Below are 270598 nucleotides of genomic sequence, written 5' to 3'. Positions count from 1 at the left end.
GCGGGCGACTGCGCGACGGGCGCGGCGGAGAAGGGCGCGAGGAGGGCGAAGTCCGGGTCGTCGAGGGCCGCGTCCGGGTTGGGCGGGCTCGGGCTGGACGGGATGGTGGACGGCGCCAGCGCCGCGGTGCCGTCGTCGTCGGGCCCCGGGGACGGGAGCAGCGGCATCGTGTCCGGCGAAAGCGCCGGCGGGAGCGCGCTGCTGTGGCCGTGCCGTGGCAGCTGCTGGTACGACGGGGACGGGGACGGGGACGGGGACGCGGAGATGGCCGACGTCCGGAGCGCGCCCGCGCCCGCGGCGGCGGCGGAGCGTGCCGTGTAGAGGAGGGTGAGGGCGGCGAGGAGGAAGAGCATGTGGGTTCTTCTCGCCATTGTTAAATTAGGCTGTGTCCCTGCGCGCGTTTGAGCTTGAGCTTTGCTCGGGTGGCGATCAGAGCTACTAGAGGATTGCTCTGCTCGACGATTATGAGAATATGAGTGGGAGAGGGAGGGCATTGGATTGCTGGATGAGTTTTGTTTTGTAGTTTGGTCGCGCGGGGTGTGTGGGGAAGCGAAGGCAAAAGCAAAGCAGGTGGGCAGAGGGGAACATGTCATTCGTCGGCACGCCCACCAGCCACCGGGGCTTGCGCTGCACTGCGATAAACCTCGGGTAAAACTTGCTCTTGTAAACCCTGAGGTGAAAACCAACAACACACGTAGGATGACCACACGAGACGGCGGTAAGAGTTATCCGCAAAAAAAGGAAAAAAAACCGAAAAAGAGACGGCGGCAAGAGCAGGGGAGAGGATCTAACCCGGTAATCTATCCTTCAAATTTTGCTCGCCGGAATGTTGCAGGAAAGAAAAAAATCGTGGGGTGCTGGAGCAACTGGACGATCTATGGCCCATTGTTGTGTTTCTGTTTCGAAAAAATTGTTGAGGTTCTTTTTTGGTTAGACGAACAATTGTTGTGTTTCTGTCTAGCAGGCCCGATTTTGATGGGCTTAGCCTCGCTGGCTCGACTCGGATGGGGTTGGAGAAAGCGATCCTCGCTTCGCAATGGCATTCTGAATGGACCTGGATGGACCTCTGTCTCGCTCTCGCGGCCTCATCTGAGCCCACCCGCCCGCATCGCCCTGCCGCCTGCTACGAGAGAGCGTGGGCCAGAACTGGCTTTTTGCTAGTGTGCTACTGTGCTTGGCCCAGTTTAGCCCGTAGGGAGACCAGGGCTCGACTCAATTTCTACAGAGTCTCAACGGTCCACACACTCGCTTGGGTGTTTTTCTTTTGTCTCCTCTGCTTTTATCTCTTGGGTGAAGAAAATTGGCAAACCAGAGATCGCGCCTCCTTCGCCTTCCCGTCGACGCACCCGCCCTCTAGTGTTCCGGAAGCCTGCCCATCCATCCTGCTCCTGCCCGCCCAGACGAGGGTGGACGCCGAAGCGGCGCGGTGTGCGTGCCAGCGCGTCCGCGTCCGCGTCCTCGTGCACTCCGTTTGGACGGCTTCAAGGCGGAGCCCTCTGCTTTGGCACGCAGCCATGGTGGTCGGGCTTTTACCTCGGCGCTTCTTCTCCTCTTGATACGTAAATCTGGGTATCCTTTTCCGGAGCTTCCTGTTTTAGTTTCTGTGCCAGTCCTTCTTTTTCTAAGACGAATGATGTTTTTGCGCAGGTCAAGCCGGAAGATGCGCACGGCACCTGTTCGGCGAAATGCGTGGCACTCGTGGTCGAGCTGTGGACCAGGCGTGGCTCCGCAAATGCCAGGCTTGTCTCTAGCACATGGGATGTTTCCACTCCGTCTCTGTAAAATTTTGTTATTATGCTTATGTATGAGCAGTGGGGGCATTGGCCCCCACTCAATTTTGGCCCCCACTCAATTTTGATACACCAGTACAAATGCTAGATTTTCACTATTAATGCCCCCTCTAAATTAAGCTACAGCTTCTTAAAAAGTCTAAGAGCCCCTTCTTAACTTCTCTTTTGGCTCCGTCCATGGTTTTGACCAATTTTGTTATGGTAAAGATCCATTACCCTAACCCTAAACCCTTGTCGTGCTAGTACGTCATGACACATGAGATGAGAGGGTGGGTATTTAATAGCCAGCGTGACAGATGAGACATAGTTGTTGCATTTAGTAGCACCACTGCACCACGTTGTCGTAAAGATACTAGCTAGTACACCTTCTGGCCTTAATAAAATGGCCAGGTCATGGGGTCCTATGTCCGGTCTCATTGCTGTCTGTTCTTTGGAAATACGGAGTAAAAAACAAGACTGTACGGGAGAAAGACCTCTGACCTGAAGAAAGATAGAGTAAAAAGAAAGACCCGGCCCCTCATATACGCAGAGACTGAGAAGGCGAGAAGCAGAAGCCGCTGGGCTTACCTACCTCCCCCCCTGTTTCACAAACGCTGCTTTCTCGTGGCGGAGAGATCTAGAGCGAAGCCATGGCGGAGGTTGGGGGGGATGATTGTGAGTGCCGTGGGGGAACAACTCGCTACCAAGCTCGGCGAACTTGTCAAAGATGAGATCGCTCTGCTGTGGGGGTTCCGTGACGACGTGGAAGGCATTGAGGAGAAGATGAAAGATCTTGAGGCAGTGATGCATGACGCCGACGACAGGCTGCGGCGAGGAGAAAGAGATGGAGCAGCTGTTGGACGGTGGCTCATGAAATTCAAGGATGTGGTCTATGACGTCGAGGACGTCTTGGACGAGCTGGACGCCAACGAGCTCATCAACAAGACCCAATCAAAGGTACTCGCACAGTCACACACTCACACTTGCGACTCAAACTACGTTCTTGTAAAATGTCATTTCAGATGTTGTATCAATGTCTTAATTACATCTTCTCTTACAATTTTGAAATTCTCATAACTTAACTTCTATCATTTTCTTTGTTAACATTTCCATCTAGCTGGCCACTTCAAACTTTTTAGAAAGAAAGGCAAAAAAAGTTTTGAAAAATCTGGGGAAGGAGTGCAAAAGTAATATATTAAGATTCATATTGCAAATGTTCAATCTCAAAAGTTGACTGTGTCAAAATAACTTCAAACAAGGATTGAGGCAATTTTCTGAAGATCTGCGGTGTTTTCAGAAGATTTTGAACTCTGAAATAATTCTCATGATTCGTAAACTCTGAAGTCTAGTTCACCAACATGTGACTGTGAAACTTGAAATGAAAAGACAATGACAACTGATTGTTGTCTTTATTTTTTTACAGCTCAAGTTATTCTTTTCCCGGAACAATCAACTCCTCCAACGAATCACCATCGCCCACCATATGAAGAGTGTGAAAGGGAAAATAAGCAAAACTGAAATCGAGGCCGGTAGCCCGACGCTCAATCTTGTGCGTCGTGAAGCACGGGCAGAAGGGAACCGAAGCGAAGAAACTTTTGCAGCCATCGGTGATCACGGCACTAAAACTGGAATGGTGGGGAGGGATGCGGAGAAACAAAAAATAGTCAACCTGCTACTGAAAGGTGAAGCTAGTGAGAATATCTCTGTCATTCCAATTGTTGGGCTTGGTGGTCTAGGGAAGTCAACAATGGCAGAATCAGTTTTAGCAGATGGGAGGGTCAACATCTTCAATTTCCAAGCCTGGGTTCACGTCTCTGAGCAGTTTGATTTGCGCAAAATTGCGAGTTCCATCATCAAAAGCATAAATAGCTGTATCAATGTTGACAATTGCACTTTGCAGTTTCTACATGATAAATTAAAAACTGAACTTGCTACCACAAGATACTTAATTGTTCTGGATGATCTCTGGGAAGAAGATGGAAAAAAACTAGAAGAGTTGAAGCGGATGTTACAATATGGATGCAAGGGTAGCAAGATTATAGTTACTACGCGTAATCAAAACGTAGTGGCAAAAATGAGCACCGGTGTTCTTGCAAACCAGGGGATAGTCCGCCCCGTGCCAGAGTCTGAGCAAATCAAGCTGGGTATTTTATCACGTGATGACTGCTGGCAAGTAATGAAGCAAATAATATTCCGGCCTGACGATGATCAAAGTGGCTTGGAAGAAATTGGAAGGAAAATTGCAGCAAAGTGTGGAGGAATACCACTCATAGCAAATTCTCTCGGAAGAGTGTTGTCGGATCCAAGGACATTCAAGGCATGGGAAGATATAAGAGACACAGAGATTGATTTGGGCTCGCGAGACCAAAAGGACACACTAGAACGCCTCATGCTCAGCTATTACTACATGAAGGTCGAATTCAAAATGTGTTTTACATATTTAGCAGCCTTCCCAAAGGGCTTCGTTGTTGATGCCAATCGCCTAATCCAGCAATGGATCGCTCTTGGTTGTATTCATGCAAAGGATGACGGTGAAAGGTGTATCAAGTACCTTCTAGGGATGTCATTCCTACAAATTTCACGGTCGTCCTCGGTATGTAGAACTCAACTTGTACTTACATTCAGACATACGTGCCGGTTATTTCCATTATGCTGTTTGCATAAATTTTAAACATTTTCAGTTTAGCTTTTCATATGTTATAATTTTTTATTTCAGATATGTGATTAAATATTTTATAGACAAATTTAAATTTAAATTTTTTTAATTCTATTTTTCAGTTGGTAATATTTAAATAATTTTACTTGAGATTTACTCGAATTTGGAAAAAATCAAGAAGCATTTATTAGCTAGTATTATTCACATAATAAATAAACATTAAGATATACAGAGATGGTACTAATCAATTATTTGTGCATATTATATTCATTAGAGTAGACAGAACTATTTTCTTTTACTTACCCGGCTGTACCAAGGTGAAAATGATATTTGGAGCTTGGACTCCTTTCAACCCTTTCTTTTGGAAAAAATGAAACCATAGTTCTGAGTTTCAAAAACTTCTGAATTTTTCCCCAGTGTAAATATAGAGGAATTCAACATACGTATAAATTTTCGTCAAGAAATACTTTAATTCGTGATCTGTTCAAGATTCACAAATATGTAGATTTCAAATAGATCAACACTTTACTAGTCTAGATCTACAAATTTGTGATTTTTGCACAGAGCAAAAATCAATGTATCTTTTGACAAAAATGTATGGGCATCTAGAATACATCTACACTTACAACGAAAAAAATCAAAACCTTTAAATATGAATTTTGTTATTTTAATAAAAAGGCTCCCATTAGCCCGGGGGGCAAAAGTTCTTGTCCATGCCAAGGGACTTATCATTAAATGGTAATCATATTTTATATTTTTATAGCGCTGTTGAAATTGGCATATGTGCTAATGATACCACGGTTGCCATCTTAATAATAGTGATAAGTCCCCATGGAAAAAATTAGTATAAATGTAAGACAAACAATAAAAATGGTTAGCCGTATACGATTAATAAATTGGTACATATGCCAAATATGTTCATTGGATTCTGCATTTTATCTTGCAATCCTGTTTTAATAGTAGTTGTTTCTTCAGGTTAGTCCAAGTCCAGCTCATGCAACAGCTCCTCAGGAGCTCACCACACATGATTTGGTTCATGATCTTGCTTCAACAATTACTGCCAGTGAATTTGCTGTTCTGGATGCTAATGAACCTGAACCAAGTACTTGGAGAAAATCTCGTTATTGCCGACACGCACAACTGATCAACTACCAGAATCAATCAAAGGTTTTCAGAGATCTGCCAGCTAAAGTTAGATCCCTCCATTTTAGGGATTCAAGAAAACAACAGCTTCCCCGAATGGCATTTTCTCGATCCAAGCATTTGCGTGTCTTGGACTTAAATGGGCACTCAGTTAGAGGGCAATCTATTCCAAGCAACTTGGACCATGGTGGATGTTCAGTTGAAGGTCAATCCACTCCAAGCAACATAGTGCTGCCATCTTCCATTCATCAATCAAAGCTACTTAGGTACCTTGATGCTACTGCCTTGCCAATTGCATCCCTTCCAAAGTCTTTCCACACACTTCAATACATGCAAACTCTAATTCTGTCAAAATGCTCACTTGAAACCTTGCCTGACAAAATCTGTAGCCTGCAGAAACTTTGCTATTTGGACCTATCTGGTAATAGCAGCCTCAGTAAGCTACCTGTATCATTGGGGAAACTCTCTAAACTTTCTTTCCTCAACTTATTTGGATGTTATAAACTCCAAGAGTTGCCCGCGTCAATCTGTGAGCTGATACGTTTACAACACCTGGACATGTCAGAGTGCCGTGCCATTCAAAAGCTCCCTGATGATTTTTGTAGCCTCCCGAAACTCACATTCCTAAGCTTGTTCGGTTGTTCCAAGCTTACCAAACTGCCTGACAATGTTAGACTGGTGTCTTTAGAGTATCTGAACCTATCAAATTGCCACGAGCTACAAAACCTGCCACAAGATTTTGGCAACCTTCGAAAGCTTGGCTTTCTGAATCTCTCTGATTGCTACAAGGTTGCCACTCTCCCAGAATCATTTTACCAGCTTATTCATTTGAAAGATCTAGATCTTTCAGACTGCCATGAGCTTAGGAAACTCCCTGACTTTTTTGGTAACCTTTGTGAGCTTGAATCTTTGAACCTAACTAGTTGTTGCAAGCTGCAACTACTCCCCGAGTCATTCTGCAAGTTGTTTAAGCTGAGGCGTCTCAATTTGTCATACTGTATGAGGCTCACAAAGCTGCCCTCCTCGTTAGGTAACCTTAAACTTCAATCATTGGACATATCTTCCACAAATCTTCGTAACTTGCCAGATAGCATCAGTAGCATGACTAGTCTTACTCATCTTGAGGTCACGTCAGCACAACCTGAAGTGTTTGACAAGGCTGAAGACATTCGAAATCGTCTGAATTTGCCAGGAATAACAATACATACTGTACATGAGTTGGAACATAAAGGCTGTAGCAGTATAGTGGAGCTTTCTCAACTGACTTGTCATGAGCTGAAAGTTTTGGAACTTCAGAATGTCAGGCATGCAGAAGATGCAGAGAGAGCCAAGCTGCGTGATAAATCAGATCTGAGAATGCTAAATCTTGGATGGGGATTTCAAGGAGGAGAGGAGCATAGATCTGTGCTAGAGAGACTTGTACCTCCTCGGACTATTGAACAATTTGTACTGAAGGGGTATATGAGCAAGGGTTTCCCTATGTGGATGTCTCAGATCTCCTCCTACCTCCCTTTACTCACGTACCTCCTCCTTTCTGATTTAGGAACATGTGATACTCTTCCTCCGCTTGGGCGGCTGCCAAATTTAAGAGAACTAGTAATGAAGAACATTCCCAACATCAGGAAAATCGGGAAGGAATTCTATGGAGAGGGTGGAATCTGTACGAAATTAAGATCAATACAATTGGAGTCGATGGAGAATTTAGTGGAATGGTGGACAACACAGTCAGGTGAAGAAAACGAAGAGTTTTTAGTCCCAAATTTGCATGAATTGGCGGTAGCAGACTGCCCAAAGTTGAAGTTCCTCCCATATCCCCCAAGATGTATGTTGTGGTTCCTACAAAACAGCGATGAGGTATTGCCGCAACGAGGATTTGGGAATCTTCTGTCCTCCACTCTTCCTTTTGATATGGTGATAAAAAACTGCAACTTTTCGTCGGACAAGTGGGATAGACTTCACCACCTCCCCACCATTGAGATACTTTACGTTCTGTCCTGCAACGGATTGAGGCCCTTGCCAGAGGCCATTCGATGCTTCACCTCTCTGAGAAATCTATCTTTGGATTTTTTGAAGGACCTGGAGTTACTGCCGGAATGGTTAGGGCAACTCGTTTCCCTACAAAAATTTCACATCAGCGGTTGCCCCAACCTGACATCTTTGCCTGAAAGCATGAAGAACCTTACCGCTCTCAGAGTACTATGGTTGACGGAGTGCAAAGGTCTAGATATATTGCGGGATTGGATTGGGCAGCTCGTTTCCCCGGAAGAATTTAACATAATCGATTGCCCCAACCTGACATCTTTGCCTGGAAGCACACGGAACCTGACTGCCTTGAAGGAACTCTACATTTGGGGCTGTCCAACTCTGGTTGATAGGTGCCAAGGGGAGGATGCCGACATGATTTCTCACATCCAGAAAGTCAAATTACACAGATGAATTAGAGGTACACTACTTCCAAAGGCCCAGTAAATCTTTGTTTCTTTTTTTTGCAAGATAGTAAATATTTGTTTCTCTTAGGTATGGCTTTATTTGCACATGCTTTTGTAATATTTGTGATGAGCTTAGAATTCAAAGGACGCATCATTTCGTATGTTTCCGTACGTCACTTGTGTGCTCTGCAGCCTTACATTAGTTATCCTTTACCATCATGTACATTACTTATTCCATCATTACTTTCTAATGTGCTTCATTGCATTCTCGCTACACCTACACATATATACACATTTATGTGCTCTGTGGGCTTATATGATTTTGCTCTTTTCCCTGCACAAGGGCTGTGCTTAATGAATTGCATTGTCTCAGAAGGTTATTTGAAGAAAACAGTAGATGGAAATATTTACTTTGGGGGAACTGTTTGCTGATCCGTTGTACGGAATTATTGGTCTTATGCAGAGCCGAGGTTGACATCTGAAGACATGGGAAAGGGAGACCGAAGAAACACTACGGCTGCTGTGCCGAGTGCTAAAAGAAACTGCAAGTGTTTCGCCTACTTTTGCTGAGAGCTAAATGAAACATCTGCCGTCAGTAAAGCCTGATGAAGGCGTATTCCGGGCAATCTGGAGCTCCATATGTTAGTTAACCTGCAGTTCCCAGTGTTTTTTCCCCTTCCCTTTAGGGCTTTAGGCTATCCTTTAGGACTGATATGAGTGCTTGTTTTTAGGATCGAACTGGGAACTTGGGATGCAGAGGATCCGTTGTATTTATCTTTCCTGGGAACATTTCTGTTGTGTCAAAGGTTCTGTAGAGTTCAGAATTTTATTGTGTTCTTTTCTATCTTCTGGAAATTAACTGTGCAAGTTAAATAACTCTGTGTAAAAGTATGTACTAATAGAAGTGAGTATTGTATAAATCTGTAACTGATTAGCTCGTTACTAATTAAAGAAATGTTCAGTCGCCCTGCAGACAGAACAGGAACTGGTGATGTGATTTCAATCAGTTCTAATGAGAATTCTGTTTGCTTATGTGTGATCGCTAGAAGCCGCATTCCAGCACGAAGCGAGCATTACAGGCCGATCACACTTGTGCTCCTGCAAACATCAGCTGTGTCCTGCTGCCTTGGATGCAGCCTCAGTGGTTCAGAGAGATATCAGCAGTTCAGTTCACCACCAAGAGGCTTCTTGCTGATGGCGTCCGCTTCACTTAGCTGGATAAGTAAAGCCATAGAAGAATGTTTAATCCATGTAAAGCGCAACATATTGTCGAATTTGTATCTACTTCGGGGTAATCATATCAATACGTCCTGCCATCTCACTTTTCTTGCTGGCGTAGATGTTGCCGAATCTGATCGCTCGCCATTTTTGGAACGGACTCTATAATCACGAAATGAGCGTCGTCTTGTGAAATCTCTAGGCACACAAATGGGCTAGATGGATGCGAAAGGATGGGTTGGACTGGGCTACTAGTTTTTTCAGGCCCAGTTTAGCCCGGTCCATGAAACATTTTTCTCATCTCCCGTATCGGGCGAAAGGCGTCGGCGGTGAGACCGGGTCGAGCGGACGGGATGTACCCATGGAGATGGCGGCGGCCGGGGTGCGGGGCCTGGGGCCCTGGCACCCCGGGGACCGCCATCCAGCGTCTCTTGTCGAGCACGCCGCGGCCGCGTGGAGGCACATGCGGCGCTGGAGCAGACGGCGTGGGGGCAGCGGATGAAAGCAACGGCGGTCGCGGAGGTATTTCAACCTCTTTCACGTCTCGATTGGTAGCGCAAGCGTGATGAATTTTGGTCCGGCGAATGGGGACCGGTGATTTTGCCTTGCCGGCATTTCTCAAAGCGCAGATTCAATACTTGCACTCTTCAGACTGGAATAATGTTCTAGTTTTAAGATACTGCCAGAATGGCTGGGATGGCTCATTTCCCTTCAAGAATTTAACATCGTTGATTGCCCCAACCTGACATCTTTGCCCGAAAGCATACGGAGTATGACCACCTTGAAGGAACTGTACATTGGGGCTGTCCAGCTCTGGTTGAGAGGTGCCAAGGGGAGGATGCCCACATGGTTTCTCACATCCCGAAAGTCATATTACACAGAGGTACGGAACTCCCATAGGCCCAGTAAATCTTCAGTTCTCTTAGCTTAGTTATTTGTGATCGTCTGGCGTTGTTAATATGTCGTTTCTGTGCCCTTATATTCTTGCTGATGACTCAGGAGAGGAAAAACGGACGGTGTCGACTTCTGAAGATGGAGGAGAGGAAGAAGAACTGGGGTCAAATTCTGAAGATGCAGGAGGGGAGGAAGAGGTGGGCTCGACTTCTGAAGACCAAGAGAGCTACTCCCTCTGATCCTAAATTCTTGACTCAAATTTGCCCAAATATGGATGTATTTATTCTTAAAAAGTGTCTAGATACATGTAATATTTCGACAACAATTTAGGATCGGGAGCTTGCAGAGACCGCGGTCCTCGACCATGCCACCCAACAAGTCGTCGTCGTCGAGGAATCGCTGCTACCCAGTGTCGTAGGCGCCGGCCAGCTGTACAGAGGACTTGACGGTCGACGACGGCGAATCGACGGCTGCATGGTAAAAGGGTGTCTGGATACACGCCACACCGGTGCACACTGATGGAAAACATTTCTTTTTTGACGAACTATAGAGAACATTCCTGTTTTGTCAAATATTTGGCAGAGTTCAGAGTTTTACCGTAAACTTATATCTTCCTTCTGGTGATTATCTGTAAGTTTACATAATTATGTGTAGAAGTATGCATGCCCTAATGGGTGCTGCAGATCATTGGTAGTTTGGTACCACTCAGATGATCCGATCTGCTTACACTTGTTCAGTCTCCCTGCAGATAGACAGTACTACTACTGTTGCCACTGCTGCTGCACTACTCCGATCTGAACTAACTTCGGTCCGTGTTAACGTGTTTCGAAACAAAATTCTCACTAAGCGCACTTTTGCCACCGTCCTATGATCTGCTTACACTTTGGCCAATTCTCACTTGAGCATTTTTTGCAGCCTCAAAGCATCAAATTCCTGGAAGAAGAAAAAAGATTAGGTTTGCTCTGCATTATAAACTGCTTTGCTGGAGAGAGCAGAGCCGACCATGGGACGTCATTCGGAGAGACAGCCAGGTGCACTTCAAGACTGAGGATCAGAGTAAGTGCATCTCTACAGCCTTCTAGTTGCACATATGTGTGTGTGATTCCTTCCAATCAGTTGTAATTCGACTTGTCTCTTTGCTTGTATGTGATTCTGCAGTGGACCTTCTAGAAGCTGCTGCTCTTGACTGCTGAGTTCCAGCACGGCGCGAGTATTACCGGCCATGTTGGTGTGAAACTTCTGCTTCTTCGAAACATCACCTGTGTCTGCTGCATGAACTGTGTGTGTGTGTGGTTTCAATCAGTTGCAATGAGAGTGCTCTTTGCTTGTATGTGATTCCAGAGGCTGCATTCCAGCACAACTTGAGTTTTACAGGGCGTTTCTGTGATCATAGAATCAAACTCCCATTTGACAGCAGCTGCGTCCCGCTGCCTGCCTTTGGATGCAGCGTCAGTGGTTCAGAAGTATCTTAGCAGTTGACTGGCAAGAGGCTTCTTACTGTTGGCAGTCTCTTTTTCCTTGGCTCGCTATTGCAGGCTTGTGTGCCCCAAGTTATACACCAGAAATTTTACAAAGGACTGTTTGATCCGATTGTAAAGAGATGTAAGCAAGCACCGCTATTGTTGAATTTGTATGTACTCCGTACTTAATTTAGGGATTTAAACCAAATAATCCTTTCGTTTTGGATGGAATGTGAAATTTTTTTTTTAGCGAAAGATGGAATATGAAGTTAACTTCCACTTGATCGAGCAAAAGAGAGCAAAACAAAGCCAATTTTAGGGATGATTTTTTTTCTGAGCGAACTAGGGATGGATTAAATGCCAGAGAAGATGGCTGCTGGACTGGGCAGCGGTGCCCTAGTGCTGCCGGGGCCTGAGGCGGCCCAGTCCCAGTCTAGCTAAACATTTTCTCATTTCCCCTAAAAAAAAGAACTGGGGGGCAAAAGGCGTCGGCGGCGAGACTGAGCATGAATCTATAAACTCTATAAAATTAAAACCCACTAAGTGCAGTAAATTTAGCAAGCTGGACATGCAGCTTATCCACGTCATCATCTTATCTTTTCTCCACTACCTTTTTTTTTTCTCCTTTTCTCCCGGCGCACGTTTTTTAAACGAATCGGTCCCACACTGCTCACCAGCGCTATGGGCTGACTTCAGCAGCGGATGGGTGTTTTCTTCTTTCCACGCGGCCCATACCCACCCTAACTCGCTGGCCCAACCCACCCCCGACTGATCGTCTTCGTCGGTTCCTCCTTTGCTGCAGCGTTCCAGAACGCATGAACCTGCAGCCATTAACCGCCGCCGTTGTTTCTAATCCGTTTTTTCTTTTTTGCAAAATCAACACTGGGAAATTAATCCACGATGCTCCAAGAACCGATTCAAGCCACCAATCATTTGTCTTCCCTTTTCCATCCCCACTTGCAAGTGATGCGCCCTGAATGCGGATCGTCAGCGTCGAACTCTCGATCTCCCTCCACGGCCTATAAAACTAACTATTGATCGCGTCATCTTGATCCCCTTATCGTCCTCTCTCGAACCCCTCTCCTAATTATCCCCGGGGCAGCACAAGGTCGTCCTGCGCGCCACCGACGCCTCCTCCATCACTGTCGCCACCCCAAGAAGCCACGCAAGCCGCCAGGATGGGGCATCGGCGCCGCAGCAGGCGTAGCCGCGGATCTCTTGTGCGTGCGGGAGGCCTGGGAGCCGGATGAGGGACCGAAGATGAGGACTCGGCGGGGTTGCCTGCGGCCAGGTGTTGGTGCCCGTCCATCTTGGAGGGGAGAAGCCGGCAAGGTCCTGTGGAGCAATGGAGGTTAATTCTATTTGTTGGCTTCATGGCTTCCTTCTTGACCTTGCCTCTTCAGTTTCTTTTCTTGACCTCACCATGTTCGATCCATACGGTTCCTGCATACCATGGCATCAACACTATGGCATTTGTGGCTTTGTGCACGTCGGTCCGCTTCTCTCCTCTTTATGTCTTCCCCTCGACGGCTTACAACACATGCACCCTGCGGCCTGCGCTAGCTTCCTAGGATGCTATGCAGACGACCGTGCATCTTCCACAAGTTATGACATGATGTAATGCACACGACGGTGCATGTTCCACAAGTTATGAAATTTTCCAAGGACCTTTGGCCGGACATGCAGCGCAGGTAATGCTCGAACTTTGAACCACATTGCCAGGTGAGGTTCTGAGGGAAAGGGCCAAATAGTTGTTGGGGGTGGACTAATGTGGCATTAATCTGTTCATGTCGTCCCAGCAGCGAGGGGAGGCTGTGACCGGATCCCGCGGGCGATGCAAAGAACCGGGGGCCATTGGATTTGCACGAAGGACTGGAGGGCAAGGGGCACTGCGTGGAGGCCGCCTCTCTTTTTTTTCATCATGTTTTGGACGTTGTTTTCATTATGGGTTTACTCATCTCGGTTCTAGGTGATGAGGTGAAGCTAATCTGGTTTTTTCCTAACTTAATATCGTAGATTTGTAAATGAAAGTGCAATTAGTGGCTCAGCATTTTCTACAAAATGATGTTATCACTTGCGATGGCTCACTAGGATATACTGTATGTACATGTAATTAAATATCACATCCATGCCCATGTGATTCTGTCCAAAGCCATTGCCAACATGTAAATATAGTGCTGTGTTTTGAATATCACATCCATTCTCCAACCAGAAAATACATTAATTTTAAAATACAAATATCCAATTCAAATTTACATATTCAAAATTCAGTTCCGTGTTTTACACCATTGAGTTTTTTTTTTTACATTTTGCATCTTACCGTACCGGTATTCTACGTATTTCCAGCAACGCGCGGGTACCATCTAGTTAATGGAGATTGCGGCGGCGGCCGGAGTGAGCGACCTGGGGGGCGCGGGTCGAGCACGCCGGGGCTGCGTTGAGGCAGCACTGGAGCATACGGCGCCCGCAGAGGTATTCGAACCTCTTTCACGTCTCGATTGGTAGCCCGAACGCCAAACGCGATGATGGCCCGCCGAGTTGGGACCCTGATTTTGCCTTCTCGCCGGCGTTAGCGGCCGGCATTTCTCAAAGCGATTCGATCAATATATGAACCAGGATTTAGTTTTCTATAGTCTATTTCTACTCTTAGGTCATCATTTTAATCCTCGTGCGTGCTCTCCTAGCCAGGCTAAAAATCTCACATAGGGTGAGTTGTCCTTCGTGTTCTGTTCACTGTGAACTGTCCTGTTTCGCTGCGCTGGAGAGAGCAGAGTCGACCGTGCTGGCGTCCTTCAGCGTGATGCTCACCTTCAGCATTGCAGCCTCTAATTTCTCTTCAAGATTGAGGATTAGTACAGCCCCTAGTTGCTCGAATGTGTGTGTGATTCCGATCAGTTTGAGAGTTCTTTTTGCGTGTATGTGTGATTCTGCATGGACGTTCTCGGTGCTGCGTACGTCAGTGGTTCAGAGATATCAGCAGTTCACCACCAATAAGCTTCTTACCGATGGCCTCGCTTCCCATAGAGCTCGCTCGCTACTGCAGGCTTGTGTGCCATCCTGTACGTAACATTGTAGAAGAATTCAGAAAGAATGTTTTATCAGACTGTGAAGCTCAGACATTGTTAAATTGGTACTATGTACTTTGGGGAATCAAACCAACACGGTCTGCGATCTCCATATCTTCTTTCTGGCATAATCCAAATAATTCTTTCGTCTTGGAATCTCTGAAAGTAATATTAATTTCCACCTCAGCAAAAGAAAGCCAGTTTAGGTTGACAGAGTGAAGATACATTTTTTCCTCACTGAGTAGGAAACAAAACAGGACAACTGAACTTTTTTTTTTGAGAGGACACCTGGCCATTTTTGGAACAGTCTATGACCAAGAGATGAGCATCGTCTTCTGAAATCTGTGGACCAACATATGTACGTTGCATCTATGTAAAAATTCATACTGGAATTTGGTCTCATACAAAACAAAACTACAATGACCAAGAGATGGCAGCGGTTTGATAGGCAGGACGGAGATGTTATGTATGCATTTGACTTGGAGCTAAGCTACAATGCCATATGGTGTACATGCATGATGCATAACGAACTATCACTTCTGTGTTATTAGCCAGTCTTTGTTTTGAGTCTGTAAAAGGAATCATCCATATGAATCGATCTCACTACTGAAGACAGAGATCTTCAGTACTGCAGGCTGTAGTTGTTGCATCTGATTTCTATCATTCTGATTCTGGTGTGAACTTCTTGACGCAATCTTCACTTCTGGTGTATCTAAATCATGTACTGACAACTAGAAAAATGTTATCGCCGCACTTCCTCCTGATTGCCTCGCAACTAAGCCTCGGCTCAATGTATTTAGGCTACCTTCAGATTTCGTTAAATGTGAATCAACTTTCTGGGTCTAGTTATATTCTGTGACCGTTTCTTGATAGTACCAAGGAGTTAACAATACGTGAAATCAACACTTCTACACCTTTGCTTTTGTAGAGCATCTTAGTAGTGTTTAGATAGGATACCAAGGAGAATTAATAATATGTGAAGTCAAACACTCCTAAACCTTGGATTTTGCATCTTATTAATGTTTAGAAAAGAAATTTAGGAGTTAACAATGCGTGAAGTCAACACTCATAAACCTTGGCTTATGTATCTTGGTAATGTTTAGACAGCTAGGACACATGGAGATGTTGTGTGTAGACAATGTTGATTTCTGATGCTGTTGATGTGACTGCAGGTGGAATAGATACAACTTGGTGATTGGCTCATGAGCAGATTTACTCCAGGGGATTGTCAAAGGCCTGAAGGTACTACAAAGGCCAAGGTATGTGGACACATGCATGGGCTTGTTTGCTAATGTATTTCTCTATTGACTGAATTCCTTGTACTATTTTTATTTTCTGATTCAGATCATACTCAGTTTTAATGTAGGCAGACTGAATTGTTTGCTTTCTTCACAAAATTTGTTGCCATCACGCCCTACATGTAGCCTAGGGTGAACAAATTCGGAAGTAACAGTGATCTTTCCCCCTGACCCCGGCATTTCTGTGTTTCTGGCAATGTTTTGATCAATTTGGTTGTGGAGGTCAGCTCGTGTATTTAGTGTTTATTCAAACTAAGATGCGCAGATCCAACTCTGAGAAATGAGTTGTCTTGGTAGTGAATACTCATACTTGTTGTGTGTAACCTGTGGTTATTCAAACTAGTAACATGCAGACATAGTATAGTATATATGCAACTTCTCAACTAGGCAGCATCTCTCGTCAGAGCATCTCATTTGACTAGCACTTGTCTAAGTCACCTGGGGGTAAACAGGTGTTATACTTTAATTGAAGTCTTCTGCATTCTGCCAATCAGACAAAAAGAACTGCATTATTTTCCACATGGATCGAGACACTGTATCACATACATGGAAAGTTGAAGTTCGCCAAGAACTGGTATCTGGTATGAAGTTCCTGTTTCATCTCTACTTAACAAATTCATCCATACAATTGAGAACAACTTGTTCCAATGCAGTATAAAACAACGCAAATGAGGTAGCATCGATCTGCATGCCGATAGCTGGTTGCTAGCTGTAATGTATTAATGTTAGTTTTTTTTTCTCAAGTTAGAATCCAATGTCTACACGTTGCAGTTGAAGAATCAACTGGGTGGCAACTGGGAAAGCTGTCCACGTGAGCATATATTTGTTCAAGATCAGGCTCATAACAACTCTTTCATGAGTTATTTACCAGGATATATACATGAATCGCGTAGTCATACGTACTGATTGTTTTACTATCCTTTAGGACTGATATGAGTGCTACGATTCATGCTGTTTCAGGCAGCGTTTTGGTACTCCTGTACTGTTCTCGTAAGGGTATTGTCGCCCCTGTTCTCGACCCCACCGAGCAGCATTTTCGGACTGTTTTTTTGTGATGCGGCGGAGAAATTTTATCACCAGTCTTCCTCTTGATTGTCTTGTCAACTAAGCCTCTCGGCTCAATGCATTTATGCTACCTTTGGATTTTGTTGTGTGTAAATCAATCTGCTGGGTCTACTTGTATTCTGTGATCGTTTCTTGATGCCCAGGAGAATAAATAATATGTGAAGTCAAACACTCCTAAAACCTTGCCTTTTGTATCTTGGTAATATTTACTCCCGCTGATTCTAAATTCTTGACTCAAATTTGCCCAAATATGGATATATCTATTCTCAAAAAGTGTCTAGATACATGTAATATTTCGACAACAATTTATGATCGGAGGAAGTAGACAAGATACCAAGGAGTCAATGCTCCTGAACCTTGGGTTTATGAATCTTGGTAATGTTCAGACAGCTAGGACACATCACATGGAGATGGCGTGACTGCTGGTGGAATAGATACAGATTGGTGATATCTGGCTGAAGTGCCATCATCAAGGGCATTCCTCGAAGTTCCTGCATGAGTGAACACATATGTAATATTGCAGATTTGTTGTTATCGTGACTTGTGATGGAGATGCCAGACATGATCCCAGCACCCAGCTTTAGATGGAAACTGTATCCTTTTATGTGCAGACAATTACCCAAAAGCCTCATTTGGATGGTTTCGAACTTAAAAATAGGTGGGATCCCAACCTGATGCATGTAGGGAAGAACTGAGGTCATCACCCTGATGGTCATGCCTTCTTTCCTCATACTCGTCCGCGCGAGTGTCAACTAGAACTTCATCGACTGCGTCTTCTCCGTTCTGGCTATGAAAGAGGATTTCCATAGAGAGTTTCTTTCGGAACTGCAACACCTTATCCTGCAATTTTGAGGCATAAATCATTTGTTCTAGAATTTCGGAACTGCAACACCTTGAAGGAACTCTACATTTGGGGCTGTCCAACTCTGGTTGATAGGTGCCAAGGGGAGGATGCCGACATGGTTTCTCACATCCCGAAAGTCACATTATACAGAGGTACGGGACTTCCAAAGGCCCAGTAAATCTTCGCTTCTCTTGGTTATTTATGGCATCATTTCCACATGCTGTGGTCTGTGGCCTTATATCTTTATATGAGTCATGCTTTACCATATGTAGATTACTTATCAACTAATACGCTTTATTGAGGATCAATGCATTCTCGCGGTACGTGTTTATAACTAGTCGTGCGGTTAAGTGATGGCACTGATTTGGAAGCTTAACCGAAGGAAACCATAGATCAAAATGTTTGCTGATATGCTGCACAAAACTCCTGGTCTTGTTCAGAGCCGTGGTCAAAACCTGAAGGCGCGTGAGAAGAAGAAGAGCTGGGTGGGCTTGACTTCTGAAGATCCAGGAGAGGAAGAAGAGCTGTAATTGCAGCAGGCTTAGAAGGAGTAATTTTTTTTGAGGGAATAGAAGGAGTAATGTGTGATGCTTTTCTCCTTATTGGTTGTAGTCTGTAAGTTGTTTTCCTTTCCATTCCTTTTTGTGTGTTACCACTTTTCAAACATCTTGTGCTACCTCATATGTATTCTCCACTTGTGCTTCTGTTCGCACTTTTGGTCAAGTCTCATTTAACCCTTTCAGATAGTCCGATCATTCAGGAAGAAAAGATCAAGTCTGATCTTTTTGTGTGATGACTGAGAACGAGGTGGTACTTATTATTTTGGTCGACCGCCTGTATGCGAGTTCTACAGCCAGGTGCTCTTCAGGATGGGGATGAGGGTAAGTACGTGCATCACTACAGCCTTTCGTATGTGTGGTTTCAATCAGTTCTAATGAGAATTCTCTTTGCGTATATGTGATTCTAGAAGCTGAATTCCTGCACGAAGCAAGCATTACAGGCCGATCACACTTCTGCTCCTTGCAAACATCAGCTGTGTCCTCAAAAAAAAAAAAATCAGCTGTGTCCTGCTGCCAGCCATTGGATGCAGCGTCAGTGGTTCAGAGATATATCAGCAGTTCAGTTCACCACCAAGAGGCTTCTTGCTGATGGCGTTGCTTCCCTTAGCCGATAGTAAAGCCAAAGAAGAAATTTTACTATAGAAAGTTTAATCCGACTGTAAAGAGATGTAAAGTGCAATGCACTGTAGATGATATTGTCGAATTTCTATGTACTTTGGGCTAATCAGACCAATACATCCTGCGATCTCCATTTTCTTTCTGGAGTAGATATTGGCGAATTTGTTTGTGCTCACCATTTTTGGACTCTGATCAGAGACGGGCGTGCAAGTGAGGCAAGCTTTTGGCTGTGAGTCTGTGACAGACTGATGGCTGGGCTGGATTGGACGTGAAAGGATGGATTCGACTGGGCCGGGGTGCCCTACTGCTTCGTGGGCCAGAACCGGCCTACTAGCTTCACCCGGACCGTCCGAACATTTTTCTCATTTCCTGCATTGGGCGAAAGGTGTCGGCGGTGAGACTGAGCAGCCGGATGAATGGAGATTGCGGCGGCGGCCGGTGTGCAGGCCCCGGGGGCCGCAATCCAGCGGCGCGGGTCGAGCACGCCGCGGCCGCGTGGAGGCACAAGAGGCGGCGCTGGAGCGGACGGCGCCCGCAGAGGTATTCGAACCTCTTTCACGTCTCTATGGGTCGCCCAAATGCCAAACGTGATGAATTTGAGTCCGGTGGAGGTGATGGCCCGCCGAATTGGGACCCTGATTTTGCCTTCTCGCCCGCACCAGCGGCCGGCATGTCTCAAAGCAATTCGATCAATATATGAACTAGGATTTAGTTTTCTATGGTCTATTTCTACTGTTAGGTCACATTTTAATCCTTGTGCCGTTGTGCGTGCTCTCATAGCCAGGCTAAAATCTCACACAGGGTGAGTTGTCCTTCGTGTTCACTGTGAATTGTCCTGTATATTCAGTACAGCACTCATCAAAACAGATGTCCTAGTTTATAATATAATAGGGATCGAGAGTTTATCCCAGACAGGTTTCAATTCTTCACACATATCCCTAAATTACACATTTTCAGGATCCTTATACTTTTTTATTTCTTTACAGAGAGGGCAACACACGCCATGTTACAAGTCATTTGGTGCTCGACTTTATTCCTTCGCTAAAAGACTGAGTCTTGCAAGTCGGAACACACTCTACGAATATGTGCTGTTTGGATTTCGGGTTTATTCTAAGAGCTGAACCACACTACCCTTCAGGTATCAGTGCAAAAGCTTCAGTCTAATAAAAAATTATATATATTTGCAAACTGGAATACTGGTACGTCCCTAGTCTGCCTACAGACATTCTGGACAGAACACGGAGTTTGCCTTTAGGACTGCTCTCTGCCGCGCCGCACTTTCACAAACACAATAATATTCTTGTTGCAGAGGGCAACTAGGTCTTTCTGCCAGGCCATGGCCGAGGTTGGGGGCCTGATTGCCAGTGCTGTGGGGAAACAAATCTCTAGCAAGTTAGAGGAACTTGTCAAAGAGGAGATCGCTCTGCTCTGGGGGTTCCAAGACGAAGTGGAAGGCATGGAGGAGAAAATGAAAGATCTGGAGGCTGTAATGCATGATGCTGATGATAGGGTGCGGTGAGGAGAAAAAGATGGAGAAGCAGTTGGACGGTGGCTCACAAAATTTAAGTCTGTCGCCTACGATGTTGAGGACGTTCTGGACGAGTTAGATGCTAACGAACTCATCAAGAAAACCCAATCAAAGGTACTAACGCATACTTCTCTGTTCTTGAATACATCTTATTTTAGTTCCAGATTAAATTCTTAAATACACGTCATCCTACAATTTTGAAATAACATTTAATCATTTTGTTTGTATATTTCTCTTTAGCTACTTCAAATTTTGATTGTTAATATAAGCTAGAGTAATTAGGAATATTCAAATCCGTCGCCCCCCTGTTTTCTTCTTGGAAAAGTCTACTCTCTCCCCCTCCATCCACACACAAACTGTTCCCTTGGCTCATTTTTGTAAGCTCATTTAACCCCATAATTTATTGTTGTTCTTCCGCTTTCCCCCCTTAACCCAGGATTAAGGACATCTGACCCTTCACCAAGTACACCATGCATCCACGCGTCCATATCTTTTCTTCCCACCATGGACACCAGCACCTCTCATCAGCGTCTCTGTCAACTCATTGCCCACCGTCCCAGACAATAATTGGGTTTTGGCTGAAATGAAAACTTTCAGTAAAAAAATAATCAGCTTCCAACATTTTTTAACACTTCCAGCTCTAGTTTTCAACACTAAACTTCATACGCAGATGTTCAACCTCAAAGGTCGACTTTCAAAATAACTTCCACCTGGGATTCCCCTGATGTCACCTTGAATGAATTAAATTTTCTGAAGTTCTAGGGTGTTTTGCATGTTTTCTGACTGGAAATGTTCCTGAAATTTTCTGGCATTCCACAATAGTGTAAGGTTTGTGTTTTATCTTATACTATATTCTAGATGGCTCCCCGCATACTGCTGCGGGAATGATTAGATATATAAAGATAATTGCAGGGTGTAGGATCAACATGTTAAAATAAGAAAAGAAAAATGGGATATGATGCAAAAAGAGGAGAACCTATTGATAAGAACCCACACGTTGTCACAGGCAAAAAAAAAAGTCAACTTGGGAGTTTCAAATGCAAATGCACAAACTCAAACTATTTGACTATATTCAGATTTTTTATTTCACCTTAAATCAATAAATAGTTTAAGCATGGACTGCACAAATCTTTGCTGTCATAGATTATGCATTATAGATACAGATAGATAGTCTGTACATCCCCTCATCAACAACAGTCAGCGTGTATTGAAGACATCACAACAGTCATGGAGGACAGAAGGATGATGATTGCTGGTTAAAGACTGGACAGAGGAATAGTATTGGGAGATTATATATAGTTCAGCTCAAATGCCGTTATAGGATCTGGAAAACAACTACATTTCCTGCAATATACTGAGCACCAACACGTTGTAATGATGGCAGCTAAGTATGTCTGCATTCCTCACAAGTTTTTTTATAGCTGTATAATATAGACCACAAAGTAATATAAACTTTAAAATTATGGTGTACTAGTTAAATGAAAAACTTAAGAAACAATAAGCCAACATCAAACTTTAAATGTGTGAACATGAATTGCCTAAGTATATCATAAAACATAACCAAGAAGGTCTTGTAGTAGAGGCCCGTCCATAATTCTTTATATATGTCTGAATATTTTGCTCATTATTTGGAAAATTGCTGCATCAGTATTTGACATTGTGGGGATGCATGGTCTAGGATATTTTTCCTCTCCAGTCACCAAAAAAGCTAGTTGAGCAATTGGCCAGATGATATGTGGGGCTATGCATATGTGTCATGTATGTATTTTCATTTTATGTAACATCAAAACTTCATCAGGTTCAGATTTGGATCGATCTGAACTACTCATGGAGATATGTGTTCTGGAAAACAAAATACTATCATATATAGAAAACTGACAAATGATTATCTTCTCTACTCGACGTATATAAATCCACATATGCTGACATTTTAACTCCCACCAAGACCTAAGCAGTCTGGATGACCTGAAATTGAACTGATGTAGCCCTTGTTAAAGTGCTAAAAACAAATGGATGCCAACATCTACCATGTCGTATCTATTACTATTAGCATATACTTCCAGCAGATCTGACAATAGAAAAGGAACATTCTCGTTGGTTCTACAGTGAAGCCAGAAATTGGAAGAAGGCTCATCGTGAAAAAAAAAGGACTGTCACGTGTGTTATAGGCAATATCTATCAGCAAGCACCATGCACATCTCCTTCACCCTCACAAATGCAGCAAAACATTAGATTTCCATTTCGGTTAAAGAAAAACCTCATCAAGCATAACCATGCGAGAATGGAAGTGCCGCTGGTGGCAAGCGTGCGAGAGAACAGGGGGTGAATGAGATGGGGGCCAGTGGCGGTTTTAAGAGGTTTTTGATTCTCTATAGAAGATAGAGGGGGCAACATGATGCAAGGAGTAAAAACTATTTGTGAGGAACCATTGAATTAAGAGGGTGAAGCCGAGGCTTTGATGAGCATCATTGAATTAGCAGGGTGAACTGTGTCGTTTATCTTCTGCAGTGAACTGAAGCTTTTCTCATGCTCCTAATGATGACCTGGCTACTTGAGAAGAGAGGAAAAATAGATAGTGGATTCCGGCTATTTAGTAATAGAGGATACCCTTTGGGCCTCAAGTCAATACAGGAAATCAGCCTGCGTGTTGATAAAAAAAATTATTTCATTTTTCCTTTGATTCAGGCAGAGACACTGTTTTCTACTCTCTCCGATCCTAAATTGTTGTCGAAATATTACATGTATCTAGACACTTTTTAAGAATAGATACATTCATATTTGAGCAAATTTGAGTCAATAATTTAGGATCAGAGGGAGTAATAAATTTAATCCTACATTGGCTTGTTGCCGCTCTCTCTCACACAATGTTCAACTCCTACCCTATACTATGGACAGCATATGGCATGTCTTGCATATTTACAAGAAAAGTCTTAGCACACATTCCCATAAGCAGGTTGCTGGTGAAGATTCTAACCACAGGCAATGTCGTCGCACGGGGCTCCGACACCGGGGATGCGCGGGCATCCCCTTTTAGGTTCGGCAGTGGTGTCGCACCAGTGGCACCCGGGGTACCACCGTTGCGCGACGCGTGGGCCCCGTCTTCGAGTTCCCGGGAGGGTCTCATCCTGGGCAGCAGCCATGAGCAGCCCGGCGAGCTACCAGCCTGGAAGGGCTAGCGGGGCTTCGGGGAATACTCCCGCCTGGACACCTCCCGGGAAGCCACTTGCCGGGGGGAGGGGTTCCCGGACGCAGGCTCCCGCCACGAGGGTGGGGCCCAGCGGGCAGAGCAACGGCGCCACGCAGGCGCGTGCCGGGCGTCAGGTGCGCAGTCTCGCCAGTGCGAGGAGTGAGGCGCACGGCGCATTAAATGAGCCGACAGGAGGGGCGTTGCCCGTCTAAATTAGGTGAACAATGGCTGTCCAATCCTACTTTTAGGGTTTTAGACCCCTAGCGGCGGAGTTGGCACTCATGCACACTCACCAGCGCACCGAGGGGGAGTTGCCATGTCTCCCTGCTCGCCACTTGTGATCCATGCACCGTGGCACCTGTGGTATCCCCTTGGTTATAAAAGGAGGACCCCCGCCGATGGTCAAAGGGTTCGACGGACTCACAGTTCGCCACTAGCAGTATCCAAAAAGCAAAGGACACATAGCCAAAAAGAGAGCACCCGGGGACTCTCCCCTCGGCAACGTGTAAACACTTGATCTATTGTCAATACCAGTTCAGACAAGCAGGACGTAGGGCTTTACACCTCCGGGTGGCCCGAACCTGGGTAAAAACGTGTGCATGTGTTCTTAGCTTGCGTGCATCCTGGGTGGATCACTTTGCAGTTCGCGTACGCCATCAGCCATGCCAGCGATCGCCGGAGCGATCCCCGACGCCCTTGCCGGGGGTGTGATAGCACGCCCCCGGTGTCGGAGCCCCGTGCGACGACATCTGGCGCGCCAGGTAGGGGGCGCGAGAGGAGAGGTCGCCGGTGACCGCCGGCAGCAGTGTTTGCGTCGACGTCGGCCTCGTCCTCTTCGCCGACGGGACCGGCCACCATGCCTCCCAAGCAGGCTGGTGACCCTCGGATAGACACGCGTGAGGCCCCAGCAGCACACACGCGGTCACATGACGTGCGACCCGCGTTGGGGGCTTAGGAGAAACCGGAGCCCTCAAGAGTGCAGCAATCACAGCTGCCTCCCCCGCCCCCTCGGCCGTCGGCAGACAACCGGCCGAGGGGACCGGCGGCCCCAGCGCCGGGGCAAGCCGCGCGAGCAGACATGGTGCCGCCCGCGCTGGCCAGCGAGTTGAGTCGCGGGCTGAGGACACGCAGCGACAGCGACACCATGAGCATACCGCGTCGCGAGCGACGCCCGGGGCCTCACACCCCGCGCACCCGGAGGCGTCCGGGGCCAGAGCGGACAGCAGCCGCTCGGGAAATCGGTTGCCCCCCGCACGAACCCTGGCGGAAGCCATCATCGCCGCGCGGGTCATGGTGCGGTATAAACCGCAGCAAGGCACACCGGCGCACGAGACGTGGGGCGAGGAGTTGGACGCGCTCCTCGCTCTGGCCGCAAGGCGAGGGCGTCTCGGTAGGCTCCGGCCACGGGCAGAACCCGGAGTGCGGAGACGCGCCCCGCGCCTCGCCACAGGGGGAGAACCCTCCTCCGCAGGGAGGCCAGGGAAACGGGGACCCGGAGGGGTCCTCGGACTCGTCACCCACCGTCACACGGGGTGACGCGCGCGGCATCTTGAATGCCCGCCATCAAGAAGATCTACGCCAGCGCTTAGAGCGCTGGTGCCGGCACGAGGTAGAGCGCCAACGCCCGCAGGAGTAGGAAGACGCTCCCATGGGCCTCGAGGACGGCTGTACTGCGTTCACGCGCGAGCTGCGGCGGGTGACATGGCCCCGTAAGTTCCGAGTGCCAGCGCTCGGCACGTACGACGGGACCGTGAATCCCAAGGATTTCCTCCTGACCTACACGTTGGGGATGCATGCCATCGGCGCCGACAACTAGGTCAGCCAACTGGTTCCCAATGGTCCTGAAAGGATCAGCGAGAACCTGGCTACTCAACCTGCCCGCCGGGTCCATCGCCACTTGGGCGGACCTGCGCGAGCAGTTTGTGAGCGCGTTCCAGGGCGGCTAAAAGCGCTCGAGAACCATGGCGGAACTGCACACCATCGTGTAGAAGCCGAGGGAGACGTTACGGAGCTTCGTCAACCGCTTCTCCAACCTCTCCAACTCTATCTCGGAGGCGGAGGCAGCCGCCATCGTCAACACCTTCGCCATCAACGTCCGCAACCTCAAGATGCGCGAGAAGCTGAGCACGCATCGGATCCGGACGACGCAGGATCTATACGCCCTGGCGCACAAGTGCGCCATGGCCGAGGAAGGGCGCTTAGCGCCCGAGCTAGCAGCCAAGGCTGCCGCGAGCCCTGGCGAGGGTTCGCAGAAGAGGGGTTCCCGCAAGCGCAGCGGGAAGCAGGTTCTCGCTGCGGACTCGCTCAGGGGCTCCTGTCGCGAGGCCTGCAAAGAAGGCCTCGCCGGGTGGCGGGTCTGGTGGCAAGCAGGGTGACGCGCCCTGCTGCCCCATCCACAACAACTCCACCCACGACGCGCAGGACTGCCGCGTCCTGCAGGGGATCAAGCAGCGTCGTGAGCAGCGCCATGAGGAGTGCCGCGCTGCTGGCGCCTGCTTCAACTGCGGCAACATCGGGCATCTCTCCCGAGATTGCCCGAACGACCCCAGAGTGGGGCCGAGGCCTGCCGGCGGCGCTGCCGGCAGAGACGAACCCCGGGGGGGACGTGACAGGGCTCGCGTTGAGGAGCAGCGCGAGTCCGACTGCACTGCTGGCGATGAGTCGGGCTTCCAGGAGCCTCGCGGCGTCGCCTGCATCCATGGGGGAGCCTATGCTCTCCCATCCCATGCCGCGGTGAAGCGCCTCACCTGCGACGTGTGTGCGCTGTTGCCGGACGCGGAACCGCAACAGCCGCTGAGGTGGTCGCATGTGCCGATCACCCAGCGCGGCAGCTGGGTTCAGGGGTAATACCCTTCGTCGTTTCACTGATCATCAGCAATATGACGGTGACCAAGGTACTGGTGGACAACGGAGCGGGGCTTAACCTCCTGTCCGCCAGGCTGGTGGATAAACTCCAGTTGCCGGTGGATCAGCTGAAGCCCACCGACCCGTTCCGGGGGGTGAACCCCGGGATCGTGCGCCCACTGGGGCGCATCACGCTACCGGTCACCTTCGGGTCCCGGAAAGCGTTCAGACCGAACACATAGTGTTCGATGTGACACACACCCCGTTGCCCTACAACGGGATCCTTGGTCGGCCAACGCTGATCAAGTTCATGGCGGCTACGCATTGCGCCTATGGCGTGATGAAGATGCCATCCGTATTTGGAGTTCTCTCCATCAGGTGCGACCTCAAGGATGCGGCCTGGTGCGTTGGTTTCTCGAGCGGCTGCCCTCCGCTCTATCCCCGGACGCACCCGGGTGCGCGGGGTGCGACCCCATCGGCGTCGCTCACGACGTGGTGTGCTCGTGGCGCAGCTGACGCTGCGCGCTTTTGGCCCGCGATTCGATTCGCTGGCCGGCGCGGGCGGCACCATGTTCGCTCGCATGGCTGACCCCGGCACTGGGGGCCGCCGGCCCCCTCAACCGGTTATCTGCCGACGGCTGAGGAGGTGGGGGTGGCAGCTGCGGTTGCTGCGCTCGTGAGGGTTCAGGATCACCCTGCTCCTGTGACGCGTGTGGCACGTCGTGCGACCGCGTGTGCGCCGCTGGGGCCGCACGCGGGTCGACCCTCGAGTCACCAGCCCGCTTGGGGGGCATGGTGTCCGGCTCTGTCGTCGAGGAAGACGAGACCGATGTTGGTGTAGACACTGCCGCCGGCGGTCACCGGCGAGCTCTCCTCACGCGCCCCCTACCTGGCGCCCCAGATGTCGTCGCACGGGGCTCCGACACCGGGGGCGTGCTATCACACCGGGGATGCGTGGGCACCCCCTTTTAGGTTCGGCAGTGGGCTACGGGATCGCTCCGGCGATGGCCGGCGAGGCCGATGCAAATCGTAAGAACGCATGCACACGCTTTTTACCCAGGTTCGGGCCACCTTGCGGTGTAAAACCCTACGTCCTGCTTGTCTGAGCTCGTATTATCGTAAGATCGAGTGTTTACAAGTTGCTGGGGAAGGGTCCTCGGGTGCTCCCTTTCTGGCTAAGTGCTCCTCACTATTCTGGGCTATCGCTAGTGCAGAACTAGGAGTTGGTTGGAAAAAATGAACTGAAGACCGAACCCTTTGACCGTTGGCGGGGGTCCTCCTTTTATAGCCAAGGGGATACAACAGGTGCCACGGTGCATGGATTACAAGTGGCGAGCAAGGAGCGTGGGCAGCTCCTCCTCGGTGCGCTGGCATGCATGCATGAGCGCCAACCCCGCGACTAGGGGTCTAAGGCCTAAAAACTAGCCCTGAGCAGCCACTGTTTGCCCGACTAGACGGATAACGCCCCTCCTGTCGGCTCATTAAATGCGCCATGCGCCTCACTCCTTGCCCTGACGACCCTGCACACCGGGCGCCTGCCGCGCGCCCACGTGGCGCTGCTGCCCTGTTCGCTCGCCCCGCCCTCTCGGCGGAAACTTGTGCCCGGGAACGCCTTCTCCCGGCAAGCGCCTTCCCGGGAGGTGCCCAGGCAGGATTATTCCCCGAAGCCCCGCTAGCCCTGCCGGGCAGCCTGCACGTTGCCGCCCAGGGTGAGATCCTTCCTGGAAACCAGCGATGCGACCCACGCGTCGTGCAGCGGTGGCACCCCGGGTGCCACTGGTGCGACAGGCGAGGACACCAACCGGAGGGAAAACCCACCTCCCATTTAGTTTTTATTTTTAACTTCAAAGGAATGCATGAGACATATTGTTATATGAAATGTGAGTATAAACTTGATCTCAGAAAGTGAAAAATGACTGTGGCCTTAATTTCAGCTCAAGTTATTCTTTTCCCGGAACAATCAACTACTCCAACGGATGACGATATCCCATAATATGAAGAATGTGAGGGAGAAAATAGAGAAAACTGAAAAAGAGAGCCTCAACACGCTCAGTCTTGCGCGTCATGAAGCACAAGCAGAAAGGAGCAGAAATAGAGAAACTTTTGCAGCCATCAGTGTTGAAGGCATGAAAATTGGAATGGTGGGAAGGGATACCGAAAAGGACAAAATAATCAACCTGCTATTGAGAACTGAAGCTAGTGAGGACATCTCTATCATTCCTATCGTGGGGCTTGGTGGTGTAGGGAAGTCAACGTTGGCTGAATCTGTTTTGTCGGACAAAAGGATCAGTGTCTTTGATGTCCAAATCTGGGTTCATGTTTCTGAACAGTTTGATTTGCACACAGTTGGGAGTAGAATCATCAAAAGGTTAAATAGCACTATCAACCTTGACAACTGTGATTTGCAGTTCCTACATGATAATCTGAAAAAAGAACTTGGTACCACAAGGTACTTGATTATTCTGGATGATCTCTGGGAAGATGGAAACAACCTCGAAGAGTTGAAGCGGATGTTACAATATGGCTGCAAGGGTAGCAGAATTGTAGTAACTACCCGTAACCAAAGCATTGTGCAAACACTTAGCACTGGTCTTCTTGCAAATGAAAGGAAAATTTGCCCTGTGCCCGAGTCGGACCAAATTAATTTGGGAATTTTATCTCCTGATGACTGCTGGGAAGTAATGAAGCAAAGGGCATTTGGGCCTGGTGACGATGACCAGAGTGTTTTGGAAAAGATTGGAAGGCAAATTGCAGAGAAGTGTGGGGGCCTACCGCTCATTGCAAATGCTCTTGGGCAAGTAATGTTTGAGTTAAGGACTATCAAGGCATGGGAAGACATAAGAGATACAAAAGTTGATTTGGGTTTGAGAGAAATACATCTAAAAAAGACCTTAGAGCGCCTCATGCTAAGCTATTACTACATGAAGCTGGACTTCAAAATGTGCTTCACATATTTGGCGGCCTTCCCCAAGGGCTTCATTGTGGATAGCGACCGTCTAATCCAACAATGGATCGCTCTTGGATACATTCATGCAAGGGATGATGGTCAAAGGTGTATCAACTACCTTGTTGGGATGTCTTTTCTTCAGATCTCAAGGTCACTCTCGGTGAGGACTGAACACTCCCTCCCTGCCCCCCTCCCTCGTTCGTGTACACTCCATGGTCAAGAACGTTCATTCAGTAGATTATACCCTCATGGATAAAGATTTTTTCTTGTTTTTTTAGTTTGGTCGTAGTAATTAAAATTTTCATAGCTGGACTCTAAATCTCAAATTTAGTTTTGGTAACGCTACATTTTGGTGGAAAATTTTAGTATAGAGGTGTGACAAACAATAAAATATTAAAACCAAATTAATTGGCCGTATAACAATTAGAATAAATATCAAGGAACTTGTATCTCTGGAAGATATGTATCGAAAACCACTACTCTTGCACTTTTGTTCACTTAACCACAATTAATCACTTGGTTAATATGTTCATTGCATTCTACATTTATCTTGCAAACATATTTTGATAGTAAATATTTTATTTTTTCAGGTTAGTCCAAGTCCAGTGCATGCCAGTGCTCCACGGGAGCTCAGCATGCATGATTTGGTGCATGATCTTGCATCAACAATTACAGCCAATGAATTCCTTGTTCTTGATGCTAATGCCCCTGAACCAAGGACTTGGAACAAAGCTCGTTATTGCCGACATGCACAATTGAACAACTACCATAATCAATCTAAGGTTTTCAGAGATCTGCCAGCGAAGGTTAGATCCCTCCACTTTAGGGATTCAGTAAAACTGCAACTTCCCCGAATGGCATTCTCTCGGACCAAATACACACGTGTCTTGGACTTTGGGCATTCAGTTAGAGGGCACTCTACTCCAAGCAACTTGGACCATAATGGATTTTCGGTTGAAGGGCAATCTACTCCAAGGAACATGGTGCTGCCATCTTCCATTCATCAATCAAAGCTACTTAGGTACCTTGATGCCACGGATTTGCCAATCACATCACTTCCAAAGTCCTTCCACACGCTTCAATACATGCAAACTCTAATTCTGTCCAAATGCTCACTTGAAACATTGCCTGACAATATCTGCAGCCTCCACAAACTTTGCTATTTGGACTTATCTGGTAATAGCAGCCTTAATAAGCTACCTGCGTCACTGGGGAAGCTCTCCAAACTATCCTTCCTCAACTTATTGGGGTGTTCCGTGTTACTAGAGTTGCCTGAATCTTTCTGTGAGCTGACTTTTTTACGGCACCTAGATATGTCCGGGTGTCGTGCCATTCAAAAGCTCCCTGATAAATTTGGTTGCCTTCCAAAACTCATATCCCTAAGCCTGTCAGGTTGTTCCAAGTTAACCAAACTACCTGACAATGTTAGACTTGAGTCTTTGGAGTATCTAAACCTATCAAATTGCTGTAGGCTAAAAAACCTGCCGAAAGATTTTGGCAACCTCCAAAAGCTTGTGTTCTTGAACCTCTCTGATTGCTACAAGGTTTCAATGCTCCCAGAATCACTTTGCCAGCTTGTTCATTTGAAAGACTTAGATCTTTCAGATTGCCATGACCTTAGTGAATTGCCTGAATGTTTCGGTAACCTTTCTGAGCTTGATTCTTTGAATCTAACAAGTTGCTGCAAGCTACAACTACTGCCCGAGTCATTCTGCAAGTTGTTTAAGCTGAGGAGTCTAAATTTGTCATATTGTGTGATGCTCCAAAAGCTCCCCTCCTTGTTAGGTGACCTTAATCTTCAATCACTAGATATCTCTTCTTCTTCATCTCTTCGTGATTTGCCGGACAGCATAGGTAACATGACTAGTCTCACTCAGTTTGGGGTCACGGCAGCACGACCTAAAGTCTTTAACAAGGCACGAGACATTCAGAAGCATCTAGATTTGCCAGGAGTAACAGTAAATGAGATAGACCATAAAGGACATAGCAGTATAGTGGATCTTGCGCAATTGACTTGTCGTGAGTTATATGTTGTACAACTTCAGAATGTCAGGCATCCAGAAGATGCAGAGAGGGCCAAGCTGCGTGATAAATCAGATTTGAGAGGGCTTGCTCTTGGCTGGGGACTCCAAGGAGGAGAGGGAGATAGATCTGTCTTGGAGAGGCTCGTACCTCCTCTGACTCTTGAACATTTTACGCTGCACGGGTATATGAGCAAGGATTTCTCTAACTGGATGTCTCACATCTCCTCCTTCCTCCCTTCACTCACCTACCTCAGGCTTTATGATTTAGGAACATGCAATACTCTTCCTCCATTTGGGCGGCTGCCAAATTTGAGAGGCCTTAGTATGGAGAACATTCCCAACATCAGGAAAATCGGCAAGGAATTCTATGGAAAGGATGGAACTTGTATGAAATTAAGAATGATAGATTTGAAGTCGATGGGGAATTTGGTGGAATGGTGGACAACACGGTCAGGTGAAGAAAATGAAGAGTTTTTAATCCCAAATTTGCATAGGGTGGAATTAGTAGACTGCCCAAAGTTGAAGTTCCTACCATATCCCCCAAGATGTATGTTCTGGTTCATAGAAAACAGCCATGAGTTAATACCAGAAGGAGGATTTGGGAAGCTTTCATCCTCCACTCTTCCTTTTTCTCTCACAATAGTGAACTGCAATTTTTCACCAGACCAGTGGGATAGGCTTAAGCTCCTCCCCACCCTCGAGTTATTTCAGGTTGAGTCCTGCAGCGGCATGAGGGCCTTGCCGGAGGCCATTCGATGCTTCACCTCTCTGAGAAAACTAAATTTGTGGTCGTTGAAGGATCTGGAATTACTGCCGGAATGGTTGGGGCACCTCACTTCTCTAGAACACATGTACATCCGAGATAGTCCCATAACATTTTTGCCCGAAAGCATGAAAAGCCTTACCGCCCTCAGAGTACTATGGTTGAAGGAGTGCAAAGGCCTTGATGCATTGCCAGAATGGATGGGACAACTCATTTCCCTTCAAGAATTTTGTATCATCAGTTGCCCCAACCTGACATCTTTGCCTGAAAGCATACAAAACCTTACCACCTTGAAGAAACTCTAGATTTGGGGTTGTCCAAATCTGGTTGAATGGCAAGGGGAGTATGCCAACATGATTTATCACATGGCGACAGACACAGTAATTGATGGTATGGAACTCCCCAAAGCCTAGTAAATCTTTATTTCTCTTAGTTACTGATGGCTTCATTTGCACATGATTCTACAATATTTCAATTCTCTATGTCATTTTCATGCTTTGGCATTAAGTAGATTTACAATGTTATTTTAGATCAATGCGTTCTTGCTGTACGTTTTCGTTGCTAGTCGTTTTCAATTTGATCTTTTTTGTGTGTGTGCACACAAGGACTGTGATCAATTGATTGTATTGTTGCTGAGCCAAGTTTGCCGCAAAATTTGATCACGCTATTAGGCCTACATTGTGTGCCTTTAGGGACTGTTGATTCGAAAGGTTAACAGGGAAACAATTCTTGGTATCATGCAGTGCCTTGGTCGACAGATGAAGAACAAGGTGGACGTGATGGCTGCAATGCGGAGAGCTAAAGGAAAGAAACTTCCAGAGGCTAGAAGGAGAAGTCTGTAATGCTTTTGCTGTCGTGACTGGTTGTAGTTTCTTAGTGGATTTCCTGGCAAGTAAAGCCTGATGATGGTCGTGTATTCCAGGCTATCTAGAACTCGTTGTATGTTAAGGTTGAGTACCAATCATTTCTTATTTTATCAGTAATGCTCATGTGGCCTTTTTTCGTTACAAAGCTGGGGCTCTCCTAGCAGGTGATGCCTCACAGCCAAACCTATAGCCCATGAGGAAGGTTGATAGGGCCTGGACTCGGAGTTTTGCAGAAACCAGCATGTGTAGCGGCGGTGTTATACTGACAGTGGAGCCAGTTGCTGCCTTCTGATCCTCCAGCAGCGGAGATGGCAGTGTCGAGATCCATCCCTGCAGCTGTGAGCTCCAGTTCACCTGTAAGTCTTCTCCCTCAACGTGCCTCCATGTCGATTCACTGTTTTGGTCAACTAATTTTTCAGTGCCTCCTCCGCTGCTAATGTTGATTATAGTGACTGATTTTGGAACTTGCTCTGTTGATCGCTGTTCTCTTGCTTGTTTGTATTTTGGATTGACCGGAGCGTAGATCTGATCCAGTGGCAACGTTAGCAGTGGAGGAGGCATGAACAGGCCCACACCTTTCTTATATCCATAATCCAATCACATTTGTTAATTTCGGCATGTAAGGCCATGAGCAGTGTAGTGAACCTAAGAACTCGACACATATCAAGAGTCTAAGAACTCGAAAACTAGTGCAGCGTATAGATTTTCTTAGCATATTTTAGTGGGACCCATTAAACAGCAAAGTAAAATTGCTTGCTAGTACTTTCCTGGCTGGTGATACCTTGGTCATTAATGGACATGCACAAGAAATGAATTTGTTACTTGCTTGCTAGCACCTGGTTCATGAAGTTGAACCGAGTCTTCAGTTTTTTCACTAGCACCGACTGCTGCAATGGTTAGACTTGAGCCTAGTTACTCATAGCACTGGGTTTCTTCGCACGCTGCACATGCCCTAAGTCTCCAAATAGTATATTTATAAAATGTAGTAGGAATATAGAAGGATTAGTTTTTTTATAGCAGTAGAGGAGGCACGGACAAGCCCACATTTTTCTGAAAATCCAATTGTTTTGTTAATTTTTACATGTAAGTCTTCAGAAAGTATTTATTAAATGTAGGAGGATATTACTTGAACTACAGCTGAAAGCTGCACCAGGAAATTTACTTCATACCCCGGCAACAATATGTTCAGTACCTCAAGGGAGTGAAAGGATTAAGTACTTGGAGAGGGGACAAGGTTGAAGAATGGAGAGAGGAAAATTTATTTTCTGCTTGCAGCTGGACCTGCAAAGTGGTGATGAGGACCCTCTAAGGAGAATGTTTTGGAGCTAAAAGGAGATAGTCTTAGCATCCACGTTTGAAAAGGTTGACCTGTTCATGGACTCTGTAAAGTGTAAGTATCCATCAAACTTGACTGTTTAAGTTCTGTTCTGTTGAATAACACATTTTTTTAAGTTCATCTCAAATAGAGAATGGCACACATTTTTCTTAGTTTTGTAAAAAAGAGACTGACACAAGTTTTTATTATGATTGGGTAGCCTTTATTTCTAATTTTCTCTGCACCTGCACACAGGACAATTTATTTATTTAAAAGGCATGTTCTTTGCCTTTATAGTCAAGTTTTAAGGTTATTTAAAGCTTGCATGAGATAAAAATACCTTCTGGCTTGTTGAAACCAAGTAACAGATTGTCCAGAAAGATGCATTGTAATGTTGATCACCATGTTTGTGAGGTTCATGCAAGCACTAAAAGGATCATGATGATCTCGGAGAAATTCAGAGCAGTTATCTCTGATGTAGAGCTTGTAGTTATGTCATAAGTATCCATTTATGTAATGATAGGAGTGGGACCATAGGCCTTACAAGTATATCTTCATCATTTGTGTTCCTGTGCATTCAGATACCGCAGAGGAGGCTTTTACATAGCTACAGTTGTAACAAATTACCATGATTGGAAAGCATAATGTGAGGCTCCCAAGAGGTTGGAGCAGAGTCGAGCGCCATGGTCGTGGGTCGATCTCATCCCGCCTGGCGCGGTGTCACTACCTCGACCGAGTTCTACAGCCAGGTGCACTTCAAGATTGGGGATCAGAGTGAGTACATCACGGGAGCCTTTTAGTTGCTTGTATTTGTGTCATTCCAATACATTCTAATGAGAGATCTCTCTTTGCTTGCGTGTGTGATTCTGCAGTGGACGTTCTACAAGCTGCTGCGTTCCGACAGTGATGTACTGGTGCTGTGGTGCTTCCAGTATTACCGGCCTTGTTAGTGTGACACTTTGCGCTTCTTCCAAACATCAGGCGTTTGACGTGTCCTGGATTCCTCCTGGTGCCTTTGGATGCAGCATCAGTGGTTATGTCTTCTGTATCTCGTCGATCAGCAGTTCACAGCCAAGAAGGCTTCTTACTGTTTGCAGGCTTGTGTGCCCCAAGTTATAGAAGAAATTTTAGGACTGTTTAATCCGATTGTAAAAAGATGTAAGCAACCGTGTAGATATTGCTGAATCTGTATGTGCTTAATTTAGTGCGAACTCCATTTTCTTTCTGGTGGTGTAAACCGGCAACCCAAATAGTAATTGTTTCGTTTCGGATGGAATCTGAAAGTACATTTAACTTCGACTTGAGCAAAACAAAAACAAAGCCAATTTATTCGAGGGTGATCCAGTCCAGATGCTGGGGCTTTTTTTTTTCTTGAGAGGAACCAGATGCTGGGGCTGGGAGATCCGTTGCGTAGGCTGCTGTACTGGGCCTGAGGCGGCCTTCTACTTCTTCCCAGTTCAGCGCGGACCATCAACATTTTTCTCATTTCCCCTCCACAAAAAACAAAAATACTGGGCGGCGAAAGGTGTCGGCGGTGAGACTGAGATGCCGGATGTACCCACGGAGATTGCAGCGGCCGCCGGCCGGTGGGCGCGACCCGGGGCCGTCATTCAGCAGCGTGGGTCGAGCACGCGGCGGCGGCGTGGGGGCAAGCGGTGCTGGATGAAGCCGCCTCAGGTATTCAAAGCTCTTCCACGCTCTTCCTCCGGCTGGATTGGTTTTCCCGAAGAGCGATTGATGTTGGTTGGTGAGCCAAATTAGGAGTTAGATGTCCATCACAGCTCTCACCGCCAAAAAATTAAATTAAATTACATGGGCCATTTTTCTACGAATGTCGTATACGTCGACCTCTTCTTCTGTTGCTAGTTAGTTTGTTAGTCTAATCAAATTTAGATGACGACTTTTTCAGGAAGCTGTGAAAGGCAAGCCAGTACAGAAAATCGAAAAGAACTAGCCCAGAGTTTACGCAGTTTTCTGGTTGGCACAAGATCATGAGGCACTCTTCTTTGTTGCTTTTTTGGCACAAGAAACCGAAAAGAACTAATTCCTCAAATTACGTAATATACTGACATATGTTCATTCCACTAAAATGCTATACTTTGTTTCTCCCCAATCGGATATTCCACACCAGAGGTACAATGCAATTTGTATAAGGAATCAAATTAACGTCATCTGCAGCTGCGACCACCAAATGAAATGAAATTGTTCCTTAACAAGACTGATTATATCGGAAGAGAGGACTAAGAGCATGTCCGGCCGAGCCCCCAAACAGGACCCTGTTTGGGGGCTTGAGGCAAAAAAACTGGTCCAACAGGGCCCCTAAACAAGCCCCTAAATTTTGGGAGGCCTCCAAATCTGCCCGAGGGCCCCCATTCCCACGGGTGGGATAGGGACCCCCTATCCCCAAGATTCCCCCGATCTTCTCTCCCTCCTCTCGTTTGCCTCTCCCTCACTCTCCTTCGGATGCCGCCGCCTCTCCTTCTCCGGCCACCACCGCCTCACCCTCCCCGTCTCCGGCCACCGCCTCCCCCGCGCCGGTGCCGGCTGCCGCCGCCACCTCCCGCGAGAACGTCGTCCGCCACGACCTCCTCCTCTTCCTCCCCCTGCGACGGCCCCCGCCGGCACCTCCCGCGAGAGCGTCGGCCGCCACGACGGCACGACCTCCTCCTCTTCCTCCCCTCGGCCCCCGCCGCCACCTCCTGCTCCTCCTACAAGAGCACTGCCCGCCACCACCTCCTGCTCCTCTCCCCGCGGCGGCGCCCGCCACCACCTCCTGCTCCTCCCCCTGCGACAGCGCCCGCCACCAGCTCGTCCTCCTCCAGTGACGGCGGCCACCACCTACTCCTCCTCCAGCGATGGCGCAGGTCTCCTCCACTGTGTATTGAAATGGTTTTTTTTTGTTAAAATTGTATGTACAAATTGGTAATTTGGATGATGGGTGTTGAGGTTTAATGAATAGAGGTTCAATTTGACTATTTTGTGTTGAAATTGGATGAATTTAGGTTGAAATCGGATGAATTTGGTTTGAAATATGTGAATGAAATAGGGGTTGTGATTTAGGAGGTCTTGCTGGAGACATTTGCAATTTTTGGGTCCCTACTTATGAGGGCTGGCCCCTACTTGCAAATTTAGGGGCCCTGTTTGGGGGCTATTGCTGGACATGCTGTAACAATATTACCAGAACCGGACGACATTAGAGAGCGAAAAAAGCAGCAAGCATTCTTGGTCAGCAAACCAACGAATGGTACGGGGAGGGGAAGAGCGCTCGCCTGGAGGCTTGCCGGAGGCACGGCCACATGTCGGGTGCCGGCAGATGCGGCCATGGCTCGCCAATCAGTCGGTCGGCCATGCCGTAGGCGCAGCACGACGAGAAAAAGGAGGCTGGAGGGGGAGAGGAGGGAAGGAAGGCGCGCCGTGGCGGCGGATTCTGGTAGTTCGCTCGGGCAGAGCTGCACAGAAGACGAGCGACACGAGGCTCGGGTATTTATTTATTTTTTCGTGCGGGCTTGGAAAGAAGGGAGCGGTTGGATGCGCGGGGCGACCGCCACCGCCGTACAAGCCTTTTTTATAAGAGTAAAGAGATTGTATCTATTACTCCCTCCGTTCCTAAATACTTGTATTGCACTAAAACAACGACAAGTATTTAGAAACGGAGAGAGTATCTGCTAACACCAAAATGGGAGTACAACAGATAAATCCAATGCTGAACAGCCTAGCACCATCCTAGTATCACGCAAGCTTATACTAAAAACTTTTACAGGTCCACCTTTATAACATGTGAGATGGCATCTAGCTACCGGTAGTACTTCGTATATAATGGACTGGCCTAACATTGATGAATGTATGCAGACCATTTTGCATGCGTGCACTAAAGGACAAATGATGATTATATTGACAATCTTTATGAAATCAAATTTTTGAAATGATTTATCTCTTAAATGGTGTGCCTGATTTATGTTCGGTTTTCACGGTCGGTTTTGTTTCGACGAGCTCTTCACAAGTAGATCCAATGTGGGTATATCCCGATGACATTTTTCCTGTCTTAAAGTTACCAACCAATAATGCATAAAGTTACCACCGTGTCAGTAATAAATTGCCATGTGGTAACCTTATACAAAATAGGAAGGTAATTTGTGAATTAGAATAACCAACCAATAATTATGAAGTTATCACCCTGTTAATAAAAGGTTACCGTGTGTTAAGCTCATACAAAAGTGTGGTGGTAATTCATGAATTAAATTAACCATCCAATAATATATGAAGTTGTCACCATGTTTAGCAACAAAATGCCATGTAGCTACCTAATACAAAACTTGATAGTAACTTGTGTATTAAAGTAAGCACCTAATAATATATGAAGTTGCCATCATGTTTAGCAACAAAATGTCATGTAGCTACCTCATACAAACTTGATGGTAACTTGTGTATTAAAGTAACCATCCAATAATATATGAAATTGTCAAAAAAAATGAAGTTGCCGCCATATATTTAGCTACAAAATGCCATGTGGCTATCTCGTACAAAAATTGATGGTAACTTATGTATTAAAGTAATCACCTAATAATATATGAAGTTGCCACCATATTTAGTAACAAAATGCCATGTGGCTATCTCGTACAAAAATTGATGGTAACTTGTATGTTAAAGTAACCAACCATATTACATGAAGTTACCACGGTGTTACTAACAAGTCACCACGTGGTAACTTGTTCCAGAGTATGATGGTAACTTTTGTATTATCGCCCGGCAACGAAAGAGTCCGAAAAAAAGTTTGTCGAAACATAACTAAGTGTGATCTAGTTTTGAAGCCCTCGTCAATACAAAGTCAACGGTGAAAACATAATGTGAATCGAACAAAAGGTTTGAGATATAAAACATTTTCAGTTTTTAAAATCAACTTTATTGAGCTGATGTTATCCTGTGTGACATTTCTCGTGTGAAAGTTAGCGGCTCGGTCTTTTCTTCATGTGTGTTCCTAACAATTTTCCATGTTGCATGTCATGCATGCATGCACATCAAACTTTCTCAGCACATGGCTAGCTAGCGTAATGGAATCTGACAATCTGCAGAGGACGAACGGCGTTATGATTTAGGTATTATGAAATTAAGATAACTTACTGAATTGTTTATTCACACCACAACAATCGACAGCTGACATTAGCATCAAGGTCTGTTTGATAGTTTGATGAAAACTCGGACAGCCATCATCAAAAGGTAAAATTGCAGGATCAACCTTGACAATTGTACTTTTCCGTTTCTACATGATAGTCTGCGGCGATGGATGAAGCTACAGAGTCGGCCATGGTGATGTCCTTCTGAAAATCATCTATTAGTTAACATAATTCTATGTAAAGGTATGCACTGATGGATGATGTAGGGAGAGGTTCCTGACGAACTGGTTAACATGATTCTATGTAAAGGTATGCACTGATGGATGATGTAGGGATCGGAGAGGTTCCTGACGAACTGTGTAACTGATAGCTCGTTGCTATATACTTGTATAATTAACACGTTATTCTCCCTGCAGTTAGACCAAACTACTGTTGCTACCGCTTCTGCATTGCACCGACCTGAACTTAACTACTCCGTACAATGTATGCACATTCTCAAGCAACTTTTGTTTTAGAGTAAAGAGAGTTCTTTCCGTTAATCAATGAAACGGGGGGGTTACCCTCACTGTTCTAGGCTTCTAGCTGCCTACATGCGACGATACACGTACAATAGATGAGACGATCCAACCATCAATTTGATCTTGCGGCATGCTGGACACGAAATGAGATCCAACCATCAATGTGTAACTTAACTACTAGGCGAAGGCTTAAATTATTTATCATGAACTGTTGCCGTTGCTGATTTTCTTTTACGAACCAAAGGGCGGCTATAGGTGAGAAAGAGAGACCGTCAGACTGAGAGAGAGAGCGCGCGCGCCATGTGTGAATGCCCGGCTGGTGCAGGCCAAAAGAACTCGATGAAAAAAACAGACCACAAAGAGGCACACGAACAAGACAGAAGGAACTAGATGGAATTGCAACGGCAAGTTTCCTTAGCATCTCAGAAATATCAATAGCAAACGCAATCTCCTCTCCCTCTTACAAGCCAAGAGTCGGCCTAAAAGGACCACGCAGGAGCAGCCAGAAGTTGAAAGGATAAAGTCTGAACAGAGCACAAAATAACTCTTAAACTTCCAAAGCTAATTAATGCAAATTGGGTCATTAGACTTCCTAAGCTTTGTGTTCATGGTAGTCCCAGGACGAAATCCATGCTCACGTCTATCCATGGCCCGTTAGGTACAGGTAAGGGCATATACAAGCCTGCGTTAGTTGCAGTTCCTTTGGAAACTTGACATATATGACATCTCTCGACAAATCTCACCATATCTCTGCGAGCATGAGGCCAAAAATACTTCCCCAACAATAATTCCACGGACTTGTCCCGTCCACGATGGCCTTCACTATGAATTTCCCTTATAATCAAATCCCATACAGAGCAATCTGGTATGCAAAGTTGTGCTCCACGGAAAAGGAAGCCCTCATGTATAGTATAATCAACTGACTGCTTAGCTTTGGCGGCTTCATAGAACTTGCTGAAGTAAGGATCAGTAGTGTAGAGCTCAGGAATGCTGTCAAAGCCAACAACTTCAACCCTCATTGTGCTAAGACATTGTGCCTTGCGGCTCAACTCATCTGCCACTTTGTTTTGTGCCCCGGACTTGTGTTTTAGCACAAAATTGTATTCCTCTATGAAACTTGCCCAACGAGCATGTTTTTGATTTAGGCTTGCCTGACTTCTGATATATTTCAAGGCTTCATGATCACTGTATAGAACAAATTCTTGATGCAAAAGGTAGTGATGCCAATATTGCAATGCTCGAACCACTGCATATAATTCAGTTTCGTAAGTTGAATATCGCAGATGTGCACCTTTTAATTTTTCACTGAAAAACGCCACGGGTCTTGAGCCTTGACTCAGAACAGCACCAATTCCTGTCCCTGAGGCATCACAATCCACTTCAAATAACCATTCTTAAAGGCCATCTCTTGTCTTGAAAGCAGTCTTCCATTCATCGCCTGGACGGATCCTCAACTGATGGTAGCCATTCTTTAAATCAATTTTTGAAAAGACCACTGCTCCTGCTAGATTATCCAACATATCATCCAATCGAGGAATAGGAAATCGGTACTTAATGGTGATCTTGTTGATTGCTCTAGAATCAACACACATACGCCATGAGCCGTCCTTCTTTGGTGTTAACAAGACAGGGACAGCACATGGGCTGAGGCTGGGTCGAATAAAGCCCTTATCCAGCAACTCTTGCACCTGTTGGTTCAGTTCCTCATATTCATTCGGACTCATGCGATAAGCTGGACGATTTGGCAAGCTAGCTCCTGGTACTAAATCAATGCGATGTTGAACATCCCTCATGGGAGGCAATACAGAAGGGAGCTCTCGGGGAAAAACATCAGAAAAGTTCTGTAACAATTCTAGCACCTCCTTGGGCAAATCATGCTCCTCTTTCTGTTCTGCAAGCAGCAAGAAATATACACCTCCTTCCGTGGCATCAACCATAAATTGTTTACAAGAAACCAAGCTTGTAGTCCCAGATGGTTCACCACTACTCAAGTTAGGCAGCTCACCCATGTTCAGTGGGTTTAAAACAAATTTTTGCCCATTTTTCATGACAGTATATGTATGTTTACGACCATCGTGCACAGCATGGCGATCACACTGCCAAGGTCTTCCTAAAATGAGGTGGCTAACGTCCATGTCAACAACATCACACTCCACCTCATCGAAGAATTTGTTGCCAATAGAAAAGGACACCAAGCATCGAAACTTGACCCTCGACACCTTGTCAGATTTGAACCATCGCATGTTGTATGGACTGGAATGCTTCATCTTTTTCAATCCAAGTTTAGTTACTGCCTCCTCTGATATAGTGTTCTCCCAGCTGCCATTATCAATTATAACCTTGCAGACCTTGCCACCCATAGTACAACGCGTGTGGAACAAGCTCCGTCATCGGCGGTCTTCATCCTTCTTTGATGGTATGATCAAGGCACGCTCCCTTACCAACATGTCTCCTGTATCTCCATCTAGCTCAACCCCTTCATCGTCTTCATAATCATCATATATAGGATCACCTAGCTGTTCTGTATTCTCATCAATCTCAGCCATCAATCCTTTGCCTTCCCTGCTGATGCTCTTTGGACAGTCCTTCTGTAAATGATCAGGAGACCCACACTTGAAACAACATCCAGCCTTTGCTGACGACAACTTGGACCTCTCAGTGGCTCCTTTGAGCACAGGTGCAAACTTTGTCGCTCTTGAGTCGCTGCTGCCCGAGACATCCTTTGCTTATGTGGTTTCTTGTTGACGGGTTGTAGTGCTGCCTGTGCGAAAACGCCGTTGCTGCTGTTTTTCAATGGCAACCACACGCTGATGTGCTTCTGAAACTGTAAAATTTAAATGTAAAGCCAACACATCCTGAATGGTGTGACGTAAGCCTCCAATGTACCTTGCCACCAGCTGGCTCTTGGAATCACTCAAATTATTGCGTGACACTAATTGGTAGAACTCATCTGTATACTCCTCCACACTCTTAGTTCCTTGTCGTAAATTTTGGAGCTACCTAAACAGTGACTCTTCATAGTTAAACGGAAGAAATTCCCTCTGCATTTTCTCCTTCATTACAGACCAAGAATTAATTTTCGCTTTGCCATGCACTCTACGACTCTGCTCCAAATTTTTCCACTAGACAGAAGCACGTCCCTTCAATCGCATTGCAGCCGCAGGGACACGTTCCTCCTGTGGAACCTCAACATACTCAAAGATGTGCTCAACTTCATCAAGCCAATCCACAAAATCCTCCGCAGATAGTCCTCCAGAGAACTCCGGCAAATTGACCCTGAAACAACGCCGTCTGTTTTCCTCACGTTGAACAACAACATGATTATGTTCATGCCGTCTCCTGGCATGAAAAGGGTTGATTTCAGGACGGCTCAGGTAGCTAGATGCGGAGCCATCACTGTTGTCCAAGGCATCTTCTCTGACCTGGTCTTCTGGCAAATCCCTCCTCTGGATAGTGGCAGCAATTTGGCCCTTCTGAGTTTGCATGGTCGCCATTTGCTGCGCCCAAGTCTGTACTTGACGCCTCAACTCTTGGTTCTGATCCAGGTCCGCATCGACATCTTGCAGGGGTCGATAACGACGAGGAGCACCATCCAGGGACTCTTCTTCCATCTCAGCATCACCAAACCTAGCATCTCGCTGGGGCGCACGGCCTCGATTTCTCCGAGCCCTCGGCATGGCTCGTACCTCCGCTCTGATACCAACTGATGCAGGGCAAAAGAACTCGATGAGAAAAACAGATCACAAAGAGGCACACGAACAAGATAGGAGGAACTAAATGGAATTGCAACGGCAAGTTTCCTCCAGCATCTCAGAAATATCAATAGCAAACGCAATCTCCTCTCCCTCTTACAAGCCAAGAGTCGGCCTAAAAGGACCAAGCAAGGCCAGCCAAAAGTTGAAAGGATAAAGTCTGAACAGAGCACAAAATAACTCTTAAACTTGCAAAGCTAATTAATGCAAATTGGATCATTAGACTTCCTAAGCTCTGATCACTGTACACTAGCATTTAGCGTGCCTCGTTGCATGCATCACCGGCTGTGCGCTCACGAGTCACGAGTCACGACCGGTGGATGAGTGGATGGAATACTAGCACGTGAGACTGAGAGAGTAGCCTGTGGACCCCACAGGTGCCGTGCATCGCATGGAAGATTCTCCCATGAAAGAGACCCGTCTTCGCAAAGAGGGCCACCGAGGAGGCGCGGAGAGCTTTCCAAGGGCCTTTGGGCTCGTCGTCGTTGGGGAGTTGCCGGATACAGCTGTAGGCTTAAATTAAGGGCAGTCCGACTGTCCGAGTAGTGGTGTTTTAACTGTCCGTCGTTCCAGCTCCGACTGTGACGGCGATGGCGTCCAGCTGTGTTCCTCAAATCTCCACGATGCGGCGGCCTGTGCTTTAGGGAGACGAGATTGGGACCTCAATTTTTTGTTTCACAATATTCAATGTACTCTCTCGGACCCATATTATTTATTTTTGTAGTACTTAAATTTAGGACAAGTAATATGAGTCAGAGGGAGTATTTGATTTGGTATACATATATAAAAGTGCGGTTTTGCTATTTCTTACGCGACTGAGAAATAACTACTTCCTCCGATCCTAAATTCTTGTCCCAAATTTGTCCAAATATGGATCTATTCTTAAAAAGCGTCTAGATACATGTAATATTTCGTCAACAATTTAGGACCGGAGGCAGTATTTCATAGTCGATGATAACAACTATTTTATTCAACCATTGAGATTTGTGCAAGATTAATGTAGATATGATGGATAAGAAAATCTATATTGATGGCTACGAATGTTAACCGAGAAATAACTATTTCTTAGGTAACTGACAAACAGACATTCCCATAAAATAGGATATATACTTGGAGTACAAATAAGTAAAACAAAAAAAGGGTATCCCAACCAGTTCGGATAGGTCTCCCACGTGTCTTTTCTCATGCTCCCCGGTGGCGGCGGAGGCTGATCCGCTTTTTTCCTCCGATGGCTTACTTGGCCATGGAGGTGCGGCGGATCCCATCCGTTCGTCGACCGAAGAAGCTATTTTTCATTTTATGATTTTTCAGTGTCTTCTTCAAGATAGTGAGGCGGCGACGTCATCTTGCTGTCAGAATAAGATCGTTCCCGCCCTGTCCTCGCTCATATGGTGCGCCTAGCATCGGCGAAGGGCATGTGGAGTTGTGTGTACGGGGAATCTCTTGGTATCCGGTCAGCTTTTCGGATTTCCAACGGATTCCTTTGGTTTCCGTCGGAGTTTGTATTTGTTTGTTTGGTTTGAGTTTTGGCTCTTCCGATGTAGCATGATTTTCATCTTTGGCGATTGTTGTTATTCTGGTGTGTTGGTTCTTTGCATCTTATACCCCAGCCTCTGCTATCACGTATCACGTATGGCTAAACTAAAAACCTATGTATCTTTTGGTTGGGCGACATCTGCGTTTGAATAACCCGTGAAAACATGTGTATCCGTCCTGACAAAAGCTTATGTTGTTCTCTCTAGGAAAAAAAAGACATCGGAAGCATAGCGGCATGCAGTCTGCCAGTCTGGCTCGATGATTTCTATTAAAAAAAGTTGCAGTCTGACCTGACAGGCACTAATTTAGTTTAGTTCGGAGCGTTATGAACGGAGACTGACTGAGGAGGTTTGGTTCCTCGTGGTGAAAGTAGCCCACTCAGGTTCGAGTTAGAGACTTGACATGGGTGCTCACGTTTTCTAGATTTATTCAGGATTTAACCGCCGTTATTCTTTTAGTGGTAGGTGACATTCCCTTCAACAGTGAGATGCACGCCGCTCAGTCTCTCGGAGGTGCTCATAGGGATAAGGTGTGCGCGCGTGTTGTGAGCGTCTGCGTTTGTACAGTGTTTAAAAAAATTAGTTTGGAGCGTTCTGCAATTTGCAAATCAAATTGTTAAAAAGCTGCATCATTGCCCCATAGGCCATATGGAGATAAGTAAGTTTAGCTTACATTAATACCCAGTAGTGGAGTACTATTGAGACATGGACCGTCCATTATTGGACGACGGCTATTACATCATCCGATTGGCTTTTGTCTCGTCTTCCTCCAACTTTCCTCCCCGGTCGGTCTCCTCCGCGAATGATTGGATGGAAACCAGCTCGCCGCATGGCCAAAGCCGCTTCCAACCTGTAAAGTACTACGCCACTCATTGTGCGTTTCTTTTCCGAAAAGACGACTGATCTATTAATATTATCAACCTTGATAAAAAAAGTTTAAAAATAATAAAAATTACAAATAGGCATTTGGATTAACTAGCGATGGTAACAAGCACTCGAAGTCTGAAACAAGACGAATGCATGTCATCGTCCTCACCCTTACATCATCGGAGTCAGACAAACCTTGTCAAATAAGATCTTGTTGTAGTAGACGGCGGGAAAGTCGTCGCGCTATGGCTCGAGAGCAGCAACAATTGCCAAATATGAGAAACATGGACCGAAAAAGCAATACCTGAAACCACACCCACGAACACAAAAGCCAACCGGATCCCAAGGGATTCCCAAGAAATTCGTCAGACATATAGCTTCGCGTCATCCGCCGGCGCTAGGCGCACCATCGGAGCGTTGATAGAGAGGGGATGACCTTATTTTGCCTGCAAGATATCGCTACTGACTCGCCATCTCGAAAAAAACAATGGAAAGAAATCAAACAAGAAACAAGAAATCCTTCCGCCGGCAAGCAGCCGTGCCGCACCTCCAAGCCCAAGAAGGCCATCGGAGGTGGGACGATCAGCAGCACCGCCGACAGAGGGATGGAAACCCTAGCCGCCCTGGAGCCGCCTTGAGATCGCCTCTGGCTACTCCTTGTGTGTCTTACACCTCAAGTGAAAGACGTTCTTCTTTGCTCAGGAACTAGTATCATCTAATGAGATATTAGTAGTAGCCACTTTGTTGTTTTTAGAGGATTGCCAAAAATTCATCGAGAGTTGCTCATTTTGTTATGAATTCGGCCGAAATACTTCCTCCCTTTGAATTTAAAACGTCCCTTTTGAAGAAAAAATAGGGTATAACCAAGACATAGTGAAGAAAGAATAATTTAGGTTTAATGCTGAAAACACTATTACGAAGATAAAACACTGATATCAAAGTATAAAAGCAGTACCACGGCAAAAAAAAAAAACAGCTCAATGCATGCAAACGAAGTAATGCTCAAATGGAAACCAAATGAACTATGAAGTTAAAAGGGAGACATGTGAGAGGGGAATTTGATTTGTGGATAACGTTTTGAGACTAAGTTGGCATGTTGGCCAGATAAGCTGCTCCCGTATGGAGATCGTTTTAATCTCAATAATTCAGTCTCACTAGTATTACCCATGTTTATGTTGTCCTTTCTAGAAATCCATGAGGGTACTTAAGAAATTGGACGTCTACCGGTCTCATTTCTTTTGGCAATATGATGAGCATAAACACAAATACATATTGACAAAATAGAACATTATTTGTCGTCCAAAGGATCAAGGATGACCGTGTATTGAGCTCCTGAAGATAAAATAAGTGCTTACCTAACAAATGTTGTTTAAACTGAAAATGACGAGGCTATGTGGCAAGAGCTACTATATTGAGAGTTCAAGAAGAATTCTTTAGTCATCGAATGTTTCACGCCTCTTGCTCAACAATATCCATCGTTATATAGGAACACATAACAGAAAAATATTTATGTTGCCGCAATCTTTGTGACGGCCCATCTGAATATTCGCTTCAAACGGAATTTAACTGGAAACAAGTGGACGCGTTGGTTGCACTAGGTTCAGTGATGAATGATGGTTCAACTTAATATGGAGCCGGATAGTTTTGTTGAGCGACTTACTTACTTGTGTGTCTTCTCTGTAAAATATATGTAAATGGATTTTAGGTTCTTTAGCACATGAGGTAATAACACCGACGGTACAAGAACTTGTATCGCGCGAATAGTTTAGTACAACAACTTGCAAAATGGTGTCAGGTGGTACAAGAACTTGATTTGCGGGTGCATGTTTGGTCAAAGCCAATGGGAGGATGACACGTGGCTTACCATGCTGGATTCGGCACGCGCCGAATCACTTGTTCGTTTTACAGAAAGCCCCCCGTGCTTTGTTCGCTTTTGCAAAAAAAACTCCGAATCACATTACAGTTCAGAAGGTAACGATCGATCACAGCAAACCCTACGTAAATCCAACCCAGACGATGACGAACGAGGGAGAAAATTTCGGGCTGAGAAAAAGGGACGTGCCATACTGCAGTGATCCTTGGTCATACCGCCGGATTTGTGGCTCCGTCGCCATTGTCACCGCCACTGCCTATTCCGTAGTGATTCCCCCGACGGCCTCGAGGTCGGTGGTGGAAGATGGAACGGTTTGGTTCGTGCGCGGGGGGAGAGACGAAGGGATAGGGAGTGAAACGAGAAAAAATATATCTTATAGGGTGTTTTTTACAAAATACAAATTGCCTGAGAAATGGAGGGACCTCAAAAGCATAGCAAAGGGCTTATAAGCAAATGTACAAACCGGTCTGAACTTCGCGTGGCGCTGACGTGGCTAATTTCGGACTGATCCGACCAAAAGTATACCCACAAGTCAAGTTCTTGTACCACCTGGTCTCATTTTGCAAATTGTTGTACTAAATTGCTGGCGCGATTACCTCTTTGTATATTTATACATGCTAATTAGGTTCTTTAGCTGAAGTATAATGTGAACCGCGTCATGGTGTCCAAGAAATGGAAAAGATGCTGAACTTTGTCGGGTTTTTTGAGTCAGTACCTACATGGAAAAGATGCACATGCTAGGTTCAAAAGAGATCGCATGATAGAGTACATCATTGGCAGGGATGGAATAGTCCTGGTACTACTGTTTACGAGTACTCGTAGTAGTATTTGAATGTTGCCAACACGCGTTTTCAGTTTTTACAAGCTAATGCGTGCGTGGCTATCAACTGCAATATAATTTCTCAGCAAAAAAGATGGAGTGAAATGTGAAGGGACCACACCGACGACTCGAGTCTTTATGAAAATAAAGATATAAAGATATGCGCAGACTCCAGTTCACACTATCTTTGCTGCGCTTCCACAAACCCAGCTGCAGCTGTAGGCTTGTAGCTAGCTTCAGCGAAGCCGCCATCATGCCCGCCGAGGTCGGGGGAATGATCGCGAGTGCCGTCGGGAACCGAATAGCCGCCAAGCTCGGCGAGCTCGTCAGTGACGAGATCGCCCTGCTGTGGGGGTTCCAGGACGAAGTGGAAGGCATGAAGGAGAAAATGCAAGATCTGGAAGCCGTGATGCTCGACGCCGACGACAGGATGCGGCGCGGAGAGAGAGACGGGAGAGCTGTCGGGCGGTGGCTCGCCAAATTCAAGGCCGTGGCCTACGATGTGGAGGACGTGCTGGACGAGCTGGACGCCAACGAGCTCATCAACAAAACCCAATCAAAGGTACTACTAGTACTCATCGCACACATGTCCAAATAATACTATTCTTCTCTTTGCGACACGCGCAGCGACTCGGCATCACTTCTTTGTTCTCGTAAACATCACATTTCAGCTTTTTGGATCGAATTCGTGAACACATCTTTTTTTAGATGACCAGGGGCAAAAGCCCCCGGTCCCAACTTTCGTAAACACATCTCATCTTACAATTTTGAAATAACTTTGTATCATTTTGTTTTGTATATATTTCCCTTAAGCTACTTCAACTATTTTTAGAAAGAAAGGCAAAAGCATTCCATATTTCAATTGAGAAATGTATGGAGGGGATAGGGGAAGCAAAATATCACAATTCATATCTCAAAAGTTGACTTGCAAAATAACTTCCAACCTTGATTTCCCTTACCTCAACTTGAGGTAATTTTCTTAAAATCTGCGGTGTTTTCAGAAGATTTTGGACTCTTTAAATGTTCCGGATAATTACTAAGTCTATTTCACAAAAATGTGAGTACGGAACATGAAATTTTGAAAAAATGACAAATGAGTATTGCCTTCATTTTTTTACAGCTCAAGTTATTCTTTTCCCGGAACAATCAACTCATCCAACGTTCTACCATGGCCCACAACATGAAGAGAGTGAGGGGGAAAATAGGCAAAATAGAAAATGAGGGTCTCCAAACGCTCAATCTTGTGAGTCGTGAAGCACGGGCAGAAAGGAGCGGAAATGGGGAAACTTTTGCAGCCATCAGTACTCAAGGCATGAAAGCTGGAATGGTGGGGAGGGATACCGAGATGAAGAAAATAATCACGCTGCTCGTGAGAAGTGAAGCTAGTGAGGATATCTCGGTCATTCCAATTATTGGGCTTGGTGGTCTAGGGAAATCAACACTGGCAGAATCAGTCTTGGCAGATGAAAGGGTTAACATTTTCAACTTCAAAGCCTGGGTTCATGTGTCTAAGCAGTTTGATTTGCGCAAAATTGCGGGTTCCATCATGAAAAGCATAAATAACAGTATCAATCTTGAAAATTGTACTTTGCAGTTCCTACATGATAATTTAAAAACTGAACTTGCTACCACAAGATACTTAATTGTTCTAGATGATCTCTGGGAAGAAGATGGAAAAAAACTGGAAGAGTTGAAGCGGATGTTACAATATGGATGCAAGGGTAGCAAGATTATAGTCACGACACGTAACCAAAGCGTAGTGGCAAAACTGAGCACGGGTGTTCTTGCAAATCAGAGGATAATTCGCCCTGTACCTGATTCTGACCAAATCAAGTTGGGTGTTTTATCAACTGATGACTGCTGGGAAGTAATGAAACAAATGGTATTTGGGCCTGATGATGACCATAGTGGCTTGGAAGAAATTGGAAGGGAAATTGCATTGAAGTGTGGGGGAGTACCACTTGTGGCAAATTCTCTTGGGAGAGTGATGTCCGAGCTAAGAACAGTCAAGGCTTGGGAAGATATAAGAAACACAAAGATTTTTCTGGGTTCGAGAGACCAAAAGGACACATTAGAATGCCTAATGCTGAGCTACTACTATATGAAGCTGGAATTCAAAATGTGTTTCACATATTTAGCAGCCTTCCCCAAGGGTTTCATTATGGACAGTGATCGTCTAATCCTGCAATGGATCGCTCTTGGATACATTCATGCAAAGGATGATGGTGAAAGGTGTATCAACTACCTTCTAGGGATGTCATTTCTTCAGATTTCGTGGTCATCCTCGGTACGTCGCTCTAGCTCTCTCAGTAGATTATAACCTCCTTTTGTTCAAGTTTTTCATACGTTTTGATTTTTTTATTTAAGATATGTAATTAAATATTTGGTAGCTAAATTAAAATCTCAAATTTCGTGTTAGTAATACTACTTTTCAGTTAGTAAATTTTCAACATTTTTATTTGATCGAAGATTTATTTGAATTTGAAGAATTTGAGTAGCATTATTTAGCTAGTATTTTCCAGCTAGTAAATCTATATTAATATATACACAGATGGCACCTAGCAATATGTTTTAGCACAAGCAGTAGGGAAGGCCCCTTTCCTATCCTAGCAATTCATTGTTCATATTATAATGATTGGGGTGTGTATAACTATTTTGTCTTCTCTGTACTCAGCTGTATCATTTCTCATTCTATGTGAAAAGTGCTAATGACCTTGTATTGTCAAATGGTAGTTCTAGTAATGTGAAAATGTTTAGTATAGATGTAAGACAGACAATCTAAATCATTGGCTGTATAAGGACTAATCGCTTGGTCGCTATGCCTAATATGTTCATTGGATTCTGCATTTGTCTTGCAACACTGTTTTCATTGGTAGTTTATGATCTTCAGGTCAGTCGAAGTCCAGCGCATGACAAAACTCCTCGTGAACTCACCACACATGATTTGGTGCATGATCTGGCGTCAACAATTACTGCCAATGAGTTCCTTGTGCTGGATGCTAATGCTCTCGAACCAAGGACTTGGAACAAAGCTCGTTATGTCCGACATGCACAACTGATCAACTACAAGAATCAATCAAAGGTTTTCAGATATCTGCCAGCTAAAGTTAGATCCCTTCATTTTAGAGATTCAGGAAAACAACAACTTCCCCGAATGGCATTTTCTCGATCCAAGCACATACGTGTCTTGGACTTAAATGGGCATTCCGTTAGAGGGCAATCTACTCCAAGAACCTTTGATCTTGGTGGATGTTCAGTTGAAGGGCAATCTACTCCAAGGAATATAGTGTTGCCATCTTCTATTCATCAATGCAAGCTACTTAGGTACCTTGATGCTACTGCCTTGCCAATTGCATCACTTCCAAAGTCTTTCCACACACTTCAGTACATGCAAACTCTAATTTTGTCCAAATGCTCACTTGAAACCTTGCCTGACAATATCTGTAGCCTCCACAAAATTTGCTATTTGGACTTGTCTGGTAATAGCAGCCTTGATAAGCTACCTGCATCATTGGGGAAGCTCTCTGAACTCTCTTTCCTCAACTTATTGGGCTGTTATATACTACAAGAGTTGCCTGAATCAATCTGCGAGCTGACATGTTTACAGCACCTAGACATGTCAGAGTGTCGTGCCATTCAGAAGCTGCCTGATGAATTTGGTAGCCTTCCAAAACTCACATTTCTAAGCTTGTCAGGTTGTTCCAAGCTAACCAAACTACCTGACATTGTTAGACTTGAGTCTTTAGAGCATCTGAACCTATCGAATTGCCATGAGCTAGAAAGCTTGCCAAAAGACTTTGGCAACCTCCAAAAGCTGGGGTTCTTGAACCTCTCTGATTGCTATAGGGTTTCAGTGCTCCCAGAATCGTTTTGCCAGCTTATTCAATTGAAAGACCTAGATCTTTCAGACTGCCATCACCTTAGTGAACTCCCCGACTGTTTTGGTGACCTCTCTGAACTTGACTCTTTGAACCTGACAAGTTGTTGCAAGCTGCAACTACTGCCCGAGTCATTCTGCAAGTTGTTTAAGCTGAGGTATCTCAACTTGTCATACTGTATGAGGCTGGGAAAGCTCCCCTCATCAATAGGTGACCTTAAGCTTCGGATATTGGACATCTCTTGTGCTTCATCTCTCCATTTCTTGCCGGATAACATCAGTAACATGACTAGTCTCAATCAACTTGAGGTCACGTCAGCACTACCTCGAGTATTTCAGAAGGTTCAAGACATTAAAAGGGACCTGAATTTGTCAAGGTTAATTGTACATAATGTACATAAAATATATAAGGAAAGATGTAGCAGTATAGTGAATCTTACACAATTGACTTGTCGTGAGCTGCGTGTTGTAGAACTTCAGAATGTCAGGCATCCAGAAGATGCAGAGAGAGCCAAACTGCGTGATAAATCAGATCTAAGAGTGCTACTTCTACGCTGGAGATTGCAAAGGAAGGAGGATAACCGGCATAAAGCTGTGCTGGAGAACCTAGTACCTCCTCGGACTCTTGAACAATTTTTGCTGAATTGTTATATGAGCAAGGATTTCCCTAATTGGATGTCTCACATCTCCTCCTACCTCCCTTCACTCACCTACCTCAACCTTTCTGATTTGGGAACATGTGATACTCTGCCTCCATTTGGGCGGCTGCCAACTCTAAGAAATCTAGTTATGAAGAACATTCCCAACATCAGGAAGATTGGCAAGGATTTCTATGGAGAGGATGGAACTTGTACGAAATTAAGAAGGATACAATTGAAGTCGATGAGGAATTTGGTGGAATGGTGGACAACACGGTCAGGAGAAGATAATGGAGAGTTTTTAATCCCTAATCTGCATAGAGTAGAATTAATAGACTGCCCAAAGTTGAAGTTCCTACCATATCCCCCAAAAGTTATGTTGTGGTACTTGGAAAACAGTGGTGAGGTCTTGCCAGAAGGAGGATTTGGGAAGCTTTCCTCTTCCACTCTTCCTTTTTCTCTGAAAATTGTAAACTGCATTTTTTCGCCAGAAAAGTGGGACAGACTTCAGCACCTCCCCACCCTTGAGATATTTCAAGTTCAATCATGCCGGGGCTTGAGGGCCTTGCCAGAGGCCATTCAGTACTGCACCTCTCTCAGAAATCTATATTTATCGTCATTGAAGGACCTGGAGTTATTGCCGGAATGGTTGGGGCACCTCACTTCTCTAGAAGAATTTGTCATTCGAGATTGTCCCATAGTTACATTTTTTCCCGAAAGCATGAAGAACCTTACCGCTCTCAAAGTAATATCGCTGAGGGATTGCAAAGGCCTGGATATATTGCCGGAATGGCTGGGACAGCTTATTTCCCTTCAAGAATTTTACATCATCCGTTGCGCTAACCTGATATCTTTGCCTGAAAGCATGCTGAACCATTCCACCTTGAAGAAACTCTACATTTGGGGCTGTTCAAGTCTGGTCGAAAGGTGCCAAGGGGAGTATGCCTACAGGATTTCACACATCCCGACAGTTACACTCAATAATGGTACGGAATTCCCAGAAGTTCAGTAATTCTTCGTTTCTCTTGGTTACTTATGGCTTCATTTTCACATGCTTCTCCAATGTTTATGATTACCTTGGAATTTGTATAATGCATAGATATATCATTTCTCTTTGGTGTCTGTCATTTTCACATGCTGATAAGTAGTTTTTCACTGTTATTTGAATCAATTTATTTGGATGGGTAACAAGGAAATAATTCTTAGTCTTATGCAGAGCCATGGATGAATTCTGAACAAGCAGGAGAAGAATGAGGTGGAGTTGATGGCTCTAATAAGGAGAGCTGAAGAGACAAGTGGGATAGAAAACTGCAGCTTTTTTTTCTGAAAGCTTACGGAACCTTGCTGCCTTGAAGGAACTCTACATGTGGGGCTATCCAGGTCTGGTTGAGAGGTGCCAAGGGGAGGATGCCAACCTGATTTCTCACGTCCCGGAAGTCACATTATACAGATGAACTAGAAGAACTAGAGGTACGCAACTCCCATAGGCCCAGTAAATCTTTGTTTCTCTTAGGTACGCATGACTTCATTTGCAGATGCTTTTGCAACATTTGGTCTGTTTCGATACGTCATTTGCTTGCTCTTCGGCCTTAAATGAGTTATCCTTTACCATCAAGTAGATTACTTATTCCATCGATACTCTCTAATGTTATTCATTGCATTCTCGCTACACATAAGAGCACTCATAACAAGCACACATTTGTGTGCTCTGTGCCTCTGTGGCCTTACAGCTCAGTATGCTATTTTCCCTGCACAGGGGCTGTGATTAATGAATTGCATTGTCTCAGAAGGGTATCTGAAGAAAACAATAGATGGAAATATTTCCTGTGGGGGGAACTGTTGCTGATCCGTTGTATGGAATTATTGGTCTTACGCAGAGCCGAGGTCGACATCTGAAGACATGGGAGATGATGTACTTCTGGAGACATGGGAAAGGGAGTGGAGAGACCGAAAAAACTCTGGATGGCTGATGTGCAGAGAGCTAAAAGCAAGAAACTGGAGCTCTCTGTAAAGCCTGATGGAGGCGTATTCGAGGCAATATATGAATGCTTGGTTTTTTTCTTTTTTGGATCCAATTGCGAACTTGGGGTGTGGAGGATTAGGCTTTCCAAGGGTAGGAAATTCGTAGCCAAATTAGTTATACGCATTGGAACTGACAAGACGGTGAGAACTTATGGAGCTAAGAAGCAGGATCGTGTTAAAAATTCTACAGAGTTCAGAATTTTGTTGTATTCATTTTTATCTTCTGGAACTTACATAACTCTGTAAAAGGATGTACTGTACTACTGATAGATGATTCTAAACGAATTATTTTTTTTCGAAATAGAATGTTTCTATACGATGGTTTCTGAGTATTTTTGTAAATCTGTAACTGATTAGCTCGTTGCTAATTAGAAAATGTCGAGTCACCCTGCAGACAGAACAGAACTACTTTAAACATTTCTGATATTCGGGCAGCCTCCAGGCAACCATCAATATACCAGCTGTTAATAATAACAATAACGACGACGACGCGTGGTTCCTTGGATTCATATTACTTGTCTCAAATTTGTCTAAATACGGATGTATCTATGTGTAAAAAACGTCCAGATACATGTAATATTTCGACAAGTAATTTTGATCGAAGAAGTAGCTTTTTTTAAGCAAGACGATGTTAACAGTGTTCTTCTCAGAGAGAATCCACGGGTATGACAATAGTATTTCTGTAGCTTAGTTTTATTTGGCCATTCCGGATGACTATGATGACCACACGCAATCAGTCAGTTTTGACTTTTGACCGGTCACCATGCAGTGCATGCCTGGATTTATTAGCCTGCGGGCTGGTTGATTTGCATCTGAGATAAGGACGTACAAGTTTTTTTTTTCGAAAAGAAGGAATGCCCCCGGCAGGACGTACAAGTACAAGCCCACAGTTGAACAAAACAAATCTACGTAGAGCAGTGCTGGTGCACTGACTGCTAGTAGTACCATGTTCCTTAACTTCAAAGGTTGGATGCTAAACATGTACTTACAGCTTAATTAGTATGAAGATGCTAGCAGCCGAGGTTTAGAAATTAATCGATATTGACTTCACGTAGTGCGCCGTATTGTCAACTCTCCGATCCGAGGAAACGTACAATAGCAACTAGCACCAGTAGATCCTATACAAAATCGATGAAAATCCACATTTGACAAGCTCCAAAGGTTGTATAAATATACATTCAGCTAGTAACGCATTCTGTATATCCATGGCATCTATATATCCAATCATCTTCTGTTCCCAAATCCCAATCCCATTACACCGTTCCAAAATGCAGGAGGAAATGTCTGCCCAAGCCAAGCTTGCCCCTAACAATAATCCAACGAGCCACGCGTTCCATCGTGCCATCGTCCTCTCATCACTGCTCGTCGTGCTACTTCTGTCATCATCCACGGCGCCGGCGAGCGCCGAGGACCCGCCAACCGCGCCCACCAAGCCGCCGCTGATCTCCCGGCTCGCCAAGGACCCGGAGACATCTCTCTACACCATCTCCATCAAGGCCGACCGGTCGCCGCTCGTCGTCGACCTCGCCGGCTCCCTCGTCTGGTCCACCTGCCCGCCGCCATTGACGCCTCACGGTACCGTCCCGTGCCACAAGTGCACCGGCGCCGGGGACGAACCCTTCAACCCGGTAACCCGCGAGTGCTCCTCCTCCGGCCCGGGCAACATCCTGACGAGCTTCCCCATGTCAGCCAACGCCACGGACGGCGTCATGGAGCTGTACCCGCCAGAGGAGTCCTTCGCCGTCACCGGCAAGTGCGCGCCCCGCCGGCTTCTCAGATCCTTCCCCGCAGCCGCCACCGGCGTCGCGGGCTTCTCCCGCCGCCCGCTCTCGCTCCCCTCGCAGCTCGCCGCTCGCCGCTTGTTCGGCAACAAGTTCTCCCTCTGCCTCCCCTTCTTCGCCACCTTCGGCGACACGCCCGTGTTCCTCTCGACGCCGGACCCGCGCGGCTTCATCGACTACACGGCCCCGACCTCCATCCCTTACACCCCTCTCCTCACCAATGCCGCCGGCGGCGGCTACTACATCCCCATCAAGGCCATCTCCGTCTCCTGGCACGGCGAAGTCTCCCGGGCGGCCATCCCCGCCGGCGCGCTCGACCTCGACCTCGCCAACAACCATGGCGGCGTCGTGCTGAGCACGGCCACGCAGTACGGCCACATGCGGCGCGACGTGTTCGACGCCTTCGCGGCGGCCTTCGACGACGCCATCACCCGGGGCAAGATCCCGATGACCACCGTGGAGCGCGTGGCGCCGGCGAAAGGAGAACCGTTCGAGCTCTGCTACAGGGGTGGGTTCCCGATGCTGAAGCGGCCGGCGGTGCTCGACGTGCCAAGAATCGACCTCGAGCTCGGGGACGGCGCCACGGGGAACTGGACGCTGTTCAACGGGAACTACATGGTGCAGACGGAGAACGGGTTGTGCGTCGGGATACTCCCCATGGATGATGACGCCGCCGCCGGACGCCGCGGCGGAATGCACGTGGAGGGCGAGCCGGCGGTGGTCCTCGGCGGGAAGCAGCTGGAGAATAACTTGCTGGTGTTCGATCTGGAGAAGAACGTGCTTGGGTTCAGCATGCTGCTGGATTTCCGCTTGTCCGGTTGTATGAGCTCCAAGTTCTTCAGAAACTAGATGTTGCATCCAGTGCATAATAAGAACAGAGTGAATATTTTGATTTGCAGATCGTGATATTAGTCAAAAGGAATAGAAGAAGCTCTGCTTGGATCGAGATCTCAGAACTGATCCTGTCACTCCAAGTAAAGCATGTTGCACGCACACCATGACAACAAAGTCGTCGCTCGTTTGGTTGCTTCCAAGCTTTTTTTTTTAGTGAAAATACACTGTCTTTATTAATCAATCAACAAAGAAATACAAGCATCGTTCCATGGCTGAGTGAGCCAGGTGAAAGGGCCGTGCAACGAGGACAAAGAGCTCTTAACAAGACTATGAGCATCCAAGTTTGAAGATATACCCTCATGAACAACGGTGACATCTAAAAAGTCTCTATTTCGGACATCAACCTCACGTAAAATAGTACTATAGCTGCACCGATTACCTTTGAGGAGACCCTTTATGACGGCTTGGGCATCAGAAGCAACCTGAAACCGTTGGATATTTAAATCCTTGGCCAAGGCCAAGGCTTCGCAGCATGCAAGTGCTTCCAACGTTGGCGGATCGTTATCCCGGGGTAGACACGAGCTGACGACCCCTGGTAGCGGCCCAACTCGTCATGGCAAATCGTCGCCGCCGCCCCTTTGTTCTGGTTCTTGGCGACACCTCCATCAACGTTGATCTTGCACATACCCGCCGGCAAGGGGAGCCAGCGGGGTGCCGTAGGGGGCGATCCAGCCCTAGCCCGAGCTGGTGTACTAGACTGAGTGATCTGAAGCTCCGAAAGAAGCTTCTGAACAAAGCCATGAGTAGTCACAGGACTCTGAAAAATAGACTCGTGAATTGCCTTCCATCTCGCCGACCAGATCGCCCAAAGGGTCAATAGGATTTGCGTGAATTCCGCATGAGACGTCGTGTCGATAAGATGAAACAACCACTCCCGGGCGTCAGGGCAAGAGGAAACACACATATGCTCAACGAGCTGATCATCCGCCAAGGCCCAAATGCACTTCGCCATTGTACAGTCCAGTAAAGAATGCCTCCAGGAATCATTAGTCGCCCGGCAGATTGCACACACTGCCGTGTCCGCCATATGGCGATGCTTAAGAACATCACCCGTGGGAATCGAACTTTGTGCTAATCTCCAAGCAAATACACGCACTTTAGAAGGCACTTTGATCTTCCACAACTGGGTCCAAGATCTCTCAGATTTCAGAGAACTCGACGATGGCCGCTTCTCAAGCCAGTACTCATGGACTTTCTTCGTCGATACTAGCAAACGATAACAAGAACGGACACTAAATATCCCAGATTTCTCGAAATGCCATGCCCAAAAATCACCATAATTCATCGTGCTCAGCGGGATCGCGAGAATAGCCTGCGCATCCATCGGCAGAAATAGCCTCCGCACTAAATCGATGTCCCATTCATGCACAGTAGGATTAATCAACTCCGATACCTTCACCGGCGAGTCAGACCTTGCAGCCGTATAGGGAAGACGCCTCTCATCACGTGGTATCCAGCCATCATACCAAATTGAAGTCGTTTTACCATCTCCAATACGCCTGACAATGCCCAGCTTCAAAACATCCCGTCCCTCGATTACAGCCCGCCAGATCTGAGATGGCCGTTGTCCCAAGCTAGCTGACATCAGAGAGCCCTGAGGAAAGTAGACAGCTCGAAGAATTCTTGCGCTCAAAGTGGACGGTTGGGCCAGCACCCGCCAAGCTTGTCGCGCAAGCAAAGAGAGGTTAAACAACTCGATATCGCGAAAGCCAAGTCCCCCCCTATACTTTGGCATGGTCATGGTGTCCCATGAAACCCAATGAGGCTTGCGCTTGCCCTGCTTACTTCCCCACCAGAAACTCCGGATCATGGAATTAATCTTGAGACATAAACCTCTCGGGAGCTTAAATCAGGCCATCGAATAAATAGGAACAGCCTGTGCCACAGATTTAATCAGGACTTCCTTCCCCCCAGCAGAGAGCACTTGCTCCATCCATCCCTGTACTTTACCCCAAACACGGTCCTTCAAATATTTGAAAACCCATTTTTAGAGTTTCCTACATCTGTTGGCATACCAAGATATTTAGCATTTAGAGATTCATTAGGCACTTGGAGCAACTCCATCATCACATGCCTCGTATCTGCTGGGCAACCCTTACTAAAGTGCAAGGCTGGGCCGGCAAAATCGGAGGCCATGTGCGAAACGGTAAATGGGGCCTCCTATCTCACTAGAAAAATATAACTAATGTGTTATAATAACATATATAATATCTTACATAGCAATTGGATATGTTAAAAATCATGCCTATTTCAACTCCTAGTTGCATAATGTTTATTTACACTTTCTCTTTTATTAAGCTTTTGGACACCAGATTCATGCTTTCTAAAAGCTATGATTCAGACCTTGAATTCTTGAAACACTAGATACAGAAGATGCATAAAACAAAATTAAAGGCATATTGATCAACAAAGAATCAAACAGAAAGCAGATCTCAAATGGGTACCGGAAGTAGATCCTCCCAAATTGCTAATCAAGCCTGTTGCTAATTGTTTGCTGCTAGAGTGCTAGTGCTCCGCCAGACTGCAGATCGATTGGGTAAGAAAGAATCTGAAGCCGCCGTCTTGCGCGATGGATGAGGAGAAAAACAACGACCGGACCAATTGGCCGTCGACGATTGGGATGATGGGATCGGACGAGGCGTTGAGGACGGCCAGACTGCAGATCGATCAAATAAGAAAGAAGGCGCCGTCCCACGCGATGGAAGACGAGAAGATGCAGTGCGGCAGCGACGCTGGAGTCCGAGCGCTCGGGCTACCTGAATCCCTCATTAACGGGCTGGCTAATGCTTAATGGGTTGCAGCGTAGCACTGTATAGCAGTAGAAATTTTGGGGGCCCCATTTTGGGGCCCTGTTCAATGGAACAGGCCGCACTCCTGTCCGGCCGGCCCTGCTAAAGTGGATTGAGCTCTCCTGCCGGTTGATACGCTACCCCGATGCATTACAATAAATATCCAGAACCTCTGTGACAGTCTCTGCACCTGCAAATAAGAGATGATTGAACGGGGGAGTTGTGGGCGCCACAACGATGCCCGACAAATTTTCCGAATTCCCCCTGCTCCTTAACAGGCAAGACAAACCTTCAGCTGCTAACAAAAACAAATATGGTGAGATTGGGTCACCCTGACGGATCCCCCTTGTCGAGCGAAACACACTTGTTCGTTCCCCATTAAATAGCACCGAGAAAGATACAGAGGTCACCACCCTCATAATCGAAGATACCTAGAGATCAGAAAAACCAAGCTTGGCCATGATAGCCCGTAAATATTCCCATTCAACTCGGTCATAGGCCTTCATCATGTCGAGCTTCAGAGCACAATATTGAGATCCTCGGGCCCTTTTCTTCTTCATAAAATGTAGGCACTCGTACGCCGTTATAATATTATCTGTGATAAGGCAACCCGGAACAAAAGCCGATTGCTCCTCAGAAATAATTTCTGGTAAAATCTCCTTCAAACGATTCGCTGGAACCTTGGACACAAGTTTCAAAACCACATTACATAAGCTAATCGGACGAAATTGAGATAGAAATGATGCACCTAGGACCTTCGGAATTAAAACAATACGGGTGTGATTCATATCGTGCAGCTGTTCAACACCATTCAGAATATTCAATACCGCCTCCGTCACCTCTTCCCCACACAAATCCCAATGTCGCTGAAAAAAATGTGCCGGGAAGCCGTCAAAGCCCGACGCCTTCGTCGGGTACATTTGGAACAGCACCGTTTTGACCTCGTCCGCCTGATACAGGCGATCTAGGCGCTCGGCCATAGGAGTAGTAACCTTCCTGGGTACACAATTCAGCACACGCTCCATGCCAGCAACCCCTTCCGAAGTATAAAGATTATCATAAAAATTCTCCGTATGCTCCACCATCTCTTGAAAATCCTCGGTAAACACGCCGTCCGGGAGACATAAACGCTCAATACGATTTTTCTTCCTATGGCCACTTGCCTTTTGATGGAAAAAACGGGTATTACTATCTCCCTCCGCTAACCATTGAACTCGAGATCTTTGGCGCCACATAATCTCCTCCCGCTGGTTCCACTCCGTGAGCTTGTCAACAATTGCAATCTCCTCGCTAGAAGGTCCAGTACGACCTGGAAGGGCATGGAGTCTCTCCAGTTCGGCCAGAAGCTCCCTCGTCTTTTTACGGACACTGCCGAAGATCTCATCATTCCAAGAAAGCAAAAGATCGCCAAAAAATTTTAATTTACCATTTAATTTTCCACAGTGCGGCTCCGACCTGATTCCTTCCACTTACTGGAGACAAAGGAAGCGAAACTTTCATGTGTCTCTCTTGAGAAGAATCAGGCAATGTCTGACTTAGCGGCAGTGAGATGGAAAAGAGTGGCAAAAGGAACCTGGACCACCATTCTGTGGAAGCTAGCGCCCGATCCAGCTGAACCCTTGTAAAAGAACCTCCACGAACCCTCTTCTCAAAAGTCCATACATTGCCATTAAAACCAAGATCACACAGGCCACACAGATCCACAGCATCACGAAAGCCTCTAATTTGTTCAGAGCTACGTTCACCAACACCAAAGTGTTCATCTTGATGCAAAACTTCATTGAAATCACCAATGCATACCCATGGCAGACTGGACTCACTCCTAAGGAAACGAAGCAAGTCCCAAGTCTTGTGTCTCTCACGAACAGAAGCTTCCCCATAAATGCAAGTGAGACGCCATGGCTCGTCATCCCCTCTGTGAACAATAACATCAATATGATACTGCGAGTAGCGAATTAACTCCATTGAAAAATCATTGTTCCAATACAAAGCTAGACCTCCACTCCGACCATTACTACTAACAGCAAGACTACTACTAAAACCCAAAGTAAAAGCAAGATTATTAGCCCTCGCGCTTGTCACTTGTGTTTCTTGCAGACAGAGCACTGAAGGGGCAAAACGTCGCACCATAGTGCGTAGCTCGCGAACTGTCGCGTCGTTGCCAATCCCATGACAGTTCCAACTCAAAATACTCATTGCTCCCGGCGGTCCCCCTCCATGAAGGCCGCCGATCCATCAATACTAGATTGCGCTTTTGAGGGAGACGATCCCTGACGTATCTTCTTGTTTGCTTTAGGCTTCACACGGGGAGGCGGTGGAGGTGTGGAACATCCTCAACCCCCTTAGTAATGATCAAATGTTCCATTGACCACTCGATTTATAGTAATGATCAAATGTTTGGGCCGGTATGGATGTGCAGGTCCTACAGTTCGGATTGAGGCCCGCTAGACTGCTAGCTGGACATGCATATGCATCTATGACTATGACATGGGCCTGGATCGACCCACAGAACCGCATCCGTGTTAAGCCTTTGTTCTCGGTTCTCTGTGCCCGTATATTTGATTTCCCTTTTCATTATCACCACGGAAAATAGTGCAAGTGGAAGCGAAAATGCGGATTCGTTGCTTTCAACTGTAGTAACTTTCTCTGATGTTTGTCGATTTTCCAAAAAATGACATTCACAGCTCTTCTGCAGATGGTAGTGCAAATATTTTGTTCGAAAACAAAACAAAGACAAAAGATACAGGTTTATTAGTACAACGATCCGATCGATCCCCAGCCACACCAGCCAGAGCAAAAGCCTTAGCCGGTGCGAGTGAAATTGAAGTGACCGCACTGAGTAAACACAGGCAACCTAAAGAACCCAAGCCTCTTCTTCTCCAAATCAAACTGCAGCACGAAGTTCTCCATCTGGAACCCACCGACGAGCACCGCCGGCGCGCTCGCATCCCCTTCCTTCACCCCTTCCATCTCCACGAACGCCAGGCACGCCGTCCCGGGCTTGACGTCCACCATGGAGCTCGACCCGGTCATCGTCCAGCTCCCGCCGCCTTCCATGGCCAGCGCCACGCTCGGCACAAGGTACCCCGACAGCCCGTTGGGCAGCGTATTGGCCTCGTAGCAGAGCTTCAACTGCTTCACAGGGCTCCTCGCCTTCTTCGCCCAGGGGATCTGCTTCGCCAGTGCCTTCTCGAACGCGGCCAAGAAAGGCCGGTACACGTCCCGGCGGAGGAGCGTGTACGGCGTCCGAGTGCAGAGCACGGCGCCGCCGGTTGCCAGCGCCTTCTTTGGGAGTCGGACGGGAGTGTTTTCGAGCAGGATGGACTTGACGGACACGTAGTACGCCGGGCTGCCTTTCTTGGTGACCACGAGAGGCGTGTAAGTAAGCGACTGCGTGTACTCCGGCTGGTCACGGAGGAGGAACAACGGGCCGCCGGAGCCGAAGACGGCGACGCCCGGGCCGTAGACGCCGCCACGGGACAAGCAGAGGAGGAACTTCTTGGGGAGTCTCTGAGACCCCGCGACCTGGGCCGGGAGCGCGAGGCCGGTGCCGGCGAGGCCCGCGACGCCGGCGGAGCCCAACGGCAACTTCTCCAGGAGCTTCTTGTTATCCCCCAGCGAAACGCAGGCGGCGATGGCTTTGACGGAGACCTGGCTGACCGGGTTCCGGCCGTCGGTGGTGTTGGCGACGAACCTCGTGTGGCTCAGGTCACCGGGAGCGCAGGAGCCGGTGACCGGGTTGTACGGGTAGACCGTGCACTTGTTATGGCTGTTGGGTGGACAGCTGCTGCCGGAGGAGGAGGAGCGGCAGCCGGGGAAGGGGAAGCCGTTGGCGAGCTTGCAGGTGGGGCTGGTGCAGGCGAGCACCGCCGGGTGGTGGTCGGGCTGGCAGGTCGTCCAGACGAGCGGGCCGGCCGTGTCGAGGACGAGGGCGGCGCCGTCGTGGAAGGGGATCGTGTAGAGGGAGGTTTTCGGGTCCTTGGTCACCGGCACGAGCACCGGGAGAGCCTCGCTTCCTGGTGTCGCCAGCACGAGCAGCAGCGCCAGGACGAGCAGTCGTGCCATGGCCGGGGAAGTTAATTCGGAAGTGTGGACTGGGCTAATTTTTTACGTACATGCGATGCCCCGTTCTTATATATATACCGGTGGATTGGGGATTGTTGAAATGGAAGCATGGGTTTCACGGTCCGGGCAGGAATGGATGCATGTGCGATCTCTGCACACCGGAATTCATGGCGATCTCTCTCTCCATCGGCGGTGAGAAGTGTGTACTGGTGGTGCTTGTTAAATTGTTTTGGCCTGCCGTCGTGTCGGGTCTTGCTCTGTGTGGCGTGCGAAGGAAGGTGCATGCAGACTGCAGAGCATGCTCTCTCTTATCTGTCAATTTGTTGGGGAATGGGGAAGGTGTGGCTTTCGTTGACCTTCTGACAGGAATCACGCGGACGAGACGAGTCTTCCCAGGCACGTCGTCAACCAAGCATCCCGGGGATCGAGACCAGGGATGCATGGACTGCTGGAACTTGGAACAGAATTGTTTTAGCAAGATTCCGTTTATTGCGAATTGGACCATGCTTATATATTGACATCTCTGCTCATTCTCGACCATGCATGGAACTAGACTGTGATTTTTGTGACTTCATCGCGGTTACTTTTTTGTACTGCTTGACAACTTTCAGGAAAAAAAATCTGCTTGCGACGACTACTATCATCTAGAAAAACAAAATTGATATTTTTCTCTCCTACTGTACTTACTCCTACTGACCAGCAAGGAAAATAAACAAAAGAAATCCAGAGTAGTATAACGGAATTGAGATTTGAATGAAAACAATGTTAGCAGGATGTGCAGGCCACGCCAGGCCCAGATTGCCAGATATCCTCGTAGCAGTAGCAGGCTAGCAGCCCATTATCCTCGCCACCTGATACCGGGCCAAACGGCTGCCCCACACATCAGACTCCTTCTCCCGGAAAAACAAAAGGCCATGCCAAAGCCGAGACTAGCCGAGATGGTGGCAGGCTTGTAGCCAGGCAGGCCACATTCCAAACGGCTCCTCCCCACTGCTAAACACCGACCAATGGAGCTACCGGCCGGCAGGCGCAGGGCAATTTAACAAGTACACTTCCATCTCGGTTCTCACCGCCGATGGATCGAGACCCGGATCACCATTAATTCCGGCGTCCAGAGATCGCACCTCGGCACATGCCTTCGCAATGAACCGATCGATCAATTCCCATATATTCCCCAATGACCCGACGCACTATAAAAAGGTTCAAAAACAGATCGAATGCCACGCCCACGAATCAATCGAGAAATTTAATCAAGATGGCACGAGCACGGCTCCTCCTCGTCCTGGCCGTCTCGCTGCTGCTCGTGCTGGGTCTGGCACGGCCGGCGTCCTGCGAGCCTCATCTCCCGGTGGTCGTGCCGGTGACCAAGGACACTCAGACCTCCCTCTACACGATCCCCTTCCACGACGGCGCCACCCTCGTCCTCGACACGGCCGGCCCGCTCGTCTGGACCACCTGCCAGCCCGACCACATCCCGGCGGCGCTCGCCTGCACCAGCCCCACCTGCAAGCTCGCCAACGCCTTCCCCTTCCCCGGCTGCCGCGCCTCCTCCTCCGGCAGCAGCTGTCCAGCAAACAGCCATGACAAGTGCACGGTGTACCCGTGCAACCCGGTGACCGTCGCCTGCGCCCCCGGCGACCTGAGCCACACGCGGTTCGTCGCCAACACCACCGACGGCCGGAACCCCGTGCGCCAGGTCTCCGTCAAAGCGCTCGCCGCCTGCATTTCGCCGAGGGATGACAAGATGCTCCTGGAGAAGCTGCCCGTGGGCTCAGCCGGCATGGCGGGGCTCGCCGGCACCGGCCTCGCGCTCCCGGCCCAGGTGGCGGCCTCGCAGGGACTGCCCGCCGACAAGGCCAAGTTCCTCCTCTGCCTCCCCCGTGGCAGCGCCGGCGGCCCAGGCGTGGCCATCCTGGGCTCCGGCGGGCCGCTGTACCTCCTCGCGGGCCAGCCCGAGGACTACACGCGGTCGCTGCAGTACACCCCGCTCGTGGTCACCAGGAAGGACCACCCGTCCTACTACGTCTCCGTCAAGTCCATCGCCGTCGACAACGCCGCCGTCCCGGAGAAGGCGCTGGCCACGGGCCGCGTGGTGCTCTGCACCCGGACGCCATACACTTTGCTCCGCCGCGACGTGTACCGCCCTTTCGCTGCCGCCTTCGAGGCCGCCCTGGCGAAGCAGATTCCCCGGGCGAAGAAGACGAAGAAGCCGCCTGTGAAGCCGTTCACGCTCTGCTACGAGGCGGCCTCGCTGGCCAACACGCTGTCGGGGTACCTGGTGCCGACCGTGACGCTGGCCATGGAAGGAGGGGGGAAGTGGGCGTTGGCCGGGTCCAACTCCATGGTGGACGTGAAGCCCGGGACGGCGTGTCTCGCGTTCGTGGAGATGCCGGGGGTGAAGGCTGGGGATGGGAGCGCGCCGGCGGTGATCGTCGGAGGTTTCCAGATGGAGAACTTCGTGCTGCAGTTTGATCTCGAGAAGAAGCGGCTCGGGTTCTTTAGGTTGCCGGTTTCCACGCAGTGCAGCCGCTTTAATTTCACTCGGACCGGCTAGTAGACTACTGTACGTCTGCAGGAAAATTGGGAATTGATGGTTGTGATGAACTTTTACTCGAAGTATCTTGTCGTACTGAACTTGTACTCGAAAACAAAATTGGGAAATTTGGGAGTATCTTGTTTTGTTTTCGACCGAAGATATTGGAATGCTCGTGTCATGCATCTTTGGAAAGATGGACGTCTCTTGCAACATTTCAGCAACGTATACAAGTTGGAGAACAAACAAACGATCAGCATTTTCATACTGACAGAAGAAAAAAACTAATGTCGGATAGAAAAAGGAAGAAAAAAAAAGAGGCTTTTTTGGGAGCAACCAGAAAACAAAGGCCATGCCGCCGAGATAACAAGATGTCCGCGTAGCAGGCCAGTAGCCCACCATCCAAACAGCCCGGCCTCCTCCCCATGCAAGACTAAACACCGGCCCATGCAGCTGCTCGCCCATTTCTCTCGTAAACTTTTTTTTTAAAACGGAGCTCTCTAAGTACGCACGCTGAGTTTGACGAACATCAACGAGAGGAATCCCACTCGAAACAGCTGAGAGCTCGCTTTTCTAGCTTGGTTAGAGCGGGCATCATCATTCATGTATACGCTACGCGTGGACAGATCTCGATCCAAGCATAAATACATGTGGCTTCTTCAGTTTTTCCACTCTTACAGGCTTGTAGCCCTTTGACTGATCATCGTGCAACATGGAGGCGCGCCAGGCTGATCGAGCAAGATCCGGCCTCTACGCGCTACACGTACGTACGCCGCCTGGATCAGTTAATCAATTAACTGAAGCTGATGATCACCACCGACACCTAGCTAGTGTACCACGTTACTACACGAGTACCTCCTGCGACCTAGTTGAATTTTTTCGATTCCCCTCTCCCTAGCTGAATTTAATTACCCATGTGATGCGTGGAACGACCAACAATCAATGCGCACGCAACAAGTGATAGTTTTGATTCGTCAATTACAGAATTCACTCGGTTAATGGCGCCTCGATCGAAGGTCGTGCATGCAGACGAGCCAGCCGACCTGCAGCACACCTGCACGAGACTCGCTGCACGCTCCTCGATCTGCCAGTGATAATAGTAGTAAAATACAGCAAAGTCAGCTTCGATCCTCAGGTAAGCAAGCATCCATCGATCGATCTAATCACCACTGTATATAAACTGCTCGCTGCTAGACCCCACGCCTTGCTTGAACGCCGATCGACCCGGAACCGGCCACACCACCGGCCTAGCTAATTTACCAGCCGCCCGATCCATCAAACCAACGGCCGGATGGCCGAAATGGGGCAACCAAAACCCCTCCACCAGCACCACCACCTCGTCCTTCTCGCCACCGTCCTGGCAATAATGGCATGCACGGCGGCCGGCGAAGAAGGCAACGGGAAGCCACTGGTGACGGCGATCACCAAGGACGGCTCCACGCGCCTCTACTCCTTCCCGGTCATCAAGAACGGCAGCCCACTAGTCCTGGACCTGTCCGGCCCCATAATCTGGTCCACATGCCCGGACTCCTCCGCTCACGACACCATCGACTGCAACAGCCCCGCCTGCATGCGCGCGCACAGGTACCACCCGCCAAACTGCCCGCACACCGGCTACGGCCAGCCGGACGCCCCCCGCAACCCCTACCGCTGCAAGTGCACCGCGCACCCCCACAACCCCCTCGGCTCCAACTCCGGCGGATCCACACCGCAGTCCGGGCAGGACCTGACACGTGTCGCCCTCTCCGCCAACGCCACCGACGGCAACAACCCGCTGAGCCCGCCGGTGGCATTCACCGCCGTCGCCTCCTGCGCGCCGGAGTCGCTGCTGGAGGGCCTCCCGGAGGGTTCCGTCGGGGTTGCCGGGCTGGGCCGTTCCGCGCTGTCGCTCCCGGCCCAGGTCGGGAAAGCCCAGGGCGTGTGCAACAAGTTCGCGCTCTGCCTCCCTTCCGGATCCGCCTCGGGTAATCTCGGCGTCGCCATCTTCGGCGGCGGCCCGCTCTCGCTCCTCCCGATGGTCGGCACGGACCTGACGGCGAGCCTCGCGGGGGAGACGCCGCTGGTCAAGTATAAAGAGTGCCCCGGGTACTACGTCAAGGCCACGGCCGGCATCGCCGTGAACCAGGCCCAGGTAGTCCTCCCCCTCGACGACGGCAAAGACGGCTGCGGGCCGCTCGTCGTGGGCTTCTCCACCACGGCCCCTTACACGGAGCTCCGGTCCGATGTCTACCGGGCCTTCATCAAGGCCTTCGACGCCGCCACGTCAGGGATCCCAAGGCTGCCATCCCCAACGTCTGGGCCGAAATTCGAGCTGTGCTACGAGTCGGCGAAGCTTGGGTCGACGCGGCTGGGCTACGCGGTGCCGCAGGTGGACGTGATGCTTGACGGCGGGAAGAACTGGACGGTGTTCGGCGGCAACTCCATGGCGCAGGTGGACGACCGCACCGCGTGCCTTGCGTTCGTCGAGATGGCGGAAGGCAAAGCGACGTATGGCGGCGGAGGTGAGGCCGCGGCGCCGGCGGTGGTGATCGGAGGATTCCAGATGGAGAACAACCTGGTGGTGTTCGACGAGGAGGAGCAGCGGCTTGGGTTCAGTGGGCTGCTCTGGGGACGGCGGACCACCTGCAGTAACTTCAATTTTACCATGGCTGCTGTCTAGTTTCTGCAGGACTTGCTCCCGTTTATTTACTGCATCTTGTCATGAGTAGTTCTATGAAGAGTGTTCGTCTTATGATTTCCGGATTTTGATTTGCCGGCTTTGACTGAATTAGGAATTCATATATTGAGATTGTTATATGGAGTATAAGAGACTTTTTAACCTTGCCTATCGTATTCCTTTCCTTTTAAATCAAGTTTTTTTTCTTAGCAGATCAGTCATTGGTTTTTTTTTCTTTTTTTTGAGCGAAATTAGTTCTTTTTTCTCAACCGTGCAAGTGTTTTTTTTAGCGAAACCGTGCAAGTGCTGGTTAACAAAATTCCTGAGCGAGATTACAACATCGCGTGAACCATTTATAATAAAATTAGGACTTACGTGTCCAGTTTCATAGTTTTAGAACTAAAGTGACACCGCAGTCTGCGGCAATAACAGTAGAACCGCAGGTGTATTTACCTCTCAACAAAATTCGAACGGGCCAGGGAATTTGGGTGGGCCTGCTATTTTTCAGAGTCCTCACATCCAAGGCCTGCTATCAATCCATCAGTCATGCCATGCTACGTTAACGGGCCGAGCCGATCGAACTGGACTCGTGAATTATCGCCGCTGCCCGTCGTCTTCGCCGCGAGACGAGATAGGCCTTCTCCAGGTCATCCGCCTTTCTTCTTTCTCCCACTCCCCAAGCGAAACCGCCGAGTGGATGATGGATCGAGTTCGGCCCAGTAATGAAGCGGCGGAGATTCACGGCCGCTGAGCGTCGCCGGCGGCCGGAGAGGAGGAGGTAGTAGATGCCGCGCGCAGATCGGCGGCGGTGTTGGCGTCCCTTTTACCGCGCCCGCGATGCGTGGGGGACGTGCGCGCGGCGGCCGGGAAGAGGAGGCCCCGGAGGCTTCCTCCGTAACGTTCGGGGGTAAGTATGCGCAAACTTTACTGCCAGTTGAACAACTTCAGTACTCCGTATATCGGCCACTGTTCGGCCACTGCTCACGATTTCACGAACAAATAGGATGACTAGTTTATACACCTCGGCCGAAACTGGGTTAGCACGCAAGTAGAATCAGGCAGAAGTAACTAGGTTCTAGGATTAGGATTAGCAAAGGCGTGAAAGGTGTGAGCTCAAAATAATATTCTATTTCTTTGACACTCAAAGCGAAGTTTCATTACTCAAGAAGCATTACATCGTCAACCATCAGATGAACTATCTGATCCGGAGGATTATCTATCCAGACCGATTCCCCACTCTTAGCTAACAGACTAACATGACCAACTCATAGCTCAAAGAAGTCTTTACTTCAAAAGAAACTAATAACACTTTGATCTTCTGCTGCTTCAGACCCATTATTGCAGTTCATACACTGAAGGAAATACCAACTACAACGAAAACATAAAGTTTTAATTTCCACAGGATATAAATGATGGTGTAGCCAAATATCAGAAAAGGCAACGATTCAATGATCTCATCAAATTAATGTGGTATCCTTGTTCCCTGAAGGAAATCAAGCGGTGACACACGGGCCGCCCGGTTATCTGATCATCATGCCTTGGTCAGTGATACGGCTACCAAAGCTAATGTGCGTCTGGAAAGCTCGTCCTGCAAGCTTCCCTCCAGGCTCCAGCGCTGCTCCGCGGCCCTCACAAATTCATCCATGTTCACTTCTCCAAAATGCTGCACAACAATCGGCTCGAAAGCGGCTCTCATATGGTTTGCGTACCAGCTCGCAGTGATGAGAGCTCTGTCGATGCCACTTGTAAGGTCGTGGACAAGCATCTCCCTGATAAAAAATGAGCCCTCGTCTTGGATGACCTCCCTCAGCTCTTCGTCGGAAGGTCCATATATCGGCACGTAGAAAGAATCAATCTTTGTTTTGTCAACCACACCCTGTCAAATCATATCAAAAGATCAAGAGATCACATCCCTTGTGTATTTCCGTGTTTGTTGGCAACTCATAAAATGCTATGCCAGAGAAGTAAAGGAATGTACCTCTGAGTCCATGACATGTAAAATCTCATATAAGGCTTCACAGGGGCGAATGGACTTTGAGGCAATATCATTGGAATGCCTGCCTCCAAGGGAAACAACCATCTGGCCTCCTGGCACTAATTCTTTGGCTCTCAGCTCCAGGAAAAGTCTAAACTCTTTCTTGAACTGCTGTGCATAAGCGTCAAGCACCACAGGGAGCCTTTCACGCCTAGCATGCTCATCAACGTCATACGCCGGGATCCGGTTCCTCGTTAGATTCTCAGGAGCCTGTAAGAGTAAAATTTCTTCCTTTCAGAATGGACACGTAATGCGATGGATCGAACCATCGTCAAACTCACATATACCTTTGAGAGCCAATGCAGGCTGTTGGACGAGCACACAAGATGCAGGGAACCACTAGTGAAGAGCCTCCCATAAAATGACCCCGGTGCGATACCGGTCACGACAACAGGCGCGTTGCTTCGTTGGAGCGTAACCAGGCTCTTCACCACCGTGTTGAAGTCATTGCCAGGGAGGTCGTTGAGGAGGACGCACACTTCGGGTGTTGGTTGTTGAAACTCAAGGCAGTGGCTGTGGATGGCCTTGACGGCAATGGAGACCAGTGCTAGCGCGTTTGGGCCAGAGGAGCATCCCAAGTCTGCGATCAACATCTTTCCGGGCAACAAGGTGCTGCATAAGTCAACTATGGCATCTTCTATCAGGTGCTTCATCCTGTTCTGCTCGGTGCTCTGCAGTCAACTTGTACTTCAGAAAACCTCGTTTTATCATTTCCAATTTTTCATCTTCTTTTTCCATAGTGTACTATTTGTTTAAATGTCAGAGATATAATAAGCTACATGATGGACGAGTTCTCGAGGAGATCACAATCTTCAGATGCATAGTGACAGACGAACAAACAGTACTAGGAAGAACACTGCGGGTAAATTAATCATGAGAAAATACCTGAATACTGGAGTTGCGAGCATAGCTTGTTTCCCCTTGCCCATGATTCATGTGCAGCATTTGTTTGGAGGCCATGGCTTTGGTTGCAGCGGAGCTAAACTCCAGAGAACTTGAATATCGGATTTTACTAGGAGGGCAATGCTAACAATGCACTGGAAGTTCAGTTCTTCCTATGCTCGACTGGCTGGGGGTGGCTGCTCTGAGCTTTCTGGCTGCTTATTAGGGGTTATATGGTCAACTGCGTTTTATCGATCATAGGACCAGCCAATAGACCTGTTATTTTGGTGTTCAATTTGTGTTGGCACCTCCAGGTGAGCGTAAAAACAGAAGAATTAAACATATCTTGGTCAACTACTTTCAGTGCATTGTTAATCTGCTTTATTTAACACGAACACCAATAGCTGTGCTGTACTTCTTTTTCGTAAGTTACTATCACCACCAGCCCAGGCTCGTGATCGCACGATATCTTAGCCGCCGTTACATGCATAGAGATCCAAACCTGCGTTGACTTGGGAAAGCTGCAATTGGTTCTGCTTGTCAGTCTTGCACACAGAGTCGACAGTAGTACACACAAGCCTACTAACTAAGGCAACCACTATCGATGTGGTGCCTTCACAACACAAACCGATACTAAACTGGTGCAATAAGGTGCCACGGCTGCCGCATAACTCAGCGATGGTTGCTTTTCACGGGCTTCCTCCTGTCCTGCTCAACTTTCTGCAATCAACTTGTACTTCTTCAGAAAAGCATAGGGTATGTTTGGTTTGTTGCCCTACTAGCTCTACCAGCCCAACATTTTTTTTTTAAAAAAAGGTATGAACGGTATGTTATTGGTTTGTTACCAAGCGTAAAAGAACATGTCAACATGCCATACAGACAGCATTAGGAGTAGCAACAGTTGGCTAAGTAGTATAAGCATTTACTACTTATCGCCTAACTCCTAACTATGCTGCCTCAAGCGAGCATGTATGTGTGGATTTTCCGCTGCCAAGTTTCATGCACTTGCTTCTCGAAACCTTTACTTTTTGAATTCAACCTCTTTTTTTTTTTACCAGTTGAATTCAACCTTTCAACTGTGCAAGCTCTAGTATTTTTATTTCGAGCGACGTGCAAGCGCTACTCACGTACAAGGCCAGGGGATTTGGGTGGGCCTGCTATTTCTCACGTACGAGGCCTGTTATGCTACGTTTAACGGGCCGAGCCTATCGAATACGGGCCCAGTATACTATTGCCGTTGTTGGGCGAGGCCCGTCGTCTTCTCCGCGAGACGAGATCAGCCTTTTCCAGCTCTTCCGATCCCAAATCCCAATCCAAGAAGGCCGGCCGGAGACCTCCTCCTCCGCCTCTCTTCATTCTCCACCTCCAAGCGAATCCTCCTCAATCGAGATTTTTTATAATATACATCCTCAATCGAGATACCGCCGGGTGGATCGAGGTCGGCCAAGTCATGGCGCGGCAGAGATTCACGGCCGCTGAGCATCGCCGGCGGCCAGAGAGGAGGTAGGTGCGGATTGGCGGCGATGTTGGCGTCCTTTTGCGCGCCGGCGATGCGTGGGGGACGCGCACGCGGCGGGGCAGAAGAAGCGCCTGCGGCCACTGTTCGGGCCTTCGTGGTAAGTAATGGCGCGGCAGAGATTCACACGGGCGAATGTGCTTTGAGGCAATATCATTGGAACGCCTGCCTCCAAGGGAAACAACCATCGGGCCTCCTGGCACTAATTCTTTGGCTCTCAGCTCCAGGAAAAGTCTAAAAGCTTTCTTGAACTGCTGCGTGTAAGCGTCAAGCACCACAGGGAGCCTTTCACGCCTACCATGCTCATCAACGTCATACGCCCGGGATCCGGTTCCTCGTTAGATCCTCAGGAGCCTGTGAAAGTAAAATTTCTTGCTTTCATACGCCGGGATCCGGTTCCTCGTTTGATCCTCGGTATACCAAGAAGTATTAGATCGGGATACTAAGTTCATGTCCCACTTTTGGCGGTCATTATGGAGGCAAATGGGTACTATTTTGAATTTTAGTACGGCTTATCATCCCCAAACGGATGGACAAACTGAAGTGGTAAATAGAAGTTTGGGAAAAATGTTACGAGCTCTTGTCGGTGACAAACCAAAGCAATGGGATACAGTTCTAACACATGCAGAATTTGCCTTCAACCGTACCCCAAATTGTACTACTAGAATGTCCCCATTTGAAATAGTATATGGCCGAATTCCTAATGGAGTGCTCGAACTAGCACCTATACCTACTGTTGGAAGAAAAAGTTCCAAAGGAGATAGCATGGTAGATGAAATTGGTTCAATCCATAAGCTTGTGAAACAGAGGATACAAGAGAGCAATGCTAAATACAAAGCTATGGCCGATCGACATCGCCGTCTACTTGTATTTGAGGGAGGTGATTACGTGTGGGTTGTCCTGACTGAAGAACGCTTCCCTCCCAGTGAGTACAGCAAACTAAGCCAGAGGAAAATTGGCCCATGCAAGGTGATCAAGAGGATCAATGATAATGCCTATCAGATAAAATTGCCTAACCATTTAGGTATTTCTGATGTGTTCAACGTGAAGCACCTTGTGCCATATCATGGAGACCTGCCTGAAGAGAAGACTGAAGCTCGAGGACAAGTTCTTCCGTGCCCGGGGTGAATGATGCAGGCAAAGTGACCACAAGTGATTAGCTGAATAAGAAGGGTCAAAGTCAGAATCATAGAACTTTAGTTTTATTTCTTTTTATTTATGTTGGGTCACCCTTTGTGAATCATAGAGCTTTAGTTTTATTTCTTTTTATTTATGTTGGGTCACCCTTTGTGTAATGTATCCAGTTTCTAGAGAGGCCCTGCGTGGCTTACTTAGGAAGGACCCTTGGTCTCTAGAACACTGAAGAACCTGTATGAACAAACGACTGAAATCAAGCACTGCTAGTAGCAGCCTCATCTAATTCCCTGCTTCTCTTGCTCGTGTGCCTCTTAATTTCTGATCTGTTAGCTGAATCAATTGACCCCCCTACATCAGTTACACCGTTGAAGTAGAAGGTTATAACTTTGATGGTATAGGGGTTATGGACATCCACGTTAATATTTCGTAACAACATAATTAAACTTGCAGTGCATTGTTAATCTGCTTTAACACGAACAACAATAGCTGATTTGCTGTACTTTTTCCCGTTAAGTTACTACTGTCACCACCAGCCCAGGCTCGTGATCGCACGATGTCTGAGGCGCCATTACATGCATACGAAATGGCCCCGGCTTACGTCAGCTATTGTTTGGTCAGCGATACAGCCATCAAAATTCCCTCAGAAAATACGGCAATCAAAGGTACTCCCTGTCTGCAAAGCTCGTCCTGCAAGCTTCCCTCCAGACTCCAGCGCCGCTCCGCGGCCCTCACGAATTCATCCATATCCACTTCACCGAAATGCTGCACAACTATCGGCTCGAACACGGCTCTCATATGGTTTGCGAACCAGCTTGCGGTCATGAGAGCGCTGTCGATGCCGCTTGTAAGATCGTGGACACGCATCTCGTTGATCGAAAATGAGCCCTCGTCTTGGATGACCTCCCTCAGCTCTTCGTCGGAAGGTCCATATATCGGCACATAGAAAGAATCAATCTTTGTTTTGTCAATCGCACCCTGTCAAATCATATCAAAAGATCAGGAGATGAAATTCATGGCGTGTTGCTGTATTCATTTGCAACTTACAAAATGTTATCCTAGAAAAGTAAAGCAATGTACCTCCGAGGCCATGACATGTAAAATCTCATATAAGGCTTCCCAGGGGCGAATGGATTTTGAGGCGATCTCATTGGAACGTCTCCCTGCAAGGGAAACAACCATTCGGCCTCCAGGGACTAATTCTTTGGCTCTCAGTTCCAGGAAAAGTCTAAAGTCTTTCTTGAACTGTTGTGTATAAGCCTCAAGGACCATAGGGAGCCTTTCACGCCTAGCTTGATCATCAATGTCATACGCGGGGATCTGGTTCCTCATTAAGTCTTCAGGAGCCTGTAAAAATAATGTTTTGCTCACATAATCGACGAGTAGTGCAACTGGTTGATCTATCGAGCGGTGTCAAATTCACACCTTCGAGAGCCAATGCAGGCTGTTGGACGAGCAAACGAATTGAAGGGAGCCACTGGTGAAGAGCCTCCCATAAAACGACCCTGGTGCAATGCCGGTCACGACAACAGGCCCGTTGTTTCGCTGGAGCGTGACAAGGTTCTTCACCACCGTGTTGAAGTCGTTGTCAGGCAGGTCGTTGAGAAGGACACAGACTTCCGGTAGTGGCTGCTGGAGCTGAAGGCAGTGATTGTGCATGGCCTCGACAGCAATCGAGACCAGTGCTAGCGCGTTTGGGCCGGAGGAGCATCCCAGGTCCGCTATCACCAACTTTCCGGGCAACAAGGTACTGCTGCATAACTCAACGATGGCAGCTTCTATCAGGGGCTTCATCCTTTTTTGTTCAGCATTCTGCAGTCGATTTGTACTTTGTCAGAAAATATAGTCTAATCTATAACTAAAATGTATATTTCAACTTCCCCAGTTCTTCAAATGTCAGTTGTATAAGGTATTATGAATAAGTTCTTCATGAAACAATTTTGAGAAGCCAAGTGTCGAAGTACAGCTGTACAGGTATACAGGCCATAGAAACATCATTGGTGAATTAATCAAGAGAGAAGAGACCTGAAGACCGGAGTTGCAGGCATAGCTTGTTTCTCCTCGTCCTTGATTCATATGCACCATCTGTTTGGAAGTCACGGCTTTGCTTGAGGTGCGCTAACCTTCAGATCTTGAACCTGCAGGAACCGGATTAGGAAGGCAATGCTGAACGTAATAGAAGTTCAGCACTTCCTGTTTTCAATGCTCCCTTCTGGGATTCTTGCTGCTAGGATGGGAGCAATGGCAGCTTGCTTTATTATGGGTACCAGGGGAATCTTTTCCCTATGGCACTGGTACCACACGTTGCGCTATCTCTACAGGGCATAACAAGCCAACGGAGTTGTTCCTGTTAAGTGTATTACATATCGTCTTCATATCAGATTGGTCTTTAGGTATTGTTGTTGGTCTTATCATCTACGCCCACGTCTGGTGTAAGGGAAGTTATCGTTTATTTCCACATCCAGTGTAAAGCGGGTTGTATCATATTGTATCCCTTTTTCCTGTGTTTTTTGGGTTGAAAAAAAAGACTAGCCAATGTGAAGGCAGAAGGCTGAAATGTTGGTCAGAACAGTACCTGTCACTAGCAGAGGTAACATGTGCTTCTGGAGTAGCTTTTTTTCTTTTCTTTTGAGAGGAGCTTCTTGAATCTTGAGTAGCAGATCTTTTGTTTTGGCCTCGTTTAAATCGTTCGAGATTCCAATAGGAGAAGGCAAACTCGCAATGCTACTCATCAGGGGCAATAGCTACAGCTTTGGTTTATTGTGTTCAGCCTTGAGGGCGAAATGTTGGTAAAAAAACGTGCCAGGATTACCTGTCACTAGCAGAGGGAACATCTGTTTTTGAAGTAGCGGACTTGTTTTGACCACATTCTAAATTGTTCAATATGAGTTCCAATGGGAAAAAGCAAGCATGCAAGACATTTTAGAGAAGCAGAGACAACATTTTGTTATGGGGTGATAAAAAAATTACTCAGAGAATTACCGTGACTGTGCGCTTGAGTTGTTCTTTACATAGTTAGCTGAGTGAGTTCATGGGCCGCCAGCATTTTGCTAATGGGTACACATGACATGATAGTTCATTCAGAATTTACTATGGATCTATGGGAATATTCACAGCACATCCCAGGATGTAGTTTATATTGTAGTGTACATACGCTGATTGTCGCCTTTTAAAATGGAGAAAAGTAATTTTTTCGTCTCTCGACTTTTCGGAAAGTTCGCTTTTCGTCCCTCAAAAAAATTTCGTAATTTTTTCGTCCCTCAATTTTCAAAACCGGACACTTTTAGTCCCTCAGTCCATCCAAAGTGGTTTTTCTAGCCACGTGTCTGGTTTTTGCATAGTTTTTTCACTTATTTTTTTTTCAATCAAGATATGGATGATGCAGATGGAGGAGAAGTACAACTAGTGTCTGGACGAGATCCGGAACACGACAACTAGCCTCGGCGGTCATGGGATTAAGTTCAAACCGGACACGTGGTTAGATAAACCACTTCGGATAGCCTTAAGGACTAAAAGTGTCCGGTTTTGAAAGTTGGGGAATGAAAAAAATACGAATTGTTTTTGAGGGACAAGAAATGAACTTTGCAACAAGTTGAGAGACCAAAAAATTACTTTCCTAGATGCAGCCATAAAGATACAAGGGAACTAACTGTTCTTACAAAATATTGCCTTTTAAGAAGCAATCAACCATGTCGAAGCACAGCAGTTACCTGGTCATGCCTTCGTGAGCGATGCGACCAGCATAACTCGCGGGTTTGTGGCAAGTTCTTCCAGCAAGCTGCCTAGGAGGCTCGTGAACGCATCTACTCCGTACAGTCTTTGAGAAAATTGTCCCTAGAGACGCATCTAGAACTCTTATAATTAAGCTATGGATGATAGGCACGACTTAGTACTGACCAATTCAGTTTTGGCTGTCTTGTAAATCTTTTTAAAATGGTTTAATGAGTTTAATTTAAACATTCGAAGCTCGCTGGAAAAAAAATACCCCTACGTCCTAAAATAACGGATTTGTATAAGAATAAAAATATATATACAAATACACGTCCGTTAATTTGGGACCGAAAGTAGTACTACTTCTCTGGTTGAGCTTGAAATGTTGAACTAAATGCCACAGGCCCAATGCAGGAAGGCTCTTTCTCCAAACAAAGACCAACGATCTACACGTATTTGGACGGATTATACAGGTCATCTTGAGGTCTTGTGGAAACGTTGGTTCCATGGGTGCGGAGACACGTCCCTGTCGAGCCACCCAATTGCAACAAGCGTTTGACTTCTGAAGGGTTTTTTCTACTTCCGGCCGGGAGCTTCGAATCATTCACTCCAAGTAAGGAATACCTACTCCATTACCCCATCGCCATTCTAGCAAATATATACAATTAATGGCCGTCCTTCTGATTAACTTATGTGTGCTCAATAGGCTGGGTCTACCATATATGCATAGTACTTGTGCATTGCTCTTGCAAGCAAGCCCCACCCACCCCCCACCCCAGCAGGCCAGGATGCTCTTGGGAAAGGTGATCTCTACATAATTCGTCCATTTATACCATGTTCTTTTTTTTTGCATTTGCTACTTCTTCCGTTCCGAAATAAATGACGTGAATTTATACAGTGGTTTTATTCATTTCCATGTGACTTGGACATACGGTTCCAAACCTATATATGACATGGCACGTGTCGTCGTGTGAAAAGGAAAAATAAATTTAGGTCGGTGTTATATGAACTGATAGAGCTCTTCTTATGTATAAAAAAATGTGGAAAACCCTGGCTGAGTCTAATTGAAGGAAACATATCGAAGGAGCATTTTCAGAAGAAAAAAAGTTAAGCATTTACATGATTTTTTTTTCCGAAAAAGAGGGAATCCGCTGGCATCCTTTTCATGTAAAATGGAAAAATTTCCTGACCGAGAAATAAAAACAGTGGCATTTTTCTCAGGTTATCGTTCCAGTGGCATGTTTCCGAATGCGTTGAGCTGGCAGAGGCATATATTTAGCACCTCCTTGTTATTTTTTTCCGACAGATAGCGAGATTTGTCGATCTTGTACTTCCTCCGTCACATAATTTTTGTCAAAATATTACATGTATTTATACGTTTTTTAAATAAATATATTTATTTTTGGACAAATTTAGGACAAGAGACAAGTTTAAGACAAGAATTATGAGACGGAGGAGGAAGTACGAAAATTTGCGTCACAAGGAGATCGACATGTGTGATTTTCCGTCGTGTGTGGCATCGTAATACTCCAATCTTTTAACCGCATCTCCGGATTTCTATTTACCTTTCTCTTTTGCAATTCAACAATCAGGTACATGTTGTTCCCGTGGCGAATATGCTGCCGCTGCCGCTGCCGTGATGGGCCCCGTCGGCGTGCGTCGGGCCAATCATGTTTTCAGTGCTAAAGCTGCAAAAGGTACTGGCTTGGCTTGGAACAAGGAAAAGAAAGATTATACGGAGTACTCCTAGTAACTATCGGTACCGGATGAGACTAAAACCATCTACAGTATATTCCATCTCATTCTAGTTGTTCATGCAAAACTCATATGGCACGACACTATGATGTTTTGTTCATCATCGATGAATGGAACAGGGGCGAAAAGCCCTTGATCTAAAAAAAAAACTCATATGGCATGGGCTTTGTATGTGCTAACTTTTAGTGGAATTACTAGTCCTTATACGGTGTAATAAAACAGTACTTATTTATGTAACCTTTTGTGACTTCAGATGTGTTTACTGAATCAAAATGAAAAGAGTGCAAACTCTTATATTGTCTATATTAGTTTCCGTATTTTATGGAGCGGTGCCTCGTCCAACCGGTGAACCAGATTCAGGCCAAAATATTCGTCATCACATAAATTTACACTGATTGTTTTCGGTTTTGCTATTTCTCAAGCGACACGATAACAACCTTTTGATTCAATCATTGAGATTTGTGTAAGATTAATGTAAGTCCAACGAATAAGAAAATTTTCATTGGATGGCTATGATTGTCGACTGAGAAATAACTATTTCTTAGACGAGTGAGAAATAGACACTCTCGATTGTTTTCTAGAGAAACACTGTCAAATTTGGGCAAAGTTCAGGTTGAAAATGACCAGAACCTCATAGTTTTTAAATACTCACCCAAAGGAATCTAAGCCATTGGATATGCAATAGACGGAGGAGACGAAGGGCGAGGAAGTACTGGGCAGGCAAAGGAATCTAAACCCTCACCGGCCCGTGGCGGCGGCTGCGGAGGAGCTTCGCCGCGCCTTTGGAGATGCAGGCGGCGGCGCTGCTAGCCGTGGCAGCACCGTATGCCCGTTATGGTGGCGTGGGCATCGTGGTCCCTCCACACCGACTGAATCGATCCGACGGTGGCGGCGCGCTGGTGAGGCTCTCAGCGACGGCGGAGCGCATGGGCGGGCCCTAGGTCGCGAGGACTGTGGAGCTGGAGGTAAAGGACGGCTCCATGACACACCGCGGCAAGGGGCGGCTCGCGGCCACGGCCACCGGAGTGGAGGCTGCGGCACGCGACGGCGAAGCGGCGACCAAGAGCGTCGAGGCCGCGGTTAAGGAGCAGCGTCGAGGCCTATGCCTGACACCTAGGGCCATCCATTTTGCTTGACGTCGACTCAAACTTCGGGATCGGTGGTTCGTTTTAGTCGGTCAGTAGTTCTCGTTCCATGACGGATGCCTTGATTTGTTCCGGTGAATTGCTCATCTTGTTTTCGTAATTTGTGCTGCTCTTTGCTCAGAATCTTTTAAACATGGTGGTAGATGCTGATTGCAGATTGCTGCATCATCACTCTATTTTATCCAAATTCATTTAACATGCATTGATGCCTTATGGTTGATACATGCCATGTGAACTTGTGTCTTGGCTACTACAGAATTTCGAGGAGTTTAAATTTCAATGTACCTGCAGGACTGCGAACCAACCCCATCGAAGATGAGACTCGGATGGCCAAAAAGCCCGAGGAACCACTTTACCCTGATGACTGCCAAGTGATTCCCGAGGCAAACTTCTAAGTCTAACAACTTCTTTTTGTGGAAGTTTTTCTCATGGTTAACTTATCATGAATAATTGACTAATTTACAATTGGTCAGTGATGAACTGACGATGAGCTTGTATGGACATTTATATTAGGTTCCTGGGGCAGACCTGATGCCACGAATTTATCAAATCAGCTTGATGCTAAGATCGATGAGCGACGGGGAGATCAGCATAAATTTGCCTGCTTCGTCTTCACATTGGGCTCAGGTGAGCAGCCGAGGCAAATCGGGTCGGTGTACTCGTGGGTGGAGCCGGAGGAAATGCACGAATCTGTCCTTGTCTGTGGTAGCCTTCATTGGTATCGGGAGGAGCTGGGGAGCGAAAGTAACATGATATTGGTGTTTGACACCACAGGCGAGGTGTTCTGGCAGATGTGTGCTCCGGTTGTTTCTAGCAGTACAAGACTGTTTGAGATGGATGGCACACTCGGCATGTCCACGGTAAATGATGAAGCGAAAATTGTTGATATCTGGGTGATGAAGGACTATGAAAGCGAGGTATGGGCCCTCAAGTGCCGGGTTGAATTGCCTGTTGCGGAGATCAGGTTGCAGTTTGGGACCTATGGAAATTTTTGGACAGCGATGGTAGATTTTTGGAATCTGATTGTCGTGTCTGTGGATGGTGAGCTGCTTGTGCTCCTAGCATATGATGACTGGCTACTTCTGGTTGACATGGATGGCAAGTTGGTTGACAGTTCCCGTAAGGAATAATTCAGTGTTTGGCAGATGTGGTTCAAGCAGACTCTTATTCCTCATGCCTTCTTTCCGACTCTAGAGGTTCAGGTTGCGAACGCTTCTCCTTTCATCTGAAGGCTGTTGAGTGTTTTGAGTAAGGTGCTGCTTCTTAAGCTCTCTGTATCCTCATGGGTGGCAATATGTATTAACTGGATCTACTATGAGCCAGCTAGCTTCTTTGTTGATGTATAAATAAGTTATCGTTAGGAAGCTTTGACTGTTGAAATGGTTGCATGAAATTTTATTTCGTTGAGTATCCTTTGAGCTGAAGTGGCTATGATGAGTGTTGACGCTAAACTCATCAAGTCATTTTGCTTGGTGTTTGAAATTTGCCAATTAATACAACCCTCATGTCTGTTTTCTTGAACTGAAGAATTGACTTTGCCTTTTTTGTTTTTCTTTACCTAGTGATCTTCTTTGTAATCATAGTTAGCAATCTAGCTGCCTCATGTCTCTGTTTCTTCAACGGAAGAATTGACTTGGCTTTTTATTGAGGTCTTCTTCTCTTTTGGAGTTTTTTTTTACAGTAAAGGTTCTCTTTATTGCTTAGATAATATGGTTACATTGTTCACCAAAACAGGTACAATACTGGGAGGAGGAGAATCAAACCAGGATGTACCTGCTGAAGATTTAGCTAATCGCGAGGGCAGTGCAGAATTTCGATATTCGCAAACTGATCACCACTTTGCAGTGCTTCAAAAACAATTAAAGACTTGGCTTTTTTATCGAGGTCTTCTCTTTTTGAGTTCTTAGTGCTAAATGTTCAACACATATGCATAAGTTTCCTGGCTTTAAGTATTGCCGTAGCTGACGATGAAGTGAGGCAGTTGCGCCTGATTTCTAGAAGATCTTGGAGCTGTACGCGTTAAATTGAACGATTACATTATGGTCAACTTTTCAACGAAATGTTCTGTTGCGGATCCATTTTTCTTCATGGTTCCATTCATCTGTTTAGGTATTGAAATGAAATGTTCTGTTATAATTTGTTCCGACAGATGTGTGCACCGGCTGTTCCTACAATTGCTCACCTGTTTGAGATGGATGGCATGCCTGGCATGTCCAGCGTCAATGATGAAGTGACAATTGTTGATATCTGGGTGATGAAGGACTATGAAAGCAAGATGTGGCCTTCAGGTGCCGGGTTGAATTGCCGGTTGCGGGGATCAAGATGTGGTTTGGAATAAATGGATGTTGTTGGAATTGGAATGTGGTGGCCATTCCTCATGGCGATCTTCTCGTGCTGGTCGAAATTGGTGATCGGCTGATTCAGCTTGACATGGATAGCAAGTTGGTTGCCAGTTTCCGTCGTAACTACCTCAATCTTACTCAATTTCGGCTCAAACAAACCCTTGTTCAGCATGCCTCTTTCCGACGCTAGAGTTGCCTTTCATATGATGGCTGTCGAGTGAGGTGTTGCTTCTTTACGGCCTAGCTGCCCACATCTGCAATATGTATGTAGCTGATCGATCGCTCCACTAAGCTTTGATGATGTATAAAAAGTCATGCTGAAGAAACTTTGATTGTTAGAGTTGCCTTTCTTTGAATATCCTTTGGGCTGAAGTGCCTGTCGTGGGTGCTGACGATATTGTCAATTCATCATTTGATCTGTCTCATGTCTGTTTCCTTGAACCGAAGAATTGACTTTGCTTCTTTCTTTTTTTTATCTAATGATCCTTTTAGTATACTCTCTCCGAAAAACAACAACAACAATTTAGGACCAGAGGGAGTACAAGATGCCGCATGCCCGCATGTCTGTTTCTTGAACTAAAGAACTGGCTTGGCTTTTTACCGTGGCCTTCTTTATTTTGGGAGATCACCAAAGTGGTCTTCTTAATGCTACATATTTTGCAAATATACATATGTTCCTATGTTTTGTTCCTGCTGACGATGGAATGAGGCAGATTATCCTCTTTGTTGACTTGCAAGCTGCACCTGACGCCATGTCAAACTATATTGTTGTTTGACACCACAGCTGAGTCGTTCCGACAGATGTGTGTCCCTGCTGTTCTTGACTTCACTCAGCTGTTTGAGATGGATGGCATGCTAGGCATGTCCAGTGTCAATGATGAAAGTACAATTGTTGATATCTGGGTGATGAAGGACTACGAACGCGAGGTATGGACCTTCAGGTGCCGGGTCGAATTGCCGGTTGCGGAGATCAGGGTGCAGTTTGGAAAGTATGAATGTCCCTGGGACTGGCATGTGGAGGTCATGCCTCACGGTGAGCTGTTCCTGCTGGTCGAGAATGGCGACTGGCTACTTCAGGTTGACATGGATAGCAAGTTGGTTGATAGTTTCCAACTTAAACGCCTCGGTCTTGCTGAATTTCGGCACAAGCAGACTCTCGTTCAGCATGCCTTCTTTCCGACACTAGAGGGTTACGTGGTGAACGCTTTGCCTTTCATCTTATGGCTGTCCAGTGAGGTGCTGCTTCTTAACAGCCTAGTTGTACGTATCCTCATGAGCTGCAATATGTATGTACTCGATCACCCGCTATAGCTGGCTTCTTTGTTGATGCATGAAAAGTTATGTTGAAGAAGCTTTGAGTTTTACATGGTTGCTTGAAATTATATTTTTTTGAACATCTGTTGGGCTGAAGTGTCTATCATGAGTGTTGATGCTAAACGCTGAACTTACTAATTCATTTTGGTCGGTGTTTGAGATTCGCCAATTGACTTTTCTTTTCTTGATCTATTGATCTTTTTATACTACTCGGAAGTTAGCGAATTCGCTGCCTCATATCTGTTTATTGGACTAAAGAAATGGCTTGGATTTTTACCGTGGCCTTCTTTATTTTGAGAGATCACCTAGTGATCTTCTTAATGTTACATATTTTGCAAATATACGTATGTTCCAAGTTCCTATGTTTTTTTTCTAGCTGAGGATGAAACGGGGCAGATTATCCTCTTTGTTGACTTGCAAGCTGCACCTGATTTTTAGAAAAGCTTGTAGCACTACAGCTAAATTGAATGAGTGCACTAGTCAGGTTTTCTTCATGAAGCCATTGTATCTGGTTAATTATGGAGACAAGTAAGCAAAGAACGATCTCCTTCTTGGAACACTGGTCATTCTGTTTTACAAACCTGACGTGAAGGCCCTCTTCGTGCTTCGGCGTTTTTTCGTTGCCCTGTATGGAAGTCTCCATCATTTCACTTTGGGTTCCAAAAACAATCTGAAGGAATGCTTCATATATGTAACCATGATATGATCAGGCTCAGGTCCCGCATTGTGTTGTTCCTCTTTGTGATGCATCTCCATTTCCATCTGCAAGTGTCGCTAGACCATTTGGGTTACCTGTGGCTCAAGCAGAGGCCAATTATGTGTTGTAGAAGTTGCAATGGAGTCGCTATGATTCTGGATGTATTACGTGCCATTGGTTGCTGGATCACTCGGTACTGCATAAGCCGATAAGCATGCATTGATCAGGTGCTCTCAAGTTCTGGGTACTCACCGCCACTATTTATGTGTTTTTAGTTGTTTTGCTTCTTGTATCTGTTGGGTTGGAGGGAAAGCTGTGTGTTTGCTATGAACATTTTCTTTCTGTAAGCAGAGATTTTATTAATGGACGATTTTTTTTTTGAGAATAGAATAGGTTTTGCTATGAAATTGAGATTTTTTTTTTGAGAGGATGAACTTGAGATCTATGGTGTCTTTGGTTGCCTGTGGGGTCTCGGCCTCCATCGAATGGCGGCCCTGGCCGAGCACATGCAGGGAAGATGAGTACGGTTAGAGCTTTTTATCGGGCCTGGCCGCCTGGCCCTGGGCCAAAGCCCAAAGGACAAACCGCAGCAGCTCAAGTCTCTCCATTCCCCATCTCAAAAAAAAAAGTCTCCATTCCCAGTTTCCCTCGAAAGGCCTAGGTCCTCCCTCTCTTTCCGCCGCCAGCCTGCCACCACTCGCCGTCGCTGACATCGCCAAGACTCCTCTTGTCCGTCTGACGGGAGACAACAGCTAGGATGAGCTCCCAGCCGGCGACCCTGGAGAAGGCCACGGGAGCTGGAGCCTCGTCTCACCACCGCGGGCTCCCTCCCGAGATCCTGATATGGGAAATCCTCGTCCGCCTACCCCCGAAGCCCCTCCTCCGCTGCCGCGACTGGTGCCGCTTAGAGCTGCAAGTTTGTGACCCTCCTTAGTTCAATCAAATGAAATAGTTTTTCAAAAAGTTGTGTCATTTTAAAACTTTAGTTCATTTGGTTGAACTAAGGAGGGTCACAGGGTACCCTAAGGGTCACAAACTTACAGCTCTAGCGCCGCGCCACCTCCACCCATGACTTCCTCCTCGCCCACCACGACCGTCGGCGCTCTCTCCCCGTCGTCTACGGTTGCCGCACCCGTGACAACTACCTAGACATCACCCAAAGCACACAAAATGATGCACATTGATCAAGATAGCTTTTTCTTTTTGAAATGGAGGATGAAGCTCCGGCCTCTGCATCAAAATGATGCACACAGCCTTTTTTATTATATTATTCATCGAAACTGACAAAACAAATACATTGATCAACTCAAAGCCGCCTTTCAAACGACAATTGTCGGAACACCCACAAAGTCAAGATAGCTAGTACAGTGTCGGTTTACTCAATGATTATTCTAGTACTAGCTAAATGTCCGTACCTTGCTACGAGATTAAGAATCCGTGGCTGTGGCTCATATTTTTTAAAATTTCTGATATATCTCAAAATATTATTTTTGATTTTTTTTAATCTTAAAAGTCAACAAAACCGATCAAGAATAGTCAAAAGATCATGATACGTATAAAATGCGTGGCAATTAGATGACTCTGTAGCCATTAAGAGGTAGTATTATTGGAGTGAACTCGCAGCCACCAACTTAGATAAGTGTAAAGATACGGTATCGATCATCTACCTTTGGCATGGCACGGCTTGGAATTGAAAATGGGTGGGCGGTCGTCGGTTGGACTTGGAAGATGCGCGCGTACGATGCCTCAAGTTCAACCACCGAAGAAGAATTTCGAGTAGAGAGGAGTGCCTTACCTTGTAAGTAAAGGAAATCAAGCTCAGCTGCTGACGTACATCTGCATAAAATAGAAATATACGTACTGGATCCATGCACTGATCACTGCAGTTTGTAACAGCTATTTAAATGTAGACCAGCATACGGACTCGAAAGGCAATCGATCGTTCGATCAAATCGCTAGACTTTGGAAAAAAAAAAAGGAAGGCCTACCGGTTTTCAGAAATCATGCACCTTTACAACCATGATTCGCATTGAGAAAAAAAATATATCTTCAGTAGGAACTTCTTCTCTTCCATGCACGACTGACCACGTATACAAAAAAAAATTAAAAGGTGCATACAGAGAAGTTAGCATCTACAGATCTACTCGCTCCGTCCCATTTTAAGTGTCGAAATATTACATGTATCTAAACACTTTTTAGTTATAAATACATTCATATTTGTGCAAATTTGAATCAATTAATATAATTAATATGGGCGAAAGAAGTAGTAACAACAGAACAACATTGTAAAGTGCCTTTTCCGAAAGAGCTTGGCCGTATATAAACTGTAGCATGAAAACATATGTGCTCCACTAGCAACAAAGTGAAAAGCTTCTTTTCATTTGAGTACACTGTCGTAGAGTAACCACACCACTAATCAGTACTACGAGTAGTGTTTTGGATCAACTGCATGCTCCCTTTCAAGCAGCACAAATAGCCTGCCTCACCAAGTAATAATAATCAGCATCAAGAATTAACCAGCTGCCTTTCTCTATCTCTTGGACAATTCCAGCTTTTAATTTGCATTTTGATGGATCAGCAAGAGCTGCATGTGAAGTGACGTGGCAACGATGGAGTTGCACAGTCTGCATCCACGTGGCCAGTGTTCCCGGAGCAGACGTACCTTGGTCGGTGCTAGCTAGCGCCGGCCGATGTTGTTTAACTTTGAAGTTTGAACTTACCTCTGAATGAAGGAAAGAACTGAGCTCTTCCACGTTGCAGGATCCCATTGGACGATCCATCGACAACAACGGCAGCATAGCAGCAGTAGTACGTACGAGTACAGGCGGGCGCCGATTCGGGATCACCACAGTGGACTGACAAAACATGTGCAGGCGGGCGGTGGCAGAGATCGGCGCTGTAACTTTTTGAGCTGTCCACGTCTGTTTTGCCGACATGGCCGTGAAAGCTCCTGGCATCCTTGGCACGACAAACCACCGTCTGTTCGGGTCGTTGCCGCGCAAAACACCACTTTTACGATTTTTTTGCAGATTTCATCACATATTGATCTAATGAGTTGCAAATAGGTCTTAATAGCGTGTTAGACGAGCTAACCAAATTTTGACCTGTGGGCCTCATGTGTCAGTGCCAACGTGGACGAGCCCCTTACCACGGTGGACTGGGTCGGGTCTGAACCAACCTATTAAAATGAAATCATGCCCGATTCGGGGGAGGCAGACCTGACCCGACCGGATTTACCATATTTTGAAACCTAATCAAACGTGATTTTCTTTTAACCAGTTGACTCCAAACCCGACCCGGTCCACCGTGGCAAAGGGCTCGATACACGTTGGCACTGACATGCGGGACCCACAGGTCCGAAACGTGATTAACTCGTCTAACACGCTATTAGGACCTATCTGCAACTCATTAGACCAATATGTGGTGAAATTTGCAAAAATTTCGTAGAAGTGGTGTTTTGCGCAACAACGTTCCTAATAGGTGGTGAAATGTGCAATTTCCTCTTTTTATCGAGTACTAAAAAACACATTGTACTTCCTCCGTCCTCCAAAATAATTGACGTGAATTTGTATATATTATATAAAAATTCACGTCACTTCTTTCGGGATGGAAGGAAGGAGTATTTGAGTTTAAGTGTCGATTTGAACTTATCATTTCGGTACAATTTGTCATTTTGTGATATCAACCTCCAGACGACAGAGGCGGCTGCAAGACGGAGACGGAAGCATATGCCTTGAGTCGATGTCAACCTCGAGACGAGATGGGTGGCTACAAGATGGAGGTGGCGGCGTCGTTGTGAGAGCTGAAGGAGCACGCGTCGATGGAGTTCCCTAAGCGCATGCCTTGAGTCGAGGTCAGAGTACCAAATGCGACGAAGCTCCCTACACTTCTAGACCTTAAAAGTAAGAGTAGAAGGTCTTACAAGAACTTACAGTTTTCACATGAAAGATTAAAGAAACACAACCTTCTAAAGAAACCAAACAAAAGACGGAACACAACATTGCACGGCAGTATGGAGCAACACCTCGCCCCATTATTAGATGGCAAAGGTGATGTTAGAAAGAAAACGACCACCGAGAGAGAGAAAAGAAAAAAAAGGTAAAGCGTCCTTTTTTTTGTAAAAGGTAGGATCTCGAAGGATCCCGAATTTATTCATTACTGGTAGCACAAAGTACAAGCACACCCACATCAGATTTTAAAATACAAAGAAGTCCTTGGACTTTGCAGAAAGGACCCCCAAAGGAGAAGAAGAAACGCAATTGGGTCCTCAACCCCCAATCGGCGCTCTCCTCGCCGTCACCGGGGACGACACCACTTGGGACGACGAAGCCGTCGCAGCTGGTTGCTGCGACCACCAACCAGGGGAAGAACTGCCTCCAAATCGACACTCTGGCCAGGAGGAAAAGATTCGGTCGCCCTTCGACCAGAAGATGCAGAGGAACTGCGGGAGCCGACGGCCGATTGCAGGCGCCGAAGCTCCTCCACGGTATCCCCTGCTGATGAGCTCGACCACAAGAGGAAATCTTCAACCCGCTTCCATCCTCTCGTCGGAGAGCCACCACCACGATGACTCTGACCTCAAGAGGAGGAACAGAGGACTCCCTGCAAAGAAAGGACAACGAGTTTATTTGGGAGGTTGCCGTCGTCCATCTCCATAGCAGCTGATCTAGCTCCGGCCACCACAGGGACGTCCGCCACCAAACGCTGCCGGCCGCTACTCGCACGCGGCCCCAGACTACCTCCTAACGGCATAGCGCCACACCCCGGCATTAAGCCGAACATCTCAGAGGGAAACCTAACTCCGACAGAGCTCCCGACACCTACCCCATCTCCATCCCCACCGGCGAAGCCGGCAGTGAGGATCCGGGCTCTGGCCGAGCTCCAGGCGAGATCTAGGGTTTTTTCATGCAGGAACAGTAGAGAACGCGAGAAAGAAGAGGAGGGATCCCCGGATGTGTACTTTGATACTCCCTGATTTTCTAAGTAAACCGTCCTAGAATACAAGATTGAGTGGTTTAAAGAGATGACTACGTGTAGAAAAAGGAGAGGACACCGCTGGAGGCGCTGGACCTCTACTTAAGCTTACCTTTTTTTTCTACGTATACAAGTCTGTCCTTCCTGGTGAGCCGGTAGAATTCTTGGTGCTTAAATACAAAATTCTTTGCAGTACAGAATCTCCGCAGCATTCTGTTTGGTTTCCTTTGGGCCAATGTGAAAAAAGCGGGCAATCATGTGGTGACCCCACCCGTAAAAGGAGGGCCCCAGCCGGCTGAACTCACCCTGGGAAACCTCGCCCCCACCACGCTCCGCTCCGCTCCGCGTCCCCCAGCACCAGCAACCGCCCCCTTCGTCAAACCCGCCGCGAGACTCGACGAGGAGCGAAAGTGGGGGCGGTCGCCTTCAAATCCCGTCGTCTTCACTCCAACTCCCCCCTCCCACTCCTCCTCCACCACCACCACCGCTGCCTAACCGGGCCAGAGCTGTCCCGGTCTCGGAGCCGGCGGGGGAGATTTTTTCTGCCGGAGCCGGAGCCGGAGGAGGTTCCTGTTCCGCGGCGGCGGTTTTACGGGATTGCTGACCGTGTTTTAGCTATAGGCGCTGATCCGATCCGATCCGGCTGTGGTTCCGATGGGGCAGGGCGTCGTCGAGATCCAACCCCGCGAGCTCCAGTTCACCTGTAAGCACCGCCCACGATTGTTTTCCCCTTTCCTCTCATCCCCCACCCCTGCGCGCGATAGTAAATTCTGATTCGTGTTTGGATGAGGAGCGAATCGATTCGGCGGCGGTACGAGTTCGCGTGCGGCGTCCATGCCTGCTTATGGATTCGATGACTTGCTCGACTACGCCCTTCCTCCGTGGTTTTATATGTCGTTTGATTTTTTTATTTGGAGCTTCGTTCGGTTGATTGGTGGTTTGTTTTGATGGTTTTTGTTGCCTTATTGTGTTGTGGATTGATCGGAGAATAGGCCTGATGTGAAGTGCTTTTGTGTGGCGTTTGTTTAGGATCGGATTGTGATGTGGAGGATTAACGTTTGGTTTGAAACTGGTAGCCAGATATTGCTCGTTGTGATCGTCATACTAGTGTGAAGTTGCGAAGCAACGGGTGCAAACAACAGAATGTTAGCTGGTAGCTTTTCTAACTTGCATATTTTTCGGGGTTTAGGTACTTGCAGTTTAGCTTTTCTAAAATTAGAGGGCCTAGGGAAAGCAGTAGGGAACTAAGGATTGTAAAATTTTTTTGCCCCGGGCGAGTTGTTAGTGTTCTGTAAGATAAATTACCAGAGTTCAGATCTTCCCTGTAATTTTTATCTTAATATGTTTTTGAAGATTAGCCTTGTTTTTTCTGACGCTGGTAGGTTGCTGCCTTTCCGTTCGTTTGGTTAGAGACAGGTCGATTTTGTGATTCCAGTGGTTGTAAAGTCTCCCTCTCTCTCGGTAGTTGGCACATATTCACTCTACTCATTGTGACGACAGAAAAGGGGAGCTAAGGCTTGCAAAAATTATACTCCACTAGTAGGACGGCCGGGCAGGCAGCTGATGTGAGATACGGTCTAGGGGTGGTTTCAAATGAGGAGCCTGATGCAGTGATGCACATGCCAACAATAAGAGGGAGGGGGTTGCTAGTGAAATGGATAAATAATGTCTCCATTTCCACAATTGGTTTTCGTAGGAATCATGCAAATTACTCTGCTAAATAAGTGCATCGTCATTTGGTCTTTATGATTTCAAAACTCTCAGCATATATGATTCTAATGTGGCTAACTGATGTTTCATACAGTTTTAACTTTCCAATTTCAACGTATGTGCTTGATAATAATGTGTAAATTGCTAAGTGCAAAAAATATTCTGTGACATTTCAGTTTCAGTATAAGATATCAAGTTCTCATCTGTTAAGATATAAATCTGACTTGGTTTCTCTTCATTATTATTGCCAGTTGAGCTCAAGAAGCAAAGTTCATGTTCTGTCCATCTAGTCAACAAATCCAATGAATATGTTGCTTTCAAGGTTTGCCATTTTTCCTTCTGACGATGATGCATACTCTTTTCTGACTGTAACATGATTACTGGCTTATTGCTATTGAGCATCTTTAAAAGTAGAATTGCACCTCTGTTACTAAATGCATGTAAGCATGGCAATGAGGCATGTGAAGATTGACCTTGATAGTTTTACTTAATATCATATATACCATTCGTTTGCATGTCCAGAGACACTAGTTCCCCAATGGAAAGGTACATTTCAACTTTTGAGGTATGGGAATGTACTATGTAGGGAAACATGATATACATATATCTCAAATTGGTAAAGTAATACCAATACTTATTTATTAAGAAAGTGAAAAAGCCTGAGTGACACGCACTTGTTTAATAACAGGGGGATTGTTTCATAATGCTGTCCATCAGTCATTTCTGACCATGCTAAAACACTGTCTGTTATTTTTTTGCTTTTATGTTCAAGTAGATGATCACAGCTTGATCATCAACACAACTGCAGTATCTGATCGTCATATTAAATTTGCTAGGTTAAAACAACTTCTCCTAAAAGATACTGTGTCCGACCAAATATTGGAGTTATCCTTCCGAGGGCAACATGTGATTTCACAGGTGCGTACATTACTGAGTTGTACTCACTTTTGATAATGGAGTAGTACTTTTGTGAATGGAAGTTTATTGTACTGCAGCTCTGTTGACCTTATTGCTCTGAACCAACTTTTAATTCTAATATGACTGACAACTTGATTATTTTTTTATTGAAACCGCTTTCTAATGCTTATAATGTGAAGTGGCCTTGACCATTGTTGTTTTCATGCCCATGTAAATGGCTCCATTCTCAGTTAATTGAACTGTTCTTTGTTAGGCGTTTTAGATTTGAGTATTTTCTCATGTTTTGTTTGAGGACTGGAAGAAGTTGCTCTATCACCATCTCATTCCTCATAAGCACAACGCTAAAAAAGAGTGGGGAATGGGGTCGTCCCAGCAAACTACAGAATGGACTCATGATGGACCAACCCATCCATTCCCTAAAATGGACGTGCCATAAATGAGCAGCATGTATTTGCTTGTGGGAGATGCTTGCAATTATATATTCGTTTTGTCTTGCATTGTGACTTGATCCTGTTAGATTTTTTTTGTAAGCTGGCTTACTCTTTCCTTTGATTTATTTTCTTCATTGTCTCTTAAATGTAGTTACAATGCAAGCACAGCGTTCTGCTCCACCAGACATGCAATTAAAAGACAAGTTTTTGGTTCAGACCACAGTTGTTCCTCCTGGTACATCCGATGCGGACCTCAGTCCTGCTTTTGTAAGCAACTAAGCACATACTTTGAGAAACTCTACATGCATAATGTTCCTTTTATGTTACTATCCTCATTCTAAGTCTTACTGGCTCTTCTGTGCAGTTCTCCAAAGAAACCAACGCATATATTGAGGAAAGTAAATTAAGAGTTGTCCTTGTTGATGTATCCCATCCTCCTGTGGAGCAACTGGAAAATGGTGTCCCCAATACTGATGCAGTCGCTGAGGTTCCTGTGTTAAAAGATACACTAAATCTTGAGAATGATGTGCCAGCTAAAGAGAAAGTGGGTCCTCTTCCTCAGGAACAAATTTCAGCTGTTGTGACTGACATACCTTCCCCTGTCAGGGAGACTCTAATCCCTCAAGAAATTCCTGTGCTACTGCATGAAGAACCTGCTATTTTGGCAGAATCTCCTCCCCCTCTAAAAGATGAATCTTCCCCACCTCTAAAAGATGAATCTTCTTCACCTCTAAAAGATACTCCTGCGAGCACCATTGAGCAAACTACACCTCTGAAGGAAGACAGTATAATTGTAAAGAAGTCTTCTCTAGAAGAAACTCTTCCAATAGAAGCCATTACCTTAATTGACCGGGGACTTCTTGGTTCACAGAATCATCAATTATCTCATGTAAGTTTCCATTCTATGATTCTCATATATGTAATTCCCCCTTGTTTAACTTGGTAAGACAAAAGAACATCAGTTTCTTAAACATGCACTATTCCTGGAGTTCTGATTTCTAGCTGGACGTGTACAACTCCCAAGTGGAACTTAGTCTGAAATTGGCTAGATTTTGGTATCAACTGTCTATTTCTGGTTAAATGGTCTAAAGTCTAAACCATTTTGGTTCACAAATGCAACAAAAGAAGTAAAAGAACTACTCCCTCCGATCCTAAATTATTGTCGAAATATTACATGTACCTAGACGCATTTTAAGAATAGATACATCCATATTTGGACAAATTTGAGTCAAGAGTTTAGGATCAGAGGGAGTAGCTGGAAGCAGCTTGAATATTGGCCATAGATTTGTCTAAATTGGTATAACTTTGGGTAAGTTCTGGCTGTATTGTTCAGCCAAATCACGCCCTTGCAAGAAAACCATGCAATTTTTTTTAATGGTTCTGTTTCTCCCTTATACTCTAGAAATTGTTTTTGTAAGATAAATTTGATTATGTGTAACGTGCATAAACTATGATATACTTCTAAAGTTCTTGATTCTACATTGCGCAACATTCTGCTGTTAATTTCATTGATTTCTCCCTTGTATTATTAATATGGAACAGGTAACAGAAGATGTTCAGAATCTGAAGTCTAAGCTCAGTAACCTTGAATCAAAATTGGAGGGGGTAAGATCAGTTTATGTTGTTTTATTATCTTAGATTTCTTGTATTTCATAGAACACCCTCCAACATGAAACAAATATTATGCTTCTGTTTTGTAGGCTGAAAGGATGATAATAAAGCTGAGAGAAGAGAGCAGGACCACCACCCAGGAGAGGGATAAATTACAACAAGAGATGGTATGATCTTCTTCTTCTTCTTCTTCTTCTTCTTCTTCTTCTTCTTCTTCTTCTTCTTCTCAGAAACATCTACATCCTTTTTTCTTTTCTTCAAACAACCAACCACTGGCCAGGTTCCACTATTTTGGAATAACAGAAGTAAAGAATGCTCAACTGTATGTTTTAACCTTTAACTTGCAGTAAAAAAAAGTGCCGCCTTAAAACCCTCCAGGCCACAACCCATGCATGTTCCATGTCCCTCATTTCTTACCATGAAGAGACAACTATTTGGTCTTCCATACCAAGTCCTGCGCATGAAGAATCCAGGCAACCATTCCATGTTTATCTTGCATTAGAATTCCATAGATATCTTGTGTTCAGGATCTCTTTTGTGCTGAAAATGCCTGTTACTCGTGGCAACATATGTTTATGCATCAGTGTGATCTTCAGTCTGCAATGTTTGTCGACCCGTCTTAAAAATATAGTTTGAATGAAACTGACTTGAGTAGTAGCACACTCTGAACGCACTAAGTTGCTTGTAGAATTTGCTATTTTGTTGAAATATATGGACACTCGCACTATTTTTCCAGGTAGTGCATATGGAGATGTGTCATTTTGGGGTATACATTGGATACTAGTAGTACATCACACTTGGATCAATTTGCTCTTTTACTTGTACTAGCAAAATACCTGTGCCTTGCTATGTATCAGTAAATTAGACTACCCTAACATGTCTACCATTGTTATCGTGCTTCGTGTCACGTCTTTAATAATTCTGCTAAAATTGAGATAGTTCCACATGTAAGATAAGAAAATAGAAAACTGTTGACAGACTGCCCCACCGATTCGTCTTCATAGGAGTGAAGATCGGTTTTGCTTTTAATGTTTAGATGGCATTTTTCTTGTCGATCTGCATCTCTTGTTTCTAATACTATGCATAACATGGCCAGGTTTTCTTACAGAAGGGAACCCCGAAGAGTAAAGTAGGTTTCCCATTGCTGTTTGTGGTTTATGTGGCGCTTTTGGGTACGTCGCTCGGCTACCTCTTGCGCCTATGAGTTGGCATACATTCGGAATCCAGTCTGGGTGCTTCAGTATTGGGCAGAGTTGAAGGGCAGTTACACACAAAAATCTTGGAAGAGCATAATTGCTTAGCACTATCATCGTTATTAATTAGTTCAGACGGTTTTGAACATAATGAGGTTACTACCAATTGCCTGCCTGTATAGAGCAGCTTTTACATTGTATAGGACCGTCCAAAGTGTTTACTGCCCCTGTAGATTATAATTAACCTTGGGTCTCTTCCTCCTGGGAAGTTTTTATAGTGTGTTTTGGGTTCGGTCCTTAGAACATTCGATGGAGTTTTCTGTCTTGTTTAGTCTGGTTGGTGTAATTGATTTTAGTGAGCTGTGGGGCTGTAATTGATTTCACATTCTGGCTTGTGAGAGGCAACAAGGGAGTTCTCCACAGCTCACACTTAATCTATTACACCAACCAGAGTAATAATATTAGAGCTCCGATAATTGCATCCAGCACTGATAATAACAGTCAGTTAACTAATGCATACAATAATCTCAAATACTCCGTAGATAAGAAAGCCATGGTTTTTGAAGTGTTTGTACAGTGGCAAGGGACACTCCGAAGAGGCAAATATGTTGACCCAAGTGGGGTTAACTCTAACCCGGTACTTTATTTATCGTGGCGGCCGGCATGCTATCAGAAGGGGTGTGGCGGGCCGCCCGGGCCTGGCTGTCCGAAGAGCGGACCGCAGCAATCTTGGAGCAGGCAGCAGCAGCAGAGGATGTAGAAGCTGTAGAAGAAAGAAACCTTTTCAGGGTGTCAGGTGGTAACCTTTCACGAACAGAAAAGTTTCGGAGGTAAAAGAAAACTAAACAACCAATATGTGCCTCGCCACTTTGAATTGCACGTCGAATGAACTGATATTCTGTTTGAGCTGTTAACTAATGAAACTAAGGGAAACTGTTGGGTCTTCTTCCTTTTGAGCCTTTAACTGAATGAATCGATAATTTCACTTGTAAAATGCAAAGTTCAAAATTTTAAAAACGGATCCAACTTACCAGGACCCGAAGAAGCCACCGAACCCAGGTCCCCAGGAACCAGGGCCAGGGCCACCGAACCCAGGTCCCCAAGGACCAGGACCAGGGCCACCAGGAAACCCAGGCCCGCCAGGTGGAGCCGGACCCCACCCACCAGGGCCTCCCCAACCTGGCCCACCAGGCCCCGGTCCACCATGCCCTGGTCCTCCAGGCCCAGGTGGATCCATTCCGCCAACAGAAACTGCTTCCAAGTTCCAAAACTACAACAGCCTCGCAGGAACTGAACCAAGGACACAGTCAGCATTTCTGGAGGAGAAGAAAGAATTTATAGAGATGCATTGAGAACCGGTAGCTGCACAGGAACCTACCAATCCATGGATCACCTGTTCCTGCAGCTCTCACCCACCGGTCCATGCTCCATCTGCTATTCCGAATCCTCTGCTTACTCTTGCATTACAATGACAAGTTTTTGATTTCTTTTTCTTTTTTGTGATCCGATCAATGCCTGCTATCCTCTTAACAGAATGCAGCACATGTTTAGAACACTCGGCCTGCAGAAATATGTGAAGAATCTAAAATAGACAGCAACTACATTTTTTTGTTCAGAAATTTTCATACGAAAAGCACACCTGTTTTTTTTTTGACAAAACAGATACAGTGATCTACTCCCTCTGATCCTAAATTCTTGACTCAAATTTGCCCAAATATGGATGCATCTATTCTTAAAAAGCATCTAAATACACGTAATATTTCGACAATAATTTAGGATTTGAGTGAGTATTTATTACCGAACAGGATCGCAAAAGACGGTCCGGGAGTTTACAAGGAAAAACTGAAAAAGGCAAAATAAAAAAAAGAAAGAAGGAAAAAAGCCAGAATATACATGGTATCATTGTCTTCAGAGATCCTCTCTTCTCTTCTTCCTCTAAATGCTGATATATTTCTTTTCCTTCTTTCAAAATTCCCTTATACTCAAAGCACAACTAGGCTACCAATTTTAATGTAAAGCACATGCATGTGAGAACCTCTCCCATTTGGAATGTTGGATCGCTTGCGGTTTCCGTTTCCCCGCTTCCTAATTTTGCAACGCCATATATATGCATGGGGCGGCCGCACGCATGCAGTTGTTGTGTATAATAAGACGACGGAAACCTGTCCCTCGGGTTTCTCTCCCGGCCTCAAATCACAAAGGGTCCTCCGGCCGTGCAGCCTGCTCCTGCCTCGATCGCCGGCCGGCCATGGGTTGCGGCACCTCCAAGGAAGCCGTGCTCAGCAGCGACGGCAGCGGCAGGTGCAGCAGTCGCAAGCTCTTCCGCCGCAAGTCCAGCGTCGTCGCCACCAAGGTCGACGGCGACGACCAGGTCAGGAAGGCCCACAAGGCGGTGGCAAGGGCCCCGGCGCCGGAGAAGGCCGCCGCGGTCGCCGCGAAGGTCGTCGGGGGACCGAAGGCGGGGGAGGCCGAGAATGGCGGTGGGGAAGTAGCGGCAGCGGTTGGCCCCGACGCCAAGGAGAAGGAGGTCGCAGGCGGGAAGAAAGAGGAGGAGGAGGCTAAGAATGTGACCAGGGAGGACGAAGTCGTTGCCGCCGATGTTCAGAAGTACGATGTGGCATCAGTAACGGCCGAGAGCGTGTTCGTGGGCGAGGAGAAAGAAGGGGATCGGGATCAGATCGGCAATGGCGAGGCGTCGCCTTCGGTCGCGGCTGCCGTCGTTGGGGCGGAGGAGGAGAAGAAAGACGAGCCGGCCGTCGACGACGAAGAAGAAGAATTAGAAGCTTCGTTACCGTCAGCCAAAGCCGAGGCGTGGGCGGCGGCGTCGGAGGAGGAGGAGGAGGAGGAGGAGGAGGAGGAGAAGGACATCGAGGAGATCGCCGAGGAGGAGGAAGAGGACATCGACGGCGGTGTCGCCGCCGCCGCGGTTGCTCCCGTGCCCGTGGCCGCTGAAAGTGTCGCCTCCGGCGACGCCGAGGAGAATGACGACGCTGGCAGTGCCTCCGCCTTCGTTCCTGAATCGGTGACCGAGGAGGAGGCCGCCGGTGTCGCCATCCTCGTGCCGCCGGCTGATGCTTCCGTGCCCGCGCCGCCGCCGGCGTCGGCCAAGGAAGAGGAAGACATTGTCTCCTTGGCGTCCGATCCAGAGGTCGTCCAAAGCGTTTCCATGGAAACGGCGGCGGCTCCGTCGGCCCAAGCGGTTGACGACGTTGTCACCACTACCCTCCCGCCGGCTGCCATGGCCAACAAGGATGAGGAAATTACTGCCGCCTCCGTCGCTGCCCCGGTGGCCGAAACTGCTGCCGTGGCGACTGCTGCTCCGGTGGCCGAAACTGCCACCGTGGCGGCTGCTACTCCCGAGGCCAAGGAAGACGAAAGCATCACCGTCGCAGTTGCTGATCCGGTGGCAAAGGAAGGCGAAACCATCACCGCCGCGGCGGTCCCCGTCGTCGACACGGCGCCTGCCCCGACCTCGACGGCGGCGGCCAAGGACGACGAAACCGTCACCGGCGCGGCTACTCCCTCGACCAACGAGGACGAGGAAAGCCTCGCAATCCCGGTGCCTCCGGTGCCGGAGCCGGTGGAGGAGGCGGCGGGGGAGCAAGAGCAACCTACGCCTTCCGGGAACAACGTTGCGGAAGATCCGACGGCGGAGCGGACTTCCGTCGAGCAGGTGGCGAGCGAAGCCAAGGAGGAGGCCCCGGTCGCCGTGGAGCAGGAAGAGGCCGCGAGCGTCTCCCAGGAGCCAGAGGAGGAGGAAAATGATGAGAATGTCAAACAAGAAGCCGTAGCCGTTGTTGATTCGACGAAGGATGCCATGAACGCCACCACCGAGGCGATCAAAGGAGGGGAGGATCAGGGGACGACCGCCGTCGACGAGGAGGAAGAAGAAGAAGCACCAGGCGCCGGCGCCGCTCCGATCGAATCGCCACCGTCGACTTAAAACTTGAAAAAGACATTGACACTGGATCAAATGTGTGTTAATTTCTGAGTGTGCGTGAAATGTTGAGTTTGCTTTGCTCGGTTGATTTCCTTTGTATTGCGGCATTGGACTGTGCTGCATGTGCATGCGTAGGTAATCGATCTGGCAATCGTTCTCATCTTCTGCAATTCAACGTTTTTTTGTTTTTTGAGCTGCTCTGCAATTCAACGTTAGCACTTCATTGATCGTACTATTAGAACCACGTACAAATACGATTGGTCCTCCGATGCTGTCCTGAAAGTTGAAGGCCTCGACAGTTCAAAGACCGGGTGGTGAGATCCCCCAGTGGCGAGGGAGCTCTCGGCATCCAACACGTGGCATCTAAAACTGGTATAAATTGCAGAGCTCTCCATGCCTCTGATTCTGCAGCGATGGGCCTTCCGCCCTCGCAGCTACTTCACGGTACGGACCATCTCTCGCGGAGGCCTTTCGATGCTGCGAGATTAGGCCTTCTGTCTTCTGGTTGCGGCCTCTCCTTGTTCCGTCATTTCTTTTTCCCGGTCGTTTTTCCTCTGCTCTAGCCCTCTGTACTTTGTTTCCTCCTAGCACTTTTAATGCAAAGGCTGCCCCACCTGCCAGGTTCTTAGAAAAAACTGGCAAATTGCTACGAGTACTTTTTTTTTACAAGTACTGGTATAAATTGCAAGTTTGCAACACAAAGGCACAATTCTTGGATAAATGCATGATGTTAAACTAGGTCGGCATGTGATCAACTTTTCAGTGCAGGTCAGCTTCTATGTTGTTGAAACGAATATTACAACAACCACTATATAGCTAGTATAGGACGCGCCAAGAGTTGCAATTATATTTGTTGACATTAGGAAGGAAGGAGACCTATATAATGGCAGTTAAGGACTCGATCAAGGTCGTACAACGACAGCAAGTGGTTCTTAACGATGTACTCCCTCCTGTCCTAAATACTTGCCGCTATTTTAGTGCAAGTTTGCGGTAAAATAGCGACAAATATTTAGAAACGGAGGGAGTATATTTTTTCTTTTGAAATTGGCATATAGTATTCGCTAGTTATAGGATGGACGATGCATGCCCTGTTTTTAACGCAAAATTAAAGGACATTTATGCATACCTAGAATCATCATCATATACTCCGAAGGGTAGACAGGACAATACTCTGGTCTGGTCTGGTCATAAAAAAGAGAAGATCTGGTGTTTCACCATCATGCATGACATTTGTAGACAACACCAGCAGAGCCTAAACTAACCAAACTAGGAGTAGGAGTAGTAATTACCAAGCGATAATGACAGTCAGTCCCCAACTGAAGAAAACTGAATTGACCGGGCCTCAATATAAACTAATCACACCGACTCCATCCATTCCTATGCATACAGGCAGTACAGTAATAGCAAGTCCTATATACATGTGCTAGCAACCTCATCCTGATGATGTGCCCGTTTGGTAGTGGCCTCGTGCCTTCGTTCTTCGGTGGGTGCACGATTGATTGGCCTAGCATTGTCTCTTCCCCAACCAAGCGGTCCCAAGACCGACGAGAAAAGAAGAAAGAGGAGTTTCGGACGGCGACGGCCCAACCACCGGCTGGCTGGCTGCCCACATGATAATATGCCCAGACTGACGCCAAAAGGAAGTAGGAGGAGATATATCAGATATACACGGCGACCAGACCGACCCAAAGTCTGAGTCTTTAAGACACAGGAATCCCACTGCCTGACCCTGATCATCTAAGCAACCAGCTAGCGCCCCTTTCTTCTATTCTTCTTCTTCTTCCTCCTCCTCCTCCTACCAGAGCTTCGTCGATCGTGGTGTCATGGGGAAGCTGTGCTGCAGCCAGTCGGACGACGAGCCGGAGTTCAACCCGCTGCCGCTGCTCCTGGCCGCCGCCGTCATCCTGCTGCTCTTCCTCGTCTGCTCGCCGCCTCCCCGCCGCAGGCGCTGCGTCGTCTACCCTTGCTACTGACCCGGCCAGGGTCTCAGGATCATGTAGCTGCCTTCATCCGCCAGGGAAGGCCGGCCTTGGTTTTCTGAATTTTCTGACTGCTGCTGTTGCTGCTTTCTCCTTCTTCTTTATTTTCCTGTTTACAGAGGAATAATTCAGTCTCATCTCTGCTGGATCTCAATCTGATTTTATATATGCATGCATATACATACATGCTGTTGTTGTTTTATCGGTGTGCGTATATTGCTGGGTTGATCGGCCCTTGTTGGATTCGAAAGGCTTTTTTACCTGAATTAATCGCTGATGTAGCAGCAGCAGTAGGATGCGAATTTAGTAGTACCAGCAGGATCGAAGGATCGATGGAGCGATTAGTAGATCTATCTAGCCTGTAACAGACTTGTAAGTAATACGGGCAGAATTTAGCAGCACATCTACGGGCGTTTTAGCGGCCGTCCGGTATTATGAAGAAGGCCATCAGAATTTGTTTCATAGCCCAACTAAATAAGCACTTGCATGTATGTATGTGGTCTCACCACCTCCTTAAGCAGTTCAAAATAGTTCAACGCACATTTGACAATGGAGCCAACGCAACATGTAAATCGGAACAATTTGACAAGGTAAGGGTAAATAGCTATAATAACACCAAGGGTTGATAGTGCCACCATTATTACAAAAACTAGGGCAAAATGTCTCCATCTAAGCATGTATTTAGGGGCAACTGATTTCCTTGCTTCAAGAAACACATTTGCTTGCTACTTTGGTTGGCCATTCATCAATCAATCACAGTCAATAGGAAAAGAAAAGGCAGCAGCAGCAGCACTGGGGAACAGACGAACAAGCGGCGCATTTTGTCCACCATGATTATCTTCAGTGTACAGACGGGGTTCCTGACATATTTCTGGAAGAACGAATAACATGAAAGCTTTAGAATAAATCGAAGTAGACCACTGTGTCCTTGGCCATGACTAGCAAGAGCAGCTTGAAGTATATCAAAGCCCACTTTCTGGTGATATCGTGGTGGACATAGTCCAGAAATATCTCCTTGTGGAACATGTAGACTTGATGGTATACTGATGCGACGAGGAGAGAAGTGCTGATGCTGTTCTTTGACACTAGAAGCAGAGTCGGGATCATGTAGAATGTAACTTTTGTTAAAATCTCGGATCGCCTCACTTTCAAGCTTTCAACTGTCAGTGGACTGCTTCTCTGCTTGGCAATAGTTGCGTCCAATGGGCTGAATGCTGTAACCTTGGCTGAGGCCCCATCCTGTGTTTTCAGTGCATCAGATTGTACCATCCCAGCAATTGTCTTTGAGGCCTACGAGAATAAGAAACTTTGAATGTTGCAAGCATGCATTGACTCATAGGAAGTGAAAACACAAACTGATATGAGTCCTATTAAATTGGCACCACAAACAAACCTGCTGAACAGAAGATCCACTGGGGGCTCCAGTAGAAAACCAACGAGGTAATACTTGTGTCCCACCGGGCCGAAATGCCTGCTCATACCCTAGAATCTGCTTGCACATGGGAACATAAAATGGCACCACAAAAACAAATTACTACGAGAACAGTAGACTCACTCATTGAAAAAGACAGATATGTTAACACAAGTACTGAAGTACACACAAACAACAAGTTCGATAAAAATGTGAAGCGTGGATATCAAGTGATTCTGACCAGTGAAGCAAACCAAATGTATCAACCGTACATGTAAAATCCTACTCTCTCTGTGCCAAGTAAAAGTAGGACTGTGCTACCGTATTCCTTGTTTTCCATACAAGATAAGTTCCAGTTCATCCTTTATAATTTAGCTCTCCAAGGACAGAGAAGAAGAGCAACTAACATTCAACAATGCATATGAAACATGAAGTGTGTGCAAAGCAACATCAGTTCTACCCAACAACGTAGTCAAGTTGCCAACACACAGTTGCATAAGAAATTACAGAAGACAACAGATCCGGCAAGTAATTCCTAGATGATTCTGTCATTTTATATCTGCAGTAGAAAACATAATAAGCACCAAACGGATGGCACCAACCAAGAGTACTGAGCCCCACAAGGAAAGATCGTACTAGCATAATCAGCAATAATTGATTATCAGCAGGAATCACCCTTGTTGAAACCATGTTAACATTCTGGTATCAGCAAGATACTTCAAGCTTGACTGTCTACATCTGCAATTCCATGTCATATGATGCACTCTTGTGCCATGTAGAACACCAATCTCGGTGACTGTTTGTTAACCCAACCTGCCAATTGATTCGATTTTATCCTCAATCCAATGGGTTTGGACATGCGACAAGGCTTGCGCGAAGGTGAAAGTGGCAGCAGGTTCCATCTTACACCCCACACTGACCCGCAAATTAAAGAGCTTGACGAGGCAGGATCGCACAACAAGAATTACAACTAACTGGGGAACATTTCCATCATTTTCCCTCATCATCGTCGTCCGATCTCCACCAACACCACAGAAAGTCTTACATGAATAGAATTCCTAGATACAAATTCCTCCATTCTATTTCAGGCCTCTAAGCTAAGCATAAGTGAGAGAGAGAGAGAGAGCGAGAGAAGGGATGATGGAGATGGACCTTGGAGAGGCCGATCGGTGAGCCCACCGCCGGCTGCCGCGGCGACAGGACGGCGGCGGCGGACGGATCGCGGGAGAGCGTAGCGAGCGGCGGCGCCGGCAAGGCCGCGTTGGCGCGGGAGAGGCCAGCGAGCGCTAGGGCTTTGGATCGGGTCAGGAGTCGCGACGCCATTCTCTCTCTCTCGCTCTCCGGGAAACAGAGAGCAGAGGGGAAAGGAGGGGGAAGGTGTTACCAGAGGAGAGGAGTACACGTAAGCACAGATGGCCTGGCCCAGTAAACCCGGCCCGAGCTGTTCAAGGCCGAGTGCTTTCGCCGGCCCCCTTTATGGCCCATTACAGAATGGGCCTTTCTTGACAACAAAACTCCTCTTGTCGCATACCGTGTGCTTTCTTCCGTTTTGTGTTTGTTATTGATGCCAGAATATTGTTTACTACAAATAAATCCCCTAAAAGTTATTCTTCACTATCCAATGAAACCAATATTAAAAATAATTGGTATTTTCCAAGGAAATTTTGTTTTGTATCAGTGAGCTGTGAGCCTAGCTTATGTGCATAGATAAAAAGAAATTTGATTAATTATTTGTAGCGGAACAAGAGGAATATGCAACAATATTAGCGATTCTAAACAGAATTTTAAAACAGAGCATGTAGATAAACAAATTCGAGAGTGCATATTATCAGCTAGTCCTTCCTTTCTAAATGTAAGAAGCACTAGTTTTGTCGTAAGTCAAAACTTTGATCAAGTTTATAGGAAAATCAATCAACATCTACAACTCTAAGTTACTTCTTAAATCCCACGTGCTATCTATCTCCATCGTATACTTATTTGATATTCTAAATGTTGATACATTTTTTATATGTATGATTAACTTTATAAAAAGTATGACAAAAATATGACTTAGTACATCTAGGAACGGAGGTAGTACATACGCACTATGACTAGGTAGGTTTATCATGCTCCTAGAAGGACAGAATAAACGAATCATATCATGTTAATCTTTTTTCCCCTTTACATTCCTAGCTATATCAAAGTCAATTCTGCATGATCATCACATACCCAACGAGGGGAAAAGAAAGATAGGGACGGTTCCTGCTTTCTTAATTAATTAATTTCTCCTTTTTAGGCTTATTCTACCGACATCCACATTTGGTACCAATGTCCAATGCGATGGATTCTATAATTATTCTCCAAGTGCCTAGCAAGCTAGTCGGCGTTGGAAATCCATTGCCTACTTATTCGTGCCCATTTTATTCCGGACCCGACGTGGAAATTCTTGATGATGTTGTGGTGACACGTCGAGAATATACAAGTTAGGCCTTAAACAAAGCGGTTAGGCCTTAAACAAAGGGGTTATATAAAGATTAGTCCAATGGCACCAGAAAAAAAAATGTGATTCATGTGTGTCACTCCACGGGTATTCTTTCTTGTCACACTGAATTGGTAAAAGGAGGGTAATTATAGTGGATGGTCCATGCAAGCCTAGCTTATCAGGAATTAAGCTATAATGAATCGTCAGCTGAAGCACTGAATTGGATACCATGCATCCATTTTTTTTCCTATCATATGCTAGTAATAACTCAAGCTTTTCAAAAATATTAAAGTTCAATACTAGTTCTTGACGATCTATCTTAATTCGCAAACATCTCATATGAAATGGAAGTCTTCTTGAAAATATGATACCATTTGAGAAAAGCATATGGTGAACTTTTAACAAGGGTTCCCAAAGTAAAAAAAAAAAAACGTTGTAGAAAAAACTAGACCATCGCACAGCTCAACATATATACTACTTCGTGAGATAAAAGAAAGACGTGCAAAGTCGACTATAAATAGTGGCACAATTTAAAGATGTGCATTTTCACAACATCACCTTCATTTTTTACTTATTGGAAAGTAGTAGGACGATATACATGTCGATCTGGCACCTCCCAAAAGCAAAAAGGATGACAAATCTAAAGGTTGCAGATCGAATTGATCTGGAACCTCTTGACAGAGAAAACATATCCTTGCCCGGCCGAGATTACCCACATTTACGCCTACAATATATTGCACCGACCAAATTAAGTTCCTCCTCCTGGATTAAGTAAGAGAAGTCATCTATAAATAGGCACCGCCGTCGGGGTCATCACCACCATAAAAAAAACACAACTCCAAGAAGAAGCCAAACTCAAGTGAAGTGAGCTGAAAGCTGATCATCAAGATATAGCTAGCTTACGCAGGCAGCATTAGCTGAGACTTGAGAGAGCAGTTTGGGAGCAAGCAAGCAAGCAAAGCCATAGCAATGGCGGATCGGGTGGCGAAGTTGGCGTCGGAGCGGGCGGTGGTGATCTTCGGGGCGAGCGAGTGCTGCCTGTGCCACGCCGTGGAGACGCTGTTCCGGGAGCTCGGGGTGAGCTGGGCCGTGCACGAGGTGGACCGCGACGTGGAGCGGGCCCTCGCCGGGATGATGGTGGGCCGGAGCCGGAGCCGGAGCCCACCAGTGCCGGCCGTCTTCATCGGCGGCAGGCTCGTCGGGCCCACGGACCGGGTCATGTCTCTGCACCTCGCCGGCCAGCTCGTGCCGCTGCTCCGCCAAGCCGGCGCACTCTGGCTCTGATCAAACCCTGAATTTCTTCACAACTCTGCTACTTTGATTTTGGAAACTGAAACTGGAAAGGTCGTCCAATTCACTTATATGTACTAGTACATCAACAGCCGTACGTAGAGTACGTGCTCTTTCGGGTCTTGCTGTACTACCTACCTCTTCCTCCTGTTAACATGATGCAAGAGAGCCGGAGATGGAAGGAATGTTGTGTGGATTAAGAGGATGTTCTGAGAAAGGCTAGATCGCGCTAGCACTTCTTATCGAATTGGCCTGATGCATGTGTTACTTCATATATGGTGCATGCGGCATGCCATCGCTTTTGGCCGATTTTACCGTATCGTGACCACCTACAACAGAAAAGCAATCTCATCCTGATGACCGGTTCACGATGCAGCCTCACCTCCATTTGGAGGGATAGCCCAGCACTACCAATCACCAAGCTTTTGTGCGTATTTTCGAACGGATGAATAATGTTTCCACGGTATCATCACCAAACAACATTTGTTTACACTTACAGCAAGCATGTTTGCAGTCCAGCAGCGTGTTCTTTCCATCCCAGCTTGACTGAACATAGCAGCGAAATGATACTATACAAACATTGGTCTCGGTCAGGAAACATGTAACAAATTAAGGAACATTGCAGCGAAATAACGACTTGATATAACTACTTGCTCCATGCTCAAGTACATAATCGCAGCGCTAAGATACATACAGGGAGAAAGAAGAACACTGACTGAAGCTAATACAAATAAATGACTCCATAACGCGACTCAACACACAAAAAAAGAAAGAAAAGAAACAAAAGAGTAGCTGTACGAGGCACAGGGTAATATGGTAATAATCTATGCTATCCCCAAACCTGAAATCTCATCAGAACAAAACCTCAAAGGCTCCAGGTAGCCAGCTCAGTTTTCACAACACAGGTGCAGTGCAGATCATCATATCCTGTAAAACCGCAAAAGGAAACAGACGAGAGCACTCATCAGATACAACAGTCTTCGCTTTCCTTTTCAATCTCTTGTTTCCAGCTGCATCTTTGTAGGATCTCCATGAGTAACATGACACGATCGCATTCGCAAGGCAAGGAATGGACGCCGCTGGGAAGAAGGAATGTCGATGGCAACGACACGTAGATAAAGCAACCATGAGGCAGTTGCTGATGGCCAGAGGGGCACAAGAAAAAAAGCCTTTATTCACAGACAACGGAACCGAGCTGGAACAGAACACCATGTTCCTAGATCTGGGCCGTTTGGTGCTGACGAAGCAAACTCGTCCCTCCGCTAGGGCTACACCTGTTGACTTTACTCATTTGTACTACTATCAAAGCTGCCGTGGCCGTTTGATAGCTTCCGTTCTCTAGAATTCTGGCCCCACGATTTGGCATCTGCGATGGCACGCTGCCTGTCAGCAGTCCTTGGAGTCTCTCTTTTTCTCCCTGTTTGAGCTGGACTGCCTACTTGTGTCCCTGCCATGTCCATGTCATCCAATCCTGATCTCCGACCAGAATCTCCAGCAGAACTAGTCCTGCTAACCTCCGCTCCGTATTTCGATGCTCTGGCAGCCTCCCTCCTCAAGTCTGGTGAATGGTGATTCGGAGAGCGCGCACTGCGTGGATCTTCGTTCCGCCTGACAACATTTCTGGCCCTAGGGGTCGATGAATTGCTCCGATTATGTTGAACTGGGGTATTTGGATCGTATGTCTGAGAAGCTAGATATGAGAGAGCAGTGACAACATCTCCTATATGAGGGCGAGTTGTGGCTTGCTCTTGCAAACACATGGCAGCAACAGCCAAGGCCTGATATAGACCTCTCATGGGGAACCGACCTTGAAGCATTGGGTCGGCCATTTTCGGAAACTTCCTGCGATCTTTGAAGAGTGGACGAGCCTGCAGATCAGATGAGCTGTATTAACTATCCACAGTCAAAGTGTTATGTTTCTGATAAGAGCCAAAGACTACAGTGCCAACCGGTTCTAGTAGCAATTTCAGGACAGAGTAACAAAAAGAACGTATTCAATTGAATGCTTAAACATCCCAAATTTTCACATTTCATAGAAATGTTTGCAGTCAGCAATTGAACTACCAAGGTGGGTGAAGATGGTGTTTAAATTGGTCAGCAATTTTCATGGCCAGGAGGGAGGGCAAGACATTTGCTTACATTCAAGGCATCTTTCATAATCAAATTGTCCACAAGCTAATACTTCCAAGATAAAACTCAACAAATGTTGTACAATTGATTTATGAAGGAACAAGCGTGCAGGTTTAGTTTGATTAGCAGGATAGTATTTCAATAAGAATACTGAATGAAACAAGGAGCTATGCGCAAACTCCCACCAGAAATTATCAAGCGTAGTATGTCAAGTTGTTAACTGAAATGAGTAATAGTGTAAAAGCATACCCATGCCACCAGGTTTTGCTCCCCCTGGGGTTTGGTGTTGTCAATTGCCTTGCGCCCTGTGATCAGTTCAAGGAAAACAACACCAAAACTATAGACATCTGATTTCACCGTGAGCTGCCCAGTCATTGCATATTCTGGGGCACAGTAGCCATAAGTTCCCATAACACGAGTTGAAACATGAGTCTTGTCACCAACCGGACCGAGTTTTGCAAGGCCAAAATCAGACAGCTTCGGATGAAATCCTTCACCAAGAAGAATGTTTGATGACTTGAAATCCCTGTAAATAACAGGAGGGCTGGCCTTGTCATGAAGATGTTCTAGGCCCTTAGCTGCACCTGCAGCTATCTTCATCCGTGTGTTCCAGTCAAGAGGTTCCTTATCAGGCGGCACATCTATATATTAGAAAATGAATACATTAGCCTTTCCATCACAGATTGCATTGAGTTTTAAGGATGCATGCAACAGTCTACAGAATGTAATGATACAATACTTTGTACTCCCTCCGTCCTGAACTAAGTGACGTGGATTTGTATAGATTCTTATACAAATCCACGTCAGTTATTTCAGGACGGAGGGAGTATAAGTTGCTATAAGCACTAGCAGGAATTTCAAATATTAGATGGAAAAGAGAAGACAAACAAACCATGCAAATGGTCTTCTAGTGAGCCCAATGGCATAAACTCATAAACAAGAAGGCGCTGATCACCATCCGCACAGTAACCAATAAGATTGACAAGGTTAGTGTGATGCAAAAGACTGAGCATGAGGACCTCAACCAGAAATTCTCTATTTCCTTGGAGACCATTACGATCAAGTTGCTTCACAGCAACAGCCTGAGAAGTAGAACTATTTTGTCAGTATCGAGGACTACTATGATGTATATTTGAAAAAGATACAGCAACTCTACCAACATTTTACTAGATAAGTGGATATTTCAGCTGAATCAATCAATATCTGAAACTTAGCTGTATCTAGTAAAATATCAACTCTACCAACATTTTGTTTTTCTCGAAACACCAGTTTCAGAAAGACTAACCTGCCCATTGTCCAAACGACCTTTATATACACGGCCAAAACCTCCCTCGCCCAAAAGGCTATCTTGTCTGAAATTCTTAGTTGCAGTAGCAAGTTCACGAAAAGTGAAAATCTGTGCTGCAATATTTTGGCTGTTTGCATCCCTAGGGATGGTTAGATGATCCTTCTTAGAGTCTGACCCACCCTGCGGTCTCACTTTATCTGAGCAGAAAATGACCCAGAGTTAGCAGTCAGTTGTTTAGAAGCAATCAGTTAAGTGTGCTACTCTCAGAGCACTAACAGTGCCAGTAGAAACATAAACAAAAGGTTCAGTGGTACAACATGAGGGTTATCACAAGGATGAAACTAGTCAATATCCATCAATCAGTTTCATGAAAAGACAGGATCCTCCTCATCAATATTTTCCGACAGTAAAATAGTCCACTATCCTGCGTTTTATGCTGCCAAACCCTAGAATTTTATGCACACAATTTGTGTGTCACCAAGAAGAGCCATATGGTTAGCTGGTACAAATGCATTGGCATGATCATACCGCAGATGTGTAAAAGCAAAACTACAAAAGGATTACTGAAATGGCAGCCGCATTATGTGTATCTAACGTCTCCTATAGTTCAAGGACCAGTAACAACATACATACATCACTTCCTAGTCGCTCGCTATCCATCTACTGGGGTCACGCATAACCAGAGCCAGATTACTGCATGTTCTCTGAGTTCTAGTGTTAACCCATACAGACAAGGCAAACTATACAACCGCAACTAGTTCTCATAACCAGAAGCAAGTCTAGCACTAGCACGCATGACGCGTCCCATTCCACTTTTTTCCTCGCCAAATACAGCAGAGAGCACAGTCTGCCGGGGAGAGGCCGCAGCTCTGCGCATTTTCCTCTAATTTCACCCCCACCGAAACCATGATTCGCAGACAGCAAGCGCGAGACGCGGGGACAAAAAAACAACAAAGAAGCAAAGCAAAGAAAGGCAGGCAGGAGACAGGACCACTCCCGCCGCGGGCATCCCCCAAAGAGAGGAACACGGCAAAGCGAAAGCAAAAAAAGACAGTTCCAGAGATCCAGCAGCCGTTATCCCCTCCCGCTCGCACCTGATCCGCCCTTGTGCGGCGCCGCCCCGCGATCCGCCGCCGCGCCGTCCTTGCGCGCGTGCCCCGGCTTCTCGGCCTCCCCCGCCGCCGCCGCCGCCTGGGCCGATCCGAAGCACGAGAAGCAGCTCATCCGAGCTCCTCTCCTCTCCTCTCCCCCACAAGGCCACACCCTCCCGTCTTCCCCCCCACCCTAGAACCAAGAGAACGGAGCCGCCGCCGCTGCGGACAGATTCCCGCCGCCCCCGTTCAAAAAGAGCGGATTTTTAGGCGCGGCGGGAGAGGGTTTGCGGTGCGGCTTGCGGTGGGTCGAATTTGGGGGAGCGGGCGGGGGATGGAAGAAGCTACAGGAAGGAGGAGAACATGAGGCTGCCGGGCTGGGGAGCAGAGAGAGAGCAAAAGTCAGCTCTGTCTCTGGGGCGAGTGAGTGAAGAGAGGAAAGAGGGGATCTTTTGGGGGCGCATCCATCCATTCATTTTCTTTCGCCTCCTGCCGCTGCTGCGTGCTGCCAGTGCCACCTCCGCATTTAAATTCTGCATGCATCATCCGCTCGATTTCTTTCACACCTCACGTTTTGCCACGCAGCGAAAGGTTTCTTCTCTTTTTAGTTTCACACCATGTGACGGCGATGTGTGTGTATATGTACATTTCTTATTGTTTACAAACGCAGTGATTTTTTTTTCTGTCTAACTGATTTGTACTCCCTCCGTCTCGTATTAAGTATCACAACTTTGTGTGGATATACACATATCTAGACGCATTCTAATGTGTAGGTACATGCGTATCTAGACAGAGTTAAGAAAGTGTCAAAACTTTGTTTAAATACATGCGTATCTAGACGCATACTAGCGCGTACGCATTTAAGACAAAGTTGAATACCGGGCTGAGAGAGGCGATATGCATAAATGTATAGAACGATATCGCATAAATGTATAGAACGAGCTTGATAGTGTTAGCAATGTATACACATTATAAAACTTCTTAGTCCCTGCCTTTTTTTTAATGAACAAGCAGTGAGGCAAAACGAACCAGTCAAACAAACTTGGGCTAGCATGATTCCTCCACGTTGTGTACGTGGATACTCCGTAGTCGTGGTATTCAACCGGAGCCTAGCTTAACTTAATTTGGCCTATAAAATAAACAAGCAGGGAACATCAACGAGCTTAATTAACTACGGAGAATCGCATGCGCCGTGGAGGGAGCTTGTGCTCGATCGGCCACACCGCACGGTCGATATGGGTCCGTGCATGGAAGATCGGACTCGAACCGGTGGTTATTTCTTAAAATCCAGTGGTACGTGCACGATGATCATGCCGGCCGTGCGTGCTCTGCTCTCATGGTCGGGTTAATTCAGAGACCGAACGTGTGCCACGTGCTGCATGGATGCACGCACGTACTAGCTGGAGTACAAAGTGTGCAACGGAATTCGGGCGAGAAGCCAAAGTCCATGACGGACGCATCTGCATGCATGGGACGACGACATTGGACGCGCCTTGTCTGTCTGTCTGTCTGTCCTTGCATGGCTTGGTCAAACCCGACCAAATTAACCAGCAGTGCCACTCCAGTCTCCAGTAGCTAAGAGCCTAGTGCTAAGCAGCTGCTCCTGGATAATTATAAGTGGTGCGATCGATCGCCTGTACGTAACCCAGGTCGCTCTCTCCATCTGCTGGTCTGCCCCCACCGAATTTGGTCCGGGATTCACCGTGCAATGCGCGCCACGTACCCCGGGCCCGGGTCGCTCTCCCGGTCTGCCGCCCCACGCTCTCCACTGGCCGGCCGACGTCATCAGCCGTGTACACGCGGCGCCGCACGCCTCAACGGAGGGGACGGATTAGTTTAAGCCCAGCTTCTCCTCGGCTCGTGTTTAGTTTAGCCCTATCGCCTCCTGCTAAACCATACATCGGCGGCCCAACAACGTCCGTCCGTGTCTCCGGCCGGACCGGCTACACAAACTAAACTGGGCTCCCGGGGGAAAAAAAATAGCCCAACAGAAAAGATGTCTTTTCGTCCTACACCCTGCCTGTCCCTCCTCCCGTCAGGTCAGGTTCGCCTGACGGGCAGTCTTGAATAACGCTGCTCAATAAAGCTAGGTCGGTCTATCCGGGAAACTGTTTGTAATAACCACACAGTACTGGTTATGCGATCAATAAACCGCGCACGTTATTTATATAAAAAAACAGGTTAAGAGTAAACCAAGACAGGACGATGAGAGCACCTATTTTCGAACTGGAGGATGCTTCACATTACTACCAAACAACATTTACAGCAAGCATCATGCCAGTCCAGCGTGGTCTTTTCCAATCCATTCCCTGATGCAATGCAGAGAGGAAACGGCAACTACTACTGTGACATATACTTGCAACATCTTTACATGGGTTCACTGCACACTGTGTCTTTGCTCGTCGGACAGGCCGTGCTGCCGCCGCCTCGACATGACGATGACGTTCCCGCGGAGGTCCATCTCGTACCGCAGCGTGGCGTGGTTCCCGATGATCCTGCAGCTGCTTGGAGCCTCAGCGTGCATGCTGACACCAAGGTAGGTTATGTGGTCTAGCACGCTGTTGCCGCTCACAGACCTGGAGATACAAGGCTGACCATGTTAAGGAAGAGCGGATAATTTGCGGCGTGGCGGTGGCGCGACGCGTGTGCTTTAGGAGAGGTGGTGGTTGGGGGGGGGGGGGGGGGGAGTAGGGAACCTGCTGCATGTTGGGTCTTCGCCAGAGTCGTCGCAGATCTGCTCCACTGAGTATACCAGGCTCCCAAGCCCGACATTGTGGACCCATACCTGGAGAAAGGAGCATGTCAGTGTGGCATTAGAGAAAAGAGTTTTGTGCCAAGAGGAACTCTGGTGTGCCCCAGTGAATTTGAGCATGTCTGAGTGTCCACAAGGTTCTGACGAAAATCCTAGAATCGTGTTTCTGCGTCCATAGATTTTGTTAATGGAATTTTGGGCCGTTCTAACTTGCAAACTTTATGCATTAGACTGTTGGAGAATGGGTAATGGTGCATTTGTCGTTTACTACTGTACTGCTAGTTATCACTACATAATGAGTATCGCAAGCCACAAACTAGTATACAAGTCTATAAGTAATTTCTGTAAGGCATTCCATGCTTGTAATTGTGTCAGTAGACAGTAGTAGATGTCAACACAAGTAGCAACAACAAATTTACAGCAAACTGCAGCATACCTCTCTTGGGAAGTGGTGGTAGGTCTTCTGCGGGAAGAACGTGAAGTACGGTGGCAAGTGAGGGACAATATCATGTGCATGAGTAACTCGAATCGCGTGAGGCAAGTATCTCTTGAAATAAGAAGCAAAAGCAGCATTGCCGATACGAGGTTGCCCAAATGTCATTAGTCTCACGCCATCAAACCCATAATTCGCCTAAAATGAAACAGAAATTCCATTTTAGCTGTGGTGTTTAAACCAGTAGGAAAGAAATGTTTGGCAAATTACTAGTAATTGCTAAGACATATAGAAGGTCTTATAAATCACAATGCAAAAAACTTAGTAGATATAATTACGGAGAACAATTTTCTAAACAACAAGATGTAATAGAGAAGCTCAAGTTTAATGTGTTTCAGGTTCAGACAAGATTCAGTACTCACAACAAGATCAAGTGCACAGAACGAAGCCATAGCTCCACCCATTGAATGTCCTGTGATCATGATTGGAACATCTCCGTACAATCTCCTAGTCTTTCGAATACCATTGACAACTCCATCGCGCAGTGTTGTGTTATGATATGCAGAATAAAATCCTCGGTGTACCTATAACCAAGGGGAGGGGGCCTACTATGTCACACTGCGATTCAATTACAATGCTTTATAAATCCTATACTCACCATTGCTTCAGGCATGCCAGGGTAGTCGAGATCAAGTTGTTTCCATAACAAGTCCTCTATCCAGTTCTGGATGCTGAGAAATTGGAGGTGAAACAGTTCAGAGGTTATAAAAGATATGGCCATACTTTCCAGGTTGCATTTTAGAAGCCATATTGCACTCAGAGAAGAAGAAACACTAAACTAAAGCAAACAAAACTTGAACAATAAGCAAGAAAAATGAAACTGAAATACATGCTAGATCTACCTCTTATGAAAGACAGAATATTCTGAATCAAGACTTTAATAATAAGCAAGAATAGTGAAGCATGTACGTGCTAATTACCTATTCTCTTGAGTTCCTCTGAACACAACAACAACAGCATTGATATCACTAGCAAAACCAACATATGCCTGCTTGTTCATCACAACATGATCAATATAAGAGGTACTAGAGGTATGGAGATAAACAGACAATGAACACAAGGAAGAACCTGTAAGCAATTCTCCACATCCACAACGATCTGTATCATCTCAAATCCCTGGGACCATCAACAAATTTACTTCATCATCAATTCCAGTGCACAAAGTTGTAACATAAATCATGTTACGGTAAACAGAAAGCACGTCAGTACTCTGAATGTTTACCTCGACCAGATCACGGCATCTAGCACATGTCCAAGTAAACAATTGTGTCAAATCAGCAGTATAGATCTGCAAGACATAACCAAATTTAACTCCAAAATATCAGGAAGAAAAGGAACTTAACCAACATGCACATTATGAGTAGGAATTTGTACAAACACTAGAAATAATTTTGTTCTTCTCTCGAATATGATTTTGACAACATTTAGTCCATAGGATGATAGAAAGGATAATCTGGAGTTCAGGAACAACAAATATAAACAGAAGACAAATGAACTTACAGCAGAAGCATATTCCACAAGTGTCTTGGCAAGAGTTGAGTTATATATGGTTGTGGACGGGTGGTGTTTAATTGAAGGTTCTGTATCACAAAAATAAAGAATGAACATCAAGAGTAACACGGGACGTGCTAAATACGTGCTGAAAATACACAACCTAGTGAAGCAAAAGGATTATGTGACAATAAGAGAATAATCACAACAGTATAACTTTTGAGTTCAAGGTTCAAGAGGAAAAACATGATAGTTCTGAATCAAATGCACACGCATGAATTACTGTGTTCCTATTTTATTGCCTTTTGTTTTGTCATAAGGAATCTGAAATGATGCTCCTTGTTAAAGTAACACAGTTTTCTGATTCTGGGCAGGCTATTAGGGTCCCAACAAGACATTTGAAACCTGCATTGCAAGATCAAGGTAGTCCTGTACTACCAAGAAAGAGAGAAAAAAAAACATGAGCATATTTCAACCGAATTTCGTTATTAGGGTCTCAATACAGATGGAGAAAAGTATCCATGTAGATGAATGTGTTTTACAAAATATAAAAATTCCCTTTGCTAACATGATAATTTTTCTGCAGCTCGTCCCATCATATCTGAAGGAAGAAAAAGAGGGTCAAATTAATCCAACGCATGTATGGTTGCATATTTTTGGAAGCATCCCATTTTTAGAAGCAAACTAATACGGAGTACCAAACCAGTCAAGCACACCGAACAGCTCGAAATGCGAGCAGGATCAAGCGCAGGACTAGGAGGAGGGCTAGTAGTCATTCACCTCTCCCGGAGCAAACCACGAGCAAGCCGCACAGCAGAACAGCCGCCTTCAGCAACCCGCGGCGATCCACCTCCATATGCCCCTGAAGAAACCCCAGCCCGAAAATCACAACAAATTCCAGCGCAAATCCGGCTAATCTAAGACAGGGTTGGGTACAAGGACAGCAGAATCGCCTTACCGGAGGCCCAAATCAGCCGAATCCACCACCCCCGAAACTTGGGCGCGCGCGATCGACGAACCAACGAGTATGGGGGAAGAAGAAGCAGCTGGAACTGCGGCGGTCGGTTGATTACCGGCGATCCCCAAACTTGCGCGGAATTTTACTGCCGTACGGATATTGCAGATACAGATAACTCAGCAATTCCAGTTCCGCAAGCGCACGGAGCGATTCCAGTCAAGAAAGGAAGGAGAAGAATAAAATCTGTAGTTAAGACGGGGAAGGAAGAAGAAATGAATAAAATATTTACGGGGAGTGAAGCGAGAACACGAAAACGGTGATTAGAGTATGAACTGGTGGTGATTAATGAAAAGACGAGTTTACCCTGAGGCTTATCCTGGTTTTCTTGCCGGTCCGACTGACCGGGTCGGTTTCCGAGAGAGGTGAGAAAACTGGTTTTAATACCTCTAGTTGTATCTCTGCGACTCTATGTCGATGAGGGGCGGGACCCAGGGCGCAGTGACACAAAATGCCTTGTTGGACGTGTCATCGAGAGGCATCGGACACATGGCGCCGCTCGCCGCCTCCGCCCGCATCATCTCCTGCCTTCCCGGGCCTCCCGGCCCCCTCCTCCCTCCCTCTATGCTCTCCACGCTTCTCCTCCGCCACCGCCTCGCCGCGCCGACCCGCTCGCCCCTCCGCCTCGCCGCAGCCGCCGCCATGTCGTCTTCGTCTTCGTCGTCTGCCCACGGCGGGCCGGGGAAGCCGAACCGCCTGGCCGCCGAGCACAGCCCCTACCTGCTGCAGCACGCGCACAATCCGGTGAGTGACTCTGATGTCCGTCCCCACTGCCACCACTCCCTTGTTTGCCCGATGTTTCCCTCTCTGCCGGATTCCGCCGAGCACCTTGTTTGCAGCCGCCGCGTGCTCGCTTCCACGCCTCTCGCTTGCTTAATTTGAGGAGCTAGTACTTGGGTGAAGGAGGCGTGGTTGAGCCTGAGCCAGGTTGTGGATTTGCTTTTGAGTTCTTCGCTCCGGGTCTGAGATGGTTTTAGTATCGCTTGTGTGGATTCATGATTGGAGTGGCATGCTTATTGACTTTACCATGCAGGTCGATTGGTATCCTTGGGGGGATGAGGCTTTCGAGAAGGCTCGCAAAATGGACGTACCTATCTTCCTCTCAAGTAAATACACTCTCCAAAATAGTACTGTTATTTTAGTGTAATGTTCCATCCATTTATGTTCCGACTGTGCTACAGTTGTGCAGTGGACTGATGCCTTGACATGGTAACTTAATTTCATAGTAAAACCGTTGCGTTAGATCAATAGTTGACGAGTCGTGCTATATTTTGGAGCAGAGTAATGATAACCACCGGCAATCTGGCATGGCAAATAACTGTGTAATGTTGGATTTCATCAAGTTTGAACTAAAGCTACAATGTATTCAAATCTGTTCCATTTTAGCCAAGTCCAAACTTGTGACTTCATACAAATTTGTTCCATCTTCTGTTCTGTTGTGACATGCTTGTTTTGTTTCATGTAAAATGTGGATGTGAACTGAAGTTGGCTACAGCACATGCCATTGGTGAGTTGTCTTTACATCTATTGTTACTTTATTGATTTTATGTTTATAAATAGTATCATTCGTGAATTTTCTCTACAGCATTAACTATTAACTGGATGTTAATCTTAGTTTCGATCATCCGTTTTTCTTGGCTGAATGTTGAAGGTGTCATGTAATGGAGGTGGAGTCTTTTGAGAACGAGGAAGTTGCTAAGATCCTAAATGATTGGTTTGTTAGCATCAAGGTAGTCATAAGCATTAATTACTAATTCTATTATTTCTCACTCATTACATGTCTTCGCAGTGTGGAATTTATCCATATGCAATGTAACTGCAATTCTTCTTTCTGATTAAAAGTTTTGACAGGTGGATCGTGAAGAGCGGCCAGATGTTGACAAGGTATTCTGTTTTTTTAGTGATCAAATGTATAAAATGCGCTGTTTCTTATGGGGCTGCAGGCTTTCTTTTCTCTTCTACATGGTGACACTTAAAAGGTTCCAGTGTGTGTAACTGTGTCCCTTTTGAGTGTCACATCAGGTCCTTTATTGATGCCAGTATCACATCTTTTAGGTATATATGACATATGTGTCGGCACTGTATGGTGGTGGTGGTTGGCCCTTGAGCGTCTTTTTATCGCCTAACTTGAAACCGTTGATGGGTGGTACATACTTTCCACCAGATGATAAATACGGAAGACCTGGCTTCAAGACTGTTTTAAGGTATCAGCCGAAGCACATTATTTCTGAAGTTGATCACTGCTACATGATCTGACAGTTCCACACATGACTTCTCTTCAGGAGGGTCAAGGAAGCCTGGGAAACTAAACGTGATGCGCTTGAGCAGGCAGGAAATGTGGTCATCGAGCAACTTAGAGACGCATTGTCTGCAAAGGCTACCTCTCAAGATGTTCCGAATGATGTGGCTGTTGTTTATGTAGACACATGTGTAGAAAAGGTTTGAGAATTGCTCCAATTTATATTTATTTACATTAACGTAATGGTAATGACAGTTAAAACCGATCGAGCAAACTGATTGCATTATTGATTTAACAATACTGCAGTAGCTAAACTGTGTTTTCCCTGGATGGAAAATCCTGGTTCCTGATTTTGATTTATTAGGACGCCGACATTCTCAACTCAGCACCACTATCGGAATCTGACTTGCCTTTTCATGTTTATTTTTCTTAACTAGCTATCTAATGTGCTTAAGCGAGACGATGTTGTAACAAGCATAGTCATATCATAGTCACAGTTTCAAGGAAGAGCCTGTTCTGGGTGCCGGGGTGGTATTACAAAAGAGTTACGTTGAAAAATTCAAAGTTATTTCTACTGTTCTTACCTCTTCTGGGAAATACTACAAAACTACCAAAATGCGGCAGAAAAAAGTCTGATATATATGGTCTTAACTTCGACTGGTTATACTTGAACAGCAGTAGTGTGTATGTACATGAGGAAGGAGGGTCTTAATTCTTGTCTTTTAGTCGATTAATCTAGCCCTGAATCTAGCAACATGATTTTATTGTGCTCCATCGATGGACTTCGTGGTTAAATTCAAATATTAGCTTACCAAGGAGTCTGCTTTGGTGAATTAGTAGTTGTGACGCCACCACTAATCAATGATGTCACTTGTGGAAACCTAAGTATATTGCTGCAATGTTGTAGGGATGGCTGAGATGTTCTGATATGAATAAAACTTACGTAGAACCGTGTAGATCTATGTCTACAACTTAAGTTCATAGTTTTTCTTAATAGCTCTGCACCTTATACCCATGCAGTTAGCAAGCAATTACGACCCGAAATTTGGTGGATTTGGCTCTGCTCCCAAGTTCCCAAGACCTGTTGAAGATTGTATAATGCTCTATAAATTTCGAAAGCACATGGAAGCTAGGCGGGAGAGTGAAGGTCAAAACATACTGAAGATGGTAACTCATACATTGCAATGCATGGCTAGAGGTGGAGTTCATGACCATGTTGGAGGTGGCTTTCATAGATATAGTGTGGACGAGTGCTGGCATGGTAAGTTTCTTTGATCTCAGGGAGAAATTTTCTTTTCATGTTTATGCAGAATTCCCCTCTCATATCTTCTCTTTGTGTTCAGTTCCACATTTTGAGAAGATGTTGTATGACCAGGGACAGATAGCCAATGTATACTTGGATACATTTCTTATCACGGGAGATGAGTGTTATTCTTCAGTTGCACGTGATATACTTGATTACTTGCGGAGAGACATGATTGGAGAAGAAGGTGAAATTTTCTCAGCAGAAGATGCTGATAGTTCAGAATATGAAGGTGCTCCAAGAAAAAAAGAGGGATCCTTTTATGTGTGGACAAGTAAAGAGGTATATTGTTACTAGTGCATATGTGAGCCTTTTGCTATATATGTTCATCAGCATAATGTATGCCCCTGCCCAATACTTAGAAACAATTGTCTTTCTTTAAACCATGAAAATGGTCTGGTCTTGAAGTTTAAACTATTGTATACCATCATCTGAGTGACTGAGTCTGCCTGCAGTTAACTTGGTTTCAGTGCTAGTGCATCCTACTCACTTAATACATGTCAGAGCTGTTTACATGGGCCTGCGCTTCTGTTAGATGACCATTATGGTCCCTATTTCTCTTCTTCCACGACAAATGTACTCAGGGTTCAAGTTATGGCATTGCTAACGAAACTGAAATCCATAACCGGTATCTTATACATACCTTTTACTAGTCAGCAATTAAACTGTTCTCATGTAGTTGGTACCTGCTTAGTGCTATGCATCATTTGATTGAAATGTTTTTTATATTTAGATTTTTTTACTGGGGTTTTTATATTTAGATTTGCTGTTCTATCCATTGGCTTCAACTTCTGTTATTATTGTATGCTTACGCTGCCTAATATTTGTTACGAAGATCGAAGACACGCTTGGGGAGGATGCGGAGCTATTCAAGAACCACTACTATGTTAAATCGTCTGGCAATTGTGACCTTTCAGGGATGAGTGATCCTCACAACGAGTTCAGTGGTAAAAATGTGTTAATAGAAAGAAAACCGGGTTCCTTGGTAGCATCGAAGTCTGGCAAGTCTGTTGATGAATATTCTCAAATCCTGGGGGATTGCAGGCAGAAACTGTTTGATGTCCGATCAAAAAGGCCAAGACCACATTTGGATGACAAGGTCCTTGTCTACATCTTGGGCACAGCTTGTTTTAATCTGTTCTCATAATCTATTAACAATGATTTGTTTTAGGTTATTGTTTCATGGAATGGGTTAGCAATATCTGCCTTTGCAAGAGCCTCACAAATTCTGAAGTCAGGATCGATTGGGACAAGGTTCTATTTTCCAGTAACAGGATGCCATGTAAATTCTGTTGTCCATCCTCTGAATGCTGCATTTCATTTTCGTTCATTGACATCAACTAGTGTTACTATGGTTTTGTGATTATGTACATGGTCAGCGCTACATGCCATGCGCTCCTGCTTTATCCATCCCTGCTTTCTTCTAGGCTTTGTCGCCCATACATTCGTGCAAAACAATTAAAATGAAATCATCTAGTATGTCGTGCCTTGTCTGACAAAGAAAGCACCATGATTTTTGTATGTGGACTTTATCATTTGCACCAGTAGCCCTATATGTTGCTTCATATTCAGTTCCTAGCCATCTCCTCTTCGTGTGTAGCGGAGGATGTTTTTTGGTACATTTTTGTCTTCACCTGCTTTATGCACCATGCTTATTCACTATCCAACTATAGCTATGACCACATGAATTTGTTTCTTGTCCACTCATATTTCTGGATATTTTTGCAGCCAATAGAATATCTTCAAGTTGCAGAAAAGGCAGCAACCTTTATAAAACAAAAGCTGTATGATGCAAGCTCAAAAAGGCTGCATCATAGTTATCGAAATGGCCCAGCAAAAGCACCAGGATTTTTAGATGATTATGCTTTTCTAATCAATGGCTTGCTGGATATCTATGAATATGGTGGTAAGACAGAGTGGCTTCTGTGGGCTGTCCAGCTGCAAGTCATTCAGGCAAGCAAAACACACTTGTTAAATGCTTCGATGTTGCATCTCGCGTCGTTTCATTATACTTTGCCATAACTAGAATGTACAAACATCTGCAGGATCAGTTGTTCTTGGACAGACAAGGGGGTGGCTATTTCAATACTCCTGGAGAAGACCCTTCTGTTCTTTTGCGTGTTAAAGAAGATTATGATGGTGCAGAACCCTCTGGAAACTCGATGGCAGCTATCAACTTGATCAGATTGTCAAGTATATTTGATGCTGCAAAATCTGAAGGTTACAAACGTAACGTTGAACATCTCTTGGTATGTATTTATCATTTGCCTTTATGTTTATATGCATTACATTACAACAGTAGTTTGGTTTACAGCAGTATCACAGTAACATAAAAAATTATGCCTTTTGATTTCTGTAGCTTAAATTGATTTATTTTCACCAGATAGTAACAGTGCTTCTTTGTTTGGCAAGGCATTTATATCTCATGTAACATGTGCGCTTGTACAAAAATATTTAATGGTTCTTGAATTAAGCATTTCTGTTGGCAAACTAATCTAGCACGTCAGCACAGATGAATAGATGATGTGTGACATGATATGTTTGGACATACGAGGTGGTCATTTTTCTAGCCAGATGATATCTGCTTGCCTATGCATTTATAACTTTTCAGGCGGTTTTTGAGACGAGACTGAGGGAACTTGGTATAGCGTTGCCATTGATGTGCTGCGCAGCAGACATGCTCTCTGTCCCGTCAAGGAAGCAAGTAGTGCTGGTGGGGGATAAAGGATCCACAGAATTTCAAGACATGGTTGCAGCTACATTCTCGTCATACGACCCGAACAGAACTGTGAGCAATAAACTAATTAGTCATATTATATCTTCGAACACAGCACCTCTATTGTATATTTACAGATCAGGATACCACGCCTGTTGCTCCAGGTGATCCAGATAGACCCCAGGAACACGGAAGAAATGGGATTCTGGGAGAGCAACAACGCCAACATCGCTCAGATGGCACGGAGCAGCCCACCGGAGAAGCTAGTGGTGGCGCATGTGTGCCAGGACTTCAAGTGCAGCCCTCCAGTGACCTCTCCAGGAGCGCTGCGTGAGCTGCTCAACAAGACGGTGGCTACTGCTGGTTCATCTGTCTGAGGCTCACACTACTAACAGTTGAGAAACCTCTTGAGCCCGTTGGCTTGTAAATAGATGTTTCCAATAAAGGACAAAGCTATGTTATGTCCATGTGTTCTATACGCCCATCTTATGTCCATGCACTTCATATGTGTTCTATACGCTCTGAACAACGAACATGCACTAGAAACTGGAGTTGTTCTCTGTTTTTTTTTTTGAAAGGGAATTGTTATGTGTTGAATCCTTGTTACATGCGGGTATACTAGTATACAAGAATAAGTGGGCAATGTGTCACATTGGTTGTGAACTTGTGACTTGCGATATGGAATTTGAATGACGCCATTGTAAGATTTTTATCGCAGGCAAGTTATGGTGGAAGCGGCAAAATTAATTTATATGACAGAATTGACTTCCGTGACGTCGTTCCCAGGGAAAAGAAAATACATCGCATGTATAGAGATATACCAAAAGAAAAAAAAGAACTAGAATCAATAATACGGATCTGGCGTTTTATTTGGGCTGACAAGTAATATTAACATGCACAGCGCCTTCATCTCTACCAGACTGAAACTGGGAGCACTTTGATGCAGCATTCCGTCCCTAGAGATTGCAACTTCAACTCCAGACAAAAACCACAGGGGTCCATAGGCAGCACTACAAAAAGAGAGCTGGAAGTATTATTATCAATCATGCAGTTCAAAGAAACAGTATATCACACTACCCTCTCCGTGCCATATGTTTTTGATCCATCCCATAATCCTTGAATATGCAAATTGATAATTACCTTACAAGGAAATCAGGAATTGAGAAGTGCATTGAAATGTTAACTGTGTAGAAAAACCTTGGCAGAATCATCAACACATGCAATGGTCAAGTACTTTGTATACACTTGAAAGTTTCCAGTGAAAATTAGTTTTTTTTTTATTTAGGATTTGGGACTTCTTGGCAGGATATTTCAAAAGGAAGAAGCAATAACATATGAAGCTAACAGAGGGCAACCGAAATGGCATGAAAGATTGTCTTATGACCTTTTGCAGTGGAACCCCCCCCCCCCCTCCACCCCCACCCCCACCCCACACACACCCAGAGCAATGGTGCATATCCAAATAATATATGAGCAAAAAAGAGTATTGTCAGTTTTAAACTAGCTCATGTGGTCTATTTCATAGCAGACTCACCATGCTTGGTTGCCACCTGATGCCCACATGTGAACAAGAGCATTAGGCTACACGTAGTAGATCATACCAACTTCTATCAGACTAATATGAGGAATATGCAGCGAGACTGATGGACCTCTGCAGTTCTTCCGGAGGAAAGAGTAGCCAACATCGATTGCAAATTTCTTCAGAAAACTGGAGCTCCTCCTAGCTTTAATGTAAGAATGGCCCATTATGTACGCAACCCCTGCATGTTTCGCCTCCACGAGTGCTAGTAACTCATCTTTCACCTGTTGATCCATGTTGTCCTCGTCTGGCAGCTCAAAGCGAACACGGCGCCTACGGCTTACACTTGGTGATTCCTGCTCATAAGAGGACTGCAAGCTTCGAAGGCTCTCAGACTTGCTACTCCTCGTAGTAGAAATGGACTCCGCTAGACCACTCAAATCTCTCATGCCCAATGGTGTGCCAGCATCGTCAGTGGTTCTTATGACGGCCATTCTTCCTTCGTTAGCCATATCATAACTGGCTGAAGACGAGACATCCTCAGCTTCCATCATAATGAACTTTGCAATGCTCATAACTAACATGTTCTCAAAATTTTCATCGTCTCTCTGCACATCTTTGTAACCATACCTGACAATGCAACGGTACATCCGATATGCTCTAGGTCCAATCCTACCCACAAGGTATCTCTCATCTGGTGGAACATACGGGACCGGTACTGACTTAACACAAAGAAAGACTAGGACTTCATGAAAGGCAGGAAGATTAGTGACAAAATGTGTGAAGATGGCAGGCACACCAGTCACCAGCTCAGTGTAAATCAGTCCAATTCCTGGAACCCGGACTATGCCAAGGTTTGGACCTAGAGACAAGATCGATCTCATTGACACTTTGTTCTGAAGATCAAACTGGTACTTCCTTCTTGTTCCAAAGTGCCAAATGAACATGACAGACATGAATATAAAAGCAAGCACAAGAGGCACCCATCCCCCTTGATGAACCTTCATGAGAGATGAAGAAAGATAGACAGTTTCAATGGATCCGAAGAAAAATAGGAACAACAAGGCAAATATTATGTTCTTTTGCCAAACAAAGATGATGATCAATGCCATCAAGAATGTAGTAACAAGCATGACAGTCATGCAAGCAATACCTGAAATTACAAACCATGGCAATGCTTAGACTCTCAGTGCATCAGAATGCTGGAAAAATTAAGAAGGCTGTGTGCAAGAAATATCTTGAATCTCATGATCTGCTATTACAGGCTTACCATAGGCATTTCCGATAAGGGTAGTATCACGGAATGCAACTGTGACAGCTACGCAAAGCACCATAAGGATCCAATTTATTTCAGGAATGTATATCTGCCCATAGATCCACCTCGATGTATGAACAACCTTCACTCGTGGGAAACATCCCAAAGCATGGCATTGCTTTACAATAGAGAATGTAGCTGAGATAACAGCCTGGCTTCCAACGACTGCAGCAAGAGTGGCCACCACAAATACAGGCCAAAATACAGGTCCTGGATGACAACGCAAACTTAAAACAACATTGGAGAGAATGAGAGGAGAGGGAGAGGAGTGAGAGAGAGGTGCAAAACCTGGGATGGAGTCATAAAAACTTGTGCGCATGTGAAACATGTTCTTTGACAGAAATGCTGCTTGGCCCATATATTGTAATGTGAGGCATGGATATATGATGGTAATAAAAGCCAGCTGGAACAAGGAGAAACAGATTCAGCAGCAAAGCCTACCACAAGAGGTGGGGGTATAGTTTAAGCAAACATAAACGTAACTACGTAAGTAATAACAAGAGAAACATAAGTCTAATCAAGAAGGAGGTTTCAAATGCATCAATGACAAAGAACCGAGCAGGCATCACAAAAGCATCACATGGAAGAACCAATTTGTCCACAACAAAGAACTTAACTGGACTCCTAGCGGAATATCCTTGCTTATAATATGCAGGTTAAATAGATATCTTTTCACAAAAAGGTTGTTTGGACATGAACTTTTTTATGCTGCTTTCATAAGATAACTTTTGGCAAATTAAAAGTCCATGGTTATTTCTTCATAATTGTTTTGCCACGCAGCACTGCGCCATCAAACATAACTATAGAAACTAAAAGGACTGATCTGACAGGTGGGAATTTTTCAGTGCAGAAAATAACAGATATTATCATCACTAGCTCCACTTACCCTGACAGATGCACTTGTAAAATGACCGAGGTCAGCAAACATAGCTTCACTTCCTGTAAAGTGGAAAGGAATCATAACTCCTTCCTAGGATTTTTTGGACTAAAAAAGTAGAAGCAAAGCATAATCTTAACCCCTATAAATGTTGGTAGTTACTAGCCTGTCATAGAAAGCAGTATTCCTCCTAGAGCAATCCAGCCATCTGTACCGGTTGTCTGAAAGAACTTAACAATATAATATGGAGAGAGTGCTTGGTATATCCTTGGATTCCAATGAACTATGTTGTACAAACCGATTCCACCAATGCAAAAGAGCCAGATGATGACAATCGGTGCAAACATGAATGCTACCTTCTGAGTACCTCGGTGTTGCAAGGAAAACAGACCAACCAATACAATGCATGAAAGTAGCACCACAGAACCTGTGTAGCAAACAAATTGTGTTTACTGCAGTCAAGCCTAAAGTATAATAGGTCGAACTTCTAAAGAAATTGGTGTTTGGAGGACAAGGATACATAATCTAACGATACAAAATGACAGAATCTAATTTGCACAGTATTGCACAAACTAGTTTTTGAAAGAAAAATATATACATGCACAAACTGGCATTTGAAAACAAAAAATATATACAAACTAGTTTTGAAAAGCTAAATTTAACAGAGACAACCACATGATCAAAGCATATGCATTACATGATACACTAAACATTAAACTTTGGTCGATGACACCATGCCATTAAGAATACATGTGCTCTGGCAGTAAATCAAGTGTATCCGGTATTCGAGGTGAACAAATAATAATAATAATAATAATAAATTTAATAAAAGCAAGTGTGTGTATCATGTCTCGTAGTTCATTCAGAGATAATCAAATAAATACGAAGTGAAGCTAAAATGAACCTTACAATACTCCTACATGAGCACACGTGTTTAAATATTGTGCCTTATGAGTTCATATTTCACAGAGATGAATTGTACTTACGATCCTGTAAACCAGTAGCTCGAACTTGCAATCCAGACATAGATGACAGGACTGCAAGAAAAGGAGCAGAACAAAGCAAGTATACAAAAGGTTAATAACTGGAACTGTGAACTACATTGAAGGTTACCAACAGATGATCCACCTGAGATTGCTGGAGTAAGGACACCATCACCAATCACCATGCTAGCACCACAAAGAACTACAAGGAGAAGCACAGTTTTGATTGTTTTGTGCTTCTCTAGAAACCTTCGTAGCCAAGGTGTAGATCCATGTTGAGCTGCAAACCCATCTCTGTAGTATGTAGAAAGTTCCTCATCCGCTGCTTGTTGATTTGGAAGCAAGCTAAGCTTTGCATGCCTGCAGAGGAGTGAATACAGAGCAAATGGTCCACCTACAAAAGGTTCAGCGGCTACTTATTTGCCCATTGTTGACCAAGGATATAGAATAAATTGGAAAAATATTCCAGTATTTCAGCAAATAGATTAAATGTATATTTCTCCCGTAAGCTGATTCATCACGATGATAAATGTATTCCAGTATTTCAGCAAATAGATTAAATGTATATTTCTCCCGTAAGCTGATTCATCACAATGATAAATGTATAAGCTCAGCCAATAGATTAAATACTTATTTATCCTTTGTTGACCAGTGTTTATATAAAAATGGCCAACCTACTACAAGTTTATAACAATAATACTCCCTCCGATCCATAAAAAGTGTCGCCCACTTAGTACAAAATTTGCACTAACTTAGTACAAAATGGGCGACACTTTTTATGGATCAGAGGGAGTATGAGGTATGTAATAACGGGCATAAAGAAAAGAGACTGCTTACAAAGGAATTATCATTTACCTTCGCCGTTGTCATCAGCGCTCAATACAATAATGACATACTTGAGCAAAGGAACAAGTGTGAAGGTCCAAAATATCAGGGAAAGTACACCGAATACTGTCTGTTCATCTTGGTATCGAGATAGCCTTCCTGAGAATGCACTTTTATATACATAAAGAGGCGATGTGCTTAGGTCCCCATAGACAACGCCAAAGCTCTGGTATGCTAGAAGTAGTAGATTCCTGTAGCGTTGCCGCCACTGAAAATGCATGAATAAGAGTTAGGAAGTCTCTGTGGTGGAGCAACATACTGCTCCATGCCTCTGTAAGAACTTAGGAAGTACAGGCTCATAAAAGGTATCCCTGGTACTCTACATACATCCTAACTCTTCTTTTCTATCATCGGAACTTAAATGGATAAAATGTCCTGCCTGAAGACATGAAAATTGGTGTTTCCCTCTTTTTAATCAATTTTTTTTCTATTGGCAGCAATCCCATCCCTTCCTACAATTGCGAAGTGATTGTAAACAATATCGGCATTTTTCCATCATAGATATGCTCTTTCTCACTTGTAAAATCAAATCTTACAAAGAAAAGAAAAACGCTTGTGAAGCCGATTATGAAGGCTAGCTCATTTCCTGCACATATCATTCATTCGCAGCAAAACAAAATGCCGAAACCAAATCTTCTCCAGGAAAACACAACGATAAAAAACACAAAAAGAGAACCCCCTTCCGATCGAGTCCCAGAAGAACAAAAAATACCGAAACGAATGCAGAGATGAGATCTCCCGTACAAGTCGGGCGAAATCCCTGATCCCCCCTACCAGAACTCCGCATCAAATCCACCAGCATCTCACCCTAGGATCATTCGGGCCTAGGCGAACCCGCAGAGCCCGCACAACGACCCGGAGAAGCGAGAACACTCTGATTTAGGTCTCCGATTCACGTCCGGTCCAATCAGCGCAAACGAATAATGGCGAAGGAAAATGGAAGGGCGGGGACAATGAGAGGGAGCCTGGGGCGCGTACCGGAAGCTGGTCGGCGCCGGCGGCGCCGGCCTCGGCGTCCATACGATCGGACTCTGGCGGTGGCGGCGGCGGCGCGAGGTGTCCCACCGGCGGTAGAGCGCGATTCCGTGAAGTTATAAAACACGGCGAGGGATGGAGAGGTGGTGCGGGGAGAGGCTATGGAACATCGATCGTACTGATGTGCCGGATTACCATCATACCCTTCGTTTATAGGCTTGTATTACCGTTATATCCCTCGATTCGCAATCATGGCTTCTTCGTTAATTCGCGATAAGAGGCTTGCTCAGGGTATTTCTGATTATGTAAGAAATTGTATTGAATTTTTTTTGCGGTTAAAAAATTGTGTTGAATTATCCGTTTAAGCCACCGTTTTGAAAAAATGCCAATGGTATAGTTGATCTTGGTCACTAGTGAGACATTGAATTGCATTTCTTTTTTAGGACTAAAGGTTTATTACATGGTTATCTTTACTCATATAATCGACTCGTTCAATAGCGCAGTACCGTCACCTTCACGCTAGATCTTTACTCGTATTATAAAACAATTAGTACCGATGGTTACACCTTCAAACCATTGTCGATTTCACACAAATCATTGAAATGAGAACAAATATCTATTAAATAGTGCTCCCTCCGATTCTAAATTGTTGTCGAAATATTACATGTATCTAGACGCTTTTTAAGAATAGATTCGTCCATATTTGGACAAATTTAAGTCAAGAATTTAGGACAAGAGTATAAACAAAAAATATTATGCTGATAATAAATAATAATTCAGCATTTAATATGAATATACTGACTTTAATCTCATGTCGATATAAATCCCTGGAGGACAAAAACTCATGTCACATAATAAAATTGCATACACTGAAAAAATAAATATTACTATTGCATGTATTAAATCTCATCCAGACTTTCTATCACATAATTAAATTGCATACTCAAATCACTTTAAGTAATCAAAATAGGTATGCACTTCATTTGAGGGAGCATGAGATCAGTAGAACTTGGAGCAGGCCAACGTGGAGCAGCATCTTATCCAGATCTGGAGTGGGGGAGTTAAACGAAAACGGGATAGTTCAGATCGTTTTGGGATCACGCAAAAGGAAGAAGAAAAAAAGGATCGTGGTTCGGTATTGTTTGGCACAACACAAAGCACAAGCGGCCGCACGCGTATTTCGAGAAGCCAGACACGATCCGCACCGATCTCTTCAAAAGTAAAGCGCGTCCTGCTGGGTCGGGTCCGGTCCGGTCCGATCCATCTTTCTGGGCCTAACCGAACTGCAGGCCCGCAAGAAGCACCGGAAAAGCTCCGCGTTTCCGTTTCCGGCATTAGCGCAACCACGTTGCTTCGCCTCATGCGAGTACTACTGCGTACGATTAGTGTCACCACGTGGAGCATCTTTTCTTTTCTTCTCCGTTCTTTTGTACAGTATACCATGGAGTACCGTGATTGTTCCTTTTCACGAACTTGTTCCAAGGTACACGAGTGCTGCAGTTTCTTAATACACGTTTGTACATTGATTTCTTTGTGTTTTAGGGGATTAATTTCTTGTTTTTTCAAACAGAAGCTTCAAGTTCTTGATACGATGCTCCTCACATGTGTGTCCTTGAGGGAGGGAAAATTGAAACGAAACACGGCCCAAATATGGCCGTTCGAGAACTAGGCCGAGGCCCATTACAGCGAGGGCCAGGAAAATAGGAGCCACATTGGAATAGACGGATACACAGAAAAAAGTGCTCCAGCACAGACCACACAGAGGTATAAACGTAGCTGACGGTAAATTACCAGAGATCACCAAATAGGTCTCCTACACCAACCTGAAACTAAGAACACCACACAGGGATGCACTCCATCATTCACCACACCACCAGAAGACACCCTAAGACAAAACCTAGCTAACTCATGAGCAACACAGTTATTGAAACGACTAGTGAACTGGAACCTAATCCCAGGATCGAAGGTCGCAATTTGCCGGATATCTTCAATGATCGATCGAAGGCCCACCAGACCTAAAAGGACCAGGGTCCAATAGCAGGTTGATGAGGCCCAGGCAATCGCTCTCTACAACAAGTGGCAGGTTACTTACTCGCTGCTTTGCTCAGTCCTTATTTGTTTGGAATTCTGTTTCAGCTTTTAATGCTTATATTTCTCTAAAAAATACTTTTTGCGTTTATACATGAAGCTGAAGTTGCGGGAACCTCCAGACGTGCTTCTCAATTTCGCGTGTAAATGGAATAACTCCTTTTAAGAGGACTAAAAGCACCAAAAGCTGAAACAGAAGAACAAACAAACAGGGTCCTTGGTCACTTTGCAATCACGTCCCAGGCAAGGGCTTTTCCATTAGCATCCCGAACAATCGCCCTACTGTATGTAACTGGCATCCACATTCAGCTTGGCCCAGCCTGAGTCCGGCCGAGTCCACTCAGAATTTTTTGTCACGATTGGGGGTTGGTTTCCAGAACTGTCAGAGAACAATGGCTTCTTCCCTTTAAGATCCGGAGCAGGAATATGATCTCTCAGGCAGATCATAGCATCGGCATAACTGAACAGAAAATGCGCAGACGCCGTAACTGAAGCGTCTCCTTTACTGAAAATGATATCATTTCTCCAGTGCCATGCCCTCCACCACACTAGCATCAGCTTTGCCCTACACTCTTCCTTCTCTTTACTTAAAGACAGCAGAACCCAGTCAGGTCCGGACCGTTTGAATTCAGAATCTTGCGGCAGCGTCCACTTCTCACGAACCGCCTCCCGCAAAGCTCTGGCTTTCGGCTCATACTGCCTTCTCTACTTCCAGTTCCATGCGAACAGGCCGGGATAAATTGAGACAATTATCCCCTTCCCCTCGGATTCTACACATAGACGTAACTTTAAAAAGGGGGGCCTGTTTTAAGTGGTTACATGTTCACATGTTCTGAAACTTTCAGTCTTTGAAAGGGCCTGGTGAAAGACCATTCTGTAAGTTGAAAGAAAAGGAGGACACAAAAACATGGAATATGCCTGAGCCAGTGAGTAAAAGAATTGGGTAGAGATCTACAACAGCACAAGCAGCAGCTCACCTATGGAACCTGCTTTGCATGCAAAACTGATGAGCAAGCTAACTTTGGTGCGGGGTTACCTATACCTGCATAAGTTCACATACGAATAAATCACTTTGGTGAGGGTATGGACAAGAAACACAATTTGTCTGGGAAGAGATCCACAATCTACAGGTTCAAGCTTAAGTCTCCCAAGAATGACGGTTGACGGCCTTCACCGATGCATTGCCCAATATGGGTCATACTTATCAATTAAGCATAACAAAGAATACGGATCCCATACGGAAAAGATCCTCAGTTATGGTTATAACTAAGCCATATTAGTTACTGGCGTAGTATGTGCGCATAAAACTCGTCCTGAACACAGTTACACATCAATTTTACGATAAAATTCTAAAATAAACATGATATCCAATGCAAGTTACATTGAGTTCTTTGTCTAACTTCTATAGATGTCTCTAATGCCAAACAGGCTCATGAAACGACCATCAATTTAACTGAGATATAGAGCATTGGCTCGTCACAAAAACAGTGTTTTGCATTGCCACAACTACTGATTGTGATTTATCATAAGAAACAAAGAAGAAAACTACAACACCTGATTTCCTGTCACTATTCAGTTAGGAACTGAAATCATAAACAGGAAACGGGGAAGTTAACATGGGAGCAGAAAATTTAACATAGAAGGTTTATATAATAATAACAACAAAAGTCAAAGCTAGTTCAGATGTGACCTTCAGCCTTAATTTTTAATCTTTGTATTTGCTGTCTCTAACTGAGCCACTTAAATCATCCACATTTTTCCTTTCAACAATGAAATCAAGAACATACTCTGTGTCAAGTTGTCTTCGACGAGCAATCCAAATACCATCTTCAACAGGCAAGCGTTTCATCTGGATGACATGGTTCAAACGGAAACATCAGTGGTACTTTTTGGCACAATACCCGAACAGTTCGATCTATGCATCGCACCCTTGCTACATTATTTTTATGCTGTCCCTATACACACAAGCAAACACTGCAGCCAGCGAGCATCAGGACGGTGCGACAGTGGGGCATTTAATTTAGAGCCGTGTTGATGCAATGTGAATGACTTCGAGCTGTGCATTTAGGCGATCTGAAGATATGCACATGGAGAATGCACAGAGTAGAACTAATGAAATAGATATAAACAGAAAGGTGAGGGAGAGTACGCAAACATAAGTGACATAGGTGAGGGAGAGTACCGCAAACATAAGTGTCATAGTTTGCGACAGTTATACCTGCGACACTATAAATATATTAATAATATACAGTTTTCGATTAAAAAAAACTGTGAACATATGGTATCAACAACTTTTCTTCTGGAACGAAGACTGCACAAAATGGTACTCTGTAGCAATCAAGCCAAAAGAAAAACGGATAACCGAAAATAAGATTACATTCAGTTTGTACTGTACAGAAAATTCACGAATAATACTAATAAATGACAATAGTACATGATATCAATAAATAACAACTGATGCTAAAGACAACTCACCAATGGCATTTGCTGTAGTCAACTTCAGGTCACATCCACAGTTTACATGAAACAAAAGAAGCATGTCACAATAGAACAGAGGACAGAACAAATTTGTATGAAGTCACAAGTAAGTTTGGATTCATCTAGAATGGAACAAATTTGAATACATTGTAGCTTTAGTTTTGACCTGATGAAATCCACCATTAGACAGTTGTTTATCACAATTTGCCAGGCATAATTACTCTGCTCCGAACTATAGCACAACGAGTCAACATTGATCTAACATAACACAAAGGTTTACTATGAAATATTCTCAGCTTCAGAACTGGGATGGGAACAAAGCAAAAAACCAGGCAGAAAAAGGAGTCACAAAATTCAGCTGGAGGTGACTAAGGTTCGGAGAGTTTGCTTCCACCACATGAATCACAGTGCGGAGTTCTTAAATATGAAGTTGTTTTTTGCCACATCAGATACAATTAGCAGTTAACACTATCTATATATCTTAACCTCCAGCGAGAGATCACCACCGGCCGTATATATTCTCAGCTTCAGAATGTTGCCGGCCACGAAGGATCACCGAGAATCAACCCTGCTGATCGATGCCGTAGTCGATGCTCAGCTCCCGCATCGGCGGGATGGTGTCCATGGCGAACACCATGAGGTGAGGGAACGACTCGTCCTCGTTGCCACGGATCACGAACTGGACGAACACATTCGGGGCGCTGCTGTGGCTGATGTAGGCAGCAAAGTTCCTCCTCCGGGACACATCGAGCACGTACCCCGGCCCCGTGATCGGCTCAGGGAACTTGTGGCCCTCCTCGTCCGGCAGCACCGCAGAGGCATCTCCCCACTCTCTCCACCTCGCCGGGAACTTCCTCGGGTCGACGAAGCAGCCCCAATCCGTCGATTGGCCGTCGTCGACAGTGACCACGTCCCCGCTGTACTCGCAGACGAAGGCGCCCGGCTGTATCAGGCCCAGCGTCCTGACGCCCCACTCTGTCTCCTTGGACCGGAACACCTCCAGCTGGTGCTCCATGCCACGCTGCGTCGCCCGGTTCAAGCAGCTCGCCGCGGGGCACCCGCACAGGGCGCCGCACTCGTACACCACCGGCCTTCCCCTGACGAGCGTCCCGTCCGCGTTGTACACCGGGCCTCCGCCGTTCTTCCGCACGCAGACGCACTTGCACGCCGCCGCCGCCGACCTAGCAGCACCACACGTCGTCCCGCAATGGCAGGCCTTGTAGCGCTTCACCGGCCTGGGCACTCGGGCGGCCCGGAAATCAGGGTGGGCAATGTACTCGAAGTCCAGGGGCGAGCTGTCCTGATCCACCTTGTTGCAGACGGGGACACGGAGCCGCTCCTTGCCCTTGGACAGGTCCAGCGAGAGGTAGCCGCGGGGCCGGATTCCGGAGGCCAGCGCGTTCCCGAGCTCCCCGGCGGCGTGCCAGACGCTGCTGCCGAGTTCGCCCTGGCCGGGGATGCGCACGAGCTTGAACTTGCAGACGTCGGGGCCGGACTTGCCGGGGCCGTAGGTGGAGCTCTCGACCTTGTAGAGGCCGTCGTAGACGTAGGCCTTGCCGCTGGGGCTGGCCTCGCAGTCGTGGGAGCGGACGACGCGCACCTCGATGCCGTACTCGCAGCTGTAGACGAGCGAGAGGTTGCCGCCCTCGAGCTTCTGGTCGGCGAAGTGCTCACCGCCGTTGCGCGGGCGGCCGCCGCTGCCGGTGTAGACGAGCACGTCGCCGCCGCCGTCGTGGTCGTCGAGGTAGCCGCCGGAGGAGACAATGCTGGTAGCGACGGGCTTGCCCTTGCTGACGACGCTGGCGGGGATGTAGCCGATGCCGCCCTGGACATGGTTGTGGAGGCCGACGACGCAGAGCTCGGCGCGGTAGAAGAAGACGTCGCCGACGAAGACGCCCGGGATGGACCCCACGATGCGCACGTCGCGGTAGAGGCCGAGCCCGCGGTCGAACATGACGCTGAGGGCGCTCAGGTCGGCGCGCTTGCGGGCGCCCTCGCCCGCGCCGGCGTCGCCGCGGTGGTAGACGACCCGGAGCGCCTCGAAGATGAGGCGCGCGCGGCGGACGAGGTTGCGGGCGTGGACGTGGTCGGGCCCCGCGGGCACGGTGGCGCGCACCATCTCGGTGGCGCCCGTGCCCCGCGCGCGCCTCTTGCCCTTGGCGGCGGCCGAGGAAGAGGCCTCCGGTGCCACCAGCGGCCGTTTGGTGGCGGCCGGCGGCGGCATAGGCGGCGTGGCGGCCGGCGGAGGCATAGGCGTCGTGGCGGTCGGCGTGGCGGTCAGCGGAGGCATAGGCGGCCTGGCGGAGACGAGGTAGGCGGAGATGGCGTCGAGGCGTTCCTGGGCGAGGCGGAGGCCGTGGACGAAGTCCGGCAGGTCGTCGGGGGAGCGCTCGAGCTCGCGTCGCAGCGCGGCGCAGAGCTCGGGGGTGACCTCGACCGTGGGGGCCGGCAGGGGCGCGTCGGGGTCGGGCTTGGGGGTGAGCAGCGGGGCGGCGGCGGCGGAGGACGATGCCATTGCAGGCAGCTGTCGTTGGCGATCGCCGGGACGGAGAGGAATCAAAGGGTTTTCTCCGGGGGCAAACAAGGCAACCAACGAACGTTGCTCCTGTGACTCACCGTCCCCGCTCCGCTGCTTGTGAGTTGTAACTTGTGTGAGAGTTGAGAGCTTTACTGCTGCGGGATCCATGTGCCGTGCCCTTGCTACTGTAGTCCTTGCTCTTGCCGTCTGGGGCGTCCCCTTTGCCTCTTCCGTGCTGTTGCACAGCCTCTGCGGATTCTTCCTTTAATTTCCCTGTGCTCCCAAATCGAGATGGGTTATGGGTTATCTGATCAAGCATTCAAGCACGCTGATTGTGATGGGAGCTGTCATACTATCTCCGTGTATAAGTAGGTGGCGTACTGGCGTGGTGGGTGTCTTTGACGCGATTCGGTGCGATTCTCCTTCCGTTTAGTTCGACGTGAGCAGTACATACTCAGTAAATACTTTCTGACATTGGCTATGTATTTTGGCGCAGAAGACAAGGGTGTGATACTGTATTGCTCGATATAATGCATTGCGATCGACAAAAGCTTCCATTTTCGACAGTTTTGCTATTCCTTAGATGACTGAGTAGATGATTCGGTGCAATTGTCCTTCCGTGAGCAATAAATACTTTCTAGCATTGGCTACGTGTGTTTCGATGCAGAGGCCAGAGGTGTGATACTTTGTGATCGCATTACTCGATATAACATTGATATGGATAAAAGCTTTCATTTTTTACGGTTTTGCTATTTCTCAGGCGACTGAGAAATAACTATTTCTTAGCGGATGATTCAGTGCAATTGTCCTTCCGTTTCGTTCAACTTGAGCAGTAAATACTTTCTAACATTGGTTGCGTGCGTTTCGGTACAGAGGCCAGGGTGTGATACTATGTGATTGTATTGCTCGATATAACATTGAGATCGATAAAAGCTTCCATTTTCGACGGTTTTGCTATTCCTTAGGCGGCCGAGAAATAACTATTTCTTAGTCGATGATAACAACATTTTGATCCAATCATTAAGATTCGTGTAAAATTAATGTACTCCCTCCGTCCAACAAATGATGTCTCAACTTTGATCAAATTTGAATGCATCTATACATTAAGTCATATCTAGATACATCCAATTAAAAACTTGAGACTTTTTTGTTGGACGGAGTGAGCAAGTCCGATAGATTAAAAAATCTTCATTGGATGCTTGCAATTGTCGAACGAGAAATAACTATATCTTAGACGATTGAGAATTAGACACTCCCAAAGTATATACTTTCTAACCGTTGCTGCAAGAATTAAATGAGTGAAATACTGTCACTCCATTGTTTTTCACATCTCTCGTCTAAATCGCATCTTTTCCCTCACGCGATGGACTAATGGGAAAGTGCAAACAAGCGTCATGACGACTTAAAATTGTAGATCGTTCCTGCTGGCAAAACTCAAAAGATAGTCTGATCTCAGACAAAAAAGGAGGGCGAATAGAGTCTGAAACATGAACATGAAGCGGTACTAATTACAATTAGCATCTCAAAAAAAATGTGATGAGACGCTGAGCAAAAAGGATGGAGAATGAAACAGTAGTGTAACAAAAAGACTTCTCGACAGACAGAGAGAGAAAAAAAGGTGGAACACCCAGAGACAGAGGGGAAGGGGATAATGCTGTCAAAAAGAAGACAGCAAGGGGAAAAAAACATGGCTGCTTTGGGCTTTGGGAAAAAGGGACGAATGGCCGGCTTTAGAAAAAGAACTGCATTTAAGTTTATCGGCCCAACGATAACCCCAACCTCATTTTTTTTTGCCTTTTGGTTTAAGCTCATTTTGGGTCAGCCAAGCCAAGAGCCCAACCAACACAAGGTGCGTCTCTCCTAACCGGAAACTTTGAAGTTTCTCACCAAAAAAAAACCCGGAAACTTTGACTGTTCAGTGCTTTTCTCTCCAAGTACTAATCCCCGCCCAAAATGCCGGTAGCGAGCAAAGGCTCTGTCACATGAGTCATGAACCACACCACATCACGCATGCAAGTCCCAATCATCACGAGATATCTTAGACTAATTCACCATCACAATTCCACAAACCCCACCCTGAAATAAGCAAACATCATCCACCACAGTCCACAGTAGTAGCTGCTGCCGTCCTGCGTCATAAAGGAGCTCCCAAATCAAATCGTGCAGCAGAAAAAGCTCGCAAAGGGAACCAAAGGCTTAAAGCGCCCTCTGCCTGCCACCAGCCTCCTCTGCTTTTGCCTTCAACGGTGGACTTGCCGGCCGCTGGATCCTATCCACAAAGCAGAGCTGGCCGTGGTTTCACCGGCACGACAATTTTCTGAACCTTCCGGAATCAATCGTGTCGGTTGTGTGATTATGTCCAACCGGTCCCTGGGATTCAGATCAGACTGATGATGATGATGATGACAATACTGGTAACCACACTGTCACTGGCTGAGTGAGCTGAGCTCGCTGCTCACCAGCAGTGGCAGCAACATGCAGCAATTAAGCAAACGAGCAATGCTAGTGCGATCAATGGTAGCCCCACACGGCCGCCCCCACCGAGAATTGGACGGCCAAGACAAATCTTGATGACACGCCCTATATGTATGTGCACCAGAAATGAAGTTCATGTAGATGTAGCTAGTCTCACAAATGGCCTCTGCCGTGTGCTCCTCGAAGCAGCAGCAGAAGGAGGAAGAGAGTGAGATTGAGATCGGGCAGGTGGACGACGTCCAGGAGCTGCAGAGGGCGTGCCTGGACACCGTGCCGGAGCGGTACATCAGGGACGGCGACGACCGGCCGGACGGCGTGAACCTCTGCGGCAAGCAGATCCCGGTGATCGACGCCGGCGAGCTGCGGCGCGGGGCGCCAGAGGAGCTTGCCAAGCTCAGGCTCGCCTGCCAGGACTGGGGCTTCTTCCAGGTGCCGCATACAAACAAAATTCGCCAATCCAACATCACCAGTTAACAACGATCGACCGTGCATAAAACCGTGTACAAATAAATCCATTACTGACATCGCCATGGCAAAGCAATTTGTACATACAGGTGGTGAACCATGGCGTGGAGCCGGAGCTAATGGAAGACATGGCGAAGCTAGCGCGGGAGTTCTTCATGCTGCCGCTGGAAGAGAAGTCCCGGTACCCGATGGCGCCGGGGGGGATCCAAGGGTACGGCCACGCCTTCGTCTTCTCCGCCGACCAGAAGCTGGACTGGTGCAACATGCTGGCCCTGGGCGTCGCCCCCCAGTCCATCCGGCAACCGGCGCTCTGGCCGACCAACCCTGCAAGCTTCACCACCACGCTAGAAAACTACTCCGCGGAGATCAGGGATCTCTGCCTGGATCTCCTCTCCCACATCGCCGAGACTTTGGGCCTCGAGAGAAGCACTTTCAGCGGCATGTTCGGCGGCGAAAAGGCGGTGCAGGCGGTACGGATGAACTTCTACCCGCCGTGCCCGCGGCCGGAGCTGGTGCTGGGGCTGAGCCCGCACTCGGACGGGAGCGCGCTCACCGTGCTGCAGCAGGACGGCGCCGGCGGGGGCCTGCAGGTGCGCCATGGCGGCGACTGGGTGCCCGTGGGACATGGCGGCGTGCCCGGCGCGCTCGTCGTCAACGTTGGGGACTCGCTCGAGGTGCTCACCAATGGCAGGTACAAGAGCGTCGAGCACCGGGCGGTGGTCGATGGAGCCGGGCGGGATCGGTTGTCCGTCGTCACGTTCTACGCGCCGGCGTATGATGTTGAGCTGGGGCCGATGCCGGAGCTTTTGGGCGATGGGGAACCCTGCAGGTACCGGAGGTTTAACCATGGGGAGTATAGCAGGCACTATGTCACCAGCAAGCTCGAGGGCAAGAAGACGCTCGATTTCGCCAAGATTAATTAGAGCAACAAGACCTATATGATGAACGTAGATGGATGGTTGATTGATCGTGTGTAGTACAGGAAGCTGGAGTAGTAGTTAAAAATCCTGATGCAGCCAATGCTCCTAAGATGCTCAACAGTGTTGTTTTGTGTGGTATTACCAGTGATCGAGCAACAATTTGCTAGTCAAAAGTATGGTTCCTTTGTCTATTGCAGCTGATCTATTTCTGGAAAACGACCCATTGCAAGCCGCCTTTCACGTCAAAAGTAAGATAAAAGAGCTTTAATCTATGACCATTCTTTTAATCTGTTGACAATTAAAAAGGAAAAACCATGCAAGAGAAATATGTCCATCAAGTCACATTTTCCCAATAAAAGTAGAGAAAAGGGCGAACCACTTGCTAAAATATGGGAACAAAAATATTGACATGTAGTGAGAATCACCCTAAGTCAGAGGTATAATTAAGATCCATGCATCATGGAACATTGTAAAAGAAGTCTTAAAAAAAGCGAAGAATTAGACTTGTGATTAAAAGAACAGGCTCTACGCAAGAACAAAAACTGGGAATATTCAGAGCATAGTTGAACTATGCAGTACTTCGAACTACAGTTTACGAATGTAGGAAGTGCACGGCAGTCGCTATTCAAAGACAACGGAGTAGCATCTAGTCATAGACGAGACAAGTAAACAAGCTTCAACCATAGACAGCATCAGAAGTACGCAAAGGCACACAGGCCATGCACCATTCATGGTGTTGTCGAACCCCCACACTTGTCCATACATATGCATCATGCAACAATGTTGGCCACTAAGAGGGTGGGTGCTATCTTGCCTAATATTAGCTAGATCAAGATCAAAATAGGCTGCATGAAAGAATCTGCAATTCTATACATTTCAAATGCAGTTGATCATAAGGGGTAAAAGACGGCATTTAACTGCACTAGAGAGTGAGAGGTATCCCCTGCGGATTCAGTATATAGAGTTTACTCTAACCGAACCTTGCTAACAAGATTCCCGGTCAACAAGTTACTAGTACCAAAAACGAGCTGCAAAAGAATTTCCCTCAGATGTAGCCTATATTCTGAAACTCCTGTATGTATGCTTGGTTATAGATGAATGTTAGCTAAAGTGCCCTTCCTTTCTACCCCATGTAGCTGGCAGAACTGTTATCTGAGCCACTGTCAATTGTCAAACGACTGCATCTGGCCAGCAGATCATCCTCCACAGTCTGGCATGAGTAAAGAAATGGTTAGACGTAATTCAGAAACAGAATATCAAGTATCAAACGATGATGAGAGTGAAACTGAGTTCACCTTGTATGTTTGAATCAAAAGTTCGCCACCAATATTTTTCTCTCTTGCATAGTTGTCATAAGTCTGCATCAATGGAGCACTAACAACCTGCAACAGGAGTGGAGGAAGTTTAAGGATCAGATATATATAGCAGTATCATTTTGCATGATCCAAGCAGCTGAATTTAAGTGACCTCAGACAATTAACACATGAGCTAATTCTAGCATATCATAGCATCGTTATCTTGCTTATGTATCTACAGTCTTCAGACACATAGATTCCATTATAGCACAAATAATCACATAACCTATTGTGAAGCAACACTATATTGCTGGTAACAAGTACAAAGGACATAGAAATTTGAAACAGAATAGGAATCATCAAATAACATGGGATGAGAAGCAATAACAAATCCCACATACTACTACTGGAAACAGGTGGGACACTTAAATACTGATAACATATTTTTTATTTCTTAAGTGAGAAGAACCTTCAAACAGAGCTCTGTGCTATCTCTCTCAGTAATACACAGATAGTGCATCAGCCTCTCAATTTCCTTCTCCATGGTATCCTGGACCTATAGACAATATATAAAGAAAATGTTCAGAAACTAACAAAAGATGTAGCACTGACTCCATGACATGTTAAGTACTATTGTAGTAACCTTGGCAAGGTAATCTGGCAGAGGGTACAGCACAATCCAATCAGAACTTTTCCTGGAGTAGTAAGAATATGTATCTTCAATAACAGTATTTTGCATTGCTGTTTTCACTTCAGAACGACATATGCCACGCATAATGCCCCTCAAGAGGTCCATGTCAACCTTACTTCCTTCACGCTCTTGACGAATCTGAATCAATTATTTATGTTATATATACAGAAGGAATGGACTTTGCTTCCATTTTCCATAAAAAAAAAAGAAGGAATGGACTTAACAAGGAATGAAAAGATGGCTATGCAAGAATTACCGAAGTCAGTAGAGCATCTGTTATTTCATTACTGAAGAAGTTAAAAACCTAGCAAAAGGATAAATGGAATAAAAGTTAGTTACATAAATGTGTATCCAACTTATAAACAAAAGAAAAAGGAATATGGAGCAAAACTACTTGCATAACACTCACCGGAGCAAAAAAAGAAGTAGCAGCAGTGTCTTCAAGAGAAGGCAGTTTTCTTTGCTCAATAAAGCAGCGGTCCAAATAGCTGAAGAAGCCAGATACACATTTGACCATGGTGCAATAGTTTGACCACATTTTCACAAGCTGTGCCAAAAAGTGGCCACCTCTCTTGTCCGATAGATGGGGTAAAACCTAAGTAAATAAATAGTGAGATAAAAGTTAACAAAGGGAGAAGGATGTATACCTCTGATGCTAATGAAAGGGGATTGCTTAGCATGTGATGCAGACAAATACATGAAAATTATATATGCATATCAAAACGTACAATCGGCATTTTGATATCATGATGGTTCTGCACTCAACTCCTTATTTATCATATATAATATATTCATGCCTGCTGTAGACCAAATAAAATAATAACACAGAAGTGATATCAAAGAGCTCTTTCAACATGCATCATAAGATTCATACATTATTTTTAATGAAGAGTTCTGTTGCAGACTCCTGTTAGGGAAAACTAAATCGGAATAGGCAGGGTTGGAGTTGGCTAGGAGTTCGAGAATTTGGGTCAGAGAGGGAGTCGGCTAGCAGATTTAGTAAGCTAAACCGGTTTAGGAATTAGGAGGGGATTTTGTATTGGGAAAAATGTAAGGAGTCCAACTGTATTAGGAAAGGTCAAGAGGCAAAACATCCAAACTTTAGGGATGCACTGTATCTCATTTTGAGCAAGCAAGAAGAATCAATCTATTCTCTCTACATCTATCCCACTGCGGGTCTAGATCCCCCCAACAAATCCCAAGTTTCCCATTTGCAACAACCCCCCAAACAAGGGGAGACATATCACAACACCATGTGTTTTCACATTATCTGGTTGCTACTTAGTTGTAGATTGAGCAAATGTGATATTAACCTTTTTTTTGCAGAGAAACACTATGATTCTGCGGAGTATTGACACAACCACTCGAACTCTTGGTTGGAACTATGTAGAATTTCAAATACCATGTCAACTAGATCTGATCTAGTGGGAAAAACTGGAAATAGAAATATTTCCTTAGCCATAAAAAACTGCGAAACAGAAACAAAGACTAACAAAGTACCATTGCACGAACACAATCTGCAAGAATGTTCTTGTAACCAACGTACATCTCTTCACAATAGTGGGTTTTCTGGACAGCCATTCGATAAGCACAACTGGAAAAAGGTAGAGGAACACATGATGAGCAGCAAGTTTAAGTGCTTCATGAATAATAGTTAAGATGCATATTACAGGGTGATTCGACAGAAACGTACTCATAGCAATTCATGTACTCAGCCACAGTAGGCCTTGTACGAGTTTCACCCCCCAAAATCTTTGAGCATGTCACGATCCCCTGTTCCAGGACCCTCCAGCCATCCTCAAAGCTGAGATGGGCGTCCATTGTTACTGCTTTGCTCATACCCAACTGAAGCAATGGAAACTATCTGCAAGAGGAATAAATACTTTGACCATCCAATAAATACTGGAGTACTATGGAAGGGCATCCTGGGCACATATATTCCTATATCGATAATACAATCCAAATTAGCTTCCTAAAAAAACTCAATAAAGCTGCAGGTCGTAGGCTACACTGAAAATGATACACCTAATTTCAATTTTTCATTTTAACACAACGTCCAGAAGCTCTCAGCCAGAGTTTATTTTCACTTTCCATAACCAAAAGTAACCATTGCCATCAAACTTGCTCACTTCCAAAGTTGACATCTTCACGCAAACTGCAAACTAGTGCCTTTTATTGATATAACCACGCTCTGATACCACTTGTGAGCGCAAAGGGGCAGCGGAAGCGGCAAAGTTCAGTGTGCGCTGATTCCTCACAAACTATTCAACAAACGCCTTCCGTGCGTGCAACAAAACTGCCTCTTGGCCCCACCCAATGAGAATTGAGAAGTACTCCCTCCGTTCGTAAATACTTGTCGCTGTTGCACTAAAACAGCGACAAGTATTTAGGAACGGAGGTAGTATTAAAGATCGTATAGAGACGATAGATCGGTTCGTATCGTATTTCTAAAGATGGCTCTGAGGACAATAGCTTTAGCGAAAGCCACAACGGAACTACTGGCGAAAGCGGCTTGAACCAGATTATGCAACATTGCCCTGTCTTACTAGAATTTACTGAATCAAGTCCGAAACCTGATCCCTTGAGCGGAGATAGAGAGCTATGTTACAAGTAAGAGCTTCCCAGGGAGGACCACTATGCATTTTAATATGCCAACCGAACAACAGTTTGATCCCACCCATGTGGCCGTATAAAAATTTATGCTGCAACTGTAAGGATCATGAGACTTCGAATATACGTTTCGACAAATATTCCAAACTTAACTATTAATAATGAGCCATGCAACGGAAATACCAGGACGAACTGCACTTCGAATTTATTTACAACCAGAAGAAGCGACATCTACATCGTTCATACGCCGGCGGAATAAGGGAAACTAGTACTAGAAGATTTAAACCATAATTCAGCATTTATTGACATCCGTAGTAAAATAACAGGGTCAGACGACCTAACCAGGGGACATGAGGGTTCACTTAAACCAGCACAGAATTCTGGCATACAAACTGCTATCAGTACTCAACCAGGCAGCAACCAAACACGCCACGAACTAGTCGGATCGGAGCATCCATCCCAGAACAAAATAACCAGACTAAAGCGCTGATAACAACGGAGATACCAGAACGAACTCGCCAGACAGTCCAAGCAAGGGCTCGCCACCAAACAACGAAATCAACCAATCTCTAGAGTCCGGATGCATCTCCGTAGGGCGGATCTAGATGTTGCGGCAGGCGGGCGTGCAACCAGAATTCCGGGGAAGTCGGTGGGGGGTTTAACTTCCAGTTCAAGTAATCATGGATGACGGGAATGCTCGTACCTTCGGTTTGGAATGGGGACGGGGTCGAGACGAGATGGGGCGACGGCGATAAGCGGCGGCGTGACGCGACGAGAGAGGGGAGGCGGAGGGGTTAGGGTTTGGAGGCCGCGGAGGAGAGAGGGGAGGAGGCTTTAGGACCGCATTGGCTCGGAATTTTGGGGGGTTTGGACTGACGGCTGGACTCCGGAGTCCGGAGAGGAAGAGGAAAAGGAAGGTAGCAACGGGTACGGTTTCGGGACGGCGGCGTGGTCGTGGATACTAGCTGCGGGTTTTGACTCTGCGTTGATGGATTAGAAAGAAAAAATAAATATTACTCGTATTATCAGTTTTCTTTTTACGTGTAATTAAGCTTTGGGGATCTAAAAATAAATATTATATCAGGGTTTTTTTGCTTTTCAGAATCACATCTAAGGATGAAACCGGATCGGATTCGTTGGATAGTACTCATAGTACATATTGGATTCGGAAACGGTGCGGATACGGATTTGGATGCGGAAACGGATATGGTACGGTAGCGGAAGGATGCCGAATGGGAAACGGATTATGATGGACGGATATTGTTTGCATAGTAGTAATAACAAAAAAATTCATAGCCATCATTTATGGTGGACCAAGATATCAAACCGTGGCTAAGATCACGAACAAACACGCTGGAAGTATGTTGGAGTAGGATATATGTTGATATCAGCTTTCCTGGGACGGGCACCCTAGGCTAGTGAGCTGCATGTAACACGTTGGTAAAAACAGATAATATCCGACTTATTAGAGTCGGATTATTCTATTATAATTTCGGATAATCCTGTATCCGCCAGATAATGCTTGTACCATATCATATATACCCTATCCGTATCCGGCCAGATAATAATTTCTCTTCCGTATCCTGACCACTTTCAACTCTGTAATCACATCTCTTTTTTTAGGTTTCTGTTGGCGCATTCGGAAACAACTAGCTGGATTCTCAAATCACTCGTCTTCTTGTTTGGAGGCCCATAAAATCGTTTTTGTTGGCCCATTATGGAAGCTGCTGCGGAGCTGGGGTTTTTAGCTGAAACATGTATGCGCATCCTTTCAGGGCCCATGAGTTTCAAAAAAAAAAACTTAGCTTCAAGCTTTCTGGGGTTCTTCACCAAATCACCACCCGTCGTATCTTCTTTTTCCGCGTTGCAGGCCGTCTGGCCACACGCTAGCCTCCATTGCTTTTAAATTTTAACAGAATTCATCAAACAAGAGGTAAATCTGAGCAGCATATTAGGCAGCTCCGTACGTTATGAGACCACATGTTTGATTTGACCAAACGGTCTAAACCGTACGTGTCTCTTTAAACTCCCCACCTAAACCAAGCATATTAGCCAGCTCCGTACTGCGTTGTGTCCTTCTGCTGACACACAGCCGGCGGGGACCTGGTCAATGCTGATGTCGCTTTCACAATGTGTTGTCCTATGTAGAAGCTGCCACGCAGCTTCTTATTTGCGCTATGTTAATTTTTCGTGAACAAAGAGATTATTGGCGGCCGTGCAGGCACTAGAGCACCGCCGGCGTTAGTTATCTCACCTCTGTTTTCTGAACGACCCTATAGGAAACTACTGTAAATTAATTAATTTCTTGGAGTAGCATGAACCGGCCGTCTCTCGGAGGAAATACGAATCGCTGAACAACACGGGTCCGCATGACTGTGCAGTCACAGTGGTGTATGTAAGCGTGCTTGCAAATGGATCTCACCGGAGTATACAGGGATCTCTTCCTCTGGCCCGGCCTGCTCTGCGCCGGCAGCTAGCTGACCCTGCGATACGAGTGGCCCGGCAAGAACGTGCATCGTGTTTACTTTACCTCGTCCCTGTTGTTGCCCTACATGGCTACATGCAGGGACCTTTAGTGTCTGGGAGAATCGTCAAGAAAGCACACGCAAATGATAATACTATGTGTCCTTGCAACTTTGCGAGTTCCAATTTTGGTAATTGTCAAAATGCCGTTCAACACAGTTCATAGGTAACCAAACAAAAAAGAAAAAGGAGGACGTGTCGAGATTTGTCTCCTGATCATCTCTCGAATTAGTTTTTGGTGGGCCGAGGTGGATTTACTGCCCGTTTGTCGCCGTGTTAACTGCGAGATCAGCCCGGCGTGGGCAACTGGCCTGAGGCAGAAAGTTTCAGATATCGTTCTAGAAACATCGATCAGGGGGCCGGGAGAAACACATCTTCGTCGCCTGCTGGAGCTACCTGTAGTATACTGTATGTTTGGACTGCCCGACCCGAGCTGAACTAACTCCTGGTACTGGTAAAACTCGATACATACCATTCAAAATAAACACCAGCTACTGTGAATGCGCCAACGATTTTAGAGAAACCGTCCAGGATGCAGGACGGGGGCTGTGTGATGATGCACGCGTGCTTGCATCATGGCCTCATGGGCGAGCGAATCAGATGCCGATTCCAGCACATGTGGTTCCCTCCTGCTGGGCCCGGTCTCCCTGCGTGCAGTTTTCTCGGCCCAATCAGCAGCCCTGCCGCTGTGCAGGCCGAACAGCGGCCCACCCACCCCCACGGATCCATCCACAGCAGCAGTCGGCAGTCGGCAGCAGAAACGACTGTTGCTCCTGCAGGCTGCCGGAGCAGGGCGAGCACGTTTTTCTGATTCCCCGGTCCGGTGCCATCCGTAAGATGGGGCATGCGACGACATGGACGTGTGCCTGCCTCTTTTTACATGCCAACTCGGGAAGAGCACGCACGGACTCCTCTCCATCCTTTCTTCCCTGGCTAGCTAGAGCTCTCTCTCCTCTGGTTGGCTCCCTGGCTGCCGAATCATGCAAGTACCTTGGACCTTGGAGTAACCCTGCTTTGTGTGCATGTCCTCGATCAAAATGTCCACTCAGCCTAACTTAGTTGTGGTTCTTGGTTCAAATCCTATACTTGACATGGGTGTCACGTTAACCGATGCTATTCTTTCAGTGTTAGGTCATGTAGTGTGTTGCTCAAAAAAATCGTGGCTAATAAAATTGCATTTTAATTATAATGGAAAAAAATTAGTGGCACTTATCCGGGCATGTATACAAGTTATATATACTAACGGGATGCATGTGCATTTGTATGGACATCTAGATGGTTCTTTTTTACGTTACGCATGCGGACACGTACCTCAAATTTTTTTCAGGGTCTCCGGCGCATCTGTTTTTTTCTCTCATAAAAATCCACTCCCGTTTTTGCTACAGCCGATTTAACTTCGTCTCCAGGAGTTCCATGGCCCGCCACAAAACCCTCACAAAAGCACACGCACGACAAGTGTCGTCGAGCTTTCCCATAGAATGGTATTGACCGCGTCTCGGGAAATGCAAGGTTACTTGGGATCGAGTTTGTCGTCGTCCTAAAATCTATGGAAGCCTTGGGGGTATATCCAAACGCAAATTAATTAGTTCGGCATTCCGCCTCCATGGACCAGGTATGAAGGAGGTGGGTCCCATCGAGTTTATTGGTGTCATCTGTCGTCAATCGAAAATAGCCGTGTACCTCATCTTCGAGCAAGTGCCGATTATTCAAAAATGAATGTAAACCTCCATGTGCCACAGATTGTAGGATGTGTTCATAGCTGAGCTTCGAGGATTGGTGGGAGATCATCGCATCTTTTGGTGCCCGTCCCGGTGGGGGCCTTCGCACATTTTATTGATCATCGTCAAGCTTTTGAGTTTCGGAAGGAGCACAAAACAAGGGTCAAAGACCTTGGTACCCTAGGAAAAATGTAACTGCCGGCTTAGTCGCTTGTTGTTGTCTCACGAATATGAGGTCCTTGCATGGATCGAACGTGCATGGTCAAAGGGAACATGGAACTGCCGGCGGGTTTCCTCGGCAGCCGGTGTATAATTGCTATCATCTTTATCAATAGATGAGGCCAAGATTTGTCCCTAAAAAACCTTGATTTCCCCATATTTTATGGTTCAATCATGCATGCAAACAAATCGGCACACCTGACGCAGACCAACAAACCTCTGCCTCCGAGGTTTCTTTAATTTCTTGGTCCATCATCTGGACTCAGAACACAGACACAAACTTGCAGAGAACCCTTATTTTTTAGAAGGAAGTCCCAAAGAATTTTATATACCTGGAATCTTGTTTTCTTACCCTAGTAGATGCAAATGGCATGCTAGCTGCTATAGCTAGTAGCTCGATCGCTTCTCCTACGAATAATTTATTCCCCCCCATAGCCAGCACCAGCATCAAATTATTGTCCAGGTTCACTAGCCAATTGCAAGCTTATCAACTCGATCAGTGTGTAGCTAGCCTACATGCTCTTGTGTTAGTTCTTGTTTTTGAAAGGTTTTTCTTTTGTCTTTCCAGACCCCATCTTAGACCAGTTGGTATTGTTAATTAATAGCTTGTGCAACACTAAATATTTGTCCTCTTTTTGCAGAGCTTTTCATGGGTGCGCTCATTGCAGCAGTCCATGTGCAATATATGGAGGTTAGTTACCTCTTTGTTTCGGTCGTACGTACAACTAACTATTGTGTGCCGGCATTAAAGGTCGCTTACTTAATTTCCTGCTGGAGTTCAATGGGTGATGGATTCCTCGATCCGCGTCTGAACTCTGAAGATCCCTTTCGTCGCAAGATTCCTTGAATCTGGACTAGCTCCAACTTGGCCAAGATCTTAAAGTAAGGAACCAACACGAACGAAAATGGAGGAATAATCAAATCGACAAGGTATCTGCTTCCTTGTCATTACCTACGTATGCTATTTTTAAGTGCTGATTCCTTGGAGCATTGAGTTTTTGACCAGATGAGTGTTAGGAATTGGTCCTCCTTTAACTGGTCTGTTACGGGATTACCCGTTTTCTATATACTCCGTATGAAAATTCAGCTTATACTAGCTAGTACCATTTTTATCTTAAAATACCGCAAGGGCATGCAAACGCCAATTAACCAATTTATAATAACAACTATATGTACTGTATGTAAAAACAAAAAGTTCCGGTCACTAGAGACGAGAGAAGAAACTTGCTTCGTCCCATATTAAGTGACTTAAATTTGACCAAATATGGATGTATCTATGACTAAAAAAAATCTAGATACATGTAATATTTCGACACTTAATATTGAACGGGGTATTAATTAAAAGTCTGAAAGTTCTAGAGTCACCAAGAATTTCACTTCTTCTTTTACGAAACGGAGCACCAAGAATCACTTTAACGAAACTGGATTACAATAAAATTTTCATCGGAGATCAAACCTGTCGACAATCGGACGGCCCAAATTAAAACCGGTCGCCGGACACACAGACGATCGAGATGCCACGACTCCATATGTCCGAACAGGACGGGCCACTTAGGGGCCGACACATGTGCACTAGCGCTTGAGCTGGCTCGCCCCCGGATTGGCTGCTGCTGCATGCATCGGAGACCGTGCGCCCCTGTCTCTACGTACGACCGGCGAGTACTCTATTTCAGCCATGCATCCGTGCAGTACACTGGTCTTAAAGCTCCCGGGTTCCATGTCGCCGCGATCGAGGAAAGTATGGTGATTAAATTAGTGGGACGGGTGATTAGTCCAAAGTTAGCAAAGCTAGTACAGGACATGCACTGTTCACCATGTCCTTCTTCTCAAACCGGCCAAGCAAAAGACAGCCTCGATCTTCGGTGTCCCGGCCGGTTCATGCGTGTTTTATTGTACTCCAGTACATTTGGGGGATAATTATGAACTACTCGATCCAGTATATAGAGTGATCTGGTGTTATTCTTAATTTGTTTTGGGTTTTGGAAAAAAAATTAGTGTTAATGGCATTTGTATGTAGGGTAGATGCCCTGTGAATAGGCTGCCATTGCTTAATTTCAGCGGGAGATTAATTAAATGTATGTGCGATCTCAATTATGCAAGTCTACAAGGGGAACCACAAACAAATTGTGACTTGGCTAGCTTTCAATATACGCAGAAAGAACGAAGCTTTTTGTCTGAAGAAAAGTCGTCATGACAAAGTAGGGAGATCAGTATGGAATTATGGATGGATGAAGTGGTCATATATGGCATCTTTAGGCAGAAAGCAGAGCAGGGGAAGGGAATTATTAGTAGTGAATTAGCAGGCTAGCACTAGCTAGAACCATCCTTTTTGTCCAGATTAACAAGTCGCTCCTAGCTCGAGCAACCTTTTGGCTGCACAATCAAGTCAGAGATCCACATAGATCGATGTGTGTTCCTTTGGTAAAGCTGGCCACTATATATTTATGTAGTATTTAATTACGTGTCATGGATATGATGCCAAGCAATAAGCTAGCTAGGTGTGCCTCTCTCTAGCTAGCTTGTCACAAGTGGGACACATAACATGGACAGAAAATTGTACCATGTGTACTTTCTATGGATATATATAGATCGAGAGTGAGTAAGTTCAAGATTGTTTAATTATGTCTTTACCTAGTCTTATTTGCTCTCACTGGACAGTTAATTAGGTTATAAAAGAAAGCAAAAGAGTTAGTGAGTAGAACGCACCTCCGTTAAGTTTGAATAATTAAACAAAGCAGGTCCTTATGTATGGCTAATCCTCTCCCATACAAAAAGCAGTATGGTACGACAAGTACCCACGACAACTGCCGGACATCAACGATGAGATTAGACACCCCACTAATTTCCAGGACAGTCTCCTGTTTTCATCGTGGTTATATGAATATAACAATTTAATTTGCTCATTTCATTTACTTGATTTAAAAAAAATCCTAGTCACCTATAAGTGCACAACACAAAGGTATAAACCGCTATAGTGAAATGCTAGTACAGTTTTTAGTAATAATAAAACGCTCAAGTATACCGTTTGTTCAAAAAATAAATGAAGTCCTATGTGCGCTTACATGTCAACCGGTGTGCGCTCATTTCGTAGCCTCCTCCATTCAATTTTCCCTTCATGGTTTATGAAATGGTGCCACATCACCGCATCCAAGTTCTTCTTGGAGGTCTTAGCTAGCGTCGTCTTCTGTTGTCTTCCCCGTCCTTTCCATCAGGGCTGGTGCTTGTGGGGTTGTGTTAACCTCGGATGAAAACCCCGTTCTATTGATCTGGAGATGGTGTCATCCGTGTCGTCACTGACCTCAGGGCTGGTGCTTGTGGGGTTGTGTTAACCTCGGATGAAAACCCCGTTCTATTGATCTGGAGATGGTGTCATCCGTGTCGTCACTGACCTCATTGGATGTGCCGTCTCAAAAAATACTACTTAAATGAGAAATACTATCACCCTATTTGTCATAAAAAAGTACTCCCGATATCGTAATTCTGTAAATTATTGTTGACCTATTCATGAAAAAGGAGAAGTCAAAATTAAGCTGCGCGTGAAGAGAGCATGTCAAGACTTGGAGAGCCACAAGTATGTATATATCGTCTATGCTGTGCTGTAAAAAGGACGGGGTTATTCGTGTCACCGTCACCACAAATACATTTGAAATCGTCGATGTCGCGGTAATATTTTTTTTAGAGGTTAGGTTCTAATTAAAACCCTAATATATATGATCGATTAATATTGTCTTGATTCACCCAACATGTATGGCGTGGTCAAACGACCGACCGGGACGCGCAATTTTGTCTAGCTAGGCACGCTTGATTTTATCCCAGCTAGCAGGCACGCGCCCATTATATATATGTACACTTGTCTAATATATATCCTCTCCCTCCACTAGGCAGAAACGAACAATGCTCGATCCAGATGGCCACACGGCATATACATGAGTAGCTGAATGAATATGTGTTCATGGTCGATCAGATGAACTCATCATCGGGATGGATGTATGCATCAGTTCCTCGCCCCTTGGAGCTCAACAGAATATACCAAATCAGATACGATGCACACAGCATAGTACTATATATATATAAGCAGAGTATATAAATATATAATACAGAAAAATATATTGTATAACACGCACATATAAGTACACATCGATCGCATTCGTGAAACCGAGGCGTACTTATGTTTACGTGCTAAGTGCAACATCTAATTTTTAATTGATCTATCTCTATATGTATCTTGCGTGTTGCGGATATCGCTCGAAGAATTACTAATTGTTGTACCCGTACGTCTGGCTCTAGCTTTCTACATCGAGTAAACACCTTCAGTAGTAGCTAGTACTGGCTGCTGCCCTGTGTTTACAGATCTGGATCGAGTCTGCAGCGTAGTGTTGTAACTCGTGATCTAGCTTTAGCTTTACGACCTAGCTAGGTCCTCCGTTCCCTGTGCATGGACATGGACCGTAAATGCATGGTTAGTATTAATTTGCAGGAGACAATCAGAGTCCAGAGGCTAGCCGTTGTTGTAAATAAGGTTTTGAATTTCGGATGTGTTTTTTGGACCCTGTCCGAAAGTACCGAATTTCGTGAACTCTGGAAATTTCAGCCCTATTTTCGGACGAAGTGACAAATTTAAAATTCAAACCAAATTTTGGATGGAATTTCAGCAGCAAAACAAACGGGTTAAAATAGCGACTAGAACGCATTCGTTAATCAGGCTTGTAGGCATAGATTGATAGTTTTGACTTGTTGGATCAATGTATTTTTTTTTGGCAGGTTTTATGATAAATCAATTAAAATATGTCGGTGTGCATCATTTTGATGCAGATGCACAAAATAAGTCGAGCGGGCTTGTTCTGAAGTTGAAAGGCGCACGAAATTCCAATAAGACTGAAAATTTGACAGAAAGAATTACCCCTCCAAAAGAACTGACATTCGTCGAAATTCACAAATTTCAGTCCGAAACTGGAAACCCTTACGGAAGGATGTGTTACTGTCGACCGTCCGCCCGCCGGTGAGTCCACCAATGCATCAGAGCCATACTGACTGCAGGCCGACAATGACCTCTCCTATCTCCAAACACATCCAAGATCTAGAGAGCCATACACTACACTAGCTAATTAAGTGCAGGCCGGGCATGTTAGAGACAAGGCAAACGGAAACCCAAACACAGCCAACCAGCCAGAAACAAGGAGCCCCCCGGGACACGTGTGACATGCAAGATTATGGATCCGGTCGACCGGCTAGCTTAGCTAGCCTAGCTGGTTACAGTAGCTAGCTATTTGCAGGCTGCAGAGAGGGCTGGCTAGCTCGGTCCTACGGGCAGAGCAACAGAGAGCCATCAGAGCCCGGGGGGGCCACATGCCCCCGGCGACAATTCAACCCCCCGGCCACCAACAGAAGCCAGCCAGCAAGCAGGAGCAGCATATGCCATTTATACTCTCCTCCTCCTACTCGATATATCGATCCTCACTTACAAGTGTAGTGTAAGCACCACGGCCAGAGCACCGCCGAGACAAGTGTCCACTGTCCAGTCCAGCTCCCACCCACAGTAGCCACAGTATAAAAGGGGCAAGATCGAGCCAGCTGCTAGCTAGCTTGCCCGATATAGAAGAAGAAGAAGAAGGTCGCTAGCAAGCAAGCTCTGTGCCATGGCCGACTACCATGGCGGCGGCGGCGGAAGCCCGGAGCGGCGGCTGCTGGAAGCAGGAGGCGGATCAGGGGAGCAGCAGGATCAGGGGATGGGGATCAAGGAGCAAGACAGGCTGCTGCCGATCGCGAACGTGGGGCGGATCATGAAGCAGATCCTGCCCCCGAACGCCAAGATCTCCAAGGAGGCCAAGGAGACGATGCAGGAGTGCGTGTCGGAGTTCATCAGCTTCGTGACCGGGGAGGCTTCCGACAAGTGCCACAAGGAGAAGCGCAAGACCGTCAACGGGGACGACGTCTGCTGGGCCTTCTCCGCCCTGGGATTCGACGACTACGTCGACCCCATGCGCAGGTACCTCCTCAAGTTCCGCGAGCTCGAGGGCGACCGCGCCGCCGCCGCCGCATCCTCCCGCGGCGCCGCCGCCGGCTTCCAGGCCGGCGCCGACCACCCTGCTGCTTCCTCTTCCGCCGCCGCCGCCGCCGCAGGTCATTTCATGTTCGACGCCATGGATAGGCCCGATAATAATAACAGCGGCTCCAGGCAGTTTTGATTTACGCTATCTAGCTGTCGATTTATCATCAGGCAGTATTTCAAGAACTAGCTAGCTCTAGTTAACATTTTACCCCCTCTCTCTCTCACACACACAAAGTTGAATCTTTAGAGGAGGCGAGTAGCTAGTGGCAGAATTAGGAGTAGCTAGTGGAACAAGAGGGGGGTCGCTACGATCCACGAAGAAGGAGAAGAAGACACGGCGGAATTAAGTGGGGAATTAAGTAAATTTTCTAGGATCGATTCGATCTGATGATTAATTCGGTGTCCAATTAATGTGTGTGTAGCATTTCTGCGCATCAAAGGCACGGTGTTCAGTGAAGTTCATTTTTGTTATCAAGTTCAGTAAGGTTTGTTCTAGATTAATTTGCAAATTATCCATGTGCTTGGTTTCTCCGGTCTTAATTGATTTGGATGTGATTGGGTTAGTTGGTACTCCTGGCAAGCTATCTCATGCATATGTTGAGGAGGATTAATTTATATTATTTTCTGAGTACTACTGGCAAGCTAACTTAATTATTAATTCATTTCTGTTCCGAGTGTATATTGACATTTGAGGAATTTTGTGCTGCATCCTTTATGTTCATAACCAATCCTTTTTTTTTGCGCATAAAGTTCATAACCAACCAACCATTTTTTAGAGCAGATTAAATATTTGTTGGACGATGTCATTTATATGAAGTGTGCACACAAATCTCTCCTGCTTTGAATATTACATATAATAAAAAAACAATTCAGATGGGTGTCTCAGTACTGTGACTCAGTGATACACTTTCATTGGATTAGTCACATAAAGTGCTTTGCTAATATATATCATATGTTTGTGTTTTTAATTAACATTTCAGTATGAAAACAAACAATCCAAGTTACGTACTGAAGCCTGTGCCTATATATGTCCAAAACTTCATCTATATATTTAACAACAGAGAGAGAGAGAGAGAGAGCTTGTGTTGACTTTCTCTCTCAAGCAGGCTCTAGCTAGATTTACAAAGTATTATATGTGCGCTGTTCCTTCTTTTTTAATGTCCATATGATTGGGTTAGTTTGTACTCCGTACTCCCAGCAAGCAAATATATGATTGTGTGAGTACTTATACATATATACCTTATTTTTGAAACCGCAGCAAAACCATTGCCTTCAGAAGAAGACTGTTTGCATGGTGAGCTAAATATAATTTTGTGAAAGTGTGCAAATACCAAACTTCTCTAATTTGACTATCCTTACTCCTATGAAAGAGTCAATAAGTGAAGGCGGTCCGTTAATTGCTTGCTCCTCACCTTGTTATATTGTTAGCAAGAACTCATGATCAGCTCTGTGTAATGTAATATGCAAGATACTAATTAAGATGGTGGAGATGTTTGTCACCAAAGTTGAGATAAATTTATTACTCCCTCCGGCCGGAATTACTTGTCGAATTATTACATGTATCTAGACACTTTTTACACATAGATACATCCGTATTTGGACAAATTTGAGACAAGTAATACCGGTCGGAGGGAGTAGCAAGTTTCACTAATATATAATAATGGGTTTTTTAGTCTAGTTTATCTGCAATATGTGGTATATTTGTTATCCGTAGCAATGCATGGGTATTTACTCCTGCATGGCTAGTTAGTCTACATATAATTTACTCCTGTAAAGATCTCAATTGGTGGTGTCAGTCTATCACCTTAAGATCACGTCATGTGTTGATTTGGCACAAATAATTTAGATGATACATACGGTGGATTATTTCATATGAGAATGAATGAAAGTACATACAGTACGATTTTCTTTAAGTATGTAGTCTACTTCTTTTAGTCCACTAGCACATGTATCGTGCTAGTATATAAGTTGAGTAGTAGTGATACTATCATTAAGTTTGTCAGCAAAAATTCTATTATTGTATAACAACTATAATTTTACTAACATTTCCAGGTAAAAATTTCCGAAGGTCCACCATGTAATTATGGATAGAAATAATTAAATGTTTTTGCAAGCTCAAATATTGTGTATCTTCTCTATTGACTTGATTACATACCGTTGTAGTAAAATAAAATCCTTATATGGGCCGGACCGTAAATCCTACGCGGCGACGACTAAGTCAACATTTCTTAAGCATGAGTCAAGATGCCCACGTGGCGCAGTCAATCCTACGTGGCAAAAGAAGACAAGTCAACAAGTCAAGCCTCTCATACTATGGTCAAGGGGTGGAATGAGTTAGAGTAGGGGGCAAGAAATGTGTGGGGATGAGGCTTTTGGTCCATGGACCAACCCTCACTTTCCCTTTCATGGTGCACACAAAAGTTATGGACCAAAAAACTATTTTTACCAATTTACCCTCACTTTTCTCTCTCCCTCAAGGGTAGCCATGATCTTTTGTCATGGACCCCTAAACTATAAATACCCTCCATGGGGGCATGTACCATTCACTCTTACCTGAATAAACTCAAGGGGAGAGGGCTAGAGTGCTCCCTCTAAGGTTCGCTCTCGCGCGCCGCTCTCGACTGAAAGTCGATCGGCCTCAAGGAAGTCTTCTAGGGGACTCTAGTTTCGAGGCTTCGAGCTAACCTTGGTTGGCACGGGCTCAAAGGAGAAGGGGTTGGGTTAGAATTTCGAGGGTATCCTAACCTCGATACTTGGAAAGACGCGTTCGGTCCAAGTACGAGGCTGCCTCGACGAATCTCTCGCTAAAAGGTGTTTTGGGAAGATCCGCTCGGCCTAGGCCCTTGGCTAACAACCCCCTCGAAGCCTTTCCTAACATAGGATTAAGTCGCACCCGCAGGGTCGACCGAACCTATTCAAAAAATATTGATGTGTCAACTTGTCCAAGTGTACGACGACATTCGCTATAAGACCGGCGTACACGTCCTACTTTTATACCCGCACTTGTGCCATCGAGCATTGGCACCCCTTCCTCTAATTGTTGTCGAGAACAACAACACACATACAAATATTTTACTTTAATTCAATTCCTTATTTTGATATGGATAGACTTATTTGTCAGTTTACAGCGAAATGAGAGGACGAATTAATTAGCCGCGGTGTCTATATAAATTCACTCATAGAGATGTCACGAAAATTCAGTCTTGAAATATAGGGTGTGCATGTTTGTGCATATATGGAATCACACCCGATTGGTATAAATAGTTTTGTTCTTTATTCATTGCCGAAGTTACTAGGTTTCGAGTACTTCCAATATGCTGGTGTACATAGTTACATAGTTAGTACTATTCTCATCAATCGGTGTATCATGCGCAGTCTAGCTAGCTTAAATGTTCAATATAGGACGCAGAAATTGATGTTCCTTAATTTTTGTAAGAAAATTAAGAACTCGGTCTGAGGTGTTGCAGGCCATTTTATTCCTTGACCAGCTTAGTGCAAGAAATTAAGCTCATATATTGTCTTTCTAGCATAAGTACGTACGTACTTTCTCCGTTCATAAATTCTTGTCGTTGTTTTAGTTCAAATTCAAATTTAGAATCTTCTTAGTTTTGCATGTTCCCAGCCCATCATGATCTAGAGCTATGGGAGTGTTCAATTTCCTATTACTGGAATACATGTACGTATCGGCTTGCATGTATGAAAGTATGCCTCTGAAAAGTATAGATCCATAATGGTGCATTCTTCATAATTTCTCCAAAGGGTCTTCAAGCAGCATTTTGACCTTTCAAAATGCCTTATTTCTTTTGGCACGCAGCTGACAGGTAGTACAATAATGCACATGCGTTTGTAGTTGGAATGATTAAATCTCTGCTTCACAATTAAGTTATCAAGGTACTATGTACTGTTGAAGAGAGACAAGTGTTCAGCTAGCTGCACTCAGCACTGGATCGGCCGGCCGGTTGTAGCTAGCGACTGTCCTAGCTAAATCTAAGTGCTCCTAGATTATTGCTCATTTGGGAGTCGGGACGTCAGTTCATAACCCTAGCTAGAGCCAGCAATGCATGACAAAATAATATCTTTTGGCGATTTGAATTATTTTTAAGTCTTACATATAGTTGCAGATTTGCAAATTGTGTTAATATATACTCCCTCCGTTCTTTTATAAGATGTTCTACCTTTGTCCTAAAGTAAAACCTTCAAATTTTGACCAAATTGATAGAAAATCTACCAACATTTACAAATCTAAATTAGTTTTATTAAATCCGTCATGGTGTATATCTTTACAATGTACTTATTTTATACTGTAGATATTAATGTATTTTCTATAAATTAATTGGTCACCCTTTAAGAAAATGAATTAGGACAAAGATAGAACATATGTACGTTATAGAAAGGACGGAAGGAGTAGACACAAAGGTTTGTAGGTTAATACAAAATCTCTAGCTAATATTAACTATTCTATTTAGGTGTATTTGTAATTGAATTTCTAAATAATACAACCGAACCCTAGCTAGGTGGAGAAAATTAATGAGCAAGGATTTCTATTTAGTTACTACTAGTTTTTTCATTTTATTATTTGCAGAAATTAGCTAGCAGGTCGATCTCAGCTGGGCAGTCAAACTTACTCCCACGCCGAACTTAGTGAAGTACAGTAAACGCTTGTCTCGGCGGAGGGAGTACAAGGATTTTCTTTTTTCCCCCCTTTTCGGGTGTTATTTCTCCACAGGCACTGATCATGTTGAGGGATCAAATGATGGAACAAAAAAGTAAGGATTTACAGACAGGGGGGGTATAATTTTCATGCCAATTAGTTCAGCTAGCAAACGTACGATTTGAAGATCATCTGCAAGCTAGGTGGACCTTTGAGTAACTGCTGGAATGACCCGGCTGGCCGGGCGGGATGATTGCTTGCTCCGACATGCGCTCATCAACTTAATTATAGTAGCCCTGCCAAGCATGGTTACGTCTCCTCCCGGCCTGCCATTCCCGGCCGCCCCTAGTAGCTATCTTCGTCGGAATTCTCGTGAAAGCAGTTAAGCGCGGGGTGTGTGTGTAGCTAGCTTCATGTATACTCCCCAGTACAGGTAGTACATTCTCAAGGGCCAGACCCAGACGAGTCAACGGGCCTGGTGTAGGGCCGCTTTGCACAGTGCCTGGACCGGGCCGGTCTCGTAGACAATGCAGATCGAGTTTGCAGCTAATACGGTTCAGAAGCAGCAGCCAGCAGGGTATACATGTTTTCGAATGCTGAATGACTAATTCCATCCAGATAAGCAAATCCCGGAGGAACAGCATCAAAAGACGAGCTAGCAATCCGCTCCTAATTGGCTACCGCGCGCCGGCATGCATCGATCCCCTTTTGGTCGAGAAAAGCTGCAATCTTCCGTCCGACAGCCATTTGCTGCTTTTTTCGGCCAAGTGGCCAGTTTAATTTCAAGTGTCCGCGCGTCGCCTTTGCAAAGGCTGGAGAGAAGGAGAAATGAGAAAAAGAGAATGAGGCTCCCGTCTCGACGTTGATCCGGGCGGATCCACGGCCACGTGCCGCGCCGCTGGAAATCGCGAGAGGACCGCACGGCTTGTCGGCAGGTGTCGACCGCCTGGACCATCATCTCTATCCACAGTACCTCCACGTTTTTACTACTCTTCTTTTTTCTGAAAGAAAGTTTTACTCTTCACTTAAAGCATACATGTCCTCTTCCTTTCGCCAGCGCTGGTCCCTTTTCTGTTCCTTTGAGATTGGTGAGGATAGGCGGCACTTGCTGAACGGGGTGTAATGTAATGAGAAAAATAACATGTCTTCTAGTATGATTTTTTTCTTTCTACCAATACTTAGTCGGTATGACATCTACTCTGGGAAGAAATCCAATAGGACCAGGTCTAACTCTTCGGTCAAGCTCGTCACGAATTCCCTTGCGGTCCAGGAACTCCGTAGCAACCGTCTGAAGAAAACTAGCCCGCTGTGCTCTATCTGCGGGAGGGAGGTGGAATCCAACTACCATGCTGTCATGCATGTCGTGCACCAAAGCTGCTGCTCTACGTCGGCGTATGCGCCGTGACTGGGTGCTCCCTGATGAATGTGATCTCCGGCTGACTGGCACTGACTGGGCCCTCATCATCCTTGACGCGGCGGATCGGATCACTCGCCAGCGCCTCCTCTTCATTTGGTGGAGAGCGTGGCACCTGAGAAACGACATCATCTTCGGAGATGGGACGGCGAGTTTGGAAGCCTCTACAAAATTCATCTTGAGCTACTCAAGTGTAATGGAAAACCTCAAAAGCCCTGACGACATCCTCGGCAGGTGTCTCGACCAGTCCCTGGGCGAGGCCAACTCCACAATGGCGGGCAGTCCCCCTGCTCTTGAGTGCCAGCTGCTTCGCCAGTCTGCTACTTGGAAGCCGCCAGATTCAAGCCAAATGAAGCTCAACACTAACGCCAGTTTTATTCCTTCATCGGGCGATGCCTGGTGGGGAGCTGGGGGCAGTGGTCGCGTCCGCATGGGGCGCGTCCGGGAGCTGTGACTCGGCGCTGGCAGCAGAAATCATGGCCTGCATTAAGGGCCTGGAAGCTGTGTGTGCCTGCACTGATGGTAATCTCATCCTGGAATGTGACAGTAAGGTCCTTGTGGAGGGAATCAGGGCAGCTCCCACTGACCGGTCGTCTTCCTGCTTCATGCTCCGCGAGCTGGCCGAGGCGATCACCGAGCTTTATCAAACGTATGTTGGGCGCCTAGATCCTGTAATGTTCTGGTACACGCCCTTGCTAAATTTGCTAGGGAGATGAATAACTCTGGTCTTCTAGCTGGGTCACTCCCGGGGCCTGTCCGGGAGTTTCACGTTACTTCTCGGTCTTTTGACGACCACTCAGCTAATTGATGTTTATTTCCCGTCAAAAAAAACTCTTCGGTCAAGTTAGACCCACCTCAACTTACGAGTTACGACACGTGCCCTGGCGAATCTCAGACCACTCTCTAACGAAACAACTTCAATATGAACCGGCTCAATCCGGATCCAAACCTCTCGTTCATTTTCAATCCGTCCTTAGCGTAGGGTTCGTCAGAATAGCCGCTCTGCCTACCACGCATGAGTCGAGGAGTTAGCCTGAATATATTTTCTCCAAGATGTTGCAAGTCAGACATTAACTAATAAATGGTGTTATGAATGAGGTTTGTAGAATGCCGGTGGACAACACCGACAGAAGGCTAGACCGCAAATTGCTTCACACTGTAATCGATTCGAATTGCATTGAGCTACAATCTATTTTTCTTTCGGCGTGAGATCGGTATTGGCATCAGTAACAGAGCTAGCGTGCGAACGGAATATATACAAAACCGTCGCGTTTGTGAATCAGGAATTGGGGAAGAGGGAGTAAGCAATTGGGATTGGGAACGGTGGAATTGTGGGGACGAGTGCATCGTAAGTCCACGTGTCGACATGAGGCGGGTTTAACTCGATGAAGAGCTAGAGACCTGGTTTCCATAGGAAACAATGTTTGTACCGGAGTGACATGACACCTTTAAACAAGAGTTGAACACTACATACCCTATATAGAGATGCCTGAGATTTTTCCAAAAAATCCAGACAGCCGAGAGTGAGTGAACAAAGTAAAACAAGGCGAGAGACCACGTACGTACGGCTCTTGCTGTATAAGTACATCAAGCCGGTACGGTGAGGTCTCCATCGCGCGCGGCAGCCAATACCCAATATACCCCGATCCTTAGCTAGCTAGGCTGTGGCGCCATGAGCGACACCTTCAATCTCTCCGGGTTCACGCTACCGGGGCCTACGCCCCGCATCAGCCATGCATCAACCTCTGCCGTCGGCGCCGGCGCCGGCCCCGGGGAAGAAGAAGAACACCAAGGCGGCGGCGGGCTGCTGCCGATCGCGAACGTGGGGCGGATCATGAAGGGGGCGCTGCCGCCGGAGGCGAAGGTGTCGAAGCGCGCCAAGGAGGCGATCCAGGAGTGCGCCACGGAGTTCGTCGCCTTCGTGACCGGCGAGGCCTCGCAGCGGTGCCGCCGGGAGCGCCGCAAGACGGTGAACGGCGACGACGTGTGCCACGCCATGCGCAGCCTCGGCCTCGACCACTACGCCGCCGCCATGGGCAGGTACCTCCAGCGGCACCGCGAGGCCGAGGAGCTCGCCGCCGAGATCAACGGCCGCAGCGTCGGCGGCGGCGGGGTTCCGGATTTCGGAGGCCAGATCGACGTCAGGGCCCAGCTGTCAGTGTCCGGGTCCAGGGCCGGCGCCGGCGGCAGCGAGAAGCGCCTTGGCAGGAATTAACCATGGATCCCTTGCCCATCTAACTTTTGGTTTTAGTGGTGATTAATCTTTTGTGTGTGTTGGTGCATGAGAATCCTACGTTGTATTGATCCAAGTTCGTACAAAAGTTGTACTACCAACATTGTACTTTGATTCTTCTTTTTCCTGCGAGGAAATTGTGCTAGTACTGTACTATATTTCTGTTATGCACCTGAGAAGGTACGTACCTGGCCATGTAATGTTACAGACTATGTACCTGGAAATATATCAAAGCTCACACAACAACCTTGTTGCCCCCCACTTTGATCATGCATGTACACATTTACTATATTCCCCGTATTAAAACATTTACTGTATTCAATATAATGGGTTTGAATTTTTTAAAGTTTTATTTTGTCACAGAAAAATCGATTATATTTCATTTCTCATAGTAATCTCGAATGGTTAAAATTATTACCAAAGCATCAGTTACAAATTACGATACCGGGTGAATTCTTAACACCTCGATCTGACACGCATCTTATATCGCTCCGGGTAAAGAAAACAAGACACTCGATCTGATCTATTGGGTCTTTTGATTGCTCTCAGGTGTAGACAGAGGGTTTATTCCCTTTCTTTCCCGTTGCTCTATGATGGGTTGTATTAAATCCAGGTGCACCCAATGGCAGAGAAGAAAGTTGGATCAATGAGCACAAAGGTCAGGGTAAATTTGCAATTCACTATAAAGTTCGTAGGGACCATTCCTCGAACAAATCCTTCCCCTTTTGATATTTGAATGTGACTATTCGTTGTGCGTAGAGACTTCTGTACTGTTGTACATCACGCGTGGTTATTATACATTTCTTTTGCGAAAAAGCAATCTCAGAAGCATAATGTTGTTCGACAACAAGTGTCAAGTTGCGAAGTGAGGACTGTCCGTAAGCGCACTGCGTGATAAAAAGGCCTCGACTGATGCAATGAATGATGATATTCACATGCCCGCGAGGCGCCCCTTTTACAGACGCCGTTCGCTCATTGGCGCGTGTAAAAGGGGTCTCACATTATCAGAAGCAACTGTCTGGTCGTGAAATTCTATTTGACTATGTAACGAGTCATGGCCGGTATAATGCACGCTCAGCATTTGTAACGTTAAGAGTGGTTTTCATGCTAGACTGTGACCTAACATGATTAATTAGTTATCTTACGACAAACTTCTTTTGCAAATCTTGGAAGACGGGAAATCTTGTCGCATGTCACTAGCTTGTAATTTTGTGTCTTTATTCCAAGTTTCTTGTGGTGAGAGGGGATTGTTGGATTGATAGATGATGAAATATCTCAACAAAAGCATAGGCATCCATATAAGAAAAGTCACACGAAGTAGTATCTCACGAAGAGAGAAATACCACACCTTGAGAGCTCTAAGGTGATTTCATTTTGATACGACGGGAAGAAATCTCCCCAATGCTTTGCACCTTAAAGTTGCACGCGGCCTCTATTAATCGGGCCCTGGATTTTCTAACTTCCTTACGCGACTTTGGTTGCCAATCGCACAATGTCAACGATTAAAGTTAGAGAATGACTCGCAATTACTCGAGAAATTACAACGTGTCGTCGCTGTCGCGAGTTTTTTTTTTTCACACCCTAAGGTTAGCTGCAGGCTTTGCTCATTGTTTTCACCCACATGCTATCTTTTCCATCACTAGTTGATGTATGCTCCATTTGGCATTGTGACGTTTTTTTTCTTTTCATAAACTCTTTTCTCCACTCCCTTTGTTTCCAATAATAATACTAGTAACAAATACTCCGGTTGCTATAATCAGCTCATCGTTTTCCCCTCCCACTCTCCATCTGCTCTCTACAGAAATGGGTTTCCTTTTCTTTTCTTGTGATGTGGTTGAAGGCGAACTTCTCGAGGAGGCGGAGCTACAGCCATCGCCCCCTTCTTCTTTTTTGAGAAAGAAAGAGAACGAGAGATCCAGTCGAGTCACACCTGCCTTGAGAGCTTTGACGGGCTAGACCAGGCCGGGCCAAACCACGTTACTTTCGCTTGTTTAGTTCGGCCCAAACAAGCCTGTGCGTTTCGCTGTATCTACATGGTTGGTTCGGACCGGAGGGAGCCCAATCCTTCCCTACTGGGCCGACCCAACTCTCGTGGACAAGTGCTCTGTCAATCTGTAAGCGAGTCATCAACCCGCTGGGCTGGGTCGCGGTTTTCCAGGTCTCGGCGGAGCGTGGTCGGCCCATGCACATCAACCACGTTAATTTGCCGGCGTCGCAGAGGCAGAGATCGTCTCGTCGAGTCGATCGATCTAGGTGATGCAAACAAAGATGATGACGGCTCGAGGATTTTCTTTGTTGTTGCTGCTGCCGAAATGGGTTGAACTGTAGTGTCGAAATTGGCAGCCGATTGACGTCTTCTGATCGAGATGCAATGTGATCTGAGCACACATACAGAGTGGACGGACAGAACCGATCGTGATGTCGAGGTAACAATTCTGATTTCTGAAGACGTTGCCGTTGTTGACACTTGACAGTAGATTACTACTAGGGCAGCTCCGTAGCAAGCTAGGCCCAGCTTTCCTGGTACTGTAATAAGCTAGGACTGGTAGCAATAATGAGCAGCGAGATTAGGTGTTGACATCTGATGGATCGATGGTTAAGCGGCGAAGATTCAGGGAGGGCAACCGATATGATGAATCGTGCCACCAATCATTCACTATATGACTCCTGGAGCAAGATTATCATGTTTGAATCGATTAGTCGTGTCTGTTTGTTACACGTCTTAGTGCTCTATCTGTTTAGTAGTAAGAGTTTTCTTTTTACCTCTTGTTTGATGTGCATGCTATGCTATCATTCTTGTCAATATTCTTTTCTTTGCCGTGCGGAGTCTCCTGGCCTAGAAAGATTCTTCACTGGCTGCATTGTCTACCCATATGCACAAAATGCTAGTAGTATTCGATCTGCATTTGTGATTTACTATCACCTTGACAAACACACAGTATATATTAACCTGTCCTACTGGCTACTGCTCGTCAGAGAGTGTGTTCTGCCTAGTTCAAGATTAGTACTGGTATTACCACAATTAATTAAACTTGCTTGAACATTGATCGCGTACGTCCTCGGGTCTCCGCGTCAAGATCGATGCATTAGTTAAACTGTTATTGTTCAATATTAGATTAGCAATAATAATGCAGTACAGTATCGGTTAATCTAATGAGCAGCAGCTAGCAGCATATGCCTAGTATATATTTTTCAGTGATATAAACAAGACAAAGTACAGTAGCAAATTGGCATATGCAGTGTGGTACAGACTATGCACAATAACAATGGTAATATTCCACTCGATCCTGTACTTATAATACCTAGTAGGAATAAAAGTATTTGCTTGCATTGCTTAGTCCTCCTATTGAGTACTAGTAACTTAGTAGCGATTAGTCATCGATTAACTAGCCTCATCAAGAAACGGTGGACACTGATCGATCGATAGAGCCCTTGCACTGATCAGTACTGAATAATTTTTTTTGCGGGGGAGTACTGAATAATTAACTAACCAGTTAGAGATTTCAGCTAGCCGGCCTTTTGGCAGAAGTTTCTCAGAGCAAAATCATGGAGTAACATGTGTAGTTATCATCCCTTTCACTGCCTACAACTACAAGAGTAGTCGTACGGATATGTATGTACTGTGCTATGCAACAATTACATGGAAATTACTAATATGATGTGACCTCTTTTAAAGCTTACTAAAAACTCAAATCTTTCAACTTTGAGAACTCATGAAGAGATATTCATGCAAATTCGGCATTTTGCGAGCTGACTTTTTTTTTCCGGAATGAGTTGTGTAAAAGACCGTTTTGTGAGCTGTACAAAAATGTGAAGTTGGAGAATGAGCCAAGAAATTAACATAGACGATCTTTTCTTGTTGTGAAAAGAGCCAGAGCCACTGCCCCATGCAACATAAGCAGTGTAGGTTTTGTGCTCTGGATAGTAGAACAATTAGTTACCACTTGATATACTTTTGTATAAGGTCTACCATTCAACCTAGTGTGTGTCTCCTATGTTAGGTGCATCCTCCATTTCACGCACGCATGCATGCATCATCGTTATCATTCCCTTCATCCCTTGTCAATCCCGAGGTCCCTGGTCAATCAATTCGGTAACGTAACCAGCAAGAGGCCCGTAGTCCTGAGGATCCTAAGCTTACAATAGCCATATGTATTATTTTTAGAAGAAGAGGGCATGCTTGCCTCAAAAAAAAGAAAAAAAAAAGAAGGCATGCCCTGGTATGTTATTTATCAATAAAGATCGATTTAAAAGTACACAAACGAGCACCAGGTTCAAGCGAAAAATTCCAGGAAATGCCAGAAAACAAGTATGGATTTATCATCTACTACTACTTACAACTGGGTGTATAGAACTATGGATGTATATCATCTACTACTTCTTACTGCGTGTCTGTTAGTGAGAAATATATATAGTCCCTCCGATTCATACACATGTATTTAGTCACGTTTCAGTATAGGTACACGATGGGTATTTAGACAAAACTGCAACAAATAATATGGATCGAAGTGAGTACATAAAATTCGAGTTGAATCAGACCGGTAAAAAAAGAGAGAAGCACGTATCCCACTTCTCTTTGACGTGCGTCGGGCGCTTCTCGCCGTCATTCTTGGCCTTTCGAAAATACTTATTGATGTTTTCCCATTTCTCCATGCATCGCTCCGCGCTCCGGCCGCTGTTGCTGGCTGCCGCCATCCTCCCACGGGGCATTGCAAGTTACCGGTGAAGACGGAACAAAGCGTCACAAAATGCATCTGAGGTGGTAAAAAAAATGGAATTCACTATTACCTTAAAATTCAAAGAGATTTAATTGACATAATTTGGTACTAGCACATGAAAGTGTAGTGGTTTTGGGGATTGGTAACCATGCACCACATTTTAAAACCCCAAATTGATTGCCACTCATTTGAAAACGAGGCATGGAGCCCGCCCTAGGCAAGAAAACAAGGCAACAAGAAGCTAGCCCATCAACTTGATCGACCACAGGCCGGTTGCTGTCGTGGCAAGAAAACTGTGTTACTACCAGCAGTATTATATATCCTTCTTTCTCCTCCCGGGAATTCTTGAGCATTGTCTCTAGCAGAAACCGATCCCAAGGGTGGAAACAACCAAGGTGCTACGTAGTAGATCCAAACTAAGAACACTTGTTTATAGTACGAAAACGATCGAAGATATTAACACCAGATCTCTCCAGTTTTAACTCGACTCCTCATGGTCAGATGATCAATTTGTCTCAATCACTACAAATCACCAGTAAAATGTGGCGACGAGTGAAAAAAATTGGAATAGAAAAATCCAAGGTATAAATATAAGACCAACCCAGAGTGCACAGCACAAGTGACAAGTAATTTGATGTCAGACGACACACGCACAGATTAGTTAGCTCGAGGCATCAGAAGAACTGAAGCAAGTTCAAACTCTAGCCTTAGAAGGCGCCAGATCGAGGCATGTGCGCATGCATGAGCGGATGCAAAGCTTATCCTAGCTGCATGCCGGCCATGGCGTGCGGCGGCGGCGCTGCGAGGGAGTGCTTCTCCTCCGGCTCCGCCAGCAACACCGGAGAGGCGGTACCGGGTCCGGGAGAGGATCAGTTCCGGGTGCCATACCACGGCAAGCCGTTCCTGTCAAGCCCGGCCGCCATGGGCGATCTCCGGCACACCGCCGCCTGTGCCGGCAACGACGAACCGAATCCGCTGCTGCCGTCGACGGCTCTGCCGGTTCCGAAGAAGACGAAGAAGAAGAGGAGCCTGCCGGGGACACCAGGTGGGTATAATATATGCCTGGATCGACTTATCTGAATCTCCATCCTTCATTCATAGATTTCACTCGAACCCCTGCATCATTCAATTGCCATGTTTTTAGAATTTGACACTGATCAAGATATGTCCTTGGGAGATTTTTACATGCTTTACTAGATTCTCGGCTTTGTGTTCCTTTCACGGTGTAAGGATATGTCAAAGAGTCAATAATGGCAATGAGTGTTCCTCAGTCTAAAACTCCTTACACCGAAAACGACATGATAAAATATTTAGCACTAGTACTATGCTTTACGTCTGAATCAAGGATTACTAACCTGAACATAGTATGAAACTACTACTGGTTCGTTACGTTCGTGGACAGTTAATTGCGATAAAATACTCCCAAGACGCAAACTTTCGTATAGGAGAAATCGATCCCCTGGATGCAAGAGACGGAGTCCAAATGGACTAATGAGGGTTCATTGTCACTTTTGACTGAATTACATTGCACACAGACACCTCAAGTTGAGACTAGACGAATTCTAGAAGTTACCTGCAGAAAATCTCTGTAGAACTCTGAATTTGCCTGCCATGGCGATGCAGACCCGAGCGCGGAGGTGATCGCGCTGTCGCCGACGACGCTGATGGCGACGAACCGGTTCGTGTGCGAGATCTGCCACAAGGGCTTCCAGCGCGACCAGAACCTGCAGCTGCACCGCCGCGGCCACAACCTCCCCTGGAAGCTCCGCCAGCGCGGCTCCGGCTCCGGCTCCGGCGAAGGGCCCGGCAGCCTGCCGCGGAAGCGCGCGTACGTGTGCCCGGAGCCCTCGTGCGTGCACCACGACCCCCGGCGCGCGCTGGGCGACCTGACGGGCATCAAGAAGCACTTCTCCCGCAAGCACGGCGAGAAGAAGTGGCGCTGCGAGCGCTGCGGCAAGCGCTACGCCGTGCACTCCGACTGGAAGGCCCACTCCAAGCTCTGCGGCTCCCGCGAGTACCGCTGCCACTGCGGCACCCTCTTCTCCAGGTCCGGCCGCCGGCCCAATTCATCACCCACAGCTCCGGCCATCGAATCGATTTGAACTGAATGAATTTCTTGTATGATTGGTCTTGAAATTCCTGGGGATTTCGTGGTGGCAGGAGGGACAGCTTCGTGACGCACCGGGCCTTCTGCGACGCGCTGGCGCAGGAGAACAACAAGATGGCGCGGCCGCTGAGCATGGCCACCGTGGCCTCGGCGCTTCAGGGCCAGGGGGGACAGGGACAGCAGCACGGTCTCCTGCAGCCATCGGCGGCGTCTGATCGGACCCAAGACGTGGGGATCGACATCGACAACAACGACACCGCCGACGGCGACGGCTTCGGCACGGACGCCAAGAGCCCGCACCTGAAGATGTTCTCCGACACCGCCGCCGAAGACGACGACAACCCGCTTGGCTGCATGCTCTCCAGCCTCGGCGGCGCTGCGCCATACTCGCCTTCCCCCGCCACCATGGCCGGGACCAAGCTCAGCTTGCTCGGCCTAAGCGGGCCAAGCGACTCTTCCATGGGCTTTTCTCCATCTGGGCTAGCAAGCATGTCGGCCACGGCGCTGTTACAGAAAGCAGCCCAGATGGGCGCCACGACGTCGAGCGGCTACGGCGTGGGCCTCGGGTCTACCATGGCTGGGCTGGCCTGTCAACCGAATCCAGGCCCGTTTGAGCCCATGAGACCGCTCGGCCCGTACGATGGGCTACCGTTACGCGGGGCGCACGTGGTTGGGTTCGACGTGGGCGGGCTGATGCCGGGCCAGCTCTACGGCGACGAGGCCCATGATATCGGCGCGATGACAAGGGCCGTACGGTCGATGACGAAACGCGAGAGCCAGATGGAGCCTCGGCAAGCGGAGGAGGACGGACGTGTGGTAGACTACATGGGTGTCCAGAACCAGACGGCCTTTGGTGGTATCAGCCCGTTTGCGCATCATTTGGACCCATGGGCCTAAGATTTTAATTACGGTGGAATTAACACGAGGGCGTAATGTACAATTTATTTCGAGGCACTTCATGTTCATAGTCCCTTTTCCCTATTCCCTCAAAAATATTCTCTGTTGGAACCATATTTCCAGGCCTCTGCACAATGGAAAGTTTTATTGCAACCGGACCTACAACGGATAGGAAACGGTGATTAGAGATTAGCAAAAAAAAAAGGAAACAGGGCTTAGAAAGAAGGCAAGAGAAAAACAATATTAGGCCCAACCTCCTATCTGGGCTGTGCCCAATCTTGGCTGGGCCGACCAACATGGCCCAAGAAGATGGTTCCGGAAACCCTAGCCAACCAGCCCCCCTATATAAGCTCGCTGCGGTGTCCATCCCCTGCGCCTCCAGTCTTTGAATCCTCAGGTTTGTTATGTGTGAGATGCGTTTTCTGTCGATTTCTCCTACTAAATCATCATCTGTTTCTTCTTCCTGTGTTGTTCGATGATCTTGTGTTTTCGTTGTAATCTCCGTGAATCGCTAGATCTAACCAGAGGCTGTGACGACGAAAAATACCTACCTATTTTCTGAGGGATTTCGATCCCTCTGCAGAGAAACCAATTCAATCTTCTGAGCCTTGCAAGATCTCTGCAATTTTTCTTCTCTGCTCCCTGGTTTCTATCTTGTTATACTTTTGATCTTTTGGCCCTTTGGATGAGCAAACATCTAGTTGATGTGATGATAAGATTTCACAGAAAATCAATTAGTGATGACCAAAAATTACAGACTACAATTATCTGATCAACTACAGAATACTTGCTAAACGGCCTTTTTTTCCTTATGAATCCTTGGCATATTTTTTTTTCTCAGTTGTTCGATCCGTGCACAATAAGCCGATGCTCTGGACGAGAGTAGGAAGGAAGCATGGTAATGTGCACGGAGATTGATTGAACTTTTGGTCTGCATGTCTGCTCGACGTGATGCCTTCGGGCTTTGAACTCGCGGGCCTGGATTTGACCCACATTACTCAAAACATCGCTCTAAGATTTGTTCTTCCACAAAATCGTTCTATGTAAGATCAACATCGACAGCACAATTGAATCACCATGTTAACCGTAGGAGAATAATTCATGTGGTGCTCTAGTGTTTGTGCAGTTCGTCTGTCCTGTGTGTGAGCCTTGTGGTCGGTGGTATCAACTCTCAAGCCTGCCTTCCTCTGCTCCGGTGGCTAATTAGCCAGTCACACACTGCAGCCACCTCCATGGCAGCGATCTCTGTGTGAATGGTCAGTAAGCTCACCCAGATTAACTCGTTTTGTTGTGTCCATTGAAGGAATGACTATTCATCGTGCTTCCTGCTATGACACATCAACTCACACGATTACATCTCCCAGCTACTACTCCCTCCGTCACAGATTGGCATGGTTTTGAACTAGCTCTAATACAAAACCGTGCCAATCTTTATGGAATGGAGGGAGTATTAGTTTAGAGCATTGCAAACACCATTATTCAGATGCTAAAATTTTACATTACCACGATGATATCTGGCTGGCCCCAGTCTGATGGCTCCCAACCATCCATCTGCTTCCGCTGTAAAGCCCGTCCCAACTAAATACAACAGCATGAACACAAGATATGCTTAACGAAGACTGTCAAGAGATCCTTTGCGATATCAAAGGTAGTTGCAGGTAAGATTCGCTGGTGCCGAGGACAAGGAAGCTGGAGCTGAGAGCGTGTTTGCCACTTCAGAGTTCAGACCAAGTGTGTAGAAACCGGATGCAATGGTACTTCTCTCAAGTGGAAAGCTTTCACTGTCAAAATAACCATAAGCATAGTCCTGTTCTGAAAATAGAGAATGTATGTACAGTTCATATGATCGTTTAAAAAAAATGTACAGTTCATCGGCAGTTCTGTAGCAGTTTGGCAAGACATTTTCTTTCTTTGTGACCTCAGCATATAAAATCATGTACATGTCTCTGAATCTTAAAAATAATGGCTCTGATTCTTATACGTTGTGTGGGTTCTACTTTAACAAATGTTTTTTCCGTTACAAAATGATGGGCAGATCTGTCGAACCTTTTAAAATTTGACCAAACTTTATAGCAAAAAGTATAAACATTTACAGTGTCAAACTAAGACTGAATATATTTCAGAACGAATATAATGATATTCATTTGATATCGTAGATGTTGATCAAATTTCATAGAAGTTTACGAAAGTTTTGCGCCTTATATTTTGAAACGAAGGGAATATTTGTAAGAAAAGGAAAGGCAACATTAAAGTTTACGTACAGACTCTCTTGCGGTGTGCCCTTGCTGTACAGGCTTGGTCTTCTCCTTATTATAAGCATCATTCTCCTTGAACCGTAAAAGAGATGATGATGCAGGCGGCATGGTGCTTCCGTGGGTGTCTCGTATTTGATTCCTATATAAAAGATCGTTGTCTAAAGTGGTCACGACCGGACTGATGGCTACTCTTCATCTACCGTATTTTAATTTGCTTTACTGGAAATGATTCTTCACCGAAGCTGTCCAGAAATAAGAAATCCTGACTCCGCCATGTTCTTTGCTTTGCTGCAACACTCTACACACATCCAATGGAGGAGGGGAGCAGCCGCGGCGGCGGCAAGCACTTCGTCCTCGTCCACGGCCTCTGCCACGGCGCCTGGTGCTGGTACAAGCTGGCCCCGCTGCTGGAGGCCGCGGGGCACCGCGTCACTGCAGTCGACCTCGCCGCGTCCGGCGTCCACCCGGCGCGCGCCCACGAGGTGCCGTCCTTCGAGGCCTACTCCCGGCCGCTCCTCGACGCCGTGGCGGATGACGACGACAACAACAACAGGAGCCTGGTCCTCGTCGGCCACAGCTTCGGCGGGCTCAGCGTGGCGCTCGCCATGGAGAGGTTCCCGCGCAAGGTCGCCGCCGCCGTGTTCCTGGCCGCGTCCATGCCGTGCGCCGGCAAGCCCATGGGCGTCACCATCGAGGAGGTAATCAATCAAATCAAAAGCCAGAATTCAATCCAGAGATAGCTGGTCTAAGTCTAAAGATTGATAATTTCTTGTGATTCTTGCTAGTTCTTTCGCCGGGTGACGCCGGATTTCTTCATGGACAGCGAGACTCTTGTCCTGGACACCGATCAAGGCCCTCAAACCGCAGTTCTGCTCGGGCCCAAATTGCTCGCAGCAAAGCTCTACGACCGGAGCTCAACGGAGGTACGAGTACGACGACACGAACTTGATTCAGAGCTCAGGTTCTAAGTGTTTGAAGTGACATTGTTCCCGCGGATTGTGGCCAGGATGTGACGCTGGCGAGGATGCTGGTGAGGCCCGGGAACCAGTTCAGGGACGACCCGATGATGAAGGACGAGGCGTTGCTGACGGCCGGCAACTACGGGTCGGTGAAGAAGGTGTACGTGGTGGTCATGGCCGACGCCTGCAGCAGCGAGGAGGAGCAGCGCTGGATGGTCGGCCTCAGCCCCGACACGGAGGTCCGGGAGATCGCCGGCGCCGACCACATGGCCATGTGCTCCAAGCCCAGCGAGCTCTGCCATGTCCTGCTCCGGGTCGCCAGCGAGTGCGCCTGAGCCGGCATACATGGTTACATAAAGGCTTGTGTAAACTGTATCAAAACTGTTGAGAGTTGGTGATGGTAATTCGCCACCGGTCAAAACACTCGACCTTCTTGCTTATCAAGTCGATCACAGAACTCGTTCGTCATTGTTCATTCCAATACGCCACACAGAGACGACCAGAAAAACAACAGACACATCTTCTTGCAGCACAAGCTGGCAATAAAGTATTCTCGATCGCTCTATAAAATACTTTCAGAATCCCCCAAAGAAGTACCAAACCATCAAAGAACCAGCAGCAACTTCAGACTTCCAGACCGAGAAAAGGCCGCCAAGATGTCGCAGGAAATGGGGAGCAGCACGGGCGAGAGGAGGAAGCATTTCGTGCTGGTGCACGGGCTGGGCCACGGCGCGTGGTGCTGGTACAAGGTGGTGCCGGTGCTCGAGGCGGCCGGGCACCGGGTCACGGCGCTCGACCTCGCCGCGTCCGGCGTCCACCCGGGGCGCGTCGAGGACGTGCACTCGTTCGAGGACTACTCGCGGCCGCTGCTCGACGCGGTGGCCGCGGCGGATGACAACAGGCTGGTGCTGGTCGGGCACAGCCACGGCGGGCTCAGCGTGGCGCTCGCCATGGAGAGGTTCCCCGGCAAGGTCGCGGCGGCCGTGTTCGCGGCCGCCGCCATGCCGTGCGTCGGCAAGCACATGGGCATCACCACCGAGGAGGTAATCAACGAATGTCAAACGGTCAAAGTGTACCGATTTTGTGTCAAAGCATGTATGCTGCTGACATATACTCATGCTGTTTTTTCCTTGTGTGAGCAATTAGTTCATGAGAAGAACGGCATCGCTTGAGGAACAACTCATGGACTGCGAGATGGTGCCCATCAGCAACAACCAGGGTGCCGGGGTTGCAATCTCGGTTGGCCCCGAGTTCTTAGCACGCAAGTATTACCAGCACAGTCCAGCAGAGGTATACTTACGTAACACCAATTACCATCATCTCAATCCCCCTTAATTAATCAAGCAATCTTAAGTTCTTAACCACTTGATAAGACAGCCATTGATCCATTATGTGATTTCAAATTCACAATTTTGTTTTGCAGGATTTGGCCCTGGCGAAGATGTTGGTGAGGCCAGGGAACCAGTTCTTGGACGACCGGGTGATGAAGGACGAGACGCTGCTCACCGCCGGCAACTACGGGTCGGTGAAGAAGGTGTTCGTGGTGGCCAAGGCCGACGGGTCAAGCACCGAGGAGATGCAGCGCTGGATGGTGGCGCTGAGCCCCGGCACCGAGGTCGAGGAGATCGCCGGAGCTGACCATGCCGTCATGAGCTCCAAGCCGAGGGAGTTCTGTGATGTTCTGCTCAAGATAGCCCATACATGCTGACTGAAAATTGTGTTTGTAATATGTATGCATAATACATAATGAGGCATGTCAGAATGAAATTGGATCACAAGACACATTCGTAATTATAATCTTGGAGGGGAACAAAGGCATTTGTTTTTTAAATAAATCGGATCATCCCAGCATCAATGTGAGAAGCTACTTGCAATAACATGATCAATGCCAGAAGCTAGCTAGATTGCAATTGCATACGCACGCCATAATCAACGAAACTCCTTGCAGGCTTTCTCGTTCACCACCCAGCCTTCCATCTCGCGCATCAGTTGAGTCTGAATCCACAGCGGCCCCTCCGCGAACCCGCAGTAGAGCTCCTCAAGCACCATGGCATTGCGGAGCAAGAACCTGGCCAGCGTCCTCTGTGCCCTTCCCCCCTGGTAATGCACCAGGGCGATCCTGCTCACCGTGCTCCGCAAGCACGCCGGGACCGGCTCGCTCGCCGCAGCCGCCGGCGCGTCCAGGACGTCGTACTCGCTGTACCGGAGAAGATGCGCGTCCAGGTGGCCCGCCTCGTCGTCGAAGCGGAAGTCGCTGCTGTCTCCGTCTTGCTCGAACGCGTAGCGGTCGTGACGCTTGTGTTCGAAGAAGAGCGTCAGCGTCTCGAGGCCCGGGGCTCGGCGGAGGACGCGGCTCGTCGCGGCGGCGAGGCCGGAGACGTGATCGTGTGGGACGCGGCCGTTGAGGTGGAGGCTGCGGAGGCTCGGGAGCTCCGGGAGCCGCGCGAAGGCGGAGCCCGCCATGTGGGTGGACAAGAAGTGGAGGCGCTCCGCCGTGGACGCGAACGGCTGCAGGATGTGCAACGCGAGGTCGCCAGGTTCTTCTTCCTCCTCGTGCTCGCCGCAGGTGGCGACCTTGCAGGAAATGACAGAGGGCGGCGGGCCGCCGGGGCCGAAGCGGAAGGCGAGGAACGAGGCGCTGCCGCCCGGGGGAACGACGGCGGCCCCGCGGTACTCCACGTGGCGGAGCTCCGGGGCGTCAATGGCGATGCTGGACAGCTGGTGGCAGCAGCGGACGGCGAGGCTGCGGAGGCGCGTGTTGCGGAGGAGGGAGAGCTCGCCTGCCATGTCGCAGTGCTCGAGCGTGAGGTCCGCCAGGCGCGGGCAAGCGGAGACGAGCCTCTGCACGCTCCCCTCCCCGGCGTCGTCCAGGACGTTGCTGAGATGGAGCGCCGAGAGCGACGGCAGGCTGATGGCGGCGGCTGCTGCCGGCGTGCAGCAGAGCTTGCAGAAGGCGAGGCGGAGCGACCGCAGCGCGGCGCAGGAGAAGAGCCCCCTCGGGACGACGTACCCGGTGTCAGAGCGTAGAGGACGAGACTTTCGAGACTCTGCTTCGTCAGTGCTGGAGGCCGCGTCGTCGTCGGCGGCGGCGCCGGACTCAGGCTCGGGAGGCTCCTTCTCGAAGACGGCGTGATCCTCCTCGACTTGGCTAATGGCGGCAGGGGCATTGGCAGCGGCCTCCTCCTCCTGGCGAGCGCGGTACCCGCAGGCACCGTAGCGGCGGAACCTGTAGTAGTCACAGGCGCGGCGGAGGCTGAGGTCGAGCTCGAGCTCGGCGCCGGCGTGCCTCAGGGCGTAGAAGACCCACTGGTCCACGGTGGCGCCGTCGTTCCACATGAACCGTTCCATGGCGAGGCGGAACGCGCGCAGCGGCGGCGCCGGCGCGGCGGCGGGGCGGCTGCGGGCGAAGAGCGCGGAGGCGACGGCGAGGTGGAACGTCCACGGCCGCTTGGGGCAGCCGCACGAGTCGTCGTCATCGCCGCCGTAGCCGAGCCCCGGCTGCTCGAAGGAGACGGTGTGGACGCTGGCGAAGATGTCGCGCCACCGCGACGAGAGCGCAGCGGCGCGCGCCGCCTCCTTGGATGAGCCGAGGAAGGCGAGGATGTGGCCCAGCGTGCCGTCGTCGAGCTTGCTCAGGCGGTCGGCCCGGCGTCCTGTTCCGGCGATCCCCGAGCGAACCATGGCGGATCTGCGAGATGCGAATTTGTGGCTAGCTAGAGACAGTAACCGACGTTGCCTGAATCAAAATCCTACACGTCCCGTATATATAATTCCCCTGATTTTGGGAACCGACAAGTACAAGAGATGCAGACCGATTGCCGTACTTACCGATTTCAAGCCTAAAAATCCCTAGCCCCGTAAGGTTCAGTCTTGCATATTTCCGTCGAGATCGAGATCGAAGATCGTGAATTCTTAATCCGCTGACGAAGACAATGGCCGCCGACCGCCTTTCCGACCTCCCCGACGATCTCCGCCGTCGCGTGCTCCACTTCGCCCCGGCCAAGGAGGCGGCGTCCACGGCCGCGCTGTCGCGGCGGTGGCGCTCGTCGCTGTGGCGCTCCTCGGGCGCCGTGAACCTCGAGACGCGCGTGGAGGACTATGACCCTTGTTCGCCCGAGGCGGACGCCCTCTGCTCCTCCCGGCGCGACGCCTTCGTCTCCGTGGCCGGGGCGGCCCTCGACGCCGCCGACGCCCCCGTCACGAGGCTCGCCCTGCGCCTGGAGATCGGCTGCAGCAGCCGCTACTTTATCCACAAGTTCCTGTACCGCGACGTCCAGGACGGCGACGGGTCGGAGGACGCCGTGGTCGCCGCCGTGATCTCCCACCCGGCGGCGCGCCGCGTCGAGGAGCTCCAGATCGCGGCCGAGCCCAAGTGCTCCCGGGACAGGGGAGGCGCCGACGACGAGATGACCCCTGGCTGGTGGCTAGCCATGTACCACCTCCACCCCGAGTCCCTGCCTTCGGAGAACCTCCGCGTGCTGGAGCTCACCAACTGCAGGGTCCTCTCGCCGGCCGCCGATGGCATCTTCTTCCCGCGCCTTTCGTCGCTGCGGCTGCGCCATTGCGCCGTGCACCTCGACGATCTCCAGATCTTCATCGACGCCCCGCCGGCGCTCGCCACCGTCCACCTCGACTCCGTCCTCGTCGACGTGGTACCAATGCCCAAAGAAAACGCGATACTCCTCCGATGCCCGGCGGCCACCGTGCTCGTGCTGGAGAGGTGCAGGTGGAAAAACGAGAAGGAGAGCTACAACGCCGTCACCATCGTGGCGGCGCTGGAGATCGACGCGCCCAGGCTGAGGTGCTTCAGGTACAAGGGGCATCTCCGGCCGCTCTGGCTGAGCGCGCGGCCGCCAGAGTTGACGCGGGCGGACCTGCATTTCTTCAGGGACAGATATCTCAAAAGCAATCCATGCTACCATCTTGCCACCTTCTGGCGAGTTCTCGACAGCTTCACCGGCGCCAAGGAGATGAAGCTCAGGGTGCACCACCTCGAGGACGCCGCCCTCCTCAGCGAGGCGTGGCGCGCCGAGGTGCTGCCAACCTTCGGCAACCTCGACCGCCTCGAGCTGCAAGGAATGCACAGGACGAAAGGCAAGACGGCGGCGGTGGCCATCGCCAACCTGCTCCGGTGCTGCCCCGTGCTCCGCGACCTCCGGATCAACCTCACAGCGGCGCACCACCCCAATGTTGGCCATCGGTACGATGCCCACGACTTGATTTCAAGGAGGTTCCAATCGGACCGTGACAGGTCCATGGATCTTCTCAACCGTTGCGGCAGTTCAGAGCCGACGATCGACGACGACGAGGTTTCTGATATCCCTGGCCTGAGCCGCCGCTCGTTCGAATGCTTACGGAGCTCCTTGAGGAGGGTGGGCTTGCAGTTCCGGATGGAGGAGTCCAATAACAACTGTTTCGGTGCCAAGCTGGCCAGGTTCTTCGCCGAGAATGCCATGGTTCTTGAAGAAATGCATATCGACAGCGGAAACGGGAAGTTGTGTGAGCACATGAATGGCAAGGTTGAAAGATGGATCGCTAGTTCATCCAAAAGGAGAAACTCAGGAGCGACGAGCTTTGTGGTATTACCTCTTAAGAGGTGACTTCACAGAGAATGAAGATGCGTCTGCGAATCCCTTTTCCGTTTACTTATGAGAGGATGATCACTAGTATTTGCCCAACCTTTGTGTTTGAGCTAGGTTCACCTTTGTAATAGCATTTGATTGATAATACAGGAGTTCGAACCGTTTATCTAGGTACTATTTGCATTTGGGTTGAAAAATATGAATCTGATCAAAAATTCCAATCTTTGTGGAATTTGGGTTGAAATATGTATCTTTAGCTAACTAAGTAAAAAGAGTTTATTCTTCTCAAGCCCATTTTATTACAAGCCTCTATAAACTTTTGTAGACCCGGATCTAGACTTTCTCTAGCCTCGCCTCACATTGTCATTGCCCTATACATCCTATTTCTTACAAGTGGAACCGGAGGGCCTTTCTTTTCACATGAAACTCAAAGCAAAAATGGATGGTAACAAAATAAAATAAATAGATGGCATGCCATTCTCATAATTTCAGCGCTCACGGCAAGGATGTAAAATTCTCTAGTAAGTATAGTTGACAACTTGACATGCATGATTATGAGATTCAACACTATAGATGTTAAAACTGCACTCTTACGTGGAGAGGAGGACATTTCTATAGATTAAGTAAGATTGCAATGACACGTGTTGCCGTGTCTGCCAGTTTCGACAAGATACAAACGACTCGATTATTTATAGGTACGGAGGATGGAAGTTAAATTTGATGAAATAAATTTGTTAGTGACGTAACCTACATTTTCACTAGGTTACAGATGCATCGCACCAAGATCGTAAAAAAATGTCATACAGGAGCCAGTTTCATACAATAGATATGGTATTGGGCATCGGGCTGCGCATATTCAGTAGGATTTTCTTACGAAATGGGCATGGGCATCGGGCTGCGCATATTTAATAGGTTACGGTTGCATCGTACCAAGATCGCAAAATGAGTATCTAATTATTGCTTCCACTTAATTCTTCCATCGAATACATTAATTATCAATTTTATCGATCATTCTATAGATGGGTCATAATAATTTCTTTCACAGATAGGAAGTATATATTTAATATATTCATTACATATTTCCATAGAATACCAAAAGATATACACCTCTCAAACTATAAGATGAACTCCAAACCTTCTCTCCATTCACCACATTCAGTTCACACCTGCATTTCCAGAAACCACAAGAACAAAAAAATAAATGAGAACTCCATCCTTGCTCCTCACCGTCCTGTGCGTTGCCACAATCTCCCTCCAATGCCTTGATGCCACTGACGACGACTACCTGTCTGGACCAAAGAAGGTCACGAACATCCTCTTCTACCTCCACAACACCCACAGCGGGAAGGACCCGTCCTCCGTCCTCGTCGCCCAAAACGCCAACGCCACGGCTCATGCCCAAGGCTTCTTGCCCTTCAGCTACGTCTACGTGTACAATGATCTCCTCACTGAGGGACCCTCGTCGAAGTCCAAGGTGGTCGGGAATGCGCAGGGCATGTATGCCTCGACGGCGAAAGACGGGAACACGATTCTGGAAACGATTGACCATGAGATCACAGACGGTCCCTTCAAGGGCAGCTCGTTCGTGTTGTTCTCGAGGAACCCGTTCATGCTCCCGCGCAGGGAGCTCCCCGTTATCGGAGGCCGCGGCGCGTTCCGAATGGCGCAAGGGTTCGCCTACCTACGGACGGTGTGTGTCAACTGTGTGAATTCTGGGAACCCGTCCAAGGGGGATATCATAGAGTATAATGTCACTCTGTTTCACTATTGAGTTGTAATGACAATGTTAGTAAAAATAATGGATGGCTGAAGAGTTGCATAGTGTGTGTTATTCTTTTTTGGGAGGAATTAATTTGTGCCTTGGGCGGTTTGTGCTCGTGCGTATCTAGCCATTCATTATTTTCCTGTTGATTCATGCTCGTCAGCTCACTGGTATGTGATGAAAGAGATGGCTCTGAGGTACGACCTAAGCATCAGTCAACATGCCATTATCAGGAAACTGAAGAAAAAACATTGAACACTAATGGTTTTGCCTTTTCAACCTCGTCAGAAAGGATGACAGTTTAAGAACTTCGAACTCGCTAAGTCATCCACCATCTTCATGGCCAGGCTGGCCAGAACAACTTTGAAATCTTACAATCCTAAGAAATTAAGAAAGAGATAGGAGGATATACAGTGTTCAAAAAGACAATATTATTGAAAACCTCAAAAGCGGTCCAATTGATAGGACCAATCAGTTAGAACAATAGAATGAGACGAAAATTTTAAATAGGCCATCTTTGATGCGGTGCAATAAAGTTAGGGGTGAAATTGGCTTATAAATTTCTAAATAGGATAGATGCTGACAGATTTACGAACAAGAGGATGAAAAAAAATGAAATTTGATTAAATTCTTATGCTCGACAGATTCACCGCACGCCTTTTAAGCGGTGACAAGAGGAGGAAATTTTTGTGTGGTAACCTTATGACAATTCTATGACCCTTGCAAAAATTGAGAATTTTCCGACTTATTTTTCATATTATTAACATTTTTGGAAAAATGGTGTAACAGAAAAGTCACATTAAATGGATAAAACACATGTAATTTTCAAATTATGTTTTTTCAAACTTAGTGCATTAGACTTAACTAAGTCCAATATGACTTTTTCATACTGCTTGCACACTAAGATTACATAGCTAACATTGATTTATCTATTTTTCACCGAAATGTGCAGTAATTAAAATAATATACGAAATATAGCAAAACATATCCAGAAATTCTGAAAATCGCTGAGAACTATGTAAATGTATCGTACAGACTACAAAAAAAAAATCTTGGACACGTTCGATTATAAAAAGTATACGAAATGCACATTTTGGTTAGAAATACAGAAAGTGTAACGATGCCCCCAAATTCTCTTCCTATAAAAACGTGAACATCCATTCTCTGTCGATATACCTGCTCTACCACATTGGTCTGCACCCCGTCCCCACTTCACGCGTGACCTGAGTTCGACTCTAACGCGAGCATGCCTAGGCTGGGGGCAATTTTTTTTTTATCTCCGGGCCTCGTCTCCTCCGGCCCACTACACGGTAATAGATAAAACACACGTAGCCTTCGTCTTAATTGGTACGTGTCCGGCGTCCTCAAGCCCACGAAATGGGGAATTTTCAAATTGCACCGGCGGGAAATTCCGGTGCCATTCCTGCCGTTTTTGCCTTCTTACACACCCCTCCTCCTCTTATCCACTCCTCCTCCTCCACTCATCCACTCCTCTTCCTCTTATCCACTCATCCTCCCCCTTCTTCCCCACTGAGCCCAAAATCCCCTGCCTCCACTGCCCGAAATCCCCCTCCTCCCCACTGCCTCCCCCTCGTCCGGGCGCAATGCCGGCCCGCTTCCCAACCTCGCCGGCCCGTGGGAGGTCGCCCGCTTGGCGCAATCGCGCCCAGGCTGCGCCGACGGCCTGGGGGAGGTCCCCCGCTTGGCGCAGTCGCGCCCAGGCTGCGCCGACGACCCGTGCAGCCTCGTCGTCGCCACCTCGGTCGTGTCGCGAGTTGGACTCCCCCCCTTGCTATCCAACCCGTGCGGCCACCAGTTCTCCCCCGCGCGGCCGCTACTCCAACTTGTCGCCGCCGTGAGCCCCTGCCTCTGTTCCCGCACGGAAGCTTCCGTGTGAGATAGTGCTCCTCGTCGACATTGGGGGCCGCCATTTCCGCATGTCAAGCATGGGGACCCCATGGAAGGATCGATTCTGTGCACTCGGAGCTGCTGTTGCGATGGGCTATGCTGGCTCCGCGGAGACACGCTCGCAAGCGGCGAAGATCGAGACAGTGGGCAATCGAGCTTTGGTTTTGCAGCAAGGGCAAGTTGCGGTTGGAGCTAGAGGAGGCGAGGAACTGGCCGAAGACAAGGCTTTGGTCTTCATCAGCAACATCGAGGGTCGCCAGTACCGTCTGTCATTGCTTGGCGGCCCCATTGATGCCTTCACTGAGCTCATGTCACCGATTGGGGCCGCACTGTTTGTCATGGCTGGCGCCTTCTTTTTGCTCGGTGGACGGGGCGTGATGGATACGGGCACGCGCCGAGCCCCGTGCTGTAGGCACAACTGAGTCCAGGTGATGGGCTCTGTCGACAGAGTTTTCGACGGAGCCAGAAGAAAGGGGCGCCCAGAAGTCAAGAAAGAGGTGGTGGTAGGGATAGATGCGACTAGTTTCCTTGTGCATGTTTTTGTTTAAAACAAGGAACTAAAGCTAGCGCATTCTCTTTTAATTTGTACTTAGGGAAATGACCGTAGTGAGATGGGCGCCCGTAGTGAAATCCTACGCTAAGCGCATTCTCTTTTGGTTAGTACTTAGGAAAATGACCGTACTCAGATGCTAGGCTAAGAGTTGCCAATGTGCAATTGCATATATGCTCCTTTTAACCGGTATGTAAGGGTGTAAGCATGACTACTAATGCAATATATGAACTACTTCATCTTTATGTCACAACTTTTACATAACATGATTTGTGCCAAAACATAACATTATTCCAACATCATAGCCACATGTCTCATTAAACATGGTGATGAAACCACATGGGCCAAATGTCTCACAGTCTCGAAACTAATAACATAAAACAACTACAACCACATAGGCACTTCATAATATAAACAACAACCACATGGTCGGCATACATGCTTCACAACATCTTATACATGACAGCTTCTAAGGTCACTGCAACGCTGAAGCTTGCGACTGCGAAACACTTCACTTCATCGAAGTTCTTCTTCTTCTCTGCTTCCAGCATAACTTCCAGCCCACATATCATCTTCTGCTTCTCTTCAATCTTGCCTTCTAGTTCCTCAATCAATTGATCTTGATAAGCCAACTCACACTCAAGCAAGATTCTGTCTTTGTTCTTCCTCTTCTCTTCCAGCAACTCAGCCTCAAGTTCAGCTAGCTTTGCCTCCAATCCATGGTTCTGCCCAGCGGCCTCGGCCACATCCAAATCACCTTCCAAATAGCGTAGATACGCAGGGTCTTCGAAAGCTCTGTCGTACTGCCCTCATCATAATCATCCTCCAACGAATCAGCCAACAACAAGGACAATATACATCTTCCGGGCAACCAACAAATTGGGAAAAAAGAACAAGAACTCTTACCCTATCTTGCTGGGTCGAAGTGCAGGATGCCGAATCCAGCAGCCAGGACATCATCGAAGCTCTGCCTTCATCAGTAAAACCACTGCGCCCCATCAACTGCAAGAAAGAATCGACCTCAAATCAATGTTAAATTGACGAAGAACCCTAGCTCCTAATTGTCAGATCGGGGCGAAATTGGGGCAAATTGATGGTGCCATCAACAAATCGAGCTCTAATCGATGAAATTGGGGAAGAACCGTACCTCGTGTCCGGACTCGGCCGGCGATTGGGGAAGAAACCTAGGTTCTTGCCTGGGAGCGGTGCCCGCGGCGTGGCGGCTGGGCCGGGTCTGGCGGTGAGGCGGGGGCGGAGCTTGCGACGGTGGTACACGGCGGGCAAGCTAGGGGCGGCGGCTATCCAGCGATTGGGGCAGTCCCTAGCTCCTGTCGGCAGCCGGTCCGGCTAGGCGGGGGCTGCCGACGAGGCGGGGGCAGGTGGGGCTGGCGGGGCGACCGGCTGGGCCGGGGTTGGCGGGACGGTTCTAGGGTGGCGACCGCCCGTCGCCGGGGATGGAGGCGGCGCTAGGGTGGAGGCCGGGCCGGGAGGGGGGGGAGGGGGTGCCCGATTTGGCTGGGCTAGGTTTCTATTTGGGGAGGCAAGTTCATTAAGGGTGACGATGGAACCCACTAACTAACCTTAATTACAGAACTAACCTAATAGCCACGTAACTCCTTAAACCAGGTGGTTTTTGCTTTTTTGCACTTACCCCGGCGATGCACTTCGGTCGTTTCCACCGGTCCGCGCGGTGCGTTTTGTCCGTTTCCGTCGCAATTCATTCCTTTCGTGTTTGACGGTTGAAATGAGGTGCGCTTTAGCGATTAGCCCGGCCACGCCCTGGAGCACGGTGAGGCGGATCAACCTTGTGCATTACCAGGGCGGCAGAGCGCAGAGGACGCTGGCCAGGTTCTTGCTCCGTAATGCCATGGTGCTTGAGAAGCTCTACTGCGGATTCGCCGAGGGGCCGCTGTGGGTTCAGACTCAACTGATGCGCGAGATGGAAGGCTGGGTGATGAACGAGAAAGCCTGCAAGGAGTTCCGTCGATCCGTGCTTGCCTGCATATGCAGCTGCAATCTGGCTTCTGTGTTCGTGGTGATTGAGTTGCAATCTAGCCGGTTTTGAAAGTGTACAACTTGTAATAAGTGATGTGAAATGTCGACTTTGATATTTAGGTCAGGTTTTTTTGGCTATGTTTGTCACGCCCGTCAGTTTTTCGACAAGAGAGAAAATTTTGGTTGAATGATAGTGATACTACATCTGTTTTTAGATCAATTGGCAATACCTCGGATTCGCCCTTTTCAATTCCGAGAAATCATTCGATCCTTCTTCTTTGTTCTTCCAACCCAACCACCGCTCGGGAAAACAAAACAGAGATAATCAACGCAGAAATGTCACTGTCTTGATCTCCCTGACAAGCAAACAAAGAGCAACACGCTCCTCCTCCCTCCGGCTCCCAATCCAGTCCAGGGCGATTCCTCACCGCCCGTGAATCCAGTGACCGATCCGGTCCGTCCATGGAGACCGCCGCCACCGGCGAGCAGCACCCGCATCCGCGGCGGCGGCGGCACCGGTTCCTGCTGGTGCACGGCGTCTGCCACGGCGCATGGTGCTGGTACAAGGTGGCCGCGGCGCTCGAATCCGCCGGCCACCGCGTGGACGCGCTCGACATGGCCGCGTGCGGCGCCCACCCGGCGCGCCCCGGCGAGGTGCGCTCCTTCGAGGACTACAGCCGGCCGCTCCTGGACGCGCTGGCGGCGCTGCCGCCCGGGGAGAAGGCGGTGCTCGTGGGCCACAGCTACGGCGGCCAGAGCCTCGCGCTCGCCATGCAGAGGTTCCCTAACAGGGTCGCCGTCGCCGTCTTCGTCTCCGCTGCCATGCCCGCCGCCGGGAAGCCTATGTCGTTCGTTCCCCAACAGGTCCGTGATTCCATTAGCCTGCCTGCCTTCTTCGATCCACAGTTCACGCACGCGCCCTGAGCTCAACTGCTGCTAGATCTTGTTTAATTTGGCTGAACTGTATATTAGTTTGCGAAAGAAAGAGGGCCTGGTTTCTTCAAGGACTGCGTGATCGAGACCACCGGCGACCCCCAGCGTCCTGATGAGTCCTTCTACAAGACATTTCTGCTAGGACCAGAGTACATGGCGCAGAAGCTGTATCAGCTCAGCCCCCCTGAGGTAACAACGGCCAGCCATCCATTCTTGCAATCGACTGCACCGTCTTCTTCCTCTTAGTCTCTGATGAACTGCGACGCCAACACCGGCACAGGACCTGACCCTGGCAAAGACGCTCGTGAGGCCGTCGAGGCAGTTCGTGGACGACGCCGTGATGGACGACGAGGAGTTCCTGATGGCCGAGGGGTACGGCGCGGTGAGCCGCGTGTACGTCGTCGCCGAGGACGACGCGTCGTGGTCGGCAGAGTTCCAGCGGCGGATGGCGTCGTGGAGCCCCGGCACGGAGGTGAGGGGCATCGAGGGAGCTGATCATATGCCCATGTTCTCCAAGCCGAAGGAGCTCTGTGATCTCCTTGTGGAGATTGCCGACAAGTATGCTTGAGGCAGAGCTGGATACTGCATTCAGCAAAATGGGTGTTCAGTTGTGCATTCTGAATCTTTCTTCAAAGGAACTGAGAGATGTTTGGGTCTGACTATATATATCATCAAATAGCAATATGTACTCTCTGCAAAAGAAAATTTCAGACATTTGTGTAAAAAGAAGACTATTATACAAGAACATTTACATTACATTTCTCCTCTTCTCAACTTGGGAAGTTACAGACTAGAGCAGCAAGGGCTCAAAAACTGCGTGTCTACAAGATCAAACATCAATCACTAGACTGAAGGAATCCGCCATCGCAAAGAACTCGTTCTGAACTGCTCTCCATGCCGATTCCGGTGCCTGCGCATTCAAGGTGTACAGTTTGCCATCCCTCACGCAGCACACCGCGACGTTATGCCGTCGAAAAGATGGGCTTTCGACTCGAAACTCTAGCTTGTAGTATTTCACATTGGTCACGGTATCTTCTCTCAAGGCAGCATCGATGAGAGTGGCGCTGATGTCCGGGTTTCGCTTTGTCCTTGCGATCCTTCTAAGCACCACCTCCCCGACATCTTTCGGACCTCCAAAGGCCTCAATTCTGTTTCACACAGTTGAATGCTTCTTAGAGGACACTATGATATAATGACACTGCAAGCTCATAATTTTTGGCCAAGCAACCTAAGATCAGCATTCAGCATGTACTGGACTCCTAAGGATCTCGGTGGAGTGGCTGATTGCTCTAAATGACACGACTTTATAATCACGGTTTATAAAACAACCTGAATACTTTAAGGCAAGCTATGGATGATTTAATTGTACTTACGAGAAGTCCTGTGGGACAGGTGAGACAATGACACTGACATTGAGCTCCCCGTTGGATCCTGGAGGGCCAAAAGCTGCCACAGGTCCACTGATGTTTGAAGGTCGAGATGGTGATCTCCCATTTGTCAATGGCGGAGGGTCTAGTGATCTCTGAAGTTCTGCTTTCTTCACTTGATTGTATAGTATTGTCTGATCTCCAACCCAGTTTGCTGGATAGATAAATTCTGCAGAGTTCAGATACTTAGAAGTTAGTACCTTGCATACGTTGCTTATACAGAAGATATTTGACAAGGTTCTTCGTATTGGCGCATTCAAAGAAGAGTGGTATACATTCAAACTTGTGATATCTTGTTAACATGCTCCCAATTGGGAAAACATCCGACAGAACAAACCCCAAACATGTGGAATCTTATCAAGAATCAGCTAGCAGATACCATCGATGATCAACCATGATGACATGGAGCACTTGTGGCATTCAGTTCCTGGTCCTAAATGTTGCACCAGATAGATCATAATCCATCCATACAATCCCATTGGAGGCATAATGGCAGATGGGTATAGTAGATTGTAGCAGCAAGGACCACTTTCTTTGTAGCCACTCATGTTTGTGGCACAAAGGACAAAGTTCAATTTACAGAGAAATGTATAAACAGAAGGTACCTTTTTCCGATTAGTACAACGACAAAAGCTCTATTCACATAACAGAAAACAAAGAAAAATTGCTTTGGCTGTGAAAGGAAGGTTCCAGGGAATATACTGTCAGAAAACTGAAAACATCCCGGAACCAACAAGAGACTGAAAGACTAATCTACCTTTGCTCTGAATAGTCAGCATATAGTAAGTAAAAAAAAACGTAATTTGGGAGCCTCTCTCAAGGTAATTTACCCTTTTCTATTTCTTTTTATGTGGGTGGGGCGTGAACACAACAACCACTCCACATCACTAATTCTGTACTTTTTGGTGGGGGCACAAAGTTGCAACTCGACAGCAACATGCACTCGCAGGGATGCCTTGAATTTAATTTAATTTTCCACGGCTGATGGCAAGCATCATCTCGACCGAAAACCAGAATACCAATAAAATTAGCTTTCCGCAAACCAAATCCCTTCTTCCTCTCTTTCGTGGCTTTCAGCAAGCATTCTAAACGTGCATTTGTGTTACTCTCAGTATGAATAGGTTGAGCTTTATGACCTGGTCAGTATGAATCATCGTTGGTTGTTGCAGTGCCAGTAAATCCCGTTGACTCAAACAGTATCATATAGCTCATTTTGCATAATTAAGATAACTAGTAGAGTGTATAACCTCCGAATTATCAAAACGGCGTGATAGATCAAGAGGAACAGCTTGTTCCTTTGAGGAAAAGAGAATGGACAGCCCAACGAGTTCGTATTTAGGAGTAGTATCTTCTAATTTTCTAGAACTGAACTATGACGCCAAGTGCACTAGAGCAGAGCAATGGGTTGGGTGGTTTACCGAATCCGTTGTCGGAGTCGAGGCATCGGGTGAAGCCGCCGACGGGGTAGAGCACGTCGAGGCGGAGCGAACGGCCGAGCTCGGGCGAGAGTCCGAGGAGGAAGCTGGTGACGCCGCCGAAGTTGGCCCCCACGGCTGCCGCCGCCGCCGTGGTGGCCCCCACGACCAGCCTGCGGCGGAACACCGACGCCAGCGCCGCGAACTCCTGCGCCGGGGAGGAGCCGGAGGAGGAGCACCGCACGGACACGCCGCGCCGCCGCCTGCAGCTGCTGCTGCCGCGCTCGGCCGGCGCCGCCGGGTGCCGCCTCGCCCGGGCGGCGGCCGTGGTTTCCATATCCCGGCCGGACGAAGGACGAACGGGGTGGGAATGGATGGCCTGCTGGCTGGGGTTCTTCTTCTGCTCCGTCAGTTGGTGTGGGGTGGGTGGGTGGCTCGGCTTTTGGTTGTTGTTTTTTTTGTCGCAGCGCGGTGGCCGGAGCCCGGAGGAGCCACGAGACCGGGAGAAAGGGGAGGGCGGAGGAATTTGACTTGCGGCTGGAATCTTTCCGGCGAGACCGACCTGGGATAGGGGAACGGGGGAATGTGTACGTGTCCTGCTCCGGCTCCGGATGGCTGGCTGGCTGGCTGGCCTATGGAGTCTGGTGGAAACGCGCACACCGAACCAAACGACCTTTTTAAAAGCACAGGCGTTTGTTTGGCGCAACCTTATGGTTGGTGCTGCTTTGTACTCCGTATATTTTACGGCCATGGTTTCTAACTCATCTCAATACTGCGTGATCCGTACGGTAAAAGACACGAGGCGGGATACTCCACAGTAGGCTTTGTCGATTCGGAAGGATCAAAACACATAAAGTGAAAAAACGTAGGTGGGCTTCTTTAATTCGCGTGATTGTGAAAGTAAAAAAATGTGATTATAATGTTACGTCCATTGGCGCCTCATTGATTTGTCGGAAGTGTGAGGAAAATGAATAAGGAAAAAGCGAATGAACATTAACAAGCAGTTTGGGGTTCTCATTGATTTGTACAAAGAGTGGGGAAAAAAATGAACAAGCAATTTTCATTTTGTGACACTGTTTATCCATTTAACTGAAAAGAATGAAGGAAACATGATTTTTTTTCCATAGCATGACTTTTTTCCTATGTAACTTTATAAGCATGTCAGATATCTACATGTTTATTTCTTTATTTTATATACATACTGCTTCCTCCGTCCCTAAATTTTTGCCTTGGTTATAGTTCAAATTTTATAAAGTTGTTTCAGATATGGCAACTGGCAGGCAGGTAAAGGAACGTCAAAATGGCAGACGTGCTGCCTGTTCCCCACTTGACAGCCCACCGGCCACCGGCTTGACGAGAGACGCCACGAGGCAAAAAACGTGTTTAGTTCTCTGTAAAACAATACCAACAGATGCAGCCAATCCATCGCCGTCAACACGGTGCCGAGCCAAAGGCTCGCGAAGATCGTTGCCTACAGAGAAGAATAGCGAGCCACAAATAAACAGAGCGACGAGATGAAATTTGGCTATCATTGGATTCAGACCTATCCTCTACAATGGTTTTCCTGTTTCACTTTTCTTTTTGTTTCCTCCCCGCCGCCCTACTGCTACATTACATGATGTATACAGTTTTCTCGATGGCCTCTGTGTCAATTCGCAAAGGCCGGAGCAATGAATCAAACATCACAATCAGAGAGCTCTCCAAGAACTATATATATGTAGCTAATAATGTACAGCTCACTCTCATCGTCTCCTCTGACGCTGATCATACGAGCTTCGACTATCGTTCGGATTGTAATAATCTTGATTCCCGAGACTCCATTGCCTTGATGTATCAGGGACCTGCACCTGATTAGCCGTGTTCCATGATGGCCTCGAAGGCTCAGCACGGGCGTAGGTCTGCAGGGCGGAGCTCCATTGCCTTGAAATGTCAGATTGATTGTAGTCCTGTTGCCCGGAGCTCCACTGGCTTGAAGGGTCGGCTGGAACATAGCTCTGCTGCCCGGAGCTCCACTGCCTCGAAGGCTCCGCAGGAGGGTAGCTCTGTTGAATGGAGCTCCACTGACTTGAAGGTTCTGCCGCAGCATAGCTTTGTTGCCCAGATCTCCAGTCCCTTGATGGCTCAGGATTGTAGTTCTGTCGCCCATAATTCCCCACGTCCAAGGGCTCTGGGACATAAGCTTGTGCGCCACCAAAGACTCTGGCAGCACCAGGCTCAGGGGATAGTGAATGTCGCTGGTGGGTGCCACGCCCCGACACTTGGTACTCCGCTGTTCGAGTGTAACCCTTTCTGTCCAGTCCCTGGGAAGAGACTGACATAGAAGCATACGAATTGTATGGGCTCTGTGTGCTTTGGTTGCTGTAAGCACTCTGGTTAAGATAGGGCATCGAGGCATCATTGAATGAATTAGTTGTGCGGGATGCCCATGGTTCAGGTGTTGTATTTCGTCCAGTGCTAGCAAGATTAGCGGCACTAGATTGCCAGGCTGGTGCCAAAGCAGGGTTTGAGATGTTCTGGAATTCATGTGCTGGTTTATTTACTGCTGGATGCTGCTGGATGCCCCCCGCAGCAGCGTCAGACGCCAAAGCATATGACTGGGTATGCCGATGTACCGCAGCCCCGTTCAGAAGGTCATTCACGGGTGCAACATGTTGATTTAGTGTATTTACCGAAACAGCCAACTGAGGTGATGATGGGATGTTTGTTTGGATGTGCGCCGGCAAAGCAGAAATCGAAGTATAAGGTTGTGAAGGCAACGGACTAACAACATTTGAGAAGCTTTGGTGCATTGTGCTTGCAACAAGAGATGTATTCCCTCTACTCGGTAAATGCGCCTGCTGCAAGTTTGGAGCCCTCACTTGCGTTGGGAATTCAGATCTCCAGCTTGCCTGCCAAAGGAAACATCAATGTGAACAAAAGATGATAACATTAACAATATTGAAACCAGAAAAACAAGAGCCAGCAGACGAACACTAGCTGGAAAATCTTCTGGCGGAGTCGGCGATGGAAGTGAAGTAGGGATAGTTTCCGGGCCAGGTTCAGACGCTTTTGGAACCCCAGTACCGTTGGACAGACTATTTACCAGCTCTGGAAGTCCAAGGCCAGTCTTCTTCAGCATGTCCAGAAGCGCAACAGTCTGTTCGGTTGGCAGGTTCCCCACCTGATTGGATGAAAGAGCGAACACGAGCTGTGGATTCTTGAGCAGCACTGCGAGCAGCTCAAGATCTGGCTCAGAAGCTGCACCATTTGCACCAGCAGCAACTGTTGAAGATGAGGTTGATCCAACATGGTTGTTCTCATCAGGAAAGCAAATGCTAGGAGGGGCTGTTCCTACGTCATCCACCTCCATAGTGTCAGCATCTGATGGCTGGTCAGTTGGAATTTCCGGGGTCAGGCTGTCATCAAAGTCCATTTCTAAATCCCATGGGTCCTTGGGATTCAACGGGATATCATTTAGACTTGCATAAAAAGTTTCCTTCTCCCGTCGATTTCTCTGTGTTTGAACATCAAGCTCCTTGCTGTTTTCCCCAGCACTTAAAGTCCATGAGGGGTCTATCCATACCTCTGCAAACAGAGGGTAATGAACTTCAAAGAGTGAACATATAAATCAAATATTACAGAGGTAAAGTTCCAGGAAATCTATTAATAAAGTTAAAGCATTATAAAAGCTACGAGTTTATAATCTCTGTAAACAGGTAACAGACAATGTGATAATTTGGTAAAGTTTCTTAAAAGCTGAGTCACACAACTCCACCTGTAGCTTCTTCAAGCTAAGATTTGGAAAACAGGATACTCCCGCTTCCTTTTTTGTTACAACAAATCATAGATTCTGAATTTCATTAATTGTTGTTGAAACAGCATTCGCTTACAACACAACGCTTGGCAGTTCTCTGAGGAATCTCTACCCAGTCCGCCACAACATATGATATGTCAACTTTATTTTGTACAAGATTGTTTACGAGAATAAACAACGAAAAGAGATCTCATGCAACCCAGTTACATCAGATGTCCGGTAATAGGTACCTTAGTTGCAAAAAAAGTATAAAAGTTCATAGGGCCAAAGAGAAGTGGCGGCTTCAACGAGTAACGATGTAGCTTAAATAAGACCAAATTAACACCCACATCACAGTTCCCATATGCGCAGGAGTTACAGAATAAACAAACATGACAACTCATAAGAAAAGAAAATGTTTCCTGATGGTACATGGAACTATGGCATGGGGTAAATTGCTCGGCATTTTATATAGGCAAGGACCCCCAGCCCCAGAACATTTCCTGTTCGTCTGCAAACTTGAAGAAAAGAACTACAATTTACAACAGTCTGGAACTAGCGGATCATACTGGTCAGTTTTATGAGCTGGTTGCCTCGGTAGTGCACGATTTATGTGTAAAAGCATTTCAAGGGAGTGTTCATAAGTCAGAATTGCCAGGCACTGGCATAGCATATGACTGGCCAATTCACAACCACTCAATGTGCTTTGGGAGCAATGCTGGTTTAGTCATCTTGTTTGAATTTGAATCAGCACAAATCCAGACGCAACATGCAGGGTGCAGATTTCCAAGGCACATGCTATGCCAGGCGCAAAATCCACTTTCCTCCCTGTGGCTGTTTGTGTTCTTCCAGAAACTGCTTAAACATTGGTCCATGAGTTAACCGTTAAGAATTTACTCAGCAGACTTTCTACAAATATCAAGCCACCGTAGCAATGAACCGAGTCTGATAGCATGGCAACACAGGTGTTCATGCCATTATGCAATACACAGTACATAACCAACGATTGATTTCTCATGTCATTCCATAAAATTGCACTGCAATCCAGTGACCTTGCAAACGTTTCGTAGCACAAGTAGTGTCAGTTAACTACACGCAGAACACTGAACCAAATAATGAGAGCTACTTACAGCCAACTGGTCAGTTAAAAAAACTTCATTTGATTACCTGTCTTAGGCTCAAATGCACATCAAATTCATGATGTTGATGTAGATGAGTTATTCATAGTGTTAGAAATGTACATATAACTAGAGTCCATGAGATCAAGCAAAAGAAAAATCTCACGCCAAGGTTATATAAAATGGAAGTTATGTTGATGTGAAGTTTTCCAAGTGAAGCAGATTCATCGCATATAACGACTTTGGAGAATCAAACATGATCTAAATTAAGGTCTACATAATTTACAAAAGCCTGTGTGTTACAAATATAAGACAATGTGCCTCAAGTTCTTAAGCTGCAAAGCATTCCATTAACTATACGACTTCACTGGTTCTCGTTGTCCAAACAAACTCAGCAATACTCAACATTCTAAAAATTTGGGGAAGTGAAGGAGCACAAAGCAAAGATATACCTGGTGGTATCTGCCAAAGAACTCTCTTGGAATCCAATTTCTCTCTAGAGTTCTCTCTGGAAGTTATGTTTGGCTTTGGACTGACAGGGATTTCTGGCTTATCAGGCAAAGGCACTGTATTGTGTTTAGAAGTAGATGGGCTTGGGTCAACAGGTTGTTTTGTGGTAGACACAGGGGGACTTCTGGGCATAGGCAGCACATCCGAGTTGACTAAGCCAGATGGTTTTTTAATTTCTGCCATCTCTGTTTTATCAGTCCCTTTACCCGTGTCACGCTTGCCATACTTTTCCTGCATAAACATCGCACGCATCTTTGCTTTTTGGATATCATCTGCAGATAATGGTCTGCTACTATTTGTAGATATGCTCCTGACAGAGTGAACGTTATTCCCAGTAGCTTTCTGATTTGGGTGCTCTACAAGTAGGACTTTTCTTCTTTCTTTGGACTCTGTAAAATTAGCTAAGGAAATCCACACAAGCAGTTTGAGCAATGTCAAGATAAGTGAAGTAACAAAGTGAAACATACAGTTGGAAGGCCGTACACATGGCTCCTCAATAGTAATGAGTAATGACTAATTTGAACATGAACATAACAGGCACAACCTTTTACTATTAATGGAACATGCAATTAACGTGTTAAAACAACAACATTAGCTTTATGAGACCAATATAGCCTGAACCACGCACTCTAATAGAAGTGACGAGAAATCCATTGGTAAAACCAATTTCAACCAGACGTAGGACACTTGAGGACGAAATAAAAACTTTCTACTCCCTCCGACCGGTATTACTTGTCTCAAATTTGCCCAGATACGGATGTATCTATGTGCAAAAAGTGTCTACATACATGTAATATTTCGACAAGTAATTCTGACCAGAGGGAGTATTTCCTAAAGGGTTCTTAACATGTGCACACACAAGATGAAGCTACAAAGAAAAGTTACCAGATCTTAGTACATTTTAGTATAAGTAGTCGTTATTAGCTATAAGAAAATAACCCTTTAACAGCCTATTATACACGCGTGCAGGTAATAATATGTTCACGAAAAAGAGAAATAAATTAGGTAGTAGTGAACTTAACATAGAGAAAAGGATACTTGTCTGCACAGAACTTTTTTTATATGGCTCGTCGGCAGAAGCAGTGAGCAGCAGCGGAGTTTTCCTGGGCTCAGGCTTTCTGCACAGGTGACACACAGACCGAATCAGACAATACAATACCAGCCAGAGCCCAGAGGCTACGTAAGTCGTATATCACTTTGGCACAACCGTAATTTAAACTTATTCAAGGCAGAAACAATAAAAAAAGAAGGCACCTGCTCTCACTTGCACCTTCGGTCAAGGCAAGGATCTCGTCCTGAAAGACCACAACAATTAAATTGCAGAACATGTGAATATCCTAACATATATTGTTACTTAGATACTTACAGTAATATCAACTTCAGATCTCCAGGACTCATCACGGAGAATTTCACTTATCCTGCGGATGAAGATAAATTAACCACAATATAAACCTCCCAAAAAAAGATAATTTCAAGCAATGCAAAATAGCAGCAATAGACTGCAAGTGTTCAAGTGAGGAAAATTCACCTTTGTTTACAGATCAAATCCTTTTGAGGTTTCTTTGACGCCTGACTTCGTACAAGCACTTTGCTTAATCTGGAGAGAAGATTCCTGGCCCTGCTGGATATGTCTGATCTTGAAAAATCAGATAAGTACTGGTAAGGAGCCCAAGAAATTAGCAGATCTATATGTGTTCATACAAGTTTGCTGTGGAATAGGAAATACAAGCAAATGTACAACAATTATGATTGGATATAAATCAGAAATGCATATAAAAAATATTGTACTGGAGAAGTGAAAATGAAAAATACTCCCTCTTTTTCAGTTTCTTAGGCCCATCTAAGAAAAATCAAAACAAAACCAGTTTGTAAGCCCTTTTTCTTTGGGAATACAAAAAGATTAATCACATCTACATTAGTTTCTGGCTAATTTTGGTCCTCAATGTGGAACCAACCAATGCATGAAGGAGGGGGGTGGCCAACATGCTGCATTAACACATGGTCTAGCACCTTAAGTCTTTAACAGTGACGTCCTTGGTTATTGTGATTTTTGAGAGGTGCCTAACAAGCTGAAAAGGAGGGAGTAAACTATTTGAAACCATAACTAGGCGTTTGGAACATTATTGAACCTTTAATACTTTGTGATATGCGCAAAAAAAAATACTTCGTAATTAATCTTCGTTCTCATGCTAAAGATCATGTGATATCATGCACAAATTTTTATAGCCTAATGATGGTTCCTACGCACCTTGTGTCCTATAAAACCGCAATCTGTTCATAGTTTGCAATAGTGCTGACATGTGGGCTGGCAAAGCCTTATGTAGTGGGAGGTGAAGAAGCACCTACAGCAATGAGATGTTAGTTCAAAATACATGCCACACATATGTCCATGCTCAGCTGACAAAAATTAAGAACCTTGAAAATGATGAGAATAACAGTCGTTTGCTCCTCCATAGCTGCTTGGTTCAGCCATGTTGACACAATAGGCAGACCACCCATTGTTAAGAACCTGCACAGTTGATGAGAAAGTGAAGCTCGGATCAATATAATCATTTCAAGCTCTGTACGTGCTATAAGGTCTGGATCTTACCAACCAAGAATTGTTACATTATTTATTTGAAGAATCCATTCCATCAGTTTGACCTGTCCAGAGAATGTCTCTTCCTTCCGCATTCGAGCAAAGATACTTTCCAAAAACTTTTTATCTTCTGACTCAACACCAGCTGCAACTTCCTCTTGTTTAGTTTCCTTCTGAGCTAAATCTGGATTAATCTTAGCATCAGTTGGTTGCATTGTTCCTGAATGAGTGGTAGCGGTTGCATAGCTCTGCTGGACCTCGGCTTGTTGTAAAGAGTTCTGTGGGACCTCCACAAGTTGTGAAGAGCTTTGTGACATCACTAATGGTTCTAAAGTTCTCAATGGTTCAACAAGTTGAGCGTGTGCCTCAATGTCAACAGGTGTCTGCTCAGTGCTCATGGAGCATACACCGTTGGGTGCCTCCAATGCCTCCAATGCCTCCAATGCCTCTATTTTGAGTGCTTTTTCTCGTGACAAACGAACAACTTTTCTTACTCGTGTACGCTGACTTGCAAAAAACTCCCTTACCTAAGAATCGTTTCGGTAAAGCTTGTCAAAAACAACTCACAGAAAAAGAAATTCGAATCGTAACATAAGTTTCATGTTTCACATGGGAAACAAATGCATTGTGACCAATCAATTAACAATAAAGACAAGTTAGAAGCAAATAGAATATTAGTCCACCTCCACCGGCTAGAATAAAAAAGCAGGGAACGAATCATGCTTCTGTTGAAACTTGAAACCAGTACAATGGCTGCTGTTCAGTTGTACAGTATGGTTTTGAAGGAATATATCAATCAAAAACGAATCATACGACAAGCACATACAGCACATAAACAGGCATAGTACATCAAGGTACACAACAATAACAAATGCAAGATGAAGAGCAGACCTGTGTAACAGTAACTCCACAAAGCGCACTAATTTCCCGAGTTTCTCTTTTGCCAATGTTATCTTTCAGAGCAAAAATTGATTGCATGATCTTGACTGCTTTTGGATTTAACAGGTCCCTTGGCTTTTTACCTACAAAATTTGGGCTGCTATAAAAAATCTGACTAATAATAGGAAGGTTAGAAAATGGACAATATCATGCATCAGCACTCTTCATCTAACTTTGATAAAAAATGAGATGACTGAAACAAGCCTCCTCACAAGCTTAAATCCAATACAACTACCAGTATATCACAGTTATTCTAGGTCACGATGCTTGTTTCAATTTATTGTATTTTGTGGCAACAAAATGAACTATGACTCTGTGAACTCACCTATCTTGATCGATAATGCACCAGCAGCCTGCAAGAATCAACCAAATGCAAGATTAGTCATAGATGGAACAATTTTCCAATGGTAACGAGGATCATTGCAGCACAGATTAAACTTCCAAACCAAGGAAGCGACACGGTAAGATGGCGAACAAGAAAAATTGACAATATTGTACAAGTATATAGCCAGCAATCTTCGAAGAGCTTCAGCATCCATTTGAAGTTTACCCTTTAAGATACCATAACTCACAAAAAGAAAGTAAATTCGCGATATCATCCACAGATGATGAGGTCTTTCGATGTTAACCTAAGCCTATCGTTAACATCAGCATAGCTACAAAATCAGTATATGTAACTTTTCGTCCATACTTCCTGAACATATGTAGCTTGCGATTTCTCAGTGTGTCACTCAAAGGTATCTTATCAGGATGGCACTACCGAAACCTAAACTCTGATGCAACCAAATCAGGTAGATTCCCCGGTAACACCCCCAACACTAGTTCCGCGCAAGATCGCCCTACTACAGGATAGAACAAGAAAAGGCGCATAGATCAGAAGAAATGCAGTAGAAGGGGAGATTAGAGGACGGGGGCTCTTGACCATCTCCTGGGCGAGCGGGTTGACGCCAGTGAGGCGGCACTGGGCGACGACGAGGCGCTGGAGCTGGCCCACCTGCGCGTGCAGCTGCTCCTGCTGCGCCGCCACCATCGCCGGGATCGAGCCGCCGCCGACCGCCTCGACGAGGGCTCCGGCCGCGGGCTTGAAGGGGACGAGCTCCATGGCCCCCGCGGGCGGCTGGGCATCAGGCTGCCGACCGCCTTCGCCCTTCGTGGCTGGCGGGGAGTCGGCGGCGCCGGCGGGGTTAGGGTTTGGGCGGCGTGCGACTTGCGAGGAGGAGGTGGAAGCGAACAGGGGACGCGGCCGGGCGAGATGGGACAGATGAGGTGGGAGAGTTTTTTTTTTCTTTGTTTTTTCGTTTGCCTCGGACTGCACCGTGGGGCCTTTATATCAGTTAGTACTTACTTTACTTACAGTTCTGACTTCTGCTGGCAGCCTGCTACGACAGCAGATTTTAAGCTCTTTTCTTTTTTGAGGATTTAATTGAACAGGAGAAGTCGGTGACATTATTTTGGGAGGACTATCTTTAAAAAAAAAGAATTGTGAGGACTTTAACTTTTTTTTACGTTGCCTCTGGTTTTCTCGTTTTGAGATGTGTCACTGTGTTAGAAATTAGAAGAACGAGTTAACCGGGCGATGAGAAATCGTGTGCCACCACCAACTTCAGAAATGGCATGGTGGTCGCATGGCTATAAAAATGCTACTTCCTCCCATCAGAGTTACTTGTATTTTTTACTACATATAAATACATCTATATTTAGGTAAATTTGAGACAAGGCTATTCATACATTCGCTGCGCAGTGACGTGAACTGGAGACTACAACGTTCCCCGTCTCACGCGAGCCATCGCATCGCAGAAGTTGCTGACGGGTGCACTCAAACAGAACACAAGTCGGCACAGCATGGCCGGGATTGCTGTACCCGTGGTAATTCTTTTAAGTAAAGATTATGTCGATAAACCAATGCAAACAAATGTGTACTAAATGGCTTCCATAGTAGAAACTGGCGCGAAGCACGCTAAGCAGAAACATTACTGATACATAGAAGAAGCACCGGTACTCATTAATCGGTGAAATGCAAGCGCATAAGACTTGAGGGTACAGTAATCATATCCTAACAAAAATGCCTGCTGTTCTTGACATGTACCAACAAGCTCTATGTGTCAGTTTTACTTGGCCTCACTGTTATACAGCTCAACAAATGCACCATTAGGCAATGGGGGCAAAAAAAAAGGTAGAGAAATGGCAAAATAACTGCATGCACTCTATTGTAGGGCTTTACAGGTATCAACTCTCAAGGAATAACTGTCTGCACTTCTCCTTTGACCTTGCGGTCCCGAAAAAACAACTCTCGATGATGGTCATAGTGCAGACACTTGTTATCATGGCATCTCAAATGCCTCCTATCTCAATGCCTCCTTTATCCAACAAGAACTCACTCGATTCCAGCCGTGCTAGCTATCCTGCAAACGAATTTCAGGTTCAATAACTCGCAAACGTACAATGATGCATATCTAAGAAAACTGTACAGCATGTTCTGTTAAAAAGGAACAGGTGTGCCTATCTGAGTAGAAATACTGGACAAATGCTTAATCATCGATTCGGCTGCTTATTTTGGTTAACCTAAGTTATCCTTCAAATTCCACGAAAGAAGCTTACAAGCATAAATCATCCAGCTGGTTTTGTAGGCTCCCCAAATCTTGAATTGACTGCAAGATCCAAAGGAACTGCAGCCTCTTCCAGACATAAATCCATTTACTAATACAAATGTGGAGGACTTCGGACAAAACAAAAATAATCGAGAGAGAAATATGCTGCAAGGAGATCTTTCACGTGAGTATTGACTCTAACCAGTCTGAGATGTATTCATATGCCACAAATGTCACAGCTCCAGCAGGAGCCGATTTCACCACAGATGGGAAAAGCCCTTTATAAAGGCCTCCAACCCCCTCCTTTACAACAATCTCTTTTAGAGCATGGTACATGCCCTGGTACGTGCTACTCTCAATCCGCGCCCCATACCTTGGATGGCGTTTTAATCCTTCAATCTGTGAATGATGGAACAAATATTACCCTCGCATGCATCCAAAATAATTTATGAGAAAACGTAGCCAGATTAATATATAAAGGACTCAGCAGCACATCATGACTGTATTCAAGTAATTTATAGCCACATCTCAATACACTGCTAAATTGACCAAGTGCTGACTTGAGCGAGCACCCGTCAATTTGCTGTTACCAAGGCTAGTGATATAATAAGTTAAAAGAGAAGAGTTTGGTTCTGAGGTCTACAACAAGTTAGCACATACATATTGACACAAAACATGCCCCTGAGAAAAATAGGGAGAATAAGAATTTAGATATTCTGACAAAGACATATGCTTAGCCCAACTTCATTGGAAGTTAGGTTTTCAATGCAGATCGTGAAGCGGGTTAAGTGATTCAATGCATGAAGCTCAATATTGAAGTTATTTATGATCAATTTTTAACTGTCATAATATAGCTCAAGATTCTTTTTATCAGAATTTATGATGAAACAAGTGGATGGAAAATCAGTAAAATTTCAAGGCGAGATTGGTTACCTGGAATCTTTTCTTAACAACATCAAGTGGGTGACACGCAGCTTTTGAAAATGTTCCAGCTGCAAATCCACAAAGAAATAACTGGAAGCTTGATGCTGAGTCGTCCTCCTCACTTCCATATCTGTATCTATTCCATGACTGCACGGAAAAGGGTGCACACAGGGAAGCTTAAGCATAACCAATATTCACAGGAACCTATACCAATCAAAAGTTAAGAGCCAAAAACATGTTTCCTATCCAGCATGGTGGACAAAAACTGTCACATCGCCAGTAGTTTCTCATTGCCACTATAAACTCTAGGTTTTAAAATGTACACTCCATGTGCCTCAAAAACCCCATTTTTAGAATGGTTATCAAAGTAAGATAAGAGACAACACTGCCTAATATGATTATGGGACCTGATCATCTATAAAAAACCTCCAAGTCATCATGTTAGGTACATGTACAAATGTGAGCTTATTAGTTTAGCATTTACCATCATCGAACGTTTGAAAGTGTCATATGAGCCAAACTGCAGGCCAGCATATGGTATGATTTCAACAAGAGTTGGAGTTAGACCAGCATAAAGCCCTCGAACACCACGAGTTTGAATTATATCAACAAGTGCAGACCGCATATTGGGGTAAACCTATATAGAGAAAACAAAGTACAAATCTGTGAATCAGCAAAAAAAAATTAGTATGATATGATAAGAATTGTTAAGAATATCATCCAAGCAGTCTTGTCCAAGCAGTAGACATTTGACAGAAGTGAATAAAAAAGAAGCTTGAGCTGCATTACAAAACCAAAAACGTGCAACAGTCATCTGTATTGAAAATGAAACTGAATGTTACATTAAGGAAAAGAACTGATTCAACTTCAAGCATGATTGAATGATGATAATTCCATGTCATCAGTAAAGTGAGTACTGAGTACTGCAAGCACTCCAAAGTAAATAAAGATGACCAAGAATCTAACTACAGTTTTGCAAAACCAATCCAGTGGCACCATAAGTTCGTAACAAGTATTCACACATCGAAGAACCAAAATGTTGGAAACCGGAGATAATATTGGATTTACCTTTGGTTCACCCTGTGATGCAAGAATAGTTCTGAGAAGGTCAAATGGATATGACCCTACTGTTGCTGCACATCCTGCCAGAGCCCCGCTTACGTAGGATAAGTATGGACTTAAGTGCAGATGATCCTCTGGGAAGAGATAATAGATCAGATAAGGACTACAGCGATGCAAGACAGTATAATAAAAAGCTTAATTCTGAAACATGGATACGAATATTTTTATCATTGCATTGAGATGAATTGCACAAAGTGTGGAAAAAAGAAAAGACCAGCCAAGTGTTTCCAATAAAATAAGATTCAAGGGTGACCTCTGTAATTCATATTTCAATCTAGACCATTGAGCCAAGCTGAAACGGCATACCTGTTCTTGATGAACCAGATGCAAATGTTTTTAGCTTGTGTAGAACAGTGAACTGTATAGCTGTATATGGCATATACATAAACAAGGCCGGAACATTTCCTCTCCAGAATCCCTGAAAGATCACCCAATGACATCAAACAGAGAGCACGAACAAAGCCAAGGTAGATGAACTAAAGAAGTACAGGGGCGAAAAAGAAGCAAAGCAGATATCAGAATAGAAATATGTTCCTGAATATACTCAAAAAATAGTTCTGAAAAGAAAGCAGCCAATGACATCTCCTAATACAAGGAAAAAAAATCTTAAGTCTTAACACTATGTTCAGGTACAACAAGCCATTTGATATATTGGTGGAGAAGAGTATCCCAGTAATATATGTAGCTGCCTTTTTTTTCATTTGTTTTAGGTAACAGACATTGAGATATATGATATTTTATCTACTTCATTGTGCCAAGAGATAGACCCATAATGGCTTAGTCATTTTTTATAGAAATGCTCAGTTTGAGAGACAACCTATTGTTGTTTATACAACAAGGGATGGAGGGATTATTAGTCATTTGAATTGCTAGTATCAATTGTATGTAAATTGTGCTCATCATTCTGTAATATTTTTGCTGTAATATTAAGAATATGAAGACTATACCAAATTCAGGTCCTACCAAAAATCAGATCATCCACTAAATCTAGGGTTGTATAAGCTCAATAGTCGATACTTCCACGACTTGAAACTCAAGATTTGATGATAATAGAGTGCAACGTTCCAGACTGACTATGGGACCGGACTATCCTCACCAAAGAGCCATTGGACTGCAAATATCCGACATGAGTACATCCCTTACTGGAGTAACTGGACTCAGGCAAGAACTACGAAGTATACCAGAAATTAGGATAAGCAAGTTGACAAAAGGTGTACAGATGGGGTGGTTATTTACACAACAGTGCATTATATATCTCTGGATCATACTGAGCAACTAACTATGGTGTAATGAGACTCAGGATTGGCAGACAGTCCAAACTTACTAGATAACGTTAGCAGAATATACAGCTAACATGAGTGTAACGGTCACCTCTGACATGCTTTCGTGTCTGGCTTGGCTTTACGGCGTGATAAAATTCAGTAATTCACAGAAGAAACCTCACATCTATCTATTAAAGCTGGTATTTAGCATGATAAAATCACATAATGTCAGCATGCAATCTCTTGATCAACAGTGGATGCACAGTTCTGTCTAAATAGCATGAGTTGAGAAATGTTTGAAGAAAAGCAGATACCGGCAAACCTTCCTCTCGGAGAATATCTTTAGTTGCTTGCATAAGTCCAGTGTACTTGGAAGGTCCATAGACATCCCTCCGAAGTGCACCCCACGAGGCTGTGGGCTCTAATTGAACCTGCAGGAGACATTGAGGAAGCTCTGAATATCCAAAAGAATGTGGAAAATATTCTGCCACAGTTATGCGATTTAAGACTGATATTTAGAGAAAGAAGTCCTCAACATAGTGGAGAAGACATGTGGAAAATATTCTGCCACATAACGTGTGTAATCATTAATGTCACTAACTAAAGTAAATTTCATTCTCAAGAAGCTCATCAATGTTTGTAATAATGTTGTGGAACAAAAAAAATTGTTGATGTAATATTGAGCATTTACATATAGGTCAAAAGCCATGATAAATAGATAGATATTTGCATCATCAAGGGCTGACAAACCACAAATGGGAAGTAATAAAAAGTGAGAGCAAGAATGGATAAATCCAGAGCACAAAACAGGAGGAAGATCATAGGTATCAACAAGGGTTAATACAGCAGTTATAACGCGACATTTTCCTTCCAGAGAAATCCTAAGTGCAAGCAATATCGTCATTAGATAAGTTAAGCATATAGCAGTTTAGCAAAGTATGCTACCAGAAATACTGATTGAAACAGTATCTCCAGCCATCAAAATTCATCATGAGGCCATGATAAAAAAAATTGTTAGGATCAAACTAAGTTAATGCTCAAGGCTCCAATACATCATGGTAATAAATAGTTATGTGCAGGTAAGCTAAACAACCAAAAATTGCATCTATAAATCCAAATAACACTAACATTATTCGAAATTACTCCCACCCTACTAGCTAAATTAAGGGCATGTGCTTCTCATCCCTTCAAAGGTATCGCGAAATCCATTTCCAGCTTCCATCGAACCAGATAGCTTCCCCACGATCAAGCAACAAACACACACACACCTCCCTCATACTCCTCAACCCCAATTTCCTGCAGATGAACAATGCAATCGCAAATCCACGGGGATAGCAGCCATCCAGCACACACACAATCCCCGCGACCACCAGCCAAACAAAATTTCTCACAAATAAACCAAATCGGCAATCGCCCGACCTTATAAACTGTAGCTACGGCTACGAATTGAGCAAAGGACGGGCCAGTACGGAGTAATAATAGCTGGGATTCTGTGGGGGTCGGGGTGACCTGGAAGCGGATTTTGATGACGTCGAGGGGGGAGGTGACGGTGCGGGAGATGCCCCCGGAGATGGCGCCCGCGAGCGTGTCCACCATCGCCCGCCGCATCTGCGACGGCTCCTCCGCCGCGCCCATGGCGGCGGCGGCGCGCGAGGCGACGAGGCGGAAAGGGGCCGGGGTGCCGCGGCTCGTGGCTCCTGGGAGCGAGGCGGTCAGGTCTGGCTCTCTGGCTCTTCCGCTCTTGTGCGGGGGCGGGGGACGCTGGGAGGTGTGGTTCGTGCTCCGTTTTGTCTAACATAAAGGCGGATTTTACCGGCGAGGCGCCAACCTGTCGTGTCTGTCGAGTCGCGCTCGGGCTCAAAAGAAGAAAAAGAAAAGAAAAGAAATGCTAGCTCCCTCGCTTCGTTTGCGTCCCCATGCATGTCTGGACCGGGGCACGTTTTTCTTCTCGGTTTCTCGTTTTGACCTCTTTATTTCGGGTCTTTTTTTTCTTCTTCTTATTACGTTGCGATGGCTATGTTTTTTCTTTTTGAGAAACAACCTGAGCCGTTGTGGAAGGAACCGCTGGTCACTCTAGAACGTTGAGTGACACCTAAAAACGCGTTAAGCAAATGATCCTGGGAAGGAAGATGAACAATCGTCATGGATAGGATCATCCGCGGAGGAAAGGTTATGTCACGGCCAAAGTCATTCCACGGGTGCAAAAGAATACAGATCGTCCAGACAAGATACGCTCCGATGGTGATAACTAGCCTAGTGCTCTGAGAGAAGGGACATGCTTGATGATCCCATACTGATGCTAAGTTTCTGCTATTTTCCAAATCTCAATGCACCATATCGTCTCAAATTCTCTTAAGACCCGCAACTAATCATTGTTGGTGGAGTGATTATGTCAACCTACACACTTAAGGGACAAGAGTATGGTTTTGTTAGGTGGCTAGCTAGTTTTTTTTTAATAAAAAAAACACATGCCACTCTAGAATTTTGGAGTAGTTTTGCACAATTATACACAACCCACGTCAACGGCATAATATAGAAATCACGGATACATGTTGTTTTGCCATATTTCAGGCATCATATCAAGTTGCTCGCAGATAATCTTTCCGGATTTGCTATATCTAAGTCGTCTGACTTTTAGTCAGAGACAAGTCCATTGAACGATTTCTCAACCATTGGATATGCTTTATGCTTTAAGATTCGGAACGAACAATGTAAAGAGGAGAGTGGAATGGCTTCCAAATACCAATCCAACAGCTTCGATTTTTGTTGACTCAAATTTAAGCCTTTTGCTTAAAATCAAGCGCCCGAGATATAACCACACCCTATTTTTTCAACACAACAAATGTTACCGCCAGAAGAAAGAAACACAGAGCTAAAAATGCATAAGTAATCGTCAATTACCATCATCGCTGATATTTCTACGAAGCGGCATCGCCTTTTTCAAAAAAATCGCTCGAGGGCATCATGACTCAAGAAGTCAAACTTTCTACAGAACAACTTCGAAGACAACAATATTACCGGGATGAGCACGTAGCTAGACTTTAGTTTGATTTATGTACGTTGGGAAAGAAACTATCCCCATCAAAGCATCATAGAACGCAACCTTTTTAAAAAGAGAAAAGTACCTTTTTCATCCCTCAACTTGTCGAAAAATTCATTTCTCGTCCCTCAAAACCAATTCGTACTTTTTTCATACCTCAACTTTCAAAACCGAACATTTTTAGTCCTTAAAGCTATCCGAAGCGGTTTGTCTAGCCACGTGTCCGGTTTGCACTTAATCCCGTGACCGTTGAGGCTGTTGAAATTGGCCGTCGTTGTGCTTTGGATCTCGTCCAGGCACTATTTGTACTTCTCCTCCATCTGCATCAGCCATATCTTGATTGAAAAAAAATAAGTTAAAAAACTACGCGAAAACCAGACACGTAGCTAGGAAAACCACTTTGGATGTACTGAGGGGCTAAAAATGTCCGGTTTTGAAAATTGTGGGACGAAAAAAGTACGAAATTTTTTTGAGCGACGAAAAACGAACTTTCCGACAAGTTGAGGGACGAAGTACTTTTCTCTTTTTAAAAGCGACTAACATTATTTGGTGTCTCTATGAAACTTTTATAACAGAGGTCAACTCCAACAGGTGGATCTTGCTCCAGTAATGGATTGGCGGTCAACGGCACCTTTGTCATGCGATTGTCATCAACGGTCGGTCTGCCATGAGCCCATGAGCAAACAAGAGTTAGATCCACCCTAAGTATCAGCTGGGCCGTCGTTGGGTAATTATTTGCACAGTTACAGTTCCACTACTCGAAAGAAAAGGGGTCTTGTTTCCTTTCGGCAAGGTCCAAAAGCAAAATAGTTGGACCTACGTAGCACGACGAGGATTATTTGGGTTTCCTTTCCGCTTTCTTCCTCGATGCAAAGAGGAACCTCTCAAAATGCTCAGTGCGTGCGCACAACGGATGGAGAAGCAGCGTTCTGCCCGCGTGGAGGAGGAGAGGGGTCACGCGTCTCCGGCCGGCTCTTCCATTTCCTTCCATCACTTTTCGGAGTAGTTTTCTTTTCTCTAGAGACAGAGCAGTCCATTCCGACGATTCCTAGAATACTAGAATAAACAAACCTTCGCCTACCGCCGTCCGCCGCCACTCGCGACGGCCCAGATTCGCCGGGAAGCATCGCCCACACGGTGTACGTCGTCAATGCCCCGGAAAATCTCCTCCACTCGCGGAAAAAGATGTCGCACCGGAAGACGTCGTCCGTTGAGGCTCACTGACGCGTGGACCCTACTGACGTGACTAGACCGCGCACGGCGCAGAAGATTCGCACGCAAAGAGCCGCCGCGTAGGGCAACCGAAGTCATAGCACAACTCCCCTGACACATGGGACCCATATCGTACGCGGGGACCACGTGTCATACATGCTGAGAACCGCTAGTCAAGTTATCCTCCACGTGTCGCTACCGCCTGAGGATGACGCGCATTCGAGAAGGACCCGGACTCTGTCTCTACACAGCTCACTGACACGCCGGGCCAAGAGAAACGAGTCCCACGGATCAGTCTGATGGATCAAGCAAGCGCGTGGGAGAAATATCCGCGCAACCCCCCCTTGGGTTCTCCCGTCCTTATATAATCCGTGGAACTTGTTTCGTCCAAACAATCTCGCAAGTCTTCGAATTCACAGCAATCCAGATCTGTTCTTGACCTGATCAGAAAACCCAAATCGCCGTCTTCTCCCCCTCCCACCACCAATTCGCCAGGGAGATCTTCCAGCAGTCGACGCCATGGCGCAGAGGGCGCTGGAGCTGACCCTGATATCGGGGAAGGATCTCAAGGACGTGAACCTGCTCTCCAAGATGGAGGTCTACGCCGTCGTCTCGCTCTCCGGCGACCCGCGCTCGCGGCAGCGCGTCGCCGCCGACCGCGCGGGGGGGCGCAACCCGACCTGGAACGCCACGCTGCGGTTCACCGTCCCGGCCAACGCCGCGGGGTCGCTCCACGTCCTCCTCCGCGCCGAGCGCGCGTTCGGCGACCGCGACGTCGGCGAGGTCCACATCCCGCTCTCCGAGCTCCTCTCCGGCGCCCCCGAGGGCCCCGTCCCCGTCAAGTTCGTCGCATACCAGGTCCGTAAGATGGGATCCGGCAAGCCCCAGGGTGTGTTGAATTTTTCGTACAAGCTCGGCGAGGTCACCCAGGCCGCCGCCTATGCTGGTGGCGCTGGTCAGGCCGGGTACGCGCAGCCTCAATCAGCGTACCCGCCGGCGGCCGCCTACCCGCCTCACTCAGGGTACCCGCCAGCAGCCAAGGCCGACGCCTACCCTCCTCCATCCGCCTACCCACCGGCAGGCAAAGCAGATGCCTACCCGCCTCCATCCGCCTACCCACCGGCGGCGAAAGCTGATGGGGCAGCCGCGGCTTACCCGCCTCCCTCGGGCTACCCACCAGCTGGGAAGGCAGGTGAGTCATCCACGGCTTACCCTCCACCGTCGGGCTACCCGCCCGCGGGAAAGCCGGCGAAGGCGGGGGAGCCAGTCACCGCCTACCCCGCGGCAGCCGGACCCAGCACAGGCGCTCCTTACGGAGCCCCGCCGCCGCAGTACGGCTACGGGTACCCAGCCCAGCAGCCGGCCGGGTACGGCTACCCGCCCGCGCCGCCGCAAGGCGGGTACGGCTACGGGTACCCGCCGCAGCAGCCGCAGTACGGAGGGTACCAGCAGCAAGCCGTGAAGCCGCCGAAGAAGAGCGGCATGGGGATGGGCCTCGGCGCCGGTCTGCTCGGAGGCGCGCTCGGCGGGCTCCTCATCGGCGACATGATCTCCGACTCGTCGTCCGGGTACGACGCCGGATACGACGCAGGGTTCGACGATGGCGGCGGCTTCGATTTCTAGATCCTACGAACGTTCGGAAGATCAGACGCGATGGAGATTCGCAGTTCGCTTCGTTATTTGTTCCGTTTTGGTTCAGTTTTTTCGCCATTTCTGCTCGAACCGTGATAATACTGTGATGTAAATACGAGTAGGAGTTTGCAAACTACTACTACTGTCAAGCCCTTCGAAGACAGATAGTACTATGAAAAGCTATATCTGGTTTTGCACTTCCAACTTGAAATGTTCTGATTTGATCCATTTATTCGCGCTTATTTGGTTGGTGTGAGATGAATTCTGAGGTGTACAGTACAGACAGCTGACTGAAGAATGCCATGGGCGTTATAAAGTTGCTCGACAGCTTATTTGTAGTGTATGGCAGTGCTGTTCCAGGACTTTGCACGATGCTACTGTCAAGCCCTTGATGTACTCCGTAGTTCTATTATGAACAGCTGTTTGTTTTACTCCAACTTAATGTGGTCCCTCTGTTGTGTCTGCTTGATCAATTCACGCTTCCAGAATTTTCAGTGTTTTGATGTTGTCTGTGGTATGAATTCCGACGAACTGGCTGATCACTGATGTGTCTGCACGTTCGTTCCGTTTGCACCTTGTCGCTGCTCTGCTGTTAAACGACTTTTTGCATAAACGATGAGACAAATCTTTTTTGGGTGCTAATCTATACTTGGAGATTTGTAGAAACGACAATTAAGCTTATAGGAGGGCGTTGACATTCATTACGTATACGTCTGACTTCCGTTGGTCTTTGCTCGTGCAGATCGCAACTTCAAGTACACGTCTGACTTTCTTTGGTCGCGCCCGTGCAGAGCGCAGACTGCACATCGCAACTTCTCGCTCTGGTCTTTGCAAAAATATTCATGACTGATTCGAGGAGCATGCTACCTCAGTCATAAAAAGGATGTCTCAAATTTTTCAAAATATGGATATATCTGACATGTTTTAGCGTCTAGATACATTCAAATTTAAACAAATTTCAGACATCTTTTTCGGAACGGAGGTAGTAGTATAAATGAGCGGATAAACTGAAATAAAACCCGGCAAATAGGGCATCTCCAAGGGTAAGCCTCCATTTGTACTTCTCATTTGTCCATTTGAGGGGTCTTTGGACTAGAAAATATCAAGTTGTCCAATGGCAATTCTCATTTATTTCTTCATGAGTTTTTGACACGTGAGCCAAAAAGACAAGTGGACAAATTTTGGATGAGTTTTGCACAAATGGGGAGTCCTCATACTCTTCCCAAATTTGGGAAAAAATGGGAGTGTGGACCACTTTTGGACAAATGGAGGTTCCAATTGGATCGTGTATTTTGTTCTTGGACTCTCGTATGGACAGATTTGGACAAATGGGAAGAATTTTGGGGTTCTTGGAGATGTCCTAAGAGCCTGATACAACGAAAAGTTACAACATAATTCTTCAGAGTCAAAATGGATCCGTCATTCGTATATCTTTGATCAAAAGGAGGTTCAAAATCTGAATGAAACGTAGACTTATTTTTTGAGCGAATAATGAAACGCAGAGACCGAGAGAGCACTTCGACATTTTTTTTTGAGAGGATGAGAGCACTTGACTTGTGCACTTCCGCATTTCGACTCCTACGGCCCAGGTAAAAAAGCCCAGGCGCCTATCATCTCTTGCCGCCTCCGCCGCGGCGCATACGAACCCTCGATCGCCGGCGCACATCCACCCAACGCCCGCCGCTCTGGCCATTCCTCGGTTCGCAGTTCGCACACCCAGCAATTGGTAGATCCTCTCTCCCCTCACGCTCCCCTGATCTTTGATGGGATTAATCTGTAACAACTTTTCCTCTTCCGTTCCGATCCGCAGATTGCCCCCTCCCCTCAAAATTGGCTCCAGGGACTGCAATGGCGCGGGGCTCCAGGAAGAAGAAGAAGGGCCTGGAGGGTTGCCCGGTCTCCAAGCTCCCCGACGACGTGCTCGTCGACATCATCCGCCGCGTGCCCTACAAGATGCAGCCTTTCAAGTGCTGTTTTCTTTAATGCGACCCTGCATTTGGCTGCCTTTGAGGATTTGGTAGTAGCCGTTGACGTGGAAGGAAATAATTGGCGGCTTATTGATAATCCATTTCATAGGAGTATTACTGTGCCACCACACTATGATGACCCTAGAATTGATATTTTCCTATCACAGGGGCAGTTGTATTTTGCAGCTTGTACCGCTGGTTCTGATGGTGAATTATCAGTCTGGGCTCTTGAGGACTACAATAGCGCAAAATGGACCTTGAAGCACAATGTCAAATGCTCACAACTGTTAGGAATAAACTATAGAGCATATGAATACAATTTTATCTCATTCCACCCGGAGCGCAATACGATATTCATAGTTTGTGGTGACAAGAACACACTGATTTCCTATGAAATGGATTGCAGAGAGTCGTGTTTTATATATGAATTTGGATCTGATCATCAGCTTGGCTTGTACGGGAACGGCATGTCTCGTTATTTTCAATATGTTCCCTTGTTCACCGCGTCATTGGAAGATGGAAATTAAACGAGTAAAAGTCCTACTTGCATAATGCAGCTGCACAATTGTCTTGAGTATGAGCAAACAGTTACTCTGGGTTGATCTTCATGAAGTTGTGATAGTTTATATACAGTATGTTGGTGCTCCAGTGCACTCATGTACGTGATTTTATGCAGCTAGTTATTGCAGTTAACTTGGTAACTCATATAAGCAGACCATGTAGCTGTAACACCCTAGCTAGCACTTAACAATGGATACTATATTTGTTTTTTCGAGGCCATTATGAATGTCATTAGTATCTAGATTCTTGTTGCTGTTTGTGAGTAAATTTCTTCATTGCTATTTCTGGATTCAAATTTTGTGCTTTGTCCTTTTCTTCTTGGCATTTCGAGTCCTGGTAGTACATGGATCTCCTTTTGCTGTCACGCTTGAATGTCCGGATCCATATTTGAACAATATGGCATGGAAGCTTTTACTTGTTTCCTGTCAATGATAAAATGATCTATACACAAGGTATTTTTTCCTTCCAATTGGATAACCTGTCAAGTTTTGGAAGTTCAAGCTGGATTTATGTTATTTCTATATACAAAATGATTCATTTATTCCAGTACATTATACTCCCTCCGTCCCGAATTAACTGGCTCGATTTGTATAGGAATCTATACATATCCACGTCAGTTAATTTGGGACGGAGGGAGTATTTCACATTTGTTGTGAATGTTGGCTTCCGCCTGAGGTAGGAGACTTTTGATAGCAGCTGACTTTTTGTTACTGTCTGTGGGGTTTAAACAACTATGATTCTTGTTACGCCGATCAACAATTCTGTCATTAGTTAAAAATATGCAATTATACTTCTTTAATTCATAACTTTAGCTCTTCTATAAGTGACACATTAGGCCTTCAAGGATGTTTCAGTTCAGGCTTGAGTAAGCAGCGGCAGTGAAGTTTTTGGCTAGTCTTTTGTTCTGCCTGTGAGCTACCAGCATGTTGTGTTCGGGGGGCAGCCAGAACTACTTAAAATGACATTTATGTTCTTGCCATGATAAATGGTGGAAGGTTCCTTTTAGATGTCAAAAGATGTCTACCTTGTATTGTAAATCTGAAGTTGCTTTGATATTGGAACAGTGCTGACTGACTGACTGGTCTTGATAATGCATCATGCCAACTTGAGATAAGGAGGTGTAAACAATGTCTCAGCCAAATACAAGGTTAGCAGAGCTGCAGCTGACTTGTGCTTTGGTTATAAGCAAGTCTTGGACTCCTGGATACACTCCCTTTGCAGTTCAGAAATCAAATGATAGTACCACTACCGTGCCAGCTCTTGTTTTCAAAAGTTTGTCTAGGGTGTCATCATTTCTGCTGAAGCAGGTGATATGGTCCTGTAAATAGAGTTTGAGAGTTTGATTGGAACCTTTGAGTAGTGGAGTAATTCTCTGTGTCTGATTTTATCAATTTCTGTCGGTATTCCTTTGTGTCTGACGTTCATATGGATCTCCTTGGTACAGCAACATTATGGCTTTAATCTTGGGAAGATGTTTGTCCTAGAACGATGCTAGTGCGGTCCTCTCGAAAGAAAATATGTTACGGTGAGGGCCAAATCCAAATGGGCCAAGTATGTCTGGTTTCTCTATTGGCAGTACACTGCTCAGTCGCGCAAAGAAGCTTGCCTCGCACGGGAAGTACACTGCTCAGTCTCTCTCTCCGTCGACCGGGCCGGCCGTCTCCCCGCCAGCGGCAGCGCTCCCTCCGCCTCTGCCCTGCCTCAATCTCCATTCCCGACCCCAGCCCCACCACCGGCTAAATCCCCACCCCGTCGCCCCGCTTGCTGGGAACCCGCCAAGCCTTCGCAGGACCGCCGGCGCGCCAACCCTCCGCCTCTGCCTGCCCCCAATCTCCATTCCCGCCTCTACCTCCTCCACCGGCCAACGGCCCCGCCCCGTCGCTCTCCTGGCCGCCTCCGTCTCGTGCTCATGAACTATTATTGCTCAGGGGATTCAGCTTGAGGATTTGGTGGGCAGCAGCAGGAACCAGTACCGACACAGGCAGGAAGTACCGAGGTATTTGTGATTGTTGTGTGTTGATTGTTCAGTGGAGGAGATTTTGGATAGATTTAGGATCACTTTTCACTAGAATTTCTGATTGCTGTAATCCGGATCAGAGCACATATGATTCTGGAGTTCATTGTCATTTAAGGCTAACAGATGTCACATAGTTATTGGTTTGGTTGTCAAAATTATGTATGGATTTCTGAACTAAACTGATTTTAGTAGCTTCAAAGAACTTACTGTATTGTGCATATTAGTCTTCTTACTTTTTTCAGTTATGTTAATCCTATTCTACATGACAGATAGTGTTGCAGTTTTTTTTGCTTCATATTACTTATGTTTCCTTGGTTATCTTAATCTTTCTATGCAAGAGAGGTAGCTTTTCATATATATACTTTTTTTTTTATTCTTGCATCATATGATTCCTTTGTAGGTTAAGCGCGCCATAAGCCAGCCTTTGGAATCTGGTGTTCTGCTCTGATCTCAAGTTCCAGCACGATTCTGGCATTGTGCTCGAACTGAATAAATAAGGTATACCAGTCTCTTTTCTTTTCTTTTGTGGCAGGAATGTAATGACTTCGTGCACTAATAATTATTGTGAATTGGGTTCTCTAATCTTTCTTCTCCGTCCTCATCTGCAGGTTGGTCGCTCTTTTGCCTACACGGCACTAGGCTCCTGGCTCCATGGAGAGGGCCTTGATGGGCGACCCGTTGTCCAAGCTCACTGACGACGTCCTCGTGGACATCATATCGCGTGTGTCGTACAAGTCGACCTGCTGCTGCCAGTGCGTCGCCAGGCGTTGGCGCAATCTCATCTCCCACCCTGATCACCGCACGAAGCTACACCAGCCGACCCTGGCCGGCTTCTTCTTCGAATCCTACAACAGTACATACGACTACCCCAAGATGGCCCAGTATGAGATGGGTCATTATTACACTAGAGTCTCAAACGATGGCTGGCCTCACTACCACCCATCCCTCTCATTTCTGCCCAAATGCAAGAGCCTTGACATCTTAGACTGCTGCAATGGCCTCCTCCTCTGCCGCTGCTGGAAGCCAACTTATCCCAAGACATTGGATTACGTGGTGTGCAATCCCGCTACTGAGAAATGGATGATAGTGCCGGCCACCAACTGGTCTAGCCAGGTGGAGGTCGCCCGCTTAGGGTTCGACCAAGCCGCCTCCTCCCACTTCCATGTGTTTGAGTTCATAACTGATAGTGTTTGGGGCCACAAAAGGGGCCATCACGATGGAAACATCAAAGCGGTGGGTATCTACTCTTCTAAGACTAAAGGTTGGAGTCACACGGTCACAGGTTGGGGCAATGGAACTAGGATATCTAGTGATTCAAAAAGCGTCTTCTTCAGTGGAATGTTGCATGTGACTACCAATTATTTGGTACTAGCCGTTGACGTGGAGGGAAATAACTGGAAGATAATTCATCTTCCTATGCCACCATGCACTGATAATGCTACTCCGAAAGATATCTTTCCAACACAGGGACAATTGTATTTTGCTAACAATGGTGCTTCCAATGGTTTTGAACTATGGGTTCTTGAAAACTATGACAGTGAACATTGGACCTTGAAGGCTAAGGCCAGCTATTTGGAAATGTTCGGGACAAATCATTCCTATTATGATTGTGGTTACAGTGTTATCTCAGTCCGTCCGGAAGAAAATGTGTTTTTCATAGTTTGTGGGAACAAGGCGTCAGTAGTATCATATAAGATGGATTCCTTGAACCGGAATGTCATAGATGACATTGTATGGTCCAAGACGCCTTATATTCCATACGTCCCCTTGTTCTCAGACTCAGAGTCATTGGCTGATGAGCATCAAGTCTTACTTCAGTAGTGCAGGTACACAATTTTTTTAAATTTCTGATGGTATTGTAGTTTGGTCTTCAATATGAGTAACTTTGGCAGACCTTCATGAAGTTGTGACGGTTCTGCCCGGTCATTCATGTACCCAACTTTATATATGCTTTTAGCTATTGCAGTTAACTTAGTAAATATGCCCATGTATGTGTACTTGTCTATTTGCATGGCCGCTGACAGTCATGCAAATAGACACATTAATCATGATTAAAAACACATTAATCTACATAATAAACACATTAATCATGGTTAAAAACACGACCATAGTGTTATTTGCATGGCCGCTGACAGTCATGCAAATACCCTAGAACTTAACCATGAATAACACTATGGTCGTGTTTTTAACCATGATTAATGTGTTTATTATGTAGATCTGGGTCTCTGCTTAATTCTCTTTGCAAAAATTTATCTGTGTTGTGGTTCTGGATTAAATTTTTGCAACCTGTATAAATCTTAAGTTGGTTGCTCTTGTTATGTCAGTGCATGCTTAACTCATAACGAGTTGCTTAATTACCTGCTTTTATATCAGAACAGTGTTGGTTATTCATGGAAAAGTGTCTGCTCGTTTTACCATATAGCTACTCCATTTTTATCTTTCTTTTGAGCAGTAGAGCTTTCTTGCGCAGTACATGGAGTTGTAGTACCCTAGAACTTAACCATGGAGTTGTAATATCCTACAACTTACGCATGGATACTATGATCGTTTTTTTAAACATGATTAATGTGTTTAATATCTAGGTTTGGATCTCTGCTTATTTCTCTTTGGAAACAGTTCACCTGTATTGCAATTCTTAGATTCAAACTTCAGTGTATACCTTGAACTTTCTTTCTGTCTTTGGAGAAGTTTACATCCCCTTCTTTTGCTTTGTCGTGCTACAGAATGTTTCTATCCTATTTCTTTTATATATTTGATTGGAGCTTTTGTTATTTATCCTATCAATGAAATACAGTTTTGGGAGTTTAAACTGGATATGTGTTGTTTCTAGTTTTTCTTATTACATGATTCATTTATTCCAGTATCAGATGTTCACAATTGGTAGTGAATGATGGCTTCCCCTTGAAGGAGATGTCTACCTTGTATTGTAAATCTCAGGCTGTTTACTTGCTTTTATAATGGACTAGTGATGATCAATTAATCATGGATAAAATGTTTGATGGTTTCACATTTTAGCTATTTGCTTTTGCTTTTGTTTGCTGTAGATTTATTTCTATGTACTGCTCTATGCTATCAATGTGAGCAGACAGAGCAGCAGTCCAGATTGCAAGTCATCCAAGGAAGTTGTCAAACAGTAGCTCGTTCAAGACAATTTGTTCAAGATCAAATATCGCAGGACACTAAAGGTTACTTTCTAGTTATTAATCTCTAGCTAGGAAGGCATTGTTGGCGCAAACACTATCCCATGCCCAATGAGTGGGTTAATGTTCGCCACGCACTACAGCATTCTTTTTGTTGGGCCGGCCTTGCTTCCACGAGCTCCCGTGCTGCCTTATCTTCTTGTTCCTCTCTTCTCATGTATCCACTTCTGCAGTTCTCTCGTCTTGTTTTCCCCCGATTCCACGGTGGAGTATTTTACCGTCTTCCTTGAGGGGCCTTAGGGTTTTGTTCATTCGCATTCGGATTCAATCGATTTTGGTATGTATTCTTCTAATCCCTTGTTTCTATCCACATGTTGCTGCTGCCAGGTTTGCGATTTTTCTCTCTTGTGTTCTACTTGCTCCTATCTAACCGTCATGTGCAAAGGTTTGGATCATTCCATTGTATTCTTTGGTGCTATCCTATTGTTTGTTACATTCCTTCAATTGTTTATCTGGCATGCAACTTCTACTTCTTCCATGAATTATTTGCTTTCTTTCCCGTTCTTGCTAATGGCAGAGCAAATGTCAGCAACTTTATCCATCCTCATGGAATAACTCAATTTTGTTCTTTGTTTTCTTTCCCATTCCTGCTGATGTGCAATCTCTTCGTGAGAAGCTTCTTTGCCAGGTAATAACAGGCAGACACAATGCTCTTCAGATTCCAATAGTGAAGAATTTTGTCAACAAGCATGTATGTTTCCGACCAGAACATTCCAAATGTTTTAACTCTTTTTTTAGGGAGAAATGTTTAGCAATGACATTCCTTTTTTTTTATTAGAGGCTCCTCACCTTATTCGCCCACAAGTAGCACAACTTTTCAAAATTGTATGATTGCAGATTTTCTTCTAGAAAACAACTTCTACATTTTTTCCTTGTTATTGAGAACAGTAATTATGAATTATTTAAATGCTTTTGTTCCTATGCAGTGTAGAACCAATTAATTCTGTTATTTTGGATCAAGCACTATCATTTTGCATCGAAGTTCACGAGCTACTGCACTTTGGAAGAAGCAGCTAACCAACTAGAAATTTGTCCTGATCGGAAAAAAAAATACTACTCCCTCCGATTCTAAATTGTTGTCAAAATATTATATGTATCTAGACGCTTTTCAAGAATAGATACATTCATATTTGGGCAAATTTGAGTCAAGAATTTAGTATAAGAGGGAGTACAAGATTGTCCTGCTTTGTACTGTACTAATGCAACAATGTGTCGCTACCATCTATTGGAAAATTTTCACTTCAATTTTTTCCCCTCTCGATTCTGTCGATGTTTTTTTTTCTTGTTTTAGTTATGAACTAGTGTTGCTGGACTATCTTGAACCAAAAAATTCCAACAAAAGATGTCTTAAATTTTGATAAATTTGAATGTATCTATACATGACTTAGTGTATAGATGCATTCAAATTTAGTTAAAGTTGAGACATCTTTTATTGGACGGAGGAATTAGCAACTAATAAATTGATCGAAAGGATATAGTTTCTCCCAGAAAAATGAAAATTTGCACAGAACAGAAAATGTACGTTTTGGTTCTTTCAGTGGCAGCACGGAGAACTCAGGATAACAGGGACACAGGGTGGAATCGAGAACAGAACCAGAAAAAGAAAGAAAAGAAAAACAAATTCTGAGGTGCCACCGTGCCAGGCCACATAATATGGGCCTTGTTTACATGGGCCAATCATTGCGGGCAGATCGCACAGTATGGGCGAGAGATCCCTACCCCACGGAATAAGCGTGGAGTGCTGACATTTCCACTGGAGGCCGTCTGAAGATGGGTCAGAATGCTGACTCCCGGTCTGGCCCAGTAGGCTCCGGTCGGTCCAGCACAGAACAGAGAGTGAGAGAGGGCAGAGACTGCACGCTACGCTTTGCTCGCTCGCTCCTAGCCGCCGCCGGCGCTGCGCAGGTTGATTTCCTTGGCGGTTGTCGAGCGCCGCTCCCTCCGGGCGGAGGAGATCTCTTCCCCGACGAACATTCTCCCAGGTCAGCAGCTTCAATCCCAGCTTAGGTACCTTTCTCGATCTGTGCATATTTCTCGTTGTCTTGCAAAAATCTAAAACCCTAGAGAGTTAGCTTGATTGTCATTCAATTACGGCCCTAGCTTCCAATTCCTGGCTCCCCCACTGCGGGCACGACGCGATTTGGTAGATCCTCTCTCCGGTCGCTGACGGGATGAATCTCTCCGTCCCGGTCTGCAGGTTGGTTGCCCCCACGGACCACGGTGATGGCAGAGGGCTCCGTGGGGAGGGCCTTCATGGGCGACCCGACGGCCAAGCTCACCGACGACGTCCTTGTCGAGATCATCTCGCGCGTGCCGTACAAGTCGACCTGCTCCTGCAAGTGCGTCTCCAGGCGCTGGCGCGACATCATCTCCCACCCCGAACATCGCAAGAAGCTGCCCCAGACCCTTGCCGGCTTCTTCTATGAAGCCCGCATCTCAAGCACCGAGAAGGCTCGCTATTTCATCAACGTCTCGGGCGAAGGCGACCCGCTTATCGATGCGTCACTGTCGTTCCTGCCCGAATACGAGAGCCTTGATATCTTGGACTGCTGCAACGGCCTCCTGCTCTGCCGCTGCTGGAAGCCGACTGATCCCGAGACATTGGATTACGTGGTGTGTAATCCCGCCACTGAGAAATGGGTGGTCGTGCCTAGCACCGAATGGTCCAGTGAGGTGGAGGTCGCTCGCCTGGGGTTTGACCCGGCTGTCTCTTCCCACTTCCATGTGTTTGAGTTCATAGATGAAGTTGCCTGGGGTGTAGAGACGCTAAGCTATTACGATCCACACATCGAAGCATTAGCGATTTACTCGTCCAAGGCAGGAGTTTGGACGCATCGGAGAGTTTTGGAAGATGAAGATCCATTGGTGGAAGATGAAGATCCATTGGTGGAAGGTGAAGATCCGTTGGTGGAAGATGAAGATCCATTGGTGGAAGATGAAAATCCACTGGTGGAAGATGAAGATCCATTGGTGGAACATGAAGATCCATGGGCCGAACATGAAGAGCCATGGGTGGAACATGAAGATCCGGTAGAGCATGAAGATCCATTGGTGATACCCAAGAATTCAAAAGGCGTTTTTTTAAATGGGATCCTGCATTTGGCTGCCTGTTTTGAATTGGTAGTAGCTGTTGACGTGGAAGGAAAGAATTGGCAGTTCATTAGTATTCCTGATCAATCGTACTTTGATGATGTTCCTGTTAGTGATATTTTTCTATCACAGGGACGACTGCATTTTGCAGAGGGTGCTGCTGGTTCGCTTGGTGAGGAATTGTCAGTCTGGGTTCTTTAAGGACTGCAATACTAAAGAATGGAGCTTGAAGCACAAGGTCACCAACTTGCAGCTCTTCGGATCAGAATATTCGTCGTTTAGACATGATTATAGTGTCATCGCCTTCCATCCCGAACGCGGTATGATTTTCATGGTCTGTGGGAGCGAGAACGTACTAATGTCGTATGAAATGGGTTCCAAGAAGCTATGTTTTATACATGAGTTTGGATGCGACTGTTACCTTAAGTTGGATGAGAGGACACCTTACTTTCCATATATTCCTTTGTTCTCAGAGTCATTGGCAGATGAGAACTAAATGTCTTCTCAAATGTCATTACCTTTATGAAGTCAGATAGTTACCTGACTTTACGCATCTAGATGTTGCAGTTAACTTAGTCACGCTGCTTGCTTTTGTGTACTTGATATATATTCATGGTTGTCATAGCCCAAGCAGTTGTAAGTATTAACACCCTTGTATTTAACAATCGAGAATATGATTGTTTTGTTGAACCATGATCAATGTCTTTTGTATTTAAATTTTGGTCTCTGCTTAGTGCTTATTTCCCTCTCTGAGAATAATTCGAATGTCCTGTAACTTTTGGATTCAAATTTTATGTGCTGACTTTTTTTCCCTAACATCTGGAGAATTTTAGTCCTGGACATGAATCTCCTTCTTTTGATCTGTCATGGGTCGATGTTTGGATCCCATTTCTTTTAGCAATATGTCATGGAAGTTTTTGCTTTTCTCTCGTCAGTTATCAGTTATGAAATGACTTATTTGTTATTTTGTACTTAGATACTGTCGTTAAGGATATATAGTTTTCGCAGTTTGAACTTTATTTATAGCATTGCGTGATAACTCTAAAAAAATTACTCCGTATGTGAATGATGGGTTCCATGTTCCACCTGAAGCAGGCGACTTTGATAGCAGATGCCTTTGCTGTTGAGTTTAAATTCCGAAAGAGAGCTATCACAACCTTGGAACATGTGGAGACAATATTGAAGTGTTAAAAGACCAGTGTTCTTCTTCTTACACCAATCAACAGTTCTGTCATTGGATTATCCTGTTATATTTCTTTAGTGCCTAACTTAGTTCTGCTGTAATTTACACTCATGGACTTCACTTCAGGTTTGAGTAAGCTGGCCTGTTGTGTAAAATGTGTTGTTCACCTGAACAGCCAAACCTACTGAAAAATGACATTTTTGCTCTTGTGTTTATAATAAATGGTGCAAGTTGGCTTTCAGATGTCATCAAGAAGACTTCTACCCTTTTTTTAGCTCCAATCTCTAAGTGCTTGCCTGCTTGTACATTGGAGCTGTGCTGAATCTGGTTACCTAGTAATGGACAGATGTTTGATCCCTTCACCTTTCAGCTATTTGCTTGTGTCCACTGTTGATTTATTTTTATCTGTTTCTGCGTGTCACCAATTACACGTTTGCAGTGATGCAGACAGCAAGCCTACAACTTGAGACAAGGAAGTTGTCAAATAACGGCTCATTCCAAGACCTTCATCCAAGATCAAATCTTCCAGCGAACACACCAAATCAGGTCATTTTCTTGTTCTTAATCTGTAGCCAGGAAGTCAAGATCCTGTTGGGATGTCCTAGAATGCCCGAGCCTGGTGTTGCATCGCATTGGAGCTAGCAAACAGAAGTTGCTGGCCGTTATGAGATGAATTGGGCTGATTCGTCAGCGGCTTCCAAAGTTCTGCACTGCTAAAAATACCTATGCCGTTGCTCGGGAGGGGTCGTTAGAGCAGAATCCTCTGTACCTGAAGCTATCAGCTCACCTTTGTTTTAAGTGACATCTATGTAAACTTCCACTAAGAGATGTTTATGACGTGCCCGTGTGTCGATCGACCACGACACCCCATCACACTATCCGCTCTCTGTCGGCCACAGATATCGTTGATATTTGCTAATTGCAACTGGACTGTCTAGGAGTACAGAGGCATGGTTCAGCAATACAGGGCCATCATCCTCCATCGCTAATTTAAACGGAACTAAACTCCTCTCTGAAGTCTGTACAGGTGTCAAAGCCACCTGATGCCATATAAAAATTGGATCGCGAAGAAGAGTACTCCTACGTACCGACGGATGCATGATAATGTTAACTAAAGGAAAGTCAATGGCCTGCTAAACCGGACTAGCATAATAATACCCATACATTACACGGTCTAAAAAATACGACGGGTTCCTAAAGAGGATGTGTGGTCTTAGATCAGTATCTATATATGCTCTGAAGACTATTTTGCGTGTAAATTTGTGTTTGCGCTTACAGTCGGGTCGGTCAGCGTTCCGGGTACGGTCTTTCACACTTGTTCCATTGCAACACGACAACAGCAGGCTTTCGGTCGTCGTTTCAACTTTCAACTTGTTCCCGGTGAGACGTGTTGCAAGTATTGCTCCTGTACGTATCGAGGGGCAGCCCGGACGCCACGAAAGGTTAATTAAGATGCCTTCCCGGCCAAGCCACGCTAACCCGACCGGAGCCAGCCGATCCTATTTCTGCCGCCGCCGCCGCCGCCGCCGGGGCAGTCCGGCTCAGACGCCCTGATGGCACAGCGGTAAATAACCCCTAACCGCGGCCCCTGGTTAGCAAAGCACCTAGGAGTAGTACAGTGCTCGTTTGTAACTAGAGTACGTCATCTTCTTTATTCCTAACCCGCCGCAACCTCCTGCTCCGAGTTATCGTGCAGCCCCCAACTCTCTCTTCTCTCTCTCTGCCCCCACCTTCTCTCGTCCCCATGGCGACACCAAACCCTAGCTCCTTCCTCGACGACCCGCTGCCTCCCGAGCCTGCGGTGCGAGAGCCCAAGGTGCGAGAGCCGGAAGTGCGGGACCCGGAGCCGCTGGAGCCGGAGTCGCCCCTCCCCGCCGCCTCAATCGAGCCAACCCCCTCCGGCGAGGACGACAGCGACGACTCCTCTTCCGTCTCCTCCGTCACGTCTACCCCCGCCGCGGCGGCGGGCGCCGGCGAGGGGGGCGGGATCGAGCGGCCTTTCCCCGCGGCCAAGGACCTGCTCCACATCTCCTTCAACCAGGACTACGGCTGCTTCGCGGCGGGGACCAAGACCGGCTTCCGCATCTACAACTGCGACCCGTTCCGCGAGATCTTCCGCCGCGACCTCGGGGGCGAGGACGACGCCGGCGGCCAGGGCGGGGGCATCGGCGTCGTCGAGATGCTCTTCCGGTGCAACATCCTCGCGCTCGTCGGCGGTGGGAACGCCCCGCACTACCCGCCCAACAAGGTGATGATCTGGGACGACCACCAGAGCCGCTGCATCGGGGAGCTCTCCTTCAAGTCCCCCGTGCGCGGCGTCCGCCTCCGCCGCGACCGCATCGTCGTCGTCCTGGAGAGCAAGATCTTCGTCTACAACTTTGCGGACCTTAAGCTCGTGCACCAGATCGAGACGGCGCCCAACCCCAAGGGCCTCTGCGCAGTGTCGCAGCAGCCAGGGTCGATTGTGCTTGTTTGCCCTGGCGCGCAGAAGGGGCAGGTGAGGGTGGAGCATTATGGTGCGAGGAAGACAAAGTTTATCAATGCGCACACTTCCCGTGTTGCGTGCTTCGCGTTGTCACAGGATGGGAGGCTCATTGCAACTGCTAGCACCAAGGGGACACTTGTCAGGATCTTCAATGCCGCTGAGGGCAATCTTCTGCAGGAAGTAAGTTCTCTTAACATACATTCAGATGATAAATGACGGCAATGTTAGGTTTGGCTGCTGCAATCAGATTTTGAGTTAAATGCTGATGGAAAACCTTTCTAAGCAACTTTAGGAAGACAACAATTTAGGATTGGATTGGAGGGAGTACTAGTCTATGTGAAAACTATGCTCAAAATCTTTGTTTTGCACTGATGCCAGTAGTACCATATGAAATAAGTGCTAGAATGATAATTGTAGGCTTAGCCTTATTTCTCTTGTCTTAGATGGCAATCATACAGTTTGGTCAAAAAAGGGCCTTTCAACTGAACATAAGGTGCTAGTAACTTTGCTGACGCGGAATTGCTGCATTTCGATTAATCAGTTACAAGCATCTAAAAGTTGATGAGATTTCATTGAGTGATTACTTGTACTCCCTCTGTCCGGAAATAAGTGACTAAAATTCTTTCAGAGGGAAGCTCCCCAAACCAAGTTTTCTTAATTTTGCAGCTCCCAGTTTAGAACGATTTGCATGTACAATCTGATTGAAGTTTGTACAGCATTAGTACTTCACCATTTTGTATGCACTGGAACTTATAGAATAGAATATTGTAGTTATGTAACAGGGTGTGTCCTAAAAAGTAGCCAAATGCTTTCTGCACCCTTTTTTATCTACAAGAACAGAAGTTTAGGACTCACACACCTTTGTAGGATCATTTATTTTGGGTAGTCAGGTTGGTTTTTTCATGATATTTATTAGTATTGGTTGCTTAAACTATCAGTCGCCAGTGATGTTCTGTTTTGTTCTTTAAATAGTGTTCACGTAAAAGTATTGGTTGCCGTCCCATTTGGAATAATCTAATATGGAATAAATGGAAAACTGTTCACGTAAAAGATCTTTGTGAACATCCCTATATGTTGAACAACCTGTTCCATCATAAATAAAGGCAGTACTCTTGCTATTGTACTTTTCAAGAGTCATCACCCTGTATCCTTACAGTGCTTTCCAGATTTATGCCATGCCTATTTAACTACTATCTGTAAACTAACATACCAGGAAAAGATATGGCCCTATAATTAAGTGTACAGCATCGAGCTGGCAGTGTGGTGCCAACTATTTGCTGAGTGAAGTAAATACATGTCACAACGATGAATCCTTGAAAGTTCTCTTGGAAGGGAATATTAATAAGTTAACATCATCTGAAGTGTTGTGTCGTGATCCTTCTTTGGTGGTCAATCATGGTCCGTACCCTGTACCTAGCAGCTGTCCTACACCATTTGGTTTGCTTTGCTTGTAATCATCTACCCTCATTAATACTGAGAACCGGAAGATACTGAATAAGCAAATCTAGTACATAACAAATAGTGTTGAGCTTGGAGGCTCTGTATTCCTCCAGTGACCTATAATTTCCATAAGAATTGGAGAAGTCAAGGGAGTATGGAGATCACTTAAATAAGTACTTAAATATTCAAAGCAGGTCCAACAGATAACTGAGTACTATGTGATTTCCCTTGTCATTAAACATTTTGATATAAAAAAATGTATTATGGAACTTTGTATAGTTATACCTATGATGCTCTGACGTGTCACACAGAATTGGTAATGCCGCGACAAACTATGAATGCACATGTCAGTTTGCTAACAGTTAATCAGTAGCAAGCTTACGTTGAATGAGGTTTTCCTTATCATTTGGCTGCTGGGGACAGAGCAATTGATTTTGTCTGCTTTCTTCTGTTGCAGGTTAGGAGAGGTGCCGACAGAGCAGAAATATATAGCTTGGCTTTCTCAAATAACTTACAGTACTTGGCTGTATCCAGTGATAAAGGAACAATTCATGTGTTCAATTTGAAGATAAATGTGGGTTTGACCACAAATGATATGCCTCTGCCAGCTCCAGACCCTGATGTTCCCCATATGAGTCCATCATTTTCTTTTATTAAGGGTAAGTTCCCAATACCTTCAGATATTTGGTTGCATGCTTCTCCTTGATTGAAAATATCAAGAGTCCCTTGATTTAGTGATGTAGTTTACTGTGGTTACATGTAAGCCTGAAATTTTTCATTTTCAGAACTTAGAAGCTACAAACTATCTTTGATTTTAACCTAAAAGGATGAAAGTTCTCCCTTAAATTAATTTGGATCAAATTATGTATCAATCTTATTTACGCTGGGAACTTCTTTTTTATTTTGTCTATGTAGAAGAATAAAAACCACTTCTTTTGCTTGAGTTTCTCCATTACCATAAGCTAATATTTTTTCAGTTTGATCTGTGGTTTTTCACTACTTAAGGGTACTAAAAGCACATTTTGGTCACCTGTTTTTCTTTAAGTGTGTCATTTTTTACAAGGCTTATCGATTCCCACCCGGCAATTTAGAAAGGCTCTTTTCTCAGTTTGTAGATCTTTCAGAGCTTTTTAGATCCCACATACAAGGGTTTGGATTTGCTAAAACAAAGTCCAAAGTTAAAAGTGGAAAAGAACTGTCTTGCTGTTGTTCTCTAGGCCAATTTTTCAGTTAGGTTTGGCATATATGAATGTTGTTCTGTAGGCTCCAATCTCCATGATATATAGTGTGATCCTTTCTTATGTTTTGGCCAAGTTATTTATTTACATGTATGGGAATTCATTCTCCTGCTGGAAGCTTAAAGTTGAAACAGACAACTGCATGAGGGTGTTACCTAAAATATTTCGTTCCTAAGCATATTTACTTCATTGCTGACAGGCGTACTGCCTAAGTACTTCCACTCCGAGTGGTCTGTTGCTCAATTCAGGCTCCATGAGGGTGAGCAATACATAGTTGCATTTGGCCATGAAAAGAATACTGTGGCTGTTGTTGGTATGGATGGAAGGTATGGATATGAAACTGAACGTTGGTTCCTGTCTTGCTCGGTTTTGGATATGGATCTCAATACCGCTTTTTCGTGACTTGCAGCTTCTACCGATGCCAGTTTGACCCAGTCAATGGAGGAGAAATGCAGCAGCTTGAGTGCCACAATTTCCTAAAACCATCGGATCAACTGTAGCAAATCTGAGCACTATCTATTTATCTACCTTGTACCATGGTTGTACAGTATCTCTGTTGCTCGACTGAGGGTTAAGCAGATGCTAATATTATTTGTAAATATGTCTCGGTCACGATTCCATGAATATGTTCTGTGGAGGGTTTAGAAGAATGAAGCCTCGCGTGCAGATGAACATAATAGAATGCATTTTTATTTTTTCCTCCAGTGTTAGATTAGCAATGGTTTGGCAAGTCCTGTTTTACCACTTAGTGATCTTAGCATGAGTCATTCTGTGACAGGTCTGAATAATTTACCAGTGCTCGACGTTTTGGGCGTGCTGCGGCCAAGTAGGATCAGCTGTCTTGGCAGAATCATTTCAATGTTGCGTATGATGACTGCTCATGTGTGTCTCCGTCGTCCGTATTCGCGGTGTGGAAGCGCGAGTCTTGACTGATTCGTTCGAGCTCAGTACGTACGTTGCCGTCGAGAGAGACGGATCCGAGACCACGGAGATAGGTTACCGTACGTGCGAGGGAGGAGAGGCAATGAAGTGGAGAGCTTTATATGCCGATGTCGCCCAACGTCAAGAGTGACCCTATCGGTCGTCTCAAGGATGCATGCCTTTCGTTCGCCTTGTTCCATCTTGTGGTCCGGCGATACTTTGGCTACAATTGTCCTGAATCTAAGCTAGACAAGACTCGTGATCTTGTTCTTCATGGGTTGTTGCGAACGGAACAAGACTACAGAAGAGCATTCCAGGTGATCGAAGTAGTAGAGCTAGAGCTGGCTTTCCTCCACGACTTCTTCTTCACCGGGCAAATTGGTACGGCGCTGTGCCCTTTCAATCGCCACCACACTTGGCATTATAGGACATGGTCTCTTAGTGTTCTAGGCCATGTTTCTATCTTGGACGATCTCTTGGTCGAAGCCAGCACGCTAGACGTCGTGGTCACCAAGATAGTGTTGTGTGTACTTTCAGTATATGGACTGCTGCGGATATGGTTTTACTGTGCTTCTGACTGGGCAGCGGTATCCTTGGTCTGTAAGCACGTAAAGAGTCCGTCAAGGCAAGGAGATGCCCGTGCTGAGAAGCGTCTCTCCCTTTTAGGAAGACCTCACAGATTGCTTCGCTATTGGCGCGACCACATTGGTCAGTACTCTGTCATTGGTTCCTTTAGTCGTTACAACAAGTGGAGGGACAGGCTGCAGCAACGCTTATTAGAGCCCTTTGGCTTCGGGAGAAGAAAAGAAGGGAAGCCTGTAGAGCTATCAATGGAGATGAAGAGAGCAGTCGCACATAGTATCAAACACTCCATCATCGGTCATCTGTCGCATGGAGCCTCCTCGTTGCTGAGGCACGGCATGAGTGATGAACTAAGCTGGGCATGTCATCTAACCGACGAGTTCACACTCACTCACAGCCTACCGGTGGTATGGCACATTGCGACCAGCTACTGCGAGATCTCCGAAACAGTCAGCCCGGATGAAAATGGTGTGCATCCGAACCAAGCTGTTACCACTAGCTTGTCCAACTATTGCGCATACTTGGTCGCTTTTGTCCCGACGTTTCTTCCAGCCAGCCAGTAGAGACACAGCGTATTGCGTATTCTTTGTGCCTTTTGAAACTCTGTTATCTGCTCTATGTTGATGACGGTGTGCTTGTTGATTTGTTGCAGGACGACGACTATTTGTTGTGCTTTTTGGAACTCTGTTATCTGTTGTATGCTTGTAAGAAAAGTGACAGTACAACTTCCTTCGTCCCAAATTAATTGACGTGGATTTGTATAAGAAATTCACTACCATAATCACGGTAAAAGAAGCATCGCGATTTTACTCCATTCCCGTAGGCTCATAACAACCGGATCAACCCACAACAGAAGCCGGCAGCAGTCACCGGCCCCAAACCAAATCAAACCAAGCGGCCGCCGGGCGGGAAGGGGATGGCGGCGGCGGTCTTGACCCAGGCGGGCCGGGCCGAGATCTCATCCCACCAGGCCTTCACGCGCGGCCTGGAGTCCACGAGCCCCGCCTGGGCCGTCTTGCAGAGCGAGAACAGGTAGCACATGTGGTTGGCGTCGGCGAGCGTGAACTGCTCCCCGGCGAGGTACTTGTTCCCGTCCTTCCCCAGGTGGGCTTCGTAGACGTCCAGCACCTTGGCCAGGTCGGCGCTGTGCTTGTCCACGACGGCCTGGTCGGGCGCCAGGCCCAGCATGGGCTTGATGAGGAGCTCGTACACCACGGGCTGGGCCGCCGGGTAGAAGTGCTTCGACTCCACCTCCAGCCACACCTCCATCTTCGCCGACGGCGCCGCCGGGAGAAGGTCCGTCCCCGACGTCCTGTACTTCTCGGCGATGTACCTGTTGATGGCCCGGGACTCTGCAAACGCAACATTCAGACTTCAGAGTGTATAGATAGTGAATTTTACTGAATTCAGAGTGTAAACTGAGAAGACATCTCTATCCAGATCTGGGTGCAGTTGATGGATGGAGTCATGTCATGGAGATCGATCGCGCTTGGGAACTTGAACATGCTAGGATTAGGAACAACTTAACACGTTGACGTTCTTGGCGCGAAGGAACTCAAGCAAACAAAAGTACAACAAACAGAGAAATTAGGAAGGAGAGCACCGCACGTACCGTAAAGAACCTCGTCCCCGTCCTGCAGCGCGGGGATCTGCCCAAAAGGCTGCAGGCAAAGAAGGAAGGAAACCACCGGAGCAAGGGAAACTCAAATTAGCAGAATATACAGATCGATCGTCACCAAAATTAAGCGAATTATAAGCAGGGGAAAGGGACACAATCGATGAAGAGCAAAGTAGCTAGGTACGTTGAGGGCGAGGAAGTCGGGGTGCTTGTGGGCGCCGGTGAGGAGGCTGACTTGGACGATCTCGAAGTCGATCCCCTTCTCGTTCAGCACCGTGGCCACCCGCAGCACGTTCTGCGACAGGGCCATCCCGTGCAGCTTCATCGCCGGCGGCGCCGCCATGATCTCCTCTCCTCTCTGAGCTTTTCCTAGTATCTTCTGTTGCCTAGGACGTGTGGTGCTGCTCTCTGCCTCTCGTCTGTCTCAGCCTAGTCCGGCCTATATCAGTTCTCAAGTCGCACGCAGCGGCTTTGATCTTGAGTGAGTCAGGCTAGCCGGCCTCGTGCTTTCATACACAGGAGTGCTGACGAATAGGGATCAGGCCCGGTTAAGCGGCGGCCACGGCCACCCATAATATCGGCACATGTCATGGAGTAGGTGACTGACTAGTCTTCAACCATCAACCAAAGAAGAAAAGGGAGTTCGATGACTAGTCATAGATAGACTCATAGTCACATCGCAGCTGCATTTTCGGCTTGGAGTTGAGACTACGGGGTATTTAATCCTGCCTTTAATCCTGACCATCCATTGATTGGAGTATCACAGAGTAGCTTTCGCTAGCCATCTAAACAAGTTTATGATCGGAAGATGGATTTTTTGTTTAGCCATAGTTAGCTGGTGGCGCCATGTCATGTAAAAACCATCTTTACAGTGCAAATTCCGTGAAGACCATCTTAAAAGGTTAAAAAAAATCCTTGAGTTTTAAAACTTGTATTCTGCAATACATGTTCTCTTAGAAAATACGGTTACTGTATGTTTGTCCTTGCTGCGCGCTATAAGTATTTCACGGTTTCTACGTGAATACATATGCAGGGAGATGAATGCAACCAGAAGGAAAGGTAACTCTTGGTATGCAGAAACTGCACAGAGCGATGGATCAATATGTATCTGAAATTCAAGGAGGATCGTAGATGTTGCGGAACAGTGGAAGGACAGAAGATTACAGGGGCAACAACGCAGTGCTTGCCGCCGGTGATCTATATATCCTTCCCCGTTTTCAGGGCTCGGGCAGTGGTCAAGTCAGTCGTTTCCTATCACGAGGAGAGGAACTCCAGATTTCTTTTTCTACGTGTTTGTGGCTAAGCTGCGTCCACGCCGGTTGACAATTTTGAACTACGCAATGGTTAGGCTGCTGTGTCATTAGGGCGGGCCACGCAATGCGTCGCTGGTGCTTAATTTGCCCTGGATTGGATCGATTGATTTCTTTCCCGTGCCGTACCAAATACGTGTAACATGTTTCCTTTTGTGGAATCTAATCCCTGCATGGAGCTAGGAGGGACCGTGTCAGATGGAAGAATGGGCAACCGGCCACCAGGGACAGCTACGTACTAGTACCCACCTACCACCACGGCCAGGGCAGCACGGGAAAGAAATCGCCATCAAGGCCTTCCAACAAAGCCACTTGTGACGTGGAAGCGCGATCGACTTTCAGTGTGCAGCGTGTGCGCTCGATATATAGCCCAGACGCCGCTGTCTGTCCGAGGGAGAAGAGAGACATCCAAGCGAGACAGAGGCACGAAGAAGGAAGGAAAGAAGCTCGTGAGTTTTAGAGAAGAGATGGCGGCGCCGGCGATTAAGCTGTACGGGCTGGCGCTGTCGCCGAACGTGGTGCGGGCGGCGGCGGTGCTCAACGAGAAGGGGCTCGACTTCGAGATCGTCCCCGTCGACCTCACCACCGGCGCCCACAAGCAACCCGACTTCCTCGCCCTCAACGTAAGACAGCAATTTCTTTCTGCTTTGACTCATTTGGGTGGTCTAGCCTTGGCTAATTTTTCCTCACTCCATTTGTCTGTCCATGGTGGTTTCCTTCTTGTTGCTTGCAGCCTTTTGGGCAGATCCCCGCGCTGACGGACGGAGACGAGGTTCTCTACGGTAATACTACTACTCCTGCTCATCATTCATTAGTGTTCTGTTCTGTTCTTCTTAGTCGCCCTTAAAAGTTTCTGCCAAGAAAGTCGTACGTGGTGTTCTTAATCTGTAATTGCAAGATCTCTGTACTCTCAGCGTGACTTGTAATTTCCACAAGTCTATACAGACCAATTTCTTGTTCTTCTCTCTGCTGGCTTCTGCTACTTCGTCAGTGCTCCCTTCTTAATTTCTCTTTTTATTTAGTGAGTTCCTTCACGCAATTCCCAGATCTGATGGACATATCTCAGTTCTCTCTGTTGTTCCTAGTGGAATTTCATCTGTAAAAAAAGACGGGAGTTTTGTCAATGCATGCAAGAATCTAAGGAACAGATCTTGTACTAATTAACTAGAGTAGTAATCTAACCCTTCTTGCTCTGTAGACTGTAGTACAACTGAAGAACAAGTTTACTGACCCCAAAACGCACGCGCTACAAATGTGCTGCAGAGTCCCGGGCCATCAACCGCTACATCGCGGAGAAGTACAGGGCCACCGGAACGGACCTTCTCCCACCGGCGTCGGCGTCGGCGAAGCTGGAGGTGTGGCTGGAAGTGGAGTCGCACCACTTCTACCCGGCAGTCTCGCCGCTGGTGTTCCAGCTGCTCATCAAGCCCATGCTGGGCGGCGCGCCGGACGCGGCCGCCGTGGAGAAGCACGCGGGCGAGCTGGCCCGGGTGCTGGACGTCTACGAGGCCCACCTGGCGAAGCCCGGCAACAGGTTCCTCGCCGGGGAACAGTTCACGCTCGCCGACGCCAACCACATGTCGTATCTGTTCATGCTGGGGAAGACGGCCCAGGCGGGGCTGGTGGAGTCCAGGCCCCGGGTCAAGGCCTGGTGGGACGAGATCTCGGCCCGGCCCGCTTGGGCCAAGACCGTCGCTGCCATCCCCTTCCCTCCCGCCGCCTGATCTGATTGGGTTCGTAATAATAGAAGCTCGATGCTTTGAGCCGAGTGAATTCGCGGTGTTGTTTTTATTACACAAGGAGCTAGAGTTTCAGTTTCTGGATCAGTACTAATAATTTGTTGGGACTTGTCAGTTGTGTCGCGGTTGGACGAGTTGTACGAGTGTTCAATTGTGTGCTTGTTTTTGTTTGAACCACAGAATGCGTTTGATATGTCGAAATTGTATGATGCTGCTGCATCGACGCAGACGCAGGCAGAGCTTACAGGTTTACTGTCACGTTGGCGTCATCTACAAACCAATCAGTTGATCAATCAAGCCGAGCGGCATTTTTTTTAGAGTATCAGGAGGCCAGAGGCCCCCCGTTTCCATTACTGAATAATGAAACCAGCGTACAGGAGATCAAAGTAAAACAAAGGTTCAACAAATTGAGACTGCTACGGGAAGCATATAAGAACAAAAGATGACAGAGCAAAAGTTTTCACCGCGTCTTCGGAGGTCGCAGGAGCAGCGGCTTTGCAGCGGCTCAGGATAAGCCGAGCGGCATTGCTAGTGTTAGGTGGGGGAATGTGTTGACTTGATGCCCACCTACCGCGGCTGCTCGACAGACGGCATTGTTAATTTGGCTTGCTTCACAGATCGCAGAGCTAACAGCCATCGCAGATCCTGCTAGCTACAGTATCAGTCAATCGATCTTGGCCTCTTGGGAGAAGAAGAAAAAGGGAAGCTAATAACCATGGCGGCGGCGGAGGGGGTGAGCCGGAAGCTGTTCGGGTACGCGCTGTCGTCCAATTCGGTGCGGATCGCGGCGCTGCTGAACGAGAAGGGGCTCGACTACGACCTCGTCGCCGTCGACCTCGACAACAAGACCCCCGAGTTCCTCGCCATCAGCGTACGTAATATACTTATTAGCCTGATGAAATCGTTCAATCAGATCAAGTTTGCTGCCTCACTCACTCGCTCGGTTCATCTGTTAATTCCCCTGCCTGCACAGCCCTTCGGCCAGATCCCGGCGTTCCAGGACGGAGACGACACCCTCTTCGGTACGCAGCCAAAACAATCCAGACATACTAACTGATCAACTGAACGAATTGAACTCAATTTTCCTCGGATTTTGGGGGATCGCAGAGTCCCGGGCGATAAGCAGGCACATCGCGACCAAGTACAGGACCTCGGGCCCGGACCTGCTCCCGACGCCGTCGGCGAAGCTGGAGGTGTGGCTGGAGGTGGAGTCGCAGCACTTCTACCCGGCCGTGGCGGACCTGGTGTACGAGCTCCGCGTCAGGCCGAGGCTGCCGGGCGGCGGCGGCGCGCCGGAGCCCGGCAAGGTGGGCGAGCTCGCACGCAAGGTGGCCGCCGTGCTCGACATCTACGACGCCCACCTTGCTGACAACAAGTACCTTGCTGGTGACCAGTTCACGCTGGCCGACGTGAACCACATGGCGCAGCTGTTCGTGATGAGCCTGACGCCCAGGGCGGCGGAGCTCGTCGCGGCCAGGGAGCACGTGAAGGCGTGGTGGGACGAGATCTCTGCCAGGCCCGCGTGGAAGAAGACCGTCGCCGCTCTCCCGCTCCCGCCGGCTTGAATTGACCGAGGCCTAAGTGCCGGCGGCGACTACTCCGTCGATCGTGCCTTTGTTACTAGCTGCGGAATAAAATTCGGATGGTCTGTGTGCAGAGCAACTGAATCTGGAGTTCAGAAGGATGTTCAATCCGTGGTGTTTTAGGAGTACAGAACAAAAACAGAATATGGACATCTGTTGTGCTGATGCCGACACACTGTTGTGCTAAGGAAATGTGTGCTGCGTCCTGCGTGGGAACTATTTTCTGAACACACTTCATTGAAAACTAGAAAAACAAATTGATTGAACAACTTCTCACTCTAATTTGTTATATCCTTTTTAATACTCTATCCGTCCGGGTTTATAAAGCCCGCACAAAATTTGATGCCCTTTGTCCAAAAATTACATTAGCACTAGATATTCTCTCAAACAAGCAGGATCAGCAGGATTGCTATAGATCAAGAGGCAAAACGATTGCCCCGATGGTCTTAATGTTATAGTGGATCAAATGAATTTTATCGTGCCATCTTATCCAACAAGAGTCATAAACATGCCAAAGATATGTTGTGTCCCCATGCAATAGTCAACTCTCTGCTAGTAGGTTCCAGGGTCAACTCACACATTCATGGGTTGCAGCGTCGATGTGAGCCAGTCTGTCAGCAACTGAGAAGTGCCAGATCCTCCGATGAATATCGAAGCAAAACGTGTCGTGAAATGAATGAATGAGAATGAATCTGTGTGTTTTCCATTGAATGATGATCATATATATACAAGAGGAAGGGACACCAATACATGCATTGATGTCTCAAGTTTTGGCACTCGCGTATCAGTTTTGGGAAAATTGGGACGCGAACGGTTACAAGGTTAACTGCCTAATTAACTATTAGTTAACTAATAACTAATCCTAACTGATCATAACTAATAATTCTTGACAAAAGGAAAGCAATTTATCCCCCCTTAATCCAACAGGTAAACTTCTATTTTATTCATCTTTGCTTAGATTCCCAATAGTCCACCGACAAGAACCAAATGCACAGTAAAATTGTGTCCAATATGTGTCAAAGGAACGATCATCAAAGGTCATGGTCTCAATCATGACTACAAAACAAACCCAATACCAAAAGTACATTTTGTCCAAATATTCGGAAGATTGATACTGTTCAACGGTGTAACGAAACATACTGGGCTGAATAACTAGCAATAATACGATACTCCCTCCGAGTCATATTAGTTGTCTCAAATTTGCCCAAATATGAATGTATCTATACAAAAAAAAGCGTCTAGATACATGTAGTATTTCGACAACTAATATCGATCGGAGGAAGTACATGTATTTCCAAATGTTCGTAAATAGCACATGATAAGTTTCAGTGTTTATGTTTTATGGAATCAGAATATAACAAAAATGCACTGCACCAACCATGAAATAATCAAAATGTTTAAACAAGGAAAATTTGTATGGGGACAAATTTAAGAAAAACAAACAAATGATTGAATACAAAATTTCATTACCACGTGGCACCTCTGCCAGGTTAGGAACTCACATTTGCGAGTTGTTCTACACAAGCAACTTTCATATATGACCAATTAAGGAAGCAAGCACAATATAAGGTTATCTATGATGCGGTTTTCAGATACTGACATGTGCCGTAACTGATACAAGGTTGCCAGGAAGTGAGCAATACAAAACGACGTGTACAAATGTATCTAAGAAGTGACAAATACTTTAGCGTAAACAAAAGGCAAGCATACAAAAATTAAATCAGCAACCACCCTGTCATCTGGTGCATGGTCCAAATTGAAATAGTAACAGCCTTATTATTATACAGAAAAGAAATGTATACAAATGCAAGCATAAAAACTGAGAGTTTCAGAACACAAATTAAACGAACAAGAAATGGTATTCGAGTAGTTCAGATTAGCACAATCCTTTAGCTGCAACAGTTAAAATATGGATATGGTTCCTGGAAGCAACATGCAATATATTATGTCACTCCCTAGTCTCTACAGGAGTAATCGAGCCGAATCATCCATTGCAGCATCTAAAACAGATAGCTGAAAACGGTGACTTGCTTCGGGCATGACAACTAAACAGAATGCCAAGAGGCCAAATCAGGTGAGGCTAAATAAGCAGAAAAGTCATAACAACCAGAATATAACAAAAATGCACTGGACCAACGCCTATTACTAGATCACTATTTCGACCCATATAATATAAATTGTACTCCCTCCGTTTCTAAATAATTGTCACTGTTTTAGTACAAACTTGCACTGAAACCCTAAACCTTGTACTAAAACAGCAACAAGTATTTAGAAACGGAAGGAGTATGTCTAAAAAGTATACCATTAACAAATATAACATTTCAAGTTTCTAATGATATAATTTTTGTGATATAAAACTCATGTTACATAAGTTCAATGGACGATCTAGGGACATGCGTAGGGCCTTTGTACCAAAACGGAGGTAGTAAAAACATCTAAAGACTGTTTCGCTTGAAAGAGGATTCAATAATTCAGGAATCATTTGCACAAATCCAAATGAATCAAAGACCGATGAACAGTATCTCCCGATGCAGTAAAATTGATTACAAACAGTAAAGAAAGTAGAGCAGAATAAAAGGAAAGAACAAATGACCAAACAGCATGCTTTCGCTGCATTTTCTGCAAAATGCAAAACTTATTAAAGCAAGGGGGAGTGAGAATCATGCAGAAGATTTTGCCATGGTGATACCAAGAATAAAAAGATACTGTAAACAGAAAGCACTAATTTGGTACTCACTCCGTCCCGAATTAACTGACGTGGATTTGTATATCAGTTAATTCGGGACGGAGGGAGTATATAAAAATGCATCATAAATCAGGCCTACCACAGCGTACAAAAATAAACCGATAACTGAAGATAGTATGCCATCCTACTGGACAGTAAAGAACTGAATACCTGCCGATTCTCTCTGAAACTAAAGGCATACATTTCTAGAATCTAGATGAAATTACATTATATAATGACAGAAATGAAAAATTACTAACATACACAGATTATTACAAACACCTCACAGTTTTGCTCCAGCAAGACAAGCCCATTCATGATAAGGCACAAAGTAGAATGGTAGAGAAATATTCATTATGTCCCTTCAATTTTTTTTTCATATAATCTGACAAAAATGAAAACCTTTCATGCGAAAAGTTCTTCAAATACTGACAGTTTACTGAACAGTGCATTATCTTTTAAGCAACACTCAACGTATATACTGCAAGAAAATACTCCAGAATCAACATTGAAAACAATATTGCAGCAATAATAAAATAAATGCTGACACTGAGGTACAGCTCTGCTTGTATAATTAAACACACAAATCAACAGGCCTTAACATCTGAGTGTAGCATGTAGCTGTACAAAAAACAAAGACACAAGAGGGAAATAGCTTCAAGCCTTCAAAGCTGAAACAAAGAACGAGGGACAATATTATTCATAGCTTGTATGGTAGTACTGTGTCAGTTGCATTGGGTTCAGCTTTACAATTGATGGTTAGATACATAAGCCCAATCTGTGCATCAAATTGATTCTACATGGTCAAACATTCATAAAAAATGGAACTGTGCTAGTTTAACAAAATGACATTCCAGGCTATGTCATTTAATGTTCTCACGGTCTGCCTCTAATGCTCATATCCTCTTGGAAGCAACCAAACAGGTGTATTAGAAGCATGCTGCAATCATTATAGGATTGACCAGACTACAGCGAAACCAGCACAAACATATGCCCTAAACAGGCCTCCAGAGAGAATGAGTTCATATTACAAGCTCCATACCTTGTTCACAGGCATGCTTACTACTCCCTCCGTCCCGAATTAACTGACGTGAATTTATATAAGAATCTATACAAATCCATGTCAGTTAATTTGGGATGGAGGGAGTACATAATAGAACATCAGAACTCATCAGGGCTATACATTCTTTTTGGTTTTTGCACGTCGTGCATCTGTGCCAATAGGAAACTTTGATGAAGTAGTTTGATTCCCTTAGGATTCATGAGATATGCAAGTCATCAAAAGAATATTCAATAGTCGGTCCTGGCTCACAGTAACCAGCAGAAAGAACAAAGAAAACTAGTGGTGTTGAAATAACATATTACTGGTAAGACAAACAGGACAGATAATAAGTAGAAAGGCAACATCTTGCACTAGAGGAAAGTGGACCATATCAACATACACGAATTAACTGCAATGAAAAATAGGGGAAATGCTGCATGCACACGATTTACACCACATATGAAAGGTGATAACAAATTGACTACATACATAACTAAGAGCAATTCAGCAAAAATCACTTAGAAAAAATGCGAACATTTGATGTACTGCACAAGATGCAACAGGATATGAAAAAGAACAAGGCACAATGTATGAAACAAAGGGATGAGAACATTGTGAACACAGACAAAATACAAACTGTAAATTGCATTGGAATGGACTCAGGATCGCCTTTGCTGCATCATATAAGTCCAGCGCTATCATGTCTTATCACCAGATAAACACGTTCTTACATTAGTGGAGCTGTCCTGGTTATCATTCAAACAGAATAACCGTCCAAGGACAGATCCACCAGTATCACAGAATCAAGAAGGCTCTAGAGAGAGAAGGGAAGATCACTTGATAACCACCAGTGCCTTGATTGCTCAAAGGCATGCTTATTTCAGTCATGGTCAAACATCATCGCCCTTATCAAGAATGCATGACATTATAATCCTGCATAATTCCTTCAATGTGTTTTTAAAATCCAGTGAATCAAAGAGGCCCTAAAATAAACAAATATTTTAGGAAAACATTACACAATTTGCTTGGGGACCCGTATAATTGCATTGGAGTGGGCTCAGATTCACCTTTGTTTGATCATATAACCCTACCCCCAACATCTTGCCACCAGATCAACCTGTTCTTTAGTGAATCTGCCCTGGTTATCACACATCAAGAATGACCATCCAAGGACAGATACACCAAAATTAGTACATGATCGAGAAGGATCAAGAGAGGAGGCAGGATCCAACTTGATACCCGAAGGTGCCTTGATTGCTCAAGGGCGCGCCTATATCAGCCAGGATCGAACATCATTGCCCCTCGTAGCATTCTGTTCCTTTTTTTTAGAACAAGGATCTGCCTTTATTGATTCATAAAAGAAAGTACTCCCTCCGATCCACAATAAGTGTCGGGGATTTAGTACAAAGTTAGTACAAGCTCCGCCACTGATTCGCATTGGAGAGGGCTCAGATTCGCCTTTGTTCGATCATACGACCCTACCCCCAACATCTTGTCACCAGATCAACCTGTGCTTACTTTAGTGAATCTGCCCTGATTATCACCCATCAGGAATGACCATCCAAGGACAGAAACACCAAAATTAGCACATAGATCGAAAAGGCTCAAGAGAGGAGGGATGATCCAACTTGATACCCAAAGCCCAAAGGTGCCTCGATTGCTCAAGGGCGTGCCTATATCAGCCAGGGTCGATCATCATTGCCCCTCGTAGGTTTTGGTTCCTTAATCAAAGAGATAAAGCAGCAGCAGCAGCAGAAGCAACAGCAACGGCAGAGAGAGAGTCAGTAGTGGAGAGAGTACTAACTTTGTACCAAATCCCCGACACTTAATATGGATAGGAGGGAGTACAATAGATCGATACAATCGAAACGAACATAGGCAACAAAAATCCGCTATAGAACTAAAAGCTCCATCATAGTCTTTAAAAATCAACATCTCTGTTCCTTAATCAAAGAGATAGATCAGCAGCAGCAGCAGCAACGGTGGATCAATTTGTCAGTTCAAGCTCCGCCACTGATGTTGACAGCAATGATTTCCGGTATACAAATAAAAATTTCGCAGCCAAAATAGCCATCTATCTGCACATTGTAGTGGGCTCAGATTCGCCTTTGCTCATTCATATAACAGTATCCCCATCATCTTGTCACCAGATCAACCAGTTCTTACTTTAGTGAATCTGCCCTGGTTATCACTCATCAGGAATGACCGTCCAAGGACAGAGACACCAAAAGTAGCACATGGCCGAAAAGGTTCAAAGAGAGAAGGGAGAAACCAACTTGATACCCACAGGTGCCTCGATTGCTCGAGGACGTGCCTACATCAGCCATGGTTGATCATCATTGCCCCTCATAGGATTCCATTTCGCAATCAAAGAGATAGAGCAGCAGTAACTGCAGCAGAAACAACAACAACTTGACCATGAAGGGGGCGATGGGTCATTTTATTCTTTTAAGCTCCGCCACAGATAGTGACAGCAGTGATTCGCATGAAAGAAAATATGAACAGCCAAAATAGCCATCCATCACTCCCAAGTCTCCAGCATTTGCAACGGAGGTGGGGTTTACTTAGATCATCTCTAGCAGGTCCCCGAAAACCAGTTTTAGGGATAGGACCAAGATTTTTTTTTTGGAAAATTTAGACGATGGAAGAGCCGACCTCTGCACACAGCGAATGCAAAGGTGGTGGTAATGGTACCACTCGATTCCTCGCATCGCTGGTCCGTCCCCACTCCAGAATTTGAAAATCCTGTGAACCAAAGAGGTCCTAAAATACAGATAGTAAACATTGCACAATTTGCTTGGGTACCTGTATAATTGCATTGGAGTGGGCCATTTTATAGGTCAGCCCACAAGTAACAAGACAAAAAGCCATGCGGCTTCTGTCAAATAATCAATTCAGATCCTATTGCCTTCAATCAAAGACATAAAAAAAGTACTCTCTCCGTCCCATATTAAGTGATTTCCTATTACATGAATGTAGACACTTTTTAGGCATAGATACATCCATATTTGGACAAATTTGAGTCACTTAATATGAGACGGAGGGAGTAGTTCTAAAAAAACAATTACCAGATTATGCAGTAAAAAACAAAGTACCTGTTTCTACAAAAATATTCCCACCAGAGTCAGCTTCCACAGAGATGTACAGAAAAGAAATGGAAATTTCTACAGGTTATAAAGCGACAGAAATCAATTGTTTTCTTGGAGCAATCTTGTGCATGGCAGACTAGATAATACAGTACTATACTGTTCATGAACACACCAAGGAACACTAGCAGTGAAGGTACATAGGAATGCAGAAACAAACTGAAAAGGTGCATGCTGGGAGCCTGGGACAAGGAATAGAACAAGCAAGTGCAAAGGATGTACACAAGCAAGTGCAAAGGATCCCATTGTGACCAATCACAAAACCTGTCATTGAAGTATTGAAAACAAGCATAAGGGAACGCAAAAAATTGTTCACCAACCAGTTCTGAACATATCTCAAAAGTGTCATAAACAATATCATACTCAACTTTGTACTAAATCGCCGACACTTCATACGAGTATCCCGGCACTTATTATGGATCGGAGGGAGTACATCAGAGTATCAGACAGTGAGATCCATACAGGCACATCATTAATAAATTAAATTTAGCAAGAATCAAAACGATAATGACCAAAAATACACAGAAGCACATTCGTGCAAGTTAGTATTAGGGCAAGCAAAAATTTTCAAAATAAAGGTTTTATCAAGAGAATAGAAAGCTCAGCGTTGGCTCATCAATCATATGACACGTGCCCTCTACACATGTGAAAGCAAATGAGTATCCAGTCTGTTTACACCCAGTGACAGTTTCTGCATTCAAATGGTTGCTCACCGAAAGCAGCCATCCCAATTTGCATGCTTCCAACTAGTCACACCAAAACCCTAACCCTAAACCATACCCATAAGATTGAGCAATGGCATCTTAGTGTTCTGTATGTACCTCTTAATGAGCCAAACTCATCATCGCCGTCAACAAAACCTTGCACAAACCATCCAGTACTAAAAGGAATAACATAGGAACCTGAAATGGAATAGACAAATCACAAGAGAACAAACAAAGGAACAAAAAATCACTATCACAATCCTGGTGTACACAAAAATAGGGGCGTGTACTCCCTCCCTCTGCGTACACTGTCAAACGGATCATTTAAGAGTAACAGAGCAGCTAAGCTATATACTTGCTGTTGACACAAGCCCTCCTAGTTTAGCACCAAACTTAGTAAAACACAAAGAACTAATGCAGGTGTTAGAAGCTCTCACGGGGCAGCTATCATCTTATTATCATCACAGCCATTCATGAACATGACAGAAAGGAAACAATATCTGAGCTTGCACCCTATAGTCCTTGAGTCGGAAAATGTAAGTATAAAATTTTTAGAAGTCAAATAGCAATGGAATAACAATAACACAACAATTGCAACTTACAGTTTTAGCGCCAGGCCATCTCTTTTGGGAATACTACTTGAATAGCTCAGATTGACCCCACTATTAATCACAAAAGTTGGAAAATGCTAAAGGTAATAACAAGGTGCAATACAAATATATATATCTCTATCTCTCTCCCCATACAAACAGCACCAGCAACAAATAGCCGCAACTGGTAACTTGCTGCAGGGCAAGGCCTCCTAGTATCACGACCAACTGTTTAACTGGGCAACTTTGCATGGAAGGAACCAACTTAGGAGATGTGAAAAGATCTCCGCCTCTCCGGCCCATGTGTTACAAGATCTCCAACACCAAAGGGCAAATAATCATCATAGCCATTCGAGAACAGAACATAACACATCAAGGAAAGGAAACAGATATAATGTGTTCTGAAGTTATTCAAAACACTGCACTGATGACCGCACTACTGGCAACCAAAGAAGCGGTTGAAATTTACGCAGATATGGCAGATCATAACTTCGCCTCTGGAGAAGCATGTGGCGAAGTTAACATACCAACAAGACATTGTCTTGTTAACCCAGAAATAGAACCGGCAATAGCATCAAATTTACGAGAAAAAAAGTTACCCAAACAAAATGTAAGAGAACAAATGTTGTTTTCCCATGATATCCATTCCATATCCGACCTGCTGACACCCCTATGTGACACTGCATTCAAATGGTTGCTCACAATGTGCAAACCGTCCTATTTGAATGCGTCCATTTTGCAAGTATAATAGAGATACACACACCAACAATCCTAAACCCAAAACCCTAAATCAAACTTCGGAATGTTATCTTAGTTTCTCCACATATCTCTGAATGGGCCATATTCATCATTGCCATCCATAAAAATAGTCAAAACATCTGCCAAGCCTTAGCAGAAGTGGGCAGCGGCACTGGGTGGACAGTCTATCCGAATAAAATAACACATCAAAGATCAACTGCGATGTTATTGTTACTTGATGCAGAATTATGCCAAACATACTTTCTTGCTTCACAATCTACTCATACTAATAGAAGTGAAGCTGCATTGGTTATCACTGGGGACATCCTGGACACAGAACCACCAATATTAGTAAATAATTGAAATATGCTCCAAGAAAAAAAGAAGGTCAGGTATAATTTCACACCCACAGGTGTCACGATTGCTCAATATCATGTTTTTCAGAAAAGCTCATCATCGCTCACCATCAGTATTCCACTCTTTAAATAAAGCATCTGACCAGATCCCACACGCTCTCATTCATAACGGGGGTTCAAAATATACCAAACAGAAGTATCATAATAATGAAATAGCATTGAGACTGCGTTTGGCACTGCATGTGGCCAGTTTTTCTAACCAACTTTTGCCTATTTTACCATTTGGCTAACCAACATTTTACCTGCTTCTGTGGCTATTTTCCATAGCATACTGTAAAATAATTTCAACACAGCACATTTCATCAACCGCAAACTCAACCTGAGAGGCCTCACTCGCCTTTGGTTCATTATATAAACCCAACCATCACAGTTCTTGTTGCGCAATCTAAGCAGATCTACGAAGGTTGTCGCTCATTAGAATGACCATCCTAGGCACAGAATTACCAACATTGAAATGATAGAATAGGCTCCTATAAACGAGATAGTTCTATGTGCCGCATCAGATAAAACTGTAAGGTTCCCAGCCTTGCTACAACCAAATCCAAGCAATGAAATGGCAGAAGCTGGCGGCACCTTATCGGTGGGCAACTGACACGGCAACTACTCAGAAGATGAGTCGGCACCAAAGTTGGCAGCAATCTGGATGGAATAGAGCATCCTTTTCAGAAATAATATTTGGACTAGACTGCTCGCAGCAAAAAAAAACAATCCAAGCAAGCTAGGATTGGGTTTGTCACCAAGAGAAGACATCAATCTAGGTACTGTCAAACTTCATGTGCTAGCCAACGCAACCAAAAGACCGAGCTGATGGAAAGGGCTAGGATCCACTTATACACTTCAACAAGGTACGACCCTCACAGCAAGCGAACCACAGAATAGTGAAACTGCATTGAGTGGGCTCAGTTTTGCTTTGGCTTCGTCATCAAGCCTGACCCTCACATCTCTTGCTGCATAGTCTGCACAACGTATCGTAAGTGGAGCTGCGCTGGTTATCACTCACAGAATGACCATCCGAGGCAGAACATCCAACATTAGCAAGTGATTGAACAGGCTGCAAGAGATATGAGGGCAGGCTCCGAATTGATAGTACCCAAAGGCCACAGCTGTCTCAATTGCTCAAAAGGCATGCTTATTTCAGCCACAGTTCAACATCATCGCCCCTTGTAAGGATTCCATTTCTTAGCACAGCAGAGCACGGCACGGCAACACAAAGGGACAAGCATGAGGAGGAGATTGCGGCGGCGGCAGAGGAGATGGTAAGGGATCGAACCAACCAATTCCGGCCTCTGCATCATGGCATGCGCACAGAGCAACTTCGCCATGATATCCGTGCATGCATACGTACATCCATCCATCGATCAGGACTGATCAGGAGCTGCTCAAATCTCGCTTCGACCGACCAGTTACCACACCCCAACTAGGAGCACGCATCAGACAACACTGTACGGTTCCCAGCCCTTGCCACAAGGCCCACAACCGAATCCAATGCAAGGCAATGGAACGGCGGTGGCTGGCGGCACCGTAGCAGTGGGCTGACGCAGTGGCCACTCGGACGATGGTTCGGCTGGTCGGCGACGAGAGCTCGACCGATTTGGTTTAGGGTTTGGGTTTTGGGGTGTGAACTGTGAGAGAGAGAGAGAGAGAGCGAGAGAGAGAGAGGGAGAGGGAGAGATGGGAAACGCACCGAATCCAAAGCCAAATGCAACGAAACTGCGAGAAATCCATCAACGGCGGCTCAGATTCCGCGGTGGCCGACCAAACCCTCGACCGGAACCCGCCACGGACCCCCGCCGCTAGCTCGGTCCCCAGCCCGCACCCGCCGCACACACCATCGACACCGGCGGCAACCCCGAGGAGCCTCCAAGCCGAGCCGATGCGCGGGCGGTGTGGGCGGGCGGAGTGGCTCCGAGAAGCGACGATCCGGTGCGTCCGCCGCCGGTCCGGAGCCAGCGCGTGTCCCTCCCTCATCGCCGCCGTTTTAAAACAGGGACGCGGTTTCGATCGACGCGATCATCGGCCACCGGCGAGCGAGGACCAACGGGGTGGCATGCTCCGAGGAGCCAACGGAAGGCATTCGCGGTGGCCTCACAGTCGATCGAAGCAAAGCTAGCTAGCTAGCTAGATAGGGTTCTCACGGGCGGAGGACCCAGTAGGGCAAGGTATTTTTGCCTCGGTTACGAATTGGGGGAGATTAAGGAGATGAAACGGGGAGCTAAAGGGCGGAATCCGTTCGTGGGGTGATGGGAGGAGAAACGGTCGGGAGCGAGAGAGAATCGAAGGGGAGATCAACCGGCGGTGGCGGCGCTTGCGCTACTGGAGTCCTGTGCGCGAGGAGGAAGACGAGCGACGGGAAGAGATATATGGGCTCCGGCCCAGAGGAAGAAGAGAGGGGAAAATAATGACTTTCTACCACGTTGGTATGGAAATTCATCCGATTTCAAAAAAAAAAAATCGTCTTCCACCTTTGTCTAACAATCTTTTATCGGCTAATAAAGTGTGTCTGTTTTCGAACAGCGGACTGTTTTTTCAGGAACTGTTGTGAATAGCGGACCGTTGTTGCGATGCTTAAAAGTTTTATTGAAGCCAACATGATGAATATCTTTGTACCAATATCAACAACTCCAAATTAAATCTTCATGATGTACTTAGAGCAAGTCCAAGGAACTACTCAAATTTGTTTCTAAAAAAAATTTCCTCCCCAAATTTACCAAGCGCCTCCGCCCTTCCCCACCGACCCCAGCGCCCAACCCCAAGCCGCGGCCACTCTCTCCACCCCGAGCGTCGCCGACCTTCAACGTCATCCCCAACGCTGCCGACAATGTCGCCTGCCTCTACATGCGCCTCCTCTTGTGTTAGCCGCCGCCGCTCGCTTCTTCACCAAACACGGTCGCACAAAGCATCCATGTGTTGCTAGTAGCCATTGATACACTAACAAACTTGAAGGGGAGAGAAATGAGACTTCAGAGGAGAGAGTTTATTATGGCATTGACATGGAAAATTTGTTTTATTTTTAATTCCATGTTTGGTGCGTGACGAGGAGCACACGTATAAATTGAAGCGCAAATTTCTTCCCATGAATTTTTATCGGTATTTTCCCGTGTTTAGTTGGTGGGAGAAATCATGAAAAAAAAAGTAGATTAAATAGTAAAGTTGTACTCCTGCAGATAAGTTGTATCGAAAGCAGCAAAAAAAAAAGTTGTATTGAAGGCCTGAGATTTTTTCAAACGGATTCGTGGGTACGTGATGTTCAAGCTAGACGGCCTGCACCTTTTCGCTGAGAAGACCCACCGAGCACTCGAAGGCCAGCATGCGGAGGGAGAGGGCCCATGTTATAGGTTCCTAAAAAAAAGGGTCCGTTTAAGAAAAACAGCCCATGTCTCGTAGGCTATTGCTAAAATGAGGTGGGCTTAATTAAGAGTGACCCTTCGTCGGCGAAAATTCGAATGCGCGCCTGATATCTGCTTCATATCATATTACAAGCATCAGCGAATATGTATATTGCGTCTTATCTTCCACGGAGAAGCATAATATATATTGTATTCCCTCCATCACATATCCGATTCTTGTCACATGGCTGTGTTTCTTCATTGATTATGATCCCGAATTTGCACTACCCATAGAGTCCCAAAAGATTCCGTGGTACGTATTCTTTAATTTTGGGTCTTCACAAAAATGCAGCGCACTTAATTGTGCAATCCAACGATTGGAATTAATAAATTCATCTTTTGCCAACGGGGAAGGGAATTAAGAAACCTTCCCATATTCGTCGTGGCTGCATGTCTTTTGCTGCATTTCGGTCGAGATACGGCACAAGCCATGGAGCCTAGAGGTGCAACATAGTGACCCTCAGGGTACCTTTGACCCTCATTAGTTCAACACAAATGAACTAAATTTTTAAAAAGTTGTGCCATTTTGAAATTTTAGTTCATTTGGTTGAACTAAAGAGGGTCAAAGGGTATCCTGAAGGTCACAATTTTGCAGGTCTACATGGAGGATCGATATATTCTTCATGGAGGAAAAATAAATATAGAGTACATAGTTTCCTTGTCCTTGATTGCATCGGTTTTTGTTTGATTGATTGATGATGATCACTGTAGTTTCATACGTACTGCATATATATGCAGAAGTGTGGCTGTAAGATCGAGATGCAGCACGAGAGCATGCATGCTTAACCTTGTTCAAGACCTTTCTTTGTGGCCAGGAATAATGAATGTATCTATATTTTAGGCAGCTGGTGAGAGAGTGATCGAGGACTTCCACGGGTCAAATCCTATCAACATTTATCTTCGCGGCCATGCAACAGAGACCAATAGGATTCGATTCGGTGAACATTTCTAGACGAAAAATATCCAGCCTCCAGCGCCACCACTAGCTAGCACCTCAATACATGCATGTTCTCTTCTCAGTTCTCACCGCGCGGTAAAAACATCGACGTCCTGGGCCATGCAAGCCCAATCGCCCATATATGCATGCATGCAATTAACACTGCCGCAATCCTGCATGTGCATGCAGCAGCAAGCTTGCGTTGTTTGCTGATTCATGCGGTCGTCGCTGTACGCCATTGAAGGACCAGCAAATGTCTGCTATCAGACTTAGATATACACACATGTGCGTGCAGCCGGTGCATGCAGTGTTTGGCTCGTCCGGTGACCACATGCATGTATGGATCACTAGATCGATAGTTAAGGCCGGTTGGCTTGCAGGGCCCGTGATTACTGATCCCGTGATCCGACCGTGACAGCACGATCGGGCGCGCGGTCGGGCCGGGCCTAGCTAATCACTGCCCGGCACAGCCGTCATCAGTCGGATGCCGGGTTCCAAACATCTCGCCCTGTTCTATCGCCACGTAGTACAACGTACGTACGTTATCCCTGCGCGCATGCAGACCTAGCTTAATTAGCCAATCAATGCATGCACCGCGCGCACGTGCGTACATAGTGAGCTCGGTAGCATGCACGTATGTGCATGCCTTACTCTGGCCTTTTTTTTTTGAGTAATCACAAAGAGAATCCGATGAGTCCGAGTTTTATTCGGAGAACTCAACAAGAGGTAGTTTCACCGGAGATTTGCGAGTACTTTTTGAGGAGGGTTACGTAGCCGTATGGACCAGAGAGTAAGGTTATCTATGATGTTACTTATTACAATACGAGAGCTAAAATGTTGGGCACGGAAGACTTTGGCATTGCGTGCATCCCAAATATGCCAAAGGATGATGGAGATGACAGCAGTCCAAATTGGTTGACCCAGTGGAAGGGAGCAGGGGGTGCTCCAGAGGTCGGCCGTAGTCGTCGTTGCGGTGTGAACATTTAGTTGTTGCCAGATAGCCCTTGACTGGTTGCATTGGAAGAAGAGGTGTTCTGAATCTTCAGGGAAGGATTTTTTTTTTTTTTTGTGAAACTCAGCTGGAAGGAATTTGGCTAGCCATATATATTCTCACTCCAACGAGATGCATGGATGCAGATCGAGGAGAGAGTCCCGAGCAAATGGCGGGCGCGCGACGGGGCCTCGAATCTATTTCTTCTTCTTTTTTGTTCTTCTCTTTTGGTTTTGCGAGCAAGGATCGAATTAGAGTCCATTTTGCACTGCACGTACGTACACATCCATCGTCCGATCGCGATCTAGCTAGAGTATCGTCTTATCGTCAAATTAATTGCCCCGGCGCACAATAACTCTCGCCATAAAGCCGATCCCAGCTGCCTGGAGTGATAGAGAGAGGGAGGGAGTACTTTGCACGCACTTGGCAGCGGCCATGAGTTATTTGCGGTCGATCACCCGTGACGCATCATGCATCTACCCTCCTCTCTTTCTTCCTCTTCCAAATTCCAATCGATCGATGCTTCATACGCTGGTTAGGGTTATAGCTAGGTTTGCTACCTAGCTTTCGCGCATTGAGGATTGGATTCCATCGATCGATCGGCCCCGTCACGGGCCGCTCTCACGGATCACGTGATCACGTCAGCAGCTACAAACTAGCCGAACCTTCTAATTTCTTATCCGGCCACATACTCGATCCGAAGTACTCCATATACTACAACGTACGCGCGTAGCGTACATCTATCATCCAAGTTCATAATCCACGAGTATACTGTACTCCCTCCGATCCTAAATTGCTGTCGAAATATTACATGTATTTAGATGTTTTTTAAAAATAGATACATTCATATTTACGCAAATTTGAATCAAGAATTTAGAATCAGAAAAGAGTTACCACGTACGTGCAGCAATACAGCATCGAGTCGTCGTCAGGCGACAGCTAGCTACGGCTCCGGTAGTGCAATGCTAGGGATCGGAGCTAGCCAGTGGGTATTGGCTTCCGAATGGGATGCTTCACACAAGTGTGCAGGCATTCCGTTCCATTCTGACCGTCCATTCTTGACTGGCCATATGACCGAGATACTCCTGGCCGGCGCGGCCGGTACATGCACATGCACGGAGCAGGTACGAAAATTCTTGCTGCTTGACTAGACAGTACGTAGTACTCCGCCGTAATTATCTTACGTGTCCTTGCTAAGATAACAAAAAGGGAATGCCTAATTTATTTCCCGATTAAAAAATAGTTATTTATCATGATGGCGTCACGGCAGATGTAATATGATAGCTTAACTTGGAGCCGATGGACGAAAGAGGATCCGGAAGAGGGAGGACGTGAAGAAAAACACGCACGATTCACACAAGAACACACATATTTACCCAGGTTCGGAGCCCTCTTGCCGAGGTAAGACTCATACTCCTGTTTTATTGTATTAGTCGAGGTAGGCAAGCTCTACAATGGTGCTCCTTGAGCTGTATTCTTGAGGAGGAGGAAGAAGAAGAAGAAGAAGAAGAAGAAGAAGAAGAAGAAGAAGAAGAAGAAGAAGAAGGGGAAACCCTAAAATGTCTAAGTGCTCGATCTCCTCTCCAGGGAGGTGTAGTGTTCTATTTATGGGCCAGGAATGTCACATTGACATGAGGGCCAAGTCCAACGTCACCTTCCTTGAGCCCCGCCGGGCACGCGGCTCGGTTCCCTCCAGGCAGTACCGCAGGGGACAAGACAACTTTACTTTTCCCTGCCAACCTGCAACGGGTACAGCTATCCTCTGCCGGCTTCCGTCATATATTCCCTTTCGGTGCCTCTTTAGCGTGGTCACCTGACACCGGTACGCAGGCGCTGACTGCTTTTCTGAGACGATGATGTCGCTGCTTTACTTTGTACCGCGTGGTCAGGATAAGACCGTTGAAAGATCTCGGCACCGCCGAGGTCGAGGCGCTCGTCCTTATCCTGCAAACTTACAAGATAAGAAAACTATGCCGGCATACGCCGGGGATGCTGGCTTATCGTTAGTTTAACTTTATGATGCCGGCATACGTTACTATGCCGGCTTTGCCTCCGTTATCTCGGCTAGAGTTGTGTCGCCATGACCCTACCCGGGATCATCCCCCGACACTGGTCCCCGAAGCTGTTGTGGTCCGGCATAGAAGGATGTCGGGCTGCGACAGTTTCCCATAGACAGACCACCAACACTTACTTGGGTCCAGCCGAGAAGGATGCCGAGACAACCCCAGGTTCTCCTAGCCGAGATCAATTCACTCAGGGACTCTGGGTCGGCGTGTCTATCCAGCCCTCAACCGAGATTCTTTCTTCCTCATAACCGACAGCTGAAAACTCGCTTCTGCCGATATATGCGCCGTCCGTGACTTGTACTCTTCACTTTTGACGGGAGGACAAGGCTCGAGTTGCTGCCGTTGCGCCTTTCTGAGCGTGCCATCTTGTCAGGCAGTAAAGCCGACAGAGCCATTAAGAATAGAACTTCGGTTCCCACGCGAACATTTATCCTCCGGATCCTACGGGATTCTCGGCGGCACGCCGCGCGGTAACCGAGCGTGCGCCTTGATGGGAATAATTGTCCCAAATCATGCGCAATCTTCCCGTTAGCTACTAGGGTGGTGCGCTCGGGAAACCCGTGCCCCATTACTTCGCCTCGGGTATAAAGCAGGAGGAGGGTGTGGGCAGAAAACCCTTCGCACTCCTCGCTCTCCTCGCCCCTTCATTCTCCTTTGTTTTCTTGCTCCTTGCGCACTTCACCGCCACTGCTAGCACCAAGCTTGCTTGCCATCGCGGTAGCTCGCCTCCAAGCTCGCAGCCGCCGATTCGCCCGTACTCAACTAGGCTCCCGCTGCACCCGCCTGCAAGCTTAGGCCTTCGCGCAAGCGCTATCTCGCAGAAAATCAAACCCTAGATCTACTTTCCTTCATGGCGTCTTCTTCTCGCAATCCGGCCGTCTGAAAGATCGGAATGGTCGACTAAAGGGGGGGGTGAATAGGCGACTAACAAGTTTTACTTTTTCTTTTCACTTTTATGGGATACAAGCATCAATACATGGGTTCACTAAAACGTCTAAATGATGAACACCCCTAGTATGATGCAATAGCCGAAGCACGAGCACAAGCAATAGATAATCAATTGAAACTTGCTTGATAGCCGAAGCACATGATAAACAATTAAGCTTTGCGAGTAAGTAAAGGGGCAAGAATGATATCACACGGGGAGACGACGATTTCACCGGAGTTCCACCTATTGGGGTCGGTGTACGTCTCCGTTTAGAGGAGTGCTCTACCACAAAGGTAGAGGCGCCACAAAGGCTCACTCTATTCTCCAACTCACCACACCACAAAGGTGGGATGAGCTCTCACAACACCACAAATGTGAGGTGAGTTCCACTAAGTGGCTTCCTTGAGGACGAATGCCAACCCTTACAAAGTTGACCGGGGCTCTCTCCACAACTTAATTGGAAGCTCCCAATCCGAAAAGAAGGGCACGTCTCCACAACTTAATTGGAGGCTCCTTTCTGAATCCACAAGCAACACCTCACAAGATTAGTGGCCTTGAGGAGACACCTTCCGGCTAGAGATCCCAAAATCCCAAGAGTAACAAAATCCACAAAGAAACAAGGGGAATCAACTTTTTGCTTTGGTGAAATCCTAGATCTAGATCTCTTCCTCCAATCCTCAAAGAATCAACAAGGGGGGAGCTCTATGGCGGGAGATATAGCACTTTGAAGCTTTAGAAATGGTGTGGAGAGAGTTGGGCTTCGGATAAGTTCATCTCGAGGTAGGGGATGACTATTTATGGGGGTCCCAAAATCTAACGTTATGCACTAAGTCTGCCAGGGGAGGAAGTTCCGGTCATACCCCGGAAGTTCCGGTTCCCAGAACTTCCGCCTTGTTCCGGTCCAACCTCCGCCAAACACAAATGAATTCCAGTAGCATCACGGAGGTAGGCCGGACGTTGGGTGGAACTTCCGCCCTACCGGAGGTAGGCCGGAAGTTCCGGGCCTGGAACAGACCTGACAACACAGTTAGACTTTGGGTGGCTCTCTCTCTCACGGGTAGGCTTTATGTGGGTGCAAATATGGTAGTTTGTGTACGTGAAGTTGATTCACCCATTACCTTCCCATGTGGACTCCCTCTTAATAGTACGGAATTTCTACGACTCAATATAAATAAAAAGCCGCTAAACACTGGTACGCTTCTTTTCTTTTTGAGGGCAACGAACCGTCTTGTGCCATATGATCTCAAATCTGAAACACTCGAGCACACGGTTAGTCCACGAGTCATGTTGTCATTAACACCAAAACACTTAGGGATCGAAATGCCCTTTCACCGTCGACCCTGCTGCTCAGGCGGAGGAGAGGACGAGCTCCGAGCGTGCCGCCTAGGAGGGTTCCGACGTGACCCCAGCAGACATCCAGTGGCTCCACCGCTCCTGGCGGATCCCGGAGGAGGTCGAGTGCTGGGTTCCCGGCGGAGATCTCGTGCCGACCCCCGAAGCTGGTGAGCACGTCGTCTTTCTCTCGCACTTCGAACGCGGGTTTGCCCTTCCAGCCAGTGATTTCTTTAAGACATTCCTAGATTTCTTTGACCTCCAGCCGCACCACCTTCCGGCGAATGCCATTCTCACCCTTTCGGCATTCGTCACCTGTTGCGAAGGCTACCTCGGCCTTTGGCCTTCCGTTGATCTGTGGTCCCGGTACTTCATGTTCCGGCCCCTAGTTCTCCCGGATAAGGACAATCCCGGTGCCGCAAAGCTGATGACCCAATGCGGTGCCACCACCATCGTTCCTCGCCGAAACTCGGCTTTCCCCAGGATTCAGGGTCTTGAGTCATGCAAAAAATGGCTCAAGACCTTTTTCTATGTTAAGAACTCCTCCATGGTCGACAAGATCAATCTGCCGAGATTCGAAGTCGGCCCCTTGGAAGAGAAGAGGAACTGGTCTTTCGACCCGAAGGAGACCAACCCGGAGGTCAACGAGATCCACGCCGCCATCCTCGAGCTGAAGGAGGATGGGATGACGGCCGACGATCTGTTGGCGACATTTGTATACCAGCGGTTGTGCCCGCTCCAGGGCCGGTTACATAAGATGTGCTTCTATAGCGGTCAGCTCGACCCGGACCGAGTATCAACCGTCCGGCTTGACCAGGTTGAAGTCTGGCGCTGGGTCAAAGCAATCGCAAAGACCAGTCTGCCTGAGCAGTGGAGCTGGGGTATGCCGGCGTACAGCCGGAAGCACCGTGCGCCCCCGGTAAGTTTTTTGTTTATATGCAACTTCTGCTCTCGCCCGACATAGGGTTATACCGGCCTTGCTTTGGATTAACTCGGCGGCACCTAATTTTTCTCTGCAGAGGTTCGCCCATCAAGGGGATGAAGACGGGAAATGCCCGGACAAACGCTTTGCGGCCCCGCGCCTTACCATCGACCATGAAGATCCGGACTCGAAGGACTTCATGCCGATCGCTCACGCCGGCCCTCACCGTACGGAACATAAGAGTCTATACAATCTTCTTGTAACCCTTATAACTCTCGTAACCAAAATGCTTATTCCTGCTTTATCCCTGAAATAGCCGACTCGAGTGAGCGTGCCGCTGAAGCGATCGCCCCCGTACACGGGTTCGATCTCTGTGCTTTAGTGCTAGTCCCTGGATCGACTCACTAGCACACACAGTTTCAAGATATAATATCATAGAACAAAGGTCTCAATATTACAACGTATCATCCAGAATTTAAAAAATAGTTACAACTCGCATAACCCCACGGGTTAGCTGGAAATAAAAGAACTGTTTAGAACCGGAAAACAAAAGATACAAGGGCACATCAACACCACGGTGAGAGCGTGTTGAAATATAGGCCCGTAACCCAAACAAGCAGCACGCACTCTTACTCTTCGTCGGAGCTTCCTGCATCATTAAACGATGCAGTCACTAGGGTCAATACATTGAATGTATTGGCAAGATTCACAAAGAGTTATATCAGAACCTACCAAGTATATGCATAATGTGGCAAGGTGGGGGTTCAAGGCTATTTGCATAAAAGCTTAGTTGTTTATTCCTATCTTTTAGTCAAATAGAATTTTGTCACTATTGGACATGGGGTAGATACACCCATGCTCCTATTAAACTAAGGACATTGAGTAGACACATCAATGCTCCTAAACCCAGTTCAAATCATTCATTTTATTAAGAAATTAGAATGAGTGAGACTTTTCTTACAGCTCCACATCTAGTTGCTCAAATTGTACATTGCCGGGGACACGGCTAAGTACTTAGTTTTGACACTCTCGAGAGTTTGTACACATTCCCCACAAGAAACCGTCGGGTTAATCCCTTGCTGTCCTCAGGGTAGAGTAGCAACGGCATCGATTACGAGATTTTCAGAGGTAATTCCCTAAACCACGAGAGAATCACGCTCCCCCTACACATTCTACCTCAGTACAATTTCTCGGGTCTAGGTTCATACAACTTACTCTTGTCTCGCCAGAGCCCATATAGCATTGTGGTTGTACTGGAAGCTGCTAAATAGGAAACTAATCCAGTCTCTGTTACGCCAGGTGGCATTTCACATTTGCAACGTAGGCGCTCCCCGAATCCACGGGAGAGACGTCCATGGACGATCCATTCCCGAATCCACGGGAATTCGACTCAGAGGGACCCATAGAAATGGATCTGACGCCGCTAATCCTCAAAATCTTCAAAGCAGCTCACCCAGGATGGTTCATTGAATTAATTGTTTTGCCTTACATCTAACAAAACATTTCATATCACCAAAGGCATAACAATATCATAATGTAGTTATTTCCCCCACGATACTACCATACCCTAGCATTCAACTACAATCGATGGCAATTCGGTAGCAAGGAAATGGCAAGGGTAAACTATACTACCTGGATTTATAGCTAGCATAGAGGTACGAGTAATATTCTTAATACATCTAATAAAACATCTAGTGCATAGTAAAAATATTTGGGAAATGATCAAAGTGAACTTGCCTTGTCCAGAGTTGTCGTGGTTATCACACTCTTTGCAACAACAAGGATTACACTCCACACAATCTAAAATGAAAGAAAGCATACACACAATAAACACAACATTCAAAACAAAAACATGCCATGACGATGCACACATAGGTTACTTATAAATGTAACAAGTTTTGTTTCTGTTTTGGAAAACTTCTCAAAAGATTTGGACAGAGTATACAATAATAAAAGAGGTAATTAATATGCATGAGACAAGGATAGGTTTTAATTAAAAGATTATATGGTTTTTACAAACATAGAGCTATATTTAAACTCGTAGGGTCATGTCATTCATAAGATAATTTTCTCTTCTAGTCCTAATGGACAAGAACATGTTCAGTTAATTTTCCAGAAAGCTGACATGCTCAAAACCATTTTGAAATAATTCGTTTGCAATTTAAACCATATTCAATCATTCTGTAATTTGCTTCAGGTAAAGTTGTTCAAAATTGAAATTGAACTGTGCCAAAATATTCTACAAGTTGTGAGGATTCCAGAAAGGTGTGGATCATAATTTTTGGACAAACGGTTTAAGAGTTATGATGCTTTGAATAACCGGGGGCTTTTCTGCAAAATCACAATTTTAATTCGGCCAAAAATAAAGAAAAGCTTGCTTTGCCACGTGTCACAACGTGGTTGGTCCAAACGGTTTAGGATTTACCCTGGGCGGCTCGGGTTCACCAGAATCGGAGGAGATTGCGGCGGTCGGGCGGCGGACGGCGGACGGCGGACGGCGGCAGCGCAGCGTGGGGCGGCTCGGCGGCATGGGGCGGACGCACGGGCAGCACGGTCTCGGGCGGAGCAGCGAGGGACGGACGGCGACGGGCGGTTCGGGCTCGGGCGAACGGCGCGGGTCGGAGGCGGCCGGCGGCCGGCGGTTGGGCACGGGCGGCGGCAGTTGGCGCGCTGCGGTCACCGAAAACGAAAGCTGAGCGCGTCAAAATCTGCGGAAAGGAGAGAGGAGCAAGGGAAGGGCGGCCGATGGTCGAAGAGCTTACCGGGGTGGAGACGGTTTCGCGAGGACGGTGGCGGTCAGGAACTTCCTTCGGCAAGATATTAACGCGAGAAGAAGGCGAAATCGGGCGAAGCGGTTTGGGGAAAAGATAGAGGAGGTCTCGAGCTTCAAACCGACGCGCGGGGTTTCGGATATGGCGCTGCGTGGCCGGAGAAATCGGGGTGGCATCGTGGGGTGGTTTTCGGGCGTGCGTGGATTGGACTCCGGATGACAGTTGAGGTAGGGGACGATGGCGGGGCCTGCCGGTCAGGGAGAGAGTCCGGGCGGCTCGGGCTGGGCCGGACCGGTTCGGCCAGTTCGGCTCGGTTTTTTCCCTTTTTTTTCTATTTTTTGATTCTGAACACAACTTTTGATTTAGAGCTCCAAATAAGATGCGACAACATTTGTAAAATCATATTTTCATATGATCTAACTTTGGAACAAGATTTTCTTTCAAATTAAATATTTAAAAATACATTTGCTTATAAAATGGCTTATAGGGCCTTTTAGGCTATCAAAAAAAATATTTTCAAAATAAATTTCAAAAGCAAATCTATGGGATAGCTTTATATAAGCATTAAATCCCTTTGTATGCCAATACCTCATGGGTTAAAATACAAATGCTCAAAAGCAAGATCAAAACCCAAAATCAAATAAAAGCACTTTTGAACATGGATTCTCAGGGTAAATTTTAGGGTTTTCAAATGTGATTAAATGCAAGGGTGACATGATGCTCATGATATGCAATGCATATGAAGGGTTTTGAAAATTTGGATGTTACAGCCGCTGAGGCGCTGGAACCTGCTGCTGCTCTTGCTCCGATCCGGGAGAAACGCGCGGTTGCAAAGCGCCCCGCCAAGAAAGATCTTCCGCAGAACGTGAAGCGGAAGAAAACTGCGGCACGCGGTCCTAAGCCGAAACCCCTGATCGTCGGGTAAGGCTGTTATTACTTCAACCTCTAATGCCAGCTTCGTTCTTCAAAATCATGCGAACGACTAAGCTTTTTATTTCTGCAGGGAAACTTTAACGGCCATGCAATCTCGGACGTGTATCGCGTCCGAGATCCCGGCGGCTCCCACTTCCCGCGCCGAGGTTTCAAACCCGGCTGTGGGCGGGACTGAGACTGCCGGGGATCCGACATCCCCCGCCCGGGATGTCGGCCCAAGTGCCGATGCCGCGGTCGTCGGCGAAACCGAGACTCCTGCGGCCGGGGTCTCGGCAGGCGAGACCGAGACTCCCGCGGTGAAGCGACCGCCCCCGTATACGGGTTCGATCTCTGTGCTTTAGTGCTAGTCTCTGGATCGACTCACTAGCACACACAGTTTCAAGATGTAATATCATAGAACAAAGGTCTCAATATTACAACGCATCATCCAGAATTTAAAAGTACTTACAAACTCGCATAACCCCATGGGTTAGCTGAAAATAAAACAATTGTTTAGCAGCGGAAAACGGAAGATAAAAGGGCTACATCAACACCACGGTGAGAGCGTGTTGGAATATAGGCCCGTAACCCAAACAAGCAGAATGTACTCTTACTCTTCGTCGGAGTTTCCTGCATCATTAAACGATGCAGTTACTAGGGTCAATACATTGAATGTATTGTCAAGATTCACTAGGAGTTATATCAGAACGTACCAAGTATATGCATAATGTGGTAAAGTGGAGTTCAAGACTATCTGCATAAAAGCTTAATTGTTTTGTCATATCTTTTAATCAAATAGAATTTTATCACTATTGAACATGGGGTAGACACAGCCATGCTCCTATTAAACTAAGGACATTGAGTAGACACATCAATGCTCATAAATCCAAGTTCAAACCATTCATTTTTTTAAGAAATTACAATGAGTGAGACTTTTCTTACAGCTCCACATCTAGTTGCTCATAGTTGTCCATTGCCGGAGACACGGCTAAGTACTTAGTTTTGACGCTCTTGAGAGTTGGTACACATTCCCCACAAGAAACCGACGAGTTAATCCCTTGCTATCCTCAGGGTAGAGTAGCAACGGGATCAATTACGAGATTTTCAGAGGTAATTCCCTAAACCACGAGAGAATCACGCTCCCCCTACACATTCTACCTCAGTACAATTTCTCGGGTCTAGGTTCATACAACTTACTCTTGTCTCGCGAGAGCCCATAGCATTGTGGTTGTACTGGAAGCTACTAAATAGGAAACTAGTCCAGTCTCGGTTACGCCAGGTGGCATTCCACATTTGCAACGTAGGCTCTCCCCGAATCCACGGGAAGTCGACTCAGAGGGACCCATAGAAATGGACCTGAGGCCGCTAATCCTCAAAATCTTCAAAGTAGCCCACCCAGGATGGTTCATTGAATTAATATTTTTGCCTTACTCTAATAAAACATTTCATATCTCCATAGGCATAACAATAGCCTAGCATTCAACTACAATCGATGGCAATTTGGTAGCAAGGTAATGGCGAGGGTAAACTATACTACCTGGGATTTATAGCTAGCATAAAGGTACGAGTAATATTCTTAATGCATCTAATAAAAAAAACTAGTGCATAGTAAAATAATTGGGAAAATGATCAAAGTGAATTTTACTTGTCCAAGGTTGTGGTAGTTCTCGCACTCTTCGCAACAACAAGGTTCACAATCCACACAATCTAAAATAAAAGAAAGCACACACACAATAAACATGCCATTCAATAAAAAAGTATGCTATGATGCATATGCCATGATGATGCACACTTAGGTTGCTTCTAAATGTAACTTGTTTAGTTTCTGTTTTGAAAGGCTTCTCAAAAGATTTGGACAGATTAATACAATAACAAAGAAGCAATTACTTTGTATGAAACAAAGATGAGCTTTAAACAAAGGCTTATTTGATTTTTGTAAAACTTGGAGCAAGTTTGAATTTGTGTGGCATTATCATTTGCAAAATAATTTCCCCTCTGGTCCCAATGGACAGAGAGCATGCTCAATTAATTTTTCAGCAAGCTAACATGCTCAAAACTAGTTTGAAATAATTCATTTGAATAATAAATCATAATTAAGCATTCTGTAATTTGCTTCTGATAAAGTTATTCAAATTCAAAATTAAACTATGCAAAAATATTCTACAGGTTGTGAGGATTTCAGAAAGGTGTGGATCATAATTTTTGGACAAACGGTTTAAAAGATATGATGTTTTGAAGTTCTAGGGGCTTTTCTGCAAAGTTTACAGTTAATTCAGCAGAGAAAAATGTTTTAATTTAAAGGGTGACACGTGGCAGCACAAGAGTGGCCGGTACCGGTTCACTTAAGTGATCTAATCGCAGCCGTCTGAACAAGATCCAACGGATGAGGAAGATGGGGCTTACCGGCGGCGGCGCTAGGGGTCCGGTGAGCGGCGGCGATGACGGGGAGCGGCGGCGCGGCGTTTCCGGTGACTCTTCGGGCTCGGGAAGCAGCGGGGCGGATGCGGCTCGGTGGGGCGGTCCTGGAGGCGGCGGCGGTTTCCCTCGGGGGCCTCAGACGAGACGTCTAGGACGGTGGAGAGCAGCGGCCGGCGGCAGAGCTAGGGCGGGCGATGACGAAGGCTGCGGGGCTCCAAAGACAAAACGGATCACGTCACAAGTTGCGCAATAGGGAGGGGAGGAGAAAGAAGTGGAAGGTGGCGCGAGGGGCTCACCGGAACGACGGCGGCGGCGCGAAAACGGCGGCGGCAGAAGGTGTTCTCCGGCGAGAAATTTCGGCGAGGTGAGAGCGCAATCGGGCAAGGGAGTTTGGGGAAAAGAGAGAGAGAGGTTAGGGCCTCGGGGTGACGCGCTCAAGTACGAAGGTGGGGCTGCATGCGCGGAGAAAACGGGGCGTGGCAAGCGGGCCCTGCTCGTCAGCGGCTGGAGGCGGTTCGCGCGCGGCAGGGCTGGGCCGGTTCGGTCCGCTTCGGTCGCGCGGCCGCTTAACAGGCCGGTTCGGCCCATTTGGCCCGGCCTGCCTCGGTTTTCTTCTTTTCTTTTCTCTTTTTCCATTTTCTGTTTTTGAACACCAAATTTGATTCAAAGCTCCAAATAAATCCAAATAAATTGCTACAAAATTTGTAAAATCATATTTTTCATATGATCTAACTTTTGGGACAAGAATTGCCTCAAAATAAAATATTTAAAAATATTTTTGCTTATAAATTAGCCTTTAAGGCCTTTTAAATTATCAAAATAATTTGTTTTTTCAAAACAAACTCAAAAGCCAAATTATGGGATAGCTTTATATATGCATTAAATCCCTTTTTATGCCAAAACCCTCATGGGTTAAAATGCAATTATTCAAAAGCAAGAACAAAACTCAAACTCAAATAAGGGCACTTTTGTAAAAGGGTTTTCTAGGTTAACTTTAGGATTTTAAATGTGATTAAATGCAGGTGTGGCACGATGCTTATGAAATGCAATGCATATGGACGATTTTGAAAATTTGGGATGTTACACGCGGCTGGGGTCTCAGCAGGCGAGGCCGCTACCGAGACCGCTCCTACCTCGGCTGCAGTCGAGACGTCGACGGAGCCGTCAGCTTCGGAGACCCCGCAGGAGCCGGCTGCGGGTCCTCAAGGACCTCAAGGGCCGCAGCCGACCCCGACGCCGCCTCCGTCTCCATCGCAGCCGTCGGACGCCCAACCTGCCGCCGCCCGGGCCAAGAAGGCCAAAGGCCCTGCTGATGCAGCAGGGTTGGCAGCTCAAGGCTCCGTTGCCCCGCGGCCTTCTGTCAGGCCGTAGGAGGTGCCCCTTCGGACGACCAGCGGGCACAGCTGGGGGTCGTTGGGCCAGTCCGCCATGGACTGGAACAGCGCCGACCACTACGAGGTGACTTCCAACTCCTTGCAGTCGGCTCGGCAAAGCCCGCTGGTGGGACCTTCGCCCGCAGCAACTCCGGAGTCAATCTCGACCTGGATGTACCAAGCCCGGGTGGCTTTATTCGAGGCCGGCCGAGCCACGGAGGTATGAACAATCCTTCAGAAAACTTTAACTTCTAAATTTAGCATAGTATCCATATTCCTAGTCCCCGAGGTTTAGGGCGAGTAGGAAATAGTCGGCCTGAAGCTTGTCCCGAAGAACTTCGAACACCTATTCCCCGAGATTCTGGCTGGGTTTAGAATAGTCGGCCTGACGCTTAGAATACTTCAAACACTTATTCACTGAGATTCGGGCCGGGTTTAGAATAGTCGGCCTGAAGCTTATAATACTTCAAACACTTATTCCCCGAGATTCAAGGCATTAACTTCCTGTTGCAGTAAACTTAACTGCGAATCACTGTTTTGCAGTTCTTCATGAACAAGCGCACCGCCGATTTCAAGACTTTGCTAGCAAAGTATAAGAAGTTGGAGGCGGAGCACGAGGCGCTCAAAACTGAGCGCGAAAGCCAAGGTAAGTATCTCTGACCAGAAAAGAATCTTCGTCCGAGTATCAATGTTCTGCGAGAACTAACACCTGCTCCTGTTCACAGCCGGGGACAGCGCCCAAGTAGCGGAGCTATTGAAGCGCATCGCCGAAGTCCAAGGTAACTCGTCGTCCATATCCCGGGTTCCATCCATATTAGATATCAATCTCTGTAATATATGTCTGTTAAACAGATGAGAAGACTCGACAGGCCGAACTGCACCGGGAAGAGGTGACCCGGCTGCAGGCGCAAGCCGAAGCGCACCGAACCGAGGTGACTCAACTCACCTCAGCCCTCTCTTCCCAAGCCGATGAGAAGATTCGGCTGGAAAGCAAGGTGAAGGAGGGCAAAGACTTAGCTGCCCAGCTCGAGACCCGCGCTACTGCCGGAGTTGGAGGACGCCGAGAAGACCGCATTTTTCCTGGTCGTTCGGTGTGAACTCGTCAAGATTGACAACATGCTGACAAGTAAGTTATCTTGACTCAAATTCGTCCTCCAATTCCTTATCTGGGTAGCAGCGACAACGTGCCGGGACTCACTGCTATTTTTCGTCTCTGCCAGAGTTCTTCCCCACATCCCTCCAGCATGCTCAAGAGGCCGTGAAGGTCGCCCGTGGAAAGAGGGATCCGGATGTAGCGGCGGGGGAGCCGTTCGAGTATGACTTGGTGGATTACCTGGTGAGCATCGCTAGCCGGGTTAGACCGTTCAAGTTGTTCAGCGTCGACATGCTGAACACCGTCATCTGGGCCTTCCGCGCATTATAGCCGGGAGAAGAAGCTCTTGCGGACATCCCGACTCTGGCGAAAAGTTTGCTGGAGACGGAGTCCCGGCTAAGCGACTGGCGGGAGTCGGCCGCACGCATCGGTGCCGACGAGGCGTTGTCGTTCGTACTATCATGGTACGATGGCATCAACCTTGACGTGCTGCAATCGATGCGTGTCGGCTCTCCCTATCTCACGGACCCGGAGCTGGTGGCGAAGCGTAAGGAGCGGGCCTACTCGTTCATCCAGTATGCCGACGTGCATATGTTTGTGGAGAGCCCAACCTCTGAAGCTGACGCCGAGATGACCGACGGGGAAGAGGAAGAGGCTGCAGCCGAGGAAGATGCTGTGGAGTAGGCCTCCACCGGAAATGCTGCGCTGAGTTCCAGCGCCAACCCCTCCGTCTCCTCTTAGCTTAGTCACTAGAAAACCTCAGAAATATTAGATCCCCAGAATGCCGGGTGCAAATGTAACCGGAATACTTTTGCTTGTAAGACATCTTGCTTTTAATTCAATTAAGTCCTTTGCTTATCGAATTCCCGACCGAGTCCCCGAGTTTAGTTTTTCTTTTAGTGAAATTTTACAACTTTGGTTCTTTTGTCTGCCTTGTCGGCGTTCGACGTACGAATCGCAAAGTCGTAAAACCACTCTTTCAAAAAAAGTAACTTGAAGAATCCGCTCGGCAATAAACGAGTTAAAAAGAAATGCCGAATTAAGATAACATGTATCTCGGATCGCCTCTTTGCTTGTTTCCGTAGTCATCTTTCGTGTGCTCAGTTATTTTACACCCATCTCTAGCTTGCCATGAAGCCGGCTTGCGGACAGCAGCGAAGTCATAGAGGGGTTTTGTCAATACCGACACACTACTAGATTAACGTAAGATTACACAATTAAGCCATGCTGACATACAAAAGAAAATAGCAAGAAAGCAGTTAAATTTAAGTCCCCGAGTTTCTTTTAAGAACCCGGCGGATAATTTCGTTGTCTTAATTAGAACATTCAACATAATGAAAAACGATACAAATACTCAGCTCTCAAGTATAGAACGGACGGAGCAACGCTACATTCCACGGCCTCTTGGTATCTTCGCCTGACCGGTCCATCCTGTTCGCCTTGGGATGTTGTGCATCTATAAGATAGTAAGAATCATTGTGGAGTGCCTTGCTCACAATGAAGGGTCTCTCCCATGGAGGTGATAATTTGTGCATGTCGACTGTGCGCTGCACAAGCCGGAGGATAAGATCTCCTTCCCGGAATACTCGCGGGTTGACCTTTCGGCTGTGATAACGCCTTAGGTGCTATTGATAGATAGCCGACCGAGATAGAGCCAATTCCCGTGCTTCTTCGAGCAGGTCAACATCATTTTCTCGGGCCTCTTTCACCTCGGCCTCCGTATACATGGTTACTCGTGGAGAGTCATGTTCAATGTCGGCTGGTAAAATAGCTTCTGCCCCGTACACAAGGAAGAATGGCGTGTAGCCTGTAGAGCGATTGGGAGTCGTCCTGAGACTCCATAGCACAGCCGGGAGCTCATCCAGCCAGCATCCCGGAGTACGCTCCAATGGTTCGATTGGCCGGGGTTTTATGCTGGCCAATATCATGCCATTTGCCCTTTCAACTTGCCCATTGGACTGAGGATGCGCCACGGAAGCAACATCCAGCCGGATTTTCTTTTCAACACAGAATCGCGCGAAAGATCCCTCCGCGAAGTTCGTTCCATTATCCGTGATGATACTGTGCGGGTACCCATATCTCAAGATAATATCCTTCAGAAATGACACCGCGGTTTTGTCGTCACACTTCTTTATCGGCTTGACCTCAATCCATTTGGTGAATTTGTCGACCATGACCAGGATATGCGTCATGCCTCCTCGCGCCCGCTTGAACGGCCCTACCGTATCCAAACACCAGACGTCGAAAGGCCAAGTGATTGGAATAGTCTTGAGTTCAGATGCCGGCATATGAATCTTGCTGGCGTATCTCTAGTAGCCGTTGCACTTTCTGACTATGTCTTCTACTGCACTCAGCCAGTAAAAACCATGCCGGAAAGCTTTGCCGCCTAGTGTTCTCGAAGATGCGTGGTGGCCACATTTGCCTTGATGAATCTCCCGAAGTATTTCTTGTCCTTCCTCCGGCTCAACGCACCGTTGTAGGATGTTAGTAATGCTCCTCTTGTAAAGCTCACCATTGATGATGGTGTACGCTTTCGCTCTTCTCTGGATTTGTCTTGCCGACAGTTCTTCTTTCGGGAGACTCCCATCTTTGAGGTAAGACATTATCGGTTGCGCCCAGGCCGGCACAGGACGAGTGGTGAAGATTTGCTCATCCGGCTCGTCTATCTCCATTGGCTCAACCGCCATTGTTTCTGCTGAGTTAAGGCGCTCAGGCCCGGGTTATCGGAACCGCTGCCACTATCAACGTCCATGGGAGTGACGTCGGCTTCCGAGCTCGCCGGGATAAATATCGACTCTGATTCTGGTGAGGATTTGATGGATGGTTTACGTAAATGCTCTAACGCCACCCCAGTTGGAATAGCCTGTCGCGTCGAACCGAGTTTCGACAATGTGTCGGCTGCTTCATTTTCCGCCCGAGGTATATGATGAAACTCACATCCTTCGAAATGGCCACTAATCTTCTGGACATGAAAACGGTATAGCGCCATGTTGGCATCCAATGCATCCCAATTACCAGAAACTTGCTAGACGACCAGCTCGGAATCACCAAAGCACTGAATCCAGCGGACACTAATTTCTTTCGCCATTTTCAGTCTGTGCACAAGTGCCTCATACTCGGCAACATTGTTGGATACTGCCAAGTGAATTTGCAATACATACTTAAGTTGGTCGCGCTTTGGCGAGGTCAGAACTATGTCGGCACCAAGCGCACTTTTCATCTTAGAGCCGTCAAAATGTAATTTCCAGTAGTTAGTTTCCGGGGGCGGTGGTTCATACTCCATCTCGGGCCAATCCACCAAGAAATCTGCCAAAGCCTGAGATTTTACGGCATCCCGTCTGTCGTACTGCAGCGCATAGGGTGCCAGCTCGACAGCCCATTTTGCGACTCGGCCGCTCGCGTCTTTGTTACTCATGATTTCCGAAACGGGTGCCTCATATATAAGTCGGATCTGATGTGTCTCAAAATAATGCTTTAACTTCTTTGCCGCCACATACACACCATATGCCATCTTTTAGTAGTGGGGATAATTTTGCTTGTACGATGACAACACCTCGCTCAAGTAATATACCGGCCTCTGCACTGATTTGCCATTTTCATCCCTTTCCACTACAATGACAGCACTGACAACCCGATTTGTCGTTGCTATGTATAACAACATAGGCTCCTTCTCCATCGGCAGAGCTAATATGGGTGCCGCAGCAATCATCTTTTTCAGCTCTTGAAAAGCTAGGTCCGCCTGTGGTGTCCACACAAATTTGTCGGTTTTCTTCATCAGCTGGTATAAGGGCATAGCCTTTTCACCGAGCCGACTCACGAAACGACTCAGCGATGCGAGGCATCCCGTGAATTTCTGCACATCTTTAAGGCACTTTGG

General features: G+C 46.4%; 43 protein-coding genes, 4 long non-coding RNA genes, 3 other non-coding genes and 1 pseudogene across 61 annotated transcripts in view; 31 read left to right on the top strand and 20 right to left on the bottom strand.

The window, feature by feature from the left end:
- The window catches only part of LOC104583375 (classical arabinogalactan protein 25), a 456-nt gene extending 85 nt beyond the window's left edge, over nt 1-371 (bottom strand). Inside the window, exon 1 of the mRNA XM_010235296.3 lies at nt 1-371. This exon is cut by the window's left edge and continues 85 nt beyond it. Within this exon, the coding sequence (XP_010233598.3) occupies nt 1-371 (371 nt within the window).
- A 927-nt stretch (nt 372-1298) lies between these two features.
- On the top strand, nt 1299-11762 carry LOC100836947 (putative disease resistance protein RGA3). The gene is given in 10 exon segments (XM_024458997.1): nt 1299-1569; nt 1648-2726; nt 3193-4362; nt 5401-7959; nt 9892-10009; nt 10012-10098; nt 10215-10306; nt 10440-10917; nt 11025-11165; nt 11268-11762. Coding segments are annotated over 7 exon segments (4503 nt in total). The 5' UTR covers nt 1299-1569; nt 1648-2438; the 3' UTR covers nt 10629-10917; nt 11025-11165; nt 11268-11762.
- A 5335-nt stretch (nt 11763-17097) lies between these two features.
- Nucleotides 17098-38037, bottom strand: LOC112270789. The gene is made up of 3 exons (XM_024458996.1): nt 37763-38037; nt 17669-17837; nt 17098-17488 (listed from the first exon to the last, which is right to left on the bottom strand). The coding sequence occupies exons 1-3, from the start codon at nt 37814-37816 to the stop codon at nt 17388-17390; spliced, it is 324 nt and encodes a 107-aa protein (XP_024314764.1). The 5' UTR covers nt 37817-38037; the 3' UTR covers nt 17098-17387.
- On the top strand, nt 17844-35790 carry LOC100836635 (putative disease resistance protein RGA3). Its single transcript, XM_024458994.1, is given in 10 exon segments — nt 17844-18722; nt 18809-19559; nt 20006-20157; nt 20329-20661; nt 28513-29685; nt 30116-32702; nt 33056-33534; nt 34294-34568; nt 35075-35267; nt 35366-35790. Coding segments are annotated over 3 exon segments (3981 nt in total). The 5' UTR covers nt 17844-18722; nt 18809-19559; nt 20006-20157; nt 20329-20355; the 3' UTR covers nt 32618-32702; nt 33056-33534; nt 34294-34568; nt 35075-35267; nt 35366-35790.
- LOC112270790 lies at nt 36526-37748 on the bottom strand. Its single transcript, XR_002963144.1, has 2 exons — nt 37051-37748; nt 36526-37017 (listed from the first exon to the last, which is right to left on the bottom strand). It is a non-coding gene; the product is annotated as an uncharacterized LOC112270790 (long non-coding RNA).
- A 2472-nt stretch (nt 38038-40509) lies between the features above and the next one.
- On the bottom strand, nt 40510-44541 carry LOC106866093 (retrovirus-related Pol polyprotein from transposon 17.6). Its single transcript, XM_024458995.1, has one exon. It carries the CDS (start codon nt 42480-42482, stop codon nt 41517-41519), a length of 966 nt encoding a protein of 321 aa, XP_024314763.1. The 5' UTR covers nt 42483-44541; the 3' UTR covers nt 40510-41516.
- A 4604-nt stretch (nt 44542-49145) lies between these two features.
- On the top strand, nt 49146-55830 carry LOC100836329 (putative disease resistance protein RGA3). Of its 3 annotated transcripts, none has more exons than XM_024458993.1 (5): nt 49146-49531; nt 50090-51256; nt 51860-54470; nt 54701-54954; nt 55272-55830. In XM_024458993.1, the coding sequence occupies exons 1-4, from the start codon at nt 49223-49225 to the stop codon at nt 54736-54738; spliced, it is 4125 nt and encodes a 1374-aa protein (XP_024314761.1). In that variant the 5' UTR covers nt 49146-49222; the 3' UTR covers nt 54739-54954; nt 55272-55830. The 3 variants fall into 3 exon arrangements, with proteins under 3 accessions (XP_024314761.1, XP_010232791.2, XP_014754561.1); XM_010234489.3 differs by having other exon boundaries at nt 55241-55830; XM_014899075.2 differs by having other exon boundaries at nt 54691-54954; nt 55241-55830.
- An 804-nt stretch (nt 55831-56634) lies between these two features.
- On the top strand, nt 56635-58321 carry LOC100835710 (basic 7S globulin 2-like). The gene has a single exon (XM_003567403.4). The coding sequence runs from the start codon at nt 56712-56714 to the stop codon at nt 58134-58136; it is 1425 nt and encodes a 474-aa protein (XP_003567451.4). The 5' UTR covers nt 56635-56711; the 3' UTR covers nt 58137-58321.
- Nucleotides 58322-63591: 5270 nt separating this feature from the next.
- Nucleotides 63592-65318, bottom strand: LOC100822313 (protein ASPARTIC PROTEASE IN GUARD CELL 2). The gene has a single exon (XM_003564987.3). It carries the CDS (start codon nt 65033-65035, stop codon nt 63773-63775), a length of 1263 nt encoding a protein of 420 aa, XP_003565035.1. The 5' UTR covers nt 65036-65318; the 3' UTR covers nt 63592-63772.
- A 324-nt stretch (nt 65319-65642) lies between these two features.
- LOC100822007 (aspartyl protease AED1) lies at nt 65643-67728 on the top strand. The gene has a single exon (XM_003564986.4). It carries the CDS (start codon nt 66213-66215, stop codon nt 67587-67589), a length of 1377 nt encoding a protein of 458 aa, XP_003565034.2. The 5' UTR covers nt 65643-66212; the 3' UTR covers nt 67590-67728.
- A 1006-nt stretch (nt 67729-68734) lies between these two features.
- LOC100835401 (basic 7S globulin) lies at nt 68735-70386 on the top strand. Its single transcript, XM_003567402.4, has one exon. It carries the CDS (start codon nt 68860-68862, stop codon nt 70225-70227), a length of 1368 nt encoding a protein of 455 aa, XP_003567450.3. The 5' UTR covers nt 68735-68859; the 3' UTR covers nt 70228-70386.
- A 472-nt stretch (nt 70387-70858) lies between these two features.
- Nucleotides 70859-73110, top strand: LOC106866236. The gene is made up of 2 exons (XR_002963338.1): nt 70859-71131; nt 72565-73110. It is a non-coding gene; the product is annotated as an uncharacterized LOC106866236 (long non-coding RNA).
- Nucleotides 71493-73281, bottom strand: LOC100821690 (inactive anthranilate O-methyltransferase 1). The gene is made up of 4 exons (XM_003564985.4): nt 73145-73281; nt 72547-72930; nt 72203-72469; nt 71493-72100 (listed from the first exon to the last, which is right to left on the bottom strand). The coding sequence occupies exons 1-4, from the start codon at nt 73217-73219 to the stop codon at nt 71756-71758; spliced, it is 1071 nt and encodes a 356-aa protein (XP_003565033.1). The 5' UTR covers nt 73220-73281; the 3' UTR covers nt 71493-71755.
- A 2908-nt stretch (nt 73282-76189) lies between these two features.
- On the bottom strand, nt 76190-78128 carry LOC100821386 (jasmonate O-methyltransferase). The gene is made up of 4 exons (XM_003564984.4): nt 77817-78128; nt 77217-77603; nt 76872-77138; nt 76190-76769 (listed from the first exon to the last, which is right to left on the bottom strand). Exons 1-4 carry the CDS (start codon nt 77874-77876, stop codon nt 76398-76400), a joined length of 1086 nt encoding a protein of 361 aa, XP_003565032.1. The 5' UTR covers nt 77877-78128; the 3' UTR covers nt 76190-76397.
- Nucleotides 78129-82919: 4791 nt separating this feature from the next.
- Nucleotides 82920-87142, top strand: LOC104583373. The gene is made up of 4 exons (XM_024458880.1): nt 82920-83529; nt 84552-84690; nt 85529-86030; nt 86539-87142. The coding sequence occupies exons 1-4, from the start codon at nt 83083-83085 to the stop codon at nt 86588-86590; spliced, it is 1140 nt and encodes a 379-aa protein (XP_024314648.1). The 5' UTR covers nt 82920-83082; the 3' UTR covers nt 86591-87142.
- Nucleotides 84137-85169, top strand: LOC112268536. The gene is made up of 2 exons (XR_002964184.1): nt 84137-84286; nt 84552-85169. It is a non-coding gene; the product is annotated as an uncharacterized LOC112268536 (long non-coding RNA).
- Nucleotides 87143-92063: 4921 nt separating the features above from the next.
- Nucleotides 92064-97917, top strand: LOC100821088 (vesicle-associated protein 2-2). The gene is made up of 8 exons (XM_003564983.3): nt 92064-92432; nt 93691-93761; nt 94276-94357; nt 94940-95055; nt 95153-95677; nt 96331-96393; nt 96489-96566; nt 97496-97917. Exons 1-8 carry the CDS (start codon nt 92384-92386, stop codon nt 97601-97603), a joined length of 1092 nt encoding a protein of 363 aa, XP_003565031.1. The 5' UTR covers nt 92064-92383; the 3' UTR covers nt 97604-97917.
- A 264-nt stretch (nt 97918-98181) lies between these two features.
- Nucleotides 98182-99017, bottom strand: LOC104582944. The gene is made up of 2 exons (XM_010234488.3): nt 98624-99017; nt 98182-98355 (listed from the first exon to the last, which is right to left on the bottom strand). Exons 1-2 carry the CDS (start codon nt 98904-98906, stop codon nt 98222-98224), a joined length of 417 nt encoding a protein of 138 aa, XP_010232790.2. The 5' UTR covers nt 98907-99017; the 3' UTR covers nt 98182-98221.
- An 823-nt stretch (nt 99018-99840) lies between these two features.
- LOC104583371 (neurofilament medium polypeptide-like) lies at nt 99841-101702 on the top strand. Its single transcript, XM_010235293.2, has 2 exons — nt 99841-100401; nt 100483-101702. Exons 1-2 carry the CDS (start codon nt 99841-99843, stop codon nt 101533-101535), a joined length of 1614 nt encoding a protein of 537 aa, XP_010233595.2. The 3' UTR covers nt 101536-101702.
- Nucleotides 101703-104061: 2359 nt separating this feature from the next.
- On the bottom strand, nt 104062-106300 carry LOC100846386 (succinate dehydrogenase subunit 4, mitochondrial). The gene is made up of 3 exons (XM_003564980.4): nt 106075-106300; nt 104905-105000; nt 104062-104801 (listed from the first exon to the last, which is right to left on the bottom strand). The coding sequence occupies exons 1-3, from the start codon at nt 106243-106245 to the stop codon at nt 104409-104411; spliced, it is 660 nt and encodes a 219-aa protein (XP_003565028.1). The 5' UTR covers nt 106246-106300; the 3' UTR covers nt 104062-104408.
- Nucleotides 106301-108228: 1928 nt separating this feature from the next.
- LOC100846081 (putative glutaredoxin-C2) lies at nt 108229-109459 on the top strand. The gene has a single exon (XM_003564979.3). It carries the CDS (start codon nt 108353-108355, stop codon nt 108665-108667), a length of 315 nt encoding a protein of 104 aa, XP_003565027.1. The 5' UTR covers nt 108229-108352; the 3' UTR covers nt 108668-109459.
- On the bottom strand, nt 109293-113680 carry LOC100845777 (receptor-like cytoplasmic kinase 185). Its single transcript, XM_003564978.4, has 5 exons — nt 113186-113680; nt 112089-112288; nt 111696-111885; nt 111053-111444; nt 109293-110541 (listed from the first exon to the last, which is right to left on the bottom strand). The coding sequence occupies exons 1-5, from the start codon at nt 113313-113315 to the stop codon at nt 109957-109959; spliced, it is 1497 nt and encodes a 498-aa protein (XP_003565026.1). The 5' UTR covers nt 113316-113680; the 3' UTR covers nt 109293-109956.
- A 1702-nt stretch (nt 113681-115382) lies between these two features.
- LOC100835095 (probable feruloyl esterase A) lies at nt 115383-119390 on the bottom strand. 2 transcript variants are annotated; one of them, XM_014899085.2, is made up of 12 exons: nt 119240-119390; nt 118877-119119; nt 118699-118780; nt 117928-118007; nt 117650-117715; nt 117496-117543; nt 117348-117415; nt 117026-117098; nt 116790-116951; nt 116371-116565; nt 115879-115967; nt 115420-115758 (listed from the first exon to the last, which is right to left on the bottom strand). In XM_014899085.2, the coding sequence occupies exons 3-12, from the start codon at nt 118772-118774 to the stop codon at nt 115560-115562; spliced, it is 1056 nt and encodes a 351-aa protein (XP_014754571.1). In that variant the 5' UTR covers nt 118775-118780; nt 118877-119119; nt 119240-119390; the 3' UTR covers nt 115420-115559. The 2 variants fall into 2 exon arrangements, with proteins under 2 accessions (XP_014754570.1, XP_014754571.1); XM_014899084.2 differs by lacking the exon at nt 119240-119390 and having other exon boundaries at nt 115383-115758; nt 118877-119217.
- An 88-nt stretch (nt 119391-119478) lies between these two features.
- On the top strand, nt 119479-125834 carry LOC100834789 (spermatogenesis-associated protein 20). Of its 2 annotated transcripts, XM_003567400.4 has the most exons (15): nt 119479-119677; nt 119967-120039; nt 120419-120440; nt 120585-120663; nt 120785-120817; nt 120989-121137; nt 121216-121372; nt 122193-122433; nt 122516-122757; nt 123311-123574; nt 123647-123757; nt 124204-124428; nt 124521-124724; nt 125087-125263; nt 125356-125834. In XM_003567400.4, exons 1-15 carry the CDS (start codon nt 119498-119500, stop codon nt 125566-125568), a joined length of 2370 nt encoding a protein of 789 aa, XP_003567448.3. In that variant the 5' UTR covers nt 119479-119497; the 3' UTR covers nt 125569-125834. The 2 variants fall into 2 exon arrangements, with proteins under 2 accessions (XP_003567448.3, XP_010232789.1); XM_010234487.3 differs by lacking the exons at nt 119479-119677; nt 119967-120039 and having other exon boundaries at nt 120413-120440; nt 120776-120817.
- An 86-nt stretch (nt 125835-125920) lies between these two features.
- On the bottom strand, nt 125921-131905 carry LOC100845472 (probable potassium transporter 2). Its single transcript, XM_003564977.4, has 10 exons — nt 131749-131905; nt 130741-130978; nt 130031-130279; nt 129889-129939; nt 129069-129329; nt 128912-128964; nt 128314-128428; nt 127981-128235; nt 126726-127863; nt 125921-126201 (listed from the first exon to the last, which is right to left on the bottom strand). Exons 1-9 carry the CDS (start codon nt 131788-131790, stop codon nt 126773-126775), a joined length of 2355 nt encoding a protein of 784 aa, XP_003565025.1. The 5' UTR covers nt 131791-131905; the 3' UTR covers nt 125921-126201; nt 126726-126772.
- A 2153-nt stretch (nt 131906-134058) lies between these two features.
- LOC104582943 (histone-lysine N-methyltransferase family member SUVH9-like) lies at nt 134059-139151 on the bottom strand. 3 transcript variants are annotated; one of them, XM_024459346.1, is made up of 4 exons: nt 136309-139151; nt 135621-135682; nt 134811-134875; nt 134059-134707 (listed from the first exon to the last, which is right to left on the bottom strand). In XM_024459346.1, exon 1 carries the CDS (start codon nt 138995-138997, stop codon nt 136874-136876), a length of 2124 nt encoding a protein of 707 aa, XP_024315114.1. In that variant the 5' UTR covers nt 138998-139151; the 3' UTR covers nt 134059-134707; nt 134811-134875; nt 135621-135682; nt 136309-136873. The 3 variants fall into 3 exon arrangements, with proteins under 3 accessions (XP_024315114.1, XP_024315115.1, XP_024315116.1); XM_024459347.1 differs by having other exon boundaries at nt 134059-134691; XM_024459348.1 differs by having other exon boundaries at nt 134059-134603.
- A 2197-nt stretch (nt 139152-141348) lies between these two features.
- On the top strand, nt 141349-142881 carry LOC100844860 (probable 2-oxoglutarate-dependent dioxygenase ANS). Its single transcript, XM_003564975.4, has 2 exons — nt 141349-141733; nt 141859-142881. Exons 1-2 carry the CDS (start codon nt 141464-141466, stop codon nt 142690-142692), a joined length of 1104 nt encoding a protein of 367 aa, XP_003565023.1. The 5' UTR covers nt 141349-141463; the 3' UTR covers nt 142693-142881.
- A 455-nt stretch (nt 142882-143336) lies between these two features.
- Nucleotides 143337-148237, bottom strand: LOC100845168 (putative cullin-like protein 2). The gene is made up of 9 exons (XM_003564976.4): nt 147989-148237; nt 146369-146539; nt 146176-146269; nt 145085-145270; nt 144932-144979; nt 144628-144813; nt 144454-144540; nt 143985-144071; nt 143337-143899 (listed from the first exon to the last, which is right to left on the bottom strand). Exons 2-9 carry the CDS (start codon nt 146512-146514, stop codon nt 143813-143815), a joined length of 921 nt encoding a protein of 306 aa, XP_003565024.1. The 5' UTR covers nt 146515-146539; nt 147989-148237; the 3' UTR covers nt 143337-143812.
- An 8900-nt stretch (nt 148238-157137) lies between these two features.
- Nucleotides 157138-158364, top strand: LOC100833879 (nuclear transcription factor Y subunit B-1). Its single transcript, XM_003567397.4, has one exon. The coding sequence runs from the start codon at nt 157382-157384 to the stop codon at nt 157928-157930; it is 549 nt and encodes a 182-aa protein (XP_003567445.1). The 5' UTR covers nt 157138-157381; the 3' UTR covers nt 157931-158364.
- Nucleotides 158365-165361: 6997 nt separating this feature from the next.
- Nucleotides 165362-166219, top strand: LOC112270874 (nuclear transcription factor Y subunit B-4-like). Its single transcript, XM_024459349.1, has one exon. The coding sequence runs from the start codon at nt 165532-165534 to the stop codon at nt 166072-166074; it is 543 nt and encodes a 180-aa protein (XP_024315117.1). The 5' UTR covers nt 165362-165531; the 3' UTR covers nt 166075-166219.
- Nucleotides 166220-171348: 5129 nt separating this feature from the next.
- Nucleotides 171349-175691, top strand: LOC100833261 (protein indeterminate-domain 2). Its single transcript, XM_003567395.4, has 3 exons — nt 171349-171855; nt 172434-172857; nt 172971-175691. Exons 1-3 carry the CDS (start codon nt 171540-171542, stop codon nt 173812-173814), a joined length of 1584 nt encoding a protein of 527 aa, XP_003567443.3. The 5' UTR covers nt 171349-171539; the 3' UTR covers nt 173815-175691.
- On the top strand, nt 174337-174427 carry LOC112271248. Its single transcript, XR_002964240.1, has one exon. It is a non-coding gene; the product is annotated as a small nucleolar RNA R41 (small nucleolar RNA).
- LOC112271263 lies at nt 174514-174592 on the top strand. The gene has a single exon (XR_002964250.1). It is a non-coding gene; the product is annotated as a small nucleolar RNA Z155 (small nucleolar RNA).
- LOC112271206 lies at nt 174697-174811 on the top strand. Its single transcript, XR_002964200.1, has one exon. It is a non-coding gene; the product is annotated as a small nucleolar RNA snoR100 (small nucleolar RNA).
- Nucleotides 175692-175949: 258 nt separating the features above from the next.
- LOC100832949 (probable esterase PIR7A) lies at nt 175950-177468 on the top strand. The gene is made up of 3 exons (XM_003567394.4): nt 175950-176767; nt 176855-176992; nt 177076-177468. Exons 1-3 carry the CDS (start codon nt 176381-176383, stop codon nt 177361-177363), a joined length of 813 nt encoding a protein of 270 aa, XP_003567442.1. The 5' UTR covers nt 175950-176380; the 3' UTR covers nt 177364-177468.
- A 181-nt stretch (nt 177469-177649) lies between these two features.
- LOC100844552 (esterase PIR7B) lies at nt 177650-178863 on the top strand. Its single transcript, XM_003564974.4, has 3 exons — nt 177650-178071; nt 178175-178318; nt 178452-178863. Exons 1-3 carry the CDS (start codon nt 177685-177687, stop codon nt 178734-178736), a joined length of 816 nt encoding a protein of 271 aa, XP_003565022.2. The 5' UTR covers nt 177650-177684; the 3' UTR covers nt 178737-178863.
- Nucleotides 178864-178921: 58 nt separating this feature from the next.
- Nucleotides 178922-181018, bottom strand: LOC112270957. The gene is made up of 2 exons (XM_024459739.1): nt 180857-181018; nt 178922-180716 (listed from the first exon to the last, which is right to left on the bottom strand). Exon 2 carries the CDS (start codon nt 180707-180709, stop codon nt 178958-178960), a length of 1752 nt encoding a protein of 583 aa, XP_024315507.1. The 5' UTR covers nt 180710-180716; nt 180857-181018; the 3' UTR covers nt 178922-178957.
- Nucleotides 181019-183811: 2793 nt separating this feature from the next.
- Nucleotides 183812-184381, top strand: LOC100832640 (dirigent protein 4). Its single transcript, XM_003567393.3, has one exon. The coding sequence runs from the start codon at nt 183812-183814 to the stop codon at nt 184379-184381; it is 570 nt and encodes a 189-aa protein (XP_003567441.1).
- A 4596-nt stretch (nt 184382-188977) lies between these two features.
- Nucleotides 188978-190514, top strand: LOC100844252 (probable esterase PIR7A). The gene is made up of 3 exons (XM_003564973.4): nt 188978-189689; nt 189798-189947; nt 190039-190514. The coding sequence occupies exons 1-3, from the start codon at nt 189288-189290 to the stop codon at nt 190324-190326; spliced, it is 840 nt and encodes a 279-aa protein (XP_003565021.1). The 5' UTR covers nt 188978-189287; the 3' UTR covers nt 190327-190514.
- LOC100832328 (psbP domain-containing protein 7, chloroplastic) lies at nt 190452-193262 on the bottom strand. Its single transcript, XM_003567392.4, has 3 exons — nt 192604-193262; nt 191132-191354; nt 190452-190906 (listed from the first exon to the last, which is right to left on the bottom strand). The coding sequence occupies exons 1-3, from the start codon at nt 192935-192937 to the stop codon at nt 190588-190590; spliced, it is 876 nt and encodes a 291-aa protein (XP_003567440.2). The 5' UTR covers nt 192938-193262; the 3' UTR covers nt 190452-190587.
- An 849-nt stretch (nt 193263-194111) lies between these two features.
- Nucleotides 194112-202808, bottom strand: LOC100832034 (homeobox protein LUMINIDEPENDENS). Its single transcript, XM_010234486.3, has 13 exons — nt 202440-202808; nt 201843-201870; nt 201470-201600; nt 200591-201105; nt 200416-200509; nt 200249-200342; nt 199529-199631; nt 199367-199418; nt 199255-199295; nt 199039-199118; nt 197943-198389; nt 195572-196164; nt 194112-195488 (listed from the first exon to the last, which is right to left on the bottom strand). The coding sequence occupies exons 1-13, from the start codon at nt 202617-202619 to the stop codon at nt 194343-194345; spliced, it is 3504 nt and encodes a 1167-aa protein (XP_010232788.1). The 5' UTR covers nt 202620-202808; the 3' UTR covers nt 194112-194342.
- Nucleotides 202809-203491: 683 nt separating this feature from the next.
- LOC100843950 (mitochondrial thiamine diphosphate carrier 2) lies at nt 203492-209168 on the bottom strand. 3 transcript variants are annotated; one of them, XR_731039.3, is made up of 8 exons: nt 208923-209168; nt 207728-207844; nt 206458-206569; nt 206098-206225; nt 205514-205666; nt 205039-205176; nt 204116-204504; nt 203492-203919 (listed from the first exon to the last, which is right to left on the bottom strand). XR_731039.3 is itself a non-coding variant. In XM_003564972.4 (8 exons), the coding sequence occupies exons 1-8, from the start codon at nt 209046-209048 to the stop codon at nt 203892-203894; spliced, it is 999 nt and encodes a 332-aa protein (XP_003565020.1). In that variant the 5' UTR covers nt 209049-209167; the 3' UTR covers nt 203492-203891. The 3 variants fall into 3 exon arrangements, 2 of the variants coding, with proteins under 2 accessions (XP_003565020.1, XP_010232787.1); XM_003564972.4 differs by having other exon boundaries at nt 204308-204504; nt 208923-209167; XM_010234485.3 differs by having other exon boundaries at nt 204308-204504; nt 207736-207844; nt 208923-209060.
- A 2867-nt stretch (nt 209169-212035) lies between these two features.
- Nucleotides 212036-213739, top strand: LOC100843446 (protein SRC2). Its single transcript, XM_003564971.4, has one exon. The coding sequence runs from the start codon at nt 212185-212187 to the stop codon at nt 213286-213288; it is 1104 nt and encodes a 367-aa protein (XP_003565019.1). The 5' UTR covers nt 212036-212184; the 3' UTR covers nt 213289-213739.
- Nucleotides 213319-215838, top strand: LOC104582941. Its single transcript, XM_014898669.2, has 3 exons — nt 213319-213331; nt 214842-215023; nt 215108-215838. The coding sequence occupies exons 1-3, from the start codon at nt 213319-213321 to the stop codon at nt 215789-215791; spliced, it is 879 nt and encodes a 292-aa protein (XP_014754155.1). The 3' UTR covers nt 215792-215838.
- Nucleotides 215839-217769: 1931 nt separating this feature from the next.
- Nucleotides 217770-224825, top strand: LOC100831729 (F-box protein At5g07610). 4 transcript variants are annotated; one of them, XR_002963108.1, is made up of 6 exons: nt 217770-217821; nt 218243-218340; nt 218451-219668; nt 220887-221670; nt 222581-223024; nt 224265-224825. XR_002963108.1 is itself a non-coding variant. In XM_014898955.2 (3 exons), exon 3 carries the CDS (start codon nt 218494-218496, stop codon nt 219661-219663), a length of 1170 nt encoding a protein of 389 aa, XP_014754441.1. In that variant the 5' UTR covers nt 217770-217821; nt 218243-218340; nt 218451-218493; the 3' UTR covers nt 219664-222287. The 4 variants fall into 4 exon arrangements, 1 of the variants encoding a protein (XP_014754441.1); XR_002963109.1 differs by lacking the exons at nt 222581-223024; nt 224265-224825 and adding an exon at nt 221969-222298 and having other exon boundaries at nt 218451-221670; XR_001406101.2 differs by lacking the exons at nt 222581-223024; nt 224265-224825 and adding an exon at nt 221969-222298 and having other exon boundaries at nt 218451-221733.
- Nucleotides 222907-224849, top strand: LOC100831428 (annotated as a pseudogene).
- Nucleotides 224850-226957: 2108 nt separating this feature from the next.
- LOC100831123 (autophagy-related protein 18a) lies at nt 226958-231176 on the top strand. Its single transcript, XM_003567389.4, has 4 exons — nt 226958-227980; nt 229698-229899; nt 230678-230804; nt 230888-231176. The coding sequence occupies exons 1-4, from the start codon at nt 227060-227062 to the stop codon at nt 230976-230978; spliced, it is 1341 nt and encodes a 446-aa protein (XP_003567437.1). The 5' UTR covers nt 226958-227059; the 3' UTR covers nt 230979-231176.
- Nucleotides 231177-232695: 1519 nt separating this feature from the next.
- Nucleotides 232696-234182, bottom strand: LOC100830816 (glutathione S-transferase 3). Its single transcript, XM_003567388.4, has 3 exons — nt 233784-234182; nt 233594-233642; nt 232696-233333 (listed from the first exon to the last, which is right to left on the bottom strand). The coding sequence occupies exons 1-3, from the start codon at nt 233940-233942 to the stop codon at nt 232867-232869; spliced, it is 675 nt and encodes a 224-aa protein (XP_003567436.2). The 5' UTR covers nt 233943-234182; the 3' UTR covers nt 232696-232866.
- Nucleotides 234183-235268: 1086 nt separating this feature from the next.
- On the top strand, nt 235269-236849 carry LOC100843141 (glutathione S-transferase 3). Its single transcript, XM_003564969.4, has 3 exons — nt 235269-235532; nt 235643-235691; nt 236173-236849. Exons 1-3 carry the CDS (start codon nt 235377-235379, stop codon nt 236631-236633), a joined length of 666 nt encoding a protein of 221 aa, XP_003565017.1. The 5' UTR covers nt 235269-235376; the 3' UTR covers nt 236634-236849.
- A 254-nt stretch (nt 236850-237103) lies between these two features.
- LOC100842836 (glutathione S-transferase 3) lies at nt 237104-238507 on the top strand. Its single transcript, XM_003564968.4, has 3 exons — nt 237104-237519; nt 237622-237670; nt 237756-238507. The coding sequence occupies exons 1-3, from the start codon at nt 237364-237366 to the stop codon at nt 238211-238213; spliced, it is 663 nt and encodes a 220-aa protein (XP_003565016.1). The 5' UTR covers nt 237104-237363; the 3' UTR covers nt 238214-238507.
- Nucleotides 238508-241628: 3121 nt separating this feature from the next.
- Nucleotides 241629-249973, bottom strand: LOC106866266. The gene is made up of 2 exons (XR_002963107.1): nt 243238-249973; nt 241629-243136 (listed from the first exon to the last, which is right to left on the bottom strand). It is a non-coding gene; the product is annotated as an uncharacterized LOC106866266 (long non-coding RNA).
- Between the last annotated feature and the right edge of the window lie 20625 nt (nt 249974-270598).

This window comes from Brachypodium distachyon, chromosome 2 (assembly GCF_000005505.3).
Source record: "Brachypodium distachyon strain Bd21 chromosome 2, Brachypodium_distachyon_v3.0, whole genome shotgun sequence".
NCBI classification, from domain to species: domain Eukaryota; kingdom Viridiplantae; phylum Streptophyta; class Magnoliopsida; order Poales; family Poaceae; genus Brachypodium; species Brachypodium distachyon.
The sequence above is the reverse complement of the archived record's forward strand: the minus strand, read 5'-3'. Positions and strand labels throughout refer to the sequence as shown.

What these genes read in the sequence shown, in the direction of transcription:
- LOC112270789 (XM_024458996.1), bottom strand. Translation starts at nt 37,816, where the DNA reads ATGGCCGCATCTGCCGGCACCCGACATGTGGCCGTGCCTCCGGCAAGC. An exon ending in TGCCTCCGGCAAGCCTCCAG is followed by an intron (nt 17,838 to 37,762) that starts GCGAGCGCTCTT and finishes TCAAAATTGCAG; the next exon opens with GATAAGGTGTTGCAGTTCCG. An exon ending in TTCTTCCCTACATGCATCAG is followed by an intron (nt 17,489 to 17,668) that starts GTTGGGATCCCA and finishes TCACTCATGCAG; the next exon opens with GAACTTCGAGGAATGCCCTT.
- LOC106866093 (XM_024458995.1), bottom strand. Translation starts at nt 42,482, where the DNA reads ATGGGTGGCAAGGTCTGCAAGGTTATAATTGATAATGGCAGCTGGGAG.
- LOC100836329 (XM_024458993.1), top strand. Translation starts at nt 49,223, where the DNA reads ATGCCCGCCGAGGTCGGGGGAATGATCGCGAGTGCCGTCGGGAACCGA. An exon ending in TCAACAAAACCCAATCAAAG is followed by an intron (nt 49,532 to 50,089) that starts GTACTACTAGTA and finishes ATTTTTTTACAG; the next exon opens with CTCAAGTTATTCTTTTCCCG. An exon ending in GACAGTTACACTCAATAATG is followed by an intron (nt 54,471 to 54,700) that starts GTACGGAATTCC and finishes AGTCTTATGCAG; the next exon opens with AGCCATGGATGAATTCTGAA.
- LOC100835710 (XM_003567403.4), top strand. Translation starts at nt 56,712, where the DNA reads ATGGCATCTATATATCCAATCATCTTCTGTTCCCAAATCCCAATCCCA.
- LOC100822313 (XM_003564987.3), bottom strand. Translation starts at nt 65,035, where the DNA reads ATGGCACGACTGCTCGTCCTGGCGCTGCTGCTCGTGCTGGCGACACCA.
- LOC100822007 (XM_003564986.4), top strand. Translation starts at nt 66,213, where the DNA reads ATGACCCGACGCACTATAAAAAGGTTCAAAAACAGATCGAATGCCACG.
- LOC100835401 (XM_003567402.4), top strand. Translation starts at nt 68,860, where the DNA reads ATGGCCGAAATGGGGCAACCAAAACCCCTCCACCAGCACCACCACCTC.
- LOC100821690 (XM_003564985.4), bottom strand. Translation starts at nt 73,219, where the DNA reads ATGGCCTCCAAACAAATGCTGCACATGAATCATGGGCAAGGGGAAACA. An exon ending in CTCGCAACTCCAGTATTCAG is followed by an intron (nt 72,931 to 73,144) that starts GTATTTTCTCAT and finishes AGTTGACTGCAG; the next exon opens with AGCACCGAGCAGAACAGGAT. An exon ending in TACATGTCATGGACTCAGAG is followed by an intron (nt 72,101 to 72,202) that starts GTACATTCCTTT and finishes ATGATTTGACAG; the next exon opens with GGTGTGGTTGACAAAACAAA.
- LOC100821386 (XM_003564984.4), bottom strand. Translation starts at nt 77,876, where the DNA reads ATGGTGCATATGAATCAAGGACGAGGAGAAACAAGCTATGCCTGCAAC. An exon ending in CCTGCAACTCCGGTCTTCAG is followed by an intron (nt 77,604 to 77,816) that starts GTCTCTTCTCTC and finishes AATCGACTGCAG; the next exon opens with AATGCTGAACAAAAAAGGAT. An exon ending in TACATGTCATGGCCTCGGAG is followed by an intron (nt 76,770 to 76,871) that starts GTACATTGCTTT and finishes ATGATTTGACAG; the next exon opens with GGTGCGATTGACAAAACAAA.
- LOC104583373 (XM_024458880.1), top strand. Translation starts at nt 83,083, where the DNA reads ATGCACGAATCTGTCCTTGTCTGTGGTAGCCTTCATTGGTATCGGGAG. An exon ending in TTGACAGTTCCCGTAAGGAA is followed by an intron (nt 83,530 to 84,551) that starts TAATTCAGTGTT and finishes TTGTTCCGACAG; the next exon opens with ATGTGTGCACCGGCTGTTCC. An exon ending in AAGCAAGATGTGGCCTTCAG is followed by an intron (nt 84,691 to 85,528) that starts GTGCCGGGTTGA and finishes TTGACACCACAG; the next exon opens with CTGAGTCGTTCCGACAGATG.
- LOC100821088 (XM_003564983.3), top strand. Translation starts at nt 92,384, where the DNA reads ATGGGGCAGGGCGTCGTCGAGATCCAACCCCGCGAGCTCCAGTTCACC. An exon ending in CCGCGAGCTCCAGTTCACCT is followed by an intron (nt 92,433 to 93,690) that starts GTAAGCACCGCC and finishes TATTATTGCCAG; the next exon opens with TTGAGCTCAAGAAGCAAAGT. An exon ending in ATGAATATGTTGCTTTCAAG is followed by an intron (nt 93,762 to 94,275) that starts GTTTGCCATTTT and finishes TAAATTTGCTAG; the next exon opens with GTTAAAACAACTTCTCCTAA.
- LOC104582944 (XM_010234488.3), bottom strand. Translation starts at nt 98,906, where the DNA reads ATGCTGACTGTGTCCTTGGTTCAGTTCCTGCGAGGCTGTTGTAGTTTT. An exon ending in GGTGGCTTCTTCGGGTCCTG is followed by an intron (nt 98,356 to 98,623) that starts GTAAGTTGGATC and finishes TTTCTTCTACAG; the next exon opens with CTTCTACATCCTCTGCTGCT.
- LOC104583371 (XM_010235293.2), top strand. Translation starts at nt 99,841, where the DNA reads ATGGGTTGCGGCACCTCCAAGGAAGCCGTGCTCAGCAGCGACGGCAGC. An exon ending in TACCGTCAGCCAAAGCCGAG is followed by an intron (nt 100,402 to 100,482) that starts GCGTGGGCGGCG and finishes GCCGAGGAGGAG; the next exon opens with GAAGAGGACATCGACGGCGG.
- LOC100846386 (XM_003564980.4), bottom strand. Translation starts at nt 106,245, where the DNA reads ATGGCGTCGCGACTCCTGACCCGATCCAAAGCCCTAGCGCTCGCTGGC. An exon ending in CACCGATCGGCCTCTCCAAG is followed by an intron (nt 105,001 to 106,074) that starts GTCCATCTCCAT and finishes ATGTGCAAGCAG; the next exon opens with ATTCTAGGGTATGAGCAGGC. An exon ending in GTGGATCTTCTGTTCAGCAG is followed by an intron (nt 104,802 to 104,904) that starts GTTTGTTTGTGG and finishes TTATTCTCGTAG; the next exon opens with GCCTCAAAGACAATTGCTGG.
- LOC100846081 (XM_003564979.3), top strand. Translation starts at nt 108,353, where the DNA reads ATGGCGGATCGGGTGGCGAAGTTGGCGTCGGAGCGGGCGGTGGTGATC.
- LOC100845777 (XM_003564978.4), bottom strand. Translation starts at nt 113,315, where the DNA reads ATGAGCTGCTTCTCGTGCTTCGGATCGGCCCAGGCGGCGGCGGCGGCG. An exon ending in GCCGCACAAGGGCGGATCAG is followed by an intron (nt 112,289 to 113,185) that starts GTGCGAGCGGGA and finishes TTTTCTGCTCAG; the next exon opens with ATAAAGTGAGACCGCAGGGT. An exon ending in GTCGTTTGGACAATGGGCAG is followed by an intron (nt 111,886 to 112,088) that starts GTTAGTCTTTCT and finishes TCTACTTCTCAG; the next exon opens with GCTGTTGCTGTGAAGCAACT.
- LOC100835095 (XM_014899085.2), bottom strand. Translation starts at nt 118,774, where the DNA reads ATGGAGGTGGATCGCCGCGGGTTGCTGAAGGCGGCTGTTCTGCTGTGC. An exon ending in GATGCCGTGATCTGGTCGAG is followed by an intron (nt 117,544 to 117,649) that starts GTAAACATTCAG and finishes TGATGGTCCCAG; the next exon opens with GGATTTGAGATGATACAGAT. An exon ending in GAAGACCCAACATGCAGCAG is followed by an intron (nt 115,759 to 115,878) that starts GTTCCCTACTCC and finishes TTGTATCTCCAG; the next exon opens with GTCTGTGAGCGGCAACAGCG.
- LOC100834789 (XM_003567400.4), top strand. Translation starts at nt 119,498, where the DNA reads ATGCTCTCCACGCTTCTCCTCCGCCACCGCCTCGCCGCGCCGACCCGC. An exon ending in ATTGGTTTGTTAGCATCAAG is followed by an intron (nt 120,664 to 120,784) that starts GTAGTCATAAGC and finishes AAGTTTTGACAG; the next exon opens with GTGGATCGTGAAGAGCGGCC. An exon ending in AGCGGCCAGATGTTGACAAG is followed by an intron (nt 120,818 to 120,988) that starts GTATTCTGTTTT and finishes CACATCTTTTAG; the next exon opens with GTATATATGACATATGTGTC.
- LOC100845472 (XM_003564977.4), bottom strand. Translation starts at nt 131,790, where the DNA reads ATGGACGCCGAGGCCGGCGCCGCCGGCGCCGACCAGCTTCCG. An exon ending in CCTTACTCCAGCAATCTCAG is followed by an intron (nt 129,940 to 130,030) that starts GTGGATCATCTG and finishes CTTTTCTTGCAG; the next exon opens with TCCTGTCATCTATGTCTGGA. An exon ending in TTACAAGTGCATCTGTCAGG is followed by an intron (nt 128,429 to 128,911) that starts GTAAGTGGAGCT and finishes TCCTTGTTCCAG; the next exon opens with CTGGCTTTTATTACCATCAT.
- LOC104582943 (XM_024459346.1), bottom strand. Translation starts at nt 138,997, where the DNA reads ATGGATCCCGCAGCAGTAAAGCTCTCAACTCTCACACAAGTTACAACT.
- LOC100844860 (XM_003564975.4), top strand. Translation starts at nt 141,464, where the DNA reads ATGGCCTCTGCCGTGTGCTCCTCGAAGCAGCAGCAGAAGGAGGAAGAG. An exon ending in AGGACTGGGGCTTCTTCCAG is followed by an intron (nt 141,734 to 141,858) that starts GTGCCGCATACA and finishes TTGTACATACAG; the next exon opens with GTGGTGAACCATGGCGTGGA.
- LOC100845168 (XM_003564976.4), bottom strand. Translation starts at nt 146,514, where the DNA reads ATGAGCAAAGCAGTAACAATGGACGCCCATCTCAGCTTTGAGGATGGC. An exon ending in CAGATTGTGTTCGTGCAATG is followed by an intron (nt 145,271 to 146,175) that starts GTACTTTGTTAG and finishes TTATTTACTTAG; the next exon opens with GTTTTACCCCATCTATCGGA. An exon ending in TGCCAGATTACCTTGCCAAG is followed by an intron (nt 144,541 to 144,627) that starts GTTACTACAATA and finishes TATTGTCTATAG; the next exon opens with GTCCAGGATACCATGGAGAA.
- LOC100833879 (XM_003567397.4), top strand. Translation starts at nt 157,382, where the DNA reads ATGGCCGACTACCATGGCGGCGGCGGCGGAAGCCCGGAGCGGCGGCTG.
- LOC112270874 (XM_024459349.1), top strand. Translation starts at nt 165,532, where the DNA reads ATGAGCGACACCTTCAATCTCTCCGGGTTCACGCTACCGGGGCCTACG.
- LOC100833261 (XM_003567395.4), top strand. Translation starts at nt 171,540, where the DNA reads ATGTGCGCATGCATGAGCGGATGCAAAGCTTATCCTAGCTGCATGCCG. An exon ending in GAGCCTGCCGGGGACACCAG is followed by an intron (nt 171,856 to 172,433) that starts GTGGGTATAATA and finishes ATGGCGATGCAG; the next exon opens with ACCCGAGCGCGGAGGTGATC. An exon ending in TGCGGCACCCTCTTCTCCAG is followed by an intron (nt 172,858 to 172,970) that starts GTCCGGCCGCCG and finishes TCGTGGTGGCAG; the next exon opens with GAGGGACAGCTTCGTGACGC.
- LOC100832949 (XM_003567394.4), top strand. Translation starts at nt 176,381, where the DNA reads ATGGAGGAGGGGAGCAGCCGCGGCGGCGGCAAGCACTTCGTCCTCGTC. An exon ending in TGGGCGTCACCATCGAGGAG is followed by an intron (nt 176,768 to 176,854) that starts GTAATCAATCAA and finishes GATTCTTGCTAG; the next exon opens with TTCTTTCGCCGGGTGACGCC. An exon ending in ACGACCGGAGCTCAACGGAG is followed by an intron (nt 176,993 to 177,075) that starts GTACGAGTACGA and finishes GATTGTGGCCAG; the next exon opens with GATGTGACGCTGGCGAGGAT.
- LOC100844552 (XM_003564974.4), top strand. Translation starts at nt 177,685, where the DNA reads ATGTCGCAGGAAATGGGGAGCAGCACGGGCGAGAGGAGGAAGCATTTC. An exon ending in TGGGCATCACCACCGAGGAG is followed by an intron (nt 178,072 to 178,174) that starts GTAATCAACGAA and finishes GTGAGCAATTAG; the next exon opens with TTCATGAGAAGAACGGCATC. An exon ending in ACCAGCACAGTCCAGCAGAG is followed by an intron (nt 178,319 to 178,451) that starts GTATACTTACGT and finishes TTTGTTTTGCAG; the next exon opens with GATTTGGCCCTGGCGAAGAT.
- LOC112270957 (XM_024459739.1), bottom strand. Translation starts at nt 180,709, where the DNA reads ATGGTTCGCTCGGGGATCGCCGGAACAGGACGCCGGGCCGACCGCCTG.
- LOC100832640 (XM_003567393.3), top strand. Translation starts at nt 183,812, where the DNA reads ATGAGAACTCCATCCTTGCTCCTCACCGTCCTGTGCGTTGCCACAATC.
- LOC100844252 (XM_003564973.4), top strand. Translation starts at nt 189,288, where the DNA reads ATGGAGACCGCCGCCACCGGCGAGCAGCACCCGCATCCGCGGCGGCGG. An exon ending in TGTCGTTCGTTCCCCAACAG is followed by an intron (nt 189,690 to 189,797) that starts GTCCGTGATTCC and finishes ACTGTATATTAG; the next exon opens with TTTGCGAAAGAAAGAGGGCC. An exon ending in ATCAGCTCAGCCCCCCTGAG is followed by an intron (nt 189,948 to 190,038) that starts GTAACAACGGCC and finishes ACACCGGCACAG; the next exon opens with GACCTGACCCTGGCAAAGAC.
- LOC100832328 (XM_003567392.4), bottom strand. Translation starts at nt 192,937, where the DNA reads ATGGAAACCACGGCCGCCGCCCGGGCGAGGCGGCACCCGGCGGCGCCG. An exon ending in CGACTCCGACAACGGATTCG is followed by an intron (nt 191,355 to 192,603) that starts GTAAACCACCCA and finishes TGAACTCTGCAG; the next exon opens with AATTTATCTATCCAGCAAAC. An exon ending in CCTGTCCCACAGGACTTCTC is followed by an intron (nt 190,907 to 191,131) that starts GTAAGTACAATT and finishes TGTGTGAAACAG; the next exon opens with AATTGAGGCCTTTGGAGGTC.
- LOC100832034 (XM_010234486.3), bottom strand. Translation starts at nt 202,619, where the DNA reads ATGGAGCTCGTCCCCTTCAAGCCCGCGGCCGGAGCCCTCGTCGAGGCG. An exon ending in GTGGAGTTACTGTTACACAG is followed by an intron (nt 201,106 to 201,469) that starts GTCTGCTCTTCA and finishes AACGATTCTTAG; the next exon opens with GTAAGGGAGTTTTTTGCAAG. An exon ending in AATGTAACAATTCTTGGTTG is followed by an intron (nt 200,510 to 200,590) that starts GTAAGATCCAGA and finishes TCAACTGTGCAG; the next exon opens with GTTCTTAACAATGGGTGGTC.
- LOC100843950 (XM_003564972.4), bottom strand. Translation starts at nt 209,048, where the DNA reads ATGGGCGCGGCGGAGGAGCCGTCGCAGATGCGGCGGGCGATGGTGGAC. An exon ending in CATCACAGGGTGAACCAAAG is followed by an intron (nt 205,667 to 206,097) that starts GTAAATCCAATA and finishes TTCTCTATATAG; the next exon opens with GTTTACCCCAATATGCGGTC. An exon ending in TATGAATACATCTCAGACTG is followed by an intron (nt 203,920 to 204,307) that starts GTTAGAGTCAAT and finishes ATTCGTTTGCAG; the next exon opens with GATAGCTAGCACGGCTGGAA.
- LOC100843446 (XM_003564971.4), top strand. Translation starts at nt 212,185, where the DNA reads ATGGCGCAGAGGGCGCTGGAGCTGACCCTGATATCGGGGAAGGATCTC.
- LOC104582941 (XM_014898669.2), top strand. An exon ending in GTTCGCACACCCAGCAATTG is followed by an intron (nt 215,024 to 215,107) that starts GTAGATCCTCTC and finishes TCCGATCCGCAG; the next exon opens with ATTGCCCCCTCCCCTCAAAA.
- LOC100831729 (XM_014898955.2), top strand. Translation starts at nt 218,494, where the DNA reads ATGGAGAGGGCCTTGATGGGCGACCCGTTGTCCAAGCTCACTGACGAC.
- LOC100831123 (XM_003567389.4), top strand. Translation starts at nt 227,060, where the DNA reads ATGGCGACACCAAACCCTAGCTCCTTCCTCGACGACCCGCTGCCTCCC. An exon ending in AGGGCAATCTTCTGCAGGAA is followed by an intron (nt 227,981 to 229,697) that starts GTAAGTTCTCTT and finishes CTTCTGTTGCAG; the next exon opens with GTTAGGAGAGGTGCCGACAG. An exon ending in GTTGTTGGTATGGATGGAAG is followed by an intron (nt 230,805 to 230,887) that starts GTATGGATATGA and finishes CGTGACTTGCAG; the next exon opens with CTTCTACCGATGCCAGTTTG.
- LOC100830816 (XM_003567388.4), bottom strand. Translation starts at nt 233,942, where the DNA reads ATGGCGGCGCCGCCGGCGATGAAGCTGCACGGGATGGCCCTGTCGCAG. An exon ending in CCGACTTCCTCGCCCTCAAC is followed by an intron (nt 233,643 to 233,783) that starts GTACCTAGCTAC and finishes CTTTGCCTGCAG; the next exon opens with CCTTTTGGGCAGATCCCCGC. An exon ending in CGGGGACGAGGTTCTTTACG is followed by an intron (nt 233,334 to 233,593) that starts GTACGTGCGGTG and finishes TTGCGTTTGCAG; the next exon opens with AGTCCCGGGCCATCAACAGG.
- LOC100843141 (XM_003564969.4), top strand. Translation starts at nt 235,377, where the DNA reads ATGGCGGCGCCGGCGATTAAGCTGTACGGGCTGGCGCTGTCGCCGAAC. An exon ending in CCGACTTCCTCGCCCTCAAC is followed by an intron (nt 235,533 to 235,642) that starts GTAAGACAGCAA and finishes TGTTGCTTGCAG; the next exon opens with CCTTTTGGGCAGATCCCCGC. An exon ending in CGGAGACGAGGTTCTCTACG is followed by an intron (nt 235,692 to 236,172) that starts GTAATACTACTA and finishes AATGTGCTGCAG; the next exon opens with AGTCCCGGGCCATCAACCGC.
- LOC100842836 (XM_003564968.4), top strand. Translation starts at nt 237,364, where the DNA reads ATGGCGGCGGCGGAGGGGGTGAGCCGGAAGCTGTTCGGGTACGCGCTG. An exon ending in CCGAGTTCCTCGCCATCAGC is followed by an intron (nt 237,520 to 237,621) that starts GTACGTAATATA and finishes CTGCCTGCACAG; the next exon opens with CCCTTCGGCCAGATCCCGGC. An exon ending in CGGAGACGACACCCTCTTCG is followed by an intron (nt 237,671 to 237,755) that starts GTACGCAGCCAA and finishes GGGGGATCGCAG; the next exon opens with AGTCCCGGGCGATAAGCAGG.